This window comes from Crocodylus siamensis, chromosome 1 (genome assembly GCF_052110815.1).
Source record: "Crocodylus siamensis isolate JL-2025a chromosome 1, ASM5211081v1, whole genome shotgun sequence".
NCBI classification, from domain to species: Eukaryota; Metazoa; Chordata; order Crocodylia; family Crocodylidae; genus Crocodylus; species Crocodylus siamensis.
Window position 1 is genome coordinate 24,846,006 of NC_143395.1, and position 288,358 is coordinate 25,134,363.

A 288,358-nucleotide genomic window follows, 5' to 3' on the forward strand; every position below is an offset into this window, starting at 1 on the left:
TACACTCAGATCTTTGGGATCCAGAAGTTTTAAGTGCTGTGCTCCTCAGCTCTTCTTCAGTTCATCCTAGCCTTTCACTTCTATGCCATCTTCATCCTTCCTGTGGACTTTATACCACAGGGAGATATGAGAAGGTCCTGTGTGTACTATTCCCTGCACACATGGAAAAATCATGGCTATTTTACATGGCATTGGACTGTGTTTGGGCATGCCACCATGGAAACCAGCCCCACACATTCTCTCAAGCTCTGCCTATGAAATAGGTCAAAGCAGGAACAGCCCCAACTAGGTCACCCCAGCCAAAGCTTTGCCTAGCCGGCTTTTGAAAACCTCCAAGGATGCAGCTTCTACCACCTCTCTGAGTAACCTGTTCCAGTGTTTTACTACCCTCCTAGTGAGAAAATTCTTCCTAATATCAAACCTAACTTTCCTTGCTGCTACTTGAGAGCATTGCTCTTTCTTCTGTCATCTGCTGCAACTGAGAACGGTCTACCTCCATCCTCTTTTGAAAGTCCCCCCTTCAGGTAGTTCAAGGGCGCTATTAAGTCCCCTCTCAGTCTCCTCTTCTCTAGACTTAGTGATCCAAGTTCCCTCAGTCTTTTTTCATAAGTCGTGTGCCCCAGCCCCCTCATCATTTGTGTTCCCTTTGCTGGACTCTCTCCAATTTGTCCACATCCTTTCTGAAGTGGGGGGCCCAAAACTGAACACAGTACTGCAGATGTGGCCTCACCAGTGCCAAATAGAGGGGAATAATTGCTTCCCTTGACCACCTGGCAGCACTTCTACCAATGCAGCCCAGTATGCTGTTAGCCTTCTTTGACTACCATCAAGCCTGAGAGTCAGAGAGGAGCACCCTGGACAAAAGACGAATAGTGTTGCCATGTCACACTTTTCAGCATGTGAGTCTCACAGTATGGAAGTAAACAGGAGGGATTTGTTTTCAAGGTGACGTGATATAGACATGTCCAAGAGCTTGGTATGGGATATTTGCTTCCATGGGCAGATTGAGAGTTTTGCAAAGAGGCTGCAGAAAATAGCTGACAGAAGACAGCATTGCAGACAAAGCATACCTTGACTGGTGAAACATCAAGATCATTAAAAGAGAGGTTTGTTAACATATATGGAATAAAGAGTTCAGAAGGAATCAGGTAGCTTATTATGAGCCATGTAATCAATTGACTCCCTCAGCACTGCCTGACTAGAAATCCTGCCAGGCAGTTGATTTTAAACTTTGGGTGGGCCGGGAATCAAAATGGGGTGCAAGTGCACCAGTTCACGACCCCTAGATCCACCGCTGTTTGCTTTCTTTCCTGATTCCATTGCTGTTATCAGAAACTCTAATTAATCATCTCTTTGTTATTGTGGTTATTTTCCATTATCCTTCCATGCCCTAAAACATTAAATGAATCCATATGCAGTATTATTTTTGTTTACTGTTCCAAAAAGGCAGAATTAATGGAAACAAGCCACACAGGCGGATAAGCAGTAGCTTTTCTATGAAGTTTGCAGCACCTCATTCTTCCCTTTCCCAGAAAGGGTTGTAAGTTAGCATTTGTACTAACTTGGAAACAGGATTTATTAGTCTCTCAAGGAGAAGAACAGCATAGTTAAAAATGCATAGTAATTTGCTGATGTAGTGATCAATCAACCACAACTGGTTCTGGCTGTTATATTGACAGAACAAAAACTTGAGCCTATTCCAGTGCAACAGTTCCATGATGGCTTGCTGAGATCCCATCAGTCTGAAGACAAGCGTGAATATTGCCAATCTGCCTCCCCATAGAGTTCATGAAGATTCAGCCAAGAGGATTCTCAGCTGATAACTCTGAGACAAAGAAGAGTATTTAGTGCTCTCTAAATAACCTTGAAAACTGACTCCTCCATACCCATGCATAGATCCTTGCTGGAAATGGTGAGTCAGTTCTAAGGAACCGTTCACCAGAGATCATGGAAGGATTTATAAAAGACCAGAGTTGGAAGTAGCAATCTGAATTGACAAGAGGCAAGGAGGTGCATAGTGTTCTCTGTAGCAGGGTTGTCTGTTCCATTTGATAGCACCTGGGGCCCAGGGTTCAGAAAGAAGTTCATTCTCAGGTGGGAATGAGTGTCAGTGTCTCTCTTTTGAGAAGGATAAATCCTACTCACAGCTAACTCAGGGAACATGTGGCCCTGGAGTACAGTAGAGCCTTAATGAGCTATGGGAGCCTTCTGGAAGGGAAGCATGGCATCAGCAAGTTGTTTCCAAGGAAAGCACAGCTGTACTGGAGGAGAACTATGGCTGTCCTGTCCCCAGGGAAGAAACTGAGCCTAGGACTGGGCTTAGGAGACAGGATCCTGTAGTTAATTCAGACTCATACTCTCAGGTACTACTCCTAATGCTGCATCTCCTGTCCACTTCTGCAGTACTGCCTGAGTGAAGTAGTGGTGGGTATACAGGCTACAACTCAAGGAACCACAGGATGTGATTCCCAGAAACCCTAATGGCATGCAGGGGTGTGTATGGCACACGTCTGGTTTTGCAATGTGGCGGGTGCCAGGATGGGGTCGAGTGAATGGTCACAACCTATTTTGAACTCCATCTGCCGCTGGTCTCTTCCTCTCACTTTGGCCTCTCCCTCTCATTCACTTACCACTCCTTGATGTTATTTGGTAAAATGGTTGGAAGGCTGGCAAGGCCCAGAGGTAATCCCGTCCACAGTCAAGTTGTTCCCTATTGATGTCTCCAGGTACTGGGCACCATAAGGGTGGTATTTATGTCTCCAGCCTCCCCTACAGCCATGCCCATACCTCACAGGTGATAGTCACTATCACTGCAGAATTATTTATCCCACTTACTACTTGGCCGCTGTAGGAGCCTCAGCCCTCCTGGCTTCGGCTCCTTTTATCTAGCTGAGTTCTCCTGCCATAGGCCCACAATCTGGGGCCTTGGCTTCTGGGTCCAGCAGCCTGACTTGTGTACAGCTCTGGCAGGGCCCACACCCCTGACCCTTTCTTGTCACTGGTATCACTGCCCACAAGCAAGGTTCAGAGCTGGGTGTTCCCCTCAAGGTATCCCTACCTTGTGGCCTCCTCTGCTCCCCTTTTGTAGCCACCCCTGGTCCTCCAGTGTCATTTAAAACAGAAATGCAAGCTGTTGCTTCAATGTGATGCTGCAGCTAGTAAAGCGAGCAAAACGCTGGCTTGCATCCATAGATGCTTTTCAAGTAAATCCCGAGACTTCATTCTCCCATTGTACTTGGCCTTGGTGAGGCCGCAGCTGGAGTATTGCTTCCAGTTTTGGGCTCCACAATTCAAAAAGGATGTGGAGAAGCTTAAGAGAGTCCAGAGGAGAGCCATGCACATGATCAGAGGTCAGGAAAACAGACCCTGCAAGGACAGGCTGAGAGCCATGGGGCTCTTTAGCCTGGAAAAGCGTAGGCTCAGGGCTGATCTGATGGTCACCTATAAGTTTATCAGGGGTGACCACCAGGATCTGGGGGAACAATTGTTCACCAGAGTGCCCCAAGGGATGACAAGGTTGAACGGTTATAAACTCCAGCAAGACTGTTTCAGGCTGGACATAAGGAAGAATTTCTTTACTGTCCGAGCCCCCAAGGTCTGGAATAGCTTGCCATTGGAGGTGGTTCAATCACCCACATTGAATGCCTTCAAGAGAAATTTGGATGCTTATCTTGCCGGAATCCTATGACCCCTGCTGACTTCCTGCGCTTTGGGTGGGGCGCTGGACTCGACGATCTCCCAAGGTCCCTTCCAGCCTTAATGTCTATGAAATCTTAGAAAATGGTATTACCTGTCAGCTCCATGTTCTTGGGGAACCCTGACACAGGACACAGACTGTCTGACTCACAAAGACTCACCCCCCTCCAAACAGAAACTGATTAAGATGCAGTGAGAGACACACCTAAAACTCTCCAGATAAAGGTGACAAAAGTGAAACAACTGCCCTAGGTCTCATTTGCATCTGAGATGGGAACAGATGACCATTCATTTACATGAGAGATGGAGAACAGAAAGCCTGAAGCAGAGACTGCAGTGAATTCTGGGATCAGCGAAGCAGGGGAGCACTACATGATGGGGAATCTGTGCTCCAAATGCTGATCAACCCACACACCCAGCTCAGCATTTATCAGACCAGTTCTAATCTGGATTTACAAAGGGCTTTTCCTCCCCCCTGCTGCCACACCTCTAAGCAGAAGTAAGTTTAATAGGCATCTTGGGCCATACATTCCCTGGTCCCACTATGAGAGGCCTATGTAAACTTAATTGGCTAAAACTCGGTTGCCGGGTTAGGGAATGCTGAGGCAATAGACCGAGTCAGAGGGGGTATGGGCAACATTTGAACAATGGTACCGGGTTCATCACAGCGTCCAGCCCGTTGGAGCCCTGACCACAAGTGTTGTCATACTTTTCCCGAGACGACTGGTGGAAGTCCTCTCCGCAACAGGTTATGAAAACTCCAATAAATGCCTTAAGTCTGTTAAAAGACTATAGTAAGATCTGGAAAAGTCATGCTAAGCTGAGGCTTGCTCATAGCAAGTATAAATCCAAAACCCTGATGCTGCAATCTATTGTTTCTGAAGATACCAGGAAATATCCCATCAAGTATATCTGCTATCCATAGGAATGTCAAGCTGGCTCCCAAGTAGGTGTTTCCTGAGTATCAATCAAGTTCCTGAGATGTTCCACCCAGATAACCCCTTGTCAATAGAGAGGACAATTTGATTTACACTACTGAGAATGCCTGAAAGAAGCTGAACTGGGGATATAAAAATCTGTAAAAGAAGCAGCAGTGTGTGCTGACACCACCCGCTTTCTTCTGGAGAGGCTGCAGGAGGCAGATCATCTCCCTTCAAGGATCTTGCTGAGAACTTTGACCTGTCAGCTTTGCAACCCAAGTGCCTTGGACTGGTGAGATCCCAGCTCTCTCTCTCTTTTCTCTTCTCTCTCTCTAAGCATAGATTTCTGAACTTGAACTGTATTACTTAAGCTTGAGCTAAGTTTCCCCAAATACTTAGTGAAACCAGGGTATACTGTGACTGTGTTTGTTTTTCCTTTGCATGTCTATCACTACTAGTGTCAATATATATTTCATCTACTTAGCAATAAATAACTTTTATAGTCAAACTAGTGGTAATTGGGTATATTTTGCCTTCTTTACTTCTCTTTTCCCCACTTGCTCTGCAGCAACGCCCCTCTTACCTAATCTAAAGATCCCTGTGAAGCCCAGAAATACTGTGGGGTCTGCTCATCAAGAGGCTAAAAGATTGGGACGTGCTGAGTTCGAAACACATAAGGGGATCAGCTTGTACAGGCTGATTGACCCAGTTTGGCTCAGACGTGCCCTAATGAACTGAATGCTGGCCCATGACGGTATCATCTGGACACCCAGCCAGATTCAGAGGTATTCTGTTTAATTGTGTGCTTGTGTCTGACTGTGGTTATTGTTGCCCTGATGAACTGATTCTTGGCATATGAGGGTATCAGCCTGTCCATGCTGATCAACCCGGCCAAGCCAGGTGTGTCACCTTAATCTGTGTGTTTGTGGGTATGACTGATTTGGGGACTGGAGGAACCCAGCCCCACTGAACTGCGTCTTGCAAGATAGCTCCATTGGGGGTGAGGGCTTGCAGAAGGGAGAGATACAGCTCCGTATAGAAACACAAGCAACACAAGCAGCACATTAATAGAATTACCAAGACCCTAGCCGTAATAAATGAGCACACCCCAAAGTAGCGGGCAAATCTTGTAACTGCGGGGGGAAGGGGAGCAGACTGAGGCTAGCAGGACCCCTCTGATGAGGAACTTAGGAAACCAAAGTAAACTGGGACCCCCCCAGGAAGGAAAATGGTTATTTCTGAAAAACAAAACAACCAACTGATATTCTCCCTCTCGGATACCTTTGGTGAAAAGTAATCTTTCCTTTTCATTTTCTGATATAGTGTCATGTGTAGGTCAAGAACATAAATAAGGAGTATGACATGAGGCTTTGCAGTCTTTGGCTTGCTGAAAAGGCCCTACGCTATTTAACACTGATATCCTTGAAACAGGGTAGGCAAAAGCTTTTTAGACTCTGTATTGAATTCTCAAAGTTTTTAGCATATATATTTTCAGTTACCTATTTATGTACCATCTCTTCTGCCCTACTGCAGATTAATTCAGCCAGTACCACACATACATTTGCATCACCTTATATCTCTCTCCTAGGAATTGTACATGTTCCTTCAGGAGTATAATAGACTTTCTTTTGCTATAACATGCAACTGCTTAAATGTACGATGTCATTCATCTTTATATTCCAGATGAATTCAGAGCTGAGTTCTACTCTAGAGCAGAAATCTACTTCATATAGCTGTTGGTAATTAGGAGAGCTTTTATATATGTTGAAACTCAATGGCAAACAAATGCTCCTTCTCTAAATTCAAAATAAGAGACAATCAGATTTTGTCTTTGCCTTCCCCGTCTCAGGCTAACCTGTAAGTCAGCTACTGAGTACAAGCTCCTCTTAGCTTTATTGTATTGACGTAATCAATCTAGGTTAAGCTAGAAAAGCCATGTAAGTGGGAAAGGCCAAAACATGTACATCTGTAAAAATTTATTTCCCAAAACAAGAAGTAGCAGAAGGTGCTCAGGAATCATAGCAATGAGTACAGTTTGAATATGTAGATTGATATTCTACCACATTAAAAGTAATGGAAAAGTAGAGGAAGGAGACAGCCAATTATAATAGAAGACAAAGAAAATATCACATAAAAAGTTTGATTTCTGAATTTAATTAAATTAGATCAACCTGCAAAGCATGGAGTCTCTTGCCACCAATTTGCTTTGATAAAGCAGGAATTTAACACTTGTTTTTATAATAATGGGTTCTTTCTTTTAAAAATGCAGTTTAAAACACCATATTGCATATGTCCCTAGGAGGGGGAAGAAATTGCACTGGCTGTAATGATCTGCTAAAAAATCTCTTCATTGCCCTTGCTCTGTCACATCTCAAGTACTGGCTTGATAATCCATGTATTAGCTCAACTGCTTACAGCTTGTGCAAATACCTCCCCCTCAGAAGCCCCTATAGTGCAGGATCACCAGATCATTCATCCAAAAGGTAGTTCTCCCAACAAAAGTATCTGTATTCTATGCACCAGTACAAACATACCTAATCAACAGTGTTAAGGCCACAGACATGTGTGTAACATTATACTCATCGTATAGTTTACTAAGAGTCTGTCTAACCCAATAGCCAAGCACAACTTCAACTAACTCTTATGGATCCTCACCAACTATCATATTTACTCAAATCTAGGGCAAGGTTTTTTCCCTGATTAGCATGTGGGGAAAGCCCCTCTTCTTAGAATTGCATACAAATCTGGAGCAGGCTGCTGCAGCTCTAGTATTGCCATAAGCCCAAGTCAGGGCCAGTCAGACCCACAAAAGTATCCTGCCACCCTCACCCCCATCCACTTGCCCTCTGCAGCTGCCCTGCCCTACCCTGTCCCCTTTCCCCCTCTTACTGTTACATGTACATAGCTTAGGCTGGATTCCCTCCCAGGTATGGAGCACAAGGAAACTGCATCTGCTACCCCACCAATTAGCAGCTCCAACACTTCTTCATGGCCAGCAGAGTGCATTTCCACATGCTGTTCTCCAGGAGAGAACAGAGTCCAGCCAGCTTCTGACAGTATATGGGGAGGCAGGGGCAGAGGCAGAAGAAGAATCAGAGACTGGGGAACAGGGGGAAGGGGCAGAGATTGTGGGGAGTGGGGGGAGGAGCAGAGACTATGGAGAGCTGGGGTTGGGGGCAGGCAGTGGTGGGGCAGGAAGGCTGCAAGGGGTAGAAGTAGGGGGGGCAGAGGGCAAGGAGGCCACCTAATCCCTGCTCCCCACCCCCAGCCACTGCTTTCCCTGCTGTAGTAGTGTGGGGAGATGAATTTAATATAAGCCTCCAATAATTAGATTTTATACCTGGGAAATTATAACAAATTTATAATTTTTCCATATACAGTATCTAATTACTGGGGGGAATAATTGTAGATTTAGGGTTATCTTAGATCTGAGTAATATGATCGATAGTTCCAGTTTCCTTAGCCATCCTTAATAAACTGGTCAGGCCACAGCTGCAGTACTGCATCCAGTTCTGTGCGCCCCACTTCAGAAGGGATGTGGACAAAATTCAAAGGGTCCAGAGGAGGGCCACCCGCATGATCCAGGGACTACAGGGCAGACCCTACACTGAAAGACTGTGGGACCTGAACCTGTTCAGGCTTCGCAAGAGAAGGCTGAGGGGGGACCTGGTGACTGTCTATAAACTCACTAGGGGGGACCAGAAGGGTTTGGGGGAGACACTGTTTCCCCTAGTGCCCCCTGGCATGACAAGGAACAATGGACACAAGTTATTAGAGAGTAGATTTAGATTAGACATCTGCAAGAACTACTTCACAGTTAGGGCGGCTAGGAGCTGGAACCAACTTCCTAGGGAAGTGGTGCTGGCTCCTAGCCTGGGGGTCTTTAAGAAGAGGCTTGATGCCTACCTGGCTGGACTCATTTGAGTCCAGTCTTTTCTCCTGCCCAGGCGGGGGGTCGAACTTGAAGATCTACAAGGTCCCTTCCGACCCTACTTCTATGATTCTATGGTTCTATGAAACAATTGCATAAAGTATTCTTTGCTTTGATAGCCCCATAACCAGCCTCAAGCAAACCATAATACTGAAGAAAACTAAAGCCATGGGCTTATCTGCCAGGTCCTGGCAAAAGTTATATCAAGTCTTCCATAGCAATAGAGAGAAATAAACCATCCTCAGGGACATAGAAGTTGAATAATTTTACTTAAACTTATTCTGTTTCTGGATGGGACAGGAGGGTAATATAGGGTGTTCTTGATTCCACAGTCAGTATGTATGATATGTACTTGCCATCCCTATGTGGGATATAGTGGTACCTCCCTTGCAGAGTGGCAGGTGAATGGCAGTTCCATGCTAATCACTTGCAGAGGCCATGGATGAATATTGTTCCTCACTTTTCTTAGTTTCTGGGTTGTCTCCTTTTTCTTTGCCTTCCTATGAAGCACTGGACATTGGCCCCAATTGAGGATGGGGTTTTGACTGGACACACTTGTGCTCCTCCTTGTACCTAGAAACCTCATAGTTTCTGTCTAAAGAAACTATGCCCTTCTGCTCAATTGCCAAATTTGGGCTCAAGCAAACATTTTCTCCCTAGGTCTTATTGGTAAGGATTGTGGGGTCCTTCTTCTGTAGCATGAGGAGTGGTCCTCTGAGCTTATATTAACAAATTATTTCTCTCCCTTGTCACCCCTGCTTTTTATCTGTAGCATCTTATAATGCATTCGTGGTGTTTCTGGTTTGGTGCCTTGCAGTTCTGGTGTGTGAAGCCTTTGCAGTGGATGATCATGAGGAATCTTTGAGTAAATGTTTGCCTGCAAATGCAGGGGACTGAACTCAGTGGCCTGGGAGACCCCTTCCAGTCCTGTGTTCCTATCATTCATGAATTCATTGATCCTGAAAGTGTCCTGAATTGATGAGAGGAGGTGATCTTCTTGAATCTGGAATACCAGTCTGGAATACACATGCATTTAACTATGCAATAGACCATAGTTTTTCAACCTGCGGTACACTTACCCCTAAGGGTATGCGAGACACAGGCAGGGGGTACACGGGCGCTGAAAACCCCCATAACAAAGGGGCGCTTCCACTCCCCCCACCACCACGTTTGCACCCGGCCACTCGTCCTTGCCACCAAGCCAGCCACAGGCTTCTGCAGGAGGGGGAGGGCAGACACTCGGATACCCACGCACTCCCTGCCGACCCAGCCACAGGCAGGTAAGTTTCTTTCTTTATCCTGCCTGGGCTTTAAGGGCAGGGCAGACTGAAACCCCCACAGTGCAGGAGGGGGTGCGGGATCTCCTGCACTGTGGGGATTGCCCCACAACCCGGTGCACCCAAGGGCCCAGATCACTGCATGTGGGAGGGCTGGTGGTGACACCAAACTCTTCCCACCACTCAGGGTGGGCTGCAGTGATGGGATTCGGGCTGCTGCCTGCCCCCCCCAGTGCCGCTGCTGACCGGGGGGGAAAACCCTGGTGCCACCACTGGCCCCTTCCCTATAGCCAGCCTGGGCTGTGGGCAAACTGCAGGAGGCAGTGGGCAGGCTGCAAACAGCTGCACCAGGCTCCGCAGCCCCAGCATCCGCTCCCTGCCAGTGACTGCACGTGTGCCTCAGAGCAGAGAGCAGGTTTATCCCCGCTGTCTGCTCTGAGGCACATGTGTAATCGCCACCCGTATGGAGTGGATGCCAGGGCTAAGGAGCCCAACGCAGCTGTTTGGAGCCTGCCTGCTGCAGCTGCCCAGAGCCCAGGCTGGCTGCAAACAGCTGCACTCAGCTCCAGCACCCCACCGTCAGCTCTGCGCCTGTAGCAACTGCACACGCCTCAGAGCAGAGGAGGCTTGCGCTGCCTCAGACCCTATCCCCCACCCTGAATTCACATCTTTTCTAATCGCTGTGCCGTGACACAGGATCTGAACATACTACTGTAATTCTTCACACTGAAGTTCGGTGGATGTCACATGGAAGGTTGTTGAATTGCCTGTTTGAGTTGAGATATGAAGTTACTGTATCTCTCAGACCAATTCTTACAGCATTTTGAAGATGAAGTATGGATTTGCAAATTAGCTTATCTTCCTAACATTTTTGATAAAATCAATGACTTGAACCTTCAGCTTCAGGGATACAACACAAATATATTTATCTTGCATGACAAAGAAAGAGCTTTTAGGAAAAACTGAGGTTCTGGAGAAGAAGAAAAAAAATCAAGCTTTATGTGGAAATTTTGTTTCATTTCCATGGCTCTCAGAGTTCTGTGAAGAAAACTAAATCCCTCTGAATGAAAGTATTAAAGAACTTGGTAACTCTGGAGTCAAACTTTGAATGTTATTTCCCTAACATTGAAGAGCATGAAGATCCACAGAGACTATGGATTTTGAATCCAATTAATGACAGCGCTACTGAACAAACAGATTCCAGAAAGCATGAAGGAAAAACTTTTTGAGCTTCCACAGACAGTACGTTGCAGTGGATACAAAGCATGGGGTTGGGTGACATCCCTACATTTTGGCAGAAAATGAAATGGGAATACCCACAGCTGAGAAACATGGCTCTCACAGAGCTTCTCCTATTTGCCTCAACGTATTTGTGTGAGACCAGTTGCTCACACTTCACTGGGTTAAAAAGTAAAATAAGAACTCGTTTGTGCTCAGAAAAATAATCTGATAATAGTGATAATTGGCTTAAAACCGAGACTTGGAATGCTTACGTTATTCAAACTGGCCCATATTTCTCATTAAATCCAGCTCTTACAAGAGCTCATTTTTATGTTATTTTGTTAAAACTAGCAGAATGTCCAGTCCAATCCCTGGTCTGTAGAACAATTCTAGAGGGAAAATATTAGCTCTAATCACAAACATACCTATGATTAGAGTTTTATTAATATAAAATGTAACCTGGGCAGGGTGTATCCAAGAGATACACCCTCTCTAACTGAAGGGATCAAAGCAGGTGCACAAGTGCTGTGGGAGGTGCAGAGCCTCTTCTCCCCCTACAGAGCAGAGCCAGACCACCAATGGGGACTTAACCGTATACCTTTTAATGAGAGAACAGTACTGGGAACATAACAGGCATAAACCAGGGGGTATAGGGGACACTACAAAGCCCCGAGGGGGCAGGATTCAGCAAGGTTAGACACTTACAGTCATAGACATATTCATCCAGTTGACAAAAAAGACAGGGTTAACCAAAATATAAAACATGAACAGCAGAACAAACAATACTCGTTGGTGAAATACAAAAGGCACAAAATACAAAATGTCAAATGACAAGGAATATAGGGCCTAGGTACCTGGAGGGGGAGAAAGAGGGGAAACACAATGGCCCCTTTTTACTGCAATAAATGTGCTCCTGTTAGCTCACTCACCCCAAGTCACCCCAGCTGGGACTATGAATTCAGATCTCTCACACTGTGTGCAGAAACACTACCACACAGCCAGCAATGTTGGCACTACACCAAGCTGGTGGAGGTCTTGACCTTCCAGGAGCCCCGGCCTCACGTTGAGCTGCCCAGCCTCTTATCGGAGGAGCTGGAAGCAGAGCTGGGAACCTCTCAGGTCACTGCTCAGATCTTTGCTGGAGCTGGGGAGCCTCTCATAGGGGATCCCTGAGCCCAGCGGGGAGCCTCTCCTGCCAGCTGCCCGCCGCACTGTTGAGGGTCCCACTCCTTCAGGGTCTTCTGGGGCAACTGCTCCCACCCTGCTGGCCCAGCTCTTTGAACTCCTTCCTTGTAGTCCCCTCACTGGCCTCTCCTGAGTCAGCCGCGCTGCCCCTTTTATCCCCCTCCAGGTGACCCAAGGGGCCAATCAGGGGTGAGTCTCTGGGACCTGATTGGTGAGGAAAGGGAATCCCAAGCCCTCCAATCATCTTTTACCCCTTCAAAACCCCTGGGCCAAATCATTACCAGATTGGCGAGGAAAGGGAATCCCAAGTCTTCCAATCATCTTTTACCCTTTCAAAACCCCTGGGCTAAGTCACTACAAGCTAGCTCATCACATAAATGTTTGAGTTATATTGTTTTTACTGTTTTATAATTTTTATTATTCATGTGTTATTTTGTTTCAAAAACTGTTGTAAAATTCAATAAAAAAAACAAATTCTGAATTATTGTACACCTATCTATGTGTTTGTACCTTCATGTCTGCCTGCATGTGTGTGTGTCTCAGTGTGTCATTGCATGTGTCTGCCTATGTCCTTGTGTCTTTTTATCTCTGAACGACAGATCCAAACACTCTCTTCACCCACTGCCACCACAGTACTCCTGCAGACATACCCTTTTTAGAAAAAAAGCACCCACAATCTTCCCTCCTCCTAAGGGTCTTCCCCACAGTTAGAGTTGCTACCTGTCCCCTTCCTTCCCCCTTGCCCTTCTCTCTCCACCCTCCCCCTTCCCTATCTTGCTGTCGCTCTCACCCTATATCCTTGTCTGTCTCTCTTTCTCGCCCTCTTTTCCTCTCTCTCTGTCTCTCACCCTCTTTCCCTGTCTCTCTCACCCCTTCCTTCTGTCAAAACTATGGGAAAAAATTCCCCAGAAATAATTTGGTTCAGCCCTCCTAGCTTTGGCCAACATCACCATATCATTTGGTATATACTTGAGTTGTGCACCCCTGGTGTAAAAGGTGGCAACCCTACCCACACTAGATTAGATACCTGTCATATCATGGCCTTATATACACAGCCCTTCTTCCAACATATGGTACACATTAGTCTGTAAATATATCCCATGGAAAATTGAGTGTTGGGGTACTTATTAAAATTTTCAGGAGTTAGGGGGTACTTGCTACATAAAAGATTGAGAAACACTGCAGTAGACTACTTTGTTGCAGTGTAAAGAGTCATTGTCTACACATGCAGGAAACTAATTTCACAGCAAACTAATTTTCAGCACAAACTAATTTTTGTGGGTGGTTCTTGAGTTGGCCATAGAGCACAGTCTTCATTAGATGATCTTGAGGCATGCATTACATGTGTCCCCACCAGCAAAGCCTGTGAGCACACAGCATAGACTGTAGGCTAGTCTTCTCAAGGATCTCATTAGTGATCTGTTGGTCCCAAGTGACTCCAAAGATTCTTCTGAGATAGTGAAGGTGGAAGCTGTTCAGTCTCTGGTCTTTCTTGAAGTATGTGATCCAGTTTTCACAGCCATAAAGGAGGACACAGAGTTGTACTGAGGACACAAGCCTGATAAATAGACACCTTTGTGTCAGGGTCAGCAGCTTGTTGTTCCAGACACAAGGTAAGTTTGCCAAAGGTGACAGAGGCTTTGCTGATTCTTACATAAAGTTCTGTATCAAGGCTAAGTGAGCTGGTAAGAGTTGAGCCAAGATAGCAAAAGTGATACATGCTGACCAGAGCTTCATTATTGACATAGATTTTGGGTGGTATGTGGGTGCCCCGCGACATGACAACTGTTTTCTTGATACTGATTGCTGTGCCAAATTTGTTGCATGCATCAGATAACTTGTTCATAATGATCTACAATTCATCAGGTGTGTTAGAGATGAATGCAGCAGCATCTGTGGAAAGCAGATCCCACATAGTGAGCTGGGTGACATGCCTTTTGCCCCAAAACTGTCTGATGTTGAACAAGCTGCTGTCCATCCTTGATTCAATTAGTACACCAGATTGATTATTTCCAAAAGTGTACTTGAGAAGGACAGAGAAGAAGATGCCTAAACTGGTAGGCACTAAAATGTAGCCTTGCTTCATGCCAGTATCAATGCTAAACTCAGATGATGTTTCATTTTCATACTGGATGGTTGCTTTCATTCCCTCATGAAATTCCGTGAATAGGGAGAGCACCTTTTGCAGACAGCCAATTTTCAATGGGATATTGTAGATGTCATTCCAGCTGACTGTATCAAAGGCCTTTGGTAAGTCAACAAATGCTAGCGAGAGAAGTGCTTGTTGTTCCTGGCTTATTTTTTGCAGCAACCACCATGTGAAGGACATGTTAGTCATGGAGTGTCCAGCTCTGAATCCACATTGGCTTTCAGGGTAGACTCTCTCAGCAAGGACTTGGAGTCTTCTCAGAAGGATCCTTGCAAGCACCTTGTCAACCACACTGAGCAGAGATATCCCTCAGTAGTTACTGCAATCTGTTCTGTCCTCCTTATTTTTGCTTAGAATAATTATCTTTGCATCTTTCAGATCCTGAGGTATGTGGCTTTCTTTCTAGCAGGCGCAGAGAAGTGTGTGGATGTTTGTAACAGAGCACTCTGTTACTCACAGGGGCGTGGGCAGCAACAAAACAGCCTGCAGCTGGTGGCAGCCTCAGTTAGGCAGGACTGCCTGATTGGGAACAGGGCCCAGCTGTTTGTTATAAGAGCGGGGTCCTGAACAGCAGAGCCAGCAGTTTGCTGCTGGCAGTTGGAAGGACACTGCCAGCTGGAGCTGCTGTTCACAACACATTGGAGGACTTGGGGGGTGGGGGGGAGAGGGACTATGGGGATGGAAGGAGGTTCCCTGTCCTGCAGTGTGATATCAAACTACACCCTGCTGGGGTAGGATGGTCTGGTGGGGCTGCCTATGGTGGGGTAGTCCCTGGAAATGGCAGGCTAGTCACCTCCCCGGTGAAAGGGGAGTAAGGGGTGCCTTATTACCCCAGCCCCCACAACCCTGGTGGGTAATAAGACCAAGCAGGGGAAGCAATGAGGTCTGAGACAGGGCCTGGCTCAGGTGGAGGGATCTGGAGCAGTGTCCAGACTCACTGTGAGCTCTGAGGCTGCACTAGGGACCCAGGAGTGAGGCTTCAGGGGGAGGGGGCCCTGAGCCCTCAGGGAGATATGAGCAAAACTCCTGGGGCAAGGGGATAAGGGACCATAGCCCAAGGAGGACAGGGGACAGGGCTTGGAGCCCTGAGCCCAGAGTTGTTAGGGGCTTGGAGTCCTGAGAGTCTACCAGAAGTATGATAAGGCTGGGTGTTAGGCCATGGGTACCATCTGTGAGGCATGGGAGATGGTACAGGGGTGGTCAGAACCATGTGTATAAGCCCTTGGCATCAGGGTGAGTAAATGGGCATCCTCCAGCCTGATTAACATCTCCCAATGGTTATCATCAAGGGGTGGCAGGAGAGGAAGGCAGGTAGTTAGTCCAGAGTCAAATGGGTGGGCCAATGACTGACCAGCCCTGGGATGCCCACTAGTTACAATGTTGTTTACAAGCTTTCTCCCCGCTGCCTTTAGGAGCTCCAGAGGTATCCGATTGCACCTGGGAAAGCAGCAGGTAACAATATCTTTGATAGTTTTTTCTACATCTTTGAGAGTTAGTGTTTGGTCCAGCTCCTGCATCGTTGGAAGCTGGGGAATGGCAGCTAAGGCAATGACCCAGATAATGGCATCCTTTGAGTAGAGTTCGTAATAATGCTAGTCCATTGTTCAAGTTGTTCTTGCTAGTTGGTCAGGATGGTACCATCTTTCGCTTTCAAGTTTGCAATCTTTGTACAAATTGGACCAAGTGCCTCTGATTCCATTATAGGTACCACGATCATAGGTACCCGGGCCTAGCAGAGCCCGGATAACCTGAAGCTCCTGGTCCTCTTCCCCCTGCACCCTTCCCCTGCCAATGGGGAGAACTTTACCTGAGCTTCAGTTCACCAGAGCCCAAGGTGTCTGGTCTGCAAAGGATCACAGGGTAGGAGCCACATACAGACAGCCTCACCAGGCAGAAGCCTGGCCAGGAGCTCAGTGCCCTCTGCTTTGGAGTGTATGCTGGGGGGCCGGACCAGGCGGACTGAGCCAGGGAGGGGAGTGGTTGTAGCTGCTGCTGCCAGCACTACACAGGGAAGGCAGAAAGGTGAGAGGTGCAAAAAGCCAGGGCAGCCACAGGCTGGATAAAATTCACCTTCAGAGGAGCAGCTGCAGGCTGGACAGAATCAGTTGGCAAGCCATATTTTGCCCACCCAACAGTAAAGCATACCAAAAATCAGCTGATCTTTTTTAGTATAACTGATAATTTATGTAAAATCCTCTGCTTCTTGTTTCTAATGTATGCCAACTGAGAGAAATCTCAACTTCCTATGGATGTAGGTCTATAGCAATAAATAGCAACAGAGGTAAATGTCTATAGCAGGCAGGCAATGTTTGTCTATTTTCCCCTAATAGATTAACTGTTTATCCCCTGCAGAGAAAGGGTTAAATGGGCCCCATTAACTAAGGTAGGTGACTGATTAGTCTATGCACATATAATGGAGATAGGTGGGGCATGGCAGACTGGAAAGATATGTAGGCTGCATTTAATTGTACTGTGTTACTAGGAGGCTGGTGAGGTGACTCTGACACTTAATACTTAAAGCGGGGTAGGCAGCCCACTACATGCATGCCAGAGCATGGCACACAAAAGCAGCTTGCTTGGCACTCGCCTCAGGAAAGGGGCCAGGGCTGTGCTGCCACAACAAGGATCAACCTCCTCGTGGCTCCCCCGCCATCTGCCTCTGGCACACTAACATCTTACAAGTCAAGGTTGCAGGCGTTTTTGACACTCTGCCTAAAAATGTTGCCAACCCCTGACTTGAGTGTAGGTTTGAAAGCAAGCTAGGAAAAGTGCCTGCATACAACTGGCTTTGCTTACAAAAGTATCATCAATACAGCCCTGAAAGAACTAAAATAACATGGGTCTGGAACAATGAATACTAAAATCCCAAGCCTGTGGTGTATCCTGGCCTGCTGCTGGCAGATCTATTTTTATAACTTGATGATGAAGTAATTGGGGGTGTGGTGCGTCTTAATTCTCTAGTAGCCACCTAGTAATTAAGTTGTGGAAAACTTATGTTGTGTTGGCTTCTAGCGGCCTTAACCAAGAGGCTTTATAGACAAGATGCTTAACAAAAAATTAGAATAATTTAACAAACAGTCTGTCATAATGAACCATGTGAATTTTTTAAGAAGAGCAGAATATTTGATTACATAGGATACATAATGTATGTTTCATTGTTCCCAAAACAGAATCTGCCTTTACTATTTAACAAAGTTAATCATATTTCTCCCTTCTTCCATCTCATCTGCTTTCCCTTTTCTCTTTATGTTTGATTCTATGGTCTTTACATAAGAAAATTTGCCAGCAACTTTAGCAAAATAGACTGCAGAATTGAGACACTGAATAGGTGAGATCCCTGCATTTGGTATAAGACAGAGAGATACAAAGCTAACGGAACAAGCTGAGGAGGTTTTTCTTCTCTCTCTCCCTAATTGTACAAGTTCATAGCACTGGCACAACCATGCCTAATGTCTCAGCTAAAATTCTGCCCTTGTACTTGCGTATCTCAGACTGCCGTTGGCGTAAATTACATGTATGCATCCAAAGACAGAATTTAGTCCTACAGAGCTGTAGAGAACAAAGAAGATGATAGAATCACAGGAAGTAGGACTGGAAGGGACCTTTGGAGATCATTTAGTCTAGCCCCGTGCATAAACCAACCCATAAAAATCCTTGTATAACCTATTACTAAAACTACACAAATCAATCCCGTCATAACAGCAGCAAGGCCTATTAGCATCCTAACAGCCACAGGTAAAGCAGGGGGACGATGTTAGTCAGTCAGTGTCCTGCTGCTGGAAGGGTTGTTGAAATATACTTGAGGCATCTAAGGAAGAGGGCCATGCCCCCCACTACAGAGAAAAGCAAAATCCCCCACACTCCACACCAATTTGACTAATGGGGTAAAATTACTTCTTAACCCCAAATGTGGTGTGTTGTCTTCCCCTGAACAGAGGAGCAAGACCAGGAACTTCTGGGTTTTAGTTCCAGCAGGAGTATTGGCACACAGTCAAAATGCTGCAGCCAACACCCAATGCTTCTGAGGAAGTAACAACCCTGGGAGCATCTACACAAGCATTTGATCTGGCCTAAACTTATTCTGGTGTTAGCGACACTGGAGTAAGCACTTTTGAGCAGGTGTTTACACATGTGGGTATTAGGGAGAAGATTTGCTGCTCTTTGCACCAAATTCCTGCAGCCCTGCCATGGGCTCCTGCCATCACCAGAGGGAGTTCCTGGCTCTGGCTGCAGCTCTCAGCACCTGGCAGGCCTTTTTAAATGCCAGCCCTGCGTTCTGCTCTCTGGCCAACTTCTTCCATGCCCAGGAGCGGCGTGCCTAGTTCAGGGAAAGTGCACAGCGGTTTTTTCCTTGGCCATTCTATCCCATGCTATGGCTGTTTCAATCTCTGTTCCTAGCAGTGATGACCAGTGCCTTGGGCTCCTCCTGGCCACCACACTGGCTCTGCTGGCCTGCTGTACTGACTGCCTCCTGACCCACAGCTGTCTTGCCCTGCCTGGCTGCCCCACATGCAGTGACTACCTGCCTGGCCACAGAGCACCACCCCAGGGCTGCCACCACCACTGCACACCTACTGTCAGCAAGGACATGAAGAAGGGGCTTCTGGATGCCACTACTGAGGCTGCTGTTGCTCTCCTTCAGCCTCCAGCCCTGCCATCTCTGGGCCCACCACACCAACCAGGAGTGTGGTGGCTGCATGTTGTCCAGCATACCTGGGACAATGAGCAGTGGCTGGATGGCTTCCGCATCACCCAGACCACCTTCCAGGACCTCCTCCAGCACCGTTGACCTAACCTGTATTAGAAGAACACCAGTATATACCTAGCCCTTCCCAGAGACAACCAGCTGGCCCTTGCCCTGCTCAGCCTGGCCATGCCCACAAGTCTCTGGTATGTCGAACACCTGTTTAGTGCGGGCAAGGCACTCTCAGGGTGGGCACTGGTGCTTCTGCCTGCCTTGCTGCCCACCAGCTAAACAGGGGGTGCAGCCTGACAGGGTGTGCACCCCCGTGCACTCCTACACATTGCCACTGGTGGGCAGGATCCATGAAGCCCATGTGTTTCACAACTCTGGCCTGCTGGAGTCATGGAGAGTGGGTGCTTCATGCAGGGGTGCTGGATCTGCAGCTGGGTGCCATCATAGTCCTGCCCCTGTTCATCAGGGACCCTGCCTATCTGCTGCTGCCTTGGCTGATGTGGCCTTACACTGGCCAGCTGGACCAGCATCAGGACCACTTTAATTGCTGCCTGGGCCAGACCTGCACCCTGGTGGAGTGCACCTTCGGCAGTCCTAAGGGCCACTGGCACTCTCCCTCATCACACTCCTCAATGTCACCAAGAACCTCCCCTGGGTCATCGTCACAGTCTGTGTACTGTATAACATCTGTGAGGCTCAGGGGGAGCTGTTCCATGAGGCCTGGGTGGAGAAGGTGCATCAAGCAGAGGATTCCTGGTGGCAGGAGCAATGGTGGGCCTCCCCCACTCTCCTTGACTCTGCTGGAACTCACATGTGTGAAGACCCCAGGGTGGTCCACAACAGCCTGGAGCACCAAGAAGTGAAAGCCCCTCTGGCTGTAATAGGGGTGGTCTCCATGGGGTGGACAGGCAACAGGAATGTGGGTCTCATCCAGGGCCCTGATACACTGGGGGAATCCCAGTGCATGGAACCCCACCACCACCATGGAGTCATGGATGTGGAGCATGGTGTTCTCCAGCACATCCTGGAGGGTCCCATACACCTCCAGGATGGCGTCTCCAGCAGTGGCTTTACCCATGCCAAATAGGTGTCCATTGTATCAGAGACTTGTGGGCATGGCCAGCTTGAGCAGGGCAAGGGCTGGCTGGGTGTCTCTAGGGAGGGTTAGGTGGATGCTGGGGCACCAGGAAAGCCATGCATACACCAGTGTGAACCAGGGCTCCAGGTGAGGGAGGCTCTAGCTGACCACCTCTGACAGCACTCCCTGTTCTAGCCCACCTGCTGTGCCTTCCAGAGTCCCACACCCCCTGCCCATCCAAACACCATGCTCACTGCAGACACGTGTCAGAAGAACAAGTCTTTAGTCCCCTCACATCACATCGCCTCCCCCACCAACACACACAGTTATCTGTGGTGCCCTAGAGTGGGAGGCTGTGGGGTGGGGCACCTAAGGGACAGAACCTGGGGACAAGCTCCCAGCACCCCAGCCTCTGGGCCTTCTCCTGCAGGTGAAGATGCTGCAGTAAGTGCTGTGAGTAGAGAGCTCACCCAGGGAAACAGTGGGTGCTGGTCCCACAGCACAGGCTGCTCCCCTTCTACCAGGTGCCATCCATGGCCAATAAGGCCAGTATGTAGTCCTAGCCCTGCTGCTGGCAGCTCTGGATGTGTGTCCATGTGGAGCCAGGGTGAGTGGTAAGCCTCAGCACAGGTGGAGGGCTGAGTGCAATTGGCAATTTAAAGCAACAGGCAGGACCCAGGCAGGCACTAGCTGACTCCCCCGCCCCCATGGCCCCCGTCCCCATGCACTCCCCTGGGGCCAGCGGGCTGCTGGATGCTGGCCAAAGGCAGCCTGCCTCCATGCAGCACCTGCTGTCACAGCTCCAGACCCCACTGCCCCACCTTTCCTCCTTCAGGCCAGCCACTCTGCTGTGCTAGCATCCAGCCCACAGTGCTTGATCTCAGTGGGGGCAGGGCTCCCAAGCAACTAGGATGAGGAACTGTCCATGCCCCTGCCTTCCCTGCTGGGAGCTTCTATCAGGAGGCACCCCAGGGCCAGCTCCCTGCCATGCTGCTTCTGCACCCAAACTTGCCTCTGCTGCATTTGCCCTGGGTGGTGCATGATAAGCTGTTTGCATGGACTGAGGAGTGCCTGATCCACTACGCTCTGCTGATGATGATTCTCATGGTGCCCCAGGTTCATCTGTGCTCCTGGTATGGTGCATGAATCAAATCAATCAGACAGCTGCACAGGCAACTCTTCAAATCAAATAATGAAACCCAAAAGAAATGAACCAATACAGCCCTTTAACTCTGGGGCCATTCCTCTGATGAATATGAGGAATGCCAAATCAACTCCCAGGTGATTCCTTACAAGGATCAATTAAGCCAGTTAACTTCACCAGCACCACTTTGAATTAATCAATTAACCCAATTAACTTCCTCCCCCCTCAACAATCTATTGAACAGATGTCCATCAAATCAAACCAAACACCCCACTCAGTAATGGTCAGGTTCCTTTACTAACTCACTTCCCTGCTGTCTACTTGGTCCAGAAAGTCTCCCAGGACCTTCTGTTGCTGCAACTTCCCCCAGACAATGGCATGGGATGCTAGGTGCTCTTCTGAGCTCCTGGGTCCCGATGTTATTACCCCTGGCTTTGTCGTGGCGCAGCTGTGCACTGCATCTCTGTACCACTTCCTCTCCGCCTTCCCGTTGCACTGGGCCACCAGATATCTCATGAGCCCCATGGCAAACTCTAATCCAGAATGAGCAGGAACTCACAAAATGGAGCTCTCGTCTTCCCTGCGGTTCTGCTGCCACCACTGTCCGTGTGGGAGAGGATGAGCAATCTTCAGCCCTTACCAGGCTCTTCTGTGGGCCCCTTTTGCTCCCTTCACAGAGTGCCCACCATGCTCAAACCAGTGCCACATGTCTGCCTCACCACACAGTGCCATGAGGTCACCAGTCTCCTCCTCGGTTCAGCTGGGGCCCTGGATGGAGGGCACAGGCAAGGGCACATCTCTAGATCAGAAGAAGGCCATTGTGGGTCCCACACAGGCTCTCTGGGCCCCCGTGCAGCTGTCCCTGAGCTGCCAGGCCTGGACAGCTGCCAGCAGTGCCCAGAGGAGGGCCATGACATGGGACAGTGAACCATGCAGCAGAGGCAGTCCCCACAGCACCTACAGGCACATGGCAGGCTGCTGGAGGTGTGCTGTAAGTAGGTGGTGCTGGCTGTGCTGGCCAGAAGCTGCCTGCAGCTGGGCCCAGGGGCTGACAGGCCTGGTCTGAGGCTGTCACAGCCTGCAGCACCTTGCTGGCCTCAATAGCACTGCCCTGGCAGCCATGCAGCAGTGCAGTGCCAAGCAGTAGTGCTAGAGTGCAGGTAGGCAAGCATAGGTAGCCTGTGGCCTGCCCAGGGAGACACAGAGGGCCTGAAGTGCCCTCAGGATCCCTGTTGAATGTGCCCCAGGGCTCAAAATGTCTGCAGGCTTATAAAGCCTGCAGGCAGCAGCTGCCCTACAGGCAACCCAGTCCTGGGGCAGAAGAGGCTCCTAGCCTGGAACCCCTGGACAGGTTGTCTATATGTGTGCTACTGCACAGTAATTAATCTCACCTAAATTTGCTACTTGTATTTGCAAGTAGAAAATTTAAGTGGAATTAAGGGTTTTTACTGCACAGTAAGTGCACACATGTGTAGATGCACATGCTTACTGTGCAGTAAACTGCACTAATGCACAGTAATGCATCTTGTGTAGATGTGTCCCCTGATGTGTAGCAAGAGGAAGGAAAAAAGTTTCCTTCCTGGACCCATGTGGCAACCAGCAAAGCTCAGAAATACGGCAAATACCCAAGAACATAGTTCATTCCCAACCAATGCTTATCCAACCTCTTCTTGAATCTCTCCAGTGATGGAGATTCCACAGCTTTCCTGGGCAGTCTAGTCCAATGTGTCACAGTGCTAACAGTGAAGAATTTTTTTCCTGTAATACCTGTGTGCCTTGATTTATTTGCTTGAGGTTTTTTTGTTCTGTCTCTAGTCACATTGAGTTAACACAGACAGACCTTTTAGGGCAAGCATAAAATGAAACTAAGGTCAGTGAAAAGTCAGCTGTAGAAGAGGACAAAAGAAAGGAGGAGCACTTTAACAGGAAAGATGCTGTTTACAGGTTCCAACAAAAATTATATCGTCAGTTATTAAGGCCTAAAAAAGCAAAGAGGCACTACACTTTATAGAGAGAAAGGATTCCCTGGACTCCAGTTGGCAGAGGGCTGCTCATGGAGAACAGTCAGACCCAGCTGGAGCCCCTGTGGGATGGGTCTGAGGCAGCTGGACTTGCCCACATTTTGAAAGAAAATTATAAGCTTCAGGTAAAACCTAGGGCTCCAATCCTTTTGTGGATTGCATGCTTTTCTCTGCTTGCTGTGTGCATTCATGAGTGAATAAAAATGATATTTGTTTGGAAAGAGGTGTTTTGAGTCATTTTAATTAACTGCTGGTCCTGGGCTCCTGTAGGTGCCAAATCAATCTGGATCTGTTCAATTAACATGTGGCAGCTCCAATCTTTCCACCATTAGAAAAGGATCATGGGGTTCAACCAGAAAGAGGTAAAAGTAGTAAAGCATCTCACCTGAGGCAAATTGTAGGTGAGTATAAGACTTCACTTGTCCTGTGAGCAGTACACCAGAGTAGTTAAAAAGGAGGGGTGTGACTTGGGGAGCTAATCTAATGTATGGCGAGTTGTGGGGTTTCTCTCTCTTGTCAATCACTTGGAAAGGGTGTCAATGAGGGGCAAAAGAGGGTACAGGTGCAGCTCAGACCCACACCATGACAACAGCAGAAGCTCCTTGTGATGAATCAACACTTCAGCTGGAACTGAAATGACTGGTACCTAACCATTGGCTGTTGTGCCTGCAAGTAGCCAGCCTTACCCCAAAAGCAGCCTTAAAGCCAGCAATACAGAGAACAGTGAACTGTCTACATTGTTCTTGTGGTGAGATGGGAGACTGTTGTGATATCAGCACATTGCTTTAACTCTGGGCCTTGCACTTGCTCTTTCTCTCCATTTCTGACCCCTGGCTATTCCTGCCTCTCAGTTCCTGACTTTGATCCTTCCCTTTGACTAGTCTTGTGATTCCTGACTCCATTCCCTGGTTGTGATCTAAAGGGCTATGATTGACTGCCCATGTCCTTGATGCACAAATGCGGTTCGTTTCCTTGGAGGCGCGCAGAGATCACAGACACACAGACATCAGTCGGCACAAAAGGATGTATTTGTTTGCAAACAAGGTCAGAGTGGGGCATTGATGCCCAAATCAGCTTCTGACAAACTAATTGTGTTTGCAAGCGGAATTTATCTTCTCTCTCCTGAACACGTGTGCAGACACCGGAACTCTTACAGCTACTTCCATTTCATACAAGCATACATGTAGTTACATCATTACATACATTGCATGTACAGTATAATTAGCTATTTGAGTATGCGGGGCGGAGAGGTAAATATGCAACAGTTCATTAAGCATGCTCAAAACTACAACAGTTCGCCAAAAGTTCACCCCTCAAGGCCATGAATAGTTGAATTCCAGCTTCTGTAATCAGCATGAGAAAGACTGAGGTGGGACCGGGGGAGAAAGAAGCCTTGGGCAGTATTTCTTTCTTATCAGGTGCAAGATGCAAGCTGCGCATTTCTAACAATATTCCCCACTCAAGATGCTTTCTGCTCCACATTCTTAACTAGTACTCTTAACATCTGCCTTACTACTCACTAGCCACTTTGGGACCAAAGGAAAAGCTTTCCAAAGCCACCGGCCTCCAGCCTCTTGGAGTCCCCCACAGGCCCAGCAGTTGGTGAGATTGAAGGTACCTGCAATTCTTTCCATCATGTCAACATACAAATTTGCTTCTGGGGGAGCAATTGGGGGAAACGGGGATATAGGGTGGCGGCTAGGGCTATTTAATCCTGCCTCTTTTACTACATAGATAACAACAAAGCATATTAAGACTCCCACCATATCCTCCTTCTCTTGAGATCAAATACAGCCTAAACTTTTTTTTTGTTACTTCCTTATCTGATTTTCTGGACTCTGATTAAGCCATCTCAGGTGCACTTGGAGATCACCAGTAGGTTCACAGCTCCGCCTGCTTGCTTCTTGTTCCGAGGACGGCTCAGCCTCCGGAGTGAGCTCATCCTAGGAGCTGGTGTCCTCTGACGCTCTTGGATGTCATTTCACACGGGTATGGTGTATCCAACAGTCATGGCCAGCAATCTTTACAGTGGTGTGGGTTGCTAGAAGTACCTGGAAAGGGCCATTCCACCGCTCAGTCAAAGGTTCCTTTTTCCACCACTGCACCAAGACCCAGTCTCCAGGGTGGAATTCATGTACCGGAACGTCTAAAGGCAGACGTTGAAAGGAGGCTGCATACCTGTGAAGAGAAGACAAGACAGACTGCAAAGCAATAACGTACATGTGAAGCTCGCTATTACCTAATTCAAAAGTTACATTTTCTCGCATCCCAGGGGGTAAGACTCGAGGAGGCTTGCCAAACATAATTTCATATGGGGCTAATTTAATGCCCCATGAGGGAGTGTTTCGAATGCAAGTAAGAGCTAGCAGCAATGCCTGAGGCCACTTAAGGTGTGCTTCAATACAGATCTTGGTGAGTAGAGTTTTTAAGGTCCTATTCATGCGTTCCACTTGTCCTGAACTCTGTGGTCTCCATGGTGTGTGTAGTTTCCAAGTGATCTTGAGGGCTTGTGCGACCTCTTGAACTACTTTTCCCACAAAGTGTTGTCCTTGATCTGACTCGATGGATTCGGGTAGAGAGAGTACCGGGGAATGATCTCCTGCAACAGATACTTCACTACTGTAGCCGCAGTGGCAGTCCTGGTGGGCCATGCTTCGACCCAACCGGAGAGCTGGTCTACCATGACAAGTAAAAACCTATGATGTCCGGACTGTGGGAGCTCGGCAAAAACCAATCTGCCATGCTTGTCCAGGGTACGCTGCCCAGGATCTACCTCCCATTGGCACAGGAGGTTTCGTTCGAGGGTTTACTTTCTGACATGTGATGCACCTGGTAGCAATACGCTGAGCTCCTACATATAGCCCTGGGGCTACTGCTTGGCGGATCACTAGATCACCCATAGCCAAGCCTCCCATGTGGGTACTTGCATGGAGCTGATGCAGCACCTCCCGAAGCAATGGCCTAGGTATCATGACTTTCCCTCCTGGTACTATCCACCACCCATGGGAGTTCTTTTCTGCACAAGCCTCTTGTGCAAATTTATCTTCTTCAGGGGAATACTGCGGGACTAGATCCTGGACGTGTGGCCATACGGCATGGGACAAGGCCTGCCTGGATACTTCATCTGCCTCTCCACCAATAAATGCGGCTTCCTTTGCTGCCACATCAGCTCTTGCGTTTCCAAGCTTATGCTTTTCCTCAGCAGCCTTCCCATGGGCTTGCACATGAATAACTGCTACCTCTTTAGGCTGGTGGAGTGCATCTAGTAGCTTGATAATCTGGGGGCCATTAGCAATTTTATTCCCAGAAGCCGTAATGAAACCTCTTTCTTTCCACAATAGTCCATGCGCATGAACCGTAGAAAAAGCATAGCGAGAGTCAGTATATACATTAACCCGCCGGCCTGTCCCCAGCTGCAACGCTCGGGTGAGCGCAGTGAGTTCCGCGGCCTGTGCCGACCATGAGCTTGGCAATGATTCCCTCCATACTACCTTATCCAATGTTACCACTGCACATCCTGTTCGTCTTTTTCCATCGATGACAGAGCTGGAGCCGTCTACGAAGTATTCAGGATCTGGGTTTTCAATTGGGTCCTCAGCAAGATCAGGCCGCACCTGTGTGGTTTGATTCAGGACCTCAAGGCAGTCATGCGTTGGTCTCCCTGGTTCCGGCAGCAAGGTTGCAGGGTTTAAGGCTGTAGTATGTTTGAAAGTAAGTCCTGGATTAGAGAGCAAGAATATTTCATACCGTGATTGTCTGGAGGGGTTGAGAAACTTTCCTCCGTCAGTCCCTAGAATCTGGGGAACTCCATGTGGGGTGTGTATTTCCATGTCCGCACCCATCACTATCTTCTGGGCTTCTTCGACAACCACTGCTGTGGCTGCCACAGCCCGAAGACAGGCTGGCTACCCGAGTGCAACCGGATCTAGAACCTTTGAGTAATATCCCACGGGTCTCCAAGTTGGGCCTGATGGCTGCGTCAGCACCCCTGATGCGACCCCTCGATTCTCATGAACATACAGTCGATATGACTTTTTATTATTTGGGATGGCCAGGGCAGGGGGCTGGGTTAATGCTGCCTTAAGCAGATCAAAGGCATGCTGCATTTCTTTAGTCCATTTCCATTCAGTGAGGCTCTCTTTAGTCAGGGAGTCATACAGTGGTCTGGCCTTTCCACCATAATCTGGTATCCATAGTCGACAGAACCCAGTTAGCCCTAGGAATGCCCGCAGCTCCTTGGGTGACTTAGGTGAGGCTAGACCTTGGATTGCCTGTATGCGATCCGCACTCAGGGCTCTGATTCCCTTTGAGAGCTTATATCCCAAAAATGTAACTTGAGGCTGACATATTTGGGCTTTCTCTCTAGAGACCTTATATCCTTTTTCCCCCTAGGGTGTTTAGCAGTGATCTGGTGGCTTCCTCACAGAGTTGCAAATTTGGGCTTGCAACTAGCAGGTCATCCACATACTGGAGGAGAGTCACTGCAGGGTGTGATCCCTTCAACTCCTCCAAGTCCTTCTGAAGGGCAAGTCTGAAAATATGGGGGGCTGCTATGAATCCTTGTGGGAGAACTGTCCACATGAGCTGGGCTTTATGGAAGGTATGTGGATCCTCCCACTCAAAAGCAAACAATTTTTGACTCTCTCGGTGAAGGGGAATGGAGAAGAAAGCATCTTCCAAATCTAGCACTGAAAATATTTCAGCTTCCCCCAGTACTTGTGTCAAAATTGTATGTGGGTTCGGGACTACAGGGTGGTCTGAAAAGACCTTCTTATTTACTGCTCGCAGGTCTTGGACCAGTGTATATGAGACCCCATCTGCCTTTGGCACTCCAAGAATGGGGGTATTATATGGTGAGGACCCTTCCACTAGCCATCTGTACTTCTTGTATTTCTCTATTAAAGGCTTGAGTCCAACTCTGGCCGCTCGGCTGAGTGGATACTGCTTTACCCGAACGGGCCCCTCCCCATCCTTGAGTATAATCCTTACCGGGGAGACCGACTTAGCTTGTGCAGGGGTTCCATCAGCCCATACCAAAGGGTCTACTCCAGTCATGTGATCTTCAGAACTTACTACAGGGCGTCGGTCCTCCAGGAGAGCCATCTGATAGTTCGAGCTCTGCTTGACAGGTAACTGGACCACCATCTGGTCGTCTCTGAAAAATATCTCAGCTTGCAGTTTTGTGAGTAGGTCTTGCCCAAGTAGTGCAACAGGGCAACTTGGAGAATATACGAAGGAATGCTCAAGGAAATGGTCCCCCACTTTGGTGAGGAATGGCTTACAAACGGGGAGTCGGGATTGCATTCCCTCCACAAGAACATGCTGTTCACTAGCTCTTACACAGGGGGTGTTTTCTGGAATCATTGAAAATGTAGCCCCAGTATCAACCAAGGCTTTAAAGTCTCTGCCACCAACCTTAATGGTTACCATGGGGTCTTCTCGGGCTCCAACCCGAAGGGTAGTGGTCTTAGATCCCCGTCCCCTTCATTCTGTGTCCTCACCCTTTTCCTCTGCCCGCATGAGGTGACCTCTTGGTTCACCCTCTCTCTTCTCCTTTAACTTTGGGCATTCCCTCTTCCAGTGTCCTTTCTCCCTACAGTAAGCACAAACATCTGCTCCCACTCTTTCTCCTTTTCCTTTCTGTATCCCAGCCTTTCCAGGGTTACCTCCAGTTATAGCAGCTGCCAGTGCTGCCATCTGTCGCTGAGCCTTTTTATCCTCCTTGCGCTCCTGTGCCTGCTCACGATTCCCATATACCTTATATGCAGTTTCCACCAGCTCTGAAATCGGTTTTCTGTAGCTTCTTACGAGTATCAGCAGTGGATTGACCAATAAACATAAGATTTACCATGCGTTGATTATCTGGGGCTTCTGGATCTAGGTCCGAAAACTTGCAGAACGCCTCGTACAGCCTCCCAAGGAAAGCTGAGGGATCCTCTTCTTTTCCCTGTCTCACTTCATACAATGTAGACAGATTAGTAACCCGAGGCACTGCCTTCCCCATTGCTTCCACTATAATCCCCAGATACCGTGCACTCAGCTCTCTTCCTTCTGCGGTATGATTATCCCATCTTGGTTCCTCAACAGGGCAGGTATCACGCAAGGTACGACCATCAGCTCCCTCCACTTCTACCCTGGCTGCTGCAATGCGCTCTGCCGTCCCCAACACTAATCTCCTCTCCTCTGGGGTCAGGAGGGTTTGAAGCATCATCTGGACATCAGCCCAAGTGGGTCGATGGGTTTGCCCAATGGATCGAAACAGGTCCCTCATCTTTTCAGGGTCTTCACGAAAAGAGGGGCTCTGATTCTTCCAGTTAAATAAATCTGAAGTACTAAATGGGGTGTAGACAAAAGTTGCATCGCCCCTCTCTCCGATAACCTCTCGCATCAGGCAGTTCAGCATCGGCCGTGATTCTACAGTTTTGCGCAAATTATAGCCCTTATTCCCTGATTCAGATGGGGCACTTGGCTGAGGCACTCGCTCTGAATCATTAGGTATAATTTGATACGCCGGTGGTGGTTTCCCTGTGGGAGGGAGTGGTGGTGCAGAAGTACTGGGTTCTGGAGAGGTGTTTGATTCATCCTCGCTACTTGTCAGGGTGACCGGAGAGCGACTCCGATATTCAGCCAATTCAGAATTCCCCCTCCCCCCCCCCCCCCATTAGACTCGGGGAGTACAGGCAGTCCTCCTCAAGTCTTTCCTTTAACAACCATCACATGAGACTTTACTAAGCATTTCTTAATCCGAGGTGGCTGATCTTGGACCACCCCTAACCAACAATCTATATAAGGAAATTGATCCCAATGTCCATCCTGCATAACTATTTCATGGATAGCTATCATTTCTTTTACTACAAAGGATCCTTTCGGGGTCCACTGGACCCCGAATGTTGGCCACTCGAGTTGACAAAACTTAATTAAATCATCCTTTTTCATCTTCACCCCATAATCTGCCTGCTTTGTAAATTTGCTAAAGTTCCGTAAAACACAACCCAAAGGAGTACCCAAGCTTTCTACACAGGAGCTATCTGCACCCATTTTAATGCCCGCAAGAGTGCACCCAACGCACACCAAATACCAAAAGATCCTAGCCACAGACCGTTCGCAAAAGTACGTCTTACGCACACCAAATACCAGGCCAAAAAATCCCCCGGTACAAAACCAAAATCGAACAAGTCTTTGCCCCCGGATCCAGAAACCAAATTGGGCAAGGGAATTCGTATACTCACTCAGGTACCCTAGAGATCTCGATCAAAATGCCGGAATGTGTGTCTGGCGTCCTCAGAAACCAAAAATTTTGCACAGGTAGCTTTAACCTCCCGGGTACCCCGACTCACGTCTCAAGCCCCCTAGGAGACCCCAAAAAGGCGGCTCGGTGCGCACTCCCCTTGGCGGCAGGGACGATCTTGTCACTAAGTCCCGGGGTGGTCCAAGAAACTCTCCTGGCTGGCTCGCCAATTGATGCACAAATGCGGTTCGTTTCCTTGGAGGCGCGCAGAGATCACAGACACACAGACATCAGTCGGCACAAAAGGATGTATTTGTTTGCAAACAAGGTCAGAGTGGGGCATTGATGCCCAAATCAGCTTCTGACAAACTAATTGTATTTGCAAGCAGAATTTATCTTCTCTCTCCTGAGCACGTGTGCAGACACCGGAACTCTTACAGGTACTTCCGTTTCATACAAGCATACATGTAGTTACATCATTACATACATCACATGTATAGTATAATTAGCTATTTGAGTATGCGGGGCGGAGAGGTAAATATGCAACAGTTCATTAAGCATGCTCAAAACTACAACAGTTCGCCAAAAGTTCACCCCTCAAGGCCATGAATAGTTGAATTCCAGCTTCTGTAATCAGCATGAGAAAGACTGAGGTGGGACTGGGGGAGAAAGAAGCCTTGGGCAGTATTTCTTTCTTATCAGGTGCAAGGTGCAAGATGCAAGCTGCGCATTTCTAACATCCTGGTCACTGGCACAGCCATGAAAATGTATATGACTTGGGAAATGCACTATTTAGTCTGCCGACTGTTTATTAGTTTATAAGTAACTTTCTCATCCTGTAGTTTTTTGTGATGCAGATTGTATACATCTGTCATAGATCTAACACTTCCACGTTTGATTGCTTCTCTGCTTCCCTCCCACCTCCTTCCACTTATCCTGCAGCTGCCTGTGTCCCCTTTATACAGCCTTCCCTTATTCCTCTGTCATATCCATTCTGCAGTGTGTTTGCCATTTCAACCAAAAGCAGCATTGTTATGGTGCTATGGTACCAAAAGGCCCAGGGATTCAGGCCCCCCTGTAGTAGGCCTTGCCCATACAGACAGCATAGAGAGGTCTTATCCCATGTTGTTGGCTTAGACAATATGCAGCAGGTGAAGAAAGAAATGGGGGAAGGGAGGTAAGAATGGAGGCAGACACTCTTGCATTAACCCACAGTCACAGGTAGCTGTCAGAACAGCATTGATTTTTTTTCTCTCTCTCTCTCTCTCTCTCTCATAACCCTTATAATTACTCTCTGCTCTTAATGTTCAGCTGTAATTGCACTATTCTGTAAAGTATGTTAGGATGCTCTTTGTAGAACAGTCATTAAGCCAAATAAAGCCATATTCCTGTATCTTAATAGTGTTGCCTTGAGCAGACCCCTCTACTTCCCTTTCCAAAGCAGGAAATGTTAGAAGTATGCAATAATGTTCCAGATAATGACTTAGCTTTTTGAAAAAAAGTCTCAAGATTATTGTATTTATGCTTCCTTGCACTGTCTTACAGTGCACTGTTAGCCCTGGGGAAGGGAAATGTCTCTGAAAAAGAGACATGATGAAACAAAGCCCAAAGTTGTTTTAACTCATTGGACAAGTCTACACATGCAAAAAATCCAGGAACAGTTTACTCTCAGGTAAACTGCTCTAGAGTAAACGTACCCAGGCACATGTCTACATGAAGGAGGCTACATGGACACCTGGCTGGGGTCATCTGACATCGGTCCTCTTTCCTGCCTGGGGCAGGGGGTTAGACACGATGACCCTTCATGGTCCCTTCTACAATCTATGAATCTATGTGCAGGGAGGAGGGAGAAGATATGCTGTTCCTAGCAGCAGATTGCTCCTGTTCCCTGCAGCCCTGAAACTGGCCCCTGCAGCAGCTAGGGGAAGCTCTATGCTCCCCTTGAGCACTAGTACAGTGGCCAGCAGGCAGCTGCTCCCCACAGGAGAACCCAACCCCTGCTCTGAGATTACAGGACCCAGGCTGGGAGATCCTCATCTCCCAGCCCAAGCCCCATAGTTGGGAATCTCCCAGCCTTGCTCCCACATCTCCCAGTGTGAGCTCTACAGTTGTAGGGCCCCTTCTGGGAGATCTTTAATCTCCAGGGTTTGAATTACACTCAGACTCTTGAAGCGGGGAGGGGAGGAGGTCTGTGGCGGTGGCACTCAGAAACTGGAAGGAGCCACCATCACCACCACCTGAGCTGCTTAGAAAGGCATAAGGTGGGCCAGGGGCTCTTATCCCTTATGAGGGGGTTCTCATCTTTTGGGGGGGTTGAGGGGCTCATATCTCTTATAGGGGGTTTATCCCCTTCCCCATATTTCAAACCCAGGGCTTATCTCCCAGCCCTGGCCACACAATCACGGAGCAGGGCCTGGGAGTTCCATGCTTCTGGGGCGTGGGGACACTGTCCCTACCCAGGCTCCAGTGGTGGAGCCCACCCTAGCAGCAGGCACCTCCCAGGGGCAGGGAGCAATCTCCTGCCCCTTGCTGCCCAGCTAATCAAGAGCACATTTGCTCCTGGTCAGGCATCTGTCCATGTGGAACTACATTGTTACTAATCTCAAGTAAATTTGCTACTTGTATTTGCAGGTAGTGAATTTACTCCCAATTAGAGCCAATTACTGCACAGTATACATCTCCATGTATAGATGCTCTTAATTAGCTCTACTGAACATCGAAGTATCTTGTGTAGACTTGCCCACTGCGGCTGTGGGAGTTGTTATCTAAATGCTGCTAGAAGCCCTCCTCCATGCTAAGCAATGATAAAGGGGAAAAGAAGAGAGTATGTCATACATGTCCCTCAGAAAAGGAATGTACTTGTGTAGGGTCAGAGTCACAGTTGGCCAGTCACAAAGCTCACTTGTTCTTCTGGTACCAAGCTATGGCAATCTAATGAAACCCAAATTCATATTTCTAAAAATTCCTGCTTGTTCATATGAGGGTAGAATAGACCAGTTCCAGGCACGGCAGTGATGTGCTGCCTAATTGTTAACAGGGGCTCCTCTTGCTCCATGCTATTCCTCTTTCCTACAAAAAACTGTGCATCCTCCCCTCCAAACTCAGTTGATCATCATGCTCCTTTGGTCCAGCACCTCTTCCTTCATCCTCCATTAACTACTTGAGGGTCTTTTAGTCACCCCTCTAATTCCCTGCCCTGTTTAATTTATTGTTTCTGACCATGGTCACTTTATAATAAGGAAGATTCACCAACTGACTCCTGGAAATTAGGGGGAATTGTCAAGGGGGAGGGACAGTTGGAAAAATCATTCCTCTTCCAGGAGCCAATTAAGACGCACAAGCACTCACTAATATTTTATTGGGGGATGGGACAGTTGACCTTATCTAGTTACCGGTGTGTACTCTCATAATTCCCAGCAAGGAGATGGATTGTATATCTTTAATATCCTCCATCTCTAAATATAACTCCAAAGTAGCTACATTTTGTAAAATGCATCCAATCATGATCTTATTCTTAATGCTCCATTTCAGATACATTTTCTCTGTTGCATAGATTTTTAAAAATATATTTGTATTGTCTGTCTGGAAAATGGGCCATTTCAATGACATTGAAAGCCACTTAACTAATCTTTTGCCTCCAGAAACACAAAGCCTAATGGCATTTGCTCTCCTTCTAAAATGGCATAAAAGCCAGAGAATTCAGTGGAACGCCTTGGCCTGGGGTTTGCTTAGGAACAAGGGAAATGTTCTGAAATTGTCAAATTTAGTTTGTTTCTGTAAAAACCTTATGAACCTAAATAACACAAATATGTCAGGTTGCTCATAATGAAATAACTATAAAGGCAAAAGATGGTAGTAATATCCCACACTTGGTGCATGCTACTATTTATTTAATAGCTCGATGAAACAATTTTTCAGCTCCTTATTCCTCACCCTAGCTGCAGTTTACCTTTGAGTAAAGGGTCAAAGAAGGATTATTCACAGTGTAAATCCTTGATATGAAGCTTAAGAGGGACTTTAATGATGCTTTGTTCTGGGCCTGCTACATGGGGGCCCTCCAAGACTGGATTTTTCCCAGAGCTCAGTGTCTCTCTTTTTGACAAGTATTGAGAAACTTCAGCTCCTATATTCAGAGCAGATAATGCTCAGGAACTTATAAGATCAGGTTAATGATCACAATGCAGTATAATGGACAGCTTTAAAAGGAGTTACTTTCCACTGACATGATACCCTGTTTGTGGATACCACTATACAAACTCTAAGAACAGTACACAAGAGAAAAACTCCACTGTTTCAAATGGAGCAGGGTGAATTCAGTAACAACTGCATTTTCAAACATTTCTGGAACAAATTCTAGTGAGGTGAATTTTGTATTGTGTTTAAAAGAAATGATAACATACCATTGCCTGGAAGATGATACACAATCCGTTTGATTCAGAAGAGTGTGGGGAAATGGCAGCAAAATAATGTTGCTGTGAACAAATATAAAAGCCCTGGGAATTACAGACTCAGGAAGTTATAATTGTATGAAATTTTCAAGGCACTTTTAGAGTCTTGCCACGTAAAACTACGGCACAACTTAATTATTGAGGCCTCCATGGAGTAGTAAGAAAAATGGCAAGATCACCCAGATATTTACTAGTGCACAGACACAGATAATAAAATACTGGAAGTGAAATAATTTTTGCTATGTCTGTAATAATATTTCAGAGAGCAGATATTTCACAGCAGAAGCCAATTATAGCTTGTGGTGATAATGGCCTTACTATCACATCATTTTTCAGTATTCAGACACTCAACTATGAATAGTAAAGGATCATTCAATCTCTATACTAACCACAAAAAAAGATACACAATATTCCTGTTATGCAAAAAAAAAGATAATTTTTATAATACAACACCACAATTTTACTCTGCACCCTGGATTATTGAGACTTCTTTAAACCTACTTTTCCGTTATGTTGATTACAACACAGACTTTTCTAAGGAATATGATAAATCAGAATTATCAATCGCAGTGTTTTGATAAAAGGCATGTAGTTGCTGTTTCTTAAGAATGTTGTGCATGTGATTTAATGTAGCCATGCAAGCGGCTTTTTGGCACACAAGCGCAGTTTGCTGTTCTAGTACCTAGGCAGTGTGCTTGTGTAAGCATATGCATATATAATAAGCATGTGCAATAGACTACAGCAGTAGTTCTCAATGTTGTTAGACTCTAGGCACCGCTCAAGAAATGCCAGCTATTAGCTTTCACTCCTTTTCCAAATACAGTTAAATAGGAATCCATAGGAATAGGAAACCATAATTTGATATCTCGAAGCTTATCTTATAAATTATGTGTAAGTGTTTGCACACAAAGCAGTGTCAATATTTTGTGGCATACTTAAAAGGGTCTCATGATGCCTCACAGTGCCACAGCACCCTGGTTGAGAGTGACTGAGCTGCACACTGGCAGGGAAGGTGCCTGGTTACATCCATACAGCCAGAATATGTGCATAAGTCACCAACTTGTAGCCAGACAAAAACCCATAACTACTGGGTGAAGTAGGAGGGCTCTCCAAGGTTTCAGTGCCAATAATTGAGTGGTTAGTGCAGGCAAGAGGGTATGTGGACTTAGAAAGAATGGAAAAAGCCAAGAGAGCATGGCTCAGTAAGATGGCTGTTAGAGCTGCGCAAAGCTTCAGTCACCAATTTGATTCGGCAGAGATTCAGCCCAATTCGGTGGCCGAATCTCCAAATCCAGATTGAATCAGGAGACCCTTTAATCTCTCCAAATTGAACTGGAACCCTCCAAATCAATTCAGAGAGATTTGGAAAGATTCAGACAGACACAGCTTTAATTGTTTTTCTACATACCTATAGGTACCAGGCGGCTCATGAATGCTGTGATGCTGGGGTAGATGGAGTGTCCCACAGGAGCATGAGGAGGTCTCCAGCGCATTTAGCAGCAGATCCAGAAATGGACCAGAAGCACTTCCGGTCCACTTTTGGGTCCACTGGATAGCGCCCTCCCCTGGCTTGGCAACTGGTGCCTCCTGTGTCTATGTCCGAATTCCTGATTCTCCGAATCAGCATCAAATCTTCAGATTCGGATTTGGCCAAATTGAATCGGAGATAGCGATCTGAATCAATAAATCAAATCACTGTCCCTGATTTAGGCCGAATCTGAATTAAATAGAGCCTGCTTCACACAACCTTAATGGCTGTTCCTCTGGAAGGAAGTAGGCCCTGGGTTCTAGCATGGATCCGTGCTTTCAAAGAGTAATGTAATGAGGAATGAGTGATTAGGGCACGAGCCCTGGGTGCCCCTGTAGAGAGGGCATAAGAACAGCAACACTGCCCTGGCTGACACTGTCTTTACCACCACTGCTTCCCCCAGCGCAGGCTCTGGCAGTTATGCCTCTGTTTCCAAAGGGGCAGAAACCACTCTTCTCCATCTGTTTTATCCAGTGACCATTCAGTGAAAAAAACAGTGTCTAATGAGAAGTTTTTACATTTGGGTGAATACAGGATCACAGGAATGTAATGCAAGGTCATTTAATCCAGTGCCCTGCTCAAGTCAGGAGCATCTCTGAATAAATCATCCTAGCCTAGTGTCTGGCCAACTGGCTCTTACAAATGCCCAGAACAGAGATTCCACAACTTCTCCGGGTAGCCTGTTCTAATGGTTAGGGCCCCCCACCCCCACCCCAGTCAGAAAGTTTTTCCTTATCTCCATCCCAAATTTCCTCTGCTGCAGTTTGAATCCACTAGGTCTGATATGGCACGGTGAGTGTGGGGCCATGGCCCAATTTAGTGCAGCAGATCTGGAGCTGTGCCAGGCCCAGCCTGGTACTATGGGTCCAGGGCCAGAACCCAGACCCAGAATAGTGCTACAGGTCTAGGGCTGTGGCCCAGGTGGGCAGTCAATATGGAGCCTGCTCCAGTGAGGTAGATCCGGGACAATGTGCTGGTTCGGACCCTACAAGCCAGGCCCAGGACTGCGCACGGGCTCTGAGGCTACATGCTACATCTGACCTGGCACACCAGGTCCAGGGCTGCTCACCAGGTCTGGCCACAAACCAACCCTGCGTGCCAGCTTAATCCAGCATGCAAGGCCATGCCATCTGGCCATGGAACTCCCCACAGGTCCAGAAATTTGGCAGCAGTGGAGTGGTAGCAGCATTAATTGCCGTGGCTCTCAGAGCTGTAACAATTAATACTGTAGCTGCTTCTCAGCTGCCAAATTTCTAGTTATGGGCAGCCATTTTTCTTGCATAAAATGTGCACCCCAATTTTTACCAGTTAGTTTTGGGGAGAAAGGTATTGGTTATATATGAAAAAAGATGGTATTTGTATGAAGTTGTATGAACAAATTAAAAAGGAAAATAAGTATAAATGTTACTTTTGTTTCTATTTGAAGGGGTTTTTTTATTTTTGAAAAAAATTAAATGAAAATTTTTTTTGATTTTTCTTTTCAAGTTTTTATTAAAAATGGAAAAAGCTTAGGAAAAAAAATCAGCTGTTCTCAGATGACATTTAATTTTTTTTAAGACTATGCAGATATTTTTTCAGTTATAAAATTTTAACTAGCTCTAGTTAACCCTATTTGAATGATATGAAATAGAGTCCATGCCATACCAGAGTGGGTACCTGGATTTTATGATGAGACAACAATTGGTTAGGAGTCTTAGGACTATGTCTACTATGCATATGTATGTATAACATACAATAATAATTTGCATCATCATGGTACTGTAGTCAAATATTCAACAAAAATTGATTACACTTATAACATCCCTGACAGATTATGGAATTTGCTTGTTTGAGTTCAGCAGCAATGACCTTCACCTGATTAGCTTTGTCCTCTACTTGCTGTTACAAGAGGGCAGCTGCATATTATAAATGACTAGGCCTCAGCTGGCCTAAGGTTGTACATTTTGCATCCCTGATATAGTTCAATTAACTTGATAATGCTGAAACTGACTCCTGGAGTACTGAGACAGTGGGTTGTAATTATCCAAGGACACTTTTTAAAAGCATTGAAATGCTTTGGAAGGTTTTCCTAAAGCACTTAGTGCTTGAAGTCAATGGGAATGAGATGCTTTGGAAAAATCTGGCCAGGCATCTCTCTGTATCTTTGGGTTCCTAAATACCTTTAACAATAGGGTTCCCATGATTTCATAAGAGTTTCACAAGGTAAGCATTTCACCTAGTACAGGTACTGCAGCCAAAAAATGTAACATGATTATTTCCCAGGCTAATAATGAACAGTTGATCCATCTTCCAATGTGCTCCTGGAGGTGATAAACTATCCTGTGATGTGCTGCCAGCCGGAAGACAGATGTAGGGAAGTAATTTGTAACATTAGCATAACTCCAAATGCCAGCCATATGGAACTAATCCAACACCTATTTATGCTGAACTGAGCTGACATTTTTTGACCTCTACTACTAGGAACTGTTGTCCCATTATATGTTATAAGCTCATGCTTCCAAAGGATTTTTTTCCACTAAGACACAGACAGAGCATGAGCTGCCAGCCACACATTATATTTGACAAGTAGAGATGTGGTAGCCTCAAAAACGTACCCACCAGGTGATTCTTTTCAAAGCCAAATTACTCTACTAAGCACAAGCCGTGACTGCAGCCTCACAAGTTTGCAACACAAATTATGCCTGTGATTGTAATAATTTTCTGTGAGCCTTATGAAACAGGAAAGGTTCTTATGCAGTTTTTGGAAGATACAGAGATTCCACCTATGTTCCCCACAGTGGCACCCCATAGTTCAGCTTCTTCTGTATCCCCCGCTTAGCTCAGATAAGCTTTTAATTTTGCCCTTTAAATTCTTCATACAAAATGTCTGAAATAAAAATAAACCTCCAGCTTCAGACACTACTCCCATATTCTGCAAGTCAGGACGTTGTTCAAGTGACCATGAGCAGTTGTGAAGGGTGCTTTCACAGCTGGTGTAAAGATTTTTTGAAAGCAGACACAAGAGCACAAGTTGTTTTCTTGCCTTTCTGGTTTAGAAGCCCATAAATTTCTAAATTAGTAGTTTGCATGCTTTCTTGAGTTGGCCTCTGACAAAAGTCTGTTTGCACAGCAGATACAGTTATTAATATGAAAATCAAACCATGCACTGTCAAATAACATGCTGAAAGAAGGCTGCGCTCATCTATAAGGACTGCACAGATTAAGAAATTGCCCCTTGTCTAATTTATTTAACAGCACGAAGTAAAAGTGAAGACTTTTAAATTCAGCAGAAATACTATTGCTAATTATTTACCAGAATCTCTCATTAAGCAGTTGTCTGTCATTCTAGTGCACAATGTGAACAAAAGAGGATATAATAGCTAATCAAATATGCACTTCATGGAGTTTGTAATCTTCTAATCATATCAAGTATAATCAGATGTTCTTTTCTCATAGGAAAAATGGATGGCTGTATCTAGCTATTGCTAATTAATTAGCCTTTTATTGTTTGAAAATAAAGTAAACAATTTCCATATTACAGTCTTTTCTATAACAAGAAAGTAAATTCAGAACTCCATACTAGAATACATTGCCCAGCGTGGGAAGGCAACTTAGTTTGAATCTCTGTATTTCACTGTATGATGCAGCATAATTATCTTCACGGATCAGAACCCTGCCTCATGAACCATATTTGACTCTTCATAATTATGGAATTATTTTTGTAACGATGCTGCATGATTTGTTGCTTCAAGTGCAGTGTTCAAGAGCATATTTGGTATATCTGATACAAAGATCAGATCAGTTTCCCATAGCCCTCACTAAGTAGGTGGTTAGTCATGAGTGACTTTCCAGTGAGAAAAATACTAAGACTATCTTTTTTTGTCCAAATTGCACCCAATGCATAATCTGAATAGTAATTTCTTCTTAGTGAGAAAAAAGTTTTTCCAATTTGAAGTTGAATTCTAAAGGCTTTGGGATTTCACTTTGTCACTTCTTCTGGTAGTTCATACCATTAGCTACAGTGGCGATGCATAGCGGGGACATGAGGGTGCATGTGCACACCCTGAGAGGGCTGGTGCACTCCCTGACAGCCAGTACTCCCCACTTAGGCAGCAGGCAGTGGGGGCAGGTGGGAGCAACAGCCCCTGCAAGCGCCAACCAGGAAGTGGGGGCACCAGCAGAAGCACCTCTGGGTCCCCCGCTTGCACTTCTGGGTTGGTACAATTGGCCGCGGGGGGGGGCAGACCCCCCTCCCTGGTCACTAACTGGCTGCTGTGGGGGCACATACCCCCCCCAACTCAGGTGGCACCACTTGCACATGATTGACTATACTTAGGCAGAAGGTATTCAAGTATATACTGCCACCAAAACGTATATGCTGATAGACACCAGAATTTGTTACCGTTATTCTGCCATTAGAATTGAGGAAACATAAAACAAAATTAATCGGGGACAATATATATATTGGCCATTGCATAATAAATATGACATTCTACAAGTATAATTTCTCATTTATGTTATGCAAAAATATTACCCGTTTTGGTATTAAGCCAGGTAGTTTGTGGGTTCTTGTTGTCTGCTTTTCCCCTGGGCTCTTTTGGCCAGAATCAAAGCACATGAGAAGAGTGTTCTTTGGCAACTGTTCTGTACAAGTCAGGCACCGCTTCTGAGGTTCCTCTGTTTGATTTGGGGCATCCTGGCATCTACATATATTAGGTAGCCTTAACAGTATTCTGCACATCCTTCTTGTGTGGCTCAGTGCTTATCTTAGCTCAGCATTTCTTTCAGTTAATTAAAAGGCTAGTAATTTCCCCATACTGGACTCTAGAGGAATGGTGTCAAGACAGGTCTGACAATGGTTTTTAAAGTATTAAGATGTTCTGTTCAGAGACAGAATGTTAATTAGGCTCCTCATTCTCTGTGCTAGTTAAAAATTGCATTATCCTTTTTGCTGAAATCTCTCTTGACCTGCCAGTGAGGTTCTGCATGCTCAGCCTTGTGGATCCAAACCTTTGTCTTACTTCTGTTACACCTGGGACAAGGGCTGTTCCTTTGTGCATCTAGATAACTCGTATTGACTTAAGGTACAATAGGGTTTTGAAAGCTCCTTAGGAGACTTTTGACACTCCCACATTAATGCCTCTCTCTTATATATGACCAGATGGGTCCAGATGGGGTGTGGTATCATGGTTGCACTCTCCTTTGACTGTGCTGCGTGTGAGCTCCTGAAACAGCGTCTGGCCCTGCTATGGCTTCAGATCCCCAGGAATGAGTACTACCACTGCTGCTCATCCTATCCTTTCCCCTATTGCTGAATTCAGTTGGGAGGGGAGGGAAGGGAAGGGAAGGGAAGGGCAGACAGCAGCAAGGCTCCCCTCCTGGGCTCTGGAGTCATGCAAAAGCATGAGTCATAAGATGAATAAGAAACTATAGTATTAAAAAAACATTCTGACCTTTTGTGCTCTTCCTGAGTTTTTTGCAACAAAAGACCTGCTCTAAAAACAAAGCTGACATTTTATGAAGGGTGCCTTGAGCCTAAAAAGGCAGAGAACCTCTAACCTATATATTCAGGACCTGCTTAATGAACACCTGCCACAGTAACAAGGGCTGCCATCTTCAGTATGTAACCCAGGCAGTACTCCAAGAGGTACCACCTCTCCAATTGAAGGGATCAAAGTAGGTGTACAAGCACTGTGGGAAGTGTAGGGACTCTCCTCCCTAATAGAGCAGAGCCAGACCGCCAATGAGAACTTAACCATATACTTTTTAATACTGGGAACATAACAGGCATAAAATCAGAGGGTATAGTGAACACTACAATGCCTCAAGGGGGCAGGATTCAACAAAAGGTTAGACACTTACAATCACTGACAAGACAGGGTTAACAAAATATAAAACACAAACAGCAGAACAAACAATATGGGTTGGTGAAATACACAAAGGGCACAAAATATTAAGTGACAAGGAAATATAGGGCCTTGGTACCTGGAGGGGGAAAAACCACAATGGCCCCTTTCCACTGCAAGATTTGCTGCTTGTTATCTCACTCACCCCAAGTCACCTCAGCTGGGACTTGAATCCAGATCTCCCATGAAGTAGGCATGAACACTGCCACACAGCCACCAGGGGTGGCACTGCTCCAGCCTGCTAGGGGTCATGACCTTCCCGGAGCCCCGGCCTCACATTGAGCTGCCCGGCCTCTGACTGGAGGAGCTGGAAGCAGAGCTGGGAACCCCTCAGGTCACTGCTCAGATCCTTGCTGGAGCAGAGGGGAGCCTCTCCTGCTGGCTGCAGGCTCTCCTTGGGGATCCTGGAGCCCAGCGGGAGCCTTGCCTGCTGGCTGCACGCCATGCTGCTGAGGGTCCCACTGCTGCCTGCATGGCCTGCTCTTTCAGGCTCTTCCCAGGCACTGCTCCTGCCCTGTTGGCTCAGCTCTTACCAGCTCTCAGACACTCCTTCCTTGTTGTCCCTCACTAGTCTCTCCCCTACATCATCCCACGCTGCCCCTTTTATCCCACTCCAGGTGACCCAAGGGGCCAATTGGGACACGGGGGGGGCGGGGGGGGGCGTAAGTCTCTGGGGCCTGATTGGTGAGGAAAGGGAATCCCAAGTCCTCCAATCATCTTTCACCCCTTCAAAACCCCTGGGCCAAATCATTACCAGATTGGTGAGGAAAGGGAATCTCAAATCCTCCAATCATCTTTTGCCCTTTTGAAACCCCATGGGCAGGTCACTGCCAGCCAGCCCATCACAAGTACAAAATGTGAAAAGAATATCATTATAAAATAACATTTGGTGGAAGAAGTAAGCAGCCACAAGTCAACATTTAACACATTTGTCCATTAAGTATTATAGGCAATTACCCTTTAAGGGCCTGAATTCATCCTCACCCACATTGACAAACATCAAGTACAATAGGAGAAAGTTTCTAGCTCTAACTGTTCTCATTCTTTTATTGTTACAGACAACAACCAAAAGGTTTCTATTTACAAAATGTGTTATTTATATTTAAGACAAATCCTCTACCATATTTACCACTGCTTAAAGTCTAAAATATATAAAAAGCTGCATATTTTAATGAATAATTAAAATATTTTCCTTATCCCCTGGGATGACTGGATTTTTTCCAGCATTGACATCTTCTCACACACATGGTTGTACTGCTTTGTTGGAAATTATTGAATTGTTCATTTGTTTAAATTCTCCAGATTTTAGTACCGTATGTCCATTATAGTATCTGAAAAAAACTTTGCTAAGTTCCTCTTCTCCATCTACCATGTCATTTCAGTTACTTCCAGAAAGACCATGAATCCTGTTCATTAAACATTTCCATGAGAGACAAAGTATTAATATTGATCCCATTACTAGATAAACACCAGTTCCAACCCAAAAGACTAGAAAGCCAGGCTTCTTTCCTACTTCTGGATTCTTACAAATGGGGTTGGGTCAGACATTGCTCTTGGGTCCAACTGGGCAAACACTCTGTGGGCGTGTCTACATGTGTCCCTATGGCACTGTTGTTACTGGACTGCACCGTGTGGGACTGGGCCCAGGTTGCAGGGGGCTGGATGATGCCAGATCCAGGGCAGGGGCCCAAGCCAGGGGCTCCTGGCTGGTGGAGGTGCCGCAGAGCCTCCTCCCAGGCCCAGGCACGTGGGGCAAGGGTCAGGGGCTGGGCAGCAGGCAGCACAAACGCAACCAGCAGGGCCAGGACGGCATCCAATACCTGGTGGTCATTGTCCGTGGCCTGCGCTACCCAGTTGAGGATGGCATTTTGCTCCCACAGCACCTGGAGCCACTTGCGCTTCAATGCCAGGAGCTCAGCCCAGAACTCCAAATCAGTCCAAATCAGGCTCCCAGACACCTGGGATGAGGAGATGCCCATGCCCCGACCATCACCACAGGGGGCCTCTCTGGGGAAGTACCCCAGGATCAGCCCCCCCGTGTGCCTGAGCTGTGCCTCAAGCATGCCCCTGCTGCACATGTCATAAGCAGTGTGCAAGGAGCTGTTTGCCCAACCCACTATACCCTGCTGCTGCTGGTTGCCATGGTGCCCTGGGCACACCTGCCCACCTGGTACAGGACCCTGAGCTAGGACAACACAGGGGGCAGGCCCAGGCTGTGCTACACATCCCTGCCACCCCCCCACCCCCACCCCCGGAGCCAAGAAGGACATCACTGACACATTTCTCAGTGTGTGAGAGGCCCATGGCTGCCTAGCTGTGGGAGTATGGGCTGCTCAGTAAAGTTTGACACTGTTTCCCACCTCCCTGCCTGCTGTGAGGGGTGAACCTGGGGCCAGAGAAGTATGGGTGGGCTAGGTGGTTAGGGAGGGCAGGGGACAGGGACAGGGGTCAGAGCCAAGGTAGAAAAAGCCCTCCCCACATGTGGGCCTTACCATGTGGCTGGGGTTGGTGTGGCTGATGGCTCTGCTTGGACCTGGCTGGTGCTGATGGAAGGAAGGAGAGCACCATGCAGGCACCTGGCAGGACGCCCCCCCGGGGAGGAGTGGGCACTGCTGGCAGCCGGCGGTGTCATGGCTGGCTGCACCTTGTGTCTGGGCCTGGGGCTGCAGAGGAAGGTGAGGAAGGCACTGGCCAGGGCTTCCCAAGCTGCTGGTGGAAACTGCAGCTAGGGAGCTCAGCAGGATAGGGCACTCCACACCTAAGGCACCCTCCTCCGGTGGCATGTCACCAGAGGTGCCACACTGAGGCAGGAGCTCAGGCAGGCCACCCATCCTGCTGAAGACAGCATGGCTGCAGCCTGGATTCTAGGGAGCCAGGATGGCCATCAGTTGTTGTATAAAGAGCACGGCCTTATGGGCACAGCTGAACTGATGATTGTGGTCAATCATGCCGACCCACCGTGCCCACAAGACTTTGACCTTTATGTAGTTGTGCCTGCACTCCTGCATGCAGCCGACAGGGCCTCATAGATGTGAGTGCTGGAGTGCCCATTCCTCGAATTGGTGCTACACTTGCCCCACAGCACCATGAAGTCGCCAGTCTCCTCCTTGTTCCAGTTGGAGCCCCAGGTGGAGGGCATGGGTGTGGGCACAGATGTGAGCATAGGGCTGAGTGAGGAGGATGCCATGGTAGGTCCTGTGCCAGCTCTCTGGGCCCCCACGTAGCTGTCCCTGGGTTACCAGCTCTAGACAGATGCCTGCACTGCCCAGTGCAGGGGCACAGTGCGTGACTGGGAGCTGCATGGCAGAGCCAATACGCCGCAGCACCTGAAGGTGCAGGGCAGGTTGCTGGGGGTGTGGTGCAAGCAGGTGGTGCTGGCTGTGCTGGCCAGAAGCTGCCTGCAGCTGGGCCTGGGGGCTGACAGGCCTGGCTGGAGGCTGCAGCACCTGTAGCACCCTGCTGGCCTCAGTGGCACTCACTGTTCTGGCAGCTGTGCTTCAATAAGGTGCCAAGCAGCAGCAGTGCTGGGGTACAGGCAGGTAGGCACTTAAGTTCTCTGATACTTGGGAAGAGGAGTTTGCACACCTTACCTTAGGCACAATTTCATCCTTTCCCTTGCTATTATTCAGCAGTCTGGCCACTGCTTACTCACCTGAGGTACATCCTCAAAGATAATGAGGTTCTTTAGAGTTCTCACTACGAAAGGTGCTAATATCAGATCAACTTTTGGTGAAACAAAATGGAATTCAGCACTCATGCCTTTCAGGTCATCTCCAGGATTAATTGATTAATATCAGAACATTTCTTAGCTACATTTTTGTATTTTCTGGCCTTTAACTGAAGTAACTCCTATAAATGTGAATGGATGCCATGCTGCCATTGTTCCACATTGTAGCGCAATAATATGGCCATGGTAGTTAATAACTAATGACAAAGATTGGGTGGACCATTCCAGAAAGGTAGGATTCATAAACTAACTAAAAAAAGGCAAGGTCACTTCAAAGAAGTCATTAAGTCGTTTTTGGCTTTTATGAGTCTTCTCTGGATCCTAAGGCATCCATACAGGAAACTAATAAAGGAATCTGTAGACTAAATTCACACGTAAAAATAACACACTTGAATGATTTTAATCTACCAACACTATGCAAGTACAGTTCTACAATTATCACATTGTCAACCTCCCAAATTAAAAGTCAGAGCTATTTTATTTCTGTGTCATGCACCTGGCTTACAGAAAAGAAAATTCTGTTCTTTATCTGAAATATATTTTGATTGTTCTTTGCACTGAAGTTTGGCAACTCTAAGCTGCATGGGTTGGAAAAGTTCATTTTGTTCATTTTGCTGTAGCACTTTTTTTCTTCTTATAGCTGGTGATTCTGCTCTGAATGAAATAGACTCACCACTATTTGATATGGTCATGTACTTTTATAAAAGACAATGAAATTTAGTGCACAAAATACTCTGGGTCACATCTGCAAATCAATGCAGTTCTAACAATGGAGATTTCATGGTTTTAAATCAAGATTGGAGGGGGGGGGTCTAAAAGATGCTTGAGTTCAAACAGGAATTAATCTGGGGACATCTAGGATCTATGTTTTATACAGACAGTCAGATAAGGTTCTTAATTTTTTTAGACTCAGGGCACTCTTTGCTAGACTTGATGCACCCCTCAGAAAATGCCAGCTCTTAGGTTTCACTCATTTGTGAGAAGAAAAGCTGGAAGTCAGAAAGACCACAACTGTTCAGAATGTTTTTGATATTGGGGATTCTTGATGGAAATCTTTGGGTTTATCATATAAATCATGTGCATGTGCTAATATTGCACAGCACCCTACCACGCCCTTGCAAAGATCTCCTAGCACACTGGTTGAGAATCACTGGATTAGATTATCACAATGCCCCCTTTTGTCTTTAGAATCTAGGAATAATGTACACCAGCTGAAGATCATGTCTCTAGGTCTAATTTTAAAACTTTGTTTTAAACTATAGCATGAAAAAAATACTGATATTACTAGTGACTTTATTCATCTTTCCAAGATTCTTTTCAGTGCTGGCTCCAAAGACCTACAAGGTGTGGTCCTATTCCCCGCACGGTATTCAACATTTCTGAGAAAATATTGAGAGTGTGAAAGACACAGTGAAATGAAATGCCAGCTATGTAAGGGTGACAAATCTCTTACATCAAAGGTAAACAGCTCCATCTGCAGTTATTCCAGCATCTTGCAGAGGGTTGTAAGCTAAGGTTGAATTCAGGCAATCTTGAAATATTGATACAGAGTGGACAACCTGCTGGAAAAATATCTCTCCCCTACCATCCCTTTGAGGGCATCTGTCCTCATATTAAACCAGTGCAAATCTTCTCACAGGAATGTACTGTGGTTAAATTCTCCTTTGAGAGATAAGAGTTTCTCTCCGTTTCTCCTTGAGAAGTTTTTCAGATCCAGGGTGGAATTTCTAGTGAAAGACCCAAACTAGAGGAGTATGTGGGAACTGTTCTACTTTGCAAAATTAAGTCACTATTCGGTGCAAAGCATAGTTTGTTTCTTTGACTTAGCTTTCCTTCAATAAGTTTTACAAACACACACACACACATGTGCACCCACAGAGAGTACAGCTCCTGCCAACAAACTAATCAGAGATCTGCTTGGAAAAGATGTCTAGCACCCTTTTTGGGAAAGGAGCTTTGTGCTTACCATCTGGGTTCCTCTGTGCACACTTGGGATGACCTTTTGTTTTCATTCCATCTGAGAAATGAAACAAACCATCATTTTTCAAAGTAACACATCTGATAATGCAGGCAGAGTTGGGTAGCAGCTGTGCTGGGAGCCTGGGAACTGAGTCCTAAAAGTGTCCATGCTCTCAATTCTATGGCAGAAAGCTTGGAAGCCCTGAGAGCCCCTTAGTGTTTCCTTTTAAAGCCTGAATAATTTCTAGTCAGCTCCCTTTCCCATCTAAAGGATAATCTACAATACAGCCTGCCTGAAGGAGGGGGTCCCCCCAAGGCTTGTAGGCTCTTTGCCATAGTATTGCAGCAGAAAACTGTGAGTGTCAGAGATTTCTGTCTCTGCCATAGATTATTATGCTTTGAGTCTTGGTCCCCAACTCAGTTATGGTTCACAGAAATTACACATAACACTGTTGGGGTCTTCCAGGATCTCTCTTTTCTTGGCTTACTCCTCTAAAAAATAGTGATATTTAACTCAGAGGTGATTTGGTTTTAACAGAGACAGTGGCCAGTATGGTATGCTAGGGAGAAGATACAATTATTTATACTTGTAAACTTAGGGCCAAGGAACTTGTAGCAAGGCCAGAAATAAGGCCCAGGAGTCCTGAATCTTTGTCCCAAAGCACTAGCTGCTGAAATAATACTCCTTCCCAATGTGGTTGGTAGTGATTTCTCATTCTTATACATTTTCATATTTTTAAATAACAGCAGCTTTAACCCATGCAGTGTACCAGATGCTGTCTGAAGATATAAAGTGCTTGAATTTCTCACATGAAAGTTACTGAAGTGGAGAAACTTCATAATTCAAAAAACAGCTGAACCAATATTGGTAAAACAAGGGGCACATCTGGGCTGGCCACCTGTATGCAACCTGATGTAATTAATTATGCTTATTATTTGACAATGGGACAGATTTGCAAAGGTATCTAAGGATGTGGACAGACCTACTGGGATTTCCAGAAGTGGCAAGATGCCAAACATCATTGATTTTAAAAAGCAGTTCATTGTCCATTAAGTGCTTTTGACAATCTGCATTTGTAGGTGCATAAGGCTCATTGAAGGCCAGATATTTTTAGTGCTTATATATGACTTTCACTTGCAGATCTAAGGAGCTTAGTCTCACTACAGTACAAACTGTGGATGAGCTTACATCCACTTCTCACGGTAGGTCAAACTTAGCCCTTTAAATTCCTGCCTGCTGTTAATGCAGATTCCAGAGCCGTGCTACCATGTCATCAGAACAATATACTGGACTTCAGAACCTTCAGTGCTAGTTTTCCTTTGCGAATCAAGTCACTTTGGGCATGTCTACACAAGGCACTTACTATGGAGTTGCCTAATTAGCTCTGCAGTAAACATCTTGCTTCTACATGTGTGGCCCTATTAGGCCTCAGGAAACTTATAAACTCTGCAGCAGGTTAGTATTTGTAAATACAAATACTATCCTGCTTTGGAGGTTTTTTTGTATGCAGCAATGCACATGTAGTTGCTGACCCAGCTGGCTGGGACACAACGATGCTTCAGTGCAAGGACTGCCTGCCAGCTAGCCCTTACACAGAACCTGGGTTGGTGCTATGACTAAATTATCTTCCTATGGGTTCAGAGGCAGGATTTTGAGCTGTGCTCTGGGCTTGAGGGAGGTAAAACACTGGAACAGGTTACCCAGTGAGGTTGTGAAATCTCTGTCCTTGGAAGTTTTTAAGACCTGGCTAGACAAAGCCTTGGCTGGGATGGTCTAGTTGGGGGTGCTTTGAGCAGGGGGGGTGAGCAGGGGGTTGGACTAGATGATCTTCTGAGATCCTTTCTAACCCTCATTTTCTACGCTTCTGTGATCCCTCATCCTGTATTTCAACTGGTTCTTCCAACCTACTACTTCTGAGACTTCTCTCAACTGAGTCTTGCAGAGCTGGCTGTCATCCATGCTCTGCATTCAAGAAGACACTGAGAAGCACCCTTTAAATGAGATAAAATAGAGATTTATAGAGGATTTTCCATAACATTCTGAAAACAATTTCCCCGCTAAGCCTCCCAGTGATGCCATATGCCCATTGGGTCATAAGATGGCACATTGAGAAGCCTGACATGAGAGCCTTTGGGTCTAAAAAGAAATCCAAAACTGCATGCTTGAGCCTCTGTGAAAGAAAAGAATGAGGCAGTTCTGTCTACTCCTGCTTGTCTACAGATATGTCAGTGATATTTCATGATCAATGGTATCAAAGACAATTGCCAGTTTCGTGCCTTGTAATGCTTCTCCATCACCCAGTAGTAAATAGACCAGATCATCAGTGCCATTACTAGTCTGAAGTCAAAGGAACAGGAGTCTGAAGAAGCTGAAGTATCTGGATCTTCACAGCCATCTTCCAACAGTCTTAACCATGGTCTGACTAAAAGTAGATTAGTTACAGATATGTAGTAGGCCTGATTCTGAGCATCAAGGAACTGGAATCTTTATCTAAGGCCATGCATATGCTCTAAATAGTGCTTAATACTCTGCCTCTCTTAAAAGCTGTATTGCCAAAGTATCCTAGAAAGTCCCAGAGTACCTTTCTAATTGCATGTAGCTGTTAAGGAAGACAAGAAATGCCTCATCTTTAAGAGTAGGTCATTGCTATGTAAATTAGTATGGAGAACTGCTGGAGATGTTCCATTAACTTTCATGGGGTTCCAGGAGGATAAAGGAGTCATGTGCATGAAATATAAGTGCCACCATCCATATCGAACAAAATGAGAAGTGCACTTGTTAAGTTGTGTGTAGTTAATCTAAAGTAACATAGCTGCACACTTTTGATCAATGAATCAATGTTAAATTACTCAATGCAGACAGAACATGTTGTTTAAATGCTGCTTTTGGAGGCAACTTTTAATTCAAAGTCAATAAAGTAATCACAGCCCCTTACTTTTCTCCCTTTCACTAGAAACAGAAAAGGCCATTTGGTTCTGTTGCTTCTCAGGTCTGTAGCAAAGTATTCCTGGAATCATGCTCAACTGCTCTGCCAGCTGGTCACCTAGGGAGAAGCTGGGTGTGCAATGCTAGTGTTAGCTTTATGTCTGATCTTGAAGATGCTAATAACAAATGTAATAAAATGAATGTATTTGAAATGAACTCATGTGCATGTTTATAATGATAAATGTATCTCCCTGGGAAATTTTCTTAAACTAAATATTAGATATTACAGAGTAAGTGTCCCACCATGTCTTATGTTTTGCTTTGAATGTTCTCCTTTCTTAAGAGAAAGGGACCTGATAAAGAATTCCTTGTATTTGAAAGCTTTTCTAATATTATCCCAACCAGGCAGTTGGTCCAATAAAAGATATCACCCACAAAATTCTCGCCGCCTTTCTTAGGTAAGCTTGTTTGGTTATACAAAAAAAAATATCTTGGTGTCTAACAAGGTGCTGTCACTCATGACTTGATCTTTCCATCTTTAGAAACTCTCATATTTCAAAGGCTATGAAATATTTAAATGTAGTCTATTCTTTTTAAGCATCTGGCCCTTAATAGCATGTTCTCAGATGCTGTGATGGAGGTTAGGAAATTACACAGTGCCATCTAGTGGATTTTTATTATATTGTCTGATCCCACGCTATTTTAGGGCTCATGGTTAACACCAGGTAGGTGCCCGCGAGAAAAATACAGTAACACAGAGATAACTGGAGGTCACACTCCAAGCCCTTCCTCAACCCCTAACAAACACTGATAGGAATAGGCTCCCTGCAAAATAGGGCTGCTGCTGTAATTAAAAACTTTATCTTGGGATTGGTGACAGCAGTATCTCTTTTATGTAATAGCCTAACAGGTAGAACATGCACCCAACGCATGGGAGTCCTGTGTTTTATTCCCTCCTCTGGCTGTAGAGGTCTAACAAATTTGCACATTTACTATAGTGCCCTAAACACTAGGCCATAGGTAGTTCCCTCTTCTACTGTACCAAAGACAGGCAGTAATTTCATAGCCTGCTAGTTAGGGCATTCATCTAAGTAGAAGGGAGTTCTGGTTTGTGCTCCCCAGTGCCTATTTTAGTCAGTTCCTGTTTAATATAAAAGGAGGGAGAACCCCCTACCAGCCTGCAGGTCTCTAGATATGCACTGCCTTGGAGTGCCACTGAAGGGTGCCCTTTGGTGTTGCCCATTTGCAGTGACTGAGGTAGGGTAAGGAGTTTGGTGTGTCTTTTTGGGAGAAGGAAGTGACAGTTACAGCCCTTCTGCAGGAGAGGTAGTGCAAGCTTGGAGGGAAGGGGAGGGGATCCCGCCTGGGGTCGAGGCAGATAGGGACTTGGGGAAGAGGTTGGAAAAGGGCTTCTTGTATCTGGGTGTGAGTGGTGGTTGGGAGGCCTAGTTGGGATTGATAGAAAGGTTTGCTTGCATGGTTGAGTGGCAGGGGGAGGGAGAGTAGAGTTCTCACATTTTGGAATATTGTTTATGGAATCCTTTCCATGAGCTGTTTGGTCGGGCGGGGGTTAAGCTGCTGTCAGCCTTTTTGGTTGAGCAGAATATAAATATAATAATAGTAACAATAGGAATAATACTGATATAAACCACAGAAACCATCCTTGGAGCAGGGACTAGAACTTCCATTGCCATTTCCTAGGGTAGTGCCCTAATCTCCAGGCCAGTGATTTGCATTTTTTTTGGGCTCGAGGCACCACTCATTAGATGCAAGGCACCTCTCCATAACTGTTGTGAATTGAGTGGCACCCAGTTCCAAAAGCTAATTTATATATTAAGATACTTACCCCTTACATAATAGTGTGATTGGGGGAAATATGCCAGGCCTAAGCCTGCACTTATCTGCTTATCTCAGAGGTAGGCAAAATGCGGCCCAGGGGCCACATGTGGCCCACCAAGCCATTCTATCCAGCCCGCAGGGCCCCTAAACAATTTTAAAAAATAATATTTATCTGCCCTGGACTGCCTGTCATGCGGCCCTCGATGGCTTGCCAAAACTTAGTAAGCAGCCCTCTACCCAAAATAATTGCCCGCCCCGGCTTATCTCCTCACACTTGACTTTTCTCCTCACAGCCCACCACTGTTGTCGCCCCTTGTGGCAATTTTTTACCCACTTTACAAATCTTGTGCTAATCCCCAGCTTTTCTATCTTAACTGAGCTTCCAACATAGCATCATATCAAATGCTTTGCCAGCATTCAGATAGGTGAGATCTACCATGTTTCCTTTACCTAGAAAAGGTCAAAGGTACACTTTGCCTCCCATAACCCACCTGTGTTAGCAACCATGCTGCCTTTTATCCTATTTTCCATTTACCTCTAGCTCTTACTACAGATTTTGGAGGAAAAAATAATTAAAGCCTTGCATACTGTTAAAGTCAGACTAGCAGATCTGTAGTTGTCCAGATCATGTATTTCCTGTCTTAAATATAGATATTATAATTACTGCTCTTTAGGCAGAGGGTACCACTACTAACTTGACAGATTTATTAGAATATGAGTGACAGTGCCAAGTGACAGTGCCATTTAGTTTGCTTCTGGGCATAGCCTGCCCACAGTGCTGTGTTAATGCAACTATGATACTTCAAGAATTGATGAGCTCTTATTAGTAAATACCTACTGTAAAGCTGTTCTCTTATTTTGCTGATGGTTGATAATGAGTCTGCTCTGAATGCAGTACAAGGAGTAATGAATGACAACCAGAACCATACCTTGGGTTTCTCCCACATTCCAAGAAGTTCTTTGAAACGGAAGACCAGGGTTTACGGCTTTCACCCACTGGGATAAGCTTTGACAGATAAAAATCATGGTTTTGTAGTAAAAGAAACGGGCAGGTCAAAAATTTAAATCATGACTCTAATTTGAATTATTTCTTTTAAACTTAGACTCATTTACATGCTGTTAGTGATTTAATTCCCGCTGCATAGCTTCCAGACCTAAATGAATGTTCTGGATTTGTTTTATTAGTTTTCTAATTGTTAGTAAACTTTTAGGTTTCCCATGGACCCCTTTCACTAAGAAGTTTTACATTTAAAATTCCCTTCTGTTCTGAAAAGAACAAGTGTAGGACCACATTAACAACCTTACAACCCAAAACTGACAAGTGTGATGGGCTAGCTGGTAGTGACACCTACACAGTTGACACCTACACAGTCAAATGGGTCACCAACTGGCTGGAGGGCCGCACCCAGAGAGTCTGGGTCATTTTCGACCTGGAGGGATGTGGGCAGTGGAGTCCCCCAGAGCTCGGTCCTCGAGCCCGCACTGTTCAACATCTTCATCAGCAACTTGGACGAGGGGGTAAAAAGCACCCTGTTCAAATTTCCTGATGACACTAAGATGTGGGGGGATGTGGGCATTGCAGACAGGAGGAATAGGCTGCAATCAGACCTATACAGGTTACAGGGATGGGTGGATAAGAACAGGAGAGAATTCAACACTGACAAGTGCAAGGTGTTGCACCTGGGGAGGAAGAACCAGCACCATACCTGCAGGCTGGGGAACTCCCTTCTCATCAGTGTGGGGGCAGAAAAGGATATTGGAGTCATTATTGATGCCAAGATAAACATGGGCCGACATTGTTGGGAGGCAGTCAGGAACGCCAACCGTACCTTGTCATGCATCCACAGATGCATCTCTAGCAGGGCCAAGGAGGTGATCCTCCCCCTCTGTGCTGCACTGGTCAGGCCGCAGCTGGAGTACTGCATCTAGTTCTGGGCACCACACTTCAAAAGGGATGTGGACAACATGGAGAGGGTCCAGAGGAGGGCCACTCACATGATCAGGGGGCAGCAGGGCAGGCCCTACAAGGAGAGACTACAGGCCCTAAATCTGTTCAGCCTCCAAAAGAGAAGGCTGAGGGGGGATCTAGTGGCCATTTACAAACCAATCAGCGGGGACCAGCAGGCATTGGGGGAGTCCTTGTTCCCCTGAACACTCCCAAGAGTGACAAGAAATAACGATCACAAGCTGGCAGAGGGTAGATTTAGGCTAGATATCAGGAGGTGCTACTTCACGGTCAGGACGGCTTGGATCTGGAACCAACTTCCAAGAGAAGTGGTGCTGGCTCCTATCCTGGGGGTCTTTAAGAGGATGTTAGATGAACACTTTGCTGGGGTCGTTTGACCCCAGTACTCTTTCCTGCCATGGCGGGGGGTCAGACTAGATGATCTACTCGGGTCCCTTCCGACCCTACAAACTATGAAACTATGAAACTTAGCCCAGGGGCTTTGAAAGATGATTGGAGGACTTGGGATTCCCTTTCCTCACCAATCAGGCCCCAGAGACTCACCCTCCCTGTCCCCTGATTGGTCCCCTGGGTCACCTGAAGGGGGATAAAAGGGCAGCACAGCTGACTCAGGGGAGACCAGTGAGGGACCACAAGGAAGGAGTCTCAAAGAGCTGGCAAAGAGCTGGGCCAGCATGGCAGGACCAGTTGCCCCAGAAGACCTTGAAGGAGTGGGACCCTCAGCAGCGCGGCGTGCAGCTGGCAGAAGAGGCTCCCCGCTGGGCTCCAGGATGCCCTATGAGAGGTTCCCCAGCTCCAGCAAAGATCTGAGCAGCAACCTGAGAGGTTTCCAGCTCTGCTTCCAGTTCCTCCAATAAGAGGCCAGGCAGCTCGACATGAGGCCAAGGCTCCTGGAAGGTCAAGACCCCCACCACTTTCATGCAGTACCAAACCTGGTGGCTGTGTGGTAGTGTTTCTGCACACAGTGTGGGAGAGCTGAGTTTAAGTCCCAGCTGGGTTGAGTGAAGTAACAGGGAGAAATCCTTGTTGCAGTGGAAAGGGGGCATTGTGTTTTCTCCCCCTCCAAGTACCTAGGCCCTATATTCCTTGTTATTTGACATTTTGTATTTTGTGCCTTTTATATTTCACCAACCAGTATTGTTTGTTCTGCTGTTCATGTTTTATATTTTGGTTAACCCTGTCTTTTGTCAACTGGATGAGTATGTGTCTATGATTGTAAGGGTCTAACTTTTGTTGAATCCTGCCCCCTCGGGGCTTTGTAGTGTCCCCTATGCCCCCTGGCTTATACTGGTTATGTTCCCAGTACTGTTATCTCATTAAAAGGTATATGGTTAAGCCCCCATTGGTGATCTGTATAGTGGGAAGAGAGTCCCTGCACCTCCCACACTGCTTGTGCACCTGCTTTGATCCCTTCAGTTGGAAGGGGGTATCTCTTGGATTACCACCTGGGTTATGCAAGCAAATCGCCGTTTTATGTGCAGTCAATATAACTTTTGGTATGTTAGGATTTCTATAAATCACATCTGAAATGTTGAACCAGTCTGTGATTCTCATCACATTTAGTAGCCTGAATCAAATGATTTGGGAGGACAAGTGTCACTAATATCCTTTTGGGAAGACTGATCTTAGGCATCTGTAAAATTATCAAAGCATCGCTGTCTTTTGTTGAGGCTGCTTTCAAACAAGGATGACATACACATGATGAAGTCATGCACCTAAAAAAAGACACTGAAGATGCCTTCCAGATAAACAGTAAAGTTGGTGCAATTCTGATGGACCTGTCAGCTGCATACGACACAGTCTGATTCTTAAGCTGTTGCAAACTGTTAGGCTCTGTGCCAACCCTGCAACCCCAGAACCTGACACAAGAAGCAAAGGGGAGTTCCCACAGCAGCCTGCAGCTGCCCCCAAGTCTCAGTCTGGCTCCTTCAGTCCAGTCCTGGCTGACAGAGCCAGTGAGATCTCCAGCTCCACTGCGCACTCCTCTGTGTAGGACTGACCAAGTTCCACATGTACACTGGTCTCTCCTCCCTTTAGTCCAGCTCAAGCTTCCTCTTTCTTTTCCTTTACTCCTCAGCCCCTGGGGATTTCTGGGACTTTTAGTCCAGGTTAACAGTCAACACTGCTGTTACCCACATTACATTCACATACATTACAGCTAATATTCATCATGCAGGCTCCATTCGACACAAAATCAAGCAATCAATCACCCAGCACAAGGGCCCTGGCTATTTATTTTTGTCAGTAGAGTCTGGCATTAAGTGAGTCTAAGATCATCCAAAGCTCTGATGAGATGCAATTATCTGCAGAACTTCATGGAGAGCTGTAACATAAAAATATCTAGCTGCTCACAGTTTATTTGCAAGAAGATTTACTTTTGGAAGAAAACATCTAAACCTGCTATCCCTGCAGACATGGTATGACTGATCTCACCATGTACCATGTTCCTATTGGAGGGCTGCTCATCTACAGATGACCAATATGTTTGGCCCACTGCTATCCACAGATTAACTATGACATATAGGAGCTAGGTCCTTGACGTATGGCAGCTGCTGTAGGATGCACGGGCAGGCACATCAATGAAACTTGGACCCCCTGATTTGCTTGCAACCTGGATCAAAGATCCTGGATCAGGCTGCCTAGTATAGCAAGAGTAACAGCCACAATGCAGGAATTTGGTCTGTTCTTGCTGGGAGGGTTCAAAATCAGAAAGTTAGAGGGACGACTGCTACATCTATGCCCTGTCAGTGATGCAGCAGAATTGTCATTGCCTTGTGGTTGGACATACAGAAGAAGACTCATTTTATTGAAATGAAAAGCAAATTAGAAGCCTCTGAATTGCAGTTAGCTATAACGTGCATCCTCATAGTTGTACCATTGTCACCTTGCCTTCCTCCTTTCTTTTTCCTGTGTTTTACCCCCCCACTGTTATTGCTATTTGAGTCTCAATCCTGCAAGTTAGTCTGCAGGCATGGATGATGGGCTTTGGTGTACATGTCTGCTGCTTGGGGCAGTTTGCAGTGTTGGTGCCTTAGACTGCAAGCTATCTAGGGCCAGGACTCTCTCAGTCTGTGTTCATACAGCATGAAACCTGACAGAGACTTCTGGGTATTTATTTCACTAAGAAAATTACAAAAGAGTGGTTTCATTCCCTCTGTATAGGAGTTTCAATATGCACTCCCCCAGGGTTCTCCACAGGATAGGAACAGTTTGAAGTCAGACTATGGGGCTGAAGAAAAGTGTAAGTAGTTCTCACAGGAATTCTGAATAATGCATCTTATTTGAAGAGGCATGCCCCAAGGAGTCCATGAGCATATAGTACAATGCAGTGAAATAGGAAATAAATAGAATAGTAATACTTGCTTTATTAAACCATAGATTTTCTTCTCACCACAGCCTTCAAATAAAACTGTTCAACTGTTATGAAACTGGACAAATGACAAACAGCCATTGTAGTCCCAGAGCATTAAGCACCTGCTATATGTAGAAGCATAAGCCTTCAAATCCAGTGATTTCAAGGTGAACTGCAAAGGGATAAAGGATCTAACCCTTATGTGCAAGAAGGGAGTCCCCTAGTTCTAATATCATCTTGGGTTACAACCAGAAAGTTGGTGTCAATGTGCCAATAAGCCAAGAAGGTGATCACTACCAGCAACATGCCCACGAAGCTAAGGCATGTTTTGAAACTAGATTCCATGATTTGAAAGCTTGATTATGACTTGAGATATATCTATAGGCCTATAGTCAGTTGAAAGACTCTCACTGGTGTCAGTGAGCTACATATCTGGCTCTAAATTAGAGGTAACTCCACTGAAAACAATAGTCTTAACTTGGTGTAAGTGTGAATCAGGATCTCAGTATTTGAATTTAGAAATTTAAAAAGATGGGGAAGAATTAACTCCCTGCAAACATTGTTTTGGCAATAAAGTTTAAAGGAAGGTTGTCAAGGACTGGAGCAATCAGATACATAATGTGATATTAATTACACTTATATCCAATTGGCCCAGTTAAAAAGGTATTTAATTATCCCTGGACTCAGTTTCATCCTATTGTTCTTAGCAATCCATTGTGGCTGGTGTCCAAACTAAGCATTAGGTTTGGAACTAGAAATTATTCAGACAACCTTCAAAATTCTGACCTCCCTGTCTCAGCTTTCCATATTCAGTCACCTTCGATCTCACAAACACCACCAAACAGCTAACCAACACAGTCTTCACTTCTATCTTATAGAAAAATTGTCTTCCTTTGCACCCTGCAATGGTTCATTTACCAAAGCCCCTTCTCACTGCACATTCTTATATCAAACAGGCAGTCCCCTCCACTCTGTTTAAAGGAAAATAGTCAATCTGTTCCTTTTCTTTCCCTCTGCCTGCTCAAAGGCTCTCATTAGCCTCCCCTTCCTTGTCCCAGGTCTCTCACCTTGTTGGATTCTCACAATTACAGAGTTTCAATACTGGATGCACGTCAATTAAAAAAAACCAAAAACAAATAGAACAAGTGAAAAATGCTTCTTAGAGTGAATTATGTCAGCGTTTAACAACCCATGAGTCACTACCCAGAAGCAAGAACATATCAAAGAGTCACAAACAAACTTTAAAAATGCTTGGAGCTGGAGGAAGTGGGAGGAGGTGGGCACCATGTGCATATGTGTGTCCATGCACACATGGTAGCCAGGCAGTGGTGGAAGGCAGCTCCCACAGCTCCCTGCATGTAAGTCGGGGCAAGGAGGAACATAGGTGATGCATGGTCGGGGGTAGAGGGGGACAAGCCGATTTCTATACCCATAGCGGACACAGGACTACTGCCTGGCCAGACCAGCACAAGCAGGAGCTTCCTCCACAGCCCAGCAGGCGGGACCTGGCATAGGATGGCAGAGCAGGGTGAGGAGACTTGTTGCAGCCGCTGGTGCCAGGACCCTCATGCCAGCCACAGCCAGCTGCACAAGGAGCAATGGGCAGGAGGGGCACTCTGCCTTCACCTCCTTCTGCCGCCAGGCTCTCACATGCTGAGCCACAACTCAATCCCATCGGCTTGGCCCTGCCACTGCTACCGCCGCTTCCCAAATGCTGCAGCTCTACCCCAGAAGGGAGGCAGGGTGAGGGCCAGCATGGGCAGTCTGAGGAGACTGGAGGCTACTTCAGCCTGGTCTGGCCAGACTATAGCCCCATGCCTGCTTTGGGTGCAGAAATTGTGGGTGGGAGGAAGAGAAGGGGCACATGCACAGCCACCCCCTATCCCACACACTGGGCAGCTAGGGCCTGGGAGCCGGGGGCAGTGGGTCAGAAGTGAGGGGAACCAACAGGGCTGGGGGGTGCAGGTCAAGAGTGAAGGGGGGCCTCAAGTCCAAAAAGGTTGAGAACCACTGATTTAAGTTATGCAGAACTGCTCTCCAGAAAGAAGCAAATGTTGCTCAATTCAGTAGTCTCCTAGTATCAAGAACGTATTCCTCCTTGTGTTACAGCCTTCTTATGTCACTTAAGACCTGCAGAGGCACTTAGCAGGACAGACCACTCACCCAGTGGCATTCCTAGGGCAGTAGAAAACCAATAACTAACTCCAGAGCACCTCTCTGACAGTGCATGGCCACAAAAAAGGAAAGAACCCACTGTTGTAGGCACTGGGGTCAGGTTTTTAAAGTGTGTTCAAAAGACGTATATGCAGTGACTAACACGGTACTTAATCCAGGGGTGGGCAGTTATCTGGGACCAGGGGCCACATAGAGAAATTTGATGAGTTGTTGCAGTGCCGGGGGAAGGGGGTGCTGACCCAACCCACAACAACTCACTAAAACTCCCTATATGGGATGGAGCCGCAGGTGAGGAGTAGTGTTTGGGAGCAAGACAAGTGTGCAAGGCTAGGATCATGGGGCGGGGTGGTCCCTGCCCTGTGAGGGGACTTGGGGGGCTGCCTGGGCACTAGGTCCTGGGAGGCAGCTGGAGGTGAGGGGAGGGAGAAGTGGGCAAGGGGCGTGTGCAGCAGAGCTTCCCCGGGCACTATGGTCTGCAGCTAAGCCCACGGCACTGTACATGAGGCAGAACCCCACCAGAGGCAGCCCACCATGTTCCAGCCCACCCCCGTCAACCCAGCCCCACCAAAACAGACCGCTTACTAGAGGGGCTGCTCCTGGTACAGCTGGAGTCATGCAGGTACTGCTCCACTCCTCTCACCTCCAACCACTGCTCTTCCTCCTGCTCCTGCTGTGCCAATCGAGGCCGAGAGGAAATTTCAGTCAGGCAGCTCCTGCCCCAGCACACAGGACTCCAGCACTACCTCCCAACTGCTTTCCACCCACTCCGTCTGCCTAAATACAAATCAAGGTGGAAAAGGAAAAGCAGAGGAGTCAGCCAAATCTGCCTTTTCATAACTGAAAGATCATAGATCTAGGCCTGTGACATCTGCTGGAGATGCTCAGGACTTTGCAGGGTAAGGCTCAGTGTGAAGTCAACACTTAGAAGCATTTTCATGATCAACATTTGGAAATATAACATAGACTAGAAGGCTCAGGTGTTTTCCATGAGAAGCCCATGGCTTGCTTTCTCCTACATTGTCATACAGTCATTTTCAGTTTTGGCATTTGGCAGCTACCTAGGAGAGAAGTGACAACAGCTCTTACCAACTCTGGACACAGATTACAATTACCTTTGATTAAATGAAGGTTACACTGCATCTGACTGATAGAGAAAATTCCCAACCTATCTTAGGGCAGTGTCTTGCTAGAAAAAGAACTGGAGAGTAACTGTTCATCCTGTGGGACACAGGCATGATGGATTATATCTTTTAGCTTGTGTTCCATGTGTGTTTGTCTGGATGATAGATACATAAGGCTTTGCTCTTTGGTAGGTGGTTGTATTGTGCGAAATTTATGCACACAATGAAGTCTTCAGGAAACAGGCTATATGAACCTTGTCAAAGACTGTTTGCCTTTAGGTTTGCATCACATGCTCACCCAAATACAAGGAGAATCCCAACAATCTCAATCTCTGCTAGTTTTTGAATTGCTGCTTGTCTAGATCAAATGCCATCTGTGGACTCTTATTTATCCAGATACCTTTTGGTACAATAGTAAGAAATCAATATCCTGTTAGCTTCCCAACATGATATCATTTTTGCTGTATTTCAAGATACACACATTTTTAAGGCCCAAAGAGGTCATTATATTACCAGTTCTGACATCCTCCAAAATAGAGGCTAGTGAATTTTATTCAGTAACTCTTATACTGTGTTACCATAAACTCTGGATCATTTAAGCTTGACAGACAAGACTATATAGCCTTTCTAGGATCAGGACTTTGCAAGGTCAGGTACACACAGAGACGACCCGAGCAGGGTGCAGGGCCCAGGGCAAATCAGCCCATGCGGGGCCCCGCCCCCACTCCGATCCCACGGGCCCTGAACCTGAAGAAGCTGCTGCTGCCATTGGCAGTGACAGTGGCAGCAGGCGGGGGTGTGGTAGCAAGTGGCTGAACGTGGAGCCACCGCTTCGCCCAGCTCCGTGCTGCCACTGCTCCACCTGGCTCTGCAGGGCCCCCCATGGTGCAGGGCCTGGAGTGGTTGCCCCAATTTGCCCCCCTCAGGGACAGCCCTGGGTACACAATTAAACTGTAGTTACAGTTCCTTTAATAATTTCCCTTTCCAATAAGTGTTCCAGGTCCAGTTTGAGTCATCAGCAGGGATCCAGGTTTTCTGTTTCCCACATAAAAATGTGGATTTTCCCTTTTAAAGGAGAAAAACCTGGAAAACCATGGGTTTCCCCTTGCAGACTGGCAGATTTCCAGCCTGCAAGGGGCTGCTTAGGGTTGGGGGAGGGGGAGGAGGGCAATCAGAGGCAAGAGGCATCACGTGCATGTATGGTTGCACATGTGCACGTGGCTTGCAGTTGGCAGTGTGATGGAGAGCAGCACCCTACAGGTAAGTCCATGGGGGAAGCATAGGCAACATGTGGGAAAGCAGGGGGGCTAAGGCAATACAGGGAGGTGGTGTGTGCCCCCCCAGATTTCTGCACCCAGGGGCTGCCCTGTGTTGGAGATGGATTCCTGGCCTTAACTCCCTCCGGAGGATGTGCCCTTTGACTAGAGGCATGAGGGCTCCAGAACATCTGAACTTTCCACCTCGATGGTAACATTGACCTCCTTATGCCTATGGCATATGCACAGGGTGCATGTTTCTTGGAGGGAAAGTGTTACCTGATGGATCAAGTGCTGTGGGCAGAGTGTGAGTGATGAGTGCGGAGCAGATGAGGTGTGAGCACAGCACTGTGAGTGGTGTATGTTTTGAATGACAGTGATTGACAGGGTGTAGTGTAAAAGGTACCTGAAATACAGGTACAGAGTCTTCCTGAGGCAATTTCATCATGACTTCAAGTGAGATTGCCAGACAAGACTGAGGGGCAGGGGGATCTAGCAGGGGCCTTTCCCCCAGATGGGGTGGAAGCTCCAGGGACCTTTCCTCAAGCAGGGGGGCAGCTCCAACTAGTCTGAGTGAGAGAACATGATTTGTGTGAAGACACCAGTCTCTCGGGTACCTGTCTCTTGGGTACCTATACTGATCAGAGCATGTCATGGTTCTGAGGCTCTGGAGTGGTAGATTATCGCTACAGCCAAGTAAATGGTGTGTGGATTTTGCTGCTAAGGAGATTTACCTGGAGGAAAGTTGGTCCCAAGTGCCCATCTACCCACCCTACTATTAAAAACCGTGCCTTGTTTTTAATAATAAATTCGTCTGGCTTTAACTTCCAGTCATTGATTCTAGATACACTTCCCTCCGCTAACTTAGAGAACCCCTAAGAAACTACTCTTTTCTCTGTGCAGATACTTGTACACCATAGTCAATTACATTTTGACTCTTGCACTGTGGGACGTTTCCTTCCTTCAGATCATTTTTGTGGATCTTCTTTGCACCTCCTCCAAGTTTTCACATCCTTTGTACATTCAGACACCAAAAAAGAACCCATAACAAGGTCCCACTCCACGGGTGGTCATGATACTCCCTCAGCCCCTGTCAACTTCACTCTTTTCATAGATTCATAGATGCTAGGGTCGGAAGGGACCTCAATAGATCATCGAGTCTGACCCCCTGCATAAGCAGGAAAGAGTGCTGGGCTACATTACCCCAGCTAGATACACATCTAGCCTTCGCTTGAAGACCCCCAGGGTAGGGGAGAGCACCACCTCCCTTGGGAGCCCGTTCCAGAACTTGGCCACTCGAACTGTGAAGAAGTTCCTCCTAATATCCAATCTAAATCTGCTCTCTTCTAGCTTGTGGCCATTATTTCTTGTAACCCCCGGGGAGGCCTTGGTGAATAAATACTCACCAATTCCCTTCTGTGCCCCCCTGATGAACTTATAGGCAGCCACCAGGTCGCCTCTCAACCTTCTCTTGCGGAGGCTGAAAAGGTCCAGTTTCTCTAGTCTCTCCTCGTAGGGCTTGGCCTGCAGGCCCTTAACCATACAAGTGGCCCTTCTCTGGACCCTCTCCAGATTATCCGCATCCTTCGTGAAGTGCGGCGCCCAGAATTGCACGCAGTACTCCAGCTGCGGTCTGACCAGCGCCCGATAGAGGGGAAGTATCACCTCCTTGGACCTATTTGTCATGCATCTGCTGATGCACGATAAAGTGCCATTGGCTTTTCTGATGGTTTCGTCACACTGCCGACTCATGTTCATCTTGGAGTCCACTAGGACTCCAAGATCCCTTTCCACTTCCGTGCCACCCAGCAGGTCATTTCCTAGGCTGTAGGTGTGCTGGACATTTTTCCTCCCTAGATGCAGCACTTTGCATTTCTCCTTGTTGAACTGCATTCTGTTGTTTTCTGCCCACTTGTCTAACCTGTCCAGGTCTGCTTGCAGCTGCTCCCTGCCCTCCGGCATGTCCACTTCGCCCCATAGCTTAGTGTCATCTGCAAACTTGGACAGAGTACATTTCACTCCCTCATCCAAGTCGCTGATGAAGACATTAAAGAGTATCGGTCCAAGCACTGAGCCCTGCGGGACCCCACTGCCTACACCCTTCCAGGTCGAAACCGACCCATCCACCACGACTCTCTGGGTGCGACCCTCCAGCCAATTCTCCACCCACCGGACTGTGCAGTCATCCAAGTCACAGCCCCTTAACTTGTTCACCAGTATGGGGTGGGATACCGTATCAAAGGCCTTCCTGAAGTCCAAGTATATGACATCCACCCCTCCTCCTGCATTGAGGCGTTTTGTAACCTGGTCATAAAAAGAGACTAGATTGGTCAGGCACGATCTGCCTGCCACGAACCCATGCTGGTTTCCCCTCAGCATAACTTGCCCTGCCGGGCTCTCACAAATGTGAGCCTTGATAATTTTTTCAAAGACTTTGCCAAGGATGGAGGTGAGACTAACTGGCCTATAGTTGCCCGGGTCCTCCTTCCTCCCCTTCTTGAAAATGGTAACCACATTGGCCCTTTTCCAGTCCTCCGGGACTTGACCCGTGCGCCACGAGCGTTCAAATATTCCCGCCAGTGGCTCTGCAATGATGTCGGCCAGTGCCTTCAGTACCCTCGGATGGAGCTCATCCGGGCCTGCCGACTTAAAGGCATCCAGTTCTTCCAAGTGACCCTGCACCACCTCAGGGTCCACGCATGGAAGTCTGGTGCCTTGCTGCTGCCTCCCTACACTCCCAGTGAGAGACTTGTCATGCCTCTCGCTTAGGAACACTGAGGCGAAGAACTCGTTGAGGAGTTCAGCCTTGTCCCCTCTGTCCATCACCAATTGTTTCTGCCCATTTAGCAGAGGTCCTATTCCTCCCTGGGCCTTCCTTTTACTCCCTATATATCTAAAAAACAATTTCTTATTGTCTTTTACTTGGGTTGCCATCCTCAGCTCCATGGTAGCTTTGGCCTGTCTAACTGCCTCCCTACAAGCACGAGCAGAAGAGGTATATTCCTCTTTGGTGATCTCTCCCTGTTTCCACTTTTTATGTGCTCCCCTTTTGGCCCTTAGTCTGCCCTGGATTTCTCTGGTCAGCCAGGGAAGCCTCCTGGCCCCTTTCCCTCTTTTACCTCGCACGGGGATCGTCTCGCTTTGTGCTCGAAGGATAGTTTCCTTAAGGCACAGCCACCCTTCTTGGGCTCCCATCATTTCAAAACTACTACTCTGTAGTGCGTCCTTCACTAATCGCCTGAGTTCACTGAAATCAGCTTTCCTAAAGTCCAGCACATTCACCCTACTAGTTACCTTACCCACTCGACGCCTTATGTTGAATTGTATTTTTAGGTGATCACTGTCCCCCAGATGGCTACCGATCTGTAGGTCCCCTACTATGTCATCCCCCGTTGCCAATACCAGATCCAGTAAGGCATTCCCCCTAGTGGGACCATGTACCTCCTGCGTCAGGTGGAGGTCCTGTACACAGGTTAGAAACCTGCGTGAGCGGTGGGACTTTGCTGTCTGTGTCTCCCAACAGATGTCCGGGTAGTTTAGGTCCCCCATGACCACCGCCTCTTTAGCTTTTATGGTCTCCAAGAGTTGCCTCAGGAGCCCCAAATCTATTTCTTCCCCTTGATGTGGGGGTCTGTAGCAGACCCCTACCACCAAATCCTTTTCTCCTTGCCCCGCATGTAGCCTAACCCACAGTCCTTCTACTTCCTCATCCTTTGATTCTGTCTTGATGAGGGTTGATGTATATTGCTCCTTAACATAGAGCGCAACCCCTTCCCCCTTTTTCCCCACCCTGTCCTTTCTGTACAATCTATAGCCCTCGATATGTACCGCCCAGTCATGGGATGAATCCCACCAGGTTTCCGTCAGCCCCACTAAGTCATAGGCGTTTAGTGCAACCAGGAGCACTAGTTCATCCTGCTTGTTCCCCATGCTCCTAGCATTAGTATATAGGCACTTGAGCCCTGCGACTGGTGCCTTTGCTGCCCCCCCGCTCCAAGTCCCAAAGGGCTCTTTGTCTCTTACCTTCTCATAGTTTCATAGTTTCATAGTAGCTAGAGTCGGTAGGGACCTAGGTACATCATCTAGTCCGACCCCCTGCCTTGGCAGGAAAGAGCCCCGGGGTCAGATGACCCCGGCAAGGTGCTCATCTAACTTCCTTTTAAAAATCCCCAGGCTAGGAGCCTGCACCACTTCCCCTGGAAGCCGGTTCCAGGCCCTAGCCGCCCTGACTGTGAAGTAGCGCCTCCTAATATCTAATCTAAACTTACCCTCCGCCAGCTTGTGACCATTATTCCTGGTCACTCCTGGGAGCGCACGGGGGAACAGGGACTCCCCCAATACCTGCTGATCACCCCTGACCAGTTTGTAGCAGGCCACAAGGTCCCCCCTTAACCTTCTCTTGTGGAGGCTAAACAGGTTCAGGTCCCGTAGCCTCTCCTCATAAGGCCTGCCCTGCTGACCCCTGATCATACGAGTGGCCCTCCTCTGAACTCTTTCCATATTGTCCACGTCCCTCTTGAAGTGTGGCGCCCAGAACTGGACGCAGTACTCCAGCTGCGGCCTGACCAGTGCCGCATAGAGGGGTAGGATCACCTCTCTGGACCTGCTCAAGATGCATCTGTGGATGCATGACAGGGTACGGTTGGCCTTCTTGACTGCCTCCCCACACTGCCAGCCCATGTTCATCGTGGAGTCAATGACGACTCCAAGATCCTTTTCCGTCTCCGTGCTGGCAAGAGGGGAGTTCCCCAACCTGTAAGTGTGGTGCCGGTTCTTCCTCCCCATGTGCAACACCTTGCACTTATCAGTGTTAAACCCCATCCTATTCTCATCCGCCCACCGTTGCAACCTGTCAAGGTCAGCTTGTAGCCTATTGCACCCTTCTAGTGCACCCACATCCCCCCACATCTTAGTGTCATCAGCAAACTTGAACAGGGTGCTTTCTACCCCCTCATCCAAGTCACTGATGAAGATGTTGAACAGTGCGGGCCCGAGGACCGAGCCCTGCAGAACCCCACTGCCCACGTCCTTCCAGGTCGAGAAGAACCCATCCACTACCACCCTCTGGGTGCGGCCCTCCAACCAGTTGGCGACCCATTTGACTGTGTGGGCATCGACACCACAGTCTCCCAGCTTTTTGATGAGGACAGGGTGAGAGACAGTGTCGAAAGCCTTCCGGAAGTCCAGAAAGACTACATCCACAGCAACCCCTGCGTCTAATGATTTGGTGACCTGATCGTAAAAGGCCACCAGGTTGGTCTGACAAGACCTGCCACTGATGAACCCATGTTGGTTGTCCCTGAGCATGCATTCCCCCGCAAGGCCCTCCTGGATGTGTGCCAGGATAATTTTTTCAAAGAGCTTACCCGGGATTGAGGTAAGACTAACTGGCCTGTAATTTCCCGGGTCCTCTTTTTTTCCCTTTCTGAAGATAGGGACCACATTGGCCCTCTTCCAGTCCTCCGGCACCTCACCAGAGCACCACGAGTGCTCATAGAGCCGCGCCAGGGGTCCCGCAATGACCTCGGCCAGTTCCTGTAGAACCCTAGGGTGAAGATCGTCCGGACCAGCAGACTTGAACACGTCCAGCCTCTCCAGAAGTACCCTAACTACTCCTCGCTAACTCCTGGCCCAGGCGTGTCTCTTCCGGGGCCCGAGGGGGGCCCAGCAGGGAGGTGGCTGAACTGGTCCCTACTTAGGAAGACAGAGGCAAAGAAATCGTTAAATATGTTAGCTTTGTCATCTGGCGTGATGACTAAGTTGCCCATCGTGTCCTGCAGGGGCCCCACATTACGCGGGACCCTCTTTTTACCCCCTATGTATTTGAAGAAGGACTTCTTATTGTCCTATCTCCATCTCTGCCTTGGCCTTCCTGACTGCCCCCCTACATCCTCGGGCGACTGTAACATAGTCCTTCTTGGTGATGACCCCATCTCTCCATTGGGTGTATGCCTCCCTTTTAGCAAGGAGACATTCCCGGATGCTCCTAGTGAGCCATGGGGGTTTATGTGCCCTCCTGCTCCCTTTGACCCTTGTTGGGATTACCTCCCTTTGGGCATGGAGGATCGTCTCCTTAAGGAGCAACCACTCACCTTGGACATCTGGTTCCCTTCCCCTCTGGGTCCTCAGCGCTTCCCCAACGATCCTCCTTAGCTTGTTGAAGTCAGCCCTCCTAAAGTCTAGGGCTGTTGCCTTGCTGCAGCCCTTTGCCACCTTACGCTGGATGGTGAATTCCAGCAAGCGATGATCACTGTCTCCCAGGTGGCCCATCACCCGCAGCCCCCTCACCAGGTCATCACCCGTGGCCAGCACCAGGTCCAACAAGGCGTCTCCCCTGGTGGGACTGTGCACCTCCTGGGTTAGATGGAGGTCCTGCACTCTGGCTAAGAACCGACGTGAGCGATCAGACTTGGCTGACTGCTCTTCCCAGCAGATGTCTGGGAAGTTCAGGTCCCCGATGATGACCACATCCTTAGCCCTCACTGCCTCTGTGAGCTGACCTAAGAATTCCTGGTCGAGCTCTTCTCCCTGGTTGGGAGGTCTATAGTAGACTCCCACTGTTAAGTCTCTATCCCCTGGACTGCCTTTTACTCTAACCCAGAGCACCTCAGAGTGCCCCCCCTCTACCGCCTTGCTAATTAACGAGGAAGTATATTCCTCCTTGATGTAGAGTGCTACTCCTCCACCTTTCCTTCCTATCCTGTCCCTCCTGTATAGCCTATAGCCCTTGACACTCACCGCCCAGTCATGCGATGAGTCCCACCACGTTTCTGTGATCCCCACTATGTCAGGGCTGGTGACAGCTAGGAGGAGGGCAAGTTCCTCCTGCTTCTTCCCCATACTTCGAGCATTCGTGTAGAGGCATTTGAGGCCTCCAACGGTTGTGCCCACTGACCCTCTAGTCTCAGCAATGCCCCGTCCCCCATCACTTACCTGTTTCTCCCTTTTGACCATTGGTCTGGGCTCGCTGGCTGTTGCTGGGCCTGGTAGTTCATCGTCTCCTCCGCCCTCATCTTCCCCCTCCCCCGATGAGCCTAGTTTAAAGCCCGCCGAAGGAGGTTCACCAACCTGGAAGAGAACACCCGCTTACCTTTAGGGGAAAGGTGAAGCCCATCCCATCCCAGCATGTCTCTCATCACGATGTGCTGGTCATGGCTGAGGAAGCCAAAGCCTGCCTCGAAGCACCATTCCTGTAGCCTCCAGTTGGTCTCCGCTATGCACATCTCGTGGCGTCTGCCTCGACCGCTCACTGGCAGGATGGAAGAGAAGACCGCCTGTGCGCCCACCTCCCTCAGCACGCCTCCCAGAGCATGGTAGTCCTCCATCAGGCGATCAGGGGCTCTCCTGGCCGCATCGTTAGTACCCACATGGACAAGGACCATGGGGTAATAATCGGTGGGCTGGATGATGGACTGGAGCATCCCCTTCACATGCTGAATCTTCGCTCCGGGCAGGCAGTAGACCTCACGTGCTGAGGGATCCTGGCGACAGATGGGGCCCTCCGTACCTCTCAGGATGGAGTCACCAATCACGATGATGCGACGCTTCCTCCTCTTAGGCCTCTTGACTCCCGCCGCCCGCACAGGACATTGTGTGCGCAGAGTCTCCTCCCTGGTATCTTCCACTGCTCCCTCCTCCTCCAGGGCTGCCAGGGCCTCGTACCTGTTCTCCAGATGGACAGGAGGAACTGGTGCCGCAACATGGTTAATAGCCCTGGCACGGGAGACCATCTGCCACTCAGCAGTGGAGGGCTCATCCCGGGCTGCCCTCTCCTCAGTCGTACCACCCTGCAGAGAAAGAAAATACCTATCAATTTCCTCCTCTGCCTCACGGATTCCCCTCAGCCTGCTAACCTCCTCCAGGAGCCCCCGCACCCATTCCTCCAGGGTCCTAAGGCGGATACCTACAGGACAGGTGCAGGAGTCCCCAGCCCCTGCCCCCCCAGACCTTGCCGGGCAGTTCCCGCAGGCCAGGGGGTTGGAGGACGGCAGCCCCCCTGAGGGCTCCGTCTGGGTGGAGGCCTCGGACAAGCCCCAGGAAGGCTGCGCCCCCTGGGCAGGGGCCCTGGCAGAACTCCGTGTTGACACCATCGCAGGAGTTGCTGCCCTTACTAGCAGAGCAGGGGTCAGCCTCTGGGCCCCGCCTGCTCACCCGCCGGCACGAACGCCGCCGCAAACGCCGGCGCGCTCTTACAGACAGCGCCTGTTTGCGCGCTTTGTTCGCGCGGCTCGGGAGCGCGGCTCCCTACCCGCTCGGCTAAGAGGGACCCGGGGGGCTTCCCCTCCGGATCCGGCTCAGCTGCACCGGCCCCTCAGTCCCTCAGCCCCACTTACCTTAGGGGGATCAGCTGCTGCTGCCCCCTCAGCTGCTCCGCTCGCCGCCGCCGCTGCTGCTGCTGCACTCTCCTCCGCTCCAGGTCCAGAAAGGAGGCACACGTGTGGGAAGGACACACGTGCGCCTGTGTCCCTCTTCTCCCCACTTCTCATTCCTTACCTGTGCCGTATTGCTGTCCACCCCCTGTCTTTCATGTTCCCAAAGCTCTCTTTCTTCAGGATGGGCTGTCCTTGTTGGTGCCACCTGGTTTGGTGGTCCACAGCTTCCCCCGCCCTCATCTTCCCCTCCCCCCGACGACCCTAGTTTAAAGCCCGCCGGAGGAGATCCGCCAACCTGTAAGAAAACACACGCTTACCTTTGGGGGACAGGTGAAGCCCATCCCAGCTTTTGGGCAATCTTCCTTTTCACTTTCCTGCCATACCTTGATGTATTTTTATGTGCTCCCCTGGGAAGAGCAGTCAGCCAAGTCTGATCGCTCACGTCGGTTCTTAGCCAGAGTGCAGGACCTCCATCTAACCCAGGAGTTGCACAGCCCCACCAGGGGAGACGCCTTGTTGGACCTGGTGCTGGCCACGGGTGATGACCTGGTGAGGGGGCTGCGGGTGATGGGCCACCTGGGAGACAGTGATCATCGCTTGCTGGAATTCACCATCCAGCGTAAGGTGGCAAAGGGCTGCAGCAAGGCAACAGCCCTAGACTTTAGGAGGGCTGACTTCAACAAGCTAAGGAGGATCGTTGGGGAAGCGCTGAGGACCCAGAGGGGAAGGGAGCCAGATGTCCAAGGTGAGTGGTTGCTCCTTAAGGAGACGATCCTCCATGCCCAAAGGGCGGTAATCCCAACAAGGGTCAAAGGGAGCAGGAGGGCACATAAACCCCCATGGCTCACTAGGAGCATCCGGGAATGTCTCCTTGCTAAAAGGGAGGCATACACCCAATGGAGGGATGGGGTCATCACCAAGAAGGACTATGTTACAGTCGCCCGAGGATGTAGGGGGGCAGTCAGGAAGGCCAAAGCAGAGATGGAGATAGGACTAGCTTCCCGGATTAAGGACAATAAGAAGTCCTTCTTCAAATACATAGGGGGTAAAAAGAGGGTCCCGGGTAATGTGGGGCCCCTGCAGGACACGATGGGCAACTTAGTCATCATGCCAGATGACAAAGCTAACATATTTAACGATTTCTTTGCCTCTGTCTTCCTAAGTAGGGACCAGTTCAGCCACCTCCCTGCTGGGCCCCCCTCGGGCCCCAGGAGAGACACGCCTGGGCCAGGGGTTAGCGAGGAGTTAGTTAGGGTACTTCTGGAGAGGCTGGATGTGTTCAAGTCCGCTGGTCCGGACCATCTTCACCCTAGGGTTCTACAGGAACTGGCCGAGGTCATTGTGGGACCCCTGGCGCGGCTCTATGAGCACTCGTGGTGCTCTGGTGAGGTGCTGGAGGACTGGAAGAGGGCCAATGTGGTCCCTATCTTCAGAAAGGGAAAAAAAGAGGACCCGGGAAATTACAGGCCAGTTAGTCTTACCTCAATCCCGGGTAAGCTCTTTGAAAAAATTATCCTGGCACATATCCAGGAGGGCCTTGCGGGGGAATGCATGCTCAGGGGCAACCAACATGGGTTCATCAGTGGCAGGTCTTGTCAGACCAACCTGGTGGCCTTTTACGATCAGGTCACCAAATCATTAGACACAGGGGTTGCTGTGGATGTAGTCTTTCTGGACTTCCGGAAGGCTTTCGACACTGTCTCTCACCCTGTCCTCATCAAAAAGCTGGGAGACTGTGGTGTCGATGCCCACACGGTCAAATGGGTCGCCAACTGGTTGGAGGGCCGCACCCAGAGGGTGGTAGTGGATGGGTTCTTCTCGACCTGGAAGGACGTGGGCAGTGGGGTTCCGCAGGGCTCGGTCCTCGGGCCCGCACTGTTCAACATCTTCATCAGTGACTTGGATGAGGGGGTAGAAAGCACCCTGTTCAAGTTTGCTGGTGACACTAAGATGTGGGGGGATGTGGGTGCACTAGAAGGGTGCAATAGGCTACAAGCTGACCTTGACAGGTTGCAACGGTGGGCGGATGAGAATAGGATGGGGTTTAACACTGATAAGTGCAAGGTGTTGCACATGGGGAGGAAGAACCGGCACCACACTTACAGGTTGGGGAACTCCCCTCTTGCCAGCACGGAGACGGAAAAGGATCTTGGAGTCGTCATTGACTCCACGATGAACATGGGCCGGCAGTGTGGGGAGGCAGTCAAGAAGGCCAACCGTACCCTGTCATGCATCCACAGATGCATCTCGAGCAGGTCCAGAGAGGTGATCCTACCCCTCTATGCGGCACTGGTCAGGCCGCAGCTGGAGTACTGCGTCCAGTTCTGGGTGCCACACTTCAAGAGGGACATGGACGATATGGAAAGAGTCCAGAGGAGGGCCACTCGTATGATCAGGGGTCAGCAGGGCAGGCCTTATGAGGAGAGGCTACGGGACCTGAACCTGTTTAGCCTCCACAAGAGAAGGTTAAGGGGGGACCTTGTGGCGTGCTACAAACTGGTCAGGGGGGATCAGCAGTATTGGGGGAGTCCCTGTTCCCCCGTGCGCTCCCAGAAGTGACCAGGAATAACGGTCACAAGCTGGCGGAGGGTAGGTTTAGATTAGATATTAGGAGGCACTACTTCACAGTCAGGGCGGCTAGGGCCTGGAACCGGCTTCCAGGGGAAGTGGTACAGGCTCCTAGCCTGGGGATTTTTAAAAGGAAGTTAGATGAGCACCTTGCCGGGGTCATCTGACCCCGGTGCTCTTTCCTGCCAAGGCAGGGGGTCGGACTAGATGATCTACCTAGGTCCCTACCGACTCTAGCTACTATGAAACTATGAAACTATTTACCTTTTAGAAAAAGGGGGGCTCCCCCAGGGTTTCCCAAGCCTGATCTCACACTTCTGAGCTCACGTGTTTCCACTCCGCACCTTAAGTGTTAATTACATGGGCTCCATGCTCCCCAGTACTGTCGAGTTATCACCAATGCCCGCGGACCGTGCAGGCGCTGCCTGCCAGTCGCCTAGTGTATCCTCACCTTTAATTGGGGTGTCACACGCGTCTGCTTCGCCTGCCATGACTTTGATATTAACGGAGTTGGTTCAGATGTCCGACGCACGCAGTCCAATTATGAGTCTCACCGGCGTCACGTGGGTCCTGAGTTTCTGAGGGCTCCGCCACCCCTACACCCTCGCCTGTTCCAGCAGGGTGATGGCACGTCCACTCAGCTGATCCACACAAGAAAAATAAAAATCAAAACAAACACTACGACCAAGAGGGTTCCCTTGATCGGGTCAGCTGCTCCAGCCGTCTTCAGCCGTCTTCCAATACCCACTTGCCCTCCGAGGGGTCAAACCCCCTTCTTGGCTTTTGAAGAGCCCCCTTGGAGGGCTTGATCAGCTTCCCTTATCACAGTTAAAGCTCACTGTTGAGCTGTGCCCCTATTATAGGGACTACGGTTCCTAGAGTCAAATACTGCCCTTCTATTAGGGCCTTTACGGTACCCAGGCTCCGGCCGCTCCCGGTTGGTAAATAAACAATTCTATGCCCCGCAGAGGCCAGCAGACTGTGTTCAAAAACCCTGCCGGGGCTTTGCCCTTTGCCAGAGGCTCCTACCAGCACTCAGCCTTGCTCGCAGCGTCCTTTGCAGCGTGCGCCAGCATGCTCCACGTCCTCCTTCCGGTTCTGCATTGCCCCCGCTTGTCGGTCCCAGCCTCTCTTTTATGCTGGTGAAGGAAGTACTGGCCCCTCCCTTCCCCACACACCTGGGTAAGGGGGTTTTCTGCCTGGCTTCTTGGGGCTGCGGACCTGGGGCCACTGGCCCTCCGCTTGGTCTGAGAGCAAAGGAGCCTGCTGGTTCCTTCTCTCCCTCACAAATACCCACACCCATACCTCACAGATACACATGCTTGGGCTGCAGGCACATGCAGTTGTATAAGTGGCAAAATGCATGTCAGCACTGAGAAAATGGTGTTTTCCAAGGTGTTTTAGTTCAAAATGCACCACCACCATTTTCTGTGCACTTACGTGCATTTCACCACTTTGTAGGCACCTATGCCTCACTTGACTACCATTGAGGTCTAGTGCTGTGATCTGTCGAGCACCAGTTCTTGGGACCTGACAGCTTGGCCTTGCTGACTCATGTCAGCAGGGCATGCCCTCCATCTTGCCCACCACATCTTGATCTTTTTAGTAAGAGTGGAAGGTCCTCGATGGTTTACACCTGCCCTTACAAATGCCTTGTTGTTCCTTGGGGCTCCACCTCCCCTTACACACAGTCCTACACAAACCAAATCTTATGGTCTAGCCAGGCTGTGCGCCATCAGATTATAGAATGGTGTTGTCCCCACTATTTGTCGATTAGTCAGGCTCCAGCCCGGTAACCAGTTTCAATAGGTTAGTGAAAGTCTTCTGCCCTTTCATGGCAGTCTAGGGATTTGGCGTGTCAAACTGCCTGTGTCTAGGTTCCTCATTACATGTCTGTTAGCTCATTAATCACTGGGCTATTTTGACTGTACCCAGCAGGGGTAATCTGTCAGGCCCTTAAATTTCTTTCATTTGGTGTCACTAACCCTCAACGCAATTACGGGGCTCTTGGACCCCTTCCCGTAAAGGAGATTCGCAGTTCATTGCTCGTGCTGCTCCAGCAAAGAAAACAGTGTCTCTCAGCACCTCCACATCATGCCATCTTTTTGTCCTTGGTTTGGTCCTGGTCCCTCTGTCCTGAGGCTCCTCCAAGCCTCCTATCAGGTAAGCAGGTTTCACTTTGCTCCCTTTACCCCTGCCACGGCACTCCTTGGTCCAGGCCAATGGCTGTGCTCCTGGGTCCCTGTTCCATCTTCAGCCAGCATAGGGTGCATCTTTATGACATCAGCCAACCCAGATCTGGCAAGAGCTGGTAAAGTGAGGCAGCTGTGGTGCCGGGAACTCTCCAGACTGCATCACCGGCATCTTCCCCGGTAAGTCTCCTCTCCCAGGGAGAGCAGCTGCCCCAATGTTCCACTCTCAAGGACTAATAGGGGTGCTTCTGGGGGCCTCATCACCCCTATATGAATTGTCAGGGTACTCCCTACTACAACAGTCTTACTGATCAGTATTCAGAGGTAAAACATATCCCTAGCTCTGCTTATTGTTTCCATGTTTATATATGTCATAATAGTTATTTTGGCATAATATTTCAGTTGTAGATTGTATTTGTCTACTGTGACCTTTAAAACCTTTGCAGTCACTGTTCACTACAAAACCACCCATTCTGTCAGTAGGGCTTACATTCTTTGTTTTTAGATATAGTTTACTTTGAATTTTATTGTATTCAAACACATTTTGAATTGTATTCAAACACATTTTGGCAGTTGGGGAGCAGGAACAGAGGGAGCAGGATGCACATGTGCCATACGTGTACCCACCTTACCTCGGCAGCGAAGGCAGCAGCTGTAGAGGAGACAGCGGCGGGGGCAGCAACAGCTGATTTCCTCCTAAGGTAAGTGGAGCAGGGGGTACAGCGCAGCTGAGGCGGATCCAGAGGGGAAGCCCTCCAGAGCCCTCTTAGCTCACCCAACAGGGAGCCGCACTCCTGAGCCGCGTGTGGGCAGGCAGACCGCTGGGGGGAGGGCGATCTAGCAGGGGCCTTTCCCCCCAGGTGGGGTGGAAGCTCCAGGGACCTTTCCCCCAAGCAGGAGGGCAGCTCCAACTAGTCACTTGATTTCCCCTTAAGGTAAGTGGGGCAGAGGGTACAGCGCAGCTGAGGCAGATCTGGAGGGGAAGCCCTCCGGAGCCCTCTTAGCTCGCCTGACAGGGAGCCGCGCTCCCGAGCTGCACGCGGGCAGCATGCGCGAACAGTGCGCGCAAACAGGCACGCTCTGTAAGGGCGCACCGGTGTCTGTGCCAGGGCTCATGTAAGGCAGGCGCGAGGTAGCTGCCCAGAGCGGCACCTCCAGTAAGCAAAAGCAGCAGGCACAGCTCTGCAGACATGGTGCAGATGTGGAGCGCAGCTGCCAGGGGCCCTTCCCGGGTGCTGCCGCCTGCCACGGGCTCTTCTGAGGCCTCCACCCAGACGGAGCTCATGGTGGGGTGGGTGGCCCCTTGCCCCCCTGTCTGTTGGGGGTGGGCTTGGTGAGGTCCTGGGGGGGGGGGGGCCTGGTGGTCCCCTTGCCTGTCCCTCCTGTGCATGACTTAGAGCCTTGGAGGACAGATGAGGGAGCTCCAGGCTGAGGTGAGCAGGATGAGGGGGATCAAGGATGCAGAGAATGAAATTGATGCCTATTTCTGTTCTCTGCAGGCCCGGTCACCCACTGTACAGCCCCCACAGGAGACGCATCCAAAGCAGGAGTGGCAGAAGGTGTCCAAATCCAGAGCTGCTAGGCCTAGAGTGGTGGAAGCCCCCCAGGTTCACTTGGGGAACAGGTTCAATGCCCTGGCAGCTGTGATGGAGAAAGACAGAGAAATTGGCTCTGGCAGGGACGATGCTACTCCCCACATGACAAAGAATGGGCAGAGAGAGAACACCAACAGGAAGAAATGCCAGGTCCTCATCATCAGAGACTCCATCCTCCAAAGACTGGAAGGTCCTATCTGCCAGCCTGACCCTATGACTCGAGAGGTCTGCTTCATGCCTGGGGCTCAGGTTAGGGACATCATGGAGAGGATCCTGGCCTACGTCCAACCTGCAGACCAGTACCCCATGGTTGTCATCCACGTGGGGATGAATGATGTGGCCAGAGGCAACCCTGACCGCATTATGAAGGATTTCAAGGTTCTGGGGGACAAGCTTAAGGACAAGGGGGCCCAGGTGGTATTCTCCTCTCTTCTCCTGGTGAGTAGGTGGGGATGGCAACACGGGGCCTGCATTGGTGAGGTCAACTGGCGCTTATGCAGTTGGTGCCACCAGGCAGGCCTTGGGTTCCTAGATAATGACCCATGCTTTCAGGCGGGGGGCTTGCTGGGGTGGGATGGGCTTCATCTCTCTTCTAAAAGCAAGCGTGTCTTCTCTTCCAGGTTGGCTGATCTCATACAGCAAGCTTTAAACTAGCCTCGCTGGGGGAGGGGACTGCAGGAAGACAAGGAGACACCACCTGAGCAAGACAGGTGACAAATGCAAGGAGTGCCCAGGTAAGAAACGGGTCCGGACAGTCTCCCAAATTGGGGGGTGGCACACGCAGCTAGGCAAGGCCTTAAATGCCTATATACCAATGTCCATAGTATGGGTAATAAAACAGGAGGAACTCACCCTCAGACTAGCCAGTTCAGACCCAGACATAATAGGGCTTACAGAAACATGGTGGGATTCATCCCATGGTTGGGCAGTTAGCATTAGGGGCTATAGGCTTTCCAGGCGGGATAGAGAAGGAAGGAAAGGTGGGGGTGAGGTGCTCTATGTCAAGGAGCAATACACATCCTCTGCCAGCAGAATGAGGTCAGAGGAGGGGCAAGCTGAAGTGCTCTGGGTCAAGATACAAGGGGGCCGTGGGAGAGGGATCTAACGGTGGGGGTCTACTGCAGACCCCCCAACCAAGGGGAGGAGCTGGACTGGGAATTTTCAGGCCAGCTTGCAGAGGTACTTAAGGCAAGGGATGTAGTTGTCATGGGTGATTTAAATTACCCAAACATCTGCTGGGAGGAACAGTCAGCCAGGTTGGACCATTCCAGGAGGTTCCTGGCTAAGATACATATCTAGGTCTTGCTGCAGTCTTTCCCTCCCTACTAGCGTGCTCACCTCACCCCAAATTTTGGCATCATCAGTGAATTTAAACAGGGTCCTTTTCACCCCGTCCTCCAAATCGCTGAGAAAGAGATTAGACAGCACGGGCCCAAGGACCGAGCCCTGGGGGACTCCACTGCCCACTTCCCCCCAGGTCGAATATGACCCATCCACCACCACCCTCTAAGTACGACCCTTCAGCCAATCTGCCATCCATCTGACCGTGTAGGCATCAATGCCACAGTCGCCTCGTTTTTTAATGAGGATGGGGTGGGAGACAATGTCAAAGGCCTTGCTGAAGCCCAGAAAGACTACATCCACGGCGATGCCTGCATCCAATGCTTTTGTGACCTAATCATAAAAGGCAATCAGGTTGGTCTGACATGACCTGCCCCTAATGAAACCATGGTGGTTGCCCTTGAGCATCATCCCTAAAGCCAGCCCATCACAGTTGTGCTCCTTGATGATCCTCTAAAAGAGTTTCCCCAGGATTGAAGTAAGACTGATGGGCCTATAATCGCCCAGGTCCTTCCTCCTCTCTGTTTGAAAGATGGGGACCATGTTGGCTATCTTCCAATCATCCGGCACCTGGCCCGATCACCATGAGCGCTCATAAAGCCATGCCAAAGGCCCTGCAATAACCCCTGCTAGCTCCCTCAACACCCTGGGGTGGAGAGCATCTGGACCCGCTGATTTGAACACGTCCAGCCCCTCCAGAAGCTCTCTAACCTGGTCCTCCCCAACCTGAGGTCTGGAGGCGTTCCCCTCGAGTCCATCTTGTATCACAGTGGGGAACTTCTGGTCCCTGCACAAAAAAACGGAGGTGAAGAATTGGTTAAAGAGGTCTGCTTGCCCAGAGAATCTTGCAGAGCCCCCACATTTCCTGGTGTCTTCTTCATCCTCCCTATATATTTGAAAAATGACTTTTTATTATCTTTGATCTTGGACACTAGTCCTAGCTCTATGTCAACCTTAGCTTTCTTGACAGCCCCCACAAGCAGAGGAGGTATACTCCTCTTTGGAGATAGCACCCCCCTTCCACCAGTTGTACACTGCCTTTTTGGCAATCAGGCATTCCCAGATGCCCTTGGTGAGTCAAGGGGGTTTTGGGCACTCCTGCCCACCTTGCTTCTTGTTGGGATGGTCACCCTTGGGCCCTGAGTATCGTCTCCTTAAGGAACGACCACTCATCTTGGGCACTGAGTTCCCTTGCCCTTGAGAACCCCAGCGCCTCTCCCACTAATCTCCTCAACTCATTGAAGTTGGCCCTCTTGAAGGCTAGGGCTACTGCCTTGCTGCTGGCCCTTGACACCCTGCACTGGATAGTGAATTCATAGATAGATTTCATAGACATTAGGGCTGGAAGAGACCTTGGGAGATCATCGAGTCCAGCCCCCTGCCCAAAGGGCAGGAAGTCAGCTGGGGTCATAGGATCCCAGCAAGATAAGCATCCAATTTACTCCTGAAGGTGTTCAATGTAGGTGCTTGAACCACCTCCGCTGGCAGACTGTTCCAGACCTTGGGGGCTCGGACAGTAAAGAAATTCTTCCTTATGTCCAGCCTGAAACGGTCTTGCAGGAGTTTATGACCGTTCGACCTCGTCATCCCTTGGGGCGCTCTGGTGAACAAACGTTCCCCAGATCCTGGTGGTCACCCCTGATAAACTTATAGGTGGCCATCAGATCACCCCTGAGCCTACGCTTTTCCAGGCTAAAGAGTCCCAGGGCTCTCAGCCTGTCATCGTAAGATCTGTTTTCCTGACCTCTGATCATGCGCGTGGCTCTCCTCTGGACTCTCTCAAGCTTCTCCACATCCTTTTTGAATTGTGGAGCCCAAAACTGGACACAGTACTCCAGCTGCGGCCTCACCAAGGCTGAGTACAAGGGGAGAATGACATCCCGGGATTTGCTCGAGAAGCATCTATGGATGCAAGCCAGCGTTTTGGTTGCTTTATTAGCTGCAGCATTGCATTGCAGGCTCATGTTAATTCATGGTCAATGATGACCCCCAAGTCTCTTTCTTCTGTAGTGCTATCCAAGGTAGCACTGCCGAGCCTATAAGGAAGCTGCAGGTTTTTCCTCCCAAGGTGGAAAACCTTGCATTTTTCGGTGTTAAACACCATCAGGTTCTCGTCCGCCCATTTCCTGAGCTTGTCCAGGTCAGCCTGGATCACCCGCCTATCTTCTGGCGTGGATGCTTTGCCCCAAAGTTTGGTGTCATCGCCAAACTTGGCCAGTCCACTCCTGACTCCAATGTCCACATCATTAATGAGGATGTTGAACAGGATGGGTCCCAGGACAGAGCCTTGAGGGCACCACGATGAGTGACTGCCATCAATTACAACCCTCTGGGTCCGACCATGGAGCCAATTTCCCAGCCAGCGGATCGTGGTGGAGCCAAGGCCGCAACTGGCCAGTTTGGCCAAGAGGTGATCATGGGATACCAGATCAAAAGCTTTTTTGAAGTCAAGATATATGACATCAATCTCTTCTCCCTCGTCCAGGTGATAGGTCACCCGGTCATAAAAGGAAATGAGATTGGTCAAACAAGACCTACCCGCAACAAACCCGTGCTGGCTATCCCCTAGGATGTTAGCCTGGGCCAGTCCATCAAGGATGGCCTCCTTAATAAACTTTTCTAAGATCTTCCCCAGGATAGAAGTCAGGCTAATGGGCCTGTAGTTAGCCAGATCCACTCTCCTCCCTTTCTTGAAGATCGGCACCACATTGGCCTTCGTCCAGTCTTCGGGCACTACACCAGAGTTCCAAGAGTTTTCAAAGATCCGTGCCAGGGGCTGGGCTATGACGCTCGCCAGCTCCTTGAGTACCCTGGGGTACAGATTGTCAGGGCCGGCTGACTTGAAGGTATCCAGCTTCTCAAGGTGTTCCATCACAAGGTCAGCATTTATGGAGGGTAGGGGATCCCCATCAACCAGATCTCCCTGTCCCATAGCAGGCATGGGTGTCCCGTGGGACTGATGAAAGACTGACGCAAAGTACCTATTTAATAGGTTGGCTTTTTCCTGGGCGTCAGTTGCCAGTTGCCCCATCTGTTTTAGCAACGGTCCAACGTTGCCCTTGCTTTTCCTCCGGCTCCCCACATATCTGAAAAAGGACTTTTTGTTGCCCTTGATGCTTGAAGCTAGTTGGAGTTCAGTTGCAGCCTTGGCTTTCCTGGTTTGCTCCCTGCAGGACTGGACCAGTGCAGAATAATCCTCCTTGGAGGTGAATCCCATCCTCCATCCTTTGTAGGCTTTCCTTTTTAGCCGCAGGAGGTCCGCTAGGTCCCTACAGAGCCAGGGGGGCTGCTGTGCCTTCTTGCTGCCTTTCCTTCGTGTTGGAATAGATTTAGCTTGTGCATTGAGGATCGCTTCCTTGAGAAGCAACCACTCTTCTTGAACTCCCATCTCCCTGGGGTCATGGTCCCTGAGGGCCTGACCGACAAGCCTCTTGAACTTGTCAAAGTCAGCTTTTCTGAAGTCAAGGACTTCTGTGTTGCTGACTGACTTGCCAGCTTTACGGCGGATGGTGAAGGTGATCAGCTCGTGGTCGCTGTCACCCAGCTTCCCATCGATCACTAGGTCGCCGATTAGGTCGTCCCCCGTAGCCAGTACCAGGTCGAGCAGCGCTTTGCCTCTCGTTGGCCCATAGACTTCTTGGGTCAGGTAGAGGTCATCCACGCATGAGAGAAAGCTTTGTGACCGCTCGGATTTTGCTGAGTGATCTTCCCACGAGATGTCCGGGTAATTGAAGTCACCCATCACAACCAAGGTCCTGGAGCAAGCGGCCTCAGTCAGTTCCCGGGCGAACTCCTGGTCAAGCTCAGGACTTTGAGTGGGAGGTCTGTAGTAGACTCCCACCGTTGTGTCCCCTGTGCCATTTTTCCCACGAATTTTTACCCAGAGGGTCTCTAGCTGTCCATGCCGGTCGCCAACATCAGCTTGCAGGGACATGTAGCTTTCCTTCACATAGAGAGCTACACCCCCGCCCCTTTTGTCAACACGATCCCTCCTGTGCAGGGTATAGCCCTCTATACCTGTGGTCCAGTCATGGGTGGAGTCCCACCAGGTCTCCGTTATCCCAATGACATCATAATTCTTTGCACTGAGCAGGAGGATGAGCTCCTCCTGCTTGTTACCCAGGCTCCTGGCATTAGTGTACAGGCAGGCAAGCGTGCCCTTAGGGGCTCTTGCCTTGCCCACAGATTGTGCCAGGGCTGGGGCAGGGGTGGGCTCCCTTAAGTGCCTTGGTCTTCTGGCTTTGCAAGGGTCGCTCAGCGGGCCAGCAGTGGCAGTAGTCCCCCCATCCCCCAGCGGGGTTAGTTTAAAGCCCGGTGGAGCAGGTCAGCCAGCCTGGCTGAGAAGAGCCTCCTCCCCAACGGAGAGAGGTGGAGGCCATCTCTTCCCAGCAGCTTGCTGCCTCTCTCGCCAAAGAGCGGGCTGTGGTCATGGAAGCCAAAGCCTTCCTGATGACACCAGCTCCGCAGTCTTTGGTTCACCGTGTGGATCCTCCTCTCCCTCCTCAGCCCATAGCCCGAGACTGGGAGGATCAACGAAAACACCACCTGAGCTCCCAGACCCCTAAACCCCGCTCCCAACTCCCTACAGCACCTCATGACCTGGCTGGGGGTACTCCGAGCCATGTCACTGGTGCCCACGTGAATAAGGAGCATGGGGTAGTGGTCTGTGGGCCGGAGGAGCTGTGGGATCCTCTCCGCAATGTCTCAGATGCAGGCCCCTGGGAAGCAGCAGACTTCCCGGGCTAAGGGATCGGGGCAGCAGATTGCCCCCTCAGTGCCCCGCAGGATGAAGTCTCCCACAACAAACACCTTTCGTTTTGTCTTGGGGAGAGCGGGGGCAGTAGCTGCGGTTGAGCCTGGGTTGCCTGCGGGAGCTGGCAACTGAGCAGGCTCTGCTGGGGCTGCAAGAGGTGCGAACCTGTTGCTAAGCTCCGGTGAGGGAGGGGCCTTGGTGTGGCGGGCTTTCGGGCCCTTGACCACCTTGGTCCATGCCCCTGACTGGGCAGAGCAGGAGGTCCCAGAGTCCTCCTTAGTCCTGGAGGGAGACAGTGCTCTACCCTGCGGCTCCTGGGGGAGAAGGGCCTGGCAGTAGGAGTCTATCTCCTGCTCGCAGTCCCTGATGGCACGCAGTCTCTGGACTGTGGCCTGGAGCTCCTCCAGTTGGTGCGCCAGGACCCCAGTAGGGAGCAGACCCCGCAAGGGGAGGTGGCCATGCTCCCGGGCCCCAGAGCCTGAAAAAGGGACAGAAAGCCCCCGCAGCCAAGGGCCAGGGGCTCCGTCTGCGTGGAGCCCAGGACCATGGGCTCCGTCTGGGTGGCCGTCTCTGAGGTGCCCGATGGGGGGCCGCAGAGCCCGAGGGGACCCTCGGGGTGCGGCGCGTGCCTATCCGTGTCATGCCTCTGGTAGGCTGGCTACGGCTGGGGCTGACTACTCTGGGGGGGGTCGCAGGCAGGGTCTCGTGCCCTCCCGTGCCCTCTCCTGCGCGAACTCCATGCTAACTCGAGCGCCTGTTTACGCAGCCTGTTCGCGCGGCTCCAGTTGCGTGGCTCCCTGTGGGGCTGGGCCAAGTAGGGGCCTGGGCGGGGGCTTGACCCGCTTACCTCCGGCTGTGCTGGGGGTTGGCAGGGGGCTCTGCGGCTGCTGAGGGGGTGTCGGGGGGGCTTCGGGGGAGCGGGGGCGCAGCAGGCTTCACCTGCACGTCTCTCACCTCTCCGGAGCCTAACTAAATTCCAGCAAGCAATGATCACTTACAGGGGTGGGCTAACAAAAACAGGACGCATTTCAATACTGACAAGTGCAGAGTGCTGCACTTAGGCAGTAGTAACCAGCAGCACACTTATAAGATGGGAAACTCCCTTCTTGAAAGCACAGAGACAGAAAGGGATCTTGGAATCATTACTGACTCCAAGATGAACAACGGCCAACAATGTGAGGTCACGGTTGGCAGGGCTAAACTGACCTTGTCGTGCATCCACAGGTGCATCTCAAGTAGGGCAAAGGAAGTGATGCTCCCCCTCTATGCAACACTGGTCAGGCCACAGCTGGAGTACTGTGTCCAGTTCTGTGTGCCCCACTTCAGGAGGGATGTGGACAACATTGAGAGGGTCCAGAGGACGGCCACTCGCATGATCTGGGGACAATAGGGCAGACCCTACAATGAGAGACTGCGGGACCTGAACCTGTTCAGCCTTCACAAGAGAAGGCTGAGCGGGGACCTGGTGACCATCTATAAACTCACTAGGGGGAACCAGAAGGGTTTGGGGGAGACCTGGTTTCCCCTAGCGCCTCCTGGCATAACAAGGAATAATGGCCACAAGTTGTTGGAGAGGAGGTTTAGATTAGACATCCGTAAGAACTACTTCACAGTTAGGGCGGCTAGGAGCTGGAAGCAACTTTCAAGGGAAGTGGTGCTGACTCCTACCCTGGGGGTCTTTAAGAAGAGGCTTAATGCCTGGCTGGAGTCATTTGAGCCCAGTTTTTCTCCTGCCCAGGCAGGGGGTCGGACTTGAAGATCTACAAGGTCCCTTTCGACCCTACTTCTATGATTCTATGATTTTATGGGTCTAGCAGAGAAATCCAGATCACTGTTCTGTCCTCTCTGTTATTTAGGGTTGTGCAAAACAGCACCATTCTGCTTCAACTTCCATTTTGACAGAACAATGTTTCATTTTGAGTTTCGTTTCAAAAGCACTGTTCCATTTTGTTTTGTTGAAACTGTTTCGTCGTATTGACTCCATTTTGACATCTTGCCGATAGGCAATAATGGGGAAGCATGAAACTGCCTATAACTTTAACATTTCTTGCCTGATACAGATGAAGCTTGCAGGCTTGCTAGCCCCTTCTAAGGGTATGAAGTTTGCCAAGTTTCAAGGAGATAGGTGCAGAGGTTTCTCAGAAACTGCACTTCAAGGTGTTGACAATCAAAACTCCTGTCACTTGCTGGCAGCGACAGCCTCCTGTCATTCAGCCCGCAGATCCAGGGGCCAACATCCCTGGGAGAGCTACGGGGCTGTACCAGACTCCTCCCATGGGTGCAGGCCCTGATCTGCCTGCTGGATGACAGGAGGCTGCTGCTGCCCCCTGGGACTGGTGCTGGGCACAGCCTGCACCCCCAGGAGGAGTCCAGCATAGCCCCGCAGCCCTCCTGTGGTGTGGGAGAGCCCCTGATCTGCCTGGCGGATGACAGGAGGCTGCTGCTGCTGCTGCTGGCTGGGACTGGTGCTGGGCACAGTGTGCACCCAGCGCCGAGAAGATTGGTGCTGCCGCTGGCCCCACTTGGCAGCAGCAGCTTCCTGTCATCCGGCAGGCAGATTTGAATCATCAAAAATGAAATCAGGTTTGTCTGGCAAGACCTACTGATATCTTGCACAAAAATATCCTTTCATTCCTTGTTGCTTGAATCCATTTTAGCTTTTTGAATTTTGCCTGGGACTGATGTCAGACTAACCAGTCTATAATGACCCAAGTCATCCTGTCTGCCCTGTTTCGAATATTGCCACATCAGAGAAACCTGGATGCCCCTCCCCTTACAGAACAATGGGAAGGACCCAGTAAGTTCTTTATTAAACTTCTGCTGACTCTCTACTAATTATGAACAAGTATGCTTGGCTGAAACACATCTACCCTCAAACAAGGATACTATGTCTCTTGAAAAGTTGTACTGGCATCATGCCAGCTCCCAGTAGCTTTCACCTGACTTGCATAAAATGAAAAACAGCAACCAACTTGATATTTTGTAAAGAAATGTGTCCTGCAAAAATGACAGGCCCAGGTATGCAAAATAGTTATTAACTTAGAGCAGTGGTTCTCAACCTAAAAGGGTTCTCAAACCACTGCTCTAAATTAGTAAATATTTCACTGGGGGCACATCTACACACGCAATTAATGTGCAGCAATAAACTGCAGCACATAGAATGATAGAATCATAGAAGTAGGGTTGGACGGGACCTTATAGATCTTCAAGTCCAACCCCCCGCCTGGGCGGGAGAAAAGACTGGACTCAAATGAGTCCAGCTAGGTAGTCATCAAGCCTCTTCTTAAAGATCCCCAGGGTAGGAGCCAGCACCACTTCCCCTGGAAGTTGGTTCCAGATCCTAGCCGCCCTGACAGTGAAGTAGTTCTTACGGATGTCTAATCTAAATCTACTCTCTAATAACTTGTGTCCATTGTTCCTTGTTATGCCAGGGGGCACTAGGGGAAACAGTGTCTCCCCCAAACCCTTCTGGTCCCCCCTAGTGAGTTTATAAACTGTCACCAGGTCCCCCCTCAGCCTTCTCTTGTGAAGGCTGAACAGGTTCAGGTCTCGCAGACTTTCATTGTAGGGTCTGTCCTGTTGTCCCCGGATCATGCGGGTGGCCCTCCTCTGGACCCTCTCAATGTTGTCCACATCCCTCCTGAAGTGGGGTGCACAGAACTGGACACAGTACTCCAGCTGTGGCCTGACCAGCATCGCATAGAGGGGGAGGATCACCTCCCTGGCTGTACTTGAGATGCACCTGTGGATGCACAACAAGGTGCGGTTAGCCCTGCCAACCGTGACCTCACATTGTCGGCCCATGTTCATCTTGGAGTCAATAATGACTCCAAGATCCCTTTCTGTCTCCGTGCTCTCAAGAAGGGAGTTTCCCATCTTATAAGTGTGCTGCTGGTTTCTACTGCCTAAGTGCAGCACTCTGCACATGTCAGTACTGAAACACATCCTGTTTTTGTTAGCCCACCCTTGTAACCTATCCAGATCTTGCTGCAGTCTTTCCCTCCCTACTAGCGTGCTCACCTCACCCCAAATTTTGGTATCATCAGCGAATTTAAACAAGTTGCTTTTCACCCTGTCGTCCAAATCGCTGATGAAGAAATTGAACAGCGCAGGCCCAAGGACCAAGCCCTGGGGGACTCCACTGCCCACTTCCCCCCAGGTCGAATATGACCCGTCCACCACCACCCTCTGAGTATGACCCTTCAGCCAATCTGCAATCCATCTGACTGTGTAGGCATCAATGCCACAGTCACCTAGTTTTTTAATGAGGATGGGGTAGGAGACAGTGTCAAAGGCCTTGCTGAAGTCTAGAAAGACTATGTCCACGGCGACACCTGCATCCATTGCCTTCGTGACCTGATCATAAATCATCTCATTCTGGAATTTATTGCTCCCAGGTGCCCAGGACCTGAGCTGACCCCAATGGGAACCAGCCTGGCTGACCAGGGCTGCTCCCACCCAGCTCAATGTGCTGTGGAGGGGCTGGCTGGGGTAGGAGGGTGCTTCAGTGCAGACTAGCTGGCAGGCAACCCCCACCCTGAAGCAACCTCATGCAACAGCCAGCCCTGTCAACCTCTACACCCGCATTGCTGCTGAGTAAATAATTCCTGATAAAATAGTACTTATGTTTACAAGTACTAACCTGAAGCAAAGTTAATTAGTTTACTCCACCCTACTAAATAACACTGCATGTATAGATATCTATTGTGAAGCTAATTAGGTAAGTCCACAGTAAACGTCTCTGGTAGACGTGTCCTAGGACAATCACTGGGATGTAGAATATCCCAGTGAAACAGAAGTGGCCACATTTGTTTCCCATTGTGCAGTTTTAAGGCAAAACCTGTTAGGCTCCAGCTGGCTGCTTAGGGTGGTGCTAGGTGGGCAAAATTCGGCCCAGAGGCTGGATGTGGCCCACCAGGCCATTCTATCCAGCCTGTGAGGCCCCTAAAAAATTTAGAAAATTAATATTTATCTGCCCCGGTTGCCTGTCATGCAGCCCTCAATGGCTTGCCAAACTCAGTAAGTGGCCCTCTGCCCAACATAATTGCCCACCCCTCTGCTAGTTTGTCCCTGCACCTGGGAGGCAGGATGCATCAGGCCTCATGGGTTTCTGAGCATAAGCAGGGATCTTGGTTTTCTCCAATTTAAAAAAATCCCCGATTTTTGGTTAAAAAAAGTAACCCCTCATCCATGTTTCCATAATTAAATTGAAACACCACTATATACCTAGATATATCTAGATATATAGTGGTGTTTCAATTTAATTATGGAAAAATGTGGATGTAGGGTTACTTTTTTCAACCAAAAATCGGGGATTTTTTTAAACCGGAGAAAACGAGGATCCCTGAAAGGGGCTACATTTGTTCATTTTCACACTCTTGCGCCGGCTGGCTGTGTGGGTTGGTGCTGGCTGCGCATGGGTGCTGGTGGCAGCTCTGCGAGCAGGCGCTGGCTTTGCGCGGGTGCTCGCATTGGCTCTGTCGGGGGCTGCTGGTGCTAGCACTGGCTGTACGGGTGCTGGCCCTGGCGCAGGTTGCGTGGCCCTGGCTACGTACGGGGGGTGGCGGTGGGCGCCGTGCCCTACAGCAGGCAAGTAACAGCGCCAGCCGCTCGGCCCCGCCCCGGCGCCCGAAGTCCGCAGCCGCGTTGGCCCCGCCCCTTCCCCCGGGCTCTGCGCTGACCCGGCCGCCTGCCATTGGCTATGCAAATGACGGAGCCCCCGCGCCACCAATGAGCAGCGGCCACGGCGAGAACGGGCCGCCGCGTGCGCGGGGAGCTAGGGCCGGTCCGGCACACGGGCTACAGCCACCGTCATGGGTGCGCTCGGCGCGGGCCGCCTGCTCCTCGGTAGGGCCCGGCGCGGGGGGGTCGGGCCAGCCAGGCTCTGGCTGGGACAGGGCAAGGTGGGGTCTCGTGCGGCTCCTCGGGGAGGAGGGAGCTGATGACCCTGACGCACAAAGCCGCTAGCCAGGCCGGGCCTGGGGCCTGGGGCTTGGTGCTTACGGCGCGCGGTCAGGGTCTGCCTGCCACAGGCAGCTGGGTCGGGTCGGGGCGCTCTTAAGCGCTGGTGCATGGCTACATCGCCTCTTCCCTGCGCTCGCCCTGGCGCTCGGCAGTTGGCAGCTTAGGGACGTCTTGAAGGGTTCGTTCGGGCCGAGCGGAGACGGGGCGACGCGGGGGGTGGACGAAGCCGTTGGAAGGCGGGTGGGAGAACGAGATCGTAGGCGTAGAGGAGGTGTCCTGCGAGCGTGGTGTAGTTGCACAAAAAGAGGACATCCAGTGAGATGGGTGGGAGACCTGAACTTTTTCACAGGTGAATTGACAGATGTTGCAGTGGGAGGTGGCAAAGAAACTGCAGCCCAGCTCTACCTAATAAGCATCCAAGAGGGCTTAGATGTGTTGGGGTGATTGTGTGCCACCCGTTCAAGCCCCTGAACGCACCTGCTTTTGTAGTGCCTTCGTGGCTGGACCCTTGTGATGGAGAGGCAGGTCACCCTGTTAGTCTGAAGGCGGAGATGCACCTTGTAGACCAGCTAAATCAAACATGCATAAGTTTTCATCCATGTGATGAAGTGAGCTCGAGGACATGAAAACTTGTGGCTGTCTGATTTAGTTACTAGTCTATAATAGTTGTTCTCAACCTTCTTAAGACTCAAGGCACCTGTTGGAAAATTCCAGTTTTTAGTCTTCGTTCCTTATTTTGGCTTGCAGAAAAATAACAGCAGGCTTTTTTGTGTTGCAGAGTACTCGGATAAACCACAGTTTTGGATTTCTGTTTGAAATATCTGGGTTTATCTTGTGAATCTGGCTTGTAAATCTAACCATTATGTCAGGTATCCAGGTTGTAGCTGTATTGGTCTAGAGGAAAAAGCCATCTGGGCTCATGGTAAAGGTGATATCTTTTATTAGACCAACATAATTTTTGCAGAAAAGAAATTTTTTTTTTTTTTTGCAAAAATCTTGTTGGTCTAATCAAAGATATCTCCTGTACTGTGAGCCCAGATTGGGTGCCACACAGTGATTAATTAAAGCAGTGGTATCCTTCACAGGATCTCAAGGAACCCCAGGGTATATTGACACCTGTTTGAGAATCACTGGTCTATAAGATGCATTTTTACCGTGCTTTATGGCTATCATACACACAGTAGCAAGGAGGACAAAGACTCCGCCCATCTGTATCAATGGTCTTTTTTTTGTCCAGGGACTTTCATGGGGTGGGAGAGTATCATGCTTGATGATTAAGTTTCTTTTCACACAGTGCACAAAATAGAATCAGGGCTTGCCTTTCTGGGAATCTTAAATATTTTTTTTAAACTGTTGGCTGTAGAGCATGTGAGCAGAACTGACACCATCACAGCTGGAAGTAACATTTAGGAGTTCAAGTAGGTCATATATTAAGATAGGCTTCTTAATCCTAGTGACCACTGCCCTAAGTTTCCTCTTCCTTGAAGAGTCCCAAAGGACAGCATTGTGACATTGAAGCCTGCTGTGAAGATTTGTAATGGTAAAAAATAAGAACTCAGCATTCAGGTTACTTGCAAATATCAGTGGACTTGAGGTGTGCATGCATGCTCCCTAAAGAAAAGAAAAATCAGAAATGTAACTATCTTGGTTAAATGGCAAAATTAAAAACATGTTGAATTCAAATTGGGAGTTTCTCTTAGCAAATGGAAATCTCAAATGAGAACAACAATGAGTTGAAACCAAAGAAGATAAAATACAAGAGAACATTTGAGGACAGTGCGAAAGACAAATGCAGCTTGAATATTTCAAGAGAGGAAGTAAGTGCTGAGGTTGCTCTTGCTTCCTGCATGAAAAAATACCAGCCACCTAGATGCTGTAACATGCACTTCAGGTGGTTGTCAAATGATGGGTTGTTGCCATTTGGAAATAGTGGTATTATACTGGAGAGTCATTGCTTTTGGTAACGTAAAGCATGTTTTGAGCTGTTTGCTCTTAAACTGGATCTTGTCTTGTATCTCCAGTGAGTGTTGGGGTGGGTATGTTGTTTTCCTGGCTGTCCATAACTAGAATCTGGTACACCAGGGAGACTGAGAGAATCTTTTTATCAGAAAGCGATGTGTTATGGATAGGGGGAGGAAGGACAGAACCCAGCTAATCCTTTCTTCACTTCAGAAAACCTTCCCTTAGGTATCTGTGAAAACAAAATGTGCAGCTTTTTTCTACCTCTATTAATAGTTTACCTTCCAACACATATACTACTTTTCTCTTAGAATCAGTGCACTATTTCCAGGTGGGTTTAGGATCCTGTACAGCTAAACTTTTGACAAGCAGTGGGGTGGTTTGACTAAACAGTACCATGTATAGCTCTGAAGGAGGATCTTGCCTATCTGGGTATAATGTACATCAACATGCGCATCAGACTTTCTTGCAAGATTGTCCTTCTATTGGATGGTTATGACAGAACCTGTCGGCAAGGAAAGTTCTCTTTCAAATCTCTGTCAATTGGTATTTAGCTTTTTTGCTATACAACAAAGTTTTCTATCTAATGCAGTTATAGCTGTTCCTATGTTTCATTCATTCCTATGCTGAAGCAAAATTACAAAGGTGTTTGGAGATTGTTGTGGTTTGCATTTTGCAAATATTTGAGTTTTCCTATAGGAAGCAATTTTACGGTTGAATGTTCTACTGAAGGCAAGTTTCAATTGTATGGCATAACAGCATGATTCTTTATTTCTGAGTTCTCCATCCATTGAGCATAAAAACTATTGTAAGACTGAGTAAATTTCACAACAAACTTAAATTTCCTGAAAATACATCTAAACTCAGATAAATTATCCACTTATGAAAAGGGTGAGAAATGAAAGAGTAGTTGAATAAATTCAAAGGATTCCACTTTTGATCCTAATCTGGCACAGGTATCTTAGGTGAGGGGTATTAACAACATAGAAACCCTTTTACCAGTTATACTGAGCTCAGGTCCTTGAACAGTTCTGATGTGCCTTCTGCCCTCTCAGTGTCTTAAACCTGCAACTGAGGGCAGCTGTTACTGTAGGTCACAGTGACTCACTACAGCAGTATGAGTTGTGTGAGAGTGCTATGTGTGTGTGAAGGGAAGGATCCGCTCTTTCATGTGAATAAATGTGCTCAAACCAATCGCTGGTTAAAAACTGAGATTTTTAAGTCTAGAAAGAGACCCCTCTGAGGCAATGGGTATAGTGGACAGGGGTTTAGGAGAGTTGTGTTCTGATTTGTTTTCTTGGCAGTGAAGGAGTGACATGCCTGTCTGCAAAATGAAGTAATGATGCTGACCTCTATAAAGTGCTTTGAGATGAACTGATGAAAAGGTAGATAAATATTAGAGCTGGGTGGTATTCTGGCCTTGGCTGACCACATGTACACTGGTCCCTAGATTGTTGTCATCACTAAAACAAATCTTCCAGAACAGTGGCCAATCCTCATTTTGAAACATTCCAGCTGGAGAATTCCCCACTTCCCCTCCTAGCTTGTACCAATAGTTAGTCACCTGGTGCACTGCTTGGATTCAGATGAAAAATGAAGTACGTGGCTTTGATGTGGTTGTCTCCAGCTCCTACTGTGCCTTTCTCTGATAAATTAATCCCATACTTACTTGAATATAAGATGAGGTTTTTTCACCCCAATCAGCCTGTGGAAAATAGCTCCTCATCTTATGATCATACAAGGAAACCCCATTAAATACTATGACAGCACTTTGATGAAAGGCAAAATCAGCATGTGCTCAGTAATGGAAACCCACTAGGAAGTTCAACAAAGTCCACACTATAAAACACCTGGCCCATATTGGGTAAAGATAGTGATAGGAGGCTACCACAAAGATAGGTTAGTATCATCTACCGGAATGAAACCTGCAGTAGAGCCCATTATATGTAGTCCCCTCAGTGTCAAGTCTTTTTCAAGTCATGGTGAACGACAACATTGAATACATTCTGACTCACTCTTTGCTCCCATAGCTGAGCTGCACCTTTCTTTCCTATTTCCAATTATTCATGTTTCTTCACCAGCCTTAAATGTCTGGCAGGCATTACCCAGAAACCCTCTGTTGCCCTCTCTCTTAGCCTGTTGTATATGATTAGTGTGGCCCTTCCCTCTGTGAGGAAGAGTCAGACCAAGTTCCCCTGCACCTCATCTGTATATAAATTTTATCAGTTATCACAAGTGCGGGCTGAAGCAGCGTGACAGGTCTTTGCCAACAGGACCTGTGCTAAAACTAGCAGTAATTGCTTCAGTTTTGCCTGCACTTAGTCTATGGTACATTGGTATCTGTAGTAACTTGCTTATATGCAAATTTTGCCTCTCACTTGTGCTCCGGAAGAGCAGGGTCTGACAGTTAAGAGTGGGGGAAAGAAGTAGTGGTGGGGGGAGGGGAGGGAAATGCCAAAAGCAAGAGGGCCACTTGACCACCCCGCCCCCGCTTTAAAAAATATATGTATATGTTTTCCCTCCTGTATTAGGGGGTGGGGGAAAAATTCATGGCAGACCTCCATTAATTAGGTTGTATACCTGGAAAATGATAACAAGTTTATGAATTTCTCCATATATAGAATCTGATTATTGGGGGCTTGGCATGTATTCAAGTAAATTCAGTGTCTGGTGTCTCTGAATTGTGAAGATGTTTCTAAATAAACTTTTTCTAAATAAGATGACTCGATCTTCCTTTTTGATAAGCCATAAAGACTGAGTTACTTAAGTCTTTCACTGTAAAGATTTTTTTTCCACCCTTGAATAATAAGGCTCCTGTTTGTTCCCTCTGTAATTTTTCAGGGGAATAAGATGCTGTCCTTCCATCACCTAACAGCTTGCAGAGTTGCACAAGGCTTGTGGATTGTGTGCTTTATTCCATAGGTGTGACCCAGAAGCTGGATTGTAGTCAGTTTTCATCCCAACAATATTGTAGGTTCAAGAACCCTTTAGGAGTAAGAATGGGAGAAACTCCAGCCTTTCTTCCTCCTGTTCTCCTTTGACTTCAATCCAGAACTGAGTGTAGCAACTCCTTGTTCCAGATCAATGTAGCCGAAAGCTGTTTAGCTAGCATGTTGCAGTTTTGGGGGAGAGCAGAAAGATCTTGCTTATGTACCGTTTAAGTCATGTTGTTGGATAAGGAACATGGTCAGCTGATTCTGTAGTTGCCCCGAGACCCTGAGGAGGTCCTGCATACTTCCAGAATGTGCACTCAAAGGCCTTGCCTGCTTGCTCTACTCTATATGCCCAGGTGGTTGCAGTGGCTCTTGTAAGCAAACCCAAATGCCTTTGTGGGGAGGTTTACAGGCCAGCACAAATTTGAGCCCCTTTGCTAGGATATGTTGGAAAGAACAGCATCTGTTGTCTAAAATTCTGTATTCCTGGCTATGTGAGTTCGGGTTTCTTTGTATGCAGAGGGGAAGAAGAGTAATGCATCATGCCTCAGCTTTCCTCCTGGCAGACTTGGGCTTCTTGCTATTTTCATTTTTGCTGCTAAAAAAAAAACATGGGGGAGTGACATGGCCCTGAACTTAGGAACCCACTGATATTTTTAATGGGAGGATAATTTGTGTTTTGTTCTAGGAGCTGTGAGCTGTACATTCTTCCTGGCAGTTAACAGTTTATATTCCTCAAGTGATGATGTGATAGAGCTAACACCGACAAATTTCAACAAGGAAGTCCTTCAGAGTGCCAGCTTGTGGCTGGTAGAGTTCTATGCACCGTGGTAAGTGTTATGGCTGTAGTATTAAGCAAAGTCCTAGTCAGCTCTTTTGCAAGAGGGGTGACTGACTTCTATAATCAACTAGCTTTCTTTTCACTCTTGCATCATGGAGGAATATCAAAGGTGACTCACTGGTTGATCCAGGATTTCCCTTCAGTTTCTGGCACACATCTCACTTAATATTGTTGTGGCCTTGTGGCCAGCAACGTTTCTCTCAATGTTGCCCTTTTCAGAGTTAGACTTTTAAGTCAAATATTTATTAGGCTTCTGAAAGCATAGTAATGTAATGTGTCAAACATGGTTTGTGTGTGTGTGCTTTCATAGGTACCTGAAAGAGAACACTGTTTCACTGTTTGGTTTTGGTGCTAATTGTTGCAAACCAACAAGGGCCACATACAAGTCTTAACTTTGGAAGGTTTCTGGGTAGACATGATGCGAGGAAGTGAAGTTGTATTGACTTGGTGTTCCCCCTAATAATGGGTAAAAACACAAGCCACTTGCAAAAAAAGAAAATCAGTTTATTCTTGCATATTTGTCTCTTCCCAAGTTTAAACTGATTAGATTTCTTAGATGTTCTGTGAAAGAGTTTATACTATCTTGGTTAAAAACTGTTTTTCCCAAAAGGTGTGGTCACTGTCAGAGACTCACTCCTGAATGGAAGAAAGCGGCCACAGCATTAAAAGTAAGTCTTGCATTTCCCCAGGTTTGTACTGAGGTGTGGGGATTGGTTTTCATCTGTTGTCATGGAAACAGACAGTAAATCTAAGGTTACATTTGCAAAAGTCCTGCTTGCCTTGGTCAGGAAGTGGCCATTGACAATAGGCCTATGCGAATTGGCAGCGATCCGATCTGGCTTCGGATCCAGCCGCTTTGGATAGCTGATCCAATCTGGAGCTCCGAACCAGGTTTCCGCCTCAATCCGGCCAAGGTGGCTCTAAAGCTTCAGAGCCACCTCAGATCCGGCCATAGGGTATAATGGGGGAATCAATATAAAATACCTATAACTTTGTTTTTTGTGTGATTTGGATGAAACTTGCAGGGATGGTAGCCCCTGCTGAGAGCATGAAAACTGCCAAGCTTCAAGAACATCGGTGCAGGGGTTTGGGGGGAACTGTACCCCAAATTCTTGAAAGCCAAACCCATGTCACGGCTGTGTGTTACATCGTGGGGGGGGGTGAAAACTGCCAGGGTGGTGGCCCCTGGTGAAGCCTCAAAGCCTGCCGAATTTCAAGAAGATCGGTACAGGGGTTTGGGGGGAACTGCACCTCAAGCTGTGGACGAGCAAAACTTGTGACATGGTGGACCCTGTGTGTTAAGGTGCAGCAGGGTGAAAGCTGCGGGATGGTGGCCCCTGCTGAGGCCACAAAGCCTGCCAGCTGTTGAGGAGATCGGTGCAGGGGTTCTGGGGCCTTGCACCCTTGGCTGCTGACGGACGAAACTTCTGACGTGTGCTTGTCAGACTGACTGTCTCTGTCTTGGGGCAGTTGATTATCTGTATTGATTCTTTCCTCTCCTTAGCCTGGTTTTGTAGGTGCTAATTGACGTCAATTAACTGGCTTTGTTAGCTGGGTCCTGTATATTGAGCTGGTCCCTGAGTGAATCATGATTGATTGGTAACTGGTAACATGGTAGCTTAGCAGCCAGGCTTGCGGTAGTGTCTCCCGCCCCCCCCAAGATGGAGACAGTCAGTTCATCCAAATCAGACAAAAAACAACAAAGTTTATAGATATTGTATTGTTTCCCCATTATACCCCGTGGCCGGATCTCCGAGGCGGCTCCAAAGTGCTTGGGAAGCTCTGAACCACTTCTGGAAGCCTAATGAGGCCAGCACTCTGATCCGGATATGCTGCCTCGTACCCTGAAGCGTCCGAAGCTTCTCCAGATCCAAAGCTCTGTCCAAAGCCTCACACAGCCCTAACTGACAGGCAAATTGAAAGTTGGCAGTGACCTCCTCTACTTTGATTTTTCTGTTCTAAATTATGCACTTTAACAAAGAAAGTTAAAAGAGGAGTTTGCATTTACAGCTGTTTCTGTAAGTCTGAACAAGTGATTACACACAGACGATCAGTTTAATATCGAGTACTACTGCTGTTTAGGGACTATCTCCTTATTGGTTGCTGCCCTTTCTATCTGTTGAGATCCCAGAGCCTCCATGTACCTGACAATTTTTTTTACTTGTTCTTCCTGTCTGATTAGTATCTCTCAAGTGCATTACATTACAGTGGCTCTTTAATTTCAACAGGGTGTGGTGAAAGTAGGCGCAGTGGATGCAGATAAGCACCAGTCGCTAGGTGGTCAGTATGGTGTTAAAGGATTCCCAACTATCAAGATATTTGGAGCCAACAAAAACAAAGCAGAAGATTACCAGGGTAAATCTTGTGCAGTCCTATATGTTGTGTTTTAAAGACAATGGTTAGCACTGCTCACATGTACTGTCAAACATTAGGTACTGTATACTCCTGTCAGCCTTGGGATTGATAAAAGGCTGTGTGCTAAGGTTGTTAACTTGTTTCTGAGAGAGCCTTATGCCTCTGATAGCCCTCAAAACTGTCAGTTTCTGGTCAAGTTTTTTCCAATATTTTAACAGTTTCTTTCTATGCATACACCATGGGTTAAGTGAGTACACAAAGGGTATTTGCAGGTTGTGTTGGTAGTGGCAACTGTAATTGCAGTTGGTACCTTGCATGGGATTTCCTTGCATTTTGGTTTTTGAGGAAGTGCATTTGAAGAGAATTAATCTAAATTAATGGAATCCTATCACACAGCACTATTAAGGTCCAGTCCTTTTCCCGTTGAAGCATCTGGAGGAGAATGGGACACTACATCTCAGCTTATAAAACTAAATAAGCACCATATTTAACTGTCTTGTAACTCTCTGGTTATTTATTTTGCTGTGTTGTAGGGGGTAGGACAAGTGAAGCTATCGTTGATGCTGCATTAAGTGCTACTCGATCTATGGTAAAGGAGCGTCTCAGTGGCAGAAGTGGTGGATACAGTTCTGGAAAGCAGGTATGTGTCGGGGAATGAATAACCCCTTTGTTTGTTTGTATCCTCCAAGATGGTTTTGCCAAGTGACCGTGGTGCACAGGTGGTACGGTTTTGTGTAATGTCTCTTGCAAGTTAGAGGCATGAGCTCTTAAGACTTGTATATTGCTAGAAGATAGTGAGGAGAACTTCATTCATTCTTGCTAGTACAATACCTACACCATGTCTGGAAGAGCATGGGATGTGGGTCTTGATGCATGGGCAGCTGGTGCCACCCGAGTCAGGGAGTATGTGCTGCAGAATACTATGTAATGTGGTATTAAGCATGTTGGTATTGCTTCCATGGAACATCCATTGTCTGCCGGCCTCCCTCCTCCCATCCCCAGCAGCATGTGAGGAGCCGACTTCAGCTGTGTGCCACTTTTCCTGGCCGGTGCTGACCTGGCTGGGTCCATCCCATCCGGAGCAGCATGTGGCTGAAATTGGCTTCCCAGGTGCTGCTGAGGATGGGAGGAGTCCGGCCGGGTCTGCACCGGCCAGCAGAAGTGGCGGCGGAGCTGTGTGCCGCTCGGGACAGAACGAGTCTGGCCAGAGAGGCAGGGGCTCAGCTGCATTTCCCCCCTGCCTGCATCAGTCAGTCCCAAGTGGCACATGGCTCCACCACTGCTTCTGCTGGCTGATGCTGACCTGGCCAGCCTCCTCTCATCCCCAGCAGCATGTAGGAAGCCAGCTTCAGCTGCATGCTGCTTTTCCTGGCTGGTGCCAACCCAGCTGGGCCCATCCCATCCAGGGCAGCATGTGGCTGAAGCTGGCTTCCCACGTGATGCTGGGGGTGCCCAGCTGGGTCAGCACTGGCCAGCAGAAATGGCAGTGGAGCCTCCTGCCTTTTGGGACCAGCTGGTGCAGGTAGGGGGAAAGTGCAGCAGCACATGGGGAAGCCGCTGCTTGATGGGGGATGGGCTGGCTGGGCTGCACCAGGGAGGGAAAGCTGTGGCTGATTCCCCTGCAGCTGTGCTCTTTGCTTGTTTAAGACAACAGTGTGCTCAAGAACAGAGCATGAATGATCTGGGCTCCAACGTAAATCTTTGTAAAAATACTGTCCAGTGTTTGGATGGTGTTCTAGCTTCTGTTTCTCTTTGTGAGGGATTGGGGGTTCAACTTGTTACTTGTTGAAGATGTGTTACTAACACATTGTTAATTCAATAAAAGTAAATCTTCTTGAAGATCATTCTCAAAATGCCCACATTTTGTTGCTTTGATTAGTTTCCACTCTGGCTGATATCTTTTCCACATTTGATCTGTCAACTTGCATTATGCTTCTTTCATTCGTTGAGAAGTGAGTAGAAGCAAAAGTGTTTATTTTAGTCAAGTGTTTGGTATTATTTCATTGTTGTTTTTATATTGTTTTTATTTTGGATTTTAATCCACATTTCATTTTCACTTCCTGCAACTTCAGTGGTGTCAAAGGTCACGTGACATCACTTCCTGATGTGATGCTGCTTCCTGTGAGGTCTTTGAATATGGCTTACCAGCCCACTGAGTGATTAAAAAGTTCATGATCCAGCCCCGCATTCAAAAAGGTTGAACACTGAAAACCAAGCCTGGTGCGTGGTGCCAGTGGTATCCACATTACCTCATTTCTGGCACTGACACACATGTGAGGGTATGAGTAGGCACAGTTTATTGCGTCAGCAGCAAGACTGAGCTCCCTGCTGAAGCAGTCCTCGAGTTTCTAGGATCTAATTCAAAAGATACAGACGGGAGGGGTGACAGCCATTAATCTTTGTTTTAACTTATGCATCTGCTTAATGGAATTGTTTTAATGCTATCAACATGGAGTTATCAGAGCTAAGTTTGTTAGCTTTCTATACTTCTGTTTTGACTTCTGTCCACAGACTTAAACTAGTAACATAAAATCCAGACAGTGAAAGGGTTAACAAGACCAGAGTTTGTCCCAAGGTCTCTGGGCACCTTAAGTACCTATAAAATGAACAGGGTTATTAGGTTCAAGCTCTGAACTGCAAAACGTTGAGGTAGGGTAACCAGAGAAAGTAAAAATCCTCCAGAAATCCAAGTGTGAATTTTCTTTCTCCACCCCCCGCCCTTTCTTCTTGCCTCACATATGCTCCTAAATCTTGTTGTCAAAAGTGATGGTCCAGTTGACTCTTAAGGTATTGTGTGAGCCCTTCCTTTCTGTTGAAAGTCAATGGGTTTTAGTTACCTTTTGATAATGGAATGTGTATTACTAAATACATTGGATACCCTGAAATCTTTTGCTTTTAATCTAAGGTATTGCTACCAAAATTGATTAGAATTTTTCTACCTTGATAGTTTCTTTTGTAGTTTTACCTGTGAGACCCTTGGGGAGGAGAGTGAGCTGAAAGGTTTTTAACTCCTAAGACCTTACTTCTGAGCTTTCAAGCTTAGCAAGATAATCTTGTTAATTCTTGAAGACCTGAAAGAAGGTCTGTCTTCCTGTTTCTTGGGTTTTGTCAGTATAGCCAATTGCTTATAGCTGTTGAAGAAGAGGCTGTTTAAGTGCATATGAACTGTTTTGGGCAGAGGCTGTGGGGAAAAGCAGTTGATTGACTTTCGTTTTAATTGGAGTGATGATAAGGAAATCCAGGACACCCCCTTTCTACCTCTGCCCCAGTTCTCCCAAGTCACTGATGCTCCTGGAAGCAGAGGTGGGGGTGGGATGGTGCACCAGGCAGTGGTATCTGCTGGCATTTTGCCGCTTCATCTCCCTGCTGGACTGTGCCCTGCATTTCTGGGATACTCATTTTAATTCACGCCTACCAACTGGGACCAGATTCCAAAATCTAGGGCTGTCTCAGCTAAACCGGGAGGTATAGTCACCCTACCTTTTAATTGATGTTTTATATTTCTTGACCTACAGAGCAGCCGAGAAAGCGGTGACACGGATAAGAAGGATGTAGTTGAGTTGACTGATGACACCTTCGACAAGAACGTCGTAAATAGCGATGATGTCTGGCTGGTGGAATTTTATGCCCCTTGGTGTGGACACTGCAAAAAGTAAGTGAAGCTGTTGGCAGTTCACCTGCAATTGATCCTTTGCTATGTATTAAGTATGCAGGCAGCCATATATCTTGAAATGGGACCTTGTGTCTGCTTTGGTATAAGTGGGTTTGTACTCTAGTTTTCCCGCCCCAAAGTTTTCCCTCTGGTTAAGAAATTTAAGTCTAATGTGCTCATTAGAGCACCATGTCAGCACAAGAATTTAGCATTCCTTGGACTTGCAAAGAATGGATTCGCTGCCAGTTGTAGCCAGTGACGAGATTCCCAGCAAAGGGGTCAGGCTCTCAAAGCGTGTTTTGTTTATTTTGTTTTGCTTTTCATGTTAAGATTATCTGTATTCTTAACACAGAACTCCATTTCATCTGAGAGATTCTAGTTAACTGTCATGTCTTGAAGAATTGCTCTTCTGTCAAGGGGGTTCACTGTAGTTTCACTTACTTGTTTTTAAAAGAACAATTGCTTGTAACACTAAAAAACTGTCTTGCTTTCTAGTCTGGAGCCAGAATGGGCAGCTGCTGCCACAGAAGTGAAAGAACAAACTAAGGGCAAGGTGAAGCTAGCTGCTGTGGATGCCACAGTAAATCAGATGTTGACTAGTCGATATGGGGTGAGTCTGCAGTTTCCAAATTCCTTTCCCTCTAGTTACAGGATGTGGGATAAGGTGTGTTCCACTCTATACCAGAAAAAAAATTGTACGGTGGCACCAATATTTTATTTTACTGTGAAGCACTAAAAATATATTGGAAACAATTGTAACAATTTGTAGAAAAAGCAGTAGCTATTCTGATTTGGAGGGGGTGCAGCATAGAGAAGTGTAGAGAACATAGCTGTGGATGTCTAGCAAGTATATCAAAGATCTTGACAGCTTACTGCCACAAGGCCTGGCATAATTCTGTACTTTTATACCACTCTACAAAGTCTCATCCTAAATTAAATAACCACTTCTTTTGGACAGGCTCTCTTGTACCTGGGTCAGGGTGCAGCAGTTATTTCCAGAGTGCAGCTGTCATCTTATCTAACTTCTAGTCATCTAGCTGGAAAAATTCCAAAGATGTTAAGCTATACAGCATAGTGAGACTGCAGGCACAGAACTTGATGCTCCAGTAAACAGCTCCTTCCCTCAAGGAGGCTGGTCTGCATGGAAGAACTAAGCATTAAGGCTCGTATTTAGCTGTAAAATAACTTACAAAAGGTGGAAAGGGAAATCCAAATAGCATGTTGGTAAAGGGTTGAAATACACTTGTAACTGCTCGTCAGTTACTGTAGGCCAGTCACTGCAGGCACAAAGTTAAGTTCTGATTTTTATTAAATGTGCAGGGCAGAGGATACCAGAGTTCACCCTCTGTCCATAAGTGCCATGGGCATTAATCTCTCCCTTGGAAGCATGACAGAAGGCAGTGTAGGGTGACACCGTAGCAACTAATTGCTTCAGACGGGCATAAGCTTTGCTTGACAGATGCTGTGAATGGATGTGAAGAGAACAGAGGTACTGAACAGAAGGAATAACATGAATTAAATATGAACCCTAGGGAAGGGGAGAGGAAAGGATAGGAGCAGGCGGTACTGCTCAGATGTGCAGGTGGGTTGACGAGATCAAAAGGGATAAATAAAGTAGTTAGCCCTTATGCCCTTCAATAGTTTATAAAAGCTAGTCCAGGTAATGAGGTAAGAATCTATAATAGTCTCTATTGAGTTCATACATAACACAATCCAGTCTGGATGTTTTCTTGTTCTTCAGTTTTATATTCAAATCGGTTTTTAATGTTGATGGAATGTGCAGAGAGGTTGAAGTGTTTTGCTGCAGACTTTTGTAGACTGATTGGACGCTAGTTTGACATCATTCTTTCACATAGAGATCACCCCATCTGTCCACCATAGAGGTGATCATGGAATACTAGATCAAAGGCTTTTTTTGAAGTCAAGATGTATGACATCAATCTCTTCTCCCTTGTCCAGGTGACGGATCACCTGGTCATAGAAGGAAATGAGATTGGTCAAGCAAGACAAACCCGTCCTGGCTATCCCTTAGGATGTTGGCGTCAGCCAGCCCGACGGCCTCTTTAATAAACTTTTCTAAGATTTTCCCTGGGATAGGAGTCAAGCTGATGGGCCTATAGTTTGCTGGATCCACTTTCCTCCCCTTCTTGAAGATGGGCACCACATTGGCCTTCTTCCAGTCTTCGGGCACTTCACCAGAGCACCAGGAGTTCTCGAAGATCCATGCCAGGGACTAAGCTATGATGCTTGCGAGCTCCTTGAGTACCCTGGGGTGTAAACTGTCAGGGCCAGCTGACTTGAAGGTACCCAGCTTCTTAAGGTGTTCCTTCACAAGGTCAACATTGATGGAGGCTAAGGAATCTCCCTCACCCAGGCCTTCCCATCCCATAATGGGCAGGGGCGTCGCCCCTTGGGACTGTGAAAAACTGACGCAAAGTACTCATTTAGCAAGTTGGCTTTTTCCTGGGCGTCGGTTGTCAGTTGTCCCGTCTGGCTTAGCCGGGGTCCAGTGTTGCGCCTTGCTTTTCCTCCAGCTCCCCACATATCTAAAAAAGGACTTTTTATTGTCCTTGATACTTGTAGCTAGCTGGAGTTCTGTCGCAGCCTTGGCTTTCCTGGTTTGGTCTCTGCAGGTCCAGACCAGAGCAGAATATTCCTCCTTGGAGGTGGATCCAGTACTCCATCCTTTGTAGGCCTTCTTTTTAGATGCAGGAGGTCCGCCAGTTCCCTGCAGAGTCAAGGGGGCTGCTGTGCCCTTTTTGCTGCCTTTCCTTTGAGATGGAATAGACTTAGCTTGTGCATCCAGGATCATTCCGTTGAGGAGCAATCACTCATCCTCAACTCCCCTCCCCTTTGGGTCATGGTCCCTTAGGGCCTCGGTGACAAGCTTACTGAGCTTGTCAAAGTCAGCTTTCCTGAAGTCGATTTATTCACCAATGCCATTCATGCCTTACCAACTTGATTGCCTTCTGTGATTAATTAGATGACTAGTTCTGGATGTAGGGAGACTAGTGGATGTGGTATACCTTGATTTTTGGCAAGGCTTTTGATACAGTCTCCCACAACGTTCTCGCAGGCAAGCTGAGGAAGTACGGGCTGAATGAATGGACTATAAGGTGGATAGAAAACTGACTGAATCATGGTGTTGGAGGGTAGTAATCAATTACTCTGTCTAGTTAGCAGCCAGTATCAAGTGGAGTGCCCCAGGGCCTGGTCCTGGGTCTACTTTTGTTCAGTGTCTTCATCAACAAGCTGGAAGATGCATACAGCAGGGTTTGTCAGCTGGGGTTATGTGTACCCCTAGAAGTACTTGGGAAGGCCCCAGGGGGTATGTGGAGGGGGCAGGGCTGCCAGCACTTTGCACTGCTTGAACTGCTTTGCACCCTGCACTGCTAGTGCTTCTGGTTTTGCTGTTGTGTGCCGTGCAGGGAACCCCCTCCCTCCCCCACCCTGCTTCTCAGCTGGCTGCCGGGGGTAGACTAGCTAAAAAAGGTTGAAAACCCCTGGCAAAGAGTGCAAAGTCCAGCAAGTTTGCAGATGATACCAAGGTGGGGGGAGTATTAGGTACGCTGGATGGTAGGGCTAAGATTCAGAGAGACCTAAACAAACTGGAAGATTTGGGCCAAAAGAAATACCATGAGGCTCAACAAGAACAAGTGCCAAGATCTGCACTGAGGATGGAACAATCCCATGCACCAGTACAGGCTGAGTGGTGACTGGGTGGGCAGCAGCTCTGTAGAAAACTACCTGGGGGTTACAGCAGACAATAAGTTGAATATGAGCCAGCAGTGTGCCTTTGTTGTCAAGAACAAAGATGTGTTGCCAGTAGGTCAAGGGAAGTGATTATTCCCCTCTATTCTGCACTGGTGAGGCCGTATCTAGAATATTGTGTTTAGTTTTGAGCCCCCCGCTACAGAAAGGGTCTAACCGGAGGGCAGTGAAAATGGTGAGGGGGCTGAGGGACATGACTTCTGAGGAAAGGCTAAGGGAAGTGAGCATGTTAATGTAGAGAAAAGAAGACTGAGAGGGGATTTTATAGCAGCCTTCAACTGCCTGAAGGGGATGTTCTCAGTGCTGGCAGATGACAGAACAAGGAGCAATGGTCTCAGGTTGCAGAAAGGGAGGTTTAGGTTGAATATTCGGAAAAACTTTCTCACTAGGAGGGTGGTAAAGCACTGGAACAGGTTACGCAGAGAGGTTGCGGACTCTCCATCCTTGGAGGTTTTTAAGACCCAGCCTTGGCTGGGATCATCTAGTTGGGGATGGTCCTGCTTTGAACAGAGGGTTGAACTAGATGACCCTGTGAAGTCCCTTCCAATCCTAATTTTCTATGATTCTGTGTTGTAGCCCAATAATTCAATTATCATGGCAGTTACCCAGGTTCTGCGCCCTTTTTGCTGAGAGGGAGTTTGAACCTGCATCTCTGACTGCCCAGCACAGTTCTCTAACTACCAGCACACCACAGATTAGGCATATCTAGTCCCTTTTCAGGCACTTCTTTTGAAGGTGGACCCATGGGCAGCCAAGAGGGAGAGAAAGCTGAGGCCAGGTCAAAAAGAATAAGTTAGTGTGTGCATGGCTCAGGAAGGTAGATGCAGCTACAGAAGGAAGCAGGCTTTGGATTCTAGCCTGGTTCCTTGCTGCCACTGGGGCAGAAACTTCCCTACTGCACTGTTCTCCATCCACTTTCTCCACTGCCTGTTGAATTCAAGGGGCAGTAGTTCAGTTTCATAGGAAGGAATGAAGTAGGGTCCAAGTAATCTGTAACTTGTGGCATGGTGTTCAGAGTGCTGAATTGAGAAATCGGAGAGATGCAGGTTCAACCCCACTCCCCAACCTCTGGCAAAGAATACTTAAAACCCAGGTGTCTGGCTGCCTGGGCAGGTGCCCTAACCATTCAAGTGCTAGTGATGAAACACAGGAAGGTCCACCCCTCCCCTTTCCCCTTCCTCTTGCCACCTATCATTTTTCCAGGACCTCCACTCAGGTTTATTTGCATGTGTATGTGTACATGCCTGGCCGGTGCATGTCCAGATCGAGTTGACATGTCCATATTTATGCATCCACACCATAGAGGCAGGGCCAAAACCACCCAGGCCTGCAGGTAGAAAACTGCCATTTTGATGCCCAAAGGGCAGTAGAATTCCATTCTTGGTGTTCAGACTTGGAAGCTTTAACCAGGTGTAGTGTAGCCATACCTTGTCTTGATACTAGACTATCTCCCTTCAGCTTGATTACATTATGGGAGTATGCTCCATTTCAACCAAAAGTTTTGAACTGATGGCTTTTGAACTTCTCTGCAGATTCGTGGATTTCCTACAATTAAGATCTTTCAGAAAGGAGAAGACCCTGTTGATTATGATGGTGGAAGAACAAGAGCTGACATAGTTACTCGTGCTCTGGATCTATTTTCTGATAATGCCCCACCACCTGAGCTGCTAGAGGTATCTCTGACTCTGTAACACCAACTTCTTTGCTTTTTCCCTCCTGTCTGTCCTTTAAAGCTAGCAGTTATTTTTTACAGAAAATGTTGACTGTAAATGGCTAAAATAAGGCATGTAGACCCCTTCATCTGGGTCAGACATACCAGGGGATCACAACTTCAGCTACTAGAGCCTCATGTATTAAAGGATCTAAGTGAAGGTGTGTGGTCTACACCATGGATGTAGGGAAAGCAGTGGCAGTACAAACTACCACATCAGCATATTTGAATCCTTATTCGGAAGGAAAGGGTGAAAAGGTAGTTGAGACTGATCTGCCCTTAAATCCTTTGCCTCCCAACTGAGGCTACATTGTGGTGGATTTAGAAAGTCATGGCAATTTTGAAATAAAACCACACTTTGTGTGCAGTGAGTAGGGAAACTACACAGCAGCATGGAACACTGGTGGCATGGTCAAAAGTGCACGCAGTTGACAACTATGTGGAAAAAGTGATGTCCAATAAATTATCATTGCACACAAAAGGGTTTATTTTTAAATTGATACTTTCTCAAGAACACTCAGGTAGGTGCCTCTCGTTAAGAACTAGGAGGAAACCATTCTCTGTTAACTCTTATTTTCACTTGATGTGCTAGATTTTAATCATTGACCAAAAAGCAGGAGCTTTGGGGCAACATGGAGCAAAAAATTGCTGCCTCTATTTTACTAGTGCTTTTCCCTCTAGCATATGATTAAAATCGGCATACTGAAGGACTGGCTAGTTGACTTTCAGGATTAAACTAAAACATTTTGGATACGACAGAGGGCAGTGATGCTATTGAACAAACTTAGCCATGAAGCTTTGTGGCGATTTGTATTTCAGGTAGAGAATTTGGCATCGTTAATAACTTTATACATGGGCAGATTTGGGAGGCATTTTGCCCTCTGAGTGTACCTTTTCGTTTCTTTTTAAATGGCTCCAACAGAAGCACTGAAATCACTGTTCCTTCAGTGCAGTAGAATTCTTAGTGCTGAGGTTCTGGTATCACCACCTCTTACAACATTGCAACACTACCCATTTAGGTTATTTTAAATAGATTCATCAGTAAGCTTCCAAGAGATACTTTCTCCATTTGGCAAGCGACTACATCTTACGTACTCTGTCCTTACATTCGGGTATGGATTGTCTACAGGGCATTATATGGTGTTTCAGAAGAGTATCCCTTTAACTGACTTTGGTGTGTTCCCACAGAAGTAATGGTCTCTCTTTATTACAGCAGTTTTTTTTTCTAAGTATGGCAAAGTTAGAGCCTAAGACCACCATTGTGTACTAGGTTATAAGATGCCATGACACCTGTGGTGTCCCCTGTCTTTTATCCCAGGTCATTAATGCAGATATTCTGAAGAGTACCTGTGAAGCTCATCAGCTCTGTATCATTGCTGTCCTGCCTCATATTCTGGATACAGGTAGAATGAAATAAAGCATTAATCTTTCTTGCTTAATAAATTCATAGAAGAGCTGTTTCTAACTTGGTCCAATTCTGTCTAACAGGAGCATCGGGTAGAAATTCCTATTTAGAAGTCATGTTAAAAATGGCAGAAAAATACAAAAAGAAAATGTGGGGGTAAGTGTTATCACTAACTTGGCCATTCTTCTTGATAACAGGGTGCTATGTTAGCAAGGAGTTTGGGGAAGACCTTGTGTGCCCATTGTGGTTCTATTTAATTCCTAAATTAAGACATGCCCACAATAATTAGATTCTTTACATAGAAAATTAATAAATGTGTTGTTTTGTTTTTCCATATATAGAATATAATTACTGGAAGGTTATTTTTAATTCATTTCCCCCGCCTCTTACTGTTGCAGAGGGGAGGCAGATGGTTTAGGGAGGTCAAACAGCTTGCCCTCTGCTTGTGCCACCTGTGCAGACGCCTCCCCTTCCCCATCTCTCCCAGCCTCTGCTTCCCTTCTCCCCTTACCTTTACTCTGCACGAATGGGTTCCATCTCTGGGGCATGGAGCAGGGCCTCAGCCCTGCCTCTGTAACAGCTTTGTAGGCTGTATGCTGCTATTACAGGCCAGGCTGGGGCTGGGCTAAGTGTCATAAGCTGAAGCATGCATGGAGCCTGCTGGTCCAGAGTGAGGGAAAGGGGCAGGTGGAAGAAGCAGAGGCTGTGGTGTTGGAGGAAGATGGCAGGGTGCAGAGGCACCTGGGGGGTGGGGTAAGAGCATGCAGCAGCTGTGGCTATGCCTTCAAGTCTGGGTAGGGGCTGGAGTCCTAGCCATAGCAGCTGCCTGCCCCCTACCACCTTGTACTTGATTCTAAGAGGAGCCTTTTCCCTCGTGTTGAAATGGGAGGGGAGGGGGGCAGGGAACTTCTTTTCTAGAATTGACTAAATGCAGTATATAGGTACTGCAGGTATGTGCCCATCTCTGGAAAGGATTTTTGCATACAAATCAGAAGCCTGGTATAGTAAAATCACAGTGAATGAATAGCTGGATGTTTTGCAGCCAGTATGACTGGCTCACCTGTCTCTAAGGAGTCTAGAGAATCAATGGCTTGCTTTCTTCTTTTTCCATGGTTTTTCTCTTAAAATATCAAAATTAAGTACTTGGGTTTATGCTGTTAACTTTAATAAATTAGATTATAAAAGGTTTGTGTCTCCACACTGAATACTGGAAATAAACTCTTAGCCAGGGGTTGGCAACCTATAGCTTGCAGGCCAGATCTGGTCTACAAAGAAGTTGGCTCCAGCCTGGGAAAGTCTGAGACTATCCACCCTGGAGAGACATGGGAGGTAGTGTCATGAAGAAGGAAGAGGGATCACCAGGTTGTTTGGGTGATCTGGGAAGCAGATTTGGAGTGTGTGGCACAGAGGCTGGGTCACAAGCTCTGGCCTGCAATGGCAAAATACTGCCAACCCTTGATCTAAGCTGTAAAATATGTCTGGCTTCTTTGGAGTCGTCTCTTGGAAGTTAGTCTTTTTGTTTGACTTCTGAAATAAGAATTAGAACCATCTTGGTCGTGCTTTGAGTTCCATGGAGTCTATGGGCTCTTTTTCTTTCTTTCTTTCTTTCTTTTTTCTTTTTCTTAATTCCTCTAGAATGAAGGGTAGGACTGCTTTTGCAGAGCATGGTAGAGAAATATGATCTTCCTAAGAAGATGGGAGGTGATATCTTAAATATGACCTGAGCCAGCCAACTCCTTTGCAGAAAATCATCACAAGAGAAACTAAGTTAGCCAGTTGGGGAATTAAATTGACTGAAACATGTTTCTTCTGTTCTCTTCTTGGAAACTTCAGACTTAATTCAACCATTTATGTTGTTTGTTGTTGTAGAATAATGGGGCTGAAAGGAACTTTAAGCATCACTTAGTCCTGGGGTGTCAAACTCATTGAGAGTTGTGGGGCCCATCTACAGACCTGATAGGGCCCACAGACTGGCCCTACGGACTGCACCCAGTGCAAAGAGCTGGTGAGGTACAGGTGCCACGTGCATTGTGCACCAGACCAGCTTTGCGCACCACATGCAGTGTGTGAGACTGGGACTGGCACATACTGTATGCGGTGCGTGGTGGTCTGCCACAGGCAGCACCATGAGCCAGATGATGGGGCTCTGCCCAGGGGCCATATCTTCAATGCCTAGTCCAAGCCCGAATTCATGTATGTGACTTGACCCATTTTAAGCCTTGTTTGCATGATCTGGTTAGACTAATTACAGAGCACTGCAGGTTTGCTGATTTGAATAGCGAAAGACTGTGAAGACCTGAGGTTCTTCAGTAGCACGGACATGGTTGCTATACTGCTGCGTTACAGAATTCTTGCCTTGTACAGGGCTGCACAGATTTCCACCTACTGTAGTTGACATCACTCTGTAGGACAAGGATACATTTGTTAATGTCCTGTATTGCTTTTTTTTCTTCAAGGTGGCTGTGGACAGAGGCTGGAGCTCAGTCTGACCTGGAAAGCTCCTTAGGAATTGGAGGATTTGGATACCCAGCAATGGCTGCAGTTAATGCTCGGAAGATGAAATTTGCCCTTCTGAAAGGATCTTTCAGTGAACAGGGGATTAATGAGTTTCTCAGGTATAAAAAAAAAAAAAAAAGAAGTCTTTTGTGTCAAGTGGAAAAATGGTTGCATCTTTCAGTAACTATAGCTGTGAATGGGTTTTGCAATAACATGTTCCATAATAGTGCCTGGGGTAAATTCCTATTCCGAGATCTGAACTCCTTAATAAATACTGTTTAGTTTGGGATTCTTGTTTGGGGGCTGGAGAGGAGACTCTCAGAAAATATAAGTCCCTGTCTCTGCAAACTGCCTAATATAACTTTATTTGAAGCTCTGCCTGAAGAGGGCTTGCAGGATCATACTAGGCCCTTAAGCCTTAAGGGTGCATGTACACAAGTGCAAAGCGTGCTTTGACACACTGTAATTACAACATGTCAGAGCAGACTTGATTAATCAAGTCTGCTGGAGTGTGATAATTGCTGTGTTCCAGGAACCTCTCACATCTTGTGTATCAGCGTCCCTGTGCTTCAAAATGGAAGTGGGGGCACTTGAACTAAAGTTTATCTAACAAGTGCTTTAGTTCAAGCCTCCCGCCACCATTTTGAAACACCAGGATGCCAATACACAAGCTGCTGCAACACTTGAATTAGAGCATCTCTCAGAGCTGCTCGAAGTGAAGTGCCCTAAGTGTCCAAATACTTGGAAGTAGTTAAGGAGGCAGTAAGTAGTAACAGCAGGAGATCCAGCTGTCTCAGCTATGTAGCAGATTGTGATTATACTAACAGTTCTAGTCCAATAAAAAGCCATTCTTTTACACTGTGTGAAGATGAGTCTGCATCATTTCTGCTTCCCTTAGTTTTAGTAGTGTATTGTAGAGCTGGATAGGGTTTTCTGCCTTTGCCTTTGCCCAGTGTTTGTTGTATGAAACACAGTTTTAATTAATGGTTAAAAAGTTGGTTTTGTGCGTGTAGAATCAAAGTGAAAGTATCAAAGCCTAGTAGAAAATAGCAGTGCAGATCATAACCACAGATATGGGAAGTGTCTTCTGTTTCTTTAATTCTTTAGTGTTTTTAAAAGCTGTAGGGAGATCTCTATTGGCCTTGGCAGGCAGTGCTGTTGTGCTGCCCTTAGGACATAAACAGTAGGGCTGTGCAAAATTTCAGTAGCCGATTCGTTTTGGAGGTGTTTCAGCACCCAGAACACTGAATCTGAAATGAAACGGAAGGCTCCAAAACATCTCTGAAATGAAACCATCAAAAACATTTCAGAGTTTTGGAGCCGGGCTTGCAGGGAAACCAAAACTAATAGGATTGGGTGTGGGGGAGGACTGCTCTGATACTGACATCTATAGCTGGCCAGTGTCTATGATCTGTCCTTGAGGTCCCTTCCAATCCCAGTGCTTTGGGGGGAGGTATGGCAGCCTGCTGTTATCTGCCACACAGATTTGGGGGCTGCACCCCCCAGGTGGGCTGCAGGACTGTGCCAGACTCTTGCCGGTGGGCATGGGCCCTCAGAGCTGCATGCAGGATGGGTGCATGCTGCCACTACCAGCTAGGGCCAGTGCCAGCACCCAAGTCTCAGTGCACCCCGTGCCGAGTGCCAGGAAGACTAGTGCTACCACTGGCCCCAGCTGGCAGCGGCAGCCTGCTGCCATCTGCATGCTCTGCATACTGTCCAGGAGTTTTTTGGGGTGGTTTTGTTTTTTTAAGCCCCACACTCACTAGCTGCAGCAATGGCAATTAGGGCCTCTGAGGGCTCATGGCAGAGGCCCCCCATGTAGCACAGGACAATGCGGGGCAGTGGGGATTGGGGGTGCCCCACCACCTGGCACCTATGTAGCAGCTGTTGCATTGTGTGGGTGCAGCATGGCTCGGCAAGGCACAGCACGCTGTCCCGGAGCTGGGGCGGCTCCAGCAATCACCTGGAGCTTGGCAGCGCTCAGCCCCAGCTCCCAGACAGCACATGGCATCCTGCTGAGCCATGCTGCACATGTGCCATGGGGCAGCTGCCACACAGGTGCCAGGCTGGTTGCGGGGGTGATCTCCACCGCCCTGTGCTGCATGGAGGGGCTCTGCTACATTGCCCAAAAGCCCCAATCGCCACTGCTGCAGCCAGTGAGTGGGGCTTTAAAAAACAAAACACGTGGAAAGCGTGCCGGGCACGCAGTTGATAGCAGGTTCCTTTGTCGGCTGGGGCCAGCAGCAGCAACAGTCTTCCCAGCACTCAGCACAGGGTGCACCAAGCTAATTCAGGTGTTGGCACTGGCCCCAGCCAGCAGCGGCAGCATGCTGTCATCACACACTCAGATCCGGGGGCCCCCAGATCTGCGTGCAGGATGACGGCAAGCTGCCACTGCTAGTGAGTGATACGAGTTTTGCTTTGAACAGTTTTTGAGGTGCAGCTTCACAAAACCCCCTGCCCCAACTTCTTGCAACTTGGCAGGCTTCATGCCCTCAGAAAGGACTACCATCCCTGCAATTTTCATCCGAATCAGGCAAGAAATGACAACGTTATATGCATTTTAGTGATTTCCCCATTATAGCCTCTGGCCAAAACAGCACTGAAACTCTGAAACAGATTTGGCCAAATCAAAATTAGACAGTGATCCAAAACGCTGAAACAAATCACTGTACTTCTGAAACACTGAATCGGAAACCAAAACAAAACAGCCGTTTCGCACAGCCCTAATAAACAGCCCATAGCAACAGTGACATGAAGGGTTTAGGTAACTAAAGATTGGCACAGCCACCTTAAAGAGCAGGTCTTTCTGAAGTTGTCTCACTTTGCACTTTAGCTCAGCTGTCTTGTGTAAAGGAAACAGTAGAGGCACGAGCTGTAGTTATCTCTTATCATGCAAGCTAAGCATGGTGTTTCAGGTAATCTAATAAGAAGCCTCCACAAAGTTGAATTAAAATAGAGGAGGAGCAAGAAAAAGCTAGACTCTAATCGGGCTTTTGTGAATTTACAAAATACAAGGTGTGTCTGCAAACTGGATTAGCAAGTGGAAGCTGAAATTTTTAAAGCAGAAGCTGTTCACCTTCTGATAAAGGGTTAGGTATCTGGCCCAAAGGAGACAAACTTCTGCAGTTGATGCTTTAAGTACCCAACCTAGGGTGATAAAGTAACAGCAGCATCCAATTTTTAATTGAAATAATTATTCCAGAAACTAGAAATAAGTTTTGGGCTTATCTTGCCATTTGCTTTGTATAGATTTTAACTAGATCATTATAAAATGGTTCAGCATTTGTCCCCAAGCATTGCAAGGTGGGTTGCTAATAGATTTGCTTGTAACAAGCCTGCGTTTTGTGGGCTGTATGGCTTTTTGTTTAATTGGATTATCTCTGAGCCTTCAAAATTCAGTTGTTGTCAAAACTCTTCACAACTTTATGAACTTTACCAAAACATCTGTTAGTCCCAATTTGTATTGGGGTTTATGCCACCTACATGTACTGTAGTAAATGACACGCCTAATTGCCTATTAAATGTACGGAAAGCAATATTCTGTTTGAGGGGGTTGGTATTATGGAAACTTCGTAAGCCTTTTTTTTTTTCCTCTTGTTCAGGGAACTGTCTGTTGGCCGTGGGTCTACAGCACCAGTAGCTGGTGGGGCTTTCCCTAAAATTAACACAGTGGAGCCTTGGGATGGCAAAGATGGAGAGGTAAGAGGCATTTCAATTTAGGGCATGTCAACACTTGGGTTAAAAAGTACTGGGCAGAGTAATTTACTCAGGCCTACGCTCACTCTAAACTCCTGCTTCTAGAGTAAGTGAAACAATAGTTTCCTTCACAAAATACTCAAATGACTGCCTTTAGACTTGGTAAAAAAACAGCTAGTTAACTCTGTAATGATCACAAACTCTAGTGAATTCTCTAGGTGGAAAGACTGCAGCCTTTAAAGATAAAAATCTGACCCAGGACCTGGAAGGTAACTGTTGGAAGTACCAAATGGGAAATAAAATGTTCAATATTAAGTTTGAAACACTGCTTACTGCCCTATATTGGTAATGTGAAAACTTCATTTATGTGAGGTGAAGGGGAGATACTATAATGCATGAAAGTTGCATGGAATTTAGCTCTGCAGCCTAAACTCCAAACTAGTGTCATTGCATTGGACTTGGCATAGTTTCCATCAGTGATGATGAGTTCAGTGAATTTTTTAAATTTTGTTTGAAGTCCAGTTACCTGAATTTTTTTAATGCTATTGGAGACGGCAGTGATGTGCGAGTGCCAGTAAAATTTTGGCAGTGCTACTGTAGGGAGCTTTCTGACTAGCTTGCACTATTGAAATTTTCCAAATCCCTACTCCAAAAGATTAATTTTCTAGTTCCTAGATAAGTTGAATGACTGCTTAGCACATGCTGAATTGCATTAAGTATCTCAGTCACACGAGTTGATTCTTTTCCACTAAACTACCATATGACCCTCTGTACTGCTAAGCTTAAGCTTATTTTGGAAGCCTTCTCTTGACCTCAGCAAACCATTGACTTTTCAAGTCACTTGTCACAAGAGCATTATAAGTACACTGGTGTTTAAAAACTTGATTTACTGTTCCACAGCTTCCAGTTGAAGATGATATTGATCTCAGTGATGTGGATCTTGATGACTGGGAGAAAGACGAATTGTAAGATCTTTAAGTTTCTTGAGAGAGTTTGTGCAGCAGCTCAGTGGAACATGGTTCACAATCAGATGGATATTCCAGTGGCCTTTTCCCAGAGAAGTAGCACTTGACCAGCTCTCTGCAACAGTGAACTGTACACATCATGAGAAAACTGTGCAAAAATTCTATGAATTGTCATAACAGTAAACTTGATTGTATTCTGTGCAACACATTTTAAGGACAACATGAATCTTTCTTTGGAATGTCTTGGTTTTTATTTTGTTGATATGGTGTGTGCTGTTTGAATGTTTACCAGGGTCTGTTACTGTAACCAGTTTTAAATGCGACTCATTCTTTCATTCAGATGGAATTTGATCAGTTTCTGTTTCGATTAAAGAATAAAACTTAATATTTTTGACACACGGTGTTAGTTTGGTATGGAAAAACACGGTGCACGTGATTAAAGCCATCCAGGTTCTGACGACTGTTGTAAAGTGAATAGAAAAATGAAACAGTGCTATAAGGGGTCTTAAATTACCCAGATGCTATAACACTTCAACAACTTTGGCCTAAAGCCTAGTTGGACTAGATGGTTTAGCTTTAAATGTGCTTTCTAGTCTTCCTTTTCCTCCTAGTCTCAGGGTTTTCAGCTTCTTGGAAACATGATACCACAAGTTTGATATTGTTATCTGCTACCAAGGAAGTGGGGTCACCTTTTGACTGGTGATCTTCTTTGCATGGAAAATTGAAGATGGGAAGAGAAGTGCTACTGACTCACAAGTCTTTCCTGTGTTGGTTATGAGCCAGCATCCCACTAGGTTGTGAGGGAGGAGGCAGTGGGCTGCCCTAGATGCTCTGCACAGGGGAAGACCTGAAGCTGATGCAGAATGATCTCTTCAGAGGAGTTGTGGTGTTAGTGTTCATCATCCTGCCTGGATTTCAGCTTGGATAACTAAGTTCTACCTTCTTAAATTTCCTCTGTGTTTTCCACTGGGTCGGGGTCTTCGTTTACACTTCCCATCATACCTTGTTAAAATAATGATTTTACCCCAAGGTTGGCCACATTTTGGGGTTGGGCACAGATTTTACTGTTTGTAAAGTAAATATTGTAAAAGACAGGGGTGATTTAAAATGCTAAACAAATGTAACGTAATTGAGATAAGAGAAATTATAGTAGTGTCTGCCAGAGTTACCCTGCAAGTCACCAGTCTACTTGCAAGAGAAGGAGATGGTGTAGCTGAAAGCTCCTTCTCCCATGGGTAAATTTTGTAAGACGATTCCAAACCCAGTCATGTCTATACAGTCTTGTGCTTTTTTCTTACTGACAAGCTGAAAGGATGCACTATTCAACTGGTCCAAATCACAATAGTTATAAAACCATTGTTGTTTAGTCTCTTGTTTTAGAATGCATATTTCCAGTGAACCATCTGTAATGATTAACTTGGTGTCGGCTACAATTTTCCAAGTCAGAAATGTAAATCATGTTTTTAAAAGTGACTTAGGCATTTAGGAGCCTTTTTTAAAAATGTCACTCATGCATTTTCTCTTATTTTGAGGCTAAAAAACATGATTTCTTTACTCTTGCTGGGTTTCTATTATCTGGCACTAGTCATATTTCAAAAATTCTATCCTGTGTTACAAAATCATGACTGTAGATTATTAGCTAATCCAGTAACTGCTAGGCTATTTTTAACTCTTTAATTTTATTTTAAATTGCCATAAAGATGCAACTAACAAAAATAAATATACCATGACACTTCCTTCTTGTGAAGTATGTTTTCTAACCCCAAGCACAAGAACCACCTTAAGAAATGAACGCATTCTAAAACTGAATGGCTGGACAACTTTAAATTGCTATGCTACATATTAAGAAATTCTTACAAAATTATCCAGTAAATGAAGTGTCTGCATTGTTTTTTGACTCAGTCACTTAAATATAGTCACTTTACTGAAACGATGGGGACCGGCTAATGAGTAAGTCGAGCTTGGTTTGATTGATTTAACTGTACTCGAGAAGACTGAGGTCAATCTTGAAATAAACGTAGGGATAATATTCTTGATTGCTCAGCTGTAAGCCAGGAATATCCATGCCAGCCTGAAAAGGGAATAAAGTAATTTAAGAATGAGACAAAAACTGTTGGGCTGTTTCAAGATATGATCAATTGCATTTTTACCTCTTTCAGTAAAGATCAGTGTACTCCTTACACTTGCTGTAATGTTCATGAGAAGTCATGTTTGGTTCTGACTGGATACATTCCTAAGTATTTTAGAAAGTGTAACTTCTTTTTTTAATTTATAGTTCCCAACTGATCTCACCCTTCCTGCCCTCCCCCTGGTTGTATGCTGTGCTTATTCATTAGGATATATGTGTTTGGGTTTGGATGTTTTGTAAATTTTTACTTTTAACTGAAAGGCTTAGGGAGAAACTAAGCCTCTTGATTCGCAGGAAGTGCAATACTGGATTAAACTGGGGTTCATCTCATTCAGTATCCCATCCTTGAACATGGCCAGCACCACATGCTTTGGAGGAAGATGCTTTTTTAGGCAGCTGTGGGACAATGTGTCCCCACATTAGCCTCAAAGATTTAAGTCTCTGAAGCGCAAGGTATCATTTAATTTGGTCCCCAGACCTTGAGCACTTGTTGGGTGCAAGCAATACAAGCCTAACAGATGTAGTCCTGTTCAGAACTAATGGCTGTAATCTCTCATGCCGTAGTAGAAAGAAGACATACATCCATGATACTTGCTGCTGCTACTTCATCCAGGTGTTTGAAGACTGCATTTAGAACGTCTCTCAGACGTTTTGAAGACTTCTTGTTGGGTTGCAGCAGCATTGCCTGGAAATTCACTGGTAGGCCATACCTGTAAATATGCAAAAGTACACTAAGCTCTGCGGGTGGGGTATTGGCTGCATATCTTTCCATGGACTTTTCCTCCTACCTTTCCAATCTTGTTGACCTGTTTCCACCAGCTCACCCCTCTCCTTCAGTGAGGCTTGTATTTCACATATCCTGCCTCCCTCATCAGCAAATTACCTTGAAGCCCTTTTACTTCTGAAGCTGAAAGTGGACTTCTCCCAATACTACATGCTTCATTTTACCTTCCCTTGGAAATGCCCTTGCTTAACTTTTCCATCACTGTCAAGCATCAACTGTTTTTCTTTGCTACTGCCTGCATTTTCCCTATGCACATCTGAACTGCTAAAGCCAATTCTGTGAAGTGATAGTTCTCCCCTGAGAGGAGTAGAAAATACTGAATGAAAGTAAATTGCATTTTGACTTCTACAGTGATCTGTTTTGTGCATTTATTCACTTACCTCAGAACAGATTCAACAAAAACTCTTAAGGCTTTTATGTGAATCCAAGCTACAAATGCCTCACTGAAGTTCACTTTCAGCCAGCGCAGTAGTGGACCCTATGGAAATAACAACCGTATGTTTATTTCATTTCTTGTTTTGAAAATAGTGATGATGGTACTAAGGGTGAACCATGTACATTGGTGACTGTGATCTCAGAGGGTAGGAAAGATCCCAACATGGGATGTGGGTAACCTTGCTGTGATTTCTGTCTTATACGCCATACTGTTGGAGCTTGGGCAGTCTCTGTTTCTCCCATGTATAACGGAGATACTTCCTTACCTCAGAGGGGGACTGGACATGTGGTGGTGATTATTATAAAGGCCATGTCAATGCATATTGTATTGATAAATTACTTACATACTGTTGTTTCTTGTCAGAAGCTAATTTCATCATTTCTTCCTTTTCACATTTCAGTTCTCTCTCATCAAAATAAAATTCTCGAACTATGAACCTTAAAACAAATGATATGGCGTTGACTATGGCTCAGCTGTGTCCCAGTGAATTACCGTTTCATTTGTTCTGCTTCTAGCACTGGAGTTGGCAATTTGGGCTGGAGGGCCACTTAAGGCATTTTGGTGAGCTGTTATGGGCTGGGGGGTACTGACCTGGTGCAAGAGAGGGGCTTTGATCCTGTCTGGGGGTGCCAGAAAGAGTGGGTGGATGGGCAGGAGTTCCATGGAGACAAACCCAGGACACCCCTATGGGCAGTGCACACTTGGCTGGGTGGGTGGGATGGGCCTGCAGGCATATAGGGAACAGCAGGTGGGCCAAGATTGTGGAGTGATGACAGCAAAGGGCCAGGGCAGGGGGCAGAGCTGCAATCCAGTCCCCACATGTCCCTGTGACAGGCACTAGTTCCACAGGCAGGGACGTGCCGGGGAGCAGGTCATGGGTCTGCCTTGGGGCCTGGCCCTGCTCTGTCTCTACTCCATGATCCCCGTCCCACCTCTGCCTGCCCATCTGTCCTGTTTCTGAATGCTATTCCCCACCTGCCTGCAGCCCTATTCTACCCACTCAGCCAAGCACACCCTGCCCCTGGGGTCCTGAGCCAGTCTCCATGGAGACACTGCCCACCCACCTGCTGTCCAGGACCCCTAACAGTGGGTGAGGGCAGATAGGCTGGAGTGCTTGGACAGTAGGACTGAGTTCAGTGGTGGTACTGCCCCCGACACGTGCCATGGCTCAGGCTGCCCCCACAGCTGTGTCAGGTGAGGCCCAAGAATCTGCCATGAACTGGATAGATTCCCTTGGATTGGATCCAGCCCATGTGCTGTATTTTGCCCACCCCTGTTCTAGCTCAATAGGCATTCATTCTTGAATTGCCAACTATGTAACAAGTACTGTGTTGAATGGTGGGGAGGCAAGGTGGAGTTGCATTGCTGTCGCAGGAGTTCTACAGGCAAGCAGAAAGGGCAATTCCAGAAACCACAGTTGTAGGCAGATGCTGGGCCACTCCAGGAGTGTGCTGAGCTTTCCCTGTCTCTGTAGTATGGATGCTGCTGGCTAGTGTAGAGTCACCTTTTCCTGCTCCCTTGACTGAGGGCCAACAGCACCATTAGAAATAAGCAGTTCGTGTATTTAGCAGAGTGCAAAAATCACATTTGTCCTTGGTTTTTGTTTCTTGCTCAGGGGCTCCCAATGTCCTTTTCCCCACCCCACTCACCAAGATGATGGCCTGGCCCACCCTGCAGATGCAGTACCTGTTTTCTCTAGCTTTGGCTTTGAAATCATCCATCACTTTTCTAAACAGGGTCACAGTGAAGAGTCCTCCTTCTGCATCCTCAGCGATCAATCTGCAGAAAGAAAATGCACTGCTGCAACCCAGCACAGAGAATGCCCTGTGCTTTCATTACCCCTGCTTTTGATTTCTTTTCTCATTTCCAGAACTTAAGTGATCCCATGAATGTTTTTACAGCCTTCTACTGCAGCAACTGCATTTGGAGGCCCAATGTTCACTGATGCACCTGGAGCAGGATGTGAGCCTTTCTATGCCTCAACCCATCCAGGAAGCAGGGTTGGTTGAAGGCTGTGTTCCTTCTTTCTGTTTTTTCCTTCACTGTCCCATTTTACTCTGTTCCTCTTTCTTTCTGCCCATCTATTCTGAGACAGGAAGCAGCAAGCATTCCCTGCCTTTCCACATCCTGCCCTGCCTCCTCAGCTTTCTCCAGCTCCCACAAGTGGCTCATCCCCTGGTTTTCCAGTTGATATTATCCCCGGGTCTTGTCTGGTTCCTTGGTTAGCCATTCCCTCCCACTATGACCCACACTTCTCTGCTGCTGACTACCCACTGGGGTATTTCCTTCCTGGTAAGTACAAAAGGGCAAGTGTTAAGTTGGCTTTGGTTTTATAAGGCATAGTTTTAAAGTTCATTTAACCCATTATGGGAAAAATGGGGGGGAAAAAGATACCAGCACAACATCTGATATTTGGCTGTAAAAGAGTGAATTTGACCTAGATGATTATAACCTGCTCCTCTCTTCACACTGTTAGTAGGCAAAAGAAATGGTTTGATATTTGTGTGGTAGGTGTTGTCATAAAATAACAAAACAACTGACATTCAAAGGGAAAGGCAAGATTATTAGAAATCGTATTTTTTTTTAAGCTTCTCCATTCTTCTGCTTTTTCCCCACCACCAAGCACCTTTAAGTAGGGACTGAAGTGGAAATGACAGAACTGACCAGATTGGTAAGTTTACATAGAGCCCTTCTGTTATGTATACTTCCCTTTCCACAACCCAAGGATTAAGATGAAAAAAGCACAGAGATCCTTGGAGTAAACAGGGTAGCTAGCTCAGGAACTTCACTCACTTTGTGGATCGAGGCACCACCATATCAGACAGGGACTCGTACGTTTTCTGCCACTGTGTGTAGTTTGACCTGTGGACAATACACAACAAAACACATCAAGTCGCTGAAAAGACAGATTTTTATATAGGTGAGTTTGTGATGGCCATCAATTTCCCAGTGCTTGTGGCCACACCACTCCCCAGGACCTTATGCAAACATCCCGGATCCCTGAGCAATTGTGATCAGCCTGCCTGCTAGGTTTTCTCATTCTCCTTAAAAGCGGAGTTCCCTTTGCATCCTCATCCCAAATTCCTCCTCTGTCAAGGTCAGCCCAGCTTTGAGGTTTGTTTTCCTAAGGTAAAGCCAAACATGCTTTAAAATCTGATATTCTTGTGCCCCAAAAATCAAGAAGCAAGAGCCATCATGAGATCTGGGAAAAGCAACTTACACCGAAAGGCTGAAAGATCCATGGTTATCTGGCTGGAGAAGAAAAGACTGAGGGGAGATTCAATAAGCCAAGTACCTGAAGGGCGATTTATCAAAAAGATGCAATAGACCTTTCTCTGTGGCTGTAGGGAACAGAACTAGGAGCACTGACCTCAAACTACAGCAGAAAAAAATCTAGGTTGGAGATTAGGAGGAACTTTCTAACTATGAAAGTAGTCAAGCTTTGCAACAGGCTACCTAGTGAGGTTATGGAGTCTCCATCCCAGGAAATTGTCCAGAGCAGGTAAGACGGACACTCAGCTGGGATGGTTTAGATGGGGATGACCCTGTCTTTACCGGGGGGCTCATAAGGTCCCTTTCCAGGCCTACTTCACTGGGATCAGGGAGGAGATGGTTCCTAGATTTCTGGTGGGAGCTAACACTTTCTCCTAACCCTGGAAAGACCTGAGGTAACAGACTAAACATTTACACCATTCTGTACACAAGGCTGTTGCAGGTCATTTCTAGACGTTTATGCTATTTATTAATCTGATTTTTTTTTGTCCCTCACTTTTTCAGCCCTGTCTACTTGGGAGTCATGATAAAAAAAAAAAAAATTCCATCGGGCAGAGAGAGAGATGCAAAACAATGAGCAAGCCAGAAGTACAATAAAAATATTTTTACTTGTAAAGACTTCCCTAAAAATAGGTTTTTCATCAGATGTCTGTCATGGACAGAAAACATCAAAAGTGAAGAGATAACCAAGGTTTTGTGAGCTGTAATGTGAGAACTCATACATTTACCAGTCTTGAGTGATGTTGTCATCCTGTGTGCCAAGCAGATAAATTCCTGTGTGATTTTAGAATTGAGGGATTTCCTACATCCTGGAGTCCTATTCCCTGAAGTTGTAGGTGACTATAATCCCTTTTGTAAACCCATCAGGCTCCTCCTAAAACCTCATTAAATTTTACTTTAACTGCTCCTGGGGGGAAATTGCTCCCAAATCTCACTTCTCTGGTGGCTGGAAATTAAAAGAATGTTTCTAACTTTAATTTATTCATGGGCTAATATAGTCTTTAGAGGCAACAATCCTCCTCCCTCTGAGATATTAACCCCTTGCTGATGTATTTCCCTGATATAGCAGGCAGAGATCCAAACCAAAAATCTGAATCCAGAGGTTGGATGACTGTTTGCTTTCCTCAGGCCAAGGCACAAACGCGCTCACACTCGACTAGCTTACTTTGGAACTACGACGACAAGCGTGATGAGGTATTCAGAATTCAGCACAAAGTCCTCTTTATGCACAATATCAGCTAATGTACGCGTCAGCAGATTTCCCCTAGACCAAAGTAAAGAAAGAAACATTAGAGGAAACGTGCATAGGTGAGTACCGCTCAATGCCATACAATCTCAATGCCGTAGAGAATCGTTCAATACTGTTATACACTGAAGACCTCCAGACAGGCGATGTCTAAAAAGCTAGAAAAGTAAGGAGGTTGCTTGTTTGTTTTAATTAAATAGTTAAATCTTGGGTGGACTCAGTTCTGTTGGCACATAGCTGCCTTGCACTAGAACAATTTATTCCCCTTCCCATATGAGGATATATTGTATTGGCATAACTATCCAGTGTTGTGCCTCTTAGACAAAATACAATTAAAACACTTCAACTTTTGAGTATATGCAAGCCTATGCACAAAAGGGCCAGGACTCTGTTGTCAGCACACACCATATGGTTAGGGGCTTTTACTGTCTAAGAAACCCCATCATGGACCAGGACTTCACTGTGCTAGTTGCTGTGTGAACAAAGGGCAAAAGATAATCCCCAGGTGATGAAGCTTACACTGCATGCAAGACGAGAGACAACAGATGGATTCATACAGATGGGATGGAGATAACAAGCAGGTGCAGCAGCCAGAGCATATCAGCAACTTAATTATGGACCAGTGCCAAATCAAAAGGAAAGTTTTAAAGAAGGACCTGCATAATTGCTGGGTTAGTGGTGGGTAGTTTTAAGGCTTTTATTAAATCCTTCAGATGTTCTCTATGCCTTATTTAGTACCTATGGAAGGACTGTTTCTGCCATATTACTTCATTGCCTTCAATTTCCCAGGATGTCAGGTAGGGTGTCAGGGATCTGGGAAGAGGCCAATTCATCTGGACCACGTCCTAACTACTGGGCCAACAATGGGTGTCCTCTGCCTCAGGCACCAACCACTCTTCTGGTGAGTAGGGCTTTGGGGAAGGAACCATGGGGAGATGAGGGTTTGACTCTTCATTTAAGTGGGGGGGGCATTGAACCTGAATCTCCCATGCCATAAGTGAATGCCCTAACTACACTGCTACTGGCTAAAGGCGGGGACAGTGCTGGCACCACAACATACCAGTATTTTGCCAGATGAAACTAATCTATGAGTCCAGACTGAAATTGTTCTGGATGACTCAAGCTGCATTTCTGGAGAATGCCATTAAAAATTATACCCAGTTCTACAAAAGATGTGCACATATAGGATTCCTGACATGATTAAAGAGCATAAACAAGTAAAGAGAGAAGTAGCAATATGTAATAAAGTTAGAGGGAGTGGAACTAGGAGTAAAGGGAGGACATGAGGAATTGGCAAAATACAAGCTGGAAATTCATGAGATGCAGACAGCTATATAAGAGTCACCTATTGCTTTGTACTTGTAAGCCAGACTGAATTCAGCACTACTGTAGGAAACAGCCCAGGGTTGTATAGGGCTGCAGTGGCTGGCTCAGTTGATCTTTTCCATGTCTACTTTCTAATTCTGCAGGATCAGTTCAGAACAAACGCAATGACATTTGGTCCTGATGTTACCAAACATTTTTGTGGAGCAGCTTTTATAATGCAGCATTAGGAACTTTAGCCTCAGAAAAGAGAGGAGTCCTACTGGCCTTATTTTGTGGATGTGTTGAACACCCCATCTTGGACTGAGTTTAGCTATACTGGTGGATGAGCAGAACATCTGAAAATCAGGCCAGCAGGATACATGCCAAAAAAAAGCACAAGCACTCAACATACTGACAATCATGTGCTGTACATACACAGTCCTTTTCTCCAGGTTTTGCAAGTTCCCTTTAATGTTGTTGTAGACTTCTGCTCGGGACTTCAGGTCTGTCTCTATCTGTGTGATTTGCTAAACATAAAAGCAAAAATGCAACTGAAGTAAACAGGCTGTTTTCATTTGCAAAGCTAACAGTAGTGTAGTATAAACAGAAAAATGCAAGGAGCTGCACTGAAGGCTGATTTTGTTAGGTAGGAAAAAGTCTGGTCATGTTTCCAATGCAGTCTTGTATCAAGGCCAGAAAATTGTAAGAGAGTTGCATGCATGTTGCTGAAGGATACAGCCCTTGCAAAGAGGCAGGTCTTGCTGAATTTAAGGAAATAATTGTAGGAAAAGTGCCTGTTAACAAAGTACACTGTTTCCATTTCTTCCTATCTCCCTGCCCTCTTCTGTCAAAGGTGTTGGGTACTTATGTGGTCCCTCAAGCCAAAGAGGACTGGATGTGACCCCCTCTGAGGTCCATCAATATTGCTTCCCAGAGGCCTGACCCTGCATTCACTGACACCAGTGGCAAAGGTCCCATTGATTTCAGTGGAGCAGAAGCTGCCACTGCTTGGAGGATGCATAGCTAAACTAAGCAAAATTCCAGCCTGAAGGTACTGCCTCGTTAGCACTCCCCATGTCAGATTCACAAAGAGACAGCTCTGGATACTACTCTCGCCACTCCACAACAATATTTGTATTTGTAAAGCCATTTTAGAACTGATCCAAACTCATGAATAGCATGTGCCCCCAGCAGCTGGGGGGGCACGGTGGCGGCAGCAATGTCAGGAGCCCAGCGGCAGTAAATGGGGGAGCTCCCACAGCCACCGTTGGCACTGTCAGCGGTGGGGGAGGAGGGCAGGGCGAGTGCCAACCAAGGAGCGGCAATCACCCACAGCCGCCACCAGCAGGGATTGCGGACTGCCCGCAGACACTGCGGACACTTCTTGCAGAGGGTGCACTGCCATGCTTAGGGGGTATACGGGTACCCATGTGCAGCCCCAACACATCACCCCTGTCCAAAACTTATGGGTATTTCTCAAACTCCATCTTATCATTTACAGTGAAAAGGGGTCTGGCTCTCAAATGACCTGTTTTACAGGGATGTAGTGATAACACAGGAAACAGAGGCAGGCAGCTGCAAGGAGTGGAGAATCTGGTTTAAAATGACTATGATTTAAAGCAGGGGTGGGCAGTTATTTGGGCCCAAAGGCCACATGGGAAGTTTTGATGAGCAACAACTCACCAACACTCCCTATCGGTCTGCAGGTGGGCAGGACGCAGTATTCAGGGGCAGGCGAGGCCAGGATGATGGGGCCAGGTCGTGTGTCAGTGACAGCTTGGGGCCAGGGCCCAAGCCACTCCCTGCAGTCCCTGCCCTCCTGGGGAAGTGTGGGGTGTATGTGGGGAAAGTTGTGAAGGGGTGTATGTATGTTGCAGGGAGGTGCCTGGGCACTTACACACGTGCAGGGAGACCGCTCTGATGCGCTGTAAATCCAGTGTTTTGGAGCAGACTTGATTAATTGTGTCTGCTGCAGCGCAGAAATTATGCTCCAGTGGCCTTCAGTGTCACATGTACCAGTGTCCCCGCATTGAAAAATGGTGGTGGGGCACTTTGAACTAAAGGTCGTTGAACAAACTTTAGTTCAGAGTGCCCTGCTGCCATTTTTTCAGTGTGGGAACACTGATACATGTGACACTCAGGGGCTTTTAATTACTGCGGCTCGCTAATTAAAGTGTCGCTCCCAAGAGCATGTCTATAAATGCCCTAGGTCTTGGGAGCATGCCCGGGGTGAGGGAAGGAGGGCAGGGAGGAGGCAGGGGGCATGTGCAACAGAGCTCATCTGGGTGATGCAGTCCACAGCTGCCCTGGTGGCTTGCACTGCACTCCCACCAATGCCCATAGCCTGGCCCAGGTCTGTGCGCGCAGCTTCCAGCAGGGCTGTTCCTGGTGCAGCCCGTGCGTGGTGCAGCCAGTGCGTGGTGCTCTGTTCCTCCCTACCACCTCCGGCACTACCTCCTGCTCCTGCCACTGACCCTACATCGCACCTCTGTCCTGCACACCTCCGCTTCTGGGAGGAGTGTGGGGGGCAGGACTGGGAAGGGCTGTGGCATGACCGGGCTCTCCTGCCTGTGTTAGGCTTATTACAAGATAACCCTAATAGAGACAGAAGTGCATACTTCTGCCACAGCCCTTCCCAGTCTGGCTGTGCACAAGGTGCTCAGGCCACTTTCACCTGGCACCAGCAGCAGTGGCAGCACCCCAATGGAGAACTACTGGGGTAAGCTGAGGCAACACAACAGTCATTCTCAACTGGGGTGCTGCTCTGTTCAGAAACATTATGGAGGGGGGCCCTGAAACAAAAAACATTGAGTCACTGGTCCAGAGGCTCCACAAAGGATTAGCTTATGCTGCTTTGGGGACTATAGTTCTTTAAATAGCAGTTAAGCCCTACTCTTGTTACCTTGTAGCTCCAGTGCTACAGGGTAAATAATTCAGCCAACTTGCAATGTATTTTGGATTACTATAAAAACAAAGATACCGAAGAAGCAATACAACAGTTTTCACATGGAGAATATGTTAATATATATTAAGAGCAAAATGTTATCATGCAGAAGAACTATGATTAAGGTGCAAAAGAACTATATCAAAATTTTCTAGGCAAAACTGTTAAGTTATGTTGGCAACTTCCAATAACATGACTAAGTTTCATCATATATCACCAATCTTTAATTCTGAAAGAACTAAACTGTTTCATTATATAAGGTTTGCCTTTGGTTCTGACTCCTATTCACATTAGAGTCAATGGGAGCTTTGCCTTTGAGGAAAGACTCACAACCTGGCACCACTCTCAAAAACCAGGAAAGGATAATACTCCCTATCTGGATGCCTTTTAAGACATTTGTGAAGATGAGTTACCTTTGTTAATGCTTCGGCAATATTCTTCAATGGCTGCTTAATGGGATATTTGGCCATGTCCCATTCAAACCGCGTCAGATAACTAATTAGGTCAACTGAAAGGACATAAATAGAAAGGTTGAGAAATATGCTGAAAGTTTGGTGCTATTCTTCACTTGCAATCTCAACACAACATTAATTAACAATGGAGATGGGCGCAAACCAGACTCCCAGGCCTGAACGTCCCCAGAGTTCTGATCCAGATCTGGACTTCCCAAACATGGGAAAGGTTCAGAGACAGACCCTAATGTTTTATTAGATTTTTTGCTGAGCCAGCCCATCTTGCATTACTATTCAAGTCTCATTAAAGCAGATTGTTCTTAATAAATTAGCCACTGTTAAATTAGTTGTCCATTTTCTGGCCCAAAACATATACAATAAGATAAGACTATGTTGATTAACCAACCTTAGTGCTGATCATTAAATTACAGAATGACTCAAGTTTATAATCATGTCAGCAAGAGTTATCACTGGGGTACTAACTGGAGTCAATGAAACTGCAGTGTCCACGGTCACTGAGAGAAGAATGTGATCCAGTTTGCTAATGATGCAGCTCACATTGTTACTCATTTCTGACTCAGATTCCTGCCTAGAGTCATATCTAAATAACAGCTGATTCAAAATTGAGCAAGGGGCTCTTGATTTGACTTTCTAAGTGTACTCATCACAAGCCTACACTCAGCTAATAGAAATAAAGCTGTATAATGTTTCTACAAAAGGATACATTAATCACAGTTTCCAAAGTTAGAAATTCAGGACAAATTGTTACGCATGCAGCCTCCCCCCACTTCCCCTCCTAACAAATGAGTCACACTGCAACTCAGTAATGGTAGCCACTGCTGATTCTCGTGATGTGGAAGAAATTGACTTCTAGTGAGCAAACTGAGACTTAGCAAGATGCACTGGTTATGAAACAGTTCTGTTTCCTGGTACCATCAGGGCTGCCCTGGGCATCAGGATGTGAGACTACCCTGACTACTCCTTTCAGTGCACTGGCAAATGCACTACATAATGTGTGAGATCTGTAATGAAAAATTGCCCTATTGCTGTAGCAACAAGTTACAGTTCCTGTCCCCTCTTGTGACATTAAATCCACTCTCCAGTCTGCTGCGATCCTTTCCTTTGACTTCTCTTACCCCAGGGAAGAGTCAGTTTACCTTATTAAATTTCGTGTGTGGGGAAAATCTTGTATTTTCAAATACAAGAAAGAATGCTTGGTTACTTATCAAGAAAAACCACATCACAAGAGGTAGAGAGCACTGGAGTGCGTGTCCTTTCTATTCCCACATAAGACAAAAGATAGGAGAGGCCAGATAAAACAATATGAAAAGCCACCACAACGGAGATAGGAGACAAAATCCTGCCCTTTCTCTATGAGCGAGCAAGAATCAGTAAGATCCTGCACTGAGACAGGTGGAAGACAATGCTGGAGAGACCTTGGAGGGAGACCTCCTCCCCCGCCCTTGCAGAGCTGCAGCAGCATCGTGGAGAAAGCGAGTAGATGGACCAAAGCACAGAGGAGCCACCATTAGAACATCTTACAGCCCCGAGGTGGTGAAAAAGCACCTAGAACTATTCCATGAGTCCAGCGGGTCTGGGACCGGGCTCTGGCCTCTGCGCCAGGCTAGAACTAGCAGGCATGACGCTTGTGATGAGCACACTAAGTCCATGCACCGTGTGAAGGTACACCGCATTCCCACTGATGTCAACAAGCAGGTCTTAAGGATAGACATGGGACCAAACTCCAGGTTTGGCCTTCTCGGACATGTAGTTCCATGGAAAGATTGTGAGACTACAGCCCACCACAAGGTCTACTGGGAAAAGGTGCAGGACTATATAAGGCTCCCTTTGACTTGTTGTACTGGAAGTTTTGGAAAGAATTAGGACATGGTGGGGAAGAAGCCTGAGGAGAAAGGTGTTCGGAGATAAAAAAAATATAGCAGTGTTTTTGGGTGGAACAGGAAGCTGTTGCATGGTTAAGATCCAAGTTTGAGTAGGAACTTTGTGTGCAAGGAGGCTTTGGCTCAGCTGGGGTAGGGTGCTCTTTGAAATAACATGGAAACTCCTGTAAGCATAAGGAAGGGAGCTCAGAGAGGAAGGTATGGCCCAGAGGAAGAAACTGGATTGAGTGGAGTTAAACCTTGGAGAGAAAGTAAAATAAGCCATGAAGGAAAGCTGTAGCTGGGCTGGAAATGTGGAGATTAGAATTTCATATACTCCTTTCCCCTGGAAAGTGGAAACTCTCCGATTTGGCTGAATCTACTAAAATCAGCCTAAAGCTTGGAAGGAAATTGACGATGTGTCCCTCTGTTGGGTAAGTAAGGTCCCTTTAGCATTCATTTCCCCCTAATGCACTGAGAAAAGTGATGTTTATTACAGAAGATATACCTCACCTACATTTAACGATTAGGCAAGGCATGCTTCAACACAACATAGCGCTGTGTATCGCTAAGGAGAGGGGGAGACTGCTAATGAACAAGCATGGAAGATAGCTTTTCTAAGCAGACTTTGCCACTGCCACCAGACAGAGAGACCCAGGACACTCAGTACATTGGGTTCAGGTAGTTTCTGCTTCTGAGCTCTTCCTCACTTTGCCTGTAAGTAAATATTAACACTAGCTTCTTTCTGTAGTCTCTGATCTGCTGGCAAGGCCAGCTCTAAGTCTCCAATGCCTAACTCTCTCATGCTGCTCTTCAGGGAGGTCTTTCTAAGCATTAGCCTAGTCACCAATTCACATTCAAACACCTCCGAACATTTACTTCTGCCATTTCATCCACAGAAGGAAGTAAACACATACACAGACTGAGCTGCCTTCCTGAGTAACTGCTGATCTGGGTGTTGTAGCTTGTGGGCTACATTCATGTGCTGTGGAGTGGATGATTTTTTTTTGCTTAATGGATTCCATAGCAAGTGACAGAAAGGTCCTATGAAACGTCTTGTTATGGTAACTAACTTAGAAGTCATTTTGAAGCAAGCGTAACTAATTGAAAGATGGACTCTGTTTTCAAGGTTTTCTGTGCCCCGAATGGCTCACAGGATGGTTGGGGGAAAGATGAGAGGGCTTAAGCAGCTGAGTAAGGAATCTGTAGTCCTAGTTTTATCCTTCTTCAACCTGATGTTGTTTGTAAGAAGAAAGAGGTAAACACTGGTAGGCATTGGTATGCTTTGTGTATGAACTGCTAATAATTTTTATGTAACTACTTTGATCATATGGTGTTTAACCTTTCCTCTACTGCAACTAGAACTTGGAAATCCTACACACATCTTCAGAAGCATTTGCTCTAACTTAGAGTTGATCCTATCCATATTTATGTCTTTTTATTTTATTCACACTAATCCAGGCAAAATGTAAGTGTTGAGCAGTTGTGCACAACTGAAGGTGGTATAGTTGCTGATTTGGAACCTGGCTTGACAACACAGGGAGGTACTCTTCCCCAAATCCCTTGCTGGAGCTCTAGTACTGAGGCAATTCAGTCAGTCCATCTGTATGTATTTTCTTTGTGTGACTCTCTTGCAAGAACTAAACTGAAAATGCAGCCCCCAGCCAATTAATTCAATTGTGGTGGAGTTAATAGGCCACATGCTGCTCATTCCCGAGCTTCAAAGCATTAGAGCTTCTGTAAAGCTCTTGTTTGAAGTTCTTTTCTCCTGCAAAAGCCTTGACTCAGTGCAGTGTGCCTGACTACCCAGCCCAGCTCAACCTTGTCTGTTGAGTACCAGATGTTGGCAGAAAAATCGTCATAATTAATCCAGACACAAGGACTTGATCTAGGGGGAACTTTTTAATTCAAAGAATGAACACACTAGAGGAAATTGCTGCTAGCAATTACAACTATTTGCATTACACTATCACTCCATGGCATCAGTTAGCTCAGTGGGGGCCAACTTTTTTGGTAAGCATGCCACAAAGTACCCTCCCTGAGTGCCACTTGGATCCCCTTTTCCTGCCTCATCTGCTGCTCTGCTTTCTGCTCCCTGCCCCCTCTGCTGCATGCCATGCACAGAGGCTTCCTCTGTTACTCGTGACAGGCATGCCATGTGATGGGTTGGCTGCCCCTCCAAGTTAGGTAGTATAGAGGGTCCCTACTGTGTTGGCAGTCATATGAACATGGGAAAAAAGACCCTGTCTGCGTGAAAGTGCATAGAAGTCATGCTGCCATGCGTTGATTTGTTTGTTTGTTTGGCAGGGAGGGGAGGTTTGAAGCACAGAAACTTCTAGAGTGGCAGTTAGTCACGAATTACTTACTTGGCTGTATTTCAAATGTTTTCCCTACACACTCTTCAATTCTGCAGAACGCTCATGTATTTCCACCCCTGACTTATCCCTCATTGTCTATATTCATTTTGAACTAACTGTGCTACAGAGACTATTTTATAAAGCCAAGGTAACTTAACTGAATTCAAAGTTGGAGTCCTCTTGGATTGACACTGCCATTAAACTGAAAATAAAACTTGGCCTAAATGCTCTAGGAAAGTTTCAAGGCCTATGTAGTAGGTAGGATTCTTCTGCAGGAATTACGTTTCCAGCTGTCATGGTGGTGTATTCCCAGTCAGACAGACATATACTTTTGCTTCTTACAAAAGACGCATCCCATGCGACCCCAACTAAGCAGCTACTGTGGCTGTTTCATGGTATTCCAAGGATCCCACACACATATCAAGTTAAACAGGTATCCTGTTCCTGCATTTCACTGTCACCAAGTTGGATGGCCTTCCGTCACACACGACTCAGCTGAGATCAGTGAGCTTGCAATGAGTGTAACTGAAAAGAGAATTTTTCCTAATATGGGCTGGTTGTCTGAAAAATGAACGTAGGAGGCAGGTACTTATATCTTATCGCCTTGGTAAAGTCTATTTTCAGCTGTAAGTTGGAAGTAAGGACCATCCCCATCGGTGTTCTGGAACTTGGTTAGTTGCTGTCTTTAAAGCAAGGCACTGTAGTGTGTTAGGATAACTCAAGGATTCCTGGCTGGGATGATCTAGTTGGGGATAGCTCTGTTTTGAGCAGGGAGGCCAACTAGATGACCTCCTGAGGTCCCTTCCAACCTATTTTTTTATGGTTCTATGAAGTGGACTGAAAGGATTCCATCTTGTAGGATACAATCGTCTTTGAAAGGCTGAAACTTTCATACCCTTGGTTCATATTTACCTGAACTACCTTGATTATTGAAACATAAGTATTGGTAGTACATTGCATAGCCAAATAATTCCTGCATCCTTTTGTTTGCATGCAGAGCTATTAGAAGTGACGGAAAAAGGGAAAAGGCAAAAGAGAAGGGAGAAAAAAGGGTTAAACATGTTGTTATCTAAGTCATAGGGATATCGTGATCAAGCTACGAGGTTGTTACTTGAGAAATCATCGTAACCTGATCACTGTATCTCTACAACCAGATCGAGATGCATCTCTAGCTCTACCAAGCACAAATGCATGCTTGCAAAAACACAGCAACCGTTAATACTCAACATACTCTTTAGACATTTCATTTTATCCTTCAACCCTGAAACATAATAAATAGGATTATTAAAATTCCCACTCATCAAATGCAGATATTTTTACATGAAAAGCAAAAAACTCCACCATGTACTTACAGAGTTTGGAAGCAACCACTGTCTTTCGACTGTTTACAAATTGCTTGCGTGTGCGAGTTTGGGGGGCGGGGATGTGGATGGGGAATATGGGACCTATATAGAGTTCAACTACTATATGTTCCTCTGCTATGTAAAGGCTAAAAACCTGTGATAGCACACTACTTGGCTTTGCTCTGTATTTCCTGGACCCCTAAAATGAAAGAAAAATAGTCTACTGGAAAGGAGGACTGTGTCAGAAGCTCCTAAATCTTAATTCCATTTCTGACAAAGAAAGAGTCCTTGTGAGATCTTGGCATGGTATGTAACTCCTTTCTCCTTCTGTCAAATGTGAACATTCTTTACAACAGTGCACAGAGGATTAATCATTTACTCTGTAAGTATTTTGATAATTAAAAACACTTTAAGTGCTAATGGCTGCTGTCAATCTAAAAAAATAGGAGCCTGAAAAATACGTATCTAATTCCAGCTACCAGTTCTAGAATATGGACAAGCAGGTACCTCATTACACTACCACTGAAGTAGAGCTGCTGTGTATCAGTGAACTATCTATAACTGCATGGCACTCTGGTATTGCTTTATGTCTGAGGATTTTGAGCAAGATACTCAGCCACAGCATTTCACTGAAGAAAATAAAAGGGAAGCCTGGCATTCTGTGCTCTCACTCTGGAGAAACTGCTTGGCTCACATCATTTGGCCAGTTGAAATTTGAGCTTCCTCTGTAGCAGGAGGCCTAGCCCTCTTCCTGGGGTCTCTTGACTATATATTAACAAACTTTATAGAAGCAGGACATTGGCTGCTGTGGTCCCCCTGCTTCACATGGGGCAGGTTAGGGTGTTATGTCTTCTGTTGTCAAGGTTGATGGTAGTTTCTATAAGAGTTTAGATTATGGATTGTAGAGGATGGTTTGGATAGGGATGACCCTGCCTAACACAGGAGGATGGACTCTATGACTTCTGGAGGTCCCCTCTAGACCAACTTCTCTATGATTTCTATTACTCATATAACCTGGAAGTGTAGTGTTCCTGTCCTGCTAGAGTAGGGATCACAACACCTCCGTTCTCCCTATTCTCATCTAAGAATAGCGCTTTCCCAAAATTAAAAATTGGTGTTGGACAACAAAGGGAGCAGGTAAAAGTGATAACTGCAAGAAGGTTCTGCAAACTTTGGTGCAAGCAGGCTTAGGCCCTAGAGCTGTTTTTTCTAAACCAGTATTAGTGAGGGTTAGCCCTTCTGAAACGGAGGTGTCTCAGGCCTGCTTATCCACAGTGAAGACAGAAAGTGTCTGTACATAGCACCTACCTCCACTGGCCAGAAGATTTTCCTGGACTCTATCTTTGGAGTCCTCCATAACATCTCCTATGTACTGTGCAATTTTCTTTATTATGCTTAGAAGTAAAAGAAAAAGCTGGGTTAGCGGTGGGACTCTAAGTGAAGATTAAAATATTTTCCTTAATAGAGAGCTACTCAAACAAAATACTTGAGAAGCAAGGCCCTTTAATTTAATTAAAACCAATAATAAGAGAATGATAGCATGTTACTTGACTACACTGCTTATTTTATACACGCTGAATTCAGTAATACACTCCAGGCCACAGCATTTTTCCATGGGAATGTTGCTATTGACTTCCACAATATTAGAAATTAGCTTGCTGGGCATATGTAACAACCTCAAAAACACTTAAATCCACACAAATTTAAGTGCAAATGTCAAGGATCGTCAAAGAAGATTTAGCAAATAATCCTAGAAAAACTGGTTGAAATTAGTGCGTGTAACTCTGCCAGACTACAAGGGAAACACCATGGTTTCCCATGTTTTTCTCCTTTAAAAGGGAATCCATTTTTAAAGTTTGTTCGTGATCCTTTCAGATATTCTTGTGACCTACTTTTGGTCACAAAAGCTAGGGCTGTGGTACTGGGAGGTGAGCTGCGGGGCCCTCCCATTCACATGCAGAAAGAAAACCACAGTGTGAGGAGGGAGGTGGGGGAGAGGTGAAGGGACAAGGTCAGGATTAAGGTCAGGTAACAGATTTGGCAGAGGATGAGCTCTCTCAACACCCACTGAAATCAGTGGAGATAAGGTGCTGAACACCTTGCAGGCTCTGACCTCACAGAGTGGTCTACAGAGCCAAAATGCTGCTGAAGCTCTTTGTAAGGATATAAATTGGGAATGAAGAGTCAGAAATCTTTAGAAAGCCCAACCTGCCTATCAGCCCCCTGGAAAAACACTGTGTACCTGTAAAAATAAGTAATAAAAGTATGAGGAAACAACAGATCCTGAAAACTCTCACCCCTTCTCTGCTGTCCTAGTGAGAGGCAGTGCGGACAGGTTTGTACTGCCTGACTTCACCAGCCCGTCTTGCATTTAGCTAAGGGCAGGTCAGCAAGTAGCTGTTTCCGTGGAACAGGAATGCAGTTGCTGCATTCATTTGCATAGCCTGTTGCTAATAACCTTCTGTACATTATTTATTTCAACTGTGGCACACGCGTGTGTTATATTAACCCTTGGAGCACAAAGTCAGCTCTCAAATAAACAAACACTTTAGGGACTAGTTATGTAGTGGAAAAAGGTAGTGGTTTTTGTTTTGTTTTTTAAACGCTTTCCTAAGCGATAAATCCTTCTCCAATAGGATAGTTTGGGTACGGATGATCCCGACTTTGGCAAGGTGTTGGACTAGATGGCTTATGGAGGTCATCTAGTCCAACCCCTGGGACAGATGAGTCTGACACCCCTGTTCTTAGGGGTTGATCATGCTTTGGCAGACTAGTATATTTGCAAGAAGCTCCTATAATTTACAGTGGAAATTCTGCAGTCAGGTCCAGCTGTTGAATAAAATCCCCACAGGTACCAAGTGTACCTGGGAAAGCCAGTCAGCCTTAGGAAACTTGTGAAGAAGAGGGATATGGCCGGCTCATAGCCAACATGTGCCTGTGCTACCAGCACCGTAACTATAAACAATGGGTGTTGTCAAACAGGAATAAAGAGCACCTAGGAGAATGTCAGGCTGGCTCAACACATGAAGTCTTGTCCTGTGTTGCAGAACTTCTTGTAACCTCTATTTCCTCTCTGTTCTTTCCCCTATGCAGACTTCTGTGCACAGAGGTGGCGTCCAGCAAAGGATCAGACTCTAAGAGTGATCCTAGAGTGGGGATCCCAGTGAGATCACCACACATACTTATGCAAGTAAGGCAGCTGACAGACATTCATTTGAAGGAGTGCTGGGATGTGATCCCCAATCACAACAATCGTGCTTTCTGCTATGCAACCCATGCATGGCAAGATTCTGGGATTAGGGAATCAGACCCAAATCATACCTTATTGCCAGTGCAGGGGGAGTCTGGTATGGTTGGCTCTGCATTGGCAAGTTGAAAACTGGATGCCTGACAATTTGCTGATTGTCAGCTGGTAGGGACTGCACCATGGTCAGTTGGAGATCCCAGTACAGTCCACCTTACCACATCCTCAATTTAAGGTGCAATAGAAACCAGCCACAAAAATGTTACACATTTTGTGGCCTATTTCCCATTTTATTGCACCACCAATTGCCTGAACTTGTGGCCAAGTTACTCTTTAAGACATGATTAACAGGTTAATCGCATCTTAAATGTCACATCTGCCAGGGGCCTCAGTATTACTTGCTGAAGCAAGTAAGGAGTTGGGGATCTGGCTTGCAGGGAGTTAAGACCTTTGCACAAGAGAACTCATACTTATCCTGATGGCTCCTCTTACATGGGAAGGACAAAGTTTTATGGGGAGTTCCTTGATGGGGGACAACTGAAATAAAGAAAACTCCAGTCTTCTTTCATTCTGAAAACTTTGCTGCATTCACTGGGATTCATGTTGTGAGTTTTTTTGTTTAGTTTAGTTTTTTGTTTTAAATTAAAAATAATCCTATTTTCTCTGAAGAAAGCTGTTAAGAAATGCTGCCCCCATCAGTGTTACATTTCAAACAAAGAAAAACAATGACAAAAAAATCCCACAACTCTGCCTGTGGCCTCACTCCTCTCCTGCTCTTATTCAGATAGATTTGCCATTGACTTAATATAGTTTGTTACTGAAGGAATGAAGACTCTAGCTCTTTATTTGTAGTTTAGACTAGAGACACAATGGTTAAACCAAACCTGCCCACTTCAGTTGAGTTCTAGACCAGACTTACACAAAGTCAGAGGTAGGTTAACACAAGGACACTGTGTCCTGTCAAAACAATGTTGGTTTCTCATTTGTGTGTAGTAAATAAGATCTATTTTACCTTTCAGCAAAGCTATCAAGTTTTCCCAACTCATCAGAGAGACCAACAAGAGCATCCAATGTCCCCACCTGGGCAAAAGACCATAAATAAGTTAAATGTTCACAAGCCTGTTCTTTAAGAATATAGACTTCTCATTAGCAATTATAAAGCCAACAGACCTGGTAGAATTGAATTATCTTAATGGGAAATAGCAGCAGTTCCTTTCCTAAGGTTTGGAAATAAAAAGAGTCTGGTCTGATAAAAGGAAAGACTATGCATATTAGTCTCATAATCACGCACTGATGACCTCCTTTTCATTTTCTGTTCCTGGATCATCACATAACATCACCTAATCATTAATTAATAAAATACTGTTGTGGTATGAAGCGTGAAAAAGAAACACAATCACAACAGACATACTAAAGTACACAAATGCTTTGTCTGCGTTCTTTGTTGTTACTGAAGAACGTGAGTGTCACTAAGGACATCCCCTAAGCCAAGTTCTCCTTTTTGTGTGACCTGGCACTACAGTCATAATCCTGTGCTTGTGATATCACAATCTGTTCCTGAATTTTTCACAGTTAAGTTTCTGATTGTCATAATGGGCTCTGTGCAGGGTCATACTAAAGAGAAGGACTGTAGTTGCAGAACAATTTTGCTGTAGCATGGTACCTTAAAGGACATAAATTCAGTCCTTTCTCCAGATCCATGCTGAAGGCTACATCTCCTGGGGCACCTAGCTATACAGGGGCCTCTGGTCATTTAGACTGGGAAGTCTTAAGAAACTCGACATGGTGCCAGTCCTGTCACTCCCCTTATGCATCACTGGCTACAGGAATGGGCCTAGTAGGCTTAGACAGATTTTTGGATGACTCAAAAGGGAAAAGATGGTTTGGGGGGAAAAAAAGCAAATTCAACCACTTTGTTTTGCTAATTACACTATGTAGAAGTAAAAGAACCAATAGAAATTGTAAGTGGGTACCTTTGAAGCCAAAGGAGCTCCCTTGACTTACACCAGCTGAAAGCAAGCCGAAGGTACAATTCCATATTTAGGTCATGTGCACATACCCTATGATAGCTTCTCCAGTCTGAAAGGCCCATCTTAAAACACAGTATGGCATACCATAGCTCCCAGGATACATTCAGTCTAACAACCAGAAGGCCAGATTCCCATTTATCACATCTGCACAAATCTAAAAGTCTGTTTGTAGCTGGTTCATAGTCCCTTTAGAGCAGTGGTTCTCAATAGTCTTAGACTTGAAGCACTTAAAAACTGCTAGCTCTTAGGTTTTCACTTGGTTTTTTGACTATAGAAAAAATAATAGAGCAATTTTTCTTTTAAAAAGACCTCATAATAAAGACTACAACAGGTCATAATTTTTTTAACACTATGGATTCTTATTTTAAATCTCTGGGTTTATCTTATGAATCATGCCACAACACCCTGGTTGAAAAATCACTGCTCTGAGTTCAGGCAAGATTTTTTATGTACTGAGCATATTCCACTCTCTAACATCCTGAAGGATTGACTAACTCTTGTATAGCTCCATTGACTTTCATGGTGTGGCTCTGGATTTTCACCGAGATGAAAATAAAGCTCACTTTTAAAAAATAAGGATGAAAAATAAGAAAGAAGACTAAGAATCATACACATATTCTTCCTCCTGTTTATCTCTCTAGTTATGTTAGTTATTATCCTATGTGAATGTGTACACCCTGGTACGTCACTTCTCATTTCTTAAGCAACAGGTCTGAGACATTTTCCTTCATTAAGAGCCTTACAGGCACTCTCCTGCATTGTCATCAACTTAAGTACTCTATTTGCATAACGTGATCCTATTGTGAGTCCTGATCTACTACCCTGAAGATCCTGGGTAAGACAGATCAACTAGCAGGCACACAATTTGAATTGGCTAGCCACAGCTCTGGCACACATCATGTCCTAGAGCCATGCTGTGCAGGCAAACTTATAAGGTTCACTCTCAAAGTAATTAAGTGCCTTCCCTGCATAGGCTTCTCCTAGAACGCTCTCATAGCAGTCTTCCTGTTTCAGGTCACTGCATCACCCAGCCCCCATCTTCCCTTTCTGCTTTTACCTTTAGGTCTGGGATAACAAATTTGCTGTTGCTGGATAGGTTGGCCTTAGATGTCACTGTGGTTATCCGCTCCCACGCCTGCAAATTGGCTTTATCTCCTGGTGCAGAAATTAGCCAGAACTCCGACATGATTCTTGATCTTCCCTCTGCTCTTGATCACAAACAGCGCGAGAGAAGCAAAGGGCACTGTGCAAAATGCACTTCTCTCTGGGACCTCTGAAAGGCTACAATGAAGAACAGAAGGTCCACAGACTTTTAAAACCAGAAGAGAGTGAGTCACTCCTCAGCTGAAAGCTTACACAGAACATGACCTTCTCCTGAATGTCATGAAAAGGCTGCAGCCGGTTCCTCCTCCTTCAGGAGTGTTTTATCCAGTGTCTGGGGAGGAGACTTCCCTAGAAATGAAGCCTCATGGGCAGAATTTAAGGCGTCTATTGCAGTCAGTAGTAAAACTCATTGAATTCACTAGGGGGGTAGTGTGGGGACTTTGGGGGTTTACAAAGCATCCAAGCACAAATATGTCCTCTTGTTTAGCTCTAAAGAAGTCGGGGAAAGTGGTCATGGATGAAATTATAGAGAAGTAGGGCTAGAAGGCACCTCAAGAGGTCATTTAGTCCAACCCCCTACCTGAGGCAGGAAAGGTCTTGGGTCCCAAAGGGGATGGAGCCTCTGATGCCATGCACTAACCAACCGAGCTAACGGAAAACAAACCCTGAAAACAAACCCTTTCAGGGACAGTCAGGCCAGCCGCTTTCCCCTTTCCTTAATTACATTACTTGCAAAATTTCTCTGCAGAGGAGCAGTTCCCAAAACCACAGTTTAAGCAGGATGATACTACGATGTCAAGAATAAATACATGGTGCAGGGAGGGGGCCACCGAGGGGTGACGGGCAAGTCCGCTGGCCCTCACCGAACAGCTCGGCCTGGCAGAGCGGACCCGGGGTGGGAAGGGAATCGCCCCCACCCCTGTTATACGCAGAGATCACTGATTCAACCCCAAAGGACTGGGGAGCAGCTGAAGCCCCAGGCTGTGAAGTCTGGGGTGGGGGATACTTACGAGGTGTAGCCCCACATCCGGTGACTGAAGGAGTGAGGTCTGCTCAGTCCAGAGGATTCAGAACCGACTTGGCTAATCTGACCTGGAATACGAAAAAAAATTCCAAAAAAAAATAAACTAAAAATCTCCACCCCCCGCAAACCTCCCCGCAGCGTTTGCTGCTGGAGGACCGGCGGATCGGGGTGGTCCCCCCCAGCAGGCCGAGGCCGAGGCCGGCGCCGGGGAGAAGCGGAGCGCCGCCCGCACCCTCACCTGCGCGGGGCGGGGCGGGGCGGGGGGGCGCCGCGGGCCCCGCGGGGCGGGCAGCGCCACCCCCGCTCTCCTGGGGGGCCTTGCTCTAAGGCCAGGGCTCCTGGAGCGGGTCGGGGAGCAGCGGTTCAGAGCAGAGCCTCCCCCAGGGACATCTCCGCCCTCTCCTCCTGGGCGGCCGCTGCTACACCTTACACACTCGGCTGGCGAAGGGCGCAGGGAGGGCAGCCCAGCCACACGGGCCACGTGGGCATCGCCCCATCTAGAGGGCTCCCCGGCGGGCCAAAGAGCCAACCAGCTACGAAGTTAGCGCTTGGAAATGTGTCGGGTTTCTGTCCCGCTTTAATCTGAGCACGCAAGGCTCCTCTACACCTTAGGAGGACCGCAGGTTCATTGCACCGTTCAGCTGAGACCAGCTATGCGTGCAAGGCAGCTACTGTGCCACACAAAGGGTCAGGGTGCACGCGGGTGCATGTGCACCCCATGAGCGTGGCGGTGCACCCCCTGCAAAAAGGCACCGCCGACGCTACCAGCGCTGTCTGCAGGTGGTCTGCCATCCCCGCGAGCCGCCACCGATGCGGCTGGCAGCAGCTGCAGGTGCTCCTGCCAGTCACACGCACTGTTCATGCAAAGGGTCAACCCAATATAAGGTTAGACTTCCAAAATGTGTGCTGATTTCAGAGCTGGGTGCTCTTCAGCTTTAATTTGCACAGGTAACAGGGTCAGCTGGCCAGGCTCCTAGCCATAGGAGCATAGGTGCCAACTCCATGGATGCTCCAGGGCTCAAGCACCCACCGAAAAGATGAACAGGTGTTCAGCACCCGTGAGCCACGTTGGGTGAGCTGGACTGAAATAGGGCACTGCCTCTTCTGGGCATGCATGGGGCTCAGTGCAGGAATAGAAAAAGCAAAACCCAAAGTTGGCACCTATGCAAAGAGGTGCACCATGCCCAGCTGCGGCTGGGAGTCCTGCAGCTAAGGGGACTCTCAGCATCCGGCAGCTGTGGGACTCTGGGTCCCAGCAGCTGCTGGGTGTGGCTGTGACCTCACAGTCCCAGGGGTGCATGCTGCCCCCCACCCCCCAAACTGGGAGATTGCAGCAGCTATGATCTCCTAGCCGTGTGGGGCTTGACACATCCGCCCCAGCTGGGAGACTGCAGTAGCTGTGATTTCCCAGCCACAGGGGCTCCACATATCCCATAGCTATGAGACTGATCAAAGGAGCTGCAATTTCCCAGCCAAGGAGGAGCTCCATGTACCCCCACGGCTGGGAGATCATAGCAGCTGCAATCTCCACAGGGGCCTCCATGCCCCACCACGGCTGGGAGACTGAGGCAGCAGTGATCTCTTAGCTCAGCATTTCTCAATCTGTGGGTCAAGACCCAGAAGTGGGTCACAAGAATATATGCAAGGGTCACAAACAAACTTTAAAAATGGATTCTCCTTTAAAGGAGAAAAATGTGGGAAACTGTGGCTTTTCCCTTACAGATTGGCAGAATTCCAGCTTGTGAGGGGCTGCTTGGGACCCCCCATACCTGACATGCCCTATGTGGCATGGCAGGAGAAAACAATTGTGTAGATCAGGTGTTAGATCCTATTGCACCTTTATCTGCATGTGTTACAGGCAGCAGAAGCTGAGAGGAGAATGGACTGACTCTTCCTGGTCCATGCCTCTGAACTTGCCACCTTCAGAGGCTGTAAAGTACCTTACATTATCATGTTCAGTCTTATTTTAGTGGGGTTAAAAAACAACAAGTGAATATTAGTTATGATTTTTTTTTAATGTGTCTGGCCATGGTGTTTAATTAGGAACTGTCAGAGCTAGACTGTAGCTGGAGACCAAGCTTAGGAGCTGCTTACAAGGCAAATATCTAGCAACTGTGTCCTCGCAGAGACAGCCACATTCCTTTGGTTATGAAATGTTCATGTATTCTTTTTCCAGGATCCCAAAGGAAATGATTTATAGCACCTGATCTTTCAAGACCACAAAACACCTGAGACATGAGCCTCCTTTCTCTTCTCCTTTTTCTTCAGTTTTTAGAATCCTAGGAATAATGTTATTAAAGATTGGTACAGTCAGAGTGATGTCATAGTCACAATGGTCTATAATGGGAGGCAATGATTTCCTAGGTGATATCTTTCATTGGACCAATGATGTAGTTGGGATGAAGCGAGACATACTTTTGAAGAAGAATGTCTTGCATTTAGAAGTTTGTCTAACTTTATCCCAAGTACAATGTTGCCAGAATAATGTGTCAAAAGGGGCTGGCAGTCAGAAGCAGAGGGTCACATTAGCAGTGGTAGTGGCAATCCCTTGATTCAATTATGACCTCTATTACAGCTCATTGGTGGGTCTTGAGGTGACTTAAGAGTCCAGTCCTTGAGCTAGATCTGTCTGCAGTAGTTGCAGTTCTTTCAGCATGGCAGAGTAAGCTGTAGGCCAGGATTGCTCTCCTTTTCCTTCCTCCGCACTCTCTTCTCTGCTTTCAATAATAAATATCACCCTAAGAAATCCTTGCCTCTTGCATTATAGGCTGATTAATTTTAGAGACACTCTATAAATTGTTATATCACATTAAGACAGATGTGTATATTTGGAACATGTTTGATATAAATTATTTATTCCTTAAATGCTTATAAATGGTATGCATATTTGTACATTTGCAAATATTTTATATTTAAAGGCACTCCCCTAAGGAATTTCTGCTATATGCTTAGTAGTTGGAAATGACACAGGATAGCTAGGAACAACCAATATGATGGAGCCATAAAAAAGGCTAAGATGATCCTAGAATATATCAGTTGAGGCATTTTCAGCAGAAAAATTGTACAAGGTAACAATAACCCTTAGCTGCAATATCACATAGAGTTCTGCACACCATGTTCCAGAAAAGTGAATTCAAGCTGGAACAGGCAAAGAGAAGGTCTACCAAAAAGATTAGGGGGAGAGAAGAGATGGGAAAAACTTGCTTATTTAGCAAAGCAAAGACTGGAAGGGATAAGACTGGTCTTTATAAACATATCAAGGTGGCAAACACCAAAGGAAAAAAAAGGCAGTTTAAGCTAAGGGACAATGTTGTCATGAGAACAAATAGGTATAACTGGCTATGAATACATTTAAAATAGAAATTAGAGGAAGGAGGAAAGAGGTTCTTTGAAAAGCCTTCAGCTAGGACAAGTGTGTGCAAAAAACCTAAAAGCTTTTATCAAGATCCTCCTAAAGCTGATATGATGAAGATAACTATGAGGTTCTATCCAGGCTAATGCTCTTCAGAGCAATTACTTACTGTCATTGCTATATGAATGGTAAGATATTTGATGTCCCAAAATAGGTAAGTCATTTGATATTATTACTGGTTCTCAAGAGAAGAGGCCATTTGAGTACAATGATATTGTTAACTGGAGACTGACAGTTACGTAAGCAACATTTCTGTCCAAAGCAGAAAGACAAGAATTGCCTCCCTAAGAATGATTAAGAAAAGTTAGTGGCTTCTTTGAACATTATGTAAGCTAAAGCCTTCTTTAAGACCCCATACTTTAAAACAAAGAGACAAACCTCCCTCCCACCACGGGCTGCAAGTGCAAGAAAAAAATACAAGTTTATTTGGTCAGAAAGAGAATAAGAACGAGCCTGATATTGTGTCCTAGCAGCTTGGGCACACTCCAGAGAAAGGAATCCTGTGTTTTTGTACCTGTCTCTGGGCCAGTTTGTGAATTTTGAATTAAATGGTAATTGGATAATATACAGAAACAGCAGGCATTATAACCCGGCACTCTCCCCTCCCCAGTGAGTATCCTGACCACAAAAGGTTAAGCGTAATTTAAACCTGAAGTGGACAGACATACAAGCCTTTTAAATCAGTTTAATCTTCCTGGAAAATCAAGTACTGTTTTGAACCAAGTGACTGTGAATCAGCTGGGTGTTATGTAAGGAAAAGCAGAAAATGACAATACCTCCATCCACAGGTCAGCCATCACAAAGTGTGGTTGCAAGCACTCCCCTGCTTACCCACTTCAAAGCATGCTGTACTGGGTGCTCACCTCCACTCCCTGGTGTTGGAGCACAACACTTCACACAATTGCGAACTGGTTCAGTTTTGGAACGGTTCAGTTGCTATGTGTGTCTGAACTCTCCGACCCGCATCAGTTGTGAGCCAGTTCCAAAATGGTTCCTTGTCTGACCTCACAGTCCTCCTGTTACAAAACACTTTCAATAGGCTAGAAACAAAAATGCATTAGCTTACTGGAGACTAAAACCAGGGCCTTAACAGAAACCTTAATTTCCTGACATATTATAGTAATGTGGCTGTGGCAGAATGAGCTAGGTTGGAAACAGCCTGCACTTGGAGCAACTCCCCCCTCTAAGCTGTTGCTGACCCCTGCCCTATAGCCTAGTAGTTAAAGGCACTCTTCTGGGTGGCAGGACATGGGTCTGAGCCTCCTTAGGTTAAAAAGGAAGTTGAACTCATGTCTATCACTTCTTGGTTGAGCACTTTTGTCATCAGGCTATTATGTAAAAGGTGGGCTATGCCTACCACTACCTTCTTCAGCATGTTTTAAAAATCAGTGACTATAACTGCATTTTGTGAGGGGCCTGACCCTGACTGTGTAGATTAAGTTTCTTAGAGCACATGCAGCAGATAAGACCCTGGGGGGAAGTGGAAGAACACTAAGATTTTGGATCCTGATTGGGATCAGGCATAAGGCAAACACTGAGCCGCTCAGATTGAGCCTTCTTAAAAACAGAATTCAAGGCAGTTATAGAACTTTTTACTCAAACAGGGTGAGCGCAGGGGCCACCGATCAGTGGTGAGGGGCAGGACTGCAGGACAAACAGCCCTCTCAGCTAATCAGTGGTGAGGGGCAGGCTCTCTGCAAAAGGCCATGAAATAGGCTCCACGTGCTGAGCACAGCCCACGGAATTCCCTTTCACTCGCTACAACATAGATAGATCCCTAAGACTTGAGAATCTGGCATGGCTCACATCATGGCTCACATACCCGCTGCTCAGTCAAAATTGGACCCAAAGCACTATCTCAAGGTCCTCTGGGGGGATGTGTCACAGGTATAGACTTTAACGCCCCAGTTTAAGCTGGAGCCCTGCTCTATTCTGCAACTTGATTGCATACATTTCTGCCAACCAGTTCCTATTTAGAATTGGGAGATAGCAGAAAGAGGGACCATTTCCCCACCAACTGGAAAAATTATTTAGGTTAGAAATCACCCTCTACTGCAGTGGTCACCAACCAGTGGGTCTCTGGTAGATCTCGGAGCCTCGTGGAGTCAATCCGAGGCTGGGGTGGAGGGGCTGAGTGCCCCTGTGCATTCACACATGCGCCACAGCCCAGCAGGTCAGTCTGTGAGGAGGAGAGGGGGAGTCCTAGATGGAGGCCCTTGCAGTGAGGGACAGTGCCGCAGAGGCAGGAGCAGGGGTAAGCTGAGTGGGGCCCTGGCTGGGTGGGACTTACCTGCTGGGGAGCCATGCCCCCAAATCATTTTTTCTCCCTCTGCCTCAATCTGCCCCCCATCCCTCTCCCCACAGACTTACCAGTTGGGCAGTCGTAGGGGTAGGGTTGGCAGCGGTGCATGGTAGATTTTAGGTTGCTTTTAAATGACAAAGGTGATCTCCTACTTAAAAAGGTTGGAGACCACTACTCTACTGCTTACCCATTGGCTAGATAACAGTACCACTTTGGAAGCCCTCGAAGTGTGAAAGAAGTTGGCCAGTTTAAGGAGAATTTTCTGAAACCTCAACAAAAAACTCTCAAATGTGGAATTCAAGATGTAACGCAAAGGCGATGTATATGGGTATTTATATGTATACATTTGTCTGCCCCAATGTGCTGGAGATCCAGCACATCAGACTAGACTCGATTAACTGAGTCTGCTCTGCACATGAGCTGACACACCCTGTGATGTGCTGTGTGCATTTGTATAAATGACGAAATACAGATCAGCTCTGAGAAAATGGCAGCAGTGCACTTTTGAACTAAAACTTTCAATGTGTTTTTGTTCAAAAGCATACCGCTGCTATTTTCTCAGCACTTATGCACATTTTACTGTTTTAAAAGCGCCTGGCGCTGCGGTGCAAGTACAAATGCCCATTTTAAGGAGACTGTTAGGCATTGAGCTGATTGGCCTGTTTCATACTGTTTGCAAAGGAATTATGATTCTTTCTTTTAATTGTGTGCTCAAGTTTAGTTTGAAGACTATACCATAGATACACCACTGTAAAGCAGTACAACTCTGACTGTGAACTAGATTTCCAAGGATATATGCTGGAAGATCCAAGCCACTTGCTCTGAACTGCAGAAAGCACAATATATGCTATTACTAGGGACCTACTGAATTCATGCCACTGCAGTTTTCAGGGAAACCACAAAACTGGTAGGTCCCCATGAAAAAGGTAGATCCATTCTACCACGAAAATGGTGATTGGCACCACACTTGGACTGCAAAATCAGGGGGAGCAGCCATCCCAAATTTGCTAGGTCCCTAGTTATTACTGTAACAGGGTATGCTACATAGTGCTTATTCTCCTGAGAAAATTTAGCTTAGGGTATGTCAAAGCTAGGTGCTGTGCCGGTACTTAAATCCCTAGTAATATTTTACATAAGATGATCAAAACTGGAGGGAATGGCCTTCACGGTATATAGAGACTACATACTCTACATTGGAAGTACGAAAACCCTGCTTAAGGGTTTGTTTGTAAGACAACTAAATGCCTTGAGTTAGGCTATGGTGAAAAGACCAACACTATTAGTAATATCAGATATTAATATCTGTAAATAAAGTATCAACTAAAAATGTGTCTATGAAAAGATCTTTGCAGGTCATAAAGAAAAATGGCAACTAAGAGCTGGAGGATCTTTCAAATGGATTGTATTATTTTCACATAATGCTTTGAAGGAACACCTGTCAACTTGTGGGCCATGTATATTTTTAAAAATAGAAAAATCTGGTGAAAATAGAGTCCTGCATTTAAAATAAAGAGAAGGATATGAAGGCATTCGGAATCAATCCTGATCAATGGAAAACCTTGGCAAGTGATCGTAACAAACATAGGCGACTCGTAAGGGGTGCACAGGGGTGCATGTGCCTGCCCCCCGACGGCCAACACTGATGCTGTTGGTAGGGCTGGTGGCCCCCTGACAGGGTCGGCAGTTTCTGTGGGTGCCCCCCGTCCCCCCCAGAATTAAGGAGGCACCAGTCACTCATTGTAACAAGTGGTGTCGTCATGGTCTCCACCAGGGCAGCAAAATCCACAACAGAAATTGGCTCCAACAACTTGAAAAGAGTCCATAGGAAGCAAGCAGCTCCTAAACCATCCAACCGTGACATACATTTGTAACCACTGCCACAGATCATGCAAATCTTGGATTGGACTATTCAGTCACATGAGATACTACAAACCTTCTATGTCATAGGCTGCAATATCCATCATCTCCCATAAACTAAAGAATGCCAAAGAAACCTATCTTGTAGTGTTATAAAGCATAGCAGTTAAGGCCTTTCCTTCTTTTTGTTTTTACAGTAAATAACTAAATAAAAGCTTGTTTCTGCCAAGTGGAGAACAATTACACTGATTCAACCCCCCTGAATAGACTTGGAACAAACTGGTTAAGTAGCACAGTTGAGTTGGGCTGGGTGGGTGGTTTTGACTTCAAGTGCAGCAGCTGTTGGCACATACATGGTTTCTGGTTCAAGCAGCTGACACAGTCCAGTGGAGTTACAGGTGTTACATCTTGGGGAAAACTGTTAAAGCTCACAAAGGACCTCTAACCAGCTTTTAAAACGGCAACAGTCAAACTGTCCCTGGCAGGAAAAGGTAATTATGATAACTGTTCTTTCTAGGATGGAAGGACATAACCTAAATAAGATTTCTCTTGACACCAGTCTTACAAAGGGTGGTTAGCCCCAAACCATCTACACATGCTTGTGGTGTGTGCATTTGTATAAATGGCAAAATGTGCATCAGCGCTGAGAAAATTGTGGCAGCGTGCTTTTGAACTAAAACACATCGAAGGTGTTTTAGTTTAAAAGGACTCCACTGCCATTGTCTCATTTATACATTTGGTTTAAAAGCAGGCTGCTGCCATTTATACCAATGCATGTGATGCTGTGCCGGGCATGTTAGCATGCCTGTGAAGCAGACTTGATTAACGGAGTCTGCTCTGAAGCACTGGATCTCTGGTGTGTTGGAGCAGATGAATGTATGTGTATAAATATGCCACATTTTAAAGAAACTGATCTGCTCTAGCCGGTTCCTTGGATTCGCTTTTGGGACCCCTTTGTCCCAAGTGTTCTTTGCCTGTCTCTTACATGCCTCCCACTTGCCCCTCCTTGCTTCCTCACCTATTGTATTCTAAGCACTCCACTTTATACTCTGTGCTGCCCCTTCATGGCCTGATAGAGCAAACTTGGGTTCACATATATGTGTTCATGTATGTGTACATGTGCATATATGTATGTATGTATGTATGTATGTGCATGGGCGACTGGTGCCACCTTAGTCAGGCGGGGCATGTGACCCCCGCCCCAGCAACAGGGGGTGTGTTCCCCCTTGGCCGATCTTGCTGACCTCGGGGGTCCCCTGCGGCCCATCGTGAAACAGCCAATCGCTGTGACCACTTCTGGAAGTGGCTGTGGCCATTTCTGGGAGCGCCATGGTGCTCCACTCCCTAGCCAGTGCTTGGCGGGGGGTCACCAGTGCTGCCACCTCCCCCCCTGCCCATTGCCTAAGCAGCAAGCGTGGCCAGTCACAGGGTGCACCCCTGTGCACCTGCTGCGCGTTGCCACTGGGTCTGAGTATCTATATCTATGCATCTATATATGTGCATGCAGAAGCATGTGTGCATGCATGTCTGCATGTGTACGTGCATGCGTGCACACATATACGTGTGTTCATTTATGGGTGTATATATAGGTGCTTGCATGTGTATATGTGTACATATGTATGCATGTATCTATACATGTGTGCATATGTACATGTATATGTGCACATGCATATGTGCATGCAAGTACACATACCCTAGGGATGGCTCTATCTATACATGTGTATGTGTACATTTGTACCTGTATGTGCATGTACATACATATCTGTACGTGTGGATATGTACATGCATATGTGCACAAGCGCATGCATGTACATTTGTACATGCACGTACGAGCAGGTATGTATGTGTACACATGTGTATATATCTACGCACACCTGTCCGTGAGCACGTGTACACATGTATGTGTCTCGATACAGACATATCTATATCGACACACACACACCTGCTTGCCCGCACCGGGTCAAAGCTAAAGCCGACGGCGCCCAAACGCCTCGCCAGATACCACATCCGGGTCACACGGTACCCGGAAGCCCCGGGGGCTGCGCTGCGAGGAGGGAATCCGGCTGACTTCCGCTTGGCCTTTGACCCGGCAGTAAAGTCTGTGCAGGCGCCGCCGCCGGTGCCATGCAGGTCTCCAGCCTCAACGAGGTGAAGATCTACAGCCTGAGCGCGGGCCGCAGCCTGCCCGAGGTGAGCGCCGGGGGCCGGGGGGCGCTTCGGAGCCCGGGGGCAGTTCCTGGCCGCTCTGGGCGGGTATTGCCACTGCGGGCCCGAGCGTGAGCGCCCCTGTGCCCGGCACTGCTGCTGGACCCCGGGGTGGTGCCCGACGGCAGCGGCTCCCAACCTTGTTTATACCAGGACCCATCTGTAAATACCAGTGCTACCTTTCCCTCCCTGCTGCCCCCAGCCTCCCAGTGTGGGTGGCCTGGAGGCCCCTGGCAGGCCGCCGGAGCTCTTAGCAGCAAGATCAGAAGGGGTGGAAAGCTGTTTTGTGGAGTTGTAACTCGTTTAGTTTGTATCGAGGTGGGTGGGGGAAAGTAGAGCCCCTCTCCTTACAAGCATGGGGATTCCAAATGTAAGTTATTAAAATAATAGTTGTTTTCCAACTTTTAAGTTAGTCTAATAAAAGATATAAGATTCACACAAAGAACCGCATCTGCCTAAAATAATAGATGCATTTAAACTCTTAAGTACAGCATGCTCAAGTTTTCAGTGATATTTTAAAAATTATTAAGCATAACATTGCTAGGATTATTAAATTAAATAGTATGTATTCATGCAAATGTTTGATGTGTTTCTGTGAGACAATGAATACAGAAATACTAATATGACTGCCCCCTCACTTTGTTTTACTGGTAAATTTGATAAGCCTAACCAACTTTCCCTCTGTCTTCCTTTAAATATTGACAGCTACAGTTTTTCTTTTATAGTGGCTTTCTGATAGGAAGAAGAGAGCACTCCAAAAGAAAGATGTTGGTAAGTTACCTTCAGCACGTACTGTTCAGCAGTAATGGGTTGTGTTTACGTAGACCAGAAAACTTTACAGGCTGATTTAAGAATTGATAGCTATTTGGCTCTTGTGTGCTCGTTGCTAGTCATTTCTGGGTTGCAAAGGCTTGTGTGCAAGTTGATCTAGATAAGGGGTCAAGAAAGAGTGTTTCCTTTTTTTCAGTACTGGGTGAATTAGATGTTCTTGAATTCCTGTGAATCTTTAGCTGCTGGTTGCTCTAGTCTAGAAGGTTTAATGGCAGATTTGGTCTGTCACTTCTACAAGTACATTATGTTAAGGACTGTCCACATTAGAGAAAGTGATGGATATGATCCTCAGGGCAGTGTGACTGGATAGACTCTTAAGTACAGGGCAGGGCGACCGCATGTTCTCCCTGCAAAGTACTCAGAACAGGACATTCTGCCATTGGGTCTGGTATTTAGCTGGAGGTATAAAATGGCACACGTTCATTTAGCCTCCTCTTTTTCCCTCAGAAGCCTGGATCTTTAAAAAATGCAAACAAAGCCTTCCACTCTCCCTTTTGCCCAGAGCAGAGTGCCTCTCTAGTCTGGGATTTATTTTTAACTTTGTGTAGTACTTGAATGCAATTGTGATAAGTAGCATATGGGACTTGTGAGAGGTAGGTGTGGGGTAGGTATTACATGAGTGTAGTAGAGATGATGGCATAAGCTATACAGTTTCTCAGTTACATAATCAAAGAATCATACAGCATGTTAATTTTACATGATGATGTAGTATGTATTGCTTTGCATTGATGCTGTTCACTTCTGAATGCTAAACAGAATTCATTAATTTTCTTATGTTAACGACATGAGGGATGGCTTTTCTTGTATTTGGTGTGTAATAACTTTCTATAAGAAGTAAGTGCCCCATTTTTAAAGACAAATGTTTTCCTTAATTTTTTTAAAGATCTTCGAAGAAGAATTGAACTTATTCAGGACTTTGACATGCCTACAGTTAGCACAAAAATTAAAGTGTCAAGGGATGGACAGTATATCATGGCAACTGGTAAGTAAATTTAAATGTTTGTTTATAACAAAAGCTAAAAATGCTAGATGTCCTTGACATAGAGCAGGGGTAGGCAATGTTTTTTGGCCTGAGTGCTGGAAAAAACCACAATGCCTACCTTGGAAGGTGCTGGAGTGCTGGCATGCCAGAAAAACAAAGCGAGGGCAGGTGGCCCTGCTTGTGCCCTTGCCCCCCAGCCCAGGCTCTGTGGCTATCAGCAGCTACCCAAAACCTGGGCCAGCTGCAAACAGCTGCTGTGTCCCTGGCCCTGGCCTCAGCTGCCTCCCAAACCCAGCTTTGGGCCTCCAGGGAGGCAGCAGATACCGGCAATGCCCCGTGCTGTGCTGCCGTCACTGTGGCATCTGCAGAGCAGCGTTGGAACCTGGCATGGCAGGGAACAACGGGGGCAGTGTGCTGTGCTCCCGGCCCCGCTGCCCTCCTTTGGGCCTGCCAAATCTCAGCGTGTGTGACCCGGAGTGGCAGCGCACAGAGGAGCCGCACCAGAAAGCTGCTTGCTGCTGCAAGCTGCGTGCTGCCCTGGTCACACTTCCCCTGTGTGCGTGGGAGCAGCGTGGACAGCATGCAGGGTTTTGCCCCTCGTTGCTGCCCCTGCCTGCAGGGGAACTGTGGCCAGGGGAGCTTGGAGCGGCAGGCAGCTTTCTGCGTCCCCCCCCCACTGTGCCCTGTCACATTGGGTTCGAACACTGCTCTGCAGAAGCAGGGGCGAGGCCAGCACAGTGGGGAGCATCACCCGTATCTGCTGCCTCCCCAGAGTCCGGGGCCAGGTCTGGGGCTGGGAGGCAGCTGGGGCTGGGGCAGGGCGGCAGCTGTTGTTTAGCTGGTCCAGGTTCTGGGTGGCTGCTGATAGCCATGGAACCCAGGCTACTCCCAGCAGGGTTTGCAGCCTCCTAGCCACCTGCTGGGAGGCTGCAAACAGCTGCTGCCTCCCCACCCCCGGCCCCAACCTGTCGAGGAAAATGGCCTTGTGTACCGACCCCTGACATAGAGGGTAGGACTTAGAAATGAATACAAATCTAAAATTATCTTTAAGTGACAGTGTCTTTCTGGGTTTTTGTAACTTATGTGATAAATAGAGCCTTGCGTGTCAATACGTGAAGCACTTACTGTGTGTGTAAATTTTCAATTAGATTGTAGTGGCCACTGAACTATTAATGATCAAAATTCTCATAAAAATGAGACATTTTTGTAGGTTTTTAGTTTTGCTGACAATTTGTAGTTGTAAAGAGAATTTTTTGGGTGGTTGGCTTGTGTTTTTTTTTTTTTATACTTAACAATTTAACATTTTTCACTTAAAATAGAAAATGTTAGTTTTTAGCAATAAACCAATATTCATAACCAGGGATCCTGGTTTTCCATTTGCCATGGAAAAAATGCAGTAAAACATTGAATTTCTCATTTTAAGGAGGAAAACAGAATTTCTCATTTTAAAGAGAAGAACACAGGAAACTGCAGGCTTCCCTTTGCAGTCTAGCAGAGTTCCAGCCTGCAAGTGGCTGAGAGCAGCGGGAGGAGGGAGATTGGGCAGGAGATGTCATGTGTATGGGGGTGTGGGACTCCTGGTGGTGGCACTGAGCTTCCTTGCTCCACTCTGCCATGCCATGCCAGGTCCTGCCCACTGGGCCATGGAAACCCCTGGCAGGGTGGGGAGCTCTGAGCTTGCAGTGGGCAGCACCTGGCGTGGCATGGCATCCTCGCCCCTTCCCCATGGGCTTTACTTCAGCTGTGCTACCTATGGGGGAAGGGGAGCCAGGTTCCACGCTGTGCTCCTGTGGCAGCTAGGGTGCAGGTGCTGCTGGGGGATGAGGGGGTAGGGGGCTGCAGACCTGGGTCCCTATCTCTGTAGCCCTGGCAGCTGAGGGCTGGAGGGTGCAGGGGCCTATGCATGGGGAGTGAGGGTCACCGGCAGGACCCAAGGAGCTGTGGGGTGAGGTTTAAGGGTCACCAACAGGGCCAGGAGGCTGTGGGTGGGGAGTGAGGGGCAATGGCATAGGCAGGGCACCAGCATATCAGGGCTGCTCAGCCCCACAAAGCAGTGGTGGGGAACAGCTGCAGCTGGACCCGTGTCCTGGTCAGGGCAGGGGGTAGGTGGAACTCTGATTTTTGCATGATTAAAAAACCCCCAAAATCAAATGCCAACATTTATAAGTATTTAGAATTTATTTTATTATAGTGATTGAAACACTGGTAAGCTTCCAGATTTGCTTTAAAATTGTAAATATATCAATAAACACAATGTTCAACTAATACCCAAAATAAAACATCACTATAAATAGATTTTTAATCAAAGAATTTGAGATTTTTTTTAGCAGAGAATTTGCGATTTTTAAACAGAAAACCAGGATCCCTGTTCGTAATTGAAGCAAAAACTAAAGAAAAATAATCTTTGCTTCTCTATCTGTGGGAACTTCAGTCATTTGGCTGAAATGTTGCCCATACTGTTGTGTCTCTAGTTACATTAATACTATCCAAATTTTCATAAATCTGGTTTGCTTTAAACGGATGGGCTGCCTACTCCTAATAATTTTTTGTAGAGGTAACAAAAAGCAGTATAGATTTTAGCAGGAGCAATCATCTTGAATACTGTGTGTCAGTGGTTCTCTAACTCTTGAATTTAGCAGTACCATCTGTAGAGGGAGCCCTCTCTTTTTTTGCTCCCCCCCCCACCACACACAAGGGAGATGTTTTCACACACCCCTTCTCCCTCCCCCAGCATTTAAAAGCCCAAGGGTTGCCATCGCACCCATTGAGAGTCACTCCACCCTTGCACTCTTCAACTGCTGCCTGTGTCCTGTCTGTTGGAGGTGTTGCCAGTCTGGCGCCTCAGGCAGGCCTGCAACAGTATCAGGGCAGCCTTTGGACCAGGCCATGTTGCAACAGGGCACCCTTTTCTGCTGCAGCCGTTTCCCTGTCTGGCCCCACGCACCATGTTCCATAAACAGAGATACAGCAGTGCAGTTCCACCTGGTGGCAGCAGTGTGGCACCCCAGGATGCCATGACACCTCATTTGAGAGGTGCTGTTAGACTTGTAAGCTGAGTGCTCTTTTTGTTCAGTAGTCTTTAGCATTCAGTAGCTGTCATTGATTTCTAAGGCTAAAATTCTTGCACCTAAAATAAAGTAAATATCGTGCATGTTTAAGGTTTGTTCGAAAGCAAACATGCTCTGATATGCTTACATTAAGGATAAAATTGTTTTGCAGGAACATATAAGCCAAGAATCCGGTGTTATGATACCTATCAGTTATCCCTGAAATTTGAAAGATGCTTAGATTCTGAAGGTAAGTAAATTGTTACTCCTACATCAGAAATAGAGGTGGTGTGACTTGATGTATGGGGCCCAAGGGGGAAGAGAACAGGGGTGAAGAGACTTAGGTTCAGTTCTGCACCTCCTGTGGCTACATAGGCCACTGCTTTGTGGAAAAGGGACAGTGTTACTTAACCATGGGGTTTTTAACCCTGGGGGTACTTGGGATGGCCTCAGGAGGTACTCGGCAGTGGGCACCGCTGGCACTTCTGCCACTGCCGTACTGCTGGCACAGTCACTGATCAGCTATGGGGGTGTCCCCTCCCGCCCCCTCTCATCATGCCACTAGGGGACTCCTGTCTTCTTGACTGGCTGCTGGGGGTACACTGACCCAAAAAGGTTGAAAACCCCTGATTGACCTATCTTTGTAAAGCAGTTTGGACCTTGTGGAATTTTAAATAACGTATCTATAATTCCACTTACATATGGTGGAAAGACTATGTGCTTTTATATTATGTTTCCTTTGTAATTGTTTAGTTCAGTGCTTCGGAGTCATAGAGAAGTAGGCCTGAAAGAGATCTCCAGAGGTCATGTAGTCCATCCCTCTGCCTGAGCAGCACAATCCTTGTCCAACCTGTCACATACAAACCACAGTCTAAACTCACCATATGACTGACTACCATTAATCCTGGCACAACATAGACCTAGCACCCTAATCTGCCACAAGTAAAGCAAGGGTACTGCAGCAGCCAGTGTCCTGCTTCTATAAAATGTTAGTGTTCCCATTGAAACCCAAAGTGTTGCTTCTGTAAACTAGTAAGGATGCCAATGTGTGTCATAAGTCTGATAAATACCATATTTACCGTATTTTTCGGACCATAAGATGCACTTTTTTCCCCCCAAAAGTGGGGGGGAAAACGAGGGTGCGTCTTATGGTCCGAAGGTGTGTGTCCCGGGGAGACGGAGCGGAGCCTGCCCGCGGAGGCGGCGGAGCCCGAGCGGGACACCCGCCGCTTGTTTATGCCGTGTCCCGGGGAGACGGGGCGGAGCTTGCCCGTGGAGGCGGCGGAGCCCGAGCGGGACACCCGCCGCTTGTTTATGCCGTGTCCCGGGGAGACGGGGCGGAGCTTGCCCGCGGAGGTGGCGGAGCCCGAGCGGGACATCCGCCGCTTGTTTAGACCGGAAGCCGGTGCCCGTGCCGGTGGCCGGGAGCCGGCAATAAAAATGGCCGGCCGGAACAGACGGGGCAGGAGTCCGAAGGAGGGACTCGCTGCCGCGGAGACTGAGGCTCCAGGAGGGGTGCGTCTTATGGTCCGGTGCGTCTTATGGTCCGAAAAATACGGTACTTGAATACAGGACATGGTCCCATTCCCCCCATCTGCCCATTGGCATGGGCAAAAAAGCCCCTTGTCTTTTAGTCATTGTCACAGGATCAAGGAGATGTCCTGTGACTAATATGGGGTTAAGGAGCTGCCAATCACTAGGGGCAGCTCAGGTGCTGGTTGTCACAGCAACCAGACAGGTCAGGTGACCAGAAGGGGGCAGGGCCGGGCCTTTATAAACTGCCCAGGCCGGACCCGGAGTGGCAGTTCCCCTTTGGCAGCCGCAGGAGCAGGAGCTCTGCGGATGAGCTGAGCAGCCCGGGGTCGATGGTCACAGCCTGACCACTTTGACTGGCTGCAGTGATGCAGGGGAGAGAGAGAGAACGCTAGAAGAGGCCACGATTAACAAGCTTTGGGGTTATAAGCCGGTAGGGTTCTGGTTATGTTGCAGCTGCTCGGCTCATGTTTTGTGTTATGGTTAGACCGGAGGACTGGGTAAGTCTGTAGGGGTGTGAGGAGGCCTCACAGGGGCTCCCCAGTAGCTTGGGGGTTCCCGGTGCCCAGTGGGGGCACAGCGAGTGGTGCACCGGAGTGGCCCGGCACAGGCCCCAGAGTTTGGCAACGGGCGCGAGAGGCCCGGCATAGGCCCCAGAGTGGGGCAACGGGCGCGAGAGGCCCGGCATAGGCCCTAGAGGGGGGTGAGAGGCCCCAGAGAGGGCGAGGAGCGGGGAAAACCGCGAGACAGGCCCAGTGGGGCGAGGCCTGGGCACGGCAAGCCCAGAGGCGCTGGTAGCGGGGTGCAGGTTATTTAACCAGCCCAGAGGCGCTGGTAAAGGGGCAACAGGCGCGTGACCAACCCAGGGGCGCCAGTAAAGGGGTGCCAGTGGCGCGATAAGCCCAGGTAGATTGGAGAGGGGTGCTGGGGAGTAACAAGCCCCAGGGACACCAGGGGGGTGACAAGCCCAGGGGTGCCAGAGAGGGGCACCAGGGCAGGACGAGCCCAAGGGGTGCCAGAGAGGGTACCGAAGGGCAGGGGACCCAAACAACGTCCAGAGAACAGCTGCGAGGCTTGGGGTGTGCTGAAGGGGAGGTAGGAGGCACGCATTGCCCTTAAGGCAGGGGTGCGCTGAGGCACCCCATACGGAGTAGGTGTAGTAACACTCACACCATTCACCAGGGGATAAAGGCAGCCTCCCATCTGAACTAATTGTCATCAAAGATGTGGCGGACGAGAATCAGAGGGTGCTGAATCACCTTGAGTGACAGTAGGGGGTGCCACGGAGTACACGGCCACTCCTAGGCCCCACGCCCTCACAGTCATTTACCAGGAAATCTCGCTAAATACATTGTTTATTGTTAAACTGCTGCTAAAAGCAGGTTCTGCTCAGCAATAGAAACCAACTACAAAGTTGATTAAATGCAGTTGACACTGAGCATGACTATAAAACAGATGGCCCATATTGGTCAAACATACTAATTGGAACCTCTTTTTTTGTGTGTGTGTGTGTGTGGGCCCTTAAACAAAAGAAAGAAAAAAACCCCAAACGGACAGGTATTCCCTCCACAGGGAACTGGCACCAGGCCTACAGATACTGTAGTACCAGGCTGTCGCTGGGAGGGCCAGCCCTGACACCTACCCCTTGGTACCAAAAATGCTACATTTGATTTTAGCCAAAAAAAGTTGATGCTCATGGGCACCTACTACAAAGATAGGTTAGTAGAGATAGACAGTGTGAATGAGACACGTGGTTGTGTCCATTAAGTGCCGTACCCCTCACTGCCAGCTCTTGTTCGTGTCATTGTGAATGACGACAGTGCATACACTCTGACTTCCTCTTCATTCCCACAGCTGGGCTATGCCTTTATTTCCCTTTTCCATTAATTCCTGTTTCTTCACCAGCCTTAAATGCCTGGCAAATGCCATGAAACAGGACCCAAATGACATGAAACAGGACCCAGAATCCCTGTCAACCCTTCTCTCAGCCTGGCACATGGTTTGTGCGGCTCTGCCCTCCATGAGCTAAAACAAGATCAGATTGCTCTGCTCCTCATCTGCGTATAAATTTCTGGAGCATCCTAGGACTCATGACAAGAACACTGGGTTCCACTCATGAGTGGGGATTAATTAGCACGTGGATCCTTTGTGGGGCACATCTGCGGTATACACACATACTGAGCAGTGCTGTGCTGTGGGGTCACCCTGAGTTCAAATGCTTTAGACTCTGGTGGGCCCAACCCAATGAACTGTATTGTAAATCATGATCTTTTGGCTTTGGACTAATCTCACATACGGTTTGTACTACATATAAATAGGTGGGAGAGCAGGGTCTTACAGTAGGAAGCGAGGGAAAGGGTGGCGAGGAGAAAATGGGGGAAGCAGAGGGGAAAGGGGCTACCTGATTCCCCAGATTTATTTTTCCATGCGGTAGCAGTGGGGGGGAAACAAATTCAGGACAAACCTCCAATAATTTGATTCTATACCTGGAGAACTATAATATATTTCTAAATTTTTCATATGTAGAATCTAATTAATGCAGGGTTATTTTCTATTCAAGTAAATACAGTATGCTTTGTGGCTGGTTGATTTCTTACTGATTTGTTACTAAAAATTACAGCAACAAAAAAATCAAACATTTAATTAGCTGTCAAGGAGAGCATTACGTAGAGAGTAAAAATGATTGATTTCATGTTCCTGACTTCTTGGAGTATGTACTATTATAGTACAGTCTCATCAGTCTGCCTCTTTCATTCACTAGAAGAACTAGAAGAGTCTAATTAGTGTCCTCAAAACTATATAAAACTTTTCTGATCCTTACTTTTGATATCAAGTGAAAATCACTAAAGTAGCAAGGTTTTATATACAGTTTATCTAATACAGTATAACCTCATAAATCTGGTGTGCTTGGGACCAAGCACCTGCTAGAAATTTGAAAATGCCGTATTTTTTTTAAATCGGAGCGGCAGCTAGTTGCAGGGGTGGGTGGGGAGCAGCGGCTACACACTGAGCAGCAACCTGGGGTTGTGAATGGCAGCAGCAGCCGCTGCGTGCAAGCTTCCTCCTCTGCGTCCGGGGAGGGAGGGGGCAGGGAAGTGCCAAATTTTTGGTAATTTTGGATTTTTGATATCTGGATGTATGAGGTTATACTGTATCACCAACCTTAGGAGAATTTGAAATTAAATCATTTAATTAAAAGTTAGGATACTAATTTAGAACATTAACTTTGCATAGTTAAGGGCTCAAGATATAGCAAAAGTAAAGTTGTACGTGAAACCTTAAGAAGTATTTTTGTTTATTCATGGTAATTGGTGATTACAGACTAGTTTCCAGTTGGTGTGGAACCTTAGATCAGTTGTTCTCAACCACTGTCCTGCATACCTCTTTCTGGGAGGAGTTTGTGGGAATGGACTGGGAAATATTGCATGAAAAACAGAAGCTTCTGCCTACTTCAGGTTTATCGGAGAACCCTAATGACAGCTGCAATACTTGCACCTGCCACAGCTCTTCCTGGTTTGGCTCCCCATGAGGCACAAAGGGCAGTTCCACCTGGTTGTGATAGTGGCTGAGAACCAGTTAAATAAACTGAGGCAGTACTGTAGTGGTTCTCAACTGTGGTGACACCATATTCAAGCAAGTTGCATAGGAAAGCCGTGAATCTAAAAAAGTTATGAGCCACTGCCTTATGCAGATTCTCTCTATATCTATAGATATATAATTTGTCTACCCATACTAGACTACAGTGATTCTGGTACCTGACCTAGCTAGTTGTAAGTTGATTCTGATAGTTTGCTATGTGCAGACATGTTAAAATATCAGTGTAGATATGCTAGAGCATTGTGGTTAGGGAAGCGTAGTGTATGAGGATAGTTAAAAGCTAGAAAATGCTGCATGTTTCTAACGTTTTAAGAAAGTATGTAATCGTGTTTCAGAGAGGCTGTGCAATTACAAGTGTGTAAATTGCTGAATTCATATTTGACTCAAGTTGCTAGGGAATAATCACATATGCAAGTGTGTTCAGGCTCTGTGGCAATGTTTGTAAAAAATATGTTCACTTACGCGATTCTTAAAATTTTGTCTCTTTCCCCCTAGTGGTTACATTTGATATTTTATCAGAGGATTACTCAAAGGTATGTTTAATATATATGTTTTTTTCATTTCAATATCTAATTAAAGAACAGGAAATTATTTTAAATGTCTGTATGTCAAAGAAACACCTGTCCACACATCTTTTTAAGAGACATCTTGTTCTTCTAGCAATTGATGAGTTTTTAAAAAAGTCCTTAGGAATGTTCTTTAAAGTGTATTTTGTTTTTTGTTTGTTTTTACCACTGCCTGTCATTTAAATGTCTTTTCCTGTACAGTCAGTTGACTTAAAAAACAGTGAAAGCAAGTCATAAAGGTCAGTCAGAGGCATAAAGTTAAATCGTAGCAGGAAAAAAGCAGAAATAATGCCCTTTCTTTTTTTTCCCTTTTTTTAAATAATTACAATAATTTAATTACAGTTACTTAACTACAAATACTTTTGCGAATTGGCTCTTCTTTCAAATCTGAATTTAAACTCCTGATTAATCAAAGATATAAACTTAAAGCATGTGAATGACTTATTGAATTAATTGGTTCTACCCTTGTGTTTAAAGATAGGCACTGTGTATATGTATCATGCTGAACTGGGATCTTGTCTTGTAATTTATGGACTAATTTCTTAAGACAGAAATCTGCTCATGGGATGCATAATCCAATGGCTTTTCTGCACGATAGATATATTCAGTTTTGCCACTTGCTAGTTTTCCAACAATAACTTTATGTGCTCGGTAACAAATGTCTTTTTGATACTTACCTGAAATGGGATCCAACTTTTCATTAATCACGTTAGCTGTACTACTGGTTTGCATTACTCCATTCAACAGAATTTTTTTAGTTTTAAGCACCTAGAAATTCTAAGTATCATTGAAAGCAGGCAAAGAGGTTTCTGCAGTGTAAGTCTGGAGTTAAAAACCAAACAAAGTGTTAGGATGCTTGAAGAATTGGATGGAGTATTATATAATGCTGTTATATAATCAGTTATGCAGCTGCAGTATTGTGTGCAGTATTAATTCCACGGCAACAAGGGATTTGCAGAATGATGGGAAATCTTTCCTGTAAAGAGACTTTGAAAAGTTGAGGGTTGTTCTCCGTTATGCATTTCACTTCTAAAATAAACATGATAAAATACTGTTTTAGGAATATAAATTTGGAGCTTCTGTTCTTCCTTTTTCATAACACTGGAACAATTAACTATTAAATTGAATATGGCAAATTCAAAGCCAGTAAGAATAACGTTTTTGTACGGTGCCTAATTGGACTCTGCAGCATGCTATCACAGGTGACAGTTGAGGCTAAAAATATAGCCAGTTAGAAAGGGATTGACAATTTATATGGATAAGAAAAATATTTAGAATTTTAATATTTATGTATATTTTATTATATAAAACACAAATTATATATCTTTATATTATCTATACATTTTGTGGAGGTTGAAATCATTTGGAAAGATCTCTGTTAAACTCTGCAAAGCTGCTCTGTAGAGGTAACGTAGCAGGAGATGTGGACTAAGTAAATCATTATTTTTAATTTAATACAGTGTTAATTTAAAAAATTCATTTAAGTTGATATTAAGAAAAAGCTGCGAGTTGACAATGTCACTGGAATTTTTTTAATTAAAATTGTGATTGCGGAGAGAACCTTGATGTTTAATCCTCTCTGGTTTGCTTTCAGATTGTGTTTTTGCAGTGCGACAGATATGTGGAGTTTCATTCTCAGCATGGCCATTATTACAAGACAAGAATACCAAAGTTTGGTAGAGATTTCTCTTATCACTACCCATCATGTGACCTGTATTTTGTTGGAGCAAGGTATGATCAAGATGGAGTTGTCATTTTTCACTTTGCTTAGGTCTGTGTTTTCCAAGGGTAAGATGAGGCTAACAATATAGGATGAGGAGAGAATGTGTGCTTTATTGGAAAACTTTTCCGTTCTTACTCGTTAGTGAAAAGTAGATAGTGTTGATAAAAACTCCAAGGAAATTAAATAAGTAAACTGTATACTTAAGTCCTAGATTTCTGAGTCTCTACCATTGGATGCTTCTTTACCTGAGTCCATTATGTCTTTTAATAGTTGTCAGACTTGCTGTATTGCCATTTTGAATGAAAAAACAGTATTTTAACTAGTAAATTAAAAATGTCATACATTTAATATTTCATTACATCTGAAAATAATTCAGCTTAGTAAAAATATGCATTTTCCTGGGCCATGTACATTTTGGGAAATGGAAGCCAAATGCAGCCTTCAAATTTCAACCAGTTAAATTTGCATTTTATTTTTTAATAAAGAAGTAAAGATAAAGAATTAATAAAGACAATTTTAATAGAAACTTAACAGAAATTTAATAAAATAATTTCTATGCAAATCATAGAAAACAGTCATTAAGAAAAAACGTGTTTCTTTGCCTGGGCAGGTGTAATTGTTATAGTATCATTAGTGTTTCTAATGATTTTCAGTGACCAGTTTATACTAAGGGAGGACAAGGGGGCATCTGTATACATGTATGACTTGTGCTAATTTGAATGCTTCAGCAGCCTCAGTTCACGTATATTCAGCATCCCTGTGCTTCAAAATGGTAGCGGGGGCATTTTAACTGAAGCATGTCGAATGGGCTTTAGTTAAAGTGCCTTGACACTGTTTTAAAGTGTGAGACGCTGAATACACAAGACGCTGCAGGTGCTCTAATTTAAAATGGCTCCTGAGAGCTGCTTTGATTAAAGCACCCCTCCCTCCACCACTGCCACCCCAGAGCATGTGTAAAGATGCCCTTAGAGCTGGAGGGGAAGGAGTTTTCCTAGTCAAGAGATTGAAATTGTACTTTCTTTAAATTTGAGGTCTTATTTAAAAATGTCTTACAGCCTTCTCTAGCTTAAACTTTATTTTTCATTAATGAAGGTGAAATAGTAACTTTAGATTTTATTTTGCAGTTCTGAAGTATACAGGTTAAATCTGGAACAAGGAAGATTTTTAAATACACTTCAAACAGATGCTTCGTAAGTACAATTCATCATGTTTAGATTTATGCCAGCAGGTGGAGCCAAATGACTAGTATGTTCACTCTCAATTAATTGGTCATGTAGACAGAATCCAAAACCAGGTTAATGTAATGTAAGTTTTTAATCTGACTTCATATCTTTCTTTAAAATTGATCTAAAATGCCTTTGAGTTTATTTCTGTGGATATTTTTCAAACTGCTTTTATTTCTTTAGAACAGATTATCTCTTGATTACTATGATTGTGTTAGATGCATCCTCAGTATCCCCAGTCAGACTCTCCTAAACTAATTGATTCAATGTCATAAGTGGATCTTGAAGAGATTTAAAAGGAACTGATGATAGACTTGCGCATCAAGCAAAAGGGACAATATGGAAGGGGTAGACAAGTGGGCAGTTAAGTCTGGCTTTATTGACAGGATGCTAAAGGGGGGAGCATGTGGCAGTGAAAGTTATTGCTAATTATTCATGTGTCAAGTAATTGTGAGTCATTAAACTTATACTTCTTTCTATTTTAGAGAGAATAATGTCTGTGACATAAATCCTGTACACTGTTTGTTTGCAACTGGGGCAGCCGAGGTAAATGAGATCTAATTCTTCTAAGAACTATGGCACTGTTGCTTATTCAAATACAGGTCACAGAACTAAAATGTGATAGAGCCAAGTATTAATTCTTGCTTAGTAAAAGTAAGTGTACTGAGGCCTAGGGCAGATGGCAGGTTTCAGAGCACAGTGCAAACAATTTGTTGGATTATGTTGGGTGTAGAGATGACCTAGACTTTTATGGCTGACAGAAAAAAAAATTGTATCACTTTAATATATTAAAAACTGCATAAACTAACTAGCCTGCACCCATCTATTGCTAGTTTAGGATTCATATTTTTCAAGTTTAAAAAATGAGTGTGCATTTTAAAATAAAAAAGAATATATGCTGTGCTATCATTTGAACTGTTCATGAAGCTCGGGTCTAATTTTGGAAATTAGAGATCAGTATATCAGGTGCTCTGTAGTCTTTTGTTTACTGGCATTCTGAGTTGCTAAATTTCATTATTTACAGCTTGAATTAATGTTCATTAATCACTTTATGCTGTTCAGGGGAAAGTAGAATGCTGGGACCCTAGAACAAGACATCGGGTTGGAGTGCTGGATTGTGCATTAAGCAGTGTGACAGCAGGTACAGAGTAAGTAAAAGCTTGCTTTTTAGTATATACTTGTTCTTCTGAAAAACTGTGTCTTTAAGGGCTCAATTCTTGTCTGTGGTTCTATTACTTATCAGTAGTCCAGTTCACAGAAGTTGTACAGGTATGGGATTAATTCTGGATTTGGAATTTTTGTCACCTATTTATTTGGTTTGACAAGCAATGACTAATTCTTAAAAATGTCCAAACAGAGGGGTAAAGGGTGAGCATTGATATTTCTGAAAGTGTTTGGAATAATTGTATAATTATAAACATTTACTTTCAGGATAAATGATTTACCATCCATTTCAGCATTGAAGTTTAATGGAGCTTTGAATATGGCGGTTGGAACATGCACTGGACAGGTAGATATGCTGTTGGCAAGCAATTTGAATTTGGAGATTTTAGGAGAAACTGTTCTTTTATCACAGACCCAGGTCTCTGCATACTTTGAGTAGATTCTCTGTGAAGTACATCTGTACTGAAGGAGGAGTCACTTATCTCCATGTGAACTTGATTTTGACCTGGTAGCAGGAGAAAGTTACTGGCTATCCATTTTATTTTGTATAGATATCTATATTTTTTTTTTCCTACTGAACTGAACACTTCTAAACATTCTCTTTCTACCTTGCTTGTGACAAATGAAACAGGATGGGGTTTTCTCAACTATCTTTCTTCATTCTGGTTCAAGATACAGACAGGGTCTGTCCAACACCATTTCATTTATTCAGTATTACTGTCTTCCTGAAGAGAAAAGAAGCCTTTATGTTAGGACTTCTTCCCACAGCATATAGTACCTTATTTTTGTCAGCATTGAACTTCATCCTGTTAGCCTTAGCCCAGCTTTGTGAACTACTTAGATCCTTCTTAATTGCTATCCCATCCTCTGCATTCAGAACCCTTCTCAGTTTTGTGTCGCCTGCAAACTTAATCAAGAAGCTTTCTGCACCAGCATCCAAACAATAAGCCCATTGAACGGCACTGGGACTAGGAGAGAACCCTGTGGGTCTCCACTTGTAATCTCTTGCCATTCTGACATGGATCCAGTTATAATTACCTTTTGCTTGTGGCTACTGAACCAGCTGTCTATCCATTTTATAGTAGTTTTGTCTAGCCCACAGTTCACTATATGAGAAGGTCATATGGGTTCTTGTCAATGGCCTTGCTGAAGTCCAGATGCACTGTATCCACAGCATTTCCTTCATCCACCCAAGTTATTCCTTTATTAAAGGAGATTAGTTTTGTTTGACTTGTTTTTGTTCTTGGTAAATCCATGCTGGCTGCTTGTGATCACCCTTTCTTTCTTCAGATGCTTGCAAATGGGCTTCCTTAGGGTATGCTCCAGTTATCTTCCTTGACATTGAGGTGAGGCTAATGGGTTTGTAGTTCCCTAAATCCACCTGTACCTGCCTGGCCTTGTATAGATGTTCCCTGGCTGCCTTGGAGCCATGTGTCTGGGGTCAGCCACAGAGGCTGCTCCTGTAGTCTGTGTCGGGTCACGTTCTCCCCAAGGGAAACCCTGACACTTGTCTGCCACAACTTGAGTCTTCCATTCAGTGGTGGGGCTCCTTCCTGTTGCTCCTCACAGGCTGGGCATCACTCCTAGCAGGTATTCTTGGGGCTCCACCTCCCCTACACCTCAGCTGTGCACTAGCCTCTTAGGACAGCCAGTCGATGGTTGGTTGGCTCACCCTCTGGTGTTGCCTCCTGGGTCCTCCCTGTCTACTTGGCTCCTGGTGTTCTCACCACGCCCGGTACCTTCAGGACACAAGACGTTTTCTGGTGGTATGCCAGGCTCGCTTCGCTGCGCCGCTGTCCCCAATGTTGCCTCGGCTCGTTCTGTCCTGTGAGCATCACCTTGGCCCTTTCCTGTCCTAGGGCTTAGGGAAAATCAAGGAAAAGAAACAATTAACTGAAACAAAAGGGCAGGGTGGGCTTTTCTCTCTACTGCCTGTGCAGTGCCTGCCCGTCTTGGGGGACAGCTGTGCAGCCTGTTCCCTGCAGCGTCCCCACAGCTGTTTCTCTGCTGCCAGCTTTTATTTCTGCCAGGCGGTGTTCTTCTGTGACTTCATCCAGCCACAGATAAAAGTGGCTGACGAACCTTGCGGGTGTTCCGTCTCAGCATGGCTCATCTGGGCCATCTATTTCTGCAGTGGGTAAGTTTGCCCTGTCTTCGGGGCTTTTCTCTTTTCTATGTGGGCGGGCTGTTTCTGCCCTGGGCCCCACCGTAGAAGGAGTCTCCCATCCCTTTTCCTTTGCCCCCCTGAGACACCACCTTTTTGCTTTTTTCCCTTTTCCAGTCCTCTGGTACCTGGTCTGTCTCCCATCACTTCAGGTTGCAACAAGGGAGGTTTAGGTTGGATGTTAGGAAAAACTTTCTCACTAGGAAGGCAGTGCAGCACTGGAACAGGTTACCTAGAGAGTTGATGGAAATTTCTAAGACCTGGCTCAACAGAACTCTGGATGGAGTGTCCTAGTTGAGGATGGTCCTGCTTTGAGCAGGGGGTTGAACTAGATGATCTCCTGAGGTTCCTTCCAACCTTAATTTTTTATGATTCTATGGAAGATCATGGCAAAGGGTTGTGAGATCGCCTCTGCCAGTTCCTTCAGAACACTAGGATGAAGTTCATTAGGCCCTGCTGACCTGAATTCATTCAGACCCATCAAAATCTCTGTCTTTCGTTATGTCATTGTTCAGCCTGTCCCCTTCCTTATGCAAATAATTCTTATAGGAGTCTAGATGCAGTTTAATTTTTTCATGAAGACTTGAGGCAAAATAGCTGTTAAGCAGCTCTACTTTCTCTGCATCTTCTATTAAGAGTTCCCCATGGCTAGTTAACAGTGAATCCACTGCTTCATTGGTCTTCCTTTTGTGACCATTATACTTATAGAACCTCTTCTTGTTGTCTTTAACATCTCTGAGATGCAGCTCATTCTTTATCTTTTCCTTCCTAATTTTTGTCCCTACATGTTCCTTAGTTACCTTTACATTTTTCCATTGCCTGTGTGCTTTTGCTTTTGCATCCTGAAGCATCCTAAAAGTTTCTTGTGTAGTCACATTGTTCTCTTGCCATTCTTCTTGTTATGTTCTTTCTGCACATCCTTGCTCTTTGAGAGAGAGAGCTCTTCACTTGAATGAAATAAGGTACAATGTGTTATGGCATTGAAAGAGGAGAATAATGCTAAGTAGCAGCATAGCTTTGTTTCCCTGCACAATCTGGTTCTTAACTTTCCTTCAAAACTTTAGCATCTACTGTTCACATACAGGAAACTCAGATGTTGTCTTGGGATCTCACAAGTCCATAGGACTAGAATCAAGGTCTCCCCAAACTCAGCCCAGTGCCCTCTCTATTAGAATGTATTGAACATGAGAACTTGGATATCTAGTCTTCTGTTTAATAGCTTTCAATAGAGTGGTTCTCCATGAATTTGTCATATCTTTTTGCTTCCAAAAATACACTTTCAGTGACAGAGGCATCCTCCAATGCTAAGAACGGCCAAATTCCAAGACTTCTATGAACCCAGGTTTACACATTATACTCTAGCAGTTGATGCCTGAAAGAAAGGTAGCTCCAGAACATACAAGAGGGATTACTAACAAAATACTTTTAAGAAATCTTGGAAAGCATCTGTATGCACTTATTTTTTCATTATTTGTTGGGAAAGATGATAAATGCTTAAGTGTATTTATATTTTTCATATGGCTGCAGCATCTCTTTGGAAATGGGGGTAAAAAAATGAATTCATAGTAAATCTGGCTTATTTAATAACTTCAGAACGGAAAATGCTTTCTTTGTTTTATGTTTAATGTTTCTCTCTTTTCCTTTAGCATTTTAAATATGAACTATTTTTTGGTTTAGCCCAAGGTATAATGTGCACCAGTTTAAATCCAAGCAACCTTGAAGTATAAGTCCAGACCTCAGCTGAAACCTCATAGTATAGCGTACATGTAATTGTCCTTACTCTTCCAGGTTTTGCTGTACGATCTCCGATCCAGTAACCCATTAATAGTCAAAGATCACCAGTATGGCCTGCCTGTTAAATCAATCCAGTTTCAGGATCATTTAGATTTAATTATATCTGCAGATTCACGAATCATAAAAATGTGGAATAGAGACACGGTAAGTGTATGTTTTATGGTGTTAAGTTAAATTCCCTATTTTCATCATTTTGTTGATTTGAATTTAAGCTTTTATCACCACACTTCAACATAGCCTAATTTGTAAGCATAGTTACTTTTTTGTTTGACTGTTCAGGAGGATCTTTTGACAAGGATTAATTTAATGAGAGATGCAGGTGCACACATTCATTGTTATTAACTGCTAATTAACCAAGTAGCCAGCATTACAAAGAACCTCTCAGTGGGTGGTGGATCCTGCTCGTGTGCTTAGGGTTAAATTGATCTCCAGTTTTGGGGACAGGAAGAAATGTTCCTGTAGCTGGATTGGCTACCGTCGGGGGCAAAGGTTGTCTTCCTCTGTAACAAGGGTTGTGACCTACTTCTGAGTGTCAGTCCAGCATGTTATATTTACCAAATTCCTTGCCACTCTATTGGTGATGCCTTGTCTCTGTTTTCACATCACACCATAGGTGTGTGGGCCTTTCAGTGGGTACTTTGCAGCTGTGGTACGGAATGAGGGGTTGGAATAGAGATTCCTGTAGATCTGTTGGCCAAATAGTAGCCTGTATGATCAGAAATCTGGGTTTGATGACAAAGAGCCTTCTCCCAAGCCAAACTCATTTGTAAAATTTTAGTGGCTTTAAAAAAACACACAAATATCTTCCTTCTCCTGACTCTTAAGCACTCTGTGTATGCACGTACACACACATGCATTATACAGTGCACTGAAGTACATTTAGCTCTAACCGTGCACTGAAGTACATTTAGCTCTAACCCCTGTGACTGCTAACTTGTTCAAGGACTCTATTTTGGTGAGATTAGCTGCTAATTATATTTACACAAATCTGCTAGGACAAGAAAATAGCATTGAAAGTGGCACCCACATTTCAGCTTGCAAGTTAGGTTGTATATGCTGACTAATTTATTGTAGATTATTTCTTAAACAGTAGGTGCAAAAAGTTCAGACAGATTTTGAGCTTTCAGCCTCAGTATCCACATGAGCCTCTTCTGAACAGTTTGACAGTTTCTCCACTGTATTTGCCTGACTAGCAATCTCTTATGTGAAACTGTGTTCTGTTTGGCAGGTCTGTAATAGTGCAATTGTAATTTTAGCTTGATTGGAGCCTCTTTCATTAGTCACAGTTCCTCCTCAAAGGCTCTGTCACCATTGCACTCTGATCCCCTTCTCTTCTGACTACATAGTGGACCTTATCAATGGGGTCACAACCCTTTCAATAGTCTTCTTTTATAAAGTGCTTCAGCATTGCTTAGGACCATACATTTTTTTTCTATGATGGGAAATACACCTTCTTTCATCAAAAGGCTTCTCAGAGCATCTAGTCTCACAACCTCTTACACATTTTTCTGTTATCAAAAATGGGTGGTCTGTTACTGGCCTCTCTCCTTGTTCCCTAATTGTCTCATTTCTCAAAGATGAACACCAGAGAGATTACCTGGCCTCTGTAATTGGATAAATGAGCATTTCTTGCTGCTTGGGGATGGGGACATCTTTGGCCTTTCGTAGAATGTGTTCCAGCTGCCTATACTCTCCCTCCTTCAAATATTGGTTCTTTTTTCTCCCCGCTTGGGAAGCAACTGAGGCAGAATTTGGGGTGGAAAGTACCTGGCTTTGATACCAGAGTAGCCCGTGCTGAGACGTGCCTTTTGGTGGGGAGCTTGATGATTTATCTACTGAGGTGGGGTGGGGTTGGAGACAGGCTCTTATTAATCATCAGTGGAGAGACTACGGATGGATGGTATGGCAGCATTCAGCTGGAAGGGGGGGACCCAAAAGGTAGGCGAGACCTGCTTCAGGGGAATAAGAAGAATAATGGGATACAAGTTTTTGTTCTGATCCTGTCCTTCAGTTTAGATCCCTGCAGACATGTAAGCTCATGCTTATGCCTCTGTAAAAAGTGGGCCACAGAACCTTCTTATTTACTGACTGCCTTAGCAGTTTGAGTGTAAAAGCACTAAAGTATTTTGTCTGGGCTTTCCCCTCCTGAAAATTTCTTGTCTGTAAGACCCTTATAATATGCACAGAAATTTTGGATTTAGTATAAAGTAGAGGTTTTGATCATTGTGGTCATTGAAGCGTGCTTTGCATGATGAAGTAATAAGTGTGACAAACAGTGCAAGCACTTCTTGTCTGCAGAATCAGAGGGAGAGGACATGTCTACACATGCAATTAATGCACATGAATAAACTCCAGAGCTTATGGCTCTGTAGTTTTGTTGTTTTTTTTTTTTTTTCTCCTGGGTGTGCTGTTTGACCATGTGCCCAGGAGCAAAAACTCCTCAGTATACTGGAGATACTCTGGTAGATACACTGAGGAGAGCTGCCTAATTAGTCCTATAGTAAATCTCTGCCTCTCCATGTGTGCCCCTGTTAGGGCATATGAAACAAACTCTGGAGATAGCTAATGCTTGTATCTACAAGTGTTATCCGGCTCTGGAGTTCGCTTTGTGCGCCCTAATATGGGTGCATGTGTAGAGGCAGAGATATTTACTGTGGACCTAATCGTGTGGCTCCACAATAAACATCTTGTGTAGATGTGCTAAGAGAAGACGTAACAGAAATATCAGCTGGTAAGTGTAGGCAGAAAGCAGCTGTGCAATGGCTACATCAAGGCTGTTGCCTCTCCTTTTCCTGAACTTCAAAGGTTGACTATTTAAAAAAAGAAAAAAAAAGAAAAAGTCTTGGAACATTTATTGTAACGAGAGCGGTACATGGAGGATCGAGACAGATTTTGCATTTCTTTGAGAACTAAGGGTTTGTTTGTGAGGCATCTTTGTCCTTTTTTTTGTCTGCAACGTGGTGCTTAACATTCTGTACATCTTGCTAATATTTCTGTAATAAAATGAAGGCACAATTTTAACACACTTTTCCTTGGTGCACTGAAAGCAGTCCCATTCTCTAGTCCCTAGTTTAACTGCTTAGTGCTTTTATTAGCTAAATCTGTGTTGTTGATTATACATAGTCTTTATATAAATTTACATTTACATCTAGTGGTGATATACATTTTAAAGCAGAAATTGCATTTGACCTGTGAGGAGGTTGTTTTCAGTGTTGGATCAAGCAAGCAAAATTGCTCATACTTCATGAGATTTGAAGGTTTGAGACCCTTGGTTGAAAGACGTGGCATAAATGCTGAGTGGTGGTAGAAGGCAGTTTAATATATACAACTATAACTTGATTATATCACAGCTAGTTTTTACTTCCATTTAAGAAGCTGACTTAGCTGGTCGTCTTTCGGCATGTTAGAACAAATGGACCCCCTGACCTCGCATGCTGTCAGTGAAGGAATTGGCCTTAAAACACTTAAAAGTAGTACTTGAGAGAAATCTGGGTTGCGGTTATTTCTCTCAGTCCACATCTCATCCATCTGTGGGATGTGTTTCAGCATGAACTAAACATGGCAGAGGTTGCAGGCAGTCCATTTCTCTTGTTCTTATTTTTATGCAACATTACTTCCTTTTTACCTCTTTTTTTTTTTTCATCGTTATGTTGTACTGCATTTGAAAAGAAGTTTCCTCTGCTATAATAGATGTAAGGTTTGACTATAAACTGGGAGTTTGTGATGTCTTTACAGTATATGAAATCAAATACATGACCTAGCATGAAATCCCAGAATTGTAGGCTTAGCACATCATTATTATAAATTGCCATTATAATTTCCATCCTGATCTTCCTAAGTCAGTGACAACTGGTTCCTTTTATTCAGGCCTTTTTGCATTTCCTGTAATTTCTTGACTTTGTATTGAAGTGCTGGGCCATGCCTCATTTTACACAGATTAGAGCAGGGTGGGGGAAATCCCACAGCCCACATCATTTTGGCTTTCTGTTGGAATGAGACTATTTACAACCAAGAAAATTAGACCTCACAAAAAAGGGCTTTATTGGTGATATGCCAGAGTCTTGAGGGCCCCACCCAGTTCATAAAATACATTGAACTGGATTGCTGACATCCACATCTTCAATATAGACATTGGAGCAGTTAGACTGCAGGTGCCAGCATGCAGTGAGTGCTGTGGCTTGGGTTGAGCAACAAATAGGCTGCATTCCTTAGAGAAGGTCTGGTCAACTCTGGGCAGTAATGTTGAATTTGTGGATCTGCCCCATGTGTATCAGTATTCTGTCCCACTGAAAAACCGTGTTAGCTTTAGGCTTCGCTTGCTGTATTTTTGCATTGTATTTTTTAGCCACTATAAGGCCTATTTTCAGTCTGTAACTGTATTTTAACAAAGCATTAAGTGAATTCCCTGTAATGTATTTTTCTCCCTATGTTTCAGGGAAAAGTATTTACTTCAATGGAGCCAGAGCATGATATCAATGATGTCTGTCTTTATCCTAATTCAGGTATGTGTAAAACGAACTAAGTTTGTTTACAGGTAAAGCCCTTTACTGCAGACTTCCTTCACAAAAAAAGTTTTCAGAGATTTCCTAGGGTGGAAAGGCTTTTTCTTTGGCATTGTAATCAATCCCATGTTTTACATTTCTCCTCCAATTTAAATATGTTATTCTTTTCCTCTTCTGAAGTTTTTTTTATTGTTGCCGTGTGCTGTGGTGGCTGTTTCACTGCTGGTTAGTAAAACCTTTGGGAAATCATTTGGATAAAAATAGTATGTAAACTCATGGTCATTGTCTTGAAACTTAATCTTTTTTATGTGAGCTGTGAGTACAGCACAAGGGTATAGATTCTGACTTGAAGAATGTGTGTGTACAGAATAAAGGGCATCCTAGAAACTATTAATCTGGTAGGGCACTTGAAAAGTACCAGGTTGCATGATGTAGCAGGGACAGCTTTTTTACAGTATTTTGAGAAAGGGAGATTGTAGTCTTTAGAATAAAATCTGCTGGGTAAACATGATGTTACATTCTGGCTAGGATACTCCTGTTCTATAATTCAGTTTATTATATCATCTTTTATAGCAGACCACCAAGCTGAACTTACTTTCTTTTTAGCATGTGACTCCAAACATTCAAATCTTCATTCCTACAGTGAATGCCTTGACGTCTCCTCTGCCACATGAAGTATTAACAGTCCAAATTTGGAGTCAGTTGAGCAAGGGATTTTTGAGGTCCAATCCCATGGGGAAAAAAACCAGCACTGTTCTAAATCATTTGGTTTTTTTAATGTTTTGTGCAGAGCTGGGTTTCTTAACAGTTGAGATTTGTTCAGTTTGAGATCCGTTCCCAAAATAGTCTCAGTTGCTTGGGCCTTCTTTATGAGTTCATGGCATTGAACTGGGCTTTGGGAAAACAATTTGAAAAAATATTGCATGTAGTTTAGATTGACGTATGGCACATGGCATAACACGCATCTTTACTCTTTGGTTCAAAAGCCAGAGGCCATCTAAAATGTAGAAACTAGAGTGTTCTTAAGTTAAATAAAAGGAGTAGGGAAGACGGTGTAACTTGAACTGCTAACCCAAGAAAATCCACATTCAGACTTGTCAGAAATCTGAGTCCCCAACTTGATTTAAAACCTAGGTGACCTGCTGCTGCTGTAGTTATAACTTAAGTTAGCAAACTCTGGTTAACGCTTTTGTCTAGAATAGGGTTTTCAGGATGACTGAAATGGGCAGGACTGGTGCAGGTCTGGCTTAAGCATTCTTCTAGGTAGCCTATGGCCTCTGTCTCCATGGCTTCAGGAGATGCTTGGAGCTACACTTGTGTACTGAGTTGACCTTTACCCTCAGCAGAAACCAGATTAACCTGTAGGTAGGTTACTGTTCTTAAGGAGGTGTGATGTTTTTGGGAAATGTGCCCTGCTAATTTCTACAGTATCTTTAACAGGGACTCTTCTGCTAGATAAGCCACTGTGTATGCAGATATGCAGGAGTGCTGGGCATGTTACATATTCCATCTTGGCATTATTATAGAAGAGTGCTAGTGTTTGCTTACCAGAGGGAAGATGAAATGACTGTATACTCATGTTTTGAGCATTGCAGTATCCTTTTGGATAAGGGGTTCTTGATCCATTACCCTGCAATATGAAGTATGCACAATACTTGGTGTATTGGTGCCAGGAGAGTCTGACCAGCGAGGGGGAGTTTGAGCAGTGCTCTGGGCGTGGTGATTGGGATAGATCAGGAAAAGAAGAGAGTTGGGGCAGAGGGATTTTGGTGTGGATAAGAATCTTGTGGCTCTGACAGATAGTAACTTGTGGTAGGATTTGCAGAGGTTTTAAGTTAGGAGAACGGCAATGCAGATTGTGGTATTTGGAAGGGGGCCCCATGAAAACAAACGTGGGTGGATGTGTTTTTCAGCCTCACTCCTCTGGATCTGAGGATATAAGTACGGCTGTGGTGTCAGACCTATGGTCTATCTAGCCTGCTTCTGGCTTACAAGTAGTAGGTGCTTTGGAGGAAAAATATGCAAACCAAGCATGTCCATGGGTGAAAGAACTGGTTTTCATTTTACATTTTCATTTTGCTGGAAACTCTGATACTTCAACATTTCATTTTTGTGCTGAATCTGCATCGCTTCTGAAATTTTTCAACAACGAATTTTGGGTGGGGGGGAAAGGGTTTTTTTTCCCCAAAAAAAACATTTCAGTCTTGAATAAATGTTTCATTTTTTTTATTTTTTTTATTCTGGTTTAATTTTTTTAAATTTTTGACTTGAACTTGGTGTTTATAGAAATGTTGTAGCATGCATTGTAAAGCAGCATTTCCTGTTTGTATCTTAATGGTTTGACAGTTATGTCAAACTGTACAATAAGTATACAATTTGAAGATGTTTTTGGAAAATACACCAGGAGAGCTTCAGAAATAGTTTCACTATTGGTAGAACTTCAGTTTTTCAGAGCAGACTTTTCTAGTTGAAAGGTTTTAACAAAAAAAAAAAAATCAACCTGGTTCACTACTCATAATCCCCTTAGCAAATAGACCCTTCTGCACATATAAGACAGTTTGTAGAGTACAGTACTGAAATGTAGCATCTTGCAGGGATTGGAAACCTTTTATGTTTGTGGGCCAGGTTCTTGTATCCATGTTCCCCTTCAGAGAGGGAAAGAGAGAAAGCTTGTATGTGACGTGGCAGGAGGGTGTGATTGTTGGAATTGCGGATCAGGTCCAATTGTGCCATTAAGTGAATGTCTGTCAGTAGCCTACAGAACATGGATATTTGCAAGTCTGTTTTTTCTGTGGCCCTCCAAAATTATAAGTATTCTTTAAACTTAGTTGTAGAGTCCTTTTGTCCCTGTCTCCCAAAGACTGTGTTAGGAAATTGATCTTTCATTGGCTAGAATAAGTCACATATCCTGTCCAACTCTTGGGTTCTTTTGCCTGAAAACTATTGCATATAATCCAGTTAATTGACTGTGCTGTTTCATAGGTGTGGTCATCTTTCTGTGAAAGTTGGTTAGACCTAAGGAGGAGAGACAGTAGATGAATACATAGCAAGCATTTCCTTTGATCAAGACTCTCCTCTTCTGCTTCAATATTTCCCCAGAAGTAGACAGCCAGGTACTATCCTTGAGGTTATTGTCCCTTTATTTATTTATGGGAACTTCCCATAGAGAAGGCTTTCCATTGCTGTTGTCTTTGAAGCATGGGGCATAATTAGTGATCTTGTTCCTACCATTCTGCCTTGGTCTCTGGTATTTTCTCCATGCACTAGAAATAAAATGCTTTTTAACTTCCCCAGCAGCAGTGAAACTACTGATACTTAAAGGGACCATTAACCTGTGAACCATACTATAAATCTTTGCTTTTATTTAGGCTGCCTGTGAACTGTTTTGAACTGGGTTCTTAGTCTTATTTTGCTGAACTGAGCTGCTGTAACTAGCTTTGTCAAACGTGTGCAGCCATTTTTCATCCCTGTAGAGTCCAGCTGCATTCTGTATTTTTAGTAAAAGAATTAGAGGTGGAAAGAATTGCCCCACCCATGTTAATTATGTACGTCTCATTGGGTGTAAGTTTGTATATGTGCCCTCCAGTTACGTGATAATTGACCCCATTATTCATAGTCTCAGTAGACTCTGTTAGAACATTTTTAGATTGCAAGGTTATCTAACTTTTTTCCCTTCATGCATCCTCTTATTTATGTTAAAGGTCACCTGCACAGGAAACTCAAAATTGAGATTAAAGTAGAAAAAATAGGCTAAATACCTGTTTCAGTCAGTTTCACTATGAAAATCTTAACATATAATTTTCATGCTAGTTTTGGGGTTTGTCATAAATTTAATGTCTACAGCACTTCTCAGGTCCTGAGCATTTTAAAATCAAGTTGAATGGTTCCCATAATTTTTTTGCAAGCTTCTCATTTTGCACAAATTGAGCTACAGAGGTTAAACTGGTTTGTTCAGGAACCCAAATACAATTGCTGTACTACTTATTTTCAGAGTATTCTGGAATATACCCAGTACCCAAAGAAAAATGTGGGTTTTTTTGGTTTTTTTAAGACTTCAGGTTCTTATTAACTGAGGCTCTACAGACAAACTGCTACAGATCACCATCCTATGTTTACCCGGGTTTTTGTCAAACACGTCACCCCAATATTATAGCTTCATCTGCACACAATATTGGCCTCATTTAAAGGACAATGTTAGTTAGACCTCTTCTGAATAGTCAGAAGACATGTTGCTTAAAATATAATGGTGGGATCAGGCGGTATGCATACCTGAGCCTTAGATTGCTCACATCTATGGAGACCGGCCAGTGCGAGCAAGCACTGGAATGAGCTGTTAACTGGGGCTCAACTGGCCATTGCAGTGCAGCTGCAATACATGCTTATATATGCATGCGGTTAATATTGTTTTCCCTGGATGTTCTTTCATGTTTTCACCAATTGGCATTCAGAGAACTACTCCTTTTTGGCATTGTATAAAATTGCAGTCATTCTTTTTTCTTAAAACTCCTGAGATTTGAATTTTTTTGCGTTAATTAGAATTAAGGTGCCCTGCATTCAATTAGATGTTATTTCTTCTAACAACTTTATAACTTTTTTATTTGGAAAAGTTAGTCTCTTTCAACAGATATTTTTATCATGTGATTGTGTGTCTTTAGGAATGCTCCTGACTGCCAATGAAGCCCCTAAAATGAACATCTATTACATTCCAGTAAGTAATGCACAAGGGTTTTTTCTCTGTTAACGTATGAATAGCAAGTTTAAAATTGTTAGCTTCATGTCATAATACATTGTCACAGTAGATGTAATTTGCAAGCTGAATTAATTCTGGGCATCTGTTAGGCTTCAAGGCGTATGTTACTTCATTGTTGCTGCTCCTCAGGATAAAGTATATAGTGTGGCTTTTATTCTATTGTTAATTTTCAAAAAAATAAGAATTTGGAAGCTTCTACTTATTCGTAACAATTTCAGAAATGGCCAGAGACCATGGAGAAAATAGCTCTGGAGAGAGAAACCTGCTTGTTTTCAAAGATTTGTTGCAATACATTGATAGAGTATAAAATGGTACAGCTTGCTGTCGAGATGCATTAAAGCTTTAGTAAACTTCTACTTGGAGGGTAAATTCTAAACAGACTTCTGTCAAGGTGTTTGCAAACACAGTTGCACATAGAGCTACACTTACATTTTGGCCTGTTTGTGAGAGTAGGTTGTACTCCTTAAAGTGTATGCACAAATCTCTGTACAGCCTAAGTATAGCTATACATAAAAAATTTAACTGGCAAAAAGGGAGGCCAGGCTTTGAAGATGCAAGTGTTTCACTCTATCACTATATTCATGTGTTTGGGCTGTATACATTGTTTTAAATTGCTTATTTTTATTGTGCTTTATATTTTCAAGCAAGAAACTTTGATTTAAACCCACTGATTTGCATTATGTTTTTCATTTGTACTCCTTTTATAACTTTTCTAAACATTTCAGCAGTTAGTAACCATTCATATATGTTGAGTGATTCATTTATTGCAGTCTACACAGTCTCTACACCAAATCTGACACTTCTTTTCACTAGCCAGGGTACATTATCTGCACATTAAATCCACTTTGATTTAGATTTACATTTTCATAATTTTATGCGTTGTTGCACAAGACAAAATATCATTAGAAAATTGAAGTAATTGTTCAAAAGTCCTTCAAGACTTTAGAAGTTTAGACAGCTTTATTCATTAGAAAGAAGAAAACAAGTACTCTGGGGTGGTGGGGGGGTGTTTTTTTATTATTCCAATTTTCTGTTGGTTTCTCAGCTTTGAACTATGTGGTGAACTGAACTAAACTGAAATGAAGCATATGTTCTCTTAATATGCTCAAAAGAAGATTCTGGTGTCAAAAGCCAATTTAGCATTTTAACAAGCTCTGATTATCAGGGACTATTTCCCTGTCAGTGACTTGACTTCAGTGGCAAAAATGCTTGAATATTTTTATTTACCTTAAATTTTAAAGATTATCCTAACTTCAGATTTAATTTTAGTCAGTCCTGAGAGCTGAGTTTATAATTACTAAGTTTGTAGCTTGCTTCTTATGATGTAAGCAAGTAGTTGAAAAAGTTCTTCTTCCAGTTTATCAGTTAGTTTTTATAGGAAAAATGCATAGGTTATTACACATCACATTTAGTATCCAGTCCAGTGAACTGGAAACTGTTAAGCCTGTCTGACACTGCAGTATCCTGAGGTATAAATTCATAGATGCTAGGGTTGGAAGGGACCTCAGCAGATCATCAAGTCCGACCCCCTTCCTAGGCAGGAAAGAGTGCTGAGGTCAGATGACCTATCCAGCCTTCCAGCCTTCTCTTAAAGATCCCCAAGGTAGGGGAGAGCACCACCTCCCTTGGAAGCCCATTCCAAATTTTGGTCATCCTTACCGTGAAGAAGTTTTTCCTGATATGTAGCCTAAATCTGCTCTCTGTCAGTTTGTAACCATTGTTCCTTGTACCCCAAGAGGCGCCCTGATGAACAGAGGATCTCCGATCCCTTGCTGCGTCTCCCTAATGAATTTGTAGGCAACCACAAGATCACCTCTTAGCCTTCTCTTGCGGAGGCTGAAGAGGTCCATGTCCCTCAGTCCCTCCTCATAGGGCTTGTCCTGTAAGCCCCTAACCATATGAGTGGCCCTCCTCTGGACTCTCTCGAGTCTATCAACATCTTTCTTGAAGTACGGCGCTCAAAACTGGACGTGGCGCTCCAACCGCAGTCTGACCAATGCCGCGTAGAGAGGAAGTATCACCTCCTTGGATCTATTTGTCGTGCATCTGCTGGACGCTGGATATCTTTGCACCCTAGGTGCAGCACTCTGCATTGGTCCTTGTTGTACTAATCCTATTGTGTACTGTCCACTTTTCTAACCTGTCCAGGTCTATCTGCAATTATTTCCTACCCTTTGGAGTATGCACTTCACCCCACAAACTCCGCAAACTTGGACAGAGTAAACTTCACACCCACATCCAAGTCACTGATGAAGATATTGAAGAGTACAGGTTCAAGGACCAAACCCTGTGGGATCCCACGACCCACATCCTTCCAGGTCAATACTGACCTGTCTACTTACTACCACTCTCTGGGTGCCTGAGCCGTTCGAGTCGGGGCCTGAGCCGTTCTCCTGCTCCCCTCTGTGCTGGGGCCAGGGATGTTCACTGTCCCCCAACCCGATTTGGGCTGGGGCCGGTGTCAGGGCCTGGGCCATTCTTCCCCCTGCTGCTTTGGGCCAGGGCCTCTCCCTGCTCCCCTTTGGGTGGGGCTGATGCCCACCTCCCCCCACTGCTTTGTGCTGGGACCACTCCCTCTCCAGCGCTGCTTGGGGCTGGGGACTGGGTCTTACCATTCCCTCCCCTCCCCCCTGCCACTTCGGGCCGAGTCCGGGGCCTGCGACTACAGTGGTGGTCACAAAGGCGGTCGTGGCTGCAGCTGGATGCAGCCACCAGTAACCCCTGCTCCTCTCTCTCCCGTGTTCCCCATCGCTTCCCCTCACTGCTGGCTGTTGTGGGGGGGCGCTAGCCCCTGGGTTCAAGAAGCAGACCAGGCGGGCATGGCCAGTGCTGCTGGCCTCGCCCCCCTGCTCTGTCCCCTCTGTGACAGTGCTTCAGTCCCTGCTGTACCCCTCTGCCTCCAAGGAGCAGGGGAAAAGGGTGAAGCCAATGCCCCCTCCCCTCTGGTCTCTCAGTGCCCGCTGTCGTGGTGCTGCTCCACTTTCTGTCTCTTTTTTTTTGTAGAGCACTCTGATTGGCTGATGAGGCAGCCAGTTAGATTGTGAATAAGGTGTTATGGGCAGACTAAGACTTTCATAATACTAGAATCTTTTTATAATACTGGAATATATATTCCAGTATTATAAAAGCCTTAGTCTGCCAATATAATATATGCAATTATATATGCAGACTAAAGCTTTTATTATACTGGACTATCTCGTTGATATATATAATATTTGTATTTGATTTTTTTTTTTTATCCACCCTGCAAAAAATACCCTAAATAAATAACTGGGGATGCTTCAGCACCACATCTATTAAATAATAGATCCTAAATGTGTCTTTAGAGGCACGTACCTGTTTTTCAGGGAGGAGGAGGGAATGATACTGGGTCATACTGTCCCAAAGAAGCCACAGCACAAGAATGTCTCCTGGAGTAAGCTCAGTGTGCATGCCATACTGCATCTATGCATGTGGAGAGAAAAGACATGGCTTTTCCTGTTTCCCTACCCCTTTTCCACCTCTTGGAGTATAGCTTCTTCCCCCAAGAGAGTAGTGCCTCAGCTATACCTCTGTGAAGAAGCATTTGGTGAAGGCTTGGTGCGGAGAGTCCAGTGGTAGAGACATCTCTTATGCTCTGACTGCCCTCTTGCTCTGGAAGGGTCTAGCAGAGTCTGGCTGTTACTGAGAAGTTTTAGCTTTTATTTTACTCATTGTTTGGCCTTGACACTGATTTGATTTCATTCTGTTTAGTCTCGACGAGGACAAGTGCTTCTAAATGGGATTATGTAAATTGCCAGCAGTTTTAACGGTTTATGCCATCATTTGGCACTTTCATCTCACAAGCTGGCTTCCTGATGCATAGCTTTGCATGCGTAGGGAAGCTTGAAATCCAAAGCTGTGCACTTTGGAATATGTCTAGGTTATAGACTTTCAAAGTGTGGTTTAAGACAGTAGTGTATGATTCTTAAGGCTGCTGCTGGGGAGAAACTCCACTGAGGCAACATACTGAATGAACAGAGCTCTGAACTCAGATTAATAGGGTGTGTAATGTAAAGCCTGCTCTTTGGTTCATGTAGTTCCTTCTATTTGTGTAGCATAGACCTCCTTCCTGCAGGGCATCTCTATTGGTTGGTATTTTTCACTTGGAGTAAGTTGTGCAACCATATGTAACCTCTGGTTAAGGATTTCAATTCAGCCTGAGTCTCTCTCTTTCCGACTCCAAATCTACCCATGCAGGATTTACATGTATACTGAATTTGGAAGCTCCAGCTCTATTTTCATGTGGCTTTAAAAGCAGAGGCTGGAATTTTTCTTAAGTGTAAAGTTGCTTTCTTTCCTGAAGTTTTGGCCTACAACTACTCAGTTCTCAGCTGGAACCACTCTGATGTAAAGAAAAGAAGATTTTAGTCTCTAAAACTTCCTGGAATGTCTACTTGACTTTCATGTGACTTTAGAAAATAATTTGATTTCCATGCACTTTCCTGGTTTGAGGGCTGTTCTCTTGTGTGTAATTTCAAATATTTCAAGGATACTTTGTGGGTTGTTCCCTTATTAATGGCTGATTTTTCTCTAAAGACTCCTTTAATGGTTCTCACGTCTGATAAAATACCTGTGTAGGGCTGCAGATTTATTACGTTAACCTTTGTTTCCTTCCAGAGAATAGATAACCTTATCCATCAAATCACTCCAATGCTTTCTCCAGTATATATTGTTTAAGTTATCACTTCTTGATATTTTCTACATAGTCCTTTCACTTGTATGTATTGATTAGATCATTTCACTATCTAGTTCTTGTGCTTATCCAGAAATGTCACTTAGTTTAGTGGTGTCAGCCTGTATAGAATTGTAGTGTCAGATTGTACCTTTATTTGTGTTTTCATTTAATTAACTGAAAAATTTATTGGTAAATTTGAGGGGGAGGAAGCTTGTCCCACAAGAAAGAGAGTGAAAGAGTTTTTTTTTTTAATCTGTGTAGTAAATCAGCCTTCAATCTTTGTTGGTTCAGGGGTGCTCGGTCTTCAGCCGTAGCTCACAGAGCCATAGGTATCCGGCTGGTGGGGTTCCTCAGGGATCTGGAATTTGGCAGCAGGGGAGCAGTGAATATGGGCACCACCTTCCCTGGCTGCCAAATTTCTAGAACCTGAATCCTGCACACGTGCACAGCAGGTTGAGGCCAGGTCATGCCCCCATCCCCATAGCTGGATGGGGATGGGCCATGCCCCCTCCCCCAGGCTGGATGGGACTGGGCTATTCCCACTCTTCCCCTGGGTTGGGGCCAGGTCAAGCTCCCTTCCCCTCCCTTAGGGCTAGGCTAGATCATGGCTCCCTTCGCCCCTTGGGAATGAGCCATGTCCCCTCCCTCCCCCTCGGTGCCCAGTTGTGGCTTGGACATACCTATCGTGCATGTCCAAGCCACTTCTAGTTTTGAAGTGAAGTGGAAGACTACCTGTAAGTGATATGAACTGCATCCTCTGTAAGTCTGTGTGAATTTATTAGAAAAATGTCATAATTAATTTTAAATGGACTTAATTACTTTGCTACAATATCTTTATGCCCTGAAGACATGAAAATGCTCTTCTGATTTGGAACCTAGTATTCATTCCTATATTTTGACTTTCTGTAAAACCACTTAAATATGAGTGACATTCATTCTGATTTTCTACCTGTAACTGCAGTTAAATTTTCTAGGGAAGAAGAACTTTAAAGTTTGGATTATTAAATACTATTTCCCAGCTATACCATTGAATCTCTGCCCTTGCCAAAGTTACCTTGACCCAGATTTTCAAAATGGGTATTATCATGACGTGAAATAATGTCCGTGGTTAGATTTTCAGAGATGCTGAGTCCCTGCAACTTCAGTTATTTAGGTTTTTTAAGCATTGTCCAGCCATAATAAGGTCAAGTTGGACATGTGCAATTTGTAGGTACTTCAGAATTTTTGTTCTTACCTTTTAGTTTTATTCATTTGTAAAATGTATAATGCCTGTTTAACAGAAATTATGCAAAAAGTAGTACTTATGAAAGGTGGTTTGGGAGCCTCAGAAGGGGGATTGCTAATGGAGTTTGTGGCAAGAACAATTTTTTAATAACCGTTTCAATAATTGAAAAAGTGGATTTAAAGATAGGTTAAGCTTAGGACTTGGCACAACATCTTTTAAAAAAAGGTACCTACAATGTAAATTTGAAAATTAAGTTGCATTCATGTATTCCTAATTCATAGTATGGGAATTTGAACAAATTAGACCTAAGTGAGTAATATATGGTCTGTGAGTTCTGACAAGCTTAACAAAAAAAAAAATGTTGTTTATCTTGGCAAACAGAAATATAAGCTTCCTATTGTTAACCTAAACACTTGGAAGCTGAAAAATAACCTTGGGCATATTCACAACACAGGAAATCCTCTATTTCCCATAAAAACTTACTGGCTCAGAGGAATCCCATACTTGTCAGTATAGATACAGAAGGTATCTGTGCATGATATTCAGGAAGCAATTTCCTTGTCTTCCTGTTTAGAATCTTTTAAAATGTTTTTGGTGTTGATCTACTAATCCTGCTATCACGAGAGCATCTGAAGCTCATACTGTTATTTTATTTAATGCTCTATAATGCATTCATTAATTGTCCATTTTAAAATGACAGTGCTATGCTGACACATGCATAAAGCCCGTGTCTTATTGTTGCAGAGGTTACCACACTTCAGTGAACAACTGGAATGTCTGAATAAAGTGGCAGCACTTACTCAAATTCAGTTCACTGTAGTGACTATTTTATGCTTCAGTTTAACAACAATTCTTGAATACAATTATTGGGATAGTAATCAGCTTTAATCCCTGTCCATTATCAAACGTTAAAGTAACAGTGGTAAAGAGAAAAGGTGTTTTATTTCCCTTCCCTTCCCTTGTACTTGGGTAGTTAAGTACAACTGACGTCAACCTATCTGTGGGTTTTATTCCTTTATCATATTTCAACACATTTAGAGACAGTCCAGTTATTGACTCATCCCTCGTCAATGCAAGGATAGAGGTCAGCATCATCATTGCCAATCCTTTGCAGTCAGGGATGATTGTCTTCCATGATGGCCTTATCTGTGGGTCTGATGGCTGACGAGGCCAATCCAGGATCGACAGGTTCTGTTGCAACTCAATCACTTGTTTGTGTGTGGAGCAGTTGGCTCTGGATCCTTGGTTTGGTCCACAACACGCTGTTTCTGCCACTCCCTCTTTTCAGTCTCCTGTTCTCATCATGAGGTTTCAGACTACTAAGATCCTTGCAAGCAGACTTCCTCCATTTAGGATGGTCCTAGGCAATGGTCTCCCAAGCTAATGTCAATGTTGCATTTTTTTCAAGTTGGCCTTCAGGACATCCTTGAAGTGCTTTCTCTGCCTTCTTGAGCATATGCCTTGACTGAGCAAGTAATCATAACAAGTATCATGGGTAATCATGGCAAGTATTTGAAGAATGTTTCTGGGGAGGAAAAGTCTTATATTTTAGTATGGTCTAGAGCAATGTAGATAAGAGTAACTGGATATTTATCACAGGTAAGTCTTTTTATAACTAAACAAATATCTGCAGTTTTTCCTTGCAGGGTGTCTTTTAAACAACTGTGTTGCTATCCAACCTCTGCTTTTTTTTAATTTTATAGAAGGATCAGTTAGATCAGTGTTTCTCAACCCATGGGTCACGACCCAAAAGTGGGTTTCAAGAAGAATATATGAAAGGTCTCAAATGTTTTAAAAATGGATTCTCCTCTAAAGGAGAAAAACATCAGAAACTGGATTTTCCCTTGCAGCCTGGCAAGGTTCCAGCCTACAAGGGGCTGCTTGGGGCTCCCCCTGCCCCATGCATCCAACCCTGCCCCACACACTGGGGACTGAGACCTGGTGATGGGGGGCAGCAGGATGGGAGTGAGGGACACTGGGTTGCAACTGGCCATTGATGTTTACAAATGAGTCCTGGTAAAAAAAAAAAAAAAAAAAAAAAGGTTGAGCACCACTGCATTAGATGACTTCCTATGAGCAACTAGCTATCCTGCTCTAGCTCGTCAGTTGAGCCACCACTATAAATCTTTTCCTGATTTATGGTTTCTTAGAGAAAGACAGTCACAAGGTTATAAGGATTTAAAGACTTGTTTTCATTTCCAGCATTTAAAATACTGAGCTAAATACAGACCATACCTACGTGTGAAAACCAAAAATAGAAAATAGAAATATTTCACAAGAGAAGGCTGAGGAGAGATCTAGTTGCCTGTTACAAACTAGTCAGGGGGGACCAGCAGGCACTGGGGAAGTCTCTGTTCCCCCGAGCATTGCCAGGAGTGACCAGGAATAACAGTCACAAGCTGGCAGAGGGTAGATTTAGGCTAGACATCAGGAGGCGCTACTTCACGGTTAGGGCGGTTAGGATCTGGAACCAACTTCCAAGAGAAGTGGTGCTGGCTCCTACCTTGGGGGTGTTTAAGAGGAGGTTAGATGAACACCTTGCTGGGGTCGTTTGACCCCAGTACTCTTTCCTGCCATGGCGGGGGGTCGGACTCGATGATCTACTTAGGTCCCTTCCGATCCTAGAAACTATGAAACTATACTTTTAAATAAAAATCTATTAAAAATAACTTACTGTAAACCACTAAGCTGGTTTTCACTAAAATGGTGCTACATATGGTAGCATGAATAGGCTTTTGTAGCTTCTCAGTTTCTATTTGAGCCCTCTCCATTATCTTCATGGACGAGATGGACATTCCAATGCAGGCTCTTCCTTCCCTATGTTATCAGGCAGTAGGTGTCCATTCTCAGATGCCAGTCTTCCTTCCTTTAGAATTTATGAGGGAATAAATTAAGCTGTTGTAGGAGTCATTCAGCATAAACCTGTGCATTACCAAATTCCCCACTGAATTGGTCAGTTACATAAGCAGGAAGCATACTGCTGGGCTGGCAATCCTGATTCTTTGTCACATGGCCCCTTCCTTGCTATCATATTTCTCCACAAACTGCATCTTGTACTTGGAATTCCATCACAATACCCAGATTAAATTTTGATATTCCTTGCATTGGAATAAAGTCTATTATTACATTACAGAATAGCCTCCCCAAAAAAAGTACTGAAGCATTATAGTTGCTTAAAACTGATACAGAAAAATCAGTGAAAAATGTACAACATTGGAAGGTGACAGCAGGGGAGAATCCTATATTGTCAGAGAGAAGGACATGATGACCTGGTCATTTCTATCTCTGACTTGTAGAAATAACTTTTCAGTTGTTAATTAGTTAGCCTCCAGAATACCATGTAGACTATTGCAAGTGTATTGAAAGTACTGTATTTACTGGAATACAAAACAAGATTTTTCCCATGGTTGGAAGAGGACCAAGAGCCGCTCATCTTATGATCACACGCAACGAAATCTCATTAAATACACTGTCTGTCGTTAAACTGATGCCAAAAGCAGCTTGGCAATGCAAACCAAATGTGAAGTTGATTAAGTATAGCCAACATTGAGCATGACTAAAACACATGGTCCGTGTATGGAGGGGGACAGGGAGAGAGACTTGACAGTCCAAAACACACATTTTGTGTGCCAGGTTAAATTAGCCAGGTCAGTTCCAAATAATATTGATTGAGCAGAACTCAGTTGATCTAAAAAACATATTGATTGAGCAGGCAGAACTCAGTCATTCTAAACACCATGTATGGAGTTACAACTGGTAAGCATCTTCTACCACAAGGATAGATTAGTACAGTTCATCTGAGTAAGGTATATGGTAATGCCCATTAAGTGCAGTCCCCCTTAGCATTGACTTTTTTTCATGTCATGGTGAGCCACTACATCGCATGCATTTTGCCTTTCTGTTTAGTCCCACAGCTGGGCTGCATCTTTCTTTCCCATTTCCAATAATTCCTGTTTCTTCTTCAGCTTTAAAAGCCTGGCAAACATCACCAAATAGGGCCCCAAGCAGTTCACCCAAAATCCCTCTGTCACCTTTATCAGCCTGTTGCATATGATGTATGGTTCTGCCCTGGAAGGGGATGAAGCCAGACCAAGTTGCAAACTTTTGGAGCATCCCAGGATTTGTGACATGAACACCCAGTTCCAGTCATGGGTGTATATTGATTAGCATGTGGATCCTTTGTAGGGGGTGGGGGGATACCTGGAGTACATACATATGCTGAGTAGTGCTGAGCTATGAGGTCATCAGAGCAAAAGAATCACTTCCCTTGATTTACAAGTGATACTCCTGTTAGTACAACCTAGACTGCTGTTGGCTTTTTTGTAACAAGCACAGTTTTGGCTCGTGTTCAGCGCTGGAACCCCCAGGTCCTTGTCCTCATCAAGGCCAGTCATTGTGCATGCAATTATTCTGTCCCAGGTGTAGGACTTTGTACTTGTCTTTGTTGAATCTCATCTGATTGATTGCAGACCTTTTTCCAGTTTATGCAGGATATTCAGGATCCTAGCCCTACTTTTCAGAGTATTTACAGTTCTACCCCACTTGGCATTGTTTGCAGATTTGCTAAGCATGTGCTCAATCTCACTGTACAAATCATTAACGAGTCTGTTAAACAGTACCAGACCCACAACGGACCTTTGAGGAACCCCTCTTGATACCTCCTCCAAACTCTTCCTTGAGTCATTGATGATTACTTATTGAGCAGGATGGTCCAACTAGTCATGTATCCACCTTACAGTACTTTCATCTGTAGGCAGGTCATGGTCAAGAGTCACATTAATCAATCCCTGGCCCCACAACTGCTGCAGTTTAAATGGTGAGTGAGGCTTCAAAGCCCAGAATGTGGTGGGAGCTTTGTGCCAGGTGATACCTAACACCACTTCTAGCAGTAGCTTCCTACCCTCCTTTGTTCCACACAGCTGGAGGCTGGAGCCCACCTGCTTCCATTCTGGTGCTTGTCTTACATAAGCATCTGGGGCTTATGTGCCACACAGCAGCCTGTGCCACCTGTGGCACATATGCCATGGGATGACAAGCCCTGTGCTAGATATGTGTACCTGCATACTTGAGAGCAAAACGTTTTCCACCATTAACTTGGAAGAGCAATGAGATTTAATATGCATGGAATTGCAGGGTAGGCCAGAAAACACAGGTTTCATGAGTATGTTAATATAATTTGCTTTTTATTAAGAATACAGATTAGATCTTGATGTAGCCTTGCCAAGCAATGGCATAATAAAAATAAATGGCCCACAGAAGGGGTAATTTAAAGGGGGATTGGGTTGGCTTCATGTCTGTATCACACTGTATGAGTGTATACGGAGACAGGTTATGTACACAGGATTTTCTCCAATACGCTTGGTAAACCCAGAAAAGGCCCCTTGAAAGCCCCAAAGTTACTGAGTTGGTTTTAAGGCTACTTTGCCTTAAAATACCTAGATGTAGCCAGTGAAAAATTTCCTGTGTAGAGAAGTACTCGGTGTAATTTTTTATCACCTCCCATGATAAGTCAAGTGAGAGGGAGCTGGGGGCTTTACACTCCTGTGAATATTGTAGTATATTTTGTTAGAGCTAAAATAGAATTTTTTGTAGAGGATTGGTACTTCTATGCACCCAATGTATATAACTGCACAATGTGTATGTTAAAACAGTAACAAGAGTCTATGTAAAGTGTGTGCTAGTCTCGTACCTGAGGACAAACGTAAGTGCCTTGGCTGCTGAGCAGACTGAGGGAACAAAAGCAGTTGTTTTTCCTGAAGTAAAAGGAGCACTTAATGTTACACTGGCTGATTCTGTTGGCTCCAATGCTGCTCTTTTGCTTTAGTTGATCTTATGTGGAGTCACTGAGATCTTGCATTTGCCTCCCCTTTTCTCCCTTTTACTTCCTGGCTTGAACATTCCTGTCTTCTTTTGGGTTTCCAAAAAAACTGAAATAAATGAGATACTCTTATAACATATGGAAAACCCACTGTAAACGGTAGAGAATGTTTTGCTGTCAAGTATGCAGGTATACATAGATTTCTTCCACACTCAGGTTAGGTTAGGACTGAGATTGCGATGAGTAGTAAAATCCTCTACCTCCTGTGGTTGAACCAAGATGGCTCGTCATATTTGGCAAATGAAAAGAAAACAATGATGTAGTAATGTATAAAGACAAAAAAAAAGTTGTACTTTCTTATGCCTCCGGTGGATTACTGGATTTGGCTGCTTCAAAGAAAAGTAAAGGCCTGTAAATCTAAACAATGTAGAAAATGGGGTGAGAAATAGCAAGAGGTTTGGTCTCTATTTTATATCCAAGAATTGAAGATTAGGACTAAGAATTGAAGAAGGTAAACCAGAACATCACTAACCAAACTGATCACTAATTACAGGACTACAGCTGCATTAGAAGGGGTGGAAGAACAGCAAGACAACTGTGGTTCATGGGTTGGGGGTTTTTTTGTTTGCTTATTTTTAAATCACCTGCTCCTCTTCCTCCTCCTCCCCCAGTCCCCCCCCCCAACTCCAATTAGTCTTGAAGATTTATAAAGAAAATTTGGGGGCTAGTTTGGATTGGCCTAAGTGTTAACCCCAAGAAAACTTCCCTGCCAAAAATTGGATTTAATTAATTTTATATGAATATAGTTTTCTATCTCCCACTTGAAGGAGAGGTTAGGCTGCAAGAGTAACTGTGGGAGCTTATTGTGGGAATCTTTGAGGATCTAAAAGAGCTTTTGCACCAACTCATTAGCAGAATAAGTGATGTATTAAAAGAAAGAAGCAAAGGAAAATGCCTCCAGAGGAGATTCTATCAGGTTTTATTTACAGGTTTTAAGGAGTGTTTTTTCTGCCTTCAAACTTCATTATTCCTCTTCCTCAGGGCAGCTCATACAGATGATGAGCAACACCTCCATTATATGCCCCCACTATATATGCACATTGAGCCTGTCAATAATAAACTGACTGCAAAACAGTGGCAGATCAGAGGCTATGAGGCACACAGCTATAAAGCCAAATCAGCCAGGATTAATAAAAGGAATGCTTTTTTATCAGTTAATGTGAGAGAAGATATTTTAAACTATACACTATGCTAAATAAATTACACAAGAAATTAGGAAGTCTTTTTAGAAGACTTTGTACAGTTATGGAAAGGTAAGAGGTTAAGAGTCACTTGACAGAATTGGTATCTTAAATACTTCATAGCACAGGAGTTGGAAACCTGCAGGCCGGATCTGGCTTGCAGAGTCATTTGATGTGGCCCGTGGATGTAGGGCTTCAATGGGATGGGAGAGAGGTGTCTGGGAGCAGTTTTTCCTTAGTGTCATTGCAAGGAAAATAGTGGCTGGGTTCTAACATCCACCCATCTCTGACCCAGCCTGCAGGTTAGAAAAGGTTGCCAACTGCTGTTGTAACATCGTTTTTCAGAGAGAGAGAGAACTTCGTGGTCTGTATGATGTTTCCTCAAAGTTGGAGGAGGTAAAGAGAATATTAAAAAGAGAGGATATAAAAGAGATTTCCTCCTTGTTTTAACTAGAGGCCCAGTGGGTTGCCTGAAACAACATAGCCATGTATTTAGTTGTGGTTGGGAGGAGGGTGAGGGAAGATGTCATACATATGTTAGCATATACTTGGGCTGCCAAAATGGCAGGTTGAAGCCAGTAGCATTAAACCCATTCAGCTCCATGGGTCCATAGAGTTGCTCAACAGGTCTGATTCAGTGTGCTAGCCTGACCCTGGGTGTTACTGTAATCTAGCATGCAGGACCACATAATCTGGCCTACAGGGCTCCCCATGGGTCTGGAGATTTTGCAGCAGGGGAACAGCAATTAACACTGCCACTGGTCTCCCACTGCCAAGTTTCCAGACCTGTGGGGGAGACCAGCTCATAAAAATCTGTATGCCAACATGTTTACAGGATTCATGTTTTTCCTGGGTGGAATTATTTCTTGCATTTGTTACCTGTAATAGAGAAGAGATGCATTTAGCCCCTAATGCATTATAAATATGGCAGCAGACATTTTCGCACATTAGTAGTTTGTTTACAATACACATGCAACCTGTCTTAGCAGTGACAAGCAGCAGACAGAGATTGCTATCGAAGTCTAACTCTGTAATAGTAATAACTGGAAGCATGAGTTGATTAAAGAGATACTCCCTGATTACAGGTACTAGAGAGAAGGAAAAATGGATTGCTGTGTTGGTTCAGAGAGATGATCTTCGGAGGGAATGTAAAAGAACGAGCCTCACAATCATTGGCTGTACTTGAAAACAGAAAGGTTTCGAAACCATCTACAGCCATTGCACTAAACGGGTAGACTTTGTTTTCACCATTTTTAAAATCAAATTTAAACACAGTACTTTAAGAGTGGAAAGTTTAGATCCCTGCTGTCAATTGAACTCTAAATGTTTAAAAATAAAAATGGAGATGAGCAGTTTGGCAAGGCCAGCACTTGCTAATATAATTACTTTCAAAGAAGAAACAAATTAAAGGTTTCCAATGTAAAATGCGTTATTTCTTCTTCTGCCTTTGTTGCTTATGATGGAACTTTCTTTTAAAAGGTATTTCATATTCAAGCCTGTCACTCTAACTTCAGAAAAGGGGGAACAAAACATCAAAAACTTTGCTCTTTAAAGTGAGTCATTAATTACTCATGTAAGTGTATTGACTAACCTTTGCTGGGCAATTAGAGAAGTAATCGTGCTGAAAATGCCAGTGCCCACTCAAATCTCTGCCCACATCCTCAGAATCATCTAGTACTTCTCCCTCATTTTAGACCTGCTGTTTTCTGTTTTTACATGTAAGTAACATTATTGAAGCTTGAAAGCTTGTTTATTGTAATAGATTAAATAGTGCAAGTTCTGTCAGTGACTTCATAAAAAGATTGCCTGTTACCTCTGTTATCATAGTAGTCCTTCTCTGCCGCTACTTCTGGTTGAATTCAGCATTCTTGAACACGAGTGACTAGAATGTATACAGTTATTCAAGATAAGGTTTTGAATTGTGGGGTTGCACAGTGTCATGTGCCTTTTATATAATTATATTCTGTTTTTCTAGTGTCTGAGAGAATCTATTTTTACCAAAGTATTTTGATCCTGCTTTCTATTTACATTTCCTCCCAGCTATGTCATTAGTAAATATCATTATCATGCTGCCATAACCTGTGCCATAATAAAAGTATCAAATAAGATCAGTCCAAAGTCCAGTCCTGGTGGGGCTCTGCTTATAACATCCCTGCAGCCTGGTAGATCTGTCGGCAAAAACAGTTATCGCCTCCCCTTCAGCAAGATATTTATTCATTTTAGTTCCTTCATTAATCCCCAGTTTCTCCAGCTGGATCAGTAAGACTCTGTATAATTATAATTATAATAATAATAATATTTACTGCAATACATCAGTAGTGGATATGGATATATATTTTTGTTTTTGTTGAAGTCGAAATGTATGTTCATGGCATCCATTTACAATTTGGTATTTCTTATTGCCACTTTAAAACTCTTTTATATGTTTATAACTTGACATTTTTTACAATTGGATTTTTGAACCCCTTCCTGCTCTCACTAAAATCAGTAACAAAACTCTTGTGGTTCAGTTGTGTAGTATAGGGATCATAAGGTACTCTAAACTGATAATTAATATAATAGTTTTTTCTTCCTAAATGTAACTTTCTTCTGTTTGAGTCTCTTGAAGTTTAGTTCTGCATGGTGCTGAGTATCCTTAAATTCTGTGTGTAGTAACTGAGTTTAGGATAAGATTGGGATCATGTCTGGGCTTGAATGAAGCTGTGGAGCTGATGATCAAATTGTTTAATTAAACAGTATTTAACACTTTAGTTACTGTCCAGTGTTACAAATATCAAGACAGCTAGCTCTTGTTCTGCTCTTGAAATAATTCCTTACTGTATTTTAGTGTTCAGCTAACTTCCTTGAAAAGGTAGGAATGGGATTATGGGATGATGACAACACAGCATTTTCACAAGAAGTCTAGAGAGATTTTGCTTTCTTTAAATCATTTCTACTAAATAGATCTATTAAAATATAGGTTTACACATGCAGCTGGAGCACTTGCAAGTCTTGTATTACATGAGCTTCTTAATGTTTAGTTGCCTTTTAAAACTAAAATACAAGGATTTGTACATCCAGGCTATAGAAATTTACTATAATTTTGAGTTAAGTTATTCCCATTAGAATTGTTCTCCTTTTGTCATTAGTAGGGGTCTATTTAAATTGCAGAGAAACAAAACAATTTTTGCAGGTTGGTCATGGTAGAAATAGCAAATTCTGTGGATATTTCCTGGATGTACTCATGTACAATGAAGAACAAAGTAAATTATATGTAGAGCTGTACAGAAAGTTTTTAGAAATACTGATTTATGTTTACCTTTAATAAAAATAATCCATTAAGGTAAACTTGTGTTCCAGCAGGGGGAGGAAGGATGAGTGAGTGGAGTTATTTTGCTTGTAGCTGGAGCCAGGTGCCCCTCATCTAAGTGACTGCTGCCCTTCAGGCCGCCGCATTCCCCTCCCCGAGTGGGCTGCCAAGCCAGGCTGCAGCATTAGCAATGTCTGCTGGCTCCCACTGGGGAGCCAACATTTTATTTTTAAGGTTTGATTTTTTTTTTTTTTTTTTTAAGTTGATTTCACAGCCAATCCCACATTTTGCATTTTTCATGAAATCTGTAGTATCACGAATTACATAGACTCTTAGTCATGAATATATGAACACATTTCAGGTGTATTTAAAACGCAGCTGAATATCTCAGCTCAATAGTAGAAAACTATTATGTTTTATCTTGCATTTATCATCTTAACAATAGAAAATATAGAATTCTTTGGTCAGACATAAATGTAGGCATTGCAATGGAAATTAATCCTATCTCTCTCTGCTTTTGTGACTGTCTGGGGGAGAAAATGGATAGGTTTTTTTATTTGGGGGGGAAGGAGGGTGTACATGTTAGACTGTAAAGCAAGATTTTTTTCAGTGATGTAATGGGAAGTAGGTGTCGAGCATACATTGCCTTTGACTTCCTGGGAATTAAATTCCAGACTTCCTTTTGTGTCTTTAAAAGTGCCACAATTGCTAGCAATGTGTATGGATTTCTTTTAATATACAGAAATGTGGTATTTTGATAAAACTGAGTGTAAGTGATTCTAGTTTTTTTAATGATTTACCTTTGCCACATTTAATTTTAATAAAGTGGCAGATATCAAACTTAAACTTAGATTAGAAATGTCAGATTAAGGATAAAAGTTTGAACTATTTTTAATTTAGTTTCATAACATTATTGGTGGGGAGTAGTAGATACACTGGAGGGTAGGGCTAGGATTCAGAGGGCCTAGCCAAGTTGGAGGATTGGGCCAAAAGGAATCTCATGAGGTTTAACGAGGACAGGTACCAGGTCCTGCACTTAGGACAGAACAATCCCATGCACCGTTACAGGCTGGGGGGCTGACTGGGTGGGCAGCAGCTCTGCAGAAAAGGACTTGGGGGTTACAGAGGACAATAACCTGAATGGGCCAGCAGTGTGCCCTTGTTGCCAAGAAGGCTAATGGCATACTGGGCTGCATTGGTGGGATTGAGGCCAGTAGGTCAAAGGAAGTGATTATTCCCCTCTATTCTGCATTAGTAAGGCCACATCTTCATTACTGTGTTCATTTTGGGCCCCCATTACAGAAAGAATGTGGACAAATTGGACAGAGTCCATTGAAGGGCAACAAAAATGGTGAGGGGGCTGAAGGACATGACATCTGAGGAGAGGTTGAGGGAACTGGGCTTATTTAGAGAAGAGAAGACTGAGGGGAGACTTAATAGCAGCCTTCAAGCACCTAAGTTGGGATTCAAAAGAGGATGGAGCTAGACCTGTTCTCAGTTGTAGCAGGTGGCAGAACAAGGAGCAACAGTCTCAAGTTGGAGCAAGGGAAGTTTAGGTTAGATATTAGAAACACCACCATCCTTCTAAGACCCAGCTAAAACCAAGCTTTGGCTGGGATGATCTAGTTGGGGATGGTCCTGCTTAAATTTAAGCAGGGGGGTGGACTTGATGACCCCTTGAGGTCCCTGCCAGCCGTAATTTTCTATCATTCTATGATGGTTTTTAATTTTTGTGTATTTGTAATTTATGTCATATTGACAAACTGTGAATTTTGATGCATCTTTCTCCATTCAGATAGTAGAATGGTGTCACATTGTGTAGCAGGATGGGGGTGAGATTTCAGTTAGATTCCTTGGGAACACTACCATGAGTTCAATAACTGGGCTAAGATCCTAATGTCCATTGTTTCAGAATGACCTGTCTTTGGGCTCACTGTATTTCAGAAGGAACTAGGCATTAATGAGTAAACCAGCACTTCTACATTTTGCTCAGTATAGCTAGAGAGGATGGAGTGTGGCAATAATGGATTTTTTTAAAGAATGTTGTCAAAGATGGAGAGCCTCACATATGTGTGGTGCAGCCAAGGATAGGGTTTTTGGGAGCTTAATGTGTATATATAAGCAAAAATTCCCTATGCTGATTTTGGTAGACTCTTTAGTAGGTAAATTTATAGTAAGATTTTTATGACACTTTGTTTGGTCAGTGGGCAACACTTTCTAATAGAAGCAAAGTAGTCCAATAGTAACTTAAAAAACCAACAGTGTTGTATGCAAAATAAGAATATAGGCAAAATCCTTTCTTATTGCTTTGGAAATAAAGTACCATTTAGCAGCGATTTCATGAATGAGCATGAAAGGTTGGAACATTCATTTAGTCACTTGAATTAAATCCAAATACATTAAAAGCCTTGCATTTAGCTTTGAAGAATTAAAAAACAGGAAATATAGTTGGAGACATTTAAGATCTAAATAGGCAAAAATATCTGACAGGAATGAAGATGACAAGATTCAGCTGAATCTTGATGTATCGAGTAAGTTTACTACCAGATCAAACAACCACAGGGATGTGGTTAATTTGGTCTTGTTGATGAAGTAGGCATCTGTTGCAAATTCTAAGAGATGACTTAAGTGTGAGCTTCTGAAGATCTAATCTAGATGAAACTTACTGTCTGTTTACCAGTGCCAGTCCAGTGCAAATCTTGAGCTCCCGTTTTTGTTATGGTTGTCTGTTGTGGTTGTTGTCTGACTTCTATTTTTATTTCTTTTTAAAAGAGTGTTTCAAGTTTCTGAACGCTGAAGAAAACATATAAAGTTCATTAACTCATCCATATATGAATCTGCTAGACTGAATTGTTACTTTTTCTTATGGAGGAAATATTGCATCGGGGCCTTATTTTTTGTGAAACATTATTGCTATTCTGACCATTACCATCTGGAATACGCTGCTTGTGTTTGTAATGGATAGCTGTCTTCAAAGATGATGCATTTTTAATGAGGGAAGAAACAGCACTTTTAACTGGAGGAGAATGTCACATGCTTCCATAGCCTTTTGCAAGAACCTTATTAATATAGCAACATAACTTACATTTTAAGAAGAAACTATTTGTATGTCATTAATATTCTAACTGTTTCACTTTTAATCAAATTATATTTAAAATTCTTTTGAAGAAAATCAGTTTCCGTATCTTTGGTAACTTTCTTTTCCATTCACATTATTAGCAATGATAGAACAACAACAAAAATGGGTCATTAAAACTTCTACTCTGCAGGAGTTACAGACCTCCATCATATCCCAGTTTTTTTTTTCCCATTGATTCTCCCTTTTTCCTTCCACAGAGGGTTGATCTTTTTTCCACTAAGCTACCACAGCTACTCAAATAATAGACTTGGCACAGTGGGAGTGATTATGGTACATCTTGGTGCACACAATCTCATAGTGGGGTGTGGTGGGAAGGAAGGATGTGAACAACAGTGCTAAACCTAATTTGAGAGGTGGAAGGCATAGTTGTGAAAGGTGCATTGATAGATATGTTTGTACTTCAGCACAGGGGTGTTGACTGTATAGCCCATGGGCTAGATCTGGCTTAGAGAGCAGCATCGGCATCTGGGTAGGTAGGATGGGTAGGAGCAGGGTCCACTGGGGAAATCTGGGGTATGGAGCTCTGCTTGGGTCGCACTTCCATGGCAGAGCAGGCAAACAACAACTGTGTTAATTCCTGTGGCTCCTTGCTACTGCTCACCCCACATCTACTACCAGCCCCAAAGGAGCACTGTGGTCTGGAGGTACAGGAGGGATGGATAAGTTTGACACCCAATCTAGTAGAAAAACTTCAGAAAATTCCATACAATATGAAGTAATGTGTCTGTGTCCTTTTGTTGTTATGTGTCTTAAACTCATGTAACTTTTTAAGTTAAATGAATAACTTTAAAAACGATTTGTTCATATAGTGTGTTACTCGAAGAAAAATGTGAGATACATTGGTGTTTCTAATTAAGTGAATAAAACAAAATAAAATTTAATAATCTGCTTAGTCAGCTGATCAGTATAGGTCCCAATTGTATCCACAACGCTAATCTCTGAGGCTTGCTTTTATAATATATAAACAGTCAAACTGGGTATGCGCTAAAGCAGTTAAACAAGAAGCCTTTAAATTGTTGTCCTAAATTAAAAGGCCTAAATCACAGTGCTCCTCTAAAACAATTTGCAGAGATGTTTGCTCACGTGACAAGCAATAGATTCAGTAAAGCTCTTATCATGCTGTTCTTTGAGTGTGTTTGATTCTGAGGTATGCAATTACTTTTTGTATTGCAGCACCATAGCACAAAGGAGCTGCTAGCTGTATATTTATTTATTTAGGAAGTACATGTAATTTCATAATTTTATGTCTTTAGGTTTTGGGACCTGCCCCAAGATGGTGCTCGTTTTTAGATAACTTGACAGAAGAACTGGAGGAGAATCCAGAGAGCACAGTATATGACGATTATAAATTTGTTACCAGAAAAGATCTTGAAAATTTAGGTAAAACTTATTCACCCAAATCTTATCCCTTGGCCCTTTTCTCTTCTCCTTATTTTTACTGTTTGGCTTTAAAGTACTTGCATGATACATATAGGTCTGCAGTGCACCATGTGAACAAGTAACACAGGGGGCTGTTAAAGTTTCTCAAAGTGGTTCTTTCTAACATTTTCCAGTGTCATAGTTTCATAGTTGGTAGAGTCGGAAGGGACCTGAGCAGATCATCAAGTCCAACCCCCTGCCATGGGTAGGAAAGAGTGCTGGGGTCAAATGACCCTGGCTAAGTGTTTATCCAGCCTCCTTTTAAAGACCCCCAGGGTAGGAGCCAGCACCACTTCTCTTGGAAGTTGGTTCCAGATCCGAGCCACCCTGACTGAAGTAGTGCTTCCTAATGTCCAGCCTGAACCTACTCTCAGTCAATTTATGGCCATTATTCCTAGTTACTCCTGGTAGTGCTTGGGAGAACAGGGTCTCTCCTGTTCCCTGCTGGTCCCCCTTGGGTAAGATCTAATTTTCTTAATTTAATCAAATCTTCGCCAGTGCATGGAAAAGCCTCTTGTTCATGGCTTGACTCCTGAGGAAGAGGTTGATACTTAGTGATCTAAGTCATTTGAGGAAGTGCTTTGAGTCTGTCACAAAAAAAATAGAAAAGGAAGAGAAGCTGTTTTTATTTTTAAATCCTTATGAGGTGGTCTAACAATACAAGGCTAAGACTACAACAAGTATGTAAGCAAAAAAAATCCACTTGCCAGGAGATGCTTTCATTAGTGGAAATATTATGCCACTCTGCTATCAAACACATAACTGGTTAATGGAATCCTAGTTCTGTGTCTTAACTGCCAGATCAGTCTTCCTCTCTAACTTGAAAAGGGTTCAGAAAGCCAGTTAAGAGCAACTTAGTTCAGTTTTGCATTTCAGCTACCTTGTACCAGCTAAATCAAGTTCTCTGACAGGAGTTTTCAGCTGCTAGTGGTGGTGTGCATTTTGGTGATCTGTTCCATGAACACAAAATCAACCACACACTCAACTCCCTTCTCTTTGAGAGAGCTTTCAGATGACTCTTCACAGTTGTCTTTTTCTAGCCAAACTAAAATCGTGGCCTTTCTCTCTGTTGTCTCCTTCTCAACATTAAGTTCCAGATGACTGAAACAGAATTCTTTAAATTCCCCACTGCTGCCCCAGATGGTCAGTGCTACTGCTCCCTTTCTCAGTCCCCGTGAAGGAACTATCTCCAGATCTGACCTCTTAAGCATAACCTGAATGTGAGAGCCCGAGCCTTGAAAATTCTTATCGTGCAGCACTTCATCCACACAGAAAAGGTGTTGTCCTGGCATTTTTCATGTCACGTCGAATATTTAAAAGAGGAATAAATTAGGAGTAGCTGTACTGCCTTTTAAATGTATACTCTCCCATGGTCCAGATTAAGTCAGATGATCAAATTAACAAACCAGCCCTACAAGGGACATCTCACAATTCAGATAGATGTTCAGGTATATTAATCTTACTTGATGTCACTTGAGGTAATCTTTTCAGGGCCTGTAAGCCTTTATGCCCACAGGTTCTTTCTGTGTCAGGTTGCTTCAAGTGAACAGTCACATTTATAACATTTAGTGATCTTCACATTATGGTACCTGATTCATCCAACTCCATGTATTGCAGTATCATGATTTGTTTTGTGAAGTTGGATACTCCCCTACCCCGTGTCATAAGGGGGAATGGGAGTTAGGTTTTGGAGATGCATTGGCTGGTGGCTTTTCAAAATTGCTTATTTCTGCAGTTGTGTCTTATCAGTACTTACTGATTGGCAAAACTGTTGGCTCAATAAGGAATGTTTTACTTCACATAAAGACCTTTCTGTCAGCTTTAGAGTTATCTGAAGATTACTGGTCTTTCATGTAGAGATTTCCACTTGTATTTAGGTTAGGGCCTAGGGTGACATGCTTATGATTTAATATGGTATAATATGTTTAGGTACTTCAGCATGTCTATTCTTCAAAGGTAGTAACCCAAGGCAAATCTCTTAATTAAAACATCAACATACCACACTAGTAACTGTGATCCAAACTCATATGGCAAGCATGTATCCTTCTCACAAACAGTTTTCCTTTTAAAACTTTCTATAGATTGTAGGCTAGTGAGAATCTTTAAAAAGTGCACAATGGCTCTTTACTATGGCACCAAAAAATTGGTTTTATTATGAGGTCACTCTAATTCCTTGCCAGCTGAACTGAATTGTTTGTGATCTTACTTTAGCCTTTATACAATGAATGGCAATATTGATGATTTAGTCTTCCAAATACATACCACTGTATTTGCTCAAATCTAAGACAACCCTGAATTTAAGACAGCTCCCCAGTAATTAGATTTTGTATATGGAAGATTTTATAAATTAGTTATAATTTTTCAGGTATAGAATCTAATTATTGGAGAGGTGTTTTGAATTCATCCTGTCCACCCCCTCCCCCCCAGCTGCTACCACAGAGAAAGCAGTGAGTGGAGGCGGGGGTCAGGTGGCCCCCTTGTCCTCTCCCTCCCCCCTTCAACTTCTTTCCTCTGCAGCCTCCTTGTCACCTGCACTACCTCTGCCCTTAGCTCCGCAGAGCCTCTGCCTCTTCTCCCTGCCCCCATTCCCCAGTCTCTGCCTCTTTACCCATGCCCCCATCACTCCCTGCAATCTCTATCTCTTCCTCCCCTCCCTACCATCAGATGCTGATCAGGCTGTATGCCCTCCCCAGAGCACAGCACAAGGAAGCGTAGCCATTGTTGGGCTATGCAGCAGTGGCAGCACTGCTGATTGGCTAAGCAGGGCGTGGAGTTTCTGTGTGCTCTGTGTCCAGGAGGGAATCCAGCCTGAGCCCAAGCCAAGCTGTACATGGTGGTAAGGTGGGTGGGACCAGAAGCCGCAGAGGGCAAGGGGAGTGGGCACAGCAGACAGTTGTTGAGGATCTGACTCTGACCCCAACCAAATCTAAGGACCAGTCAAAGCCACAGGAGCTATCTGCCTCCTGTTCTGCTTTGTACACGGATGTAAGACAAGAGGCTTCCCTGTCCCCCGACCCCCCACCGCATGCTCATGGGGAAGGGGAACATTATCTTACAAGTGAGTGCACACTGTATTTCTTTTGCCTTCATTCTTTAGTTTAGCTGTGGTGTAAGAACTTATCTAGGTCCCAGATTTCTGAAATTCTCTGTAATCTTTTTTTCAGGCCTTGCTCATCTCATTGGATCACCCATGCTCAGAGCGTATATGCATGGCTTTTTCATGGATATAAGATTGTATCATAAGGTAAGTAAGGTTAATTCATTACAACTGTTTGTAATTGTCATATATTTTTGCCTTTGTGGATACTCTGCAATGAGAAAAGCATACTTTTTCATATGCTACTTTTGTCCATTTTAATGCTTTCTGATTTGTGTATTAAAGGTGAAAATGATGGTCAACCCGTTTGCTTATGAGGAATATCGAAAAGAGAAAATTAGGCAGAAGATAGAAGAAACGCGTGCACAGAGAGTTCAACTCAAGGTAGAGCCCTATTTATGATGATTAAACATTTGGAGAAAAACATTAATAGAGAATATGCACTTCCACTCATACCTGAAAGCACTAGGAATTTATTCGGTTTATCCTGATTTTTGCTGAAGTTGTGAAATCAATTTGTAGCTGTGATTTATAGACCTCTTTTTGCATGGAACTGTAGCATCCGTATGTATATGGATCCTGACTTGAGATGAAACCATTATTTTTAAAAAAGATGATGTTTTAAGTTAAAAAGTGCAACAAGACTGAGTAGATAAGTTAAGGATAAACTTGCAGTTCCTATTCTACCTGTAAGCCTGGAGGTTAGGGGATAATTTGAGCCCTTAAAATACAGCTCAGTTCTGAAAAATACCACACTAAAAATGGCATCCAAGGATTTAATGCTTGTACACAAGGCTTTTCAGATCAAGTAAAAATCTGCCAGCCTTTCCCTATCCCTGAGAATTTTTTCAGCAGATCAACACAGATATCTTTCCCTTACAATTTCTTCCCCCTCTCTTCCTCCCCTCACCCTCAGTTACTACTGCTGGACCACAGTGAGCAGGAAGTCTGTCTGGATTTTGCAACTCTGTAGGTGCCCTGATAGCAGAGTTTATATGGTTGAAGATGAAGGACCTCTTCTGAGAGAGTGATACAACTTCACAATTGACCATTAGAGCATTGATTGTGCAGAGTTCTCTATCTCTAAGGAAGACTGCAGCTTTGAGGACCTTTCCTTTCCTACTGGCTGAATAGTTAACAATCACAGGACTGTTTTCTAACTTAAGTCTCTGTGTGGGAAGCCATTACTCTGGTGAAACATTTCTAATTGTGCTGTTCCTAGTTGTATTGGATGAGTAAATCTACTTTTAGGTAGAAGGTTTTAATCAATGTTGAGAGGTGCATTTGTCCTTGGAGCTAAAGTAATGAGTGTGAAATAGGTAAAATATCTAAGGTTCTTTTGCACAAAGGAACAATGTACTGATGAGTTTTCTTTCTTTAACTAGAAACTTCCAAAAGTTAACAAAGAGCTGGCACTCAAGCTGATTGAGGAAGAGGAGGAGGAGCAGGAGGCCTCTAGAAAAAGGAAGCAAAAGGTACAACTGTTTTGTTTCAAGGGTTTCCGAAACTCAACAGAAATGCTGAAATAGTGATGAACATAATAAACAATTTACTGTAGGTCAGTGTTTGGATGACAAACATTTTGTCTTTTTATAGAACACTGTGTATATTATATTAATTGATGGCTTTACAATAGAGTTGATCAGTGTTTGGGAGTTCAATAGGCTGCTTACAGATGTGGGGGAAAAAAACCATGTCCTTTACGCTCCGTGTGCCCCCATTCTGAGCACAGCACCTGCCCAGAAGAGGCAGTGTGTTAGTTGGACCCTGCTTGCCTAACATCTGTATAAATTGGCTGCTTTAGTGGGGCTTTATGGTGCTTTTGTCTAAAAGCTGATTGAATCAGCTAGTAGATAAAAGTGCCAAAAAGCCCTGCCGGAGCACCTGATCTATACAGACACTGAGGCTAGGGATAGAAGTTACACACACATTGGTTTAAGAGAGCAGAAACTGGTTTAAACCTATAACAAAACATAAGTTCAGTGCACATAAACCAGTTTCAAAATGGCTGAAACCGGTTTGAGATAAACCTGGCTGAATGTAGTATCAGACTTAACTGATTGAGGTTACACTAGTTTATGGAACTTCTGTCCCAGACCCCTTCCTGGTCTGGTTAAGTTAAATCAGAGTCCCCCAGCAGCCTGACATGCTCTGCAGGCCTGGGCAGGGCTGTGCTCTATGCTCCAGTGGAGCAGGGCTAGCCCTGTCCCTCTGCTCCCTAGCTGGAGCATGGGTGGGCTGGGGTTGGGGTGTGGCCAGATGTCTGTCGTCCCCCGCCCCCCCCCACCCCAAGGCAAAGGCAGCAGGGAAAAGTTTATTCCCCAACTCCCTCCCCTGTCCCACCAACACGGACCTGCCAGGCATTTCTACACTTCCTGCTTCAGTGATGTGGTTGTGGCCAGCCCTGGCACTAACCTCAGGTGAACTAGCTAAGAGGGAATGGGTTTAAGTCTCCCCTCCCCATCCCACCAGCATGGACCCGAGCTGGAGTCCACCTGGTTCTCCCCCTTGCTGCTGTAATGGCAGGTGTGTGGTCAGATGCTGGCTGGCATGGTCCCCTTAGGCAAGGGAACAGGGAGGAGGGTTATTTCTCCCCTCTGTCTGGTGGAGGGGGCAGGGAGGGGGGTTATGCTGCCGTTCTCCCCACGCAGGGAGCAAGCAGCAGAGGCAGCAGCCGGGGCTGGCAGATCCCAGCAGCAGTCTGCCAGGAGTGGGGGTAGGGAGGGGGTGCAGAGGGGCATAAACCCCCTTCCTGCCCCCTTTCCCTCAGGGGGGCATGCCAACCAGTGTTTGGCCACTCCTCCGCCCCTGCCCTTGCAGCAGCAAGGGGGAAGCGCCAGGTGGGCCCTGGTTCTGGTCCATGCCACTGCATGCATGTGCCCACATTTTTCGAGTCAGAGCGAATGTCTGTTCACTTGCAAATTGATTCAATATAGGCAGGTTAGACTAACCTGCAAAGATTGAATCAATTCAGGCTCCAGCTTCTTTTAATATTAGTCCTTAGCCTGAGAAGCTGGGTTGAATCAACATGCTACCTCTTCTAGTAAAGTGCTGGGAGTTTTTTCTTTTTTTCATGACTATCAGTGCTGGTAAAGAAGAAGCACTCGCTGAGGAAATGAATTATGGAAAAAGAGGAATACAGAAACTCTACACACTTGGTTAACAGCAAAGTACTAAAAAAAAACCCCCTTTTTATTGATTATTTGTTTCATGATAGTTTCCATAATATGTTAAGAGTTGTCCATTACTAGAGGAAGAGATAGTATACTTCCTTAATGATTTAATAGAATCTTTTTATTCTGTACTTAATTCCTCTTCCTAAAATTCCCCAAGCTGTCTATTCTTTTATGCTGCCATAACTGTTGTACAGCTGATACCAAAACTGCCTTATACTCAACTAGATGTTAAATAAAGATATTTCTAGTAGTGTTAAATAAATATTTATATATAGCAGTGTTTAACATCTGTCAGAAGAGACAATCCACGCATTTGAAATCAGTCTCATATCATGTACTTTTGTAGAATTTTGAAGACTTTGTGGCATGGGCCATAATCTACAAGATATATAACTTGTCCTGGCACCCTCCTAATGTCTTACAGAGGCTTGCTGTATTTCATATAAGTGAGGTTATCAGCTTGCAGCAGAAGAGCTTAGTGTTGGAATTCATATCCTCATCTTGTGGCTGCCTATAAATTCATCAGGGAATGACAACAGGGAATAGGAGATGCTCTATTTACTAGGACACTCCCTGAAGTAACTTGGAACAGTGGCCACATTGGCGGAGAGCAGATTTAGGTTGGACATTAGAAAGAACTTCTTTACTGTAAGGGTTGCCAGAATCTGGAATGGGCTTCCAAGGGAGGTGGTGCTCTCCCCTACCCTGGGGGGTCTTCAAGAGGAGACTGGACAAGCACCTAGCTGGGATTGTTTGACCCCAGCGCTCTTTCCTGCCCAGGGCAGGGGGTCAGACTAGATGACCTGCTGCGGTCCTTTCCGACCCTAACATCTGTGAATCTGGGGACAGAGTGTAAGAGTTTACAGCTCATGGGTGTGATGGCAGGGAGAGAGAAATCAATGAAAAGCTAGGGTTAGAATCTTCACTGCAGATTTTCTGAGTCTGTTCCCACATGGCAACACTTTAGCTTCTTGGATAGTTTATTCATATGTGTTTCTGAATATTTCTCCGAAACTTTGTGAATTTTACCAAGAGCATCTGGTTTTGTATAGTGATGCATCTGTTTTTTCCACTGTGTTTTCTGGATTAGATAATTAACAAGATTTCTGTAAGGTTCTGAGCATTCCTTTCTTAAATCTGTCTCTTTTCACCATTTCTTTCCTTTGTTGACAGCTGTGAAAACATACCATTGTGCTAGGAAAGCTGCTTGGGGTAGTAGTTTTGCAGCTGCTTCAGTTAAGGAATTTTTAACATAAAAATAATCTTTAGTAATTTTTCACTTTAGGTATAGTAATACACAAGTAGAAATTTGAAATCAAGTTGTGCATGATCCTACTGCTATTGTAGTCAACGCCAAAACTTCTTTTGCCTTCAGTGGTGCTGGGGCAGGCTTTCATCAACACAGACATAATTGCTATATATTGTGGTGGCAGTGGCAACAAATGTATAAGATATATGTAGAACCCTTTTTAAAAGTCTTAATTATTTAGTGTTGGAGTGATGCTATCACCATCATGGTCCAGGAAATATGCAAGAGGCAAGGGTTTTTGTGGCTAATATATCTTACGGCACTAACTGCATGGTTGGAATAGACTTAGGTGCACTTTCAAATGCATTATATTCTTCTTCAGGTCACAATTATTTACATAGTCATAAAATATCTATGGAATAGTCTTTGTAGAACACTGACCTGAAGTTTAGGTTTTTTTGTTTGATTTGGGTGAGCTGGTTGCAGGGTGAGGGTTGCCCTATAAATGCTGCTGATTAATTGAGATATTTCAAGATGCGTCCGAATTTGAGATATTTCAGTAACGCATTGTAAACACTAATCTGCTTAAAGTTCCTATACTTTGTTTACAAAGGGCTCAGAATAATGTTATTTTCTTTATAGAACTAGAATAAATAGTAAAGTGCCCCACAGTTTAAATTGACTACATTTGTTTTAAAAGGGTTCTAAAGAATAAATATTTTACATCTTGTGTTTTGTTGTTTAATTATAAGCCTAACACACAATTGAATGAGCTTTACTTCTAAAATCAATTATCAGGATTTGTTGCCAAATTTTATAATTGGCTTTTGTTTTTCATTCCTTTTCAGAACCTGCCTAATATTCTGAAAGATGACCGCTTTAAAGTCATGTTTGAGAACCCAGATTTCCAGGTGGATGAGAAGAGTGAAGAATTTAGGCTGCTTAATCCACTTGTTTCTAAAATTAGTGAAAAAAGAAAGAAGAAACTAAAAATTCTAGAGCAACAAGAAGCACAAGAACTGGTAAAGTATTCTTTTGGATTGGAATGATACACTGTTTGTATTATTAACTGTGATAAATGTTCAAGTATTTCATGTTATGTGACCTAGGAAAGAGAAAAAAGCAGTGGAGAAAAATCTAATTAGTGTGATTTAGATCTAAAACTTAAATGGACTATATTAATTTGTCTGTAAAAGCAGTTCATTTGCAGAATCTACTGTTCTTTGCTTTGATTAGTTATTGCATTTGTTAACATTCTTCGCAATCTCTGCAGTTACAACTTTAGGTGCTTTAATTGGCCAAATAGTTTAAAAAAGAAAATGAGTTAATTGTTACTTAGAGTAACTATTTTTGTCTGCAGGAAGAGGAGGAAGAGCCAGAAGGAAAACCAAGTGATGCAGAAAGTTCTGAGAGTTCAGATGATGAAAAAGGTTGGGTTGAAGAGGTCAGGAAACAACGCAAACTTTTACGCCAAGAGGAAAAAGTTAAACGGCAGGAAAGGTTCAAGGAGGATCAGCAAACATCACTGAAACCCCAGTTTTTTGAGATTAAAGCAGGGGAGGAATTCAGAAGCTTCAAGGATTCTGCCAAAAAACAAAAGCTAATAAAGTAAGACTACCATTTCTGCTCTCACATTTGGGGTAGTGTATCCTCAGCTAGCTCTTTATAGCATGTAGGCCAGGTTGTTTTAACTTCCATGATAGACTTGAAAATAGTTGTTTCTAAAGCCAGACCCATTTACTGTGGGGTATGACTTGAAATAAAAACAGTTGTCGCATCTGTGTTCCCTGGAGTTACACACATTTGGCATGTGTAGTTCCTGTGCTGTATTTTAAATGAAAAGGGTTCAATGTTCTGAGCCAGATTGGAGATACCTCCCTCTCAGTGGTGAACTTTTGCTCACACACAGTCATACTGACATCAGTGTGCCCACTTACATGCATAATATGTATGAGTAAGAGATTCACACTCTGACCCTTCATTAGGCATGGTAGAATACCTCAGGATTTCTCAGTGTTTACTAAGTAAAGCATTCTTTGTATTGGAATAGAAGACTAAAATAACATGGTTTTAGCCTTTTTTTCTTTGACGCTTAGCATTTTGCATGAAACATGCTTCTTTTTTGGCTTCCAGTCTGCAGGTTTTTGCTGTGCTCTGCTGGAAGTCTAGATTTAGATTTTTATTTGAGTCCCATATTTAATTTGTAGCTTTCAGGCTGGGTGTCAGCTAAGGCAGCAGTTCCCAGCCCAGGTCTCATGGCTTCAGAGAATTTCATGAGATCCTCTTAAGGGTGTTGCGGGGCGCCAAGCAACAATAGCACTGTCGGGTGCGCAAACACCTACACGAGTCACAAGATAAAACTAGAGATTTAAGACTGGAATCCATAGCGTTAAAAAGTGGTCTGAGTTTTTTGCAACAGAAGAATTGTACTATTATTTTTCCATAATCAAAAACATAGAAAAAAGAAAGAAAACCAGGAGCTAGCACTTTCTGAGGGGTGCCTTGAGTTTAACAAGGTTGAATACCACTGAGCTAAAGCAACAATCTTCTCTGGGCTTACCTACAGAGTTAGTACACTTGGGATTGTTTTAGTTCTAGAGGATAGGGCTGCTTTTTTCCTCCTTGTAAATTTCTTTTGGGATATGCAGTCTGTAGGCCAAGGCTGTTATATGCTCAAACGAGGGTGACATGCACATTTTACATGTGTATTACTATTGCAACTTCAAAACTTACCTGAAAAAGAGAACAGATCAGTTGTCGCAGTGCTGTGATTTCCATCGTTTGGCCAGAAATGTCAGCATGCCTGCCAACTTGCAACCTGTTCTTTTTAGCAAATTCATCTAAAGACCTCTAATGTCCTATACCTTTCAGGGACACTAAATAATTTGAAGGCAAAGGATAGAGGAAGTATCATAAGCAGGGATCCTGGTTTTCCCTAATAAAAAAAAATTGCAAAATTGCTGATTTTAAGAACCCCAAAATCTATGATTTAAATTGAAAGGCCCCACAGTTCCCCCAGCATATGTACATGCATATGGCACCCCCTGCCTAACTGTTGTTCTCCTGCTCCCTCCCAGCCTCCTGTGGGCTGGAACGCTGCCATCCTGCAGAGAGCTTGTTGCAAAACTTGGTTGCTCTGTTAAAATGAAAAATCTGCATTTTTCTCCATTTCCCCATGCAAAATGGAAAACCTGGATTCGTGATCACAAACATAGGGGCTTTAACTCAACAAGCAGAATGAAAGATTTGGTAAATGAACTTTAAAGAAGGGCCTGAAACACTCAGCAGTAATTAATGTAAGCAAAGGAGCCCTCTCACTGTGGACATTACTTAAAAAAAAAAAAATTGCGTGCGTGTGTTTCATAGTTAGTAGGGTAGGAAGGGACCTGAGCAGATCATCAAGTCCGACCCCCTCCCATGGCAGGAAAGAGTACTGGGGTCAGACGGCCCCAGCAAGGTGTTCGTCTAGCCTCCTCTTAAAGACCCCCAGGGTAGGAGCCAGCACCACTTCTCTTGGAAGTTGGTTCCAGATCCTAGCCGCCCTGACAGGGAAGTAGCACCTCCTGATGTCTAATCTGAATTTACCCCCTGCCAGCTTGTGACCGTTATTTCCAGTTACTCCTGGTAGTGCTTGGGGGAACAGAGACTCCCCCAGTGCCTGCTGGTCCCCTCTGACTAGTTTGTAGCAGGCCACTAGATCCCCCTTCAGCCTTCTCTTGTGGAGGCTGAACAGGTTCAGGTCCCATAGCCTCTGCTCGTAGGGCCTTCCCTGCTGCCCCCTGATCATGCAAGTGGCCTGCCTCTGGACCCTCTCCATGCTGTCCACATCCCTCTTGAAGTGCGGTAGCCAGAACTGGACACAGTACTCCACCTGTGGCCTGACCAGTGCTGCATAGAGGGGGAGGATCACCTCCTTGGACCTGCTTGAGATGCATATGTGGATGCATGACAAGGTGTGGTTGGCCTTCCTGACTGCATCCCCACACTGCCGACCCATGTTCATATTGGCATCAGTGATGACTCCAAGATCCTCTTCTGCCTCTGCACTGACAAGAATGGAGTTCCCCAGCCTGTAGGTATGGTGCTGGTTCTTCCTCCCCAGGTGCATCACCTTGCACTTGTCAGTGTTGAATCCCATCCTATTCTCATCCACCCACCCCTGTAACCTGTCTAGGTCCAATTGTAGCCTGTTCCTCCCTTCTAGCGTGCCTACATCCCCCCACATCTTAGTGTCATCAGCAGATTTGACCCCACTGCCCACATCACTCCAGGGTGAAAATGACCCATCCACCACCACTCTCTGGGTGCAGCCCTCCAGCCAGTTGGTAACCCATTTGGCTGTGTGGGTGTTGACACCACAGTCCCCCCATTTTTTAATGAGAACGGGGTGAGAGACAGTGTCGAAGGCCTTCCGAAAGTCCAGGAAGACTACATCCACTGCTAACCCTGCATCTAAGGATTTGGTGACCTGGTCGTAGAAGGCCACCAGGTTGGTCTGACAGGGCCTGCCTCTAATGAACCCGTGTTGGCTACCCCTAAGTATAATCTCCCCTGCTGGCCTCTTGTGGATATGCGCCAGAATAATTCTCTCAAAAAGCTTACCCAGGATCAAAGTAAGACTAACTGGCCTATAGTTTCCCAGGTCCTCCTTCCTCGCTTTTTTGAAGATGGGAACCATGTTGGTCCCTTCCAGTCCTCTGGCACCACACCAGAGCACCACAAGTGCTCGTACAGCCATGCCAGGGATCCCACAATGACCTCAGCTAATTCCCTCAGTACTCTTAAGGTGGAGATTGTCGGGACCAGGCAATTTGAATACATCCAGTCCCTCCAGAAGTTCCCTGACTAGATCCTCACTGACTCTGGGCCTAGGAGCGCCTCCCCTGGGGCCTGAGGGGGTCCCAGTGTTGGGGCTGATCCGGTCCCTGCTCAGGAAAATGGAGGCAAGGAAGTCATTAAATAGATTAGCTTTGTCATCTGATGTGACTGAAATTTCCTAGGGTGTCTTGCAGGGGCCCCACATTACCCAGTACCTTCTTTTTGCCCCCTATGTATTTAAAAAAAGATTTCTTGTTGTCCTTGATCCGGGAAGCTAGTCCCGGTTCCATCTCCGCCTTGGTCTTCCTGACTGCCCCCCCTACATCCCTGAGCAACCGCAGTATAATCCTCCCTGGTGATGGCCCCTCCCTTCCATTGGGTGTACGTCTCCCTTTTAGCTAGGAGACATTCCCGGATGCTTTTGGTGATCCATGGGGGCTTTTTGCGCCCTCCTGCCCCCTTTGATCCATGTTGGGATTACCTCCTTTTGGGCTTGGGGGATCATCTTCTTAAAGGAGCAACCACTCTTCTTGGACACCTGGCTCCCCTCCCCTCCGGGACCTTAGTGCTTCCCTGACTATTCTCCTTAGCTCATTGAAGTCTGCCCTCCTGAAATCTAGGGCTGCTGCCTTGCTGCAGAAAAGAAGAAATTGAAAATCAATACTTTTGCTCCCTACAGCATTTTAAAGGAGTGTTAGTAATGACAAAATACAAGTGTACTTTTAACAGTCTTCTTTAATAAAAATGGTTATTTTTTACTAAACAGTGCTACCAAATGCATGTCTTGTTAACTTACAAGATGCAATGTGAGGTGCTGAGGCCAACTTGGAAAACAAAGCAATAAGACATGCTGACATGATAGGAGAGGAAATGAAGAATGACTAAACAAACAAATTGATCTGAAGACAATCGTAGCCTTTTGCCTTTTTCAGCAAGTTGCTGTCGAATTGTCCTACCATGGCAAAATTGTTTTTCTACCTATTCATTTACAAGATCTATGATAAATGAAGCTGTGTACACTGTCAGGCAAGATTCAGACTTGTGGACTACTTTTCAAACCATTCTAATATTTTTAGTGACCAACTCCTCTGTTTTTAATCTCCTGTAGCTGGTTATAAAAGTGTAGTCAGCTGTGTCAGCAAACTTAATTTTTCTTAAGTGTTTGAACATGGAAAAGTTTTGTAAAGACGGGAGGACTTTTGGCAAGTTTTTTTTACTAGCCCTATATGGTAATAAATGTATTATTTTATACTGACTGCTTGAACTAAAAATTGGAAAGATTGTACTGGCAAATATGATTTGGTGAGGTTGACATGCTTGTCTTAAATTTGATTTAGCCAAGTTTAAAGAGTGATGGTCTGTGTCCAATATAATTAAGTACCTTAATGCCTCTACCGCTCACTTAATGGCTAGGTTTTTTGTTTTTTTTTTTGCTAGACTGTTGTTCCTGGAGAAAACATTTATGGTTTATATTAAACTGGGTGTTTCTTTGACATGTTCCTGACTCAGCATTGTTCAAAGCCCAACTTTAAAGCACTGGTGTATGCTATAAATTTCTTAGTAACTTAAGAGTCCTCAGGACAGAAGTATTGAAAAGTTACCAGTAAATATAGTGAGTGCCCTGCTCTGTTATATAAGGGCCTGAAAAATGTTCTCTTCCCCCTTGGCTTTACATCAAGTTCAGCTTGTCTCATGTAGGATAGCTGGAGAATGATTGAAACGCTAACACTGCCAAGGTGAACATAATAAGAGCTGAGCGCCTGAGAGGGGAAAGGGTTCTAGATAACGTGCTTTTTTGGACTGACACCCATTTAGCTTCAGTCTCTAACCTTTAAACATTGGCTTTCTACAAATGTAAGATGGAGTCCCTGTCATCTTTCAGTTAAGGTATGAAAGTAAATACTTTCCTTCCCCTGGAAAAACCAAGAAATTCTTCAGCAAATAGAGTTAATATTCCTGTTAGCCCTATATCAAAGAACAGGGAGAAATCCTGATAGGCTTTTTCTTTTTCTTTATATGTCATAAGAAGCCAAAGAGCATCCTACCCACATCCTTTTACAGCATTTTTAAAGTACCAGTTGGGTCAGTGTTTATTGGAAAAGAAAAATGCTTTCCCCCCCACCCTTTAATAGGGGACAGAAATTACTGTGCATCACAACAGGGATATTTGTGGTGTATAATCACGGATACATATATCCATGTGTTTTTATACAATAAACGTATGACTCCATGGTGTATTGCTAATATCTCCCTGTGTTCATTCCCCTTGGACTGAAGCAGTACCCGAGCAGTCATGCTAAAGAATTGCTGGGTAGTAGCCACATTTTTCCATGCTCCTTTCACAGGGGAGAAAAGTGGAGCTTCAGTTGAATGCAGAAATCCCACCACACTGTCAGTGACTGATCTCCTGCCATGGTTAGCTCTAAGGCTTAGTTTGTCTTCCCAAACAGCACAGATGGAGCAAGTTTTTACAAGTGCTCACTGAAAATATATTGGAGGAAAACCAGAATCAAAGTACGTAGTCATGGGAAATGAAACAATTCTTGGCAATTATTTTGAATAATTTATGAGCGTGCCTTTCTTATAGAAATTACATTTAAACCAAGACCCAGGAAACTTCAGTGGCTTCATACTTGGGGGTGCAATCCATAAACCACATCATCCACATAATCTCCATTAACTTTGGCTGGTTTTCACTTGTATTTTTATGCTGACCTGTTTTTCCCCTTCCACAAAAGTAATCTGTGAAATATATGTGTCAGTACTTCGCTAGTACGTATGCTTTATAGTTTTTACGCACAAAAGGTCTCTTTTCCCTCTTTCCAAAGATCTAGTAGTAGGGTACTTTTACTAGCAAGGTCTCAAATCACTAGTTATTTTAGTGTTTAAGTGATGTTGTAGCCATGATGTTCCAGGAAATCCTTGCCTCTCAAATAGTTATATTAGTGTATTATTAGTACTGTTAATTAAAATAAAACTATATTTTTCACACTAAATGAAATATGTCCATTTTTCTTGTAGTCATTTAGATTCTCTCCTACCCTATTTGCATTGCTTGTAATACAGAGTGCAGATCAGGTTGTCAGCATGCTAGTCACTGTGCAGTTGCATGCAGAAGAGACAGTTACCACCAGAAAGAATTTGCAATCTAAGCATCAGTGAGACTTATTCTTAAAACCTGAGCCAAAATAGCTGTGCCAGTAAAACTCTGTAGGTGCAGACCTGGCTGTAGACACTTATATGATCTCCTCAGTACAGTATCTTTAACTCTTATCCACGCAGCACCTTATTTTACAGCTGAGAAACTGAGCTGTGACTAGAGACTAGATCCACAAAGAGAAGGGTGTGCCCTCATGGAGTGCCTTACAAGATCAGGGTCCTGCTAATCAGTCTTATAGTCATTTACATTTGTTTTTCTTTCATTAGTATACAGTTGTAATACTTGTTTGTATTTGTTTAACAGTAAGTTTTGAATAGTTTTTCCTGCTCTTAAAGTCAGATATAAACTGCTTTGCTTTAGAACCACTTATATTGGGCATGCACATTGCTGGAGTCAAAATTGTTATTTTTAATTGGACCAGATATTGGCTGCTAACAAGGGAAAAGGGAATCAAAAATGCTAATAGTCACGAGAGAATTGTTACCCCCCCCCCCCTTAAAGTTTATTCAGGATGGAAAATTTTTCATTTTAGAAACTTTAAAACTGCCAAGCAAAATGGGTATAACTGGTATTAAATGTCCTTTCTGACCAATACATCCTCTCTAAGGCTAGGTACAGACATTCAAAAAGCCTGAGGTGGAATCTATCCAAGTTACGTAGTTTCCTGTAAGTCATAGCATAGATTAGATCGGTTGCAAACAAAACACACATTCGCCCTTTGGTGGGGGGAAGCAAACCTTAAATCAGGTTCTGCCGTTTTTAAACTAGCCAGTCTACCTGTGCCAAACTTCTGTTCTGTTACAGGTATAGTCCAATCGCCTATACTGGTAAAAGTGTGATGTCCTACCTGGCCTAAATGACTATTCCTGAATCTTCCTTAACATCCCATAGAAAACTGCTCCCAGAGCAGATGTTGATTCTGTAGGAATGGTGTGGAGTCATTTTGTCTGATTTTTGTCTTAACATGGGCCTAGGCTTTAAAGGAAAAGCACACACTGAAAGGGGGCTTCATAATGAGCAATACTTGGAGGGAATAATTTGAGCCTGGTTCATTTGTGTTTATGGACTAGGCTGCTTGATGTCAGAATGACAGAAGTACAACTCAATTACAGTCTCTTTTCTTTGCATGTTATGGGATTGGCTTTTTAGAGTTTGAGGTTTTCTTCACTTTTATTTTAGTCTCTTCCATTCATTACTGTTTTGTTTACTCTGGTTGCTGTTGGAAAGAAACTGACTTCATCTTGTTCTTTGTAGAAAAACTCTTGAAGATCGCTTGAAACTTGAAGAGAAGCTTGGCACCCTCCGTGTGTCTGACACCACAGTAGGCAGCAAGCAGGTGACCTTCAGATTAAAAAAGGTGAGCTAAAATGTTTTTAAGACATAACAGGCATGGTGGCTTAATTTGTCTGGAAGAACAGGAAGCACTAAAACTATCTGAAACAAATGTCCGTCTTGATTTCTTCTTTAGTTGACAGCACCTCTTCTTCATGACAGTCACCTAGTGTCCTGTGTGTCTCCGCTGTTTTAATGCAGGCAGCATGCCCATCCTCTTGGATTCTGGTGGGAAACATACAGCACTTTTACATGTGCTCTGAAGAATTTTGATTAGAGCACAACAGAGCAGACTCAACAAACTTTAGTTAAAGAGCCCCTGCCACCATTTTGAAATGCAGGACACTGAATGCACACAACGCTGCAGCTGCTCTAATGAAAATACCCCCTCCCTCGCTACCCTGGAGCATGTGTAAAGGCACCCATTAGTTCCACTTGCTGATGGGATCCCATCATTAGATGACATGACTGCATATAATCTTGGTATCAAGTCTGATCAGAGTTTGGTTTCTAAGCCAAAACATCTCAAACACCACAGGTGAAAATCTTCCATCTTGGTCATTAGTGTGATAAAACAGAACTCCTGACTGCTTTTTTTGGTCCTTAGATTTCCACAGCATTGTTCACAGGAGCTGTAATCCCTGTGTACCTGCCAAATTCCAGTTTGTATGTGTAACCAAATTCTACCTACCTAGCTTTTCCCGGCAATTTCAACCGGATGGATTTTTCTTTGTTTTCTGCCCTACATAGCTTTTCAGAGTCTTAATAGCTGCTGTTTCACTGTTCAGGTAGTAGGATTTTTGTGTAAAGAATTAGTACAAGTTAAAAATCCATGTCAGTTGATACTTCAGTGGGCAGTATATTTCTGCTAAAATTGGTTTTCCCCTGGGTGAGCCTGTTTGGTATAAGCCATTCTTATTCATTACCTGTTAATTAGCCATCTCTCACAAAAATAAAACGACTGTGGAATAGAGAGAGTATCTGGAAGAGTTATTAGAATGTGCCACTTCTGACACATTGAGACAAAAGGATCATGTAAGGTAAAATCACTAGACCTCTTTTACTAATTTCTCACAAGCCATTGATATCTGTTGTGTGGTGCTCCATGTATTCAGTTTGAAATTAAAAGCGTCTTGACTATGTCCCAGGTTGCAGTGTAACTGTACGAAGCCTCACCACTCTTAAGGGCCTTACCAACTGCTGTAACCGATATGGCAGCCCCATAACTCTAATTAAGTAAGCTTTGCGAGCCTTCCAAAGCATAATCTTTTTATAGCAGCTTTAAATTAGAAAGTGCTGAGATAGAAAGCTTTCTACAATTGATGATAGGGAACAAATGAAAGATCCACTTCTGTTAGCATTTTTCATGAAGATTTTGAGAGGAACAAGATCTGAGACTGGCTCAAAATGTCGCTTTTGGACTCGATCCCAGCAGAATGTGTATCACTGTTACAATCTCTTCCAAGTGATTTATTTAATTGCTCATCTCAGTATGTTTGTAGCTGTTGTTGTTTAACTGAAATACATATGCTGCAGAAGTTTGTAATATTGTGGTTAAAAAAAAAACAACTAGTTTATAAGTAACTGCTGTATATCGGCCCTGGACTGAAGTAGAGAGATGGCAAGTGAAGCAAAGTAAAATGGGATGGAAAGTCCCTACTGCAAAGGCTGGTCCTGCTCAGTGCAGGCTCTGCAGTCCCTGGGAACAGAAAAAAAAATGGACTGGAAAGGAGCCATGTCATATGATATGCCCTTCTCAGGATGAAGAGAATGCAGTTGGCAAGCCCAGCAGGATTTTGACACAGTTAGGATCATTACCAACTCCTGATTTATGATGTCCCAACTGCAAGGTGGAGGTGCAGGAAAAGATTAGTAGGATTTCTTTGGGAAGAGGGCTGGAGAGTAATGCTTCTCTACAGAAGTATACATGTCTGGCCCTTGTCTGTTTGGTCGTTGAACAATTTTTTTGTGTTGTGGCCATTGCTGTGGTACCCAAGTACCTGTGTGTCTGCTTCTGTCAAAATCTCAGCTTCCTTCCAAAGGAACTGGGATAACTTCCTAGAGTTTCTTAAGTATTGTTTTTTTCCAGAGTTGTTATCATGGCAACTACATTATTGTAAAATAGCTTTAGATTCTAGTGCCAGTACAAGTTGCATTTCATTTGATTAAAAAGTAACAACTGTAATTAGCAGGCAGGTTAGAAGAGAAAAGGAGTTCATGGAGGAAGGTCTTTGGTCATCAACAGACAAAACTACCACGATTCAAGCCAGCTCCATATCAGCAGTGCATAAATCAATGACACTTTTTGAAATCTGGACATTCCTGATATCTGCTTATAAAGAAAAGAACAGGCAATACATTTCAACAAAGCAGTAATTGATCTGACCACCTGTTGGAAGGAAGTAGGGTGAGTGATAGCTTGAAGTGCTGACGCTCAAGGTAGTAATGCAGTGAGGATGTAGTGCCTTGCATTGTACCAGTTGATCACGGTCTAAATCCATCACTGTACTAATCCAGTCACATTGTGCTGCTAATCGGATTACAAGAGGAATGGGTCTGCTGTGGACAGGCGCGCTCTAGTTTTGTAAAGAGCATTCAGTAAACTATATTTGCACAATATAGAATTTGCAGGATGGCTGTTCGTTGCATAAATATTAAACGGTGAAGATCTGCTGGTATCTCAGTTTCCTTTCATTGAGGCTTGAAGAGAGTGTCCCACTACCATGCGTGTTTAAGTGAGCTGCTGAGAGGGAAGATGACATAGTGGCCGCCCCCCCCTTCCCCCCGAGGTGGGGGTGCTCACGGACTTGGTTGGTCTCTGCCTCAGTCCCTTTGTTTCCATCCTGCCAGTCAGTTCTTAAGGTGCATCTACGGGTATGAACTAGGTGAAATATTTTTTGATTTTGTTTCCTGAATTTACAAATACAGGAATAATGGTCACAAGCTGGCAGAGGGTAGATTTAGGCTAGATATCAGGAGGCGCTACTTCACTGTCAGGGCAGCTAGGATCTGGAAACTACTTCCAAGAGAAGTAGTGCAGGCTCCTACCCTGGGGGTTTTTAAGAGGAGGCTAGATGAACATCTTGCTGGGGTCATTTGACCCCAGTACTCTTTCCTGCCATGGCAGGGGGTCAGACTAGATGATCTACTCAGGTCCCTTCCGGCCCTAGAAACTATGAAATAGGTTTTCTAGGGAGGCAGTTGAATTTCAGGCTAGGAAACTGGCTTGTTCCTGTTTGTATTGAAGTGTACTTAGTGCAGGAGTGGGCAAAATATGTCCCATGGGCTGGATCCAACCTGCCAAGGGATTTTATGAGTGATAGGTCCCTCAGCCCCTCCCAGACCAGGCATGGCCATTGAGCAGTAAGGGGAATAATATTAACAGCAAAGCACAAAAATATTCCACATTGACATAGAAACATAAGGATTTTTATGCTGACTCTTTTCCTAGTAATGTAAAAGTATCTGTTTTATGTAATGTGATATATGTAAAATGTCAAATTCTTTGGAATTTGTGTTAATTGTCCCCTCTATCTTTGAAACATCTTTTCTGGAAAGTCTAAATGTGATAGCCATCTTTAACCAAGATAGGAACCAAATCTTCTGGACTTCAGTATTTATGACTCACTGGAATAGAACATGAACCCTGCCATGAAGTAGAGATGCTGTCAGAAAAGTACAAAGTAAAATCTTGTGTACATTTGCAGTGTGAACAGTTTTAAAGTCCAAACTGTCAAGCTAAGAAGCAGGGAGCTGTGGGGAGCCAGAAGTTTAAGATTCTTGCTAAATACTGTGTCTTTGAAATGTACATAATTTTAAGAAACAATATCAGAATCTAAAAATACGAAGTAGAATAAGCTGCTTGAGCGTTACTCAGAGGAGTGAACTTACCAACATTTCCTTGTTAAAATTCAACTCTATATACAGGTGTTCAGATATTGTTGCAAGTGGTGTGGTTATGAGAACCTGAATAGAATAGAATTATTTCTTAAAATATCTTAAAATTGTACCTAAATAAATGTAGAGTATATAAAACAAAAACACATTTTTTTTATGTGGCACTTACATTAAACAGTTGATATGTTCGCTTTATAAACTGTTTTCCATGTTTAATGCAAGTAGATTACTATTTTCCCTTTGTTATGTTTAGAATTATACAATTTTTACTGTTGGCTTGTGAAAAGTTTTCCAGACTTTACTAATGCTGGAACAATTTCAGGAAGTTAGGAATTCTAACTAAGTCTGTTTTTTGCACATTTTCTAGTCAGAGCAGCAGAAGAAACAGCAGGAAGCTGAGAAGCAGCATCATCAGGAAAGGAAAAGCCTCAGACGGTCTGCTGGCCAACTGAAGAATAAACGTGGTAGAGGGCGGCCATTTTAGTGACTCCTTAAAGAAGCTGCCTTATTTTCACTTGTCACCTGCGAAGTGGGACTTTATGGCACAGGCTTTTTCCTTTTAACATCTAAATTATGGATACAAGACAACTAGAATTTGTTAAACCCTTTGTAAGGCAATGAAATGTTTACAAAATATGAGTGGATATTTATGAAAAGACACTAAGGGCAGGGGTTTTTTAATGACCTTATTTAAATTGGTACATGAAGTACCATGACTGGTTATTGTGTAACCCTGGATACGATTCATATGAAAGTTGGTTGATAAAAACAGAACTCTTTCTGTCTCTCTCTTTTTTTTTTTAAAGTAGTGAATTTTACTTTAATGAGATTATTTACTGTTTAAACAAAAATGTATTGAAGTTTTAGGCTGCTGAGATGTAGGTTGACTCATTTTGGCCTTAAATTACTTGCACCAGCAATATATCAAATAGAAACCCCTGATACTGCTTCAAGAACAGTGCACAACAGGGCTAAAGACTGGGCTTGATGCATACTGGTAAGTAAGGCCATGATTCAGCAAATGCCTAAATAGCAGCATGTTGAAGTCCAGTGAGACTTCTTCCATTTTAAGCATTTGATAAGTACCTTTTATAAATGGGAGCTACATTTGGGGAAAAAAACTTGATTATTCTTGATAGAAAACCTAGTGCTGTATTAACATGGAGACAGGTCTTGTATTAAAGTATCCCTTACTCACCACACCCAAGTTAAGATATGGATATACAATCAGTTTACCATGGCATAAAAGCAGCTGGGTTTTAATGTACATTAGCTGTTTTATAATAACTACCTGTATGCATACTTTTACTTTGCAGTAAATGAACTGAGCCACAGTAGCTTAACTCTTATTGAAACAAAGTTATGTCACTGGTTTAGCTTCCACAAGCTGTGGGGTAAAGACAGGCATACAGGTAGTTAACACAGAGTAGCTGGCATACAGTAAAACCCCTTGCGCTCTTACCCCACAGTAAATTGTTTGTATGACTGCTCAAGTGCCTTTGACATCTCATGATATAGAATTGAAATGTCATGGAACTTGAAACTAAATTGAACAGCTGTCTAGCGTGTTAAAGTCACTACATTTTTCAAGCAGGGTGAAATCAAACTTTGCAGAGAGGGCAAGTGCAGGAGCTGAGGCGCATAAATTCTGCAAAGGAGGGAATTTTACTTTTAGTTCATTTGGATCTTTAAAAAGTATTGTCATTTAAAAAAATAGCTTTTCCATTTATCTTTGGCTACACCAAAGGAATTGAAATCTCTGAATAAAATTTCTATGTATAAGGATCAGTAAACACTGATCCTTCAATATCATAACATTGTTTTTTCTGGATTTGTAAGACCAGGAAAGACGGATTGACCAGTGTGATCTACTGTATGAAATAAGGCTTTTATTCTGCTACTCCTGTAGTGAGCCTAATAATTTAGGATTGACTATACCAAATCATCCAGAATCCATCTTGGTTTTTAAAGTTGCCAAGAGATGAATAGTCCACCACTTTCCTCGTTAGTTGTTTGGGTGATTAATTACCTTCAGGTAGACTGGTTTCTTATTTCTACTTTAGGCAATGGCTGTATCTTCCATTTTTATTTTATTACACATTTTTCTATTTGAAGTCTTTTTAGTGCCATGGGGCCTCTTCTCAAGGAGGTAATTTATTCACTGTACTCGGTCAGTTTTCAATCTTTTGTGTTAAATCAGATTTAACTTCAGTCTGTCATGATGTTTCATTTTTCTGCATGTGTAGATGCACCCACTGTAACGTTTTACATAGACTAGTCTCACATTTCCTTTTGTCGCCAACATTCTTCAAGAACTATAGTCTCCGTGCTCTTATAAGTGGGTTCTGTCCTTCTGTGTATATGCTTTCTTTGATTTAGTCTTTTCAGAACTTTGGTCACAGTTAAATTGATGCCAGAAATGCATAGGGAAGCTGCACAAGGTAAAACAAGTTTTTTCCCCCCAAGTTTATTAAAACGTGAGAACCCAATTCTTATATTAAAATCAGCAAAAGCGCTTTAATTCCATGAATGTGATGGGTGCCCTGCTATTGTGGCATCCACAGTTATGGGGAGCCTTCCTGTTTGGCCCTGGTTTGAGAACTGCTTCATTAGTCATTTGAGGGAGGAGGCCCTGGAACTGCTGAACCTTCTCCTGTTCCTGCGGTGTTCACTGACTTAAAGTGGAGGGCTGGCAGGGGCCTTGAGAGAGGTCATTTAGTCCATTCTCTCATCCCAGTGCAGGATGCCTAGATCCCCCGTACCTAGAACATTCCTGACTGACAGACAGCTGTGCAATCTTGAAAATTTTAGTTAGAAGCTTATTTTCTATGGTCTAATCCAGGCTTGGTCAATCCAGAGTGCACATGTCAAAAAAGGAACAAGCAGACTGTGTGAGGCACATGGTAGATTGGGAAGGGAGCAGGGAGCACAGCCCAGAGCAGAAAGGGAAGGGGATTGAGTGGCACTCAAGGACTTACCTTGTGGTATGCCTGCCAAAGAAGTTGGACCCACTAGTCTAATTTAATCTTTCTTGTTCCAATTTATGCTCATTTCTACTTGTTCTACCCCCAGTGGACTTGGAGAGCAGTTTATGACCTTCTTTTGCAGTAGTATTTTATATAATTAGGAAGAAATCAGGACAGGGTGGCATCTTACGGACTAATTTATTCAGGAAGACATGAGTATTACAGCCTATGTTATCAATTATATAAAAGCATCTGATGATGTTTATTTTTATGTTTTCTTCTTTAGACTTAACAAACCTGATTCATTTCAATCCTTTCCTTAAGTCACATTTTCTAGATCTGGTTTCTGTTGCTCCTCTGGACTCATTCCTATTGGTCTTGTATCTTTCTTGAAGTGGCAATGTACCCCTGCTGGGGCCTTGATCAAGGCTGAGTAGTGTGGTAGGATTATATAAAACATTAATATATTTTACACATTATAATGCAGTTATATACACTTCAGTGCATATCATAACATGGATCCAACCCAAATCCTTTGATCTGTTTCTGGAGCTCTGTTACGAGCAGCAAGCTCCGAGTATTGTATAACTCTGCCCTCTGTTGCAGGTCTTTGTGAGTGGGGGAGTTATTTTACTAAATACTTCATGCTCTTTCAAAAAACCTTCCCCTCCCCCAAGTGGGCCTCTTGTGTGGGCCTTGTGTTATAAATAGTTATAAACTTGGAGATTTTTGGCACACTAATAATAGAATATCTGGAATTTCTGACAGTAGGGACAGTCTCAGGGTTGATAAAGCCTTTCAAGAATCCTTTGTATCTTTACTTTGAACAAAGGCCTTTAGTTACTTGGTTGTGCGGTCCACTTGTAAGCCGTCAGAATTCTTCTCATGAAAGAAGTGACTTTCTCTGTAATCCTATGAAGTTTGGCCATTTTGGGGTCGTTCTATCCCTGAGCCTGTCGAGATTCGAATCCTGTCAGAGCTCAGAGGACTGTGGCCCATTTCTGGGTGGTACCAGATCCTCTGAGAGCTGGCAACTTTTTGCTTCAGTGTTTCTCCCATCTTTTTTTTTTTTAAACCCCGCTTTTTGTCACTGTTGTGTTTGTAGTCTTTAGAGGTCTGCTGCAGTCAGGAAGCTGCTAAATCATTTGCATCTCTTCACCCACTAAACCAAATTGAGATTGTCCTCACTCATTCAGGTGAGTCACTAACCTAACATAGAGATCATGGTGGTGGGAAAAGAACTTTCAGCAATGGTCCTCCTGGTTGAGAGAAACAACACCCACAGCTCTTGCATTCAGAGCACCTCCGTAGCTTTGGAGTTTTCTGGTTCTAGGCAGGTATAGCAAAGCGTTGTACAATATCCAGTTGGCTAAGAGACTCGTCCATCATGGTGGACAATGACCAGGCCTCAGTTAATGACGATCCTCTGTCATCCTTTGTCTGTATTACAGTCACGTGATACAGCATATCTTCTTAGCAACCCAGGCTATTGTAGGCACATCAGAATGGTCCTGTAAGTGCCATACTGGTTTCCTATATAATTTTAAACATCAAGTTCCAGGGCTAATATGGAAGCCCTAATCTTCCATATTCTCTCAGTGACCTGTGTCAAGGATATTTAAAGTCATTTGTTGAAGATCGTGATTTTCAATTCTGCTCCCTTGGGACAATGAAACTCCTAAGTTAAAGCTCATTTTTGGGGTGGGGCAAGGAGGAAAGCCTTTTCAGGCCAGTCCAAGAAGGGGCCAACGAATTCCCATAGAAGCAGTGACCCATCCCAAACTTCACTACTTCCTTTCCAAATGCAAGGTGCATTTTTTTCAGCGTTGGCCTTGTTAACAAGCAGATAGCATGTACATTTTAAAACATTACCCTGAATAAAATACTAAAAGAAAAACATCCTTTATTTGTAGTCTATGATGTAGATATATCTAATTTTGCAGATTCAAGAAATTCATTATAATCCACTTAGTAGAAACTTATTTTAAAATTGTTTTTACATAGGGATCCAGTAAAGATTGTCTGGGTTTTGGCTTAGTTTTTAATGCTCACTGTAGTCATGGCGAGGAAGTTCACAGAGCTTCTGTCCAGTGTGACTTTCTCAGACATTAATTATCTTTTTGGACTGTAAACTGAAAAATCCTATATCATTCTACTCAACTAACTAACCTCTTATTAAAAACAATTAGTACTATGGTGGGTAACAAAAGTTTCTACCAAACAAAAAGACTTGTTGGTTTGATCTCTGGGTGATTAAGCCAACAAGTAAGCCTTATATCTATACCTCACAAATTAGAGGATGCAAGTTCAAGCAAAACAAAAAAAGAAAAACACAGTCCTGAAAGGGTCTAACTAACACCATTTCTGCAAAGAAAAATGTCTTAACTATTCTCTCAATTTGTTTTGGATAGAAATAAAGCACAACTAGTTGATCTAACTTATTTAATATTGCAAAAGACATTTGATGTGGTCTTGTACAAAGTAATTTAAAAAAAAAAATTGAGTAAAATGCAAATTTTTGTTGTAGATTGAATGCTGCCTAAAAGATTGTAAAGAATACCCATAGACCATTTACATTAGGAGATAGCAAAGAGTAATTATTAAATCGTCCATTTTCATCATGGCAGAACAGTGTGTTTTTCAAGGTTCTGCAATTAGGTCCAGTGTTTTAATATAATAAATGCTTTAGTAAGGAAGTTAAGTAGTGAGGTAGCAAAATTTTCAGTTCTTTATTTAGATTAGAGAGGAGCAGGGAGAATGCAGAAACTTCAGCGACACCTTAAATAAAACTGCAATTGTCTGACTTGGCAGCCCAGTGGCACATGCAATTCAGGGTATGTACAGACATTCGGGGAGGTTAGATAGAGGTAAAAATGGCCACCTGTTTGGGATGGAGGGGAGGGGGTTACATCAGGGGGTGAAGCAGGGTCTGTGGGAAGGTGTGGGGAGAGCAGGCAGGAGGTGAGTCTGAGGACAGGCATTAGTGGGGACTGGGAGGGTTGGCTGGTCTAGGTTTGTCTGGGGCTGGGGCCAGTGGCTGGGCTTCTCCAGCCCCAGATCTCCGTTGGGAACTGTACAGAAGTTCAGTTAGATCAGTCTTGTTGGACCAGATTTAAATTAGACTGTGTTGGAGGTGCACTTAACTTGGATTTGGATCAGCCATTTTTAGGTGGATCTAACAGTCCTGAACTTCTATACAGTTTGCACTTGGATCCCTAGTTAGGTCAACCTGGGTGAACTAAGATCCACACCTGGGTGAACTAAGATAGATCCAGTAGCCATTTTTAATGCAAACTAGCCTCCCCCAACCTCTCTGAACATTTGTACCAAAGTCAACACGTGTAATTATGAAATTTGTTGCCACAGGAAGTTACTGAGGCAAGAAATTTAACAGAATCCCAAAAGGGGGTTTAGTATTTATATGTATAGCAAAGATAACAAAGTGTTATAATTTACAATAATAAGTTCAAGGTGGGATATTAAACCTCATACTTCAGGTCTCAAAACAGTGTTTAGTTTGGGTTTAGGATAGGATAGGTGTAGAGGGCACAGCCTTTGCTTGCTTACTGCTTTATCTGAAGCAGGGGTCAAACTTCCTTGGCTGGATCCAGACTGCAGGAATTGTCATAGGTGAGTGGTGGCAGGACTGATACAGATGGCAGCTGGGACAGCAGCAGGACCAGTAACCATAAGTGGCGGTGGGCCAACCAACCACAGGGTGAACAGTACAGTGGCAGCACAGCCCTCATTCGCCCTCTGGTTATGTCTACTGGCGTCTGGGGGCCCTGGACTCTACAACAGGCAACTCTCCCTGCCTTGCCATACGCCTCAACTTGCAGTAGCCTGAAGGTTGAATGAAGCAGTAGAGGTTTGACACCCCCCCTCTAACACTTTTGGTGCTACCCATTCTCAGTCATACTATATAAGGCTAGATAGGCAACTGCTGGGATCCAGAATGCAATTCTTCTGAGATTTCAACACTTACTGAAATGATTGTTGGCATCAGAAAGCCTGGAGAAATGACAGATTTCCATTAGTGCTAATTACCAGGATCCAGAGCAAACAGACAAGTCACAGTAGGCATTATCATAGTACTCTACCAGTACATGATGGGGCAGCAACTCAAGGCTTGTCTGCACTGAGCAAGGCATTATCTCAGAAGGAGCCAAATGGCAGCTGCAGAGATATAGTTTTATCACTGATTCTTTTCCAGGATAGTTCTACATGAGATTTGAGTACATTACACAATGTAAGGCTATATATAGGTTTAGATTGTCTGTCTATCTCTGTCTGTCTGTCTCTTGCTTACTTCAGAGCAAAAGTTGGTTGTACCAGTGTAATAAATGTGCTTTCTGTCACAGCGTTTAGATGACATGGAGTGAAGCTATCAGGAGTGACCAGAGGTTGTCTCCTTTTGGAAACCTTGACTAATCCATCTGTTTTACAATTTAATTTACTTCCCAACTAGCTGTAGATAAATTTTAAATTGCAATTTATAGCTATGAGACATGAACTAATAAAAAAGAGCAAAACTAAGCTAACGTCTAGTGCCAGGTGTGGTCCCCTATAGCCCCTTCTTCCACAAAAAATTATTTTAACTTGAGGAGGGCTCTTTGTGCCAAATTATTATCCAGTTCATTAAAGTTACTGAAATCTGGTTCCAGATGATTCAAGTGTAACCCTCCTTTCTGAAATCGTTATGACAATACTTTAGTAGGCCAAGAAATGTATTGAGCTTCAGTGGCAGTTTCAAGATTTCAGGCTGGATTGTAACACCCATGGCCTTGCACTAAATAATTAAATACCAGGTGCATCTAAATGAATCTTTACTTGAGATCAGAGCAAATTACTGTGCAGTAAACATTGCTGTCTACACATACAGACACGTATTGTGCAGTGATCTGCTCTAGGAGCAAGTAAAATTTGCTACCTATAAATAAAAGTAGCAAACTCTTACTCCTGATTACTTACTCTACCGTATGGTACTTGTAGGTGGCCAACCAGGAGCAAACTTGCAGCCAGGCAGCAGGGGGTGGAAGATTGCTCCCTGTTCCCAGGACTTGCCTGCTGCTGGGGCCCCAGAAACCAGGCTAGGACACTGTCCCCATGTCCCTGCAGCAGGGAGCTGCGAGCCCCCCTCCCTGATTATGATCACTGTGCTGGGGAGCCTGTTCCCAGCCCAACTGCAGATTGCAGAGCTTGGGGGTGGGGGGGAGGGGAACAGGCTGGGGAATGTGTTCCCCACCCAGCTCATCAATCACTGAGCTGGGCAGGGAACAAGCTTCCCCAGCCCTCACAATCAGGGAGCGGGAGCTGGGAACTGTCCTGGTAGGGTCCCGGCCCCATGCCCCAATTGGGTGATCAAGGTGTGGGTCTTAAAAAGAGCTGCAGGGGTGAGGCAGGTCCCAGCCCCTCCCTCCCTCTATCTGCTGCCCCACTAAGGGTTTGCTGCTAGCCGACTCACTGGCAGATCAGGGCAGGGGACTGGGACCTGCCCCTCCCCTGCAGCTCTTTCCAAGTCCCCTGCCCCTAACCAGGGAGCCAGGGCCAGAACCTCCCTGCTGCCGGGGTAGTGGGACATTGTCCCCACCCAGGCTTTAATGGCAGAGCCTGCCCCAGCAGCAGGTAGCCCCCTGGGGGCAGGGAGCAACGTCCCAGCCCCCACCAGGAGACAGCGGTCTCAGCCCTGTGCTCCCTGCCAGTCCCTAGGCTAGCATGCAGGGGGAACCTAGAGCTCTCCCTGGCTGCTGCAGGGGGCTGGAGAGGGCAGGAGCAGACTGCTGCTAGGAGCAGTGGATCTACTCCCGCCTACCTGCACGTTTAGATGTCTGCCCAGCGTCTAAACTCAAGCAAACACGGTTTGCTCTAGAGTAATTTATTCCTACCATAAACCCACTCTGCAGAATTTGCACGTGTAGACATGTCCACTAGTATCCACCAGTGAGACCAACATATCATTTGTGCCTGGTGAAATAAGGTCCAAGATACTTTGCTGTGTGTAAATATTTGTTTAATAATAAAATGTATATTTGATAAGATTTTACAGACAAGCAACTTACAAAGATGGGGAAATGAAGTAAGGGGGCCCTTCATGCTACGTTTCTTTCCCATGCATAGTCTGTCTATTGAATTAAGCAGCAAACCACTTTTATCTTCCTACTTCTTTATAAAGATGTAATTTTTTGGCTTTCTTCCATGGTTAATGTACTTTGTGTCTGATCTCAGGAAACATGGTTTTTATATGGCGAGTGGAAATACATAAATCCATTTAGCTATTAAGAAGTTGTAACTTTTGATCTTTATCTGTTTTCCCTGTTGGTCATTGTCCCAAGTAACTGACTCCATGGTGAGCTTTAAATGGTTCCTTAGTATCAACAGAGGAAACTATCAGTGCTACAGGCTCCAAAATACAATTAGAATTTAGAAACCTTGCAGCAAATACCCATGCGAAGATCACTTACTAGAAGCAAAAAGAGTTAAGTGTTTTAAAGTATTAAACTAGTGTGCAGTTGGATACTTCTGAAGTTTTTTTAATATGAAGTGACTTAAACTGCACAACAAAAATCATTTGTGTAGCCTTACATCCTTTATTGAATTATCTGCTTTGTTTTTCTCTCTCTTCCCCACCTTGCGTCTCTTAGCTGTGCCCCCTCTTTTTTCCTTCCCCCTTTCTTACCCTTTGTATTGTAATCACTGCTTTCTATTTGGCAGTTCTGTTTCCTGCTTTCCCTTCCTAGCATCAGATGATGCCCTCTGCTTATAAAAGTTTATGCTATACATTTCTAATTTAGTTAGTCTGTTATGGTGCAAATTACCCAGCCTTCGGACTGGTTTCCTTGCCACTGCTCAAGCACTTGTTCCTGTTTTCTCCCAATGTTTATTTCTGTAATTCTATGTTAATGTTTTTTCTTATGCTTTCATCCGATGTGTGGTTCTTTTGGTTGGGCCAGAACCTTGTCCCAATCAATGGGAGCTTTGTCACTAAGACTTTGTTTAATGTTGTGGACTTGGCTTCATGGGTGGAAGGAGGAAAGAGTGCCACAGGCGTAGATACCAAAGTCCTTTTATTTCCAGTCTCTGCTCCTCTATGTTCTTTTCCCATGTGGTGTGTTGCTGCTTATGCTCCCACAATGCTTTGCGTTTGTGCCAGACAGCTTATGCACTGTGGCCTTCTCAGATGCAACACAATTCTAGCTTATTTATTAATTAATCAATGAACAGAGGGAAAATAAGCTAAATTGTATTCAGCTGAGTAAAGAATTGGTTAAGAATTACCTAGATTTAAATATAAATTCTTGGATATTTTCTGTATTTCTCTTCTACAGTTTCAGAAAAAGGGAAGAGGGGGAAATCCCACTTCCTGATTACAGAGCAAACCAAGCATTTGGTTTGAAGCAGAAATACATGCCCAGCCCTTAGCTTGTACCTCCAACTCTGCCCACCTTCCTTGCCTGCAGCAGTTTTTGCCAAAGCTGTTCCACCTACCTACTGGTTCTTATCCCTTGTTTTTAATAGGTGACTACTGCTAATGTGTCTATCTTCATGCTCCAGTTTTCTATAAATATGCCATATGCGATTTATATCATGGTTTTCAGACTGAGAGTACCAGAATTAGAATAAACAGCATGTCTCTTTGCTTTCATGCACATTCTTAACATTAATTTCCTGGTTATAATTGGAAATAAAACTACTTAAGAGGAAAGTTTGTCATGGAGGCAGAGGTCTCTTCCAGTATATAATCTTCTACAAATCACTTAAGTTATGTCGATAAGGCAGAGATTTTCATCAGAAAATTAAGACCATTAGAACACAAGGAACACGTCCACATGTGCTTTAATTCACAGTAGTTTATTCTACCCCATTAAAGTGGTGCATTAAAAAGTGCCAATATGCGAATGCGCAGTAGAATAGGCTACTGTGCATTAAGTGTCACCTAAAAAGTATGTGCTTGTGCTACTGCAGATTAGCACCAATCTCCTCGATGAGCCCTTGCTGAAAAACTTGCAGCTGATAGTGTTGGTGACAGAAGTGCCCTGTATGCACTGGAGGATGTTCTTGACCAACGTCACTCTTATCTGAGATTTCCTGGACTCTGCCAGCTAGGGATGGGCAGATCTCTCTCTGCTGGTCTAGTGCATGGAGCTGCCCACACTACATGCTGCTTGCCACCTATTCAAGGAGGTCAAGGCCACCCTGCCCCCCCACTGCCCTCACCTGCATGGACCAGATCCTGCACAAGGGCAAAACCTGTCCCTTCCCCCGTGTCCTCCAGCCCCCCAGAGCTTGTTGTGGAGCCTCTGCCTCAGCAAGCTTTATAGTGCTCCCTGCCTCACCACCTTAGCAGGCTAGAGAACACCAAGCCAGTCCATTTTCAAACTATCCACTGCTGCTAGCTGTACATGCTCATGCTCTGCACCATCCACCATCCCATCCTCACGTCCTGCTGAATCAACAAGTGGCGGGACACCCAGGGCAGGGGTAAGGATCCCTGGTTTCCCTGCGGGGAACTCAGCTGGTGGCTCCTCCATGGAGCCATTGCCATGGGCATGTATCTGGATGCTTCTGACACCTGCACCTTTTGTGAGCAGAGGAAGACCCTGGCACACACCTACCTGGAGCATGCCGGGCTGCAGCACCTGCACCACCTCCTCTTTCTGAGGTTCTGGCTGCACTATTCCCCTCACCTCTTCATTTATGCACTCCCCATCCATGGCCCCACAAAGTCCCAGGACCTCCTGATCAACCTCCTCCTGGCTGTGGCCAAGCTGGCCATGTATCTGACCAGGAAGGAGGCTCTGGCTGGGAGGGTCTCCAGGAACTGCAGAGTTGCTTTTCTTGCCCTTTTCCTTTCCACCTCCAAGCAGACAATTTCCTCTGGCTCTTTAGATGCGTTTGAGGATCAGTGGGCACTGTCCAGTGTGCTCTGCTCAGTGTCTACCCTTGGCACTCTTGTTATGAATCTTTGATTTCCACTCCTTACCCACTGCTGCCCACTTGCTGGGAGTGGCACAGCATGGCAGAGGCAAGAGCAGGAGCAGGAACTGCTACTGGAGGCGGGGGGGATCAGAACAGCATTTGGAGAGGCTGGGCCGGAGGCAGCAGTGAGAGCATGGTGCAAGCTGCCCCAACATGGGTGGGTGGAGGTCAGCCCTGTGCAGAGCACTGTAGGGGTAGCATGGACTGCACTGTCCAAGCAAGCTCTGCTGCACATGTTTCTCACCTACCTCTCCCTCCCCTTAACCACAGCAGACTCCCGGGACCTAGCATCTAGGCAGCCCCCCTCCCTCCCCATCCACACATGCGCACACACAGATGTGTGCACGCACACCCCCATACTCCCTCCCACCCCCACATCTGTTCCCCAGAGGGTAGAGGTATGTAGGGAATGGGCCTGAGCCTGAGCACTAGCCTGGAGCTGTCACTGCCCCATGACCCTGTCCCACGATCCCAGGCTTGCCTGCTCCTCCTACCCCTGAACACTTCTCCACCCACCCGCAGCCCCATAGGGAGTTTTGGTGATGTTGCAGTGGGGGAGGGGATGATTTGGCTTTTGCTAATGATCCCACAGGTTTAATTCATCTGTTATATAGCTTATTCTATTGTAGTTTAGCTCTAAATGTTGGAGGACGGAGGTTTCACACTAGCTTCAATTGTTTTGTCCTAGCAGCTAACTTGTTTTCAGTGCCAGCCAAATGGGATGCACAAGGGAACAATCGCTGACAACCACTAACCGCCTGGAGGCCTTTGCTTAGTGTAGGCAGGACTTGATGACATCTAGCCCTGATAAGCATGTGGGGGAAGAGATATCTCCTACTCACAGGATATGTTAGCACTTCTTCAGACAATATCTTTACCTCCAAGGTTTGTCCCATCTCATGGACAAATCCATATTTTACCACATTGTGAAACACTAAACAAGTAATGCATTTTAGGACATCCTGCCCAGTGTACTGTAATGTAAAAATGATTAGAGCAATAGAAAGAAATGGATTAAAGAATCCAGTATTATGCAATTTGCAATTTGAATAATTATGCAATAATTCAATAAATGAGCTTTTACTGTGCTTTTATGAGCTGTGCAGTACATATAGATATAAATGTTAATGTATTGGACCTGAAATTCAGATCAGCACCCACATTTCTCACATTTAAATGTTGTTTGAATGCAGAGCATGTGGCCACATCTACTGTTACTTGAAATAAAAAGACTCGCTCCAGCACTCTTACAAATTTTTGGTGTCCTAAAAGCTTGAAAATAGTATTTTCCCATTGGCTTGATCCTGTTTGCTATGACCAGCCATTATTTCTTAAATGTCAATATGTCATTTCTTCTCAGACAGAATTTCTTTGTGGCATTAACTGCATTGGCTCTTCCTTTAGGCCTTCTGATATAACTTGTATTGTAGTGATGTCATTAAAGCACCCAGCCCACCTACTCTATAGGCTTAAAGAAAAGCTTAAACCAGTGGTGTTATTCCAATAAGGGAAGGATAAATTTATAGCTGTGAAACCCCACTTTAGGGATTCCACCTGTGTAATTACACAATATATTGTTTTTTAAGACTGGCTTATTTAATTCTGTATGGACATTGTGTATGAAGACCAAGTCCAAGTTGTCACTCCTACAGGCTATGTATATTCTATTTATTTTGTTATGAAGGTATCTAGGAACAAACACAGTATTTTCCAAAAGTATCATAGATCACTGTTGGCACCCAAGTAATGTTCCTCTTTAATTTCTTAAATGTATTGTTCATAATTAAGATGCTCTATTGCATATAAGCAGATTAGTGGCTGATGCAGCACCACTGAAGGTAAGGAGATATCTCCCAGTAACTAATAAAAGAAGTTTGAGCTCTCCAAGAAAGGGTGGCATACAACAAAGAGAATATGTTGGCACAGTTATAAAGCAGGTTACATGTTTTATGTCTTTTTGTAGTGAGGTTTCAGGTTAACTAAGCTTTCTTATGCTCTCCTTTTGGGTTGGGTTTCTATCCTAAAACTTGAAAAATGCTATCACTCCAGAAGCTTTCTTCTGTAATGTCTGAGCACTGAATTATAACTTAGTTAGAAATCCATGGAACAACGCTACCTAAATGGTGTCTGTATGCTGGATTGTCTACTTTTTGGTTTCTGCTGTGTAAATTGGACATTTTTCCTTCTAAATGAAAGATGCATAATTGGATGAATAATTAAAGCTGCCTAACAGCAAGGGAATAATTTGAACGACCAGTACTTTAATTTGTATTTGTTTCCATGTTTCCATTAATTACAAGGAATCCTATGTGCACAGAATGAACTATTACTGAATCACTTCTTAGATTTATTGGGCACAAGCAGGTTGCAGCCCATATGCAGGGCTTTGAACTGGTACTGAATAATTTCTCAATTCTCTTTCTCATGTTTCAGTCCTACCTGCAGGTTGTTTCCTTTCCACCTATATTTCTTCCAAGCCACGGTCTCAGTCCTGACGTAGGTGAAGCTCCCATTGACGTCAAAGATGGTTTTGCTTATATTGAGATTGGACCTAGCATATCTATTTGTTGTGATGGTTGTGAGGTACCTTGCAGCTTTTTGCTTTGTGTTTTTTGCAGGGGTGGAGATGGAATGGGAGATATTTTTTCAGCCAAGCTTTGGGACACTTTCTTAGGGGAGAAAAGGAATGGGATTTTGGAGTTCTGGGTGTTCTGCCCAAATCCACCTCTTATTTGCTCTGGGAGTCTCCTGGCTTCTCTGTGCCTCAGTTACCCTCAAGGGCCTGGCCTGTGGGCTAGATCTGGCCCTTGGAACAGTAGCATCTGACCCACAGGGCGCCTAGTGAGTAGGAATTTAGAGCCAGGGCAAGCAGGATTAGGAACCACCACTGAAATCTGGGGTACAGAGCGCTGTTGGGAATGCATGTTGGTAGTGGAGTTCAAGATACATGTTGCAGGACAGGCAATAACTGCGTTAATCTCCACGGTTCCCTGATGCTACACACTGTCTCACTCACCCCTTGCCAGAAGTGAGTCAGATCCAGCCCCTAAAAAACCCTATGGTTCAGTTCCAGCATGGGAGAGGACATGCAAGTTTGGCACTCCTGCTGTAAATTATAGCACTTCTCTCTTTTGTGTGCATGATGTGCCACACAGGTCACAGCTGAGGAGCTCTGATATCATCAACATAAAAGTTCTGTCCTGTCATTTAGTGGTCCCAAGCATTACAATATTGATGTGACCTGCCATCTATGCTGTCTCCTTCAGCGTAGCCTTCTCCATGTGCTGCAGGGGTGTGGGTTACTGCTGATGTAAGAGGGCCCTGTCTTTTCCTGTGCTCTTGCTCATGCTGTTTGGCTGATGTCTTTATGAGAAATATTTCTTAGCTGCCCAGTGCCAATGTACTCTACCTCATACAGAGTACAGGGAAAAGAATATCCCGTCCCTGCCCCCAGGAGTTTGCAGTCCAGTTAGATGCAGAGCCTCCCAAAACACCTTGGTGCCTCAGTTACTGTTTCTAAGTTTTTGTACTGTGTATACCCTTCCAGGCAGCTGTTTGCAGGGATGGCCATTTGCATTACAGCACACACTGTCAATGTAAAATCTCTCTTTGCATCTAATACCAACAGGTAAAGCAGCCCGCCTCTGAGATGACTATATCCAACAGAGAAAAGCAGAATCTGTGTTTTCCAGCTGGTTCACCATGGGCACTTGACAGCACTGTGGGTACTGTCCTTTTCACTATCACCCTTGAAAAGTGGCTTCCATTTCTCCTGTTGGTTGTGCAGTTTTTCATAGGGTAACAGGGGACAAGGAAGCTGGTTTAACAGGAGAGAAACAGAAATACAGGATGGCATTATTCTAAAGTGGTAGGGGAAATGAGGATTGGGTTAGTTGTGTGATATGTGACTCTCTTTTTCATATGAACTCAATCTCAAGTCTAATGTATTCTAATCTTAACATCTGTGCCAAGTTAGAAAAGGACCATGTCCTAGAGGTCCATTCTTTAATACTGTACTGTCACATTTTGCAGAAACTATAGTTTTTGTCATGGAAAATGCAGCCATGAAACAGCTCAAAACTCTTCTGTGAGATGAGGGAGATGCTGCCAGAACTCTCTGCTCTTGTTCCAACATATAGAAGAGACCTTCTTGGAGGAAGGGTCCTCAGTATCAGTGTGCAGTGGCAGCATCAGTCCACCCACTCTAGTCACAGACTGAGCAAGAAAATTGGGAGGATGGGGTCCAATTTGGGTCCGTTGCTAATGGGCAAGTTATTGTTCTTTCCCTTTGTCCTCTGGCCATGGAAGGGAGAGGGAAACATCTCCCCCCCCCACACACACACACACACACACACTTTTCAAGCATTGGGTGTTCCTCCCTATGGCCTTCAAAAAAGGGAAGGGAAGGAAATTGGTGCTCTGCTGAACCCAAGAACAAACATGTCTGTCTATCTCTGGTTCCCAACTCTGCTTCTGCATATAGGAAGCAGAAAAAAATCCTATTGTTTTCCTTACAAACAGTATGGGAGTTGGAACCAAGGAAGAGAAGGTAGCCAGCATTTTGTGCTTTGCACCGCAACTGCCACCAACAGAGCTTGGGTTGAATTACACATCTAAATTATAACAGTGAAGACACAACTGGGATCTGGCTCAGAGGGCAGATTATAACCACAGCAATGCCTTATAGGTAGAGAGGCAGCTTGGCCAAAGGGCTGGGTTGCTTGAAGCTCTTGAGTCTGTATTTGAGTACTGTTAGTCTCCTGGGCATATGGTAGTTGCAACTTCTTAATGGAATAAGTAATAAGTCTGTGCTATGGTGGGCACAGACTTGCCTTCTAGCAGCACCATGGTGAGAGCGGCTCATTGCAGTGAGTGGGCAAGCAGGACAGCTACTCAGCACGGTGCGTTGCACCCCATTTTATGCAGGCCTGGCTGCTAGCAGCCACAGTGCCAGGACTGTGCAGCCACAGCACCAAGAAGCAGCCAGGCAGGGATGATGGATGTGGAGGGGGTCGGAGGAGTCTACACGCTGCACAGCTCAGCCCAAACTCGGCTGTAGCAGAGTGGAGCAGCATGGGATGCAGGCATCTCTCCTCAGGCTCCCAGTGATGGCCAGTGGGCCAGACAGGATTAGTTGGCAGGCCAGATAGGGTTCAGGCCATTTTTTGCCCACCCCAGATCAACTAACCCCAGATCTAGCTAACCCCAGATCAAGCTAATGAGTCTGTAGCCCATGAGTTCAAAGCCTGAAGCTTTGTGTTATCATAACCTGCTTCCAGGCAAAAGGAATTCCACTATAGCAGTGCAGAAACCAGGAGACATCTTTTGTATATGCAAGTGATGCTGAGGTGGAGTAGCCAGTGAAACACTGTCTCTTATTGCTGAATCTGCCTCACAGCATTCAACCTGCATATGATAGGGACAATGCCCCACCTCTGCGCCACAAAGATGCTCCTCTAGTGTAATTCCACAAGCAGACATTCTGCTTGCGTATGGCATGTCAGCTTGTATTGAGGGTGTTCAAGCCAGCTGCACATGGGATTTGGGGGTACTGACAAAACCACCCCCTTCCATCCTGCTGGTCATTTGCCTGATTTACAGCAGGTTTCTGAACCACCTCTCAAGTGTGCCCAGATCACAGCGCTGTAAGGCCTCTTGGGCTGGGTCTTTTGATTTTTCCTATTCTACTTTGTAAAATGTATTGGGCCAGGACAAGCGTGTTAGTATCTCTCTAGGCTGTAGAGTCAGAGAGACCCATCCCTAGATGCTTTTTGGTCCATTCACCCTGAGGGTAGGAGGCTTCAATGCAAATTCCTTGTCTGACTTTGGCAGAGAATATATTTGAACCCCAGCCTTCCATATCTCAGGTAAATGCTTCCTCTGCTGGGCTACTGGAGAGAAGGAGTCTCCTCCGTCAGTGCCCTAGTTTTGTGAATCTACTTTGGTTTTATTATAAAGACTAAAAAGCAAAACAAAATATTTTGTTTAGCCTGAGATTAATGTTTTTTCAGTTCATTAAAATTTCTGAAAAAATTCAGATTGCCACAGCAGAATATTTTTAATTGTTTTTTTTGTTTGTTTTTCCAGTTCAGTGGAGACTGGTTCTGAAGAATGAACAAAACATTTTTTGTGGCTCAGATATTTAACTTTTGGGGCTGGGGGAAAATTCAGTGAATGTCTAAATCTGGGACATGCAGCACACGTGGTAAAGCTAGAAGAAATACAAGTCTGCCAGCATGGAGAAAAGGGAGGCATCCCACTGTTACTGTCTAGGGGCACTTGTACACGTGGCGGGGCTTTAGTCCTCATGGTTTTATTCTGTACCCCCTAAATTGAAATGGTGTGGGGTTTTTTTAACTGAAACCCACCATGTCAATTTTGCCATCACATTTTTGGTCAGAGCTGGAACCTGCCTGCAGTCGGGTGGGTGAGCTGCCAATGGGCAGAGTGGCCCCTGAGCTGTGGAGAGCCCTGGTCCTTTCCCCTATGACAGTGGTGCTCCCCAGGCCACCCAGGTGCACTGCTACCATGCCAGGTGCTACCCCAGCTCAGAGGCAGTCCCCAGCTCTATCCGACTGTTCCCTGAGCCCCCCTGGGGAGCAGCACCCAGTGGGCTTCCAGCAGGCAGGCTCAGGGAACTGTTGGATCAAGCTGGTTGCTGCCTCCAAGCTGGGGCAGCACCTGGCTTGGTAGCAGTCTGCCTGGGTGACCCTGGGGGCACCACCATCACAGAAGGAAGGACTTGGGTCCCCCCACAGCTCAGGGGTTGCTTGCCCTACTGGCAGCTTGCTCCCAGCCATGGGAGAGGCAGGCTGCCTCCACAAAAAAACCCCAAAAGGATCGGGCCCTTTGCCACTTCTGCCTTCAGCAGGCTCCTACAGCCGGCAGGACACCTGGAGCCACCTGGGAATGGGCTGCCTTGCCTCTGGGGCAGCATGAGAAGGTGGCAGGAGGGCGGATGGGTGTGCTGGCAGCTGGAGAAGGTGGTGGGGATGGTGCACAGGGCACTGGAAGCTCAGGCAGGCTGCTAGCTGACCGGGTGCTGCCCCAGTTTAGAGGCACCCAATCCAATACTTCCCCAAGCCTGCTTGGGCTTCCAGTGCCCTGTGCACCCTTCTGCTACCTTCCTGCACCACCCCAGGGGCAAGCCAGCCCGTTCCTGGGAGGCCTCAGGTGTCCTGCCAGCCACAGGACCCTGCTGAAGGGAGGAGACAGGGGCCTGATCCTTTTTTCCTATGGAGCCTGCTCACCTCTCTCATGGCTGGGAGCAAGCTGACATCTGCATCGCTGCAATTTGCAGTGTTGCAAACTAAACTACACCTGAATGTAGTTTAGTTTGCAATGATGCAAACTCGTCTAAAACCCCCCAAACTGGTGCATGTGTGATGCCATTAAGCCACACAAATGACATTTTGCAGATTGTCCGAGCAGCAGCCTACTGGAACAATTAGCAGGCACCTGCAGGGGAACATATAAGCCCAAGGCTGGGGCTGGCAAGGGGACTCTCCCTGGCTGCCACAGGGGAAGGAGCTCCTGCCTAAAAGAGCCACTCAGGGATGCTGGGCTGGCCACTCTACCACTCAGCAGCCTTGATATGCCAGTGCCCGTAGGTGGCAGAAGGCCCTCGCCGCAGAAGTGCCTGAGCCCTGACTGCTGCTCACGGGAGATGGCAGCTGCTGAGGCCCGAGCAGGGAGTGGAGCACAGAGCCCAGCACCCTCTTCCCCAGCTGGTGCGGGGCATGTGATGGGGGCAGATGCAGACTGCCTGCTGTAGGCTCGGGACTCCCTCAGTGCTGCTCTTTCCCTGGGGGCCTCCATGGCCCAACAGGTGAGACCTGGCGTGGCAGGGCAGGGAAGCCCAGTGCCACCACCAGGAGCCCTACAGCACCATGGCAAGGTGCCTCCTGTACACCTGGCAGCAACAGGGGACACAACTGCATGCCACCACCCCTGCTGCTGATATATTTACAGTCCTTTCTGTAGTGCAGGGCCCAAAACTAAACACAGTACTCCAGTGGCCTTACCAGTGGTGAATAGAGGGGAATACTTACTTTCCTTGACCTGCTGGCAACACACCTACCAATGCAGCCAAGTATGCTGTTAGCCTTCTTGGCAACAAGGGCACACTGCTGGCTCGTATTCAGCTTATTGTCCACTGTAACCCCCGGGTCCTTTTCTCCAGAGCTGCTGCCCATCTAGTTGGTCGCCAGCCTGTACCAGTGCATGGGATTGTCCCGTCCTAAGTGCAGGACTTGGCACTTGTTCTTGTTGAACCTCATGAGGTTTCTTTTGGTCCCTCCAATTTGTCTAGGTCTCTAAATCCCTCCAACATACCTACTACTCCCCCCATCTTGGTGTCATCTGCAAACTTGCTGAGTGTGTACTCTGTGCCATCTTCAAGGTTGTTGATGAAGATATTGAACAAAACTGGCCCCAGGACCATCCCCTGGGGCACTCCATTTGATACCAGCTGCCAGCTAGACACTGACCCATTGATTACTATCCTCTGAGCCTGATTCTCCAGCCAGCTTTTTATCCACCTTGCAGTTCATTCATCCAGCCCACACTTCCTTAGCTTGCCTGTGAGAATGTTGTGGGAGACTGTATCAAAAATCTGGCTAAAATTAAAGTATACCACATTCACTGGTCTTCTCACATCCACAGAGCCACTCATCTCATCATAGAAGGCAATCCAGTTGGTCAGGCATGACTTGCCCTTGGTGAATCCATACTGCCTGTTCCTAATCACATTCTTTTCATCCAAGTACTTAGAAATGGATTCCTTGAGGGATCTGCTCCATGATTTTGCCAGAGATTGAGGTGAATCTAACTGATCTGTAGTCCCTTGGATCCTCCTTTTTCCCTTCTGTTAATATGGGCATTATATTTGCCCTTGTCCAATCCTCCAGGACCTGTCCCAATCACCATGAGTTGTCAAAGATGATGACCAGCAGTTCTGCAATCACATCAGCCAGCTCCCTCAGCACCGTTGGGTGCATCCCATCCCCATGGACTTGTATATGTCCAACTTTTCTAAATCATCTTTCACCTGTGCTTTCACGGCTGTTGGCTGCTCAGCTCCTTCCCAAACTGTGCTACCCGGTGCAGTAGTCCAGGAGCTGACCTTACTTGTGAAGAGTGAGTTGAAAAAGGCATTGAGTACTTCAGCCTTTTTTGCATCCTCTGTCACTAGATTGCCTCCCCCATTCAACAAGGGACCCACACTTTCCCTGACCTTCCTCTTGTTACTGGCATACTTGTAGAAACCCTTCTTGTTAACCCTTCATGCCCCTTGCTAGCTGTAACTCCAATTGCTTTGGAAGGCTATGGCCTTCCTGACTTCATCCCTGCATGCTTGAGCAATACTCTTATACTCCTCCCTAGTTGTTTGTTCAAGTTTCCGCTTCTTATAAACTTCCTTTTTGTGATTTAGTTTACTGAAGAGTTTCCTTGCTAAGCCATGCTGGTCTTCTGCCATACTTGCTGGTCTTCCTGCACATTGGGATGGTTTGTTCCTGCACTCTCAGTAAGGCTTCTTTAAAGTACAGCCAGCTCTCCTGGACTCCTCTCCCTCTGTCTGGCTTCCCAGGGAATCCTGCCCATGACTTCCCTAAGTGAGTCAAAACCTGTTTTTCTGAAGTCCAGGGTCCTTACTCTGCTGCTCTCCTGCCTTCCTTTCCTCAGGATCCTGAACTCAGTCATCTCGTGGTCACTGCTGCCCAACTTGCCATCTACTACTACATTCCCCACCAATTCTTCCCTGTTTGTGAGCAGCAGGTCAAGAAGAGCATGGCCTCTAGTTGGCTGCTCCAGCACTTACACCAGGAAGTTGTCCCCTACACTCTACAAAAACTTCCTAGATTTCCTGTGCACAGCTGTATTGCCCTCCCAGCAGATGTCAGCATGATTGAAGTCCCCCAGGAGAACCAGGGCCTGATCAGCAGACTTCTTCTAGTTGTTTGAAGAAAAACTCAGCCACACTTCCTCCTGGCCTGGTGGTCTATAGCAGACCCCCACTACGACATCACCCTTGTTGACCCTAACTTAGAGACTTTCAATTATCTTCTGTTTCATACTGGATCTCTGAGCAATCGTATAGCTCTTTTACATAAAGTACAACTCCCCCTCTCTTCTCCCTTGCTTGTCCTTTCTGAACAGTTTATACCCATCCATGACAGTGCTCCAGACATGTAAGCTCCCACCATGTCTCTGTCATTCCAATCATGTCATAGTGCTGTGACTGTGCAAGGACTTCATAATGTCATAGTTTCTAGGGTCGGAAGGGACCTGAGCAGATCATCTAGTCCAACCCCCTGCCATGGCAGGAAAGAGTACTGGGGTCAAACGACCCCAGCAAGATGTGCATCTGATCTCCTCTTAAACACCCCCAGGGTAGAAGCCTGCACCACTTCTCTTGGAAGTTGGTTCCAGACCCTAGCCGCCCTGTCGGTGAAGTAGCGCCTCCTGATATCTAACTTAAACCTACCCTCTGCCAGCTTGTGACCAGTTCTTCTTGCTTGTTCCCCAGGCTCCATGCATTTGTGTACAGGCACCTAAGGTAACTAGTTGATTACCTTGATTTCTCAGGAACAAGGAGAAAGCCTCCCCTGTTGCTCCTTCTTGCTTTCTCTTCCTCCAGGTCAACCACTTCCTCACTTATCTCCGGGCTTTTGTCACCTTCCCCCAGTGAACCTAATTTAAAGCTGTCCTCACTAGGTTAGCGAGCCTGTCTACAAAGATGCTCTTCCCTCTCTTCATCAGGTGGATCCCATCTCTTCCTAGCAATCCTTTTTCTTGGAACATCATCCCATGGTTAAAGAAGCCAAAGCCCTGCTGGTGAGACAACCTGTGCAGCAGGCATTGATCTGCGGGATGCAGCTGGTCCTGCCTGGGCCCTTTCCCTGGACCAGAAGGACTGTGGAGGAAGGACTGCCAGAGCCAGTGCTAAAAAAGGGAGAGGACATGGACTCCCAGGAAGGTGGAAGTCTCCTCCAGCATTGAATCAATGGAGTCCTTGTGGCAGAGGATGCTTGGGAGCCTCACCACCTCCTCCTACAGCTCTTTTGCCTGTTCCCTACGAGACACCACCAAGAGGCACTGCTCACATCGCAGGCACTCCCCCACTGGCCATCGCTGGAAGGAACCTGCAAGCCGCAGTCCTCATAGGGCTGAACCTGGACCTGGGTGGAAGCCTCGATGGTGCGCAGTCCTGCCTGGACAGAAACTTCACAGGTGCAAGCAGAGGCAGTGGCAGTGGCTCTGGCACTGCGATGTCCTCCAGCCAGTTCCCTGGGTCACTTCGTCTGCCTCTTCTCTCTTATTGCCCTTCTTCCAAGTACACCATCCCTAGCCTACTCACCTGGGAGCTGGTCTATTTACTGTCCCTTGGCAAAATGAAAGCCTCTCCCCTCAAATGGGGGGGGGGGGAGTGGGTGCAAACTGACCAGCAAACTGTTTGCCCTGTTTGCTGCCCCTGTTCATTCGCAGTTAGTAGATCACAGAACATCTCCCATACATAGACTCACTGCAGCTTTTTTTAAATGAGGTCAGTGTGACCACTAATATTTTTTCATTTTTGCCATTATCTCTAGTTTCATCATAAAGTTGAGACTACTTAGTAGCAGCTGGTTTTAATCATTTTCATTTGTTGACATCATTTGTGCTGTGTGGTAAGTGCTTCAGAGAGCTATCGGGCAAGATGGCTTTATGTTCAGCTGTGTCCCAGATTTGATTCAAACATTGCAAGCAGAGATACACAAGCGTATATATTTGATGACACAAACCTGAGAATAACTTGCAAAGATGAGTAACAGACTTGCCAGCATGCCTTTATTATGAGTTGGTGCATATCAAACCCCTTTACATTCTGCAGTCCAGCATTCCCCACTTTTTTAAATTTAACAAACATAAGTACTGTGAAGGGCTGATATTAACTGATTTTACTTTTCATTTCATAGTTGTCGATGATGTGTATATATAGAAGGATCTAAGTATTATTTTGGTCATATACAATAAAAATGTACCATGCTACAGTTATCCATACTGATGTTAACACTGATTTTACAGGGGCTGCCAACTAATCCTACTTAAAGATCTTTCATAAAGGAACTGATTTGGAGAAGCGGTGCATCTCCACAGAGCCTAGTGAGATAAGTGAGTGCTCAGCTTTGTTAAGCCCAATATGCAAAGGAAGGGGCAGGAGAATTTAACTAGAAGCATTGTTGCACAAACGCTGCATGCCCCTGGAGGCTGGGGGAGCACTGTGACCCCTCCCACAGGTGGCGGGGGTGTGGCGGTGGCAAGCAGGGAGCTCCCACAGGCAGCTGTGGTGGTGTTGGCTGTGGGGGGAGGGGGGCAGTGGCGAGTGCCAACCAGTTGTTCAGCGACCACCCGCAGATGCCCCTTGCAGTGTTGGTAGTGGCCAGCAGCGATCGAGGACTGCCCGCAGACACTGCCAGTGGTGTCAGCGGCAAGGGGGGGGTGCAAGCATTGAGTGCCTGCAGGTGCCTCCAGCAGCGCCAGTGGTGCTTTTCACAGGGGGTGCATCGCCAGTCTCAGGGGGTATACATGCATCGCCATTGCACTGTTGTGCCCCTAAAATCTGCATTTTCATTTTTATTTGGTGTTTCTGAATACTAGACAGTGTAAGCTACATATGGCAGGCAGCAGAGAAATGGACCAACATGACTGTTTCTTGACCAAGCCTACAAGCCTACATCAATTTGCTGCTCAGTAGAGGTGACAACTCTGATAGCCAAGAAGCAGTTCTGCTGTTACAGAGGATACAGACAGAAGTTTTCACCCGGTCTGGCCACAGAAAGCAGTCTGTAGCCATGACTAAACACAAATGCACAGCTACAGGCCGCTTCAAAATGGCTGGTCAGGCAAAGATCTGAACTATCATTACCTGGGTTCATTGCATGGGAACCCTCATTGCATGAGAGCTCAGATGAGGCCATTTCAAAACACAGTGTCTTCTAAAACTTGTGTCTGCCTGTCTGCCAGCCTCTGAGTTGTTTTCAGGTGGGAAGGGGGAAAGGGAATGGAAGAAGTTTCATCCGGGGGGTTTTCAGAGACTCCCAAGGTGGAGGGGCACCAATTCACCCACCTCACCCCTAGAAGAGAGGTGGGGTGTTATTTTGGCTGGAGGGCTGCTTAATGGCTTTTGGTGAGCTGTAAAGGGCTGCAAAGGTAGCCCCACCCCTTGACAGCTGTCCCCTCCCCACTCCCCAGCTACCATCTTGGGACCAGAAGTACTGCCCCTAACCCCTAACCCCTAAACCCTGACCTTTGCCACCAGAAGTTCCTCCCCTTGTCCTGAGGACCATTCCTTTTGGGGGGGGGGGTTGCCAAAAAAAAACCCCAAATCATATACTAAAAATTAAACCTCTACTATAACGTATTTTAAGTTCATTTCAAAAAGTATTTTTGTCTTGATTTATGTGTGTTTGCATAGTATATATAGAAGTGATTGCATAATAGCTCAAAAATAAAGTCTTACTCTTGTATATTGTGTGGGGTGTAGGGTGTGGTGGGCTGTGGATATGGATGTATGTGTGGGGGGGTGGGCAGAGTGTGGTTGTGGGTGTGAGGTTTGACAATGGGTGAGGGGGTGTGGGGACCCCCCCATACCCTCTATCATGGCTCAGCCCTCACTCAGCGCAGCAGAAGGTAGCTGATCTTTGGGATGCTCATGGCCTGCACAGGCTCAGCTGCTCAGCAGCGTGTGACCCTGGCCAGTTTTGGGAGCTGCATATGGCAGCAAGGAGTGGAGCCAGGCTGGCCTGACTAGTGCATGGGGCTCCCTGAGGCTCACATGCAGTTCCTGGGACTCATGCACCACCAAGGGGAAGCCTCATGTAATGGAGCCAGCAGCCTGGACTCTGTCAGGAAGCAAGGAGTGGGGCTTCCTGCCATTTCTGGCAGAGTCTCAAGATCTGCACGTGGCAGCAGGTCGTGGGGACAGAAGCTGGCTCCATCATGCAGGGCTTCCTCCTAATGGCATGCAAGTCCCAGGAACTGCATGTAAGATGAGAGGAACCCCATGCAATGGAACCAGTCCGACCCAGGCTCCACACTCCTGCCACCCCACTGGGCATGGGCCTCAGGCCCTAGTCTCTGCTCCCACCAGCCCCAGCCCTATGCTCTGCACTCCCACCCAGCTGCAGCTTCCCTCCGACCTGCCACCGCTTCCCTACCTGCCACCCAGAGCGAGAGCTGCAGCAGGGACAAAAGGTAGACCTGCTAGTGGCTGAGGAAGCCAAGGGTGTCCCTCAGCATCTGTAGCACTGGCAGCAGTGGTTCTCTTGGAAGTGGTGCGTGCTGGCCAGGACCGAGGCCGTCGCTTGCACAAGGGTGGGAGTAAAGCACACAGGCTGGGCAGGGTACAATTAATTGGTGGGTGCCCATAGACCAGCTGGAATCACCTGCCAGGCCAGATCTTGCCTGCAGGCCATATTTTGCCTGCCCCTGCCCTTGAAAGAGCCCACTCTCTTCCCTTTCTTCCCTCCCATTCTGAAAACAGTACTGTCTGGCAGCTCACTGCCAGGGAAAACCATCTGCAGGCTGGCAACCAGCAGCTAGGTTCCCCTCTCCCCTGGAACCAACAGATTTCTGTTTGGTCCGAGGCATCCTTGTAACTCAGAATGGTTCCTGCAAAGCGTTTTCAGTTACAGCAGGGGGTTGCACTTCTGCCACTGTGAGTGTGGATACTTTTAGAGTTCTGCCAGCCAGTCTTTGCAGCCTCTTTGCAGCCTACAGCAGTTTGCTTGGTCTATAGAAAGGGGTGCGGGAAGGAGGAGAGAGATAAATTGGCATAAGTGGTAGGTTGATTGATTATGTACATACCTCTATGGACTCCAAATTTACAATGTAACCAGCCTTAATTAGATGCTCAGAGGAAGGTACACCAAGCACCCAGAGTTCCAGATTCATTTTCACCCTTGATTTATTTTAAGCAGTGACTTTAATATGGAAATCAGTAGTGTTTGACAAATGGCCTGTCCCATGTTTATGGCTTACATGGCTGTCCTATTTGCCCGTGGGCTGGTTAAAAGGCCTTTTCTGTCTTGACACTTGAACAGGTGGCAAGACAAGATTATTTCTAAGTATTTTGCAAGTGGCCCTAGTATCTTGGTATTAGGTTTGACATCATCTGCACTGGGGCAGCAATAAAGAAACTAAATAGATAATAGGCGTTGCAGACATCAGATATAAATTGTTTGAGAATACTCTGGTAAATCAGAATTTGGGTCACCTGATGAAACTGACGCATCATTAAAAAGCAAAAAAGCCCCAGGCTTTTATAGGGGTTGTACAGATTAGCAAATGATGGACAAAGGAGGAGGTCATGCCTTGTGTTTGATTTATTATTTCTTGATTCATATTTCACCCTTTGCATGCCTGAAAGCACTTAAAAGAATTACAGGCTGTGTCCAATCCTGTAGAGCTTACTCATGGAACTAGCCCTTACCCGCCAAAGCAGACCCGTCAATGTTTCTGAGACTACTCATATATGACAAAGATGCAAATAAGAATGCAAATAAGAATCTCTTTATTTCACACACCCCTAAAATGCAATCACCAGAGTAGTTGAGCATGGCAGAAATTATAATGGTGCCAGATACAGTACACAACACTTTAGAGCCAGAAAATGAAGAAACAGCATATCCAGGCAGCTGACAACTGTAATAAATCTGTACTGGAACTGAGAAGAAAGAGAGAGACCTATGTTTGAGAGCAGTCATGGGGGTGTCACAAGACCCCAACAGCCATAGTGTTCAAAGCAGGCATTTGAACATGGCAGTTTCAAAAGCAGCCCCTTTCATGCTGTGCTGCTGATACTAATTCTGTTTTTGCTCCTAAAACTGATGGATTTGGAATAAACAGCTTTAAATAGGAAAAGTGTTTTCTGTACTTCAGCTAATCAACGTCATAAAGGTGAGGTAAGATGCCAGCACTGATGGGTCTTTATTTCCTGACCCTTGGTTCATGGCTAGTTCCTAGCAGAAAGGATGGTCTTGTGATTGAGACTGGACTGGGAGTTATGCAACTTTGTCAGTTCTTGTTTATACCTGAGGCTTCCTGCATGAACTTGGATTTAATCTCACTCTGCTTCAGGCACCATTTTTGGAGTGGAGTCAGAAACACCTCATAGAAGTATTGAGAAAAGATGCATTAATGTTTGGGAAGTGATCTAGTGATACGGTGATGGGAGCCCAGTAAAACATGAGTGTAGTCACTGATTCTGGCTACTGCTAAAGGGCGCAGACAGAAGTGCAGCTTCCTGCTGTAACTGAGAATGCTTTGCAGGAAGCGTTCTGAGTTACAAAGATCTCCTGGAACAAATGAGGGTTCAACAGAGGGAACAAATGCAACAGGGGTTCAGATTTTCACCTGATTGACCATTTTTGAAGCAGTCTGCAGCCATGCACTTGTTTGGTCATGGCTATATACCACGTTCTGTAGCCAGATCAGGTGAAAATTGTTACTTCTGTCTGTGCTCCAAAGATGCTATGTGACAAGCACCACAAGAAACCTTGGGATCTTCCCTCCCTATCCAAACACTGGGCAGGTCCAACATTTCTTAACTTGTAAGATCTAACGAGCCTAAGAAGAGACAGCTCTGGTATCTCAGCTTATATCAATAACCTTCAAATTTGTAGGGAGACATATTTCCCTATTCAGGAAACTACTGCAGAAGGTCTGATTTAGGCAAATAGGGTAATAGTCACAATACATTTCTGCATCGCTGATATCACTGAGAATATTTGTAGTAGTCAGTACAACATACCTTTGTTTAAGAATGTAAAGGTGGACTCCAGGGCCGCATCCACATGAGCAGGGGCATTCATTTGCAGCAGCACAGATAGCAGTAGCACAAATTTGTTCCCCATCCGTGCACTTTGTACACATTGTTTCACTGTTCCATGTGCTGCAGAGGGGGCTGACTGGAGCACAGGATGCTTCAGTGCAGGGCTAGCTGGCAGGCAGCCTTGACACAGCTGCACCCTGTGCCCCAGCCAGTCTGGAAGTCCCAGTAGCAAATTTTGACCCTGTGCTGCAAATTAGCAGTGCAGCACGTGGAGTAATGTGCAACTTGGTGCAGTTTGTGGCACCGCAAAGAGGTTTTGCAGCACTACAGACTGTATGTGCCTGAACATCTGGATCCAGCCCAGAATTCCAATGAGACAAAGGAGATTGGTTTATTGGTTGATTCATCTTTACCCTAATACCTTCCCTGAGGCAGCTGTAAACATGACTCCAGTGATAACGGTGATTGTTTGGCTCATTGGCTTCCACCATGATTAGTGGTTTGGACTGGTTGTCTTTGTCATGCAAGTTTCTCAGTTAGCAGAAGGCACTTTGTGCTATGTAAGTACTGATCAAATCAGAGAAGAAGCAACTTTCTTGAGGCCTAGCACAAAGAGTTGGAGGGCCCTGCCCTTCAATATCTTTGCTGAATTACAAAGCATGCATGTGAGCTAACCAGACCTTTGTTACTGACGACTGTGTCTTATCATTGCAGGGCCACATATGATTTGGTACAGGTCCCTTGAAGTCAACTATCCTATAGATCAGTTAAGAGGTAATTCCTACAGATAGCTGTTAATTTTTCAGAGTTCTGGGTGTGGACCTGTTTAAATACATCATTTGTTTCATTTTTCCAATGTATTATGTGGGCAACCTAAAGGTGATCTGCAAAGGAAAAAGAAAAGCAGGTTTGTACTAGTTTGGGCTTCCCTATGTTGTATAATACAGGTTTCACAAGGGCCCTCAAAAGCCTTTTAGCAACTAGAGGGCTAGTCAAGTTACGAGTGTGACCAGTTTCATTTGGTTTGCTTTAAACCTGTGCTTAGGGGCTCTGCTATACACATACACAAGTCACACCTTTAACTGATGGTATGATGAGTTTTCGAACTTTATTTGTGCACACTGTCGTCTGATCTACACAGAGCTTTGCACAGCTTTTTTACTACTTTGGTTTAACATCTGTTAACATATATAGTTCATTTGGTAAAGTCCCTTAGCTATGGACACTGAAGTCAATTTGAAAATCTTGGTTTAACATAAGTAAGTTTCCAACTCAATTTTTCAATCATGTAATTAAACTGATGCAAAGACTGAGTAAATAAGATCTTACATTGGCCTACACTAGCTTATATTGTTGTGATATTGGCAGGAGTTTTTTTAAGGTTGGCTTCTTTTTATTTCTCTCCTGGGTTTTGAGCCTTTTGGGTATGCCCAGGACACTTTTAAAAAAAAAATGAATAAAAATGGAGATTCTTGCCTAACCATCTGGCTCCAGGATCTGACATTATACAAAATGTACCAAATACTGCAAAAGTCATAATCAAATTGAAAGAATTGGCAACTCTGTGGGTACAAATCTGTTAAAGTGACCAACTGTTGGGGAACAAAATCTGGGATGCAGTCCTGGGTCCTCCACAGACTTCTGTAACTGAGTTACATCACTTCTGGCTCTGGTATGTGTAGGTACTTCAATGCTGTAGTGCAAGGGGTTAATTAGCTCTGTGGAGATATACAGCTAATTAGAATTACAGTCTCATGGGTTTGGAGGGGACCTCAAGTGTTATCTAGTTTCCTGCTACACAGAGGCAGGTTGCACTATTCCTAAACCATCCCCAACATGTCTACCAGCCTCTTCTTGAGGGAGAAGAGTCCACAACTTTCCTTAGCAGCTTCTTACATTGTTCTATAGTTCTTACAATTAGGAATATTTTTCTGAGAACTAACATAAATCTGCTTTGCTCCAGTTTAAACTCACTGCTTTGTTTTGTCTTATTGTGGCAATAGAGAATGATTGTTCTCCATCTTCTTTGTGATAGCCTTTCAAATATTTGAAAACTCTGTCATGCCCCCTCTCCTGTAATCATTCCTCCCACCTGAACTCACCCAATTCAACTTCTCCAAGTATGGTTTGCATTCCAATCCCTTTTGCAGTCTTTGTCACTTACTTTTAGGATCTCTCCATTTTCTTTGCTTTTTTCAGAAAACACAGATCCCGGAACTGCACAAACTGCTCCCAGATGAGCCCTAACCAGCACTAAGAAGAAGAATAAGATCACCTCCTCTTTCTTGCATGTAGCTATCCTGTTAATGCAGCCAAAATTGCTGCATTTGTTTTTGTGCAACTGCATCACATGGCAGGCTCATGCTGAGTTTGTGACCTACCATATCCCTGAGATCTTTAAGGGGCTGGTACATACAGGGCTATATGTTGCTGACCCATGCAGGCCATAGGTTGCTGATCTGGCCTAGCCAGTTGTCTACCATACTGTATTTGTACACTTGGTTTTGAAATCCCAAGGTCTAGCATGTTTAGGGCCTGATCTAGGACTAATTTATGTTTCAGGAACACAGCTCCAAAATGTGGGACTATCCCTTAAAATTCAGGATAGTTGGTCACATTAAATTGTTCATGCAGACCACAATTAAATGGTTGAAATTTAGGTGATATAAACCATGAAAGATATTGCTTTCAGATACCTAGGCTGTCCGTTTGCACTAACTTAACCAATGGATTTTAAATTGTACCTTTAGTTCAGCTGGTATAATTGCATGTAGATGGGTAGTCTGCTTTTGGTTAGCTATTTGATGCATAAAGAATAGTTGGGTGCAAGTATTTACTGTAAGAGAGAGATTCTCCAGCAAAGTGAGGTAATATTAGATTTGACAATATGATCAAGTAAGAGACTAAGAGCAGGAAATAACACTTTTAAAATATATAGTTCAACCTTTTTATGTATCATATCAGACAAAAAAAACCCTCAAACCTAATTTTTTAAAAGTCCTTTGCAAGTCATTATTCAATCCATTCATCTTTGCCAGCATGTTTCTAATGTCTACTATTCCTTTTTTGGTCCCTTTTTGAAGTGCATTTTAGTTCTGCCTCCTCCAGCAACCATCAAGACCAAATGTGCTGTATTTTTCTCATGGTGCATAGAGATTACATTGTTTGCAGATAGAATAGAGCAGCGATTTGTCAGCTGGGGGTACCCTCGGGGGTATTTGGGAAGGCCCTAGGGGTATGTGTGGGTGGACAAGGATGGGGCACTGGCACCTACCATCCAGGAGCGGGGCCAGGGAGGGGCAAGGACAGTGGCGCCCCTCTGCAGGCTACACACAGATGCCACCCACCACCCCACGCTGCTGCTGCTTCATGTCCGGCTGTGTGCCCCTTCCCCCCTCCCCACAATACTGTGTCTGGCCGTGCACCACCCCACCCCGCCTTTCTTTCTTGTCTTTCTTGTCTTTCTGCAAGTTCATGTACACAGAGTTAAGCCCTTATCTCTCTCTAAAAGTGCAAAGTTTCAAGAAGTTAAATGAACAGAGCAGGGGTGGGTAAAATACGGCCCATGGGCCATATCTGGCCCACAAGGCCATTCTATCCGGCCTGTGGGGCCCCTAAAAAATTCAGAAAATTAATATTTATCTGCCCTTGGTTCCTGTCAAAAATGACAGAATCAAGGTGGCTGTAGGACCCAAGGGAAGCCCTCACGGGCAGTAGGGCCCACCTGGCCCTGCCTCTCCCCAGCTGGAAGCCCCAGCAGGGGCTTCTGGCCTGGGACCATGCGGCTGCACTGTGCTGGATCGTCAGGTAAGGCGGGCAGGGGAGGGCAGGACAGGACCCCGGGCAGGGAAGGAACCTGGGGAAAAGCTGAGCATGGGGAAAAGCAGCCCTTTGCTCACCCTGTGGCTGGTGCTCCCAGCTGCAGCCACTCAGCAGGCACCGGCAGACCCACATGGGCTGCAAGTGGCTGCAGCGTGGGGCGACAGCCATGGTGTGGGTGAGGGACTGCTTTTCCCCCACCCCCACACTCAACACCAGCTTGTAACCCACCCCCGCTGCCAGCCTGGGCCCTGTGCCAGCTCCAGGCTCACCTTTTGGGGCTGCACACAGCGGCAGCTGCTGCGGCCCACCCGCTTTCCGTGCCAGGCAGCATTTGTCACCACTGCCTCTGGGCTGCCCAGCGCTTGAGCTCCAGGTGGGCAGCAGCAGCAAACACTGGCCAGCGCAGCAAGCAGGGGGGCTGCAGCAGCTGCCACCGCATGGAGCCCCAACAGGTGAGCCTGGAGCTGGCACGGGGCCCAAGCTGGCAGTGGGGGCAGGTTACAAGCTGGTGCTGAGTGCAGGGCAGGGGAAAGCGGCCCCTTGCCTGCCCCATGGCTGGCACCCGGTGCTGCAGCTGCTTGCAGCCCACATGGGGCTGCCTGGGCCTGCTCAGGACAGCTGCGAGTGGCTGCAGCAGGGAATGCCAGCCACGGGGCGGGTGAGGGGCTGCTTTTCCCCACACTCAGCACCATCTCCTTCCCTGCCAGTGAGCAGGGGGTCAGAGTTGCACGCTGCCCCCCACCTGTACTGTGGGGCTGGGGAGCACTGGGAGTGAGTGGGTGGGGAGCCAGTGGCAGCATGGGGCCCGCACCAGCGTCCCAGGGCCAGTGCCAGCAGGGCCCAGACCAGGGCAGCAGGGGTACCGGGTCCCCGTCAGCAGGGGCTTTATGGAACTAGGCCACCTGGCCCCTCTCCCTGCTGGTGCAGCCCAGCCCAGCTCCATGGACCCCCGCCAGCCTGCACCCTGCTCTGGGCCCCCCCGGTGCTGGCCCTGGGACATTGGTCGCAAGACATTGGAACACTGGTCCCAAGATGGTGACCAGGGGGCGGGGCACCTGTCAAGGGACGGGGCTACCCATGTGGCCCTCGACAGATTGCCAAAACTGGGTAAGCGGCCCTCTGCCCAAAATAATTGCCCACCCCTGGAATAGAGGATTATCGAGGGTGGAATAGATCCGGGCAAGGAGGAGGAGTCTGGAGATAAATGAAGGAAAAAGGAACAGTAGAAACAAAACAAACTTTTTACATAGAATATTCCAGAAGTCTTGGGGGATAAGTTTCTGAGTATAGTTTATCCATTGGTTTGGGATCTAGTAAGAGAATGATATGGTAGAAGAGACAACCTATCATGGCAGCAGGCTTACCAGTCCCTAAAAGAGACCCTGTTTGGGAATTTTTTAACGAATCTTATATCAAACAACAAGAATGCACTTTTTGTAGAAAACAATGATTAAATCAAGGCCTCCTGACCTGTTATTTAAATTGTGATTTAAATTATGATTTCAATCGATTTGATTTAAATCAAATCTACCCACTCATGATATACGAGATGCTCTAGGAGATTTAATTAGAGCAGTCCTGTCCCCCCACCCTCACCCCATTCCCAGAGCACATGTATAAATGCCCGTAGTTTCTAATTTGGGGTGCTCCCTTGGGACACCTTGGTTTTTCTTAAACATTTGAACATCTGCTTCTGGTAAAATGCTTAATTTATGCCAGGATGGGTTTTCAAAATGCAGAGGCCATTTCTATTTGAGCCCAAGTCAACAGCAGTGCTAAGAATAGAACTCAGGAGCTCTGACTTGGTTCAGTTCCATGCTCTAATGCTCTCTTTGGGCTAGATCACAAAGCCATTAAAGATGATGGAAACAGAAAAACAGAGCTGGAAGGGATCTTGAAAGGTCATTTAGTTCAAACCCCTACTCAGGGCAGGATTTTCTCTGCCAAAGCCATCCCAGACAAGTGCATGTTAGACAAATACTTAAAAACCTTCAGTGCCTGAGATCTCGCAGCAGTTAAGCCCTAGAACAGTCAGAAAGTTCTTCCTAAGAACTAACCTAAATCTTCTGTGTTGCAATTTAAGCCCACTCCTTCCTGTCCTGTCTCCAATGAAGACAAATACTTTTTGAAAGACTCCTTTGGACTTCAGTGGGTTTGAGATCAGACTCCTGGAGAAAATATTAAGCAAACAGTGAAAGTTCCTGGGACCTCTTCCCCAAACCTGCCCTTTATTACGGCATTACTTTATGTTGGGTCTTGGGGGTGGGGCTTTTTCCTCTGTGGGGGAAATGGGATAAGAAGTGGGGGATGGGAATACCAGTAGGGGACGGGAATCTGGAGCCCACTGAGCTTCCATATTAACACCAGGCTTGTGGTTTCTAATTGCTGCCTCCATTATAGTAGCTGATGTTGTCTCACCTCAGAAACCAGCCCAACACGCTGTACTGCATCACAGGGGGAAGCAGAGCAAATTGTAGCAATGAGATGATAATCTCCCTGTGAAGGGAGGCAAATTAGAGAGGAAATGCTCATTTGCAGTAATCAGCTTTCTAATAAAAGAACCAGGACAGGACTGTTTACAGGCCTTTAAATGAGTCCATTGCCCTGCTGCTGTTTTAGTACCTTTTGACTATTCAACTTGTTACACTATTATCTTTGTGTTACCTTGCACACTGGTGCAGGGGCCTGCAATTGTCTGTAGTACTGGCAGTGTACAAAGACAACGGACACTTTTTAAAACCAAAGCACAGGAACGCTTGGGGCAAAAGAAGATTTGGGTAAAGCTTTAAAAGAAGTGCTACTTGTGTCTTGCACTTTGCAGTTATGACCCAGTGAAAGCCAATCAAGATGAAGTTCCCTCTGAGTTCTGCTCACATTGTAGTAAGCACCAGAACAAATCTCTTTAAAGGGACACTATTGACTTGATAACCATGTGTACTCCAAGAAACAATATACCTGCTTGAGACAAGGTGGAACAGAGTTGAAAGGGTTGCAGATGACTTGGCTATCACAGGAGGCTCCAGGATGTTCCAGGGTAGGGTGCCCTGGGAGCTGAAAAAGGAAACTCTTGATGTAACAGCATCTCATGGCAGTCATGAGAATTATGTTGTTTTTATGTTTTGTTTCCAGCCTGCTGTGTTGAATAATGACTTGTGCCTTAGGCCAGGGTCTGAAATGGTTCCAGACTTAGCACTGATGCTTTCCTGGGCTGGTGAGGGAGTTCACTGGTTTTACATGACTCGTGTGTCCCCTTTGTTATTGTTGGTGTCACTGGGCATAACCCTAGGTAACTCAGAGGGATGGAAGACCACGAGTGTCGATGAAGCCCCTCTGCTCTGGGCTCAGGCGAGCCAGGACCCCCCCTTGCCCACACCTTTGTAACCCTTTCTCTGGCGCCTGCAATCTCCTGTCCTTCTGGAAAACAGGTGAGCTAAAACTGTTATCTGTGGAATGCAAGGGCACCGCTTGGAGAGAGAAGGGAGGAGGGAAAGGGGAGGAAGAGGGCGGCCAACTGGTGGAAAACCACTGCAGAAAATTGACCAGGGTATAAAAATTACACTGTTGCAGGGCTAAGCGCACAGGATTTGAGACCTATACAGTCTCCCTGCGCCTTTTACTTGAGCTCAAATAAACTCTGTCTACTTATCCCCCCAGTGTGTTTATTTGGCGCGACGCACACCGGGCAACGAACCCAATTGTTGCCTCCCTCGGGCACCTTGTGCCAGCAACATTATCGTTGTCCATTTTACAGCTTTTTGGTGGCAGGTTGGTACTGAATGTGGTGTAATCCTCTCTTTCAGATGTTCTTCCTCCCTTTTCTAGGAAAAATCTCTTCTGTATCGTGACAATTTGAGAAACATCTTCTTTATCTTTCCCCTTATTTTGGACTCTGGAGTAGAGGGTACCTCTCTGCTGAACTCTCTTCCCTATCATAGCAGTTAAAAAAAAAACCTATTCCTCATCCTGGGCTTGGCCTGCTCTTTGAGGAGAGTCCCAATTTCCACCTCAAGTTTACAAGGACTGAGGTTGTAGCTGGTAAGAGTCTGCCTTGCCTTTCCATACTTTGCTGAGGTGAGGTTGTCTGCTAATCATGTGGTTGTGTGTTAGGTATCTATAGCAAACTAGTGTGGTATTGGGTTTTGACTTATTCTTCACCATGGGCTTATATATCAGCAACTTAAGTACTTCTGGAGTACTGTAAAACTTGTGTTTGCATTTGATTAGAAAGCTAGAGCTGGCCAAAAGAAGGAAAGGTGGTCTGATGGTTATGGCACTAGGGAGAGTAGTGTCCAAATTCTGCCTCAGACTTTCCATGTGACTTGGGGAAAGTCACTTTAATTTTCTGCAAAATGAAGCTGGTGATAGTGCCCTATGGCATTAAAGGATTCAGACATTATGAGGAGCTTTAAAAGTACTCAAGAAACAGCAAGGAAGATATAATATAATAATAGATATGCCTTGTTTGAGTTCAGTTTTTGCTATTATGTGTTGTGCACTCTACTTCTTTGCAGGCAGTTACATTGTACTGACAGTGGTCCTAAGCTCCCATTGGTCTGAGTAGCAGCAGCAGCTATTTCTTCAGCTTCTTTGGTACACTTCCAGGTACAGGCACTGTGCTTGCTATTCCTTAATAGAAAGGAGACCTTGTAGTCCATCTGCCTTAGGCCCTCTCCTTCCCCTGCCCTGTTCCCCAGTACCATGTTAACCCCCTCTGCTTTCCAGACTTACAGTTAGTTGCCTTACCCAGAGTTTTAGCCCTGGGAACACTCTGGGTTTACACCTCTGCTCTTCAGGCGCATGTGTCAGCTGAAGCAGACACATGGACTCTGCACAGGTTCCAAAGACAGGGTTTACTAGCTAGTACATGATATACAGAATCAGATAAAAATAACACATGCCTTATGCACCCTTTTTTGCCTCTATTTCCTCTTGAGCATTCTTTGAGCTGAGCTCAGAATCTGTTAAAGAACTTCCTTCAAGTCAGAGGCTTGCTCTCCCTTGTGCCATGCCCCCCGCCCAGCTTCCTGTGTCTGCGAGCTCCAGTTTTCCCTGAGTGTGTTGGATTCTATGATTTTAAAGCCTGAATCAGCACCCTATTTCCTTGTTTCTCTGTTTAGGGATTTTCTGTTCTCCAAAATTCAGCCCCCTGCTAGGAGGTTGACTTAATGTGGCCATCCATATGCCTAGGTGTTCCTATTTGAATGGGAGCCATCTGAGTTTAATGACCTTCTGTTGTCTGTGATGGGAGATAAGCGAGGCATTTGGGAACATACAGATGTATTTTCCATGTTGTCACTGGTGGGATCAGAATCTTTGGTAGATGGCCCATTTAGACACCACCAATTTAGAAAGGTCATTACTAATTAGGCTACTAGATTTTTTGTTCTACTATTTCTAATAATGCCTAAAAGGTAGCTTTTGTTTGAATTGTCTCCTTGAAAAATGCAGTGTGAGAAAGCAAGGCAGGTATCCTGGACAGAAGTCTGTCCATAGAGTAATGGGACTCTAGAGTGAAAGAGGGCCTTTTCCAAAAGTTTGCTCAACCCAAAGTGTTGGCATACAAGCTTGAGTTTGCACCACTTTAATTAAGTACAGGCTGACATCATTTTCCGAATCACAGGCTGGAGAAACAGAATCCTAATTACTGAATTTCTTTGTCCCCAGATGCTTCTCAGGCTTTGCCGGTTGGCCACATAGGTGTATCCAGCACAGAGCAAATATTTATCACATCAACCTTCAGTGGTTAAAGAAAAAATAACTGTTCAACATGTACTGCTATTCCAGTCTCTATGCTCCAGCAACTTTTGTGGAAGGCCATTACTGCAACCGAATTAGCTCTTGGAGACATCAAACCAATGGCTTCCCTCGAGAATCAGTACTGGCACCTTTCCTTTTCAACCTGCACATTAATGACCTATCTCTGACCAGCTTATGAAAATTTGCTTATGCTGATAACAGTGCCTTTGCTACTCAAGCTTATGACTTTTCAGGTGTGGAAATCACACTTGATGGAGACATGAGTGGCACCTCAAACCAAATATTTCAAACACTGTTTCAAGTGTTTCTTTATTTGCATAATGCCAGTGCTAATTGTGAACTCACTATCACTTTAAATGGTCAACCTATCAAATTCAAAACCCACCCAGTTTATCTTGGAGTCACCCTTGACCAGACTTTAACTTAGGGGCGGGCAAAATGTGGCCTATGGGCCAGATGCGACCCTCCAGGCCATTCTGTCTGGCCCACGGGGCCCCTCAAAATGTAGAAAATTACTATAGATCTGCCCCTGACTGCCTGTCACGCGGCCCTCAATGGCTTGCCAAAACTCAGTAAGCGGCCCTTCGCCCAAAATAATTGCCCGCCCCTGCTTAACTTATAAATCACATCTCCAGAAAACTGCTTTAAAAATCAAAACAAGGAATAACCTACTTGCAAACTTGCAGGCTCCACTTGAGGTGCCAATGCCTCAATGCTACATTCATCGGCTCTCTGTGTTTTCAGGTACAGAGTACTGTCCCCTGTATGGGCATGTTCATCACACAGCAAACTAGTGGACACCCAACTGCATGCTACAATGCATCTTGTGTCAGGCGCACTGTGCCCCACTCCACTCCCATGGTTACCGGTCCTCGGTAACATTGCTCCCCCTCATCTCTGCTGCACAAATGCTGAAGCAAACTTACTAGCCAGACTTCATGATAATCCTATGCTGCCAGTGCACTGGGACATATTCCACCCACCAGTAGTTTGGCTTCCCTCGAGACACCCAATATGATCCACCCTTTCAAAATACTTTTACTTTTCCTTGCTTACTCAATGGCAGCACAAGCAGCAATCAATCACCACATCATCTCTGATCCTACAGTCAGTCAGCCAGCCATGATTTAACAGGCCACAGCACTGTTGGGCACTTAACCATTTTTGAACTAGACAGGGTCACTGTGCCGCAAACCTATACCAATGGGGCCTTCACAGTGACAACAAATGCCCTTGCAGACAAGTTCAAACCGTGTCCCACATTGTTGACTCATGTCCATTTACAATGCTACCTGGTGGCCTTCAGGCTCTTCGCACTGGTGCTGACATTGTTTCAGCCATCTTAAGGCAATGTGCCAAAATGGCATACGCTAAACAAAATTACTGCAGTCCCATGGCCTTCCTACAACCTTCTACAAGGTTTTTTTTTGGTGTTATCTAGGAAGCAGTGCTAGTGAATCTTTTGTCATGGCGTTTGCTTAAGGCCTGTTTCATAGTAAATTTGGGTGGCTCCTGGAGCTCTTAACCCCTAGATTGTACATACATTAACATCTTAAAGTGGATTAAAGCACTTGCTGTGTGGCTCAAAGTTACAGCACTCCAGGGAAGGATTATCTCTTGATCCACACAACCCAGTTGTTGTTCCATTAAGGTGTAGCCACTCCCCACAGACATGCTGCCCAAATTGAAGGCGTGACTGCTCCAAAGCACTCAGCTGATCAACACTTGTACGGCTCACAGTGTAAGGTATAATAAAACCCTTACGCTGGCTTTGTGCAGGAGGCAGGACTTTTGTTAAGGGAAGCTTCTAGAGGCGTGCCAGATACATATTCCTCTGCCTCTTGTTTTTTAAGATGATTTGTCTATTTTCCGAGTGAGAACCCCGTTGAATTTTTTCTAGGATGTACCCATTGCAGAACACCTTCCAGAGATGCATTGCTTACAAGTTTATCTTCATCAGCTTCTGTTGCTTCTTAAATAGGGCCCCACAGTTGTTCATTTGTACAGTTCTGGATCTTCACTCAGCAACACATCTAAGCTCTGAAGCATAACATATCCTTAAAGACATTGTAATGTACCTAGAAAAAGGTTCTCAGAAACCCCAAATCCTTCATTTTCTTGCAAGGATGCATTCTGTATTGGACATAGCCAAGGTTTTCACAGTTGACTTATTGGGCACACAATAAGTCACTTTAAAGTAGGGGTCATCAACCTATGGCCCACGGGTTGGATCTGGCCTACAAAGGACTTATGAGGGGAAGGGGTAATGATTTAAAGAAGTAATGTTAAAGTGGGCCACATTAAAGTAGCCATTGAAAGCCTTCCTTGTCACCACCACATCATCTGTTTCCCATTGGCATTCACCGGGGCTTTTGGCTGTAAGCAGAGGGAGGCATAGAACAGGGAAGGGATTAGAGCAGCAGGGGATCAGTGGTAGGGGCAGTGGGTTGCAAGCACCCAGCCTGCTGCTCTAAAAGTTTGCCAACCCCTGACTTCTAACAGGCATGTGTACCCCGCTTTCTGAAAAGCAGGCTTCTTTGAGATGCCTCCAGTTGAAGACCAAATAAGCTGAGATCTCTAAAATGACTAGTCATAGCTGAAAAGCTTGCCCTTAATTCTACAGCGACAGTGCCTAAGACCTTCTACCCATTGCACATTGTGTACAACTCCACAACTGAAGGTTGTGATTCCACAGCACTGAGACTTCCTTCTACTTGCTTAGTTTTCCAAATGGTTGATAAAGACTTAGAGGGAGGAGGGGGGAATGTGTCAGTTTTGCCTAAATGCCTCTTAATATTATCAGGTTGTTGGACTGAATCACTTGCCTGCTTGCTTGATAATGAGGTACATCCATTTTCATTACTAATCCAATCTGACATCCCATCACTGCAGCTGCAGCTGGTCAGCAAAGTCCGTCATGGCCAGAAGCCATCATCAGCTGCTTTAATTATCACAGCTCTTCACAGTGTTTTATTGAGGGGATAATTAACAGGAGTGAGAGCTTTATAGCTGAAGCCATCTTTTTAGTTTGCTAAATTCAGCCATCATTTAAACCAATGACTTCCAAAACTACCAAACCCAGTTAAAACATATGTGGTGGCAATGGTGGCTGTGTTTCACTCTCATTTATTCCCTGGGTTAACATCAAACATAACATGATAATCAAACAAACCCTAATTAGCATTGTCTGGAGTTAAAAATGAGAGGAAATAGTAGTCTTCAGACTCTTTCCCTTCTCCACACTCAGGAGAGCGCAGCAGAAGGAACAGGGCACACACAGGAGGAAAGGGAGATGGAAACAGAGAGGAGAGGACTGGAAGAGAGAGATGTGGTGGGGGTGGGGGGAGATGTAGAAATGTCAGAGATGTATCATCTGGCATCTCTAAACCAGTGATGATGGTGGATGCCAGATGGAGTAATGAATAGGGGATAGACATCCTTAGGGGACATGGACATCCCTCTCAACTGTGAAATGGTTAAGTCCATAGCAGGGATCTCAAGGAGTGTAGTGAGGGACTCAGAAGCGCAGATGCTGTGTTACCATGTGTTATTGGGGAAGTGTGGGAGAGCATGTAGAAACATTATGTACAGAGGAGCTTGAGAGCCAGACAGGAAAGACCTCTAGGGCTCCACCTCACGTCATAGATCAGGGGCTGTCAACTTGTGGCACACATGCCACAAGTGCCATAGACAGCCTGTGTGTATGGCATATGGCAAACTAGGGAGGGAGCAAGGAACGTAGTGAGAGATAAGGCAAGGAGCAGAAAGCAGAGCAACGGATTGGGCATGGGAAGGGGATTTAGAGTGACACTTTAAGGAAGGTGTTGGATTTACCTTATGCTTATGGCATGCCTGCCAAAAATGACTGGCTCCCACTGTCATAGACCATACCAGTATTGCCAGGCCTCTGCTTAGGTTGTGTTCACCCTGATATCGCAGCCATGCAGGTCCTGAGTTGAGGCTGAGACTGTGACCATTCCTGTTGCGAGCAGTTGTTCCATCTCTCCAGTTTTCCACTTCTCTTCCCGAGACACCGTGACTACTGTGTAGGGTGGGGAGGCTCCCAAATGAAAAGGGGCCAAGCTGCATGAAGGGAAGAGTATATGTAAGAGGAACTTGGTACTGTTTTCTCCACTTATCCCATTACCTATTTGAAGGACCTGGCTCTCTCCCTTCCCCTCAATATTCTGGCAACTCCTCCTCCTGTTCTTGGCTCCTCTGTCTCTAATTTCCCCTGTCAAAAATTCCTGTCTCATAGGAGCAACACCTTGCAGGTAACTTTGTTTCCTCCCATCCATCCAGTCAGTTTCTGGATAGCTTCTACCCCATCAAGTGCTGTGGGACCTGAGCTTTGTTGTTCTGCAGGCCAGTGAGAGCCCGAGGATCTTTTGAGGTCATTCCTGGATGGATCCAACTTCCCCTTCCAGTTCCTTCCCAGGCCTAGTGCTACTCTGATGGCCTGGGTTGCTTCCCAGCTTTTCAGTGCTGCTGCTGCAGTCAGTAATCACTCAGACCTAAGGATCCTGACAGCGGTCTGGGCTCTTCTTACAAGGTCAAGTTCAGCATGAATCAGCTCTGTGAACTCGTGCCCCTGCAAGACATAGCAGCAAGTTCCAAATGGATCTTGTTAGAGCAGGGGTCAGCAACATTTTTGGGCAGAGTGCCGAAAACCCCCACAACTTCAATGTGTAAGATGCTGGTGTGCCAGGGGTGGATGACAGGGGAGCCATGAGGGGCCCAATCCTTGCTGTTGCCATATAGCCCCGACCCCTTCCCCACCATCTACCCACAGGTACGTGTACCAAGCAAAACGCCTTTGAGTGTGCCACACTCTGGCACCCATGCTGGGGGTTGCCTGCCCCTGTGTTAGAGCCCAGTAAAGATAGAGTTGCTGCTGCTTTCTTGATGTTCCTCTGCTGTGAGTTTGCCTCTGCCCCTCCATTTTCTGCTTTCTGTGTTTTCAGCAGCTGGCGTGCCAGGGAAGGTATCAAGCCTGAGAAATACCAGCTAGTCTGAATGCAGGAGCTGCCTCGAACTTCTTAAGCCATCCGTGGTGACATAGCTGGACACTGTCAGAGGGAGAGGGGTGTAATTTGGCCAGTCCCCTCACCCTTCTAAAATTTCCAAGAGGGTTCTTGGAAATCAAGCTTCGCTCCACACCTGTATAATGGGGTAAGTTAGCAAATTAACAAGCAGCTGCGGGAATCTTTATTGGGTTCCACTGACAGATCATACTCAGTATTTATCTGAGATCACTGAGAATACTGCAGTTCACACCATGTGGTTGCTTTTCCTAGCATTTGCACTCTGTTGCATGTAGAGATTTTTAATCCAGTTCTTGATTAGCTGGGACTAGCACAGTGTTAGAAATCACTTGTTTATAGCTTCTCCTTTTTAAGAGGTGTAACCAAATCCTGAAGTGCATTTGCATTCTCTGAAGACGGGTGATGTGGAAATGTCTTGAAATAGAAAACACAGTCCCAGCTGAAAGGCTAAATTGCATGAGTTTAAAAAAAATCATTAGCATCATTTCCGACAGAGCTGCCAAATTCCTGGGTTCTACTCAGTTTTGCATGTCAGTTCTACTCAGATGGGCATGTCCTGAAGATGTCTGCTTGAACATCCCTGCTCTTATCTTAGAGGGTTTGTTAAACACAGAATTAATTTTTACCTGAGTGCTGAGCAAGTTTTGTTTCCTTCAGTGACCACTGCAGTAATTGTCTGTCAGTAGAGGAGTACAAGGAAGTTAATGTGCAGATGCACACAAGAACATACAGCAGCAAATTGCACTGCCCCCAGCATCACAACCAAATGCAAGCAATTCACTCTTCAGGAGGGCAATCCTATACGGCAGTGAGCATACCTTGGTTGGTGCCAAGTGACTTCAGCTTCCATTGGAGTCTAGTGGAAACTCATTCTGTGCTCACACCAGAAGACATGAGGAATAATTCCAAAATTACATACATACCTCAGACCAGAACCTGAGAAGAAGGGACACTCTGTACATTGCAAAGTTGGGTCCTTTTATTTTAAGCAGAACCCACAATGCTTGTAAGAGGGGAACTGGAGATAATATTCTGCTTTGTTGTGTGTCAGTGTGAGACAGGGCAACAGAGGCAGCTGCAGGCAAGAAGCCTTCTAAGGCACTGGAGTCCTTGGAAATCAGATGATTTTACTAATATATTTTGCATGTCAAACCTGCATATTTATTTTGGAAGTATCACAGCCCTAGTGAAAAGAAACTTGCATCACCTCAGGCTGTTTGAGTTCGAGTCCTGTTTAGCCACAAGTGAAAATGAATTCCTGGTTAATTTTCTTGGAGTCCTTGGGAAACCTGTCTAGCAAAACTAGACTTTCTAACATGGCATGCTTAGCTTTCTAGGTTGCTAAGAGGCCTGCCAGAGTAAGAGCAAAAGGAGCTTGAATGTCCAGACTATGCCTTTTCTATGCATCAAAGTTGCCCTGGTTTATTGAAGTGGATTCAAGATAATTTAATTGGATTGGTATAAATTTAGATCCTCCTGAACTGCATTGCCCGTTGGGATAGTGTGGTGAAGGCACATCAGTTTCTGAAACCAACATCACACCCAGGAACAGCATGGTTGGCATCACATGTCCCACACCCCTCGCTGGTTTAAGATAAACCAGATACCCACAACATCCTGGCATGCTCTCTGGGCTGGGCAGGGCTCTCTGCTCCACTGCAGGGCTGGCCCCTCCCCTCTGCTCCCTGGCTGGAGCTCAGCATAGACTTGCAGGCACAGAGCATCTGCCTGGCTTCTCCCTGCAAAGTGGGGATTATTCTCCCCTCCCCTCTGCCTTATGCAGACACCTCAGTATTAGCTAGCAGGCCACATGCTGGCTAAGGTTTATGCTGTGGGAGAGGACAGGCAGACAGCAGTGATATACCATGGGTCTCTGGTGCCTGGGGTTCAATATGCCAATGCTTGCATTTGTGCCCACCCCATCCTTCTTGTAGCAATACTTAAAGTCATGTGATATGACTCATGTCACAGGATAAGAACTCTGAAGTGCCCGGCTGGTGCCCCCTCCTCCATCCAGGCCAATGCCTAGGGGCCATGGCCCTCTTCTGCCCCCCTGTTTTTCCCCCACTGGCAGACAGGCTATTTGGAGCTAATCAACAAGTAGCTTAATGTCCTTCCTTGGAAGAGCTGTTTAAGAAGAGCTCCATTAATTGATGGAGTGAGGGTTTGTTTTCTTAATGGGTTGATAAACACTGAGTTAAGGGTGGTAAACATTCCCTGCCAGGCAGCTCAGAAGAGGGGAATAATCAGCGCCTCCTGCTGGGGCCTGGCCATGCCTCCCTCAGCTCTGCCCTTTGGAAGGGAAGGGAGGGTTGTTCTAGCTCCTCCCGGCTCCTAGCCTGAGCCACTGCAGGCATGTCCCTGCATTTCTGGGATGCCTGTCTGGGCTACAAAATTTAGCCTAGCCAGGTTAGACTAACATGCAAAGATTGAATCAAGTTAGGCTCAGGCTTTTTGAATGTCTGTCACTAGCCCTTACGTAAATACACAAACAAGACTTAAACACTATCATGAGTGCCTCCTGAATCTGGGGGGACACCCACATTAGCTGCCAACCTTGTCAGGGGGGCACCAGCCCTACCGACATCATCAGTGTTGGCCATCAGGAGTGGGGGGGGGGGCACGTGCACCCCCGTGCACCCCCTACCAGTCGCCTATGAACACTATAATGAAACATACAACATGAGACCTCACAAAAGAAAAAAAAATATGCCCTCATCTTAATTCATTTTATGTAATCTTATATATCATAATATAAACCTAAATTAATACATGGTTTTGTTGTGCCTGTGAAAGTGTCTCTGAAAATTGTTTACCCCTTGGGTGTATCTACATGTGCAATTAGCATATATTAACTCTGTTTCAGTTTGCACCAGTTTATTGTTCCTCGGCTCAGTGTTTACACATGCACCCAGGATCGCAGCATGTTGTGCCAAGGTGGAGCAGCCCTAGCTGGCAAAGGGCCCATAGGGGTTCAGCCTGTTACCTCATGGCTGCTCCATCCTGGCTCAGCGTGCTGAGGAGGGGCTGGCTGAAGAACATGATTAGTGGGTAGGCAGCCCTTGCACTGTAGCACCCTCATGCCCCAGCCAGCCCTGGTCACCATTTACACGTGTGTTTCATGTAACTACTCCACTGTAGAATAGTACTTGTCCTGGACATTACTATCCTACAGTGGATTTAGTTAATTTACTGTGCCCTAATACAGGCACATGTGTAGCCAGTGAGACTTTACTGCAGAGTTAATTAGTCAACTCTTCAATAAAGCGCACATGTACCCCCTGTGTATGATCATGATAATGGATTCATTATCATCGGTGCTTGGAGAATTGGCCTTGAACAGGAAGAGTTGGATTTGAATCTCCATGTGCCTCACCAAAATAATTATTAAGTAAATTCCAGGCAGTTATTCCTCTGCAAAATAATGGGATTGTGCAGGTGTCATTAAGATCTACTGAGCTAGTGATCAAATAAAGGAACCCAACTGGACCTTAGATCCCAGGTAGAGTAGAATCCTAGGGAAAACAATAACTTTTCCTTTTCAACTTTGTAAAAAGAGCCCATTTAATCTGGAATCACTGAGAAAATAAGCATAGATAAAACCAGTTTGCAGAGTCAGTCTTTAGAATAGAATCTCACTGTAAAAATGTGCACAGTGTAAATAGAGCACAGTCATCCGAAATAAAGAGTGACAGCCAGTGTCTGCTCCCATCTCTTTCCCCCTCTCAAAGGACCTAACCAGAGTAGGAAAAGATTTCCTCATGGAAAAGATTTCTGATTACTTCTTAAGACAGCTTTTATTTCTCTAGAATGGGGAGAGACTGGGGTGGGGGTGGCTCTCATGCACTCGGAAACAGGACTGGTAAATGTGAGGATCTTAGTTTAATTAAGAACTCTAAACTACTGGGTGAAAATGAGATCTTACACCCACCGCATACCTAAGAAGTGTATTCTAGAAGTCTGTCCTTTGCCAAATAAACCCTTTTTGGATGGTTAAATAACATCTATACTCTCTTCCAGACAAATGGCCTGGGAAATGTACTGAGAGTCATTGATTCAGTATTTCCCATATATTTAAAAGAAGATACAAACTTAAAAATAATGAAAGATGCCAGCAAGCAGTGGGATATGCCAGCAATGAGACTGTCTCAAACTTCCCCCTTTTTAAGATTAATAAAACATTCCTTTGGCCTAGAAACCTGCCTATCCATGGTGCAAAATTACAAACAGCAAGAAGCCATTACTGCATTGAGATTCACTTTAATGAGATCTGCAGTGTCACGGGCAGGTTGTAGACACCATGTTTGGACAGCATATGCTTTAGGGGGAAGAATGTGATGGATAACTTGGATCATTAGCTGTTGTCTTATTTCTTCAAAAAACAAACGGGGAAAATGGATTTCCCCAATAATGGGAAAATGTAAATACTGGGCTAAAGAAGAGAAACAATCTGGCTGCTTTCTAACACCTCAGAGCCTGTCCTGTACTCCTTAGATGTATTTGCAATACCTGCACAAAGAAGAAGGGACAAAATCAGTAGAATTCTCCTGTTTTGTTTTAATGTTCACTACTTCATTTAATCTTTTCTCCTATATCTTCACACACTAAGTTCTGTTTTAACTTTGTGTAAACTGGTAGAGAGGGCAATCTTACTGTATGTTTTTAGCAAAAAAAAAAAAATCACCTTTTATTGTATTATAATTTTTATTGCTCATTGTATTGCATTGTTTTGGTGAAAGCTGTGAGTAAACTATTACCAGTAGGTCTCACCTCACAACCACCTTAAAACCAGGTTGAGAGGTTGCAGGATCTCTTTTATGACTGAAGAGAGAGTCATTGTTAACCCTGGGATGTAGTTTTTGACTTAGTGGAAGTCTTTTTGTTAACTTCACAATGAGAATTGGTTCAGGTCAATGGTGTTTGTAATTGCTGCCAAATTGTACTTTATTTTTTTGCTTCTCCCCTGGAAAAGCACTATGTACCACACAGTGCTATTTGGCCTGCTCCATGAAGCGTTATTGACTGGAGCTCCCATGTTGATGTGAAAATATTAAGCTGTTTGTACATTTTCTGAGATGTTCCCTTTCAGTGGACCCGGATTTTGCCAGCTTTGGGTTGAAATTGACTGTTAACATAAGAGACATGTCTGTTAGGAGAGAAAAAGAGCAACATTTTTTATTACTAGCCAAAGCATTCAAATCAATCTGAGCCTGGCCAGGCTTTTGCAAAACTCTCAGCTATGTTTGACATGCTCTGATAATTAGCAGTCAGCCTGTGCAAACATTGCCTGTTTTGCGTGGTCATTCCTCTGTTAGTAACCAGATATCTATCTTTATAAATATTGAAAAGCATTTAATGAAGGGATTAGTAGCATTTTTGTTGGATTGTACTGGTAGAGGCTTTTCTAGGTTTTTTTGCAAGTAGTGGGGATATCGCTCTATTGCTTTGGAGTTACTCCGGGGCAGAGTGGGTGCTACACTAGAAGTGCAGAATTATTGCTTCCTGGACCACATGAGTTGTTTTCCTTTCCATGACTACAGTGCCCAGGGGATAATATCCCAACCTGGAAAAAAGCTATACTACTGGTTGCAAAAGTATTTCCTATTTGTTTAACAAAAATCCCTGGAGCAAACAGTGGGGAAAAACACAGGGTAAATGTGGGTCCTCTTTAAACGACCTAAAGCACCCCCTTCAAAGACTTCAAAGAGTGAGACTCCAAAGAGCTCAAGTTCCTTTTTTGTTTCTGTTTTATTTTTGCTTCCTTTTTTGGATTACGTACATTTAAATATGCCCAGGCAAAACATTTTCTTTGCTTTCTGACTGGTACGAATTGGAACTAAATCCCTTACTTCAATGGAATAATTCAGTTTTAGTTCAGTACGGGGAGAGGAAAATCTCCCATTGGACTAAATTCTGATGTTGTCAGTGTGCATTTGAATGGCTGTTGGGCCTACAGGACTCACAAAGGGCTTGAGGACACATTATCCACTTCTGAGCTGACGGCCTCAGACACACAGGATTTGCAATGAAAGTTACTCCATTAACTGGAAAGGAGTCAAGCCACAGAAAATATTGGCTTGTGTCTTTTCCTGCCTCTCTCCATGTCTTTCTTTCTCCCTCAGACCTTAACAATGCAATTGCTTTGCTGCTTTCCTCCCCACCTGGGCCCCAGCCACACTTTTTTGCTACCTCTTTCCCCTCATTTTTTGTCTGAACTATGCTTTATTCTGGCCATGCGACTCTACATAAGGATTGTACTCTTGTTTATTTTGTTTTCTTTTAAGTCTATTGTTGCCTTTAGAAATTTGAATCCAAATGGAACCATCCAAAGTAATTAATTCTAATGGAATAGGAATACAGGCTATTTAAAGACAACCCCCCCCACTATATTTCATATGAGGCTGTAAGGATCCATCTCAGTAGTCCTGCTTAAGGTGAAATGCATCCCCAGGCACTTGGTCTGATGGAAGCCATTTGTTCTGAGGGAGCAGTCTGGATTACTGTACAGTAAGTAGGATGGCCAGGCACTTGTGGGGTTTCTGGACATGCTGCTCCCAGCAGAGTTGGTCTCTGTCCTTTCTGTGAAGGTCGCTATGGTGGGGCAATCTGGAGAATTAGGGCCTTGACTACTGGGTCACTGACTATACAAATGCACTTGGCCACAGTGACCCACACAGATGTATACAGCAATTCTTTTAGCTAAGGAGTTGGAATATTGTCTTTGGACAGGCTGCAAGAGTTGCGTTTCAGCCGTGCCAGCCTTTGTGTGCTTGCCGCACAAAGCCCAAGAGTTAGGCAGTTGGCAGAGTGAACTGAAGTGTATTTACATGAAGCAAAGAGCTTTATCAATAATGAAGAGCAATCTTTACTGTATATTCCTATGTAGTCTCATCTGCAGTCTTGACCTTAAAGCATGCCTTCAATAATTCCATTTCAGCATTCACTCTTAAAATAGCTAGTTCATCTGAGGACTTTTCTTACTGTTTTAAAGGATTAGGAGAGTCCACTATATGTACGGTTCCAGATTGTGCACACTGCAGCAATGTTTTCTTGACTCTAATTTGTGATTGCCTGCGATTCACTGGGGAAGTTACTCTCAGAGACAGGATTCTGGCCTAGATGGACTTTGTGCCAGCCCCGGTGGCAGTTCTAATGTGCTTATGAAGTTAATCTTCATGTTGCCTTGCACTTTCTTTAGACCCAAGATAGCTGGTGATGTGAGAAAGGTTTTGAGAATAAGTATGGATTCAACCTTTCACAAAGTAATAATGCAGCGATAAAATGATGTTGTCTTCTCCCATGTGCTGCTCCTTTGCATTTCTGAAAACTCTCCACTGTTGAACAGAGAGAGCACCCCTTTCATTCTTCTTACTCCAACATTTGGGGAGGAGAGACAAGCTATGTCCTGCCTCTTGGATACTTTTGTTCATTCTTGTTGTCATAGTCAATAATCTGAACCACAGTTCATTTAATGCTGAAAATATATGGGCTTGTTTTTTCTCTCTGGAAACATAAAAAGAATCCTGGTAGGGAGCAGGAGTTAGCTGTGTTAATCTGAAGGTAGGCAGAAGACAGGCAGGGTCACATCAGATAGACTAATTTGTTCAGAGGCATAAGTTTTCATAGGCTACAGCCCACTCTGTTAAACACTATGAAAAGACTTGCAGAGAGCAGGGGGACTAAATAGAAAAGGAATAAGGTCACCAAGGATAGGGAAAAGGGGAGGAAAGGAGAGGGAACTGCTAAGAGAGGTGGAGATGTGTTGAAAAAATCAAACAGGATTTAAAGTTTTGTTTAAGGATGGCTACTCTGAGGTCAGATGGAAGAGGGAAAGTCCAGGGAGCCGGAAATGCTCTGCCCCAGGCTTGCGTGTCCTTCTGAAACTGATGTCAGATCAGCATCCATTCATTCTTTCACACAGAGATTGCCTGTCTGTTCAGGGTAGGCAGCAGGGGGGACTGTAAACCCCTGCCTACAAGGGCTGTCCAACTGGTAGCCCATGGGGGACCCACAGGCCTCTGCCCAGTTACTACTTCTCCAATTGCTTCTACTGCTGTGGGCTAGGGACAGACATTCAGAAAGCCTGAGCCTGAATCAATTCAATCTTTGCAGGTTAGTCTAACCTGGCTAGGCTAAGTCAGTTTTATAACACCCCAGAAATGCTGGCACGTGCCCGCAGTGCCTCAGGCTACAAGCCGGGTGGGTGCTAGAGCAGCCCTCCCCTCCTTCCACAGCATGGAGCTGAGTGACCAGGCTCAGCCGGACCCTGTGATTAGCTCAGCAGGGAATTGCTGATGAACAGTGTTTATCACCCAATTAGCAAAGGAACAGAGGGACATTACCAGCTACTTGTTGATTCTAGCTGTTGATTCAGATACCTCTGATACTATATTCAGTTAAGTTTGCTACTACGTTCAACCAGTTTTATCTCAAACCGGTTCCAGGCACTTTCAGACTGGCTTATGTGCACTGAACATCTGCTCTGTTACAGGTTTAGACCAGTTTCTAAATTGAAAGGGTAGGGTTTTAATTGGTGGGTTTTTAATTGTGTTGTTTAAAAATGCACCGTTTCAATTTAGGGACATCTGTCACATCACATGACATCACAGTGTGTCACAGCCCCCCCATCAGCTCACCTGCCTCCTCACCTGCCCCCGCCCCCCAACCCACCCGCTGACATGAGCAGGCTCCACCAGAAAAAAAACTGTTAAGGGACTCAATCCTTTTTTTTCCCCTGCAGAGCCTACCTGCCTCTCCTGCGACGGGGGAGTGAGCTGCCGGCGGACCGAGCAGTCCCTGAGCTGCGGGGACCCCGGTCCTTCCCTCCATGGTGGCAGCACCCCCCAGGCAGCACCTGCCCGCTAGCAGCCCATCCAGGTAGTCCCAGGCGGCAGCAGGCCTTGCGCCACTCAGGCAGGAAGGCAGGCTCCAGGAAAGAAGAAAAAAGATCAGGCTCCTCGCCACTTTATTTTTTTCTCCCCCTCAGTGGAGCCTGCCTCATGAGCCGCTGCCAGGTCACACAGCCCCTAGGCTGCATGGGGCCTGGTGCTTCTCTCCGTAGTGGCAGCACCCCAGGGACCACCCGGGTGGGGTGCTAGTAGGCGGGTGGTGCCTGGGGTGGTACCGCTGCGATGGAGGGAAGATCTGGGGTCGCTGGCAGCTCAGGGGCCACTTGGCCCACCAGCAGCTCACCCCCCAGTTGCGGGAGAGGCAGGTAGCCTCCAGAGGCAGATAGGCACCGTTTCTGCCGACTGGGACCACTTGGGAACAGGTTGGCTTGCCCGCTGGGGCAGTGCGGCAAGGTGGCTGGGTGGGCTGGCGGTGGGAGAAGGCAGTGGGGACGGTGCATGGGGAGCTGGAAGCCTGCCAAGCCCCAGCTTCCCCGAGCACGTCTGGGCTTCCAGCGCCCCGAGCACCATTGCACTTTGTTATGTAGCAAACTAAAACACCTTGGATGGATTTTACTTTGCTACATAACAAGGTCATTTAAAGTGAAATACTCTGTCGAACATGTACGTCGTCACAAAATTAAAGTGAAATATGCTACCAAAGGTGTAAGCAGCGACACCATTAAAGTGGTGCAAAGAGGCAATTAAGCCACTTCAAAGGCCAATTTTTGTCCCATGTACAAGCACCCCAGGACACCAGCTTTCTTCCACACAGGAGCTGGACAGCCTTGAGTTAGTTTATAAAATGCCATTCTGCCCTGCCTTCACAAGAAACCTGGTGATCGAGTTAGGGAAATCATCTGTAAGCCTAGTCTCCACGCCTGTCTAACTTTCTGTTTGTTCTTGCAAGTCCAAAAGGCCTATGAATTTCCTTATTTCAAGTGCCATGTCTCATTGAGAATAGCATTCCTAGTATCCACGATCAGTGGGAAGCCCAGAGAGCTGGGAATTTCATGATCAGCTTCAAACTTGTTATGCTGAATATTTCCTTATGCAAGAAACCTAACAACGAACTACAGAAGGGACGTCCCAGTGGCTCTGCATTGAAACATGCCTGTAAGTGGTTTAATCAGCTGTTTCAGAGCTGTTATTTTATATTTAACACTGTTATGCTTTGGGACAAAGATATAGTGGCGCCTCCTGTCTGACTACTTTTATGCTATTAAAACAGAGCTCCTTTTTTCCTTCCCTGCAAGTCAGCTTCTGTAGAGGTCTTTTAATAAAAATAGAAAATTCGATGTCTACTTCTAGTTAATGCTTGATTTACACTGTTGTTACAGTGCCTCATAAAAAATAGCTTTTCCTATCACAACATTTGTAGATACATAAACAATCAAGACTCTCTGTTTGAAAGTTCCTTGCCCTGTAACCCAATATTCTTTAGCATTTGCTTTGATCTCGTGCCTGGAAAAAATCTTTTCCTTGAAATGGTGAAAGTTATTACAATTCTAATAATGCATCAAAGCAGATACAGTGTGTAATTCAGCCAATCCTCAGCTCTCACTTGTTTTGTGAACCCAAATCAGTATCTTCCCCTCCCCACTTTCTATGTTAATTTCTTGTGTTCTTTGCTAGTTTTTCAGTGCTCAGGAAAGCGAGAGATTGAGAGGTATGGGTAGAGTCAGGCATAGTGCGTAAGTGGGTAGGCAGGCTTCCTCACAGAGCTCCACCAAGGCCAAGTAGCTCTGCCTAGAAGCACATCTAAGCGTCTTCCAAGTGTTCATGCCAAACGACATAGTGGTTTTGAAGAGGCAGGCACATTCCCATTGGTTAACAGCTTTATGTTACCAAACTTATTTTACCAAAGTCAGGAGTTCTGAAGGCAAAATTCAAGGCATTAACCCACTGCTCCACTTCACCACTTCTCATGAGAACACAAGTAACTTGCCTTGCATGCAAACACGTGTAGCTTTCCTCTGTGGTAGTTCATTAATGACTTCTTTAGGATCACAAAGATTGAATTCAGAAGCATGCTTTCTGATCGTCTCATCCACAGGTCGGGAACCTATGGCCTGCAAAGAGATTGGATCCCGCCTAAGGCAGCACGGAGATTGGCAGCACACAGTGACCACAGGACACCCGGGCGGTCCCCAGGGTCCTTCTGCCTACTTGTCCCAGCACGTTCCTGCTGCATTCTGCCGACCCCCTCTGCTGCACCTGCTGGTTTTCAACTCTGCTTACTCCACTGCCAGCTCTGCCCTTCGCTTTACTGCGTCACTGGTAGCCATGGGAATTGGCAGCACTTGGTGATGAGAATAAGCAGAGACTGCAGGAAGGTGAAAGAGAGCAGGGAGGGCTGTGACAACAGGAAATTGGTGGTGCCAGGTGACAAATGACTTCCTGCCCTATATAAAGATTGTAGAGTTAGACCCCTGATCTAGGTTGACCTCCCAGACCAGTAATCCAGCCCACTAACTAGTGGCTAAGTTACGTTACATTACATTTGGAAAGATACAAGTCTTGACTGAAAGATTTCAAATGCTGCATCCCTTGGTAAGCTGTGATGGTGCTTGCTGACCTTCACTTTCAAAAACTGCAAATCCTAATTCTGGTTAGAATTTGTCAGGTTTTAGCATCCAGATGTTGGATCGCGTCACACATGTGTCTGTAGTTTACACAACGTTGTCATATGTCTGCCCTGCAAACGGTAGATCCTACTTTTCTCCCTCCAACACTATTAGATGAGGCAGAGGGAGAGGCATGTTCAGAGACATCACTAACAGGGCTAAGAATTAGGAAATCTGAATTATAGCTCCACTGTAAATGGTGGCTTCATATGATCATATGCAAATCATGTAAGCTATCTGCAAATTATTTTCCTAACCATAAGCAGATGCAGTAACATCTACTACATCTTTCCTACAGGTCTGCTGTGAGCACTTAAACAATATCTGTGAGGTATTGTTGAGGCTTGGGTGCAATACAGTATTTTAGTGCTAAGTAGTATTCTATTATTGTAAAGGTGGGAGGAAGCTATATGTGTGTGAGCTATATACCTTTATAGTCCATTGACAAAAATACAGCAAATAGCACAACTAAACTTCTGCAAATTTGCCTCCCTGTGGTACAGGACTGGCTGCCTTTATGCTATAGCAGGTGCTAGAGCACTGGTATTGAAAAAGGTCCTTTTTACAGTTCTCAAATTTCTCACTATTTAACGTTTTTACGACCCCAGTACTTAGGCATGTGAGTAGTTCCAGTGACTTTGTTAATAAAGGCCTACATCCTTACAAGCATTTTTTTATCAATTCAGTAGCAAACTCTCAGATTTTGCCCTTAACTGGGCAATCCAGTTAATCCAGGGAGAACAACACTCTCACAGCGTATGGGTGAGTGTTCCTGTGAGTGCTGACCTCAAATGAGCCATGTAGCAAGGGGAGAGCTGAGAGTTAACATTCGCTATGCAGGTCAGAGGAATAGTGTCGTGAGATGCCAGAGAGGGACATAAATCAAAACTCTGGAAGCAAACAGCATCACACTCTGGATCTGAATTCAGGCCTGACCTTTGTAGTTGGGGCCTGGGTCTCCTTTTTAGTCAACATCTTGAGTTTGAAAGCAGCCCTTGCCATTCATGAGGAGAATTTGATACATGTGAACCATATGTTGTCTTGGGCTTTGTGCAAGGAGAGAGGTTCTGTTACTTTGTAGGAAGAGAAATGCTGGAAGATGTTGCAGACAAAAAGACCTCAGGGCTCTCTCTCAAATCTGAATATTTCTGCAGTTCTCAGGCCAGACCCAGGTCTAAAGTGGGTAAATGGCTTCACCAGCTGTTACATGATTGCCTTTCTCTTTGATGTTGCTCAGACCTGAACTCTCCTTAACACAAATTAAGGGTTTGATTTTAATCTGTGAAGCCAGTGGAGATCAGGAAGCCAGTGGAATTACACCCATGTAAAATTGGCAGAAGTCAGCAGGCCCTAATCTTTATGACGGTGAGCTAACTCTGAACTGAGTGTGGCTGACGGTGGTGTCTAGGCAATAACTCTTAGGGGTGTGGGCAGCCGTATCCACCGCAGTGGGGTGTGGGCTCTGAGGCACAATGATAACAATTTAACTGCAGTCCGGGCCCCCAGAGCTGTCAGAGTAATACACTCGGACATCATCTCCAGTTGCGTGGGGCTGCGGTTTAGGACTACAGCACCTACTGTGTATCAACCATGGGTCTGACTCAGTTCTGCACAAATGGTTTTCCCTTTCTGGCGTCTGTGCTTAGTGCTGAACAGTGACCAGGCTGACTTCTTAAAACAGATCAGGTTTGCAGTGTTCTGATAAAATGGTCAGGAAACCTGACAGCTCACTGAGGATGCTGATGGGGAACTCAAGTTTCAAGGGTCTATAGTGTTCAGCCAGCCCTTACCACAGAGCGATGAGCCTGGGAACCCTGGATCAAGCCAAGGCTTGACTCTTAACCGCAGCAGAGAACTCTGAGAGCCCATGTTGAGCCACGGCTGTCTAGTCGTCCACACCCCTGTTATAGAGCCCTACATAGGCTTCCAGGGTGTGTGGCTTTAGGACAGTCCTTCCATAGACTAACCGGGGCCCAAAGACCTCAGGGCTTCCAGACTCCCTGGCCAGCTAGCTACTGGAACTGTCTAACACCTATGGCCTGGGAAGCTGTCTGCCCTAAAGGTGCTCGCAGGGGCCTCCATGAGTCCAGAAGTTCTGGTTTTTGCAATTCTGGGGCAACATGGATGCCAAAGCCACAAAACCTGGCAAGCCCTGGCAATTGTTGACTAAAATTAACATGATTCCTGTATCTCCAGTCTTGTCATCCAGTGAATAGCACCAAGGGGCCATGGGGGAGCATGTTTAATTCAGGAACTATCCTGTTTCATTGTTGCTGAATTAAAATAACACAGAATTCCAGCTCCATTACAGTTGTTAAGTTTATTCCTTCAGGTTTTAGGATGAAAAATATTTTAAAAATCCCCCAAATATGGTAGATCAGGAGTTTATTATCCTGGCCAGCTTTATTCTTTCACCCACATTTGTTTGCCCTCACTGTAGGAACAAGGCAAAGAAAGAAAAGGATTTAAAGCAACATTTAGACATACAGACATGTCCATTACCTAACACCATACTACCATATGGTAAGGTGGGGGCCCCAGATTCTTGAGCTACCTCGGCAGGTGCCTTTCTCGGTCCGGTTTCCCCAAACAACTTCCAACAGCTACCTCCCCTCTGCAGTAAGGGACCATCCTCTTAATCTGACCAAAGTTTGCTGTGATTTGTCACTTGGCAGGCTTTGGTCTTGCTCATGGGAACTGATTCAGGAGGTTCAGTGGGAAGTTGGACCAAACTCCTCAGAGCCAATGGTATAGTATTGTCCTTTCACGGCTTCAAATATTTGTTGAAGGATAGCTGTATTCTGAGAAATTATTTTTTTGCCTTTCTAGTTTATCTTCCCTTGTAATCTACTTTAATGTAAACCAATGTATTTATAAATATCCCAGTAACCAGGTCATCATACAATAATCATGAATGATATATTGAGCAGCTTCAGTTCCATCACAGTGGTATAATATAAATGGAAATGCACATCAAAAGAAATCACATGAGGAGCATTGCATGTTTGTTAATCATTTCTTTGAAATTATTTTCTCCATTACTTGTTACCCAAATCTGCTACATGGAGGAAATGAAGAGGCAGGAAGCTCTGATCTGCTGATTAGCTTGCCCCTCACACTTTGTAGGAGTGGGAAAAGTGTTTTCCTTCTAGGCCCTCCTCAGGGCTTAACATGGCTTTGTAGTGGGGGTGAAGTAAGAAGTTCAGGGTGTCATGTAAGTCTAGTCCTGTGCACAAGGCTTTGTTCTCAGGAAATAGATGTAGCAGGCTGCATTCAACCATTAATAAACACTGACATCTGTCTAGCCCAGCACTGTCATTGGCTGGCTCTGGCTTTAAAAAGTCTTTTGGAAATCTCTGGGAAGAATGAGGTGAATGGACACAATGTACCTTAGAAGTATATTAGTATTGGGTAGCTCTTGGACCAGCTGCACAATAGTGTGCACTGTAAGAAGGCCGACGGTGACACTCCTGTCACGCACAGCCAGCTACTAGAAATTCGGCATTCAGACAGAACAGAGGTGAAGGGGGTTGGTCAGGATGTCTGTTGTCAGTGAAGAGGTACAAATACAACAGTTCCCAGGCCCTCTCTGGGTGATGCAGGATCATAGGTGCAGTCAGTGGAGGCACTGGAGCAGCTGCTACCTGATATAATGGAGAGGGAGCAGCTGGCCAGGTGGTCTCCAAGAAGATGTGGTTATTACAAATGCCTGCCTCCAGTCCAGAATACTTAAGAGTTATTGATTCTTAAGACACGCTGTATTTCACTAAGCCTTTGAAGAGGAGAACTGGGGACTGACCCATAAGCCAAAATGGAGGGAAGTATTCATAGGGGGCTCTTGATGTATGGGGTGAGCCATTGTATTACATTTGAGTCTTGTACTCTTCAGCTATTGGTCTGATGCTGTCTAGCGGCCTGTGCTTTATATGCATTTTAATACTGGAAGAAAATCGTAAAAGAATTGTTTCATACATGGTGGAGGAAAGCAAGTGTAAAGACAAGCAGATAAGGAGGGAAATGCCAGATTATGAAATGCAAATTTGGAAAGGTAGAAAGGCAGGAAACCTTAACATGGAGAAGCTCAATGAGACAGAGAAACTTTAATGTCAAACAGGAAAAAACAGTCCACAAAACTGCAGATAAAACATTCGAAGGAACTAAATAAAGAAGTTCAAGGCATTCCATGACACAAGTGCGCTGATACAGTAATGTGCAAACACATCTAGACAGGCGTGACCAGTGCTGTCATCCCTTGGGTAATGGAAGAGCAGCAAAAATGAAATGAAGCATGAAGAGCTAGATCAAGTATTAAAGAAGCTGACAGCAGGAGGGAAAGTGACTGTGACACAACAGCTGACTGGAAGAACTAACCAACCTGTCACATATTCGGTATAGACCTTCACCAAAATCAGCAACAGTAGAACTAGAAAAAAACCCTTCTTTTGCCACATGCAGCATACACATTTTTTTTGCTTCTATCCCAGTGTGATTCTGTGTTTCATAAATGCAGAGGATGAATGAACTTATAATGTAAAGACTCTCAAAGCCAGACAGTGCAAATGAAACAAATATCAGTAGTAGCTGATGCTTAAAAATAAAGTGAAGGTCAAAGACCCATATGATTTACTCTTAAACTTCTTTCCTCAGCATCCCAAGTTACCAAAGTGAAAATCTATTAAAGCCATCAGGAGGCTCATAGAGAGTGGAAGGTTTTAGAGCAATATTTTGGCACCTATCTCTCCACCCACATCTCCTTCGTTCTCCTTTGGTGATAAATTCTGTGGTGGGGTAAAGTCTTAAATTGTCCAGTTGAGGGGCAGGGGGATTGTTTTAACCTGTTACATAAAATGAAGTTGGAAGAAAGCAAGGAATGGGGTCAAAGAAAGGCTGTGAACTGTGTGTGTTTGGTGTAAACTCTGTGTTGACTTAGGGCTCTCCAGAACCATATTTATTGGGTGAATACTGAACAAAGTAATGCGTCTTACATAGAAACAATTTAAACTTGTTTCGGCGGCTGGGGACGTAGCCCTTGGTGGCTGTGATTGCCCCTTGGTGGCTGTGATTGCCCCGTGGGTGCTTGGCCCATTGCTGCCATCGCCACCACTGCAGCAGAAGGCTGACTGGCCCGTGTGCTTGCCCTACCTCTTCCACTGCGGGTCCTATAGCTGCCCTGCGTTGGAGCTGCCACTGCTGCATGCCGCAGGCCAGAGCTGGAACCGCCACAGTGGCCTGCCCCAGGCCAGAGCTGCTGCTGCCAGAAACCCCAGGCCAGAGTTGGAGCCAGAGCCACCTCATGCCCTAGGCTGGATCTGGCCTGCAAGGAGCCCCACAGTCTGGATCCATCCAGATTCCACAGTTTAGGGCACAAGGTGAGCTTCATACCCCTGGACAAGATGAAAAGAGAGAGCCAGATAATGCCATCTTCTCTTCGGCCACCTCCTGAACAAATAAAGTTCCTGCTGTCTCCCTTCTATGTGTAGACGTCTACCCGTGTCTTATCCCACTTACCTCTCTGCCTCTGCCTCATAAATGTGGCTTAGCGTTTAATTATGTTGTGTAAATGTAGACATATGCAAACATTCATTATTTTAGATATGTTTATGAGGGGATGACACAGATGCTCAAAAATATGGCCAGGGGAGTTTTAACCTAAAGCTGATCCTTTTTAAGTTAGGGCAAAATTGTGCCCAACAAAGACACTGTGGCCTCCTTAACATGTTACAAGTATCACAATTAAGTGGTTAATTGTGCAATTAGGTCAAGACCAGCTACATGTGCAAACTTTGCACATGTAGCTGGTCTTAAGGTAATTGCACAATTAGTCATTTAATTGTACCATAAAAGGGGTTTTCAGGCTCCTGCCCTCTTTGGGAAGTGGGGGACTGACTAGCAATGCAAGCTCAAACCAGCTACAAAGTTAGACTTCAAAAATGTCTACTGACTGTATAGCTTGTTGCTATCATGCTATAATTTGCAGGTGTAGCAGGGTCTCCACTGTGGCTGGGAGCCCCGTCAGCTGACACCAGCCACAGAGGTGCACCGGGGGTTCCTTCACCCCCAAGCCTGGGAGATCACAGCAGCCATGATCCCCCAGCTCTGGGGCTTTCACATACCCACAAGCAAAAATGTTATTGCAGCAGTTCCACTACAATTGTCAAGTTTATCTCTTGCAGCAGCCATGATTACCCAGCCCATGGGGGTGTGTAGGGAGCCCCACAGCTGGAAACCCTTCCACTGAAATGGCTCCTAGCCACAGGAGCTTGCTTCGTGCTGGTGCAAGGAGAGCCTGATCCCAGGGTCCGGCTCCCCTTGCACTGGCAAAAAGGCACTATTGGATTTAATGCATGATTCCACAATCACGCCTCCTGCCATACATGTGTGTATCACACATTAGATCCCATTGCGCCTTTACCTGCACATGTAGGAGGCCTGAGTGGTGGAGGAGCTAAAATGAAGGTCCATGAGTTAGATAACTAGTACAGGACAGACGGATCTAGTTTAAGGGAGAGGACAGCTGTTTGGCTTTCAGTGCCCTTCTGCTCCTTTACAAGTGTCATGCCATATCATGGGCAGCCAGATCTGGGAGTCAGCTAGGGTCTGAAGAAGTAACTGAGATCAGAAGGAGCATGCAGAGTATGAGAGTAATGGAACTGAAAGCCAGGAGCTCTGTCCGAGGAGCTGAGTCAGAGATCCAGACAGTTGGGCAGAGCATGGAGTTATGAGGCCAGTCGAGTTGGGCAACCAAGAGATCAAACTAGGAGTTATGTTAAGGAGCCACAGGATCAGGCCAAATTTGGGGCCCATAGGTGAGCCAGGTTGGGCAGCCAGAGAATCAGTCAGGGAGCCAGTAGAAGTATGAGCTGAGGGCAAAGCAGCCTGGATACAGGTTGAGCCTGTTGTCCAGGCACTTCCTATTCCAGGTCAGGGATTTTTATAGGAAGGGGTGAAGCATCAAGTGGCCCCGGTGGCAGGAAGTGGGTGGGTGGCTGGGCCCCAGTGGAAATTCTGCCTGCCTGTGCCCTGCCTAGATGCTCAGCTGGGGAAGTGGCAAATGGGTGAGTGGGCAGGCTTAAGCCCTATGTTTGAGGCCAGGTCCTGACAGTGAGGTCAGTGGAGCTGGACTAAGGATTTGCAGAATGGTCACTTAAGAGTCTAATATACAAGGTAGGTCTGCCTGCTGTTGATTCTGGCTGTTGACTTGCCAGGCTGAACTGCTGAATTAGCCCCAGAGAAAAGGGATTGCATCAGTATCTGAGGAAAAGAAAGGATCCCAAAAGCAGAGGAAAAGGGGTTTCAGGATCCTGCCCTCTTTGGGAAGTGGGGGACTGACTAGCAATGCAAGCCTGCATCAGTGAGGAAGTGCAGTAGATTCTAATGGTCTGATAGAGCCGCTGTGAAGAAGAGGCACTGCTGTCACACCTCTCGGCATACCTGGTTGTGGACAGAGAAGGGTACGTGCTGCATCATGGCAGAGCAGCGAAGGCTCCAGGAAGACTTCTGGCTTAGTAAGAAGTTCTTCTTGTGACTCCCCACACTACGTCACCTGTGGTCCTTGACAGTGAACGCTTTTGGTTCCGGAAAAAGTGAAAACTTCCTCATTTGTACTAATCCAATTATGAAACTGTGAACAGTAAAAAAATCCTTCCTGTACCTGATTAGTTATGCCTTGATGCACAATCACAAGTGTTGCTAATACTCATAGGGTCTTCAGGCTCATAGGCTCATCTGGGCCTGTGATGAATTATCTATGGTCAAATTGCTGGAGAGAAATGACTTGAATACAACTGTGCAAGATGCTGTGTCAATGCAATTTTAAGATTTGTCAGGAGCTCTCCCTTTTGGAGGCTCTGTCATGAGCTAGTTGGATCCAGTTGTTATGTTGTGCAGAAGCTCATGTTGTACAATGCTGATTATACTAAGTACTTGGGAAAATGGAAAAAAAGAACGAGGAAGTGGGTGCATGGCCAAGATTTAAAACTAGGCAGTGAGAGAAAGGCTCTGAACTGCGAAGTCCTGGCAGTGTGGCAGCTGAGCTCCAGGACATGATGCAAGTGGAGCCAGTTGAGCCTGATAAAGAGGGTGGTGATGTTTCAAAAGAGACCTGTGCATCTTTTGCAACAGTGCAAGGCAGCTCTAAAACTAACTGCCAGTTAGTTTGAATTAACATATCGATTACAAGCATTTGAAACTGGGATCTGTTAATGTTGTTAGTCTTATATGTTGGCTGGGAAAGAAAGAAGTGAAAACTATGCTGTTACAGGCATTGGATGTCTAATCATGGTCCTATTCCATGCTTGAATCCATGACAAACTATTAAAGCACATGGTATGTGGATCTCCCCTCTCTTTCCTGCTTTTTCTGACTTGGTCTTAAAGCTAATATGGACAAGAGTAGGTACATTTACAGTTTTTCAAAGATTTGAGAAGGGTAGAATAGGATTGCATGTAGAGTGGAAAGGGATGTCACCTTTGGCACTGAGTGATTTCTGAACAGCATAACATTGAGACTCTAACTTCCCTACAGTCAAGAATATCTGAGTTAAATTTGCCATATCTCTGCTCAGTTCTGTTTATCAAGTCAGTTTTACCGGACTTGCCAATTTGTCGACAGTGGTCCCTCACAGTCAAGGATGATCGCTCCCACAGGTCAAATAAACAGTTGTAAATGAGTCTGTTGATGACTAAGAAGGCTGATTCTAGAGCCACATGGGTAGTGGTTATTTTAGTAGATGTTGGACCAGTGGAAGAAGCCTGCGTGTGGCTTGTTTTACTTGTGGAGGCCGTTGTGCATCAGCAACCGCATGGAACTTGGCAGAGGAGAAATTGGAGTCCAGTGGCTGGGAGATCCAAGACAATTGGGGTTGCTCTTCCATTGCAGCCTTCATCTACCCTCACAGTTGTTGTGAAGTATGCCTTCTGCATCTGCGAGCTTCACTGTTGAGGTCTTTGTGTTGTGTTGGACTGCTCTTCATCTCATACCTCACCTTTTAACCCTACTGCCATGGGTTACCCTGACAGGAGTAAAAGATTCCAGATGGCGCTGCTCTTAGGGTCGTGAGTACACACAAGCCTCTCCACCCTATCAAGGTGGCAGGTCATGAAAAGGACTTGCCAATTAAGCAGTATACAAAATTAAGATGTAAGCATGAGAATCCTTAAACCAATGGTATCCTCTTTGCCTTGCCTGTTTGCATTATGGCTGACTCATTCATCATGTGATCCAGCATTTGCATGCAGCAAGAATAGACAAGTAACATAAATACATTAAAAGTAGAAAAGATTATATAACAAAATGTGCATTAATTGATGCGCTGTTACATTTCCAGTAATAATGTCCCTAGATCTGGTCCATTTCATTGTCCATTTCTGTGGGTCCATTTCATAGATTTCATAGACATTAGGGCTGGAAGGGACCTCGGGAGATCATCGAGTCCAGTCCCCTGCCCAAAGGGCAGGAAGTCAGCTGGGGTCATAGGATCCCAGCAAGATAAGCACCCATTTCATTGTTATTCTTTTTTAATTAACTTCACCTATTTCCATTGCATGTGTGCAATGGGTTATTACTTTTGTATTGAGCTTCTTACACAAGAAAATGGAATATTTCCTTAAACAATGAGGAATAATTTTATAAAATTCACTTCCACAATAAAACTTGAAATATTTTAGTGGAACATAAAGGTCCTACTTTTTGAAGCAGATAAGAAGTAAGTAAGGGTTCATAAGTGCTCAATTTCTAGTCTTCCTCTCTTTCTCTCTCTCTTTCTTAAAGGTTTTCTGCATATTTGAGACTTGTAATTATGTTGGCATCCAATTTTAACAACAGAAAGTTAAATCACTTCAGTGATCAGATGCTCCCAGGGAAGACTGGGGTGTCTTCCTACTGAGCCACAGATCCCAATTCTCTCTGCGATCTTAGGTGAATTATTTAACTGCTCTGCCTGTTTGCTTCCTCTGTAAAATGAAGGTCACTAATCCAGAGCAATGCAGAGTAGTAGAGTAGTTTGCAGATGAGAAGTGCAATGTGGGTGCTCTTCATTCATTCTTCTTGAGTGTTGTTTCTCTGAGTATAAGCACACAAAAAGTAATATTTTTGAGACCTCTCTAGGTAAGTGTCTTCATCTGTAAAACATGAATGCACATCTATTTTATGGGCATGTAGTGAGGATTGATTTATTATTTAATGTGTATAATGAATTATAAAAGTACTAGGTAGTATTATGATCAAGCCAGAATGGTGAGTCAACAACCCATTTCCTATCTAAGCTTGCCTTCAAGGTATTGATGTATTTGGCAAATTACAGAAGTTGAATGGCTGCCACCAGTTGTGTTCATACAGCAATTATAATAAAGCACATTCTATGGGCACCGTCTCGCCCAAAGGCTTATGATTACAGGAGGTAGACACATAGGTTCAGAAAGCTGGTAAGCCCATAATGTCTTCCCAGACAACACCAAATAGCCTCTCTGGGAAGCAGAAATGTGTGTCCATACCACATACCACCTACCACTGAAAAACATGGCAGAATAGTCTGGCAGTATGGTATTAGCTGAGAATGGGAGGGCCTGCAATCAGTTCCTGCTCTACCATAAACTTCTTGCATGACCTGGGGCAAAACAGTTGGTTTCCCAGCATTGTAGGTGGCAGGTAGTATCTGATACTTCCCTACCTCGCAGGTATACTGCAGAGGTGTACCAGTACTGTAGGAAAAGGGGCCAGGCAAGTATGTACTGTGTTGTTTATGAACTATATTAATCAAAGCCCTGACTTAATCGAGTTTTCCTATTCAACAAAGCACTTAAGTACATACACTTAAGTCCTACTGAAATCAACGTGGCCTGAGTGCTTTCTTGAGCAGCATGAAATCACATGCTTTCCTCAACTGAGTCCAAGGAGTTTGCATTATTAATTCAGCTACTATTTCATTCTTCTTTGTGTTCAGGTCTTTTCTGAATGAATTGCCCTCCAAATACCTAATCATGCTTCCATTACTAGCAGTGGGATATTTGCTTAAAAAAGAAACTTGGCCTGGGTGGTATAGGGAGATTTCATTTGGATTAAGAGAGAGTAAATTTAAAATCAAAGATCTATTTCAGAACAGCATCCTGTGAGAATGTCCTTTTCCCAGAACAAGAAGGCCTTATTCTGGAATAAGAGCATTCACACAGGGCACATCTACACATGCAATTAATGTGTCTGAAAAAACTCCAGCATAGTTTGTTCCACAGTTTATTGCTCCTGGACACAGCATCTTCACGTGTGCCCAGGACCTCAGCATGTTGAGCCAGGATGGAGCAGCCCTGGCTGGCAGCAGCCCCAGGGGTGAGCCTGCCAGTTTGTAGCTGCTCTGACCCAGCTCAACATGCGGCAGAGGGGTTGGCTGGGGCACAAGGTTGCTCCAGTGTGGGGCTATCCAGAAGCCGGCCCCACACCGAAACATCTTCATGCCCCAGCCAGCCATGTCAGCATCTACATGTGAGGTGCTGTGGAGTAAAAACCTTCACAGCAGTATAGTACTCATATCTGCAAGTGCTACCCTGCTGTAGAGTTAGTTTCCTGCAGCCTAATAGGGATGCACATACAGATGTGAGATATTTACTGCAGAGCTAATTAGTATACTCTGCAGTAAATATCTTGTATAGATGTGCCCAAGGGGAACAACTTAGGACCAGCTAATCAGGAAAGGCTGTTCTGGAATGACTTATTGCATAGAGCTCTAGTCAAAGCTTTTCAAAAGAACCAGGAAACTTCAATATCCAAGGAAATAAAACCATGGGGATTCTGGCCAAAATTTTCATTCTCACCTCAGATTAGGCACTGGGGTCATATTTTCTAATGTATTTAGAAAAGTGAAGGTTGGTGTGTGGTGAGATTTCCTAAAGCACACAAAACAAGCTGAATTCTGATATCTGAATTCTGATATCAGTGGGCATTTAGGGTTTTTAAAAAATTCCCTAGGTGAGTATTTGCATTTTTAGGAAGGTTTGCATTTTTAGGAAGGCATTTGAAAATATGGCCCCCGGTTCCTTTTTTTAGGTTCATAAGTGGACTTCTGTCAGAGGTGAACCCATGAATGTACCCAAGCTTTGATGCCCATTCATTGTTGGGTACCCAATGTATAGTCACAGCAGCATAACTGAGGTAACAATGGGAGCATGAGGCCCAGGTACGGCTTTTGTAAGGGGGCAGAAAAGTAGATATGCTGAAGTGGCACCTGACCACACTGTCACAATCAGCATAGAGGAGCTGGGGCTGTCCTGTGCAACACAGGGGCCATGGGCACGGAGCTGCCCTGGTACATTGCTGCATCTTCAGATATCAGTCAGAAAATGAAAAGGCTTGATATCTGAGTATTGCAGTTGTTTTTCTGTTCTTTAAAGATTTGGATTCAAACACTCAATGAAACAAATTCTCAAGAAAATGGGATGTCAACATTTCTATGGCCAAATATGAGTAACATGGGTGTACAACTTACTCTCACTTCTCCTTCTTCTCCTATTTCCTCCCACTCACCCATTTCTTCCCTACCCTGCCTTTAATCTTCTTATTGTAACCACTCCCTTTGCTGCTTTCTCCCACTCTTGGCTATTCATCATCTTTTGACTGCCTCCCCCTCCTTTGTGTGTCAAATGCTGGTCTTCTGTAAAAAGCTGGTCATGAAATCAACTTTTTTCACATCTTTCAAGACTGAATTGCATTTCTACAATTTCCTTTGCCTTATTGGGCACTCTTTTCTTAGTTGTGTATGGTTCCTAAGTTACTTGGGAAACAAACAAGTGACATGGGGATCCTGGCAGGATGGCTGTTGTGGATGAGGCTATGCCCATGAAAAATACTACATCCTAAGTAAAAAGAAAACTCAAGGAGATTATAGCAGAAGCAGAAGCTGCAGAACAGGGTGGGCCACCCAGGCCATGGCCCGACCAATTTTTAGCATATTAATTTAGCTAGCTATGCAGTTAAAAAAAATAGCCATACAGTTTTAACCGGAATGACAATTGTGCATTTGTGGGTTATTTAAATTAACATGCTAAAGTTGGTCAGGCCATGGCCCGGGTGGCCCACCCCATTCCACGGCCTATGTGCAGAAAACGGGGACAGAATAACTAGTATCTCACAATACTGAAAAAAACTTGCATCTAGTAGCAAGGATCTTTAGGAAACCTGTCTAATTAAGTGTGGTACAATGACTGCAGGGGGCAGTCAGGAAGGCCAAGGTGGAGATAGAACTGGGATTAGCTTCCCAGATCAAGGACAACAAGAAGTCTTTTTTTAAATACACAGGGGGCAAAAAGGTTCCGGGTATTGTGGGACCCCTGCAGGACACGGTAGGAAATTTGATCGTCACACCAGACAACAAACCTAACATATTTAATGATTCCTTTGCCTCCATTTTCCTGAGCAGGGAC

General features: G+C 45.4%; 3 protein-coding genes across 3 annotated transcripts; 2 read left to right on the forward strand and 1 right to left on the reverse strand.

Annotated features, from left to right (window-relative positions):
* Positions 1–89,251: 89,251 nt before the first annotated feature.
* On the forward strand, positions 89,252–115,694 carry PDIA6 (protein disulfide isomerase family A member 6). Its single transcript, XM_090032104.1, has 13 exons — positions 89,252–89,396; positions 95,094–95,235; positions 95,857–95,914; positions 97,475–97,601; positions 98,135–98,241; positions 101,117–101,253; positions 101,749–101,863; positions 106,557–106,697; positions 108,054–108,138; positions 108,224–108,296; positions 110,597–110,755; positions 114,242–114,338; positions 115,236–115,694. Exons 1-13 carry the CDS (start codon positions 89,363–89,365, stop codon positions 115,302–115,304), a joined length of 1,344 nt encoding a protein of 447 aa, XP_089888230.1. The 5' UTR covers positions 89,252–89,362; the 3' UTR covers positions 115,305–115,694.
* Positions 115,529–141,293, reverse strand: ATP6V1C2 (ATPase H+ transporting V1 subunit C2). Its single transcript, XM_090032117.1, has 14 exons — positions 141,089–141,293; positions 140,837–140,918; positions 139,780–140,003; positions 137,705–137,772; positions 134,757–134,842; positions 127,830–127,924; positions 124,908–124,999; positions 123,087–123,185; positions 121,442–121,510; positions 120,335–120,427; positions 118,992–119,085; positions 118,593–118,690; positions 118,009–118,138; positions 115,529–117,371 (listed from the first exon to the last, which is right to left on the reverse strand). The coding sequence occupies exons 3-14, from the start codon at positions 139,906–139,908 to the stop codon at positions 117,276–117,278; spliced, it is 1,149 nt and encodes a 382-aa protein (XP_089888243.1). The 5' UTR covers positions 139,909–140,003; positions 140,837–140,918; positions 141,089–141,293; the 3' UTR covers positions 115,529–117,275.
* Positions 141,294–150,508: 9,215 nt separating this feature from the next.
* On the forward strand, positions 150,509–225,461 carry NOL10 (nucleolar protein 10). The gene is made up of 21 exons (XM_090032131.1): positions 150,509–150,611; positions 151,352–151,397; positions 152,341–152,439; positions 155,659–155,736; positions 161,112–161,149; positions 162,777–162,913; positions 164,030–164,095; positions 164,614–164,674; positions 165,191–165,276; positions 165,560–165,638; positions 169,245–169,394; positions 173,686–173,752; positions 178,408–178,460; positions 199,164–199,290; positions 202,494–202,573; positions 202,712–202,810; positions 203,812–203,901; positions 207,700–207,873; positions 208,212–208,459; positions 216,084–216,186; positions 220,426–225,461. The coding sequence occupies exons 1-21, from the start codon at positions 150,546–150,548 to the stop codon at positions 220,540–220,542; spliced, it is 2,064 nt and encodes a 687-aa protein (XP_089888257.1). The 5' UTR covers positions 150,509–150,545; the 3' UTR covers positions 220,543–225,461.
* The last annotated feature ends 62,897 nt before the right edge of the window (positions 225,462–288,358 follow it).

Coding starts and splice junctions, on each gene's coding strand:
- PDIA6 (XM_090032104.1), top strand. CDS start 89,363: ATGGGTGCGCTCGGCGCGGGCCGCCTGCTCCTCG. Junction 101,864..106,556: donor TGTTGACTAGTCGATATGGG/GTGAGTCTGCAG, acceptor ACTTCTCTGCAG/ATTCGTGGATTTCCTACAAT. Junction 108,139..108,223: donor GCCTCATATTCTGGATACAG/GTAGAATGAAAT, acceptor TCTGTCTAACAG/GAGCATCGGGTAGAAATTCC.
- ATP6V1C2 (XM_090032117.1), bottom strand. CDS start 139,908: ATGTCGGAGTTCTGGCTAATTTCTGCACCAGGAGATAAAGCCAATTTG. Junction 123,186..124,907: donor AACCTGGAGAAAAGGACTGT/GTATGTACAGCA, acceptor ACTTTGGTCTAG/GGGAAATCTGCTGACGCGTA. Junction 119,086..120,334: donor GCCAAAGCTAGAGAAAACAG/GTACTGCATCTG, acceptor ATTTGTTTTAAG/GTTCATAGTTCGAGAATTTT.
- NOL10 (XM_090032131.1), top strand. CDS start 150,546: ATGCAGGTCTCCAGCCTCAACGAGGTGAAGATCTACAGCCTGAGCGCG. Junction 150,612..151,351: donor CGGGCCGCAGCCTGCCCGAG/GTGAGCGCCGGG, acceptor TTTCTTTTATAG/TGGCTTTCTGATAGGAAGAA. Junction 164,675..165,190: donor TTGCAACTGGGGCAGCCGAG/GTAAATGAGATC, acceptor TATGCTGTTCAG/GGGAAAGTAGAATGCTGGGA.